The sequence below is a fragment of the Aythya fuligula genome, chromosome 4 (genome assembly GCF_009819795.1).
Source record: "Aythya fuligula isolate bAytFul2 chromosome 4, bAytFul2.pri, whole genome shotgun sequence".
Taxonomy (NCBI): Eukaryota; Metazoa; Chordata; class Aves; order Anseriformes; family Anatidae; genus Aythya; species Aythya fuligula.
This window is the reverse complement of record NC_045562.1, coordinates 57,102,804-57,391,161: the sequence shown is the minus strand read 5'-3', so window position 1 is coordinate 57,391,161 and position 288,358 is coordinate 57,102,804. Positions and strand designations below refer to the sequence as shown.

The window sequence follows — 288,358 nt, the reverse complement described above, 5'->3', positions numbered from 1 at the left end:
CATTCACCCAGTGACTCAACACATGGATATATAGCAGTAAATTGGGGATTCATGCATGACAATATGAAAAAAGAAAAAAAAAAGAAAAGAAAAAAGAAAAGGAAAAAAGACAAAAAGAAAAAAAAAAGAAAAAAAAGGGGCTTGGAACATATTTGTAGATTGAATTTTTTTTCCTTTAATATAACAGCCATCATGATTGTAGAGGTTAAAACATGAACCTAATTGCTGTTTGGGAAAGAGCAGAAGCTACAACAAAAGACTTTCTGAAATGAGCAGTACAGAGAATTCTGCACTGTGTTTCTGGACTGCAGATATGAATTATGTGTCTTGTCATTTAAACTCTTTCTAAGTATCTTCCAGAGGCCAATTTATACAAAGTCTGAGAAAGGTATTTCCAGAGAGTGCTTTATCCTTTATGTGAGGTTTTATGATTTTTTTTGTCTTCCTCTGTTGATGGTAGAGGGATCTTTGCTTGGAGAGCTGTACTGTTGGATTGTATGAGTTCTGTTTGAAAAGTACAGCTGTATATTACAGATGAGGCTGAGTCCCTTTAGCCTTTCAAATGCAGTGATTCTTATTAATGGATACACAGAAGGATATGTTTTCAAAGATATTTAGATGCTTAGTGGTATCTAATAGGATTTTCAAGATCACAAAAGCAGACTGGACATCTAACTTCAATTGATTTAGCTCAGGTAGGTGACTATTTCTGTTTGCCTCTATGTGTTGTTTCATAATCCTCCTCAAGACTTTTCATAATCTTGCCCGCTAAATTTGATTTCATATCCAAGGACTGTGTTCCATTTGAATCTATTACATTAAACAACACCCAGGTAAAGTATATTAAATCTCAGTCTTTAGAATCGTAGAATCATTAAGGATAGAAGAGACATCCAAGATCATCTGGTCCCCCCCCTCCAATATCACCCACTAGACCATGTACCAAAGCACCAGGTCCAACCTTTTCTTGAACACCCCCAGGGATGGTGACTCCACCACCTCCCTGGGCAACCTGTTCCAATGCCTGACTACTCCTTCTGAGAAGAAATTTCTCCTGATTTCTAACCTAAACCTCCCCTGGTGCAACTTGAGGCCATTCCCTCTAATCCTATCAGTAGTTATCTGTGAGAAGAGGCTGACCTCCAGCTCTCCACAGCTTCCTATCAGGTAGTTATAGAGGTCTCCCCTGAGCCTCCTCTTCTCCAGACTAAACAACCCCAGCTTCCTCAGGCGCTCCTCATAGGACTTGTGTTTTTGGATTATAAGCAAAAGAGCTTTCATTTACCTCTTGTACAGGGTCAGTAGTTCTACAGTGTTGTCAGTGGGGACATCATGTGGAGCCATCAGTTCACAAGAGAACTGTTGGTACTTTTGTACTTCAGCTAACATAGTGTTTTATTTTTTATTTTTTACAGTGTTACAACAGAAAATAGATACACAATAAAATGTTTTGCTCTTTCAGTCAGGAGAATGATTTTCCATATAATGAAACATAGTGCTTTAAATATGTTGGACAGCAAAATACTACATTTTGATGTCCCAGTGGTATGAAGCAAAATCATTAATTCTTTGTTGCTATTCCCATGATAATAAGACTCCATTCAGGAAAGCTTTCTGAATGAAATTTCTACTGGTGCTAATGGGATGGTCACATAGATAGAAGATATTCAGTCTCACTCCTAATTTACCTTCAATAGTTTCTTTAACCAGATCAGCATTTTATTTAAAATAATGACTACCTGATTTATTCCTCTGTCCCAGTTTTCACTTTGCTCTCATTCTGCCAGCCTCGAGTGACAAGAATTTTTCTACTTTTCCTAACTTTCTTTGGACAATAGATTTTATTTTTTAAAATGTTATTTTTAAATGGGTAAGTTTTTTTAAAGAGCTGTCTGTGAAGAAAGCACATATACTTAATATGATTTGAAAAAAAATTCTGTCAAATCCTAGACAGGCATACGTACATGCTGAGAGTTACTACTCTCAGAGTAGTTACTACTGTAACTACTCAGAGAGTTACTACTCTCAGACCTCTATTAAACCTCCATTCCTACATGCCTACAGTGTCCTTTTGTCTACATTATTGTTTCCCACTTGCAAGGAGTAAGTGGAACAACATCAATTAATTAGTGGCAATGCACATGAAAAATGAGAGGGAATTGCTTTATGCAGAAATTCATTGTGAGTGCAGTGTGCTATTCCTTAGCATAGCCCTGGACTGCTATCTCCCTTTATTCTGCTGCTGTAACTGGAGGTCAGCTGGTTTCACGTGCTTAAACCGTGGACTTCTCATGTCACCAATTCTCACTAAGAACTGTCCGAGGAACTGCCTGGTGATATTGATGATGTCCACAAGGTCAAGATGCATGGTATAATGGCTAAACCCAGGCAGCTAACAACCTAGGACTACTAAAGGAGCAGATAGGTACTATAAAAAAAAGAAAAAAAAGTATGTCTAGATGAAGAAAAATCTATGCAGATATGATGATATTGTAATTGCACACTCGGTGTGCTGCTAGGAAATTATCTGCTCTGGTAGGATCACCCAGGAATTGTATACATTGAACACACGCTATTAAAGCCTGTCTCTGATTCTATTAGCACATGACAGAGAGACCCAAATCAGTTCTAAAGGCATTTGCAAGCAGCTGCTGCCACAACAAAGATAATATTGGTACAGCTTTTCAATTGTGTGAAGAATAGGCGGCATTATTTTAAAGTTCCATCCTTCATTTGTGCCGTATAGACAAAATGCTGACTTGAGTCATTTTTAAAGCTAATTATATAACAGGGATTTCACAAAATAGCTCTGAACTACTTAAAATGGATATTAAAAAATTCAAAATCCTGATATGACAGCTGCAGTAATAATACCTATTGTTAAATTTTGTTAGACTTTCTACTGTCATATATGCTCAAAAATGTCTATCTTATTTTTCAAATATCTTCTTCCTTTTGTGACTTAGAAACAATATTTATTTATTGCATGCTCTTAACATTCAGTAGCTATGCAATAAAACCACATGCCCTTGAGTACATATTTTGTATGCATAGTTTAATAGAACAATTTCCTAGTGTGTGAGTTAAGCAGCATTTATTTTCCTCTATCTTACCTGAACTATGATGGACCACAGGCTTTCTGAATGCAACTGTGTCAAATTAAACCTGACCTTTTCTAATGGGGATTCCAATCAGTTGGAAACTAGTAAATAAGCTGTACCGTTGCTTTTTCTGTAGACTTGAAGTTTCATGCCCTTCAGCAGATCTCTAAGGATATTTTCCATCACTGTGTACTGGTGCAGCTGAAGAGGACTTGGGGACATTTCAAGTTCTCTGACGGTTGCACTTTTTATGAATGTCAGACACTGGTGTGAAGCCTTTCTTCAGTCAAATTTGCTTCTCCATACATTAAGATCTACCTGTAATCTTTCACTAAAGTGTGCAGGATTACTCAAGTATCCATTAACATTCACACTGTGTTAAAAATAATTAGCTTTCCTTACAAGGGATATTGTTGAGAACAGCATTCACTAAAGTTCCCATATACGGTTTGTTTAATTACTTATGAATGAACAAATAGTTACTGTCTCTAATTGGAAAGTCAGTCTTTATGCAGAGATAACACAGTTCATGTCTATAGTGAAACACTTGAATTCAAGATCATTTGTGAACATTAACTTCATTATTCTACTGTTATAGAAAACTACTTCTTTCGAGTGTAATGATGAGATTCCAATATCATGTATGTTGACAATGCTAAGTAAAAGGCTATATCTACATATTGAAAGCTGCTGAAATAAGAAGGCTGTACAACATTTAGGTTGTAAATTCAGTGAAATTTATTCTCAGAAAGAGTAGTTAGGCATTGTAATGGGTTATCCAGGGAGATGGTGAAGTCACTGTCCCTGGAGGTGTTTAAGGAAAGGTTGGATGAGGTGTTTAGGGACATGGTTTAGTGGGTAATATTAGTGGTAAAGGGGTTGGTTGGACCAAACGATCTTGGTCTATTCCAAGTCTATTCTAAGTCTATTCTATGATTCTATGGTTTAGTGTGCTATATCCTTTCCCAATCAAAAACCTCTACAAAAGGTATTGGTCTTCAGAAATACCAAGTAAAGGTTGTGACTGTTTTATAGCTGAACTATATGTACTCACTAAAATGTACTTGATGTAAATAGATACCTGAAAATTGTTAACTAGATGCTTGAATGACAGTCTGATTTTTTGCAAATTATGCATTTGTCTGAGAATCAGTACAGGAGCATAATATCTCAGTTATACAACCCAATCTAATCATTTTAGAGATGCATCTAAATAAGATGATATTGTCTTGGTCAGAAGATCACCATCAGTTAAAATTGTTCTTGAATGCAATGATTCTGACTTTTGTTTTAATTGATAAAATGAATTGTCAATCACTAAGGTAGCTCTGATAGGTGCAATTCTTTGAATCAGGCTGAAAATGGATTTGACATTTTCCTACTTGTGTGGTTGCATGTAGCTCTTAATAACTATCCACCATTAATTTTGTAGCTTGAATTTGACAACAGCTTTGTTCTGTTCCCACTGGAGCCCTTGAGAGACTTGGCTCAGTGCAATCAGGAGCAAGCTCATACTCTCTTGATCCACAAATAATAGTGCTGTAGCTACTGCAGGCAGATGAGAAAAGCAAAGTAGAAAATCCAGTTAATTGATCCTTTGCAAACACCTTCAGTGAAATCATGCTCTCTGTTAAAGGCAAGAGTAGCTTAGCCATTAAGTTCAGAGAAGTAAACAGTCTATCCATTGTCCACTGTGTCAGTTCATGTGGAAGGTAAAGAGAACAAGATTGTTGTAGGTTGCTTCTGAGAATAAAAATTCTTTTTTTCCTTACAGTGGTGTCTAGAAAGATCAAACAAGAATTTGGCCTACAAATTTTTGTATATTTAGAAAGCAAGAAGCAAAGGAACTTTGAAGGAACTGATTGAATAAATTTTATGTTCTAAGTAAGATCTGTAACAGGACATATTACATGAGTTATAGAAAGATTAAATCACTCAAAAGATGTCAATCGGAGCAAGCAATGAACATAGATCTACTGGCTTTCAGTGAATAGTTTTAACTGCAAGACAAGCACATCCCACTTCTGTATATGTTCCTTTGATTTCCAGTTGTAATGAAGTATTTGTAATGTATTTTAATAACACGAGGACAGGTGATTCAGTCAGAATTTGCACTAAAAACATGGATATATAAAACTGCAAATGGTAGATCAAAAAGAAAATACAGGGGCACAAAAGCATTCTTTCTATCATCTTGGTACAGAGCTCAGCTCAAAGAAATCATGTTTCCATATCTGTTCAAATTATACTAGTTGCATGAAAAAAGAGTAGGATATGACCTTAGTTGGAAATAAGATTTGAAGATCATGTAGTAAAAATTTACCTAGCCTCCCACATTAGACTGAGGCAATGAAGGCAGTATGGATTTTCCTTTTGTGTCAGCTTATTCTTGTTACTCATATTTATGATATTGCCACTTTCACTTTGTTGTGCACATTGATGTTGCATAAGTAAACTAGAAAATATGGTAAATAATTTACTTTCTTGCCACACATTATCTGACTTACTTCTGTGGTTTAAGCTGTGCTTAAAAATGATGGCACAAATTTTAAAATACTGAAAAGACCGAATTTAAACTGATTGAAGAAGATTGCTCTTTTCAATGGAAGTGTACATTTTGTCCAAGAGTGGGAAAATGCAGCTCCTGAAAGTGAAACTCTTATAGTTTCTCCAGGAATTGTAAAATCACTGTGTATTTCTGTGGTATGTTCTGAGAAACTTTAGGGCTTATTCATTCTAATGGATGATTTACTTTTATTTATTATGATTCAGAGTAATGCTCAGTGATTTCTTTCATAAAAAACAAATCAGAAATGCCATTTTTGAAGAGACAGTTCTATCCTCATAAATTTACAGAATGGAGATAAACACTCAGTTTCCAGGAAAATACTATCTTTATTATTTAATAATGTACTGTAATTAAAAAACTAAAATACTTACAACTCCATGTTCCTCAATGAATGACTAAACTGTGATTTTTTTTTTTTTTCTTTTTTAACTGACAAAACCTTATTGACAAGTCTGGGTTGTAATTCTGCAAACTTTTCTCTGCTTGAGTAATTCTATGAAGCTCAATTGGGCTACACAAATGCATAAAGTTAATCACATAATTGAAAACATAGTTTTAAGTATAATTGAGCATTTAGAGCACAAAGAGTACACACTGTCAGATAAAATTAGAAAGTTAAAGCCTTTGTTTCAAATCTGCAATGGATTTTTCAGAAAGACACGCTTAGAATATTTCTACTGTTATCATTATTCCTTTCACAAAATGTACACGTCATTGTTCCCAAGACAGAAAATATACCCAAATCCACAAAGATATATAAGGATGTAGAGCTGCTTTTTCTTGGTCATGCTTTAATCAACATAAAGATTCTGTAAGATTTGGGAAATGGAGTCCATTCTGCTGAACAGAATATGGCATTGCCAAAGCAAATAACTGAATATACTTTCTGACAATGTCCTTTTCATCTATTTCAGGTAGGAATATTATCATAACTGTAATGATCTGGGGCTATAAATGATGCAAGATACGTGGACAGATAAGTTTCTTTTTAAAAAAGTCATATCATAAAATTGGAAAAATAAAAGGCTTTAGTACAAGAGCCTTTCATCAGTTTTTGTGTTTTAAATCTGAAGAAGAGTTAATATGTCTGTGAAGCTTTTTGGAAATGTTGGAAGACCAACCTTTTCACTCAGACCATTTTAATTTGGATCTATGGAGATCATATTCAAGAATCAGAATCAGGTTCATCTCTTCAGACCTTGATTTCTGTGTTTACATCCATTACTAGCATGGATGCTAACAACATGGCAGTTTTTCTGCATATTAGAAAGAGAACTGAAAGACACTGCCAATTGATTTTACATTGTAAGTGATTAGTTTGGGTAAACATCTTTCAGTCAGGATTGCCTTGAGCTATCTGGCAAATGTGTAAGTGAAAAGCTCTGTATCCCAACAGGATTCCTTTGGTTCTAATGCCCTTGCTTTTAATCTGCTTCTGAAATGGTGTTCACTAGTTCTGATGTAATCCCATTTCTTTTATTTGAAAAAAAAATACAAACAAACTACTAAATACTTAATAAACAAATGTGACTCATTTCCTTGGGAAGGAAGTGTTGAGTGAGTCTTAGATTTTATTGTCCTTTCCATGAAATTTTAATAAATCAATGAGAAAATGAGACTAGTGGGATGGAGTCATAACTTGTAAATCTCTGTCATTTTCATGCCTGAATAATAATTAATGATTGTTATTTGATTCATTCACAAAGAAAACTCCTAATTTACAGCAAGGAAAGACCAATGTGTATATACCAGTGACCTAATGGAGGCAGGTAAATGCTAGTTGTTTGACTGTGTTGTACCCAAAAATTAATGCTTTAAAACATTATTCTGTTAATCCAACTAAATAAAAAGACAAATGGAGTTTGGCAAAACTAACACATTCAGTGATAAACTGGTGAGCAAGGTCTATCCAGGTTCTCTTGGGGTCATAGTAAATTCTAGAGTTAACTTCCCTCTGTTTTAACTATAGTTCAAAAGGAAAAGAATTTATTAAAATACAGAAGACAAAAACTCTCATTAAAATGGAAATATGTTGTAGAGAAAAAAGTCTATTTGAACAATCAGTTCTGTTCATAGATCTGTTGTCCATGTACTCTGATCCTTTATGCTCATATATTTTTATTGGCATTGATTAAACCTGTGGTATAGGTCATTCTGTGTGCCAAATATATGTTACAGAAAAAATAATTAAGTGGCAGAAGGGTATTCAAAGTCAGGTACATCATTCTGAATCAGTAGCTATTCTAAATATTCTCATTTTAATTTTAAAGAATGATACTTAAAGTGACAGACAACAGGTTAGGGACATATATTCTTTTCAGTTTTGCTGGCAAGTTCTTCATGGGTGAAAAATAATTGGGAAGAACATTGTTTTTTTTTAATGTGAAGGGTAATGACATCAATACCCACCAAGACATTCAGTACCTTACAAATTATTGACTCTAGATCATAAACTGTATTACACTTGCAGCTATATTAAGTTCTCTAATGAAACTACCACTTTAATATCAGAAAATGTACAGTCAAGTAAGACGACTGAAATGTCTGCTAGCTTTTTTCTTTAAACTGTGATTTCAGTTTTAATTTTTTAAGACTTATTATATGGAAGATTAAAGCACATTTTTCAGTGTATCATTTAAATCAGTCATGAATAAGCTGATACCAGTGGGCAACGTGTTTGAATATTTCATCATAAAGTGATGGAGCGTCTTATCTTAGCTTGTTAGAGTGCTTTTACTCACAGGTCCAGTCTGCTCTTTTCTTTGACATGACCTGAATAAAGAATGACCAAAAAGTTCAGCAAGGACAGAATTCATGAAGTGTATCAATAAGAGAAAATATATTTCAAATTCTGTTGATATTATTGCCTTAATTAAATCAGCACTATGAAAATCATTTTCCAAGTTATTCAAACTTTCATAATAACGTTTGGCTTGTGCAAATATAATGTACTAAAAGAAGGAAATATTTCATCTGGTAAATAGAAATTAAAGGTTATTAAAATGGATTTTATTGTCATTGTTTTGGTAAATTGTGGATCTGGTTATTTGTCTCAGAATAATTTTGTTTTGGAGTCCAATTTACATTTCTCTCTGTGACAAAAGAAGCCCACCTAATCCCTTGTCACATTAATGAAAGAGAACTTGGTGTTAACATATTTAAGTATTTGGTAATAGGTGATGAGAAAATATACCACAGAATCTTATGTTGCTGATACTTCTAGAATGATTTTCCTTTCTTCATGATCCTCTTGAGATCAGAAAGTTTGGGAAGCCTTAGAAAGATTCAGAACTGTAAACTTTTTTTTTTTTTTTTTTTTTCTCCTCTGGGTACTGTAAATCAGGTATAACCATTTTATCTAGAAGCATTTGGATCAGTACAACAGTGGTACTGCCTGAATTATTACTATGCTGAATTGTTTAGATAGTGTTCTTTCAGACAGCTTCGACAAGCAGTAATTATCAGTCTCCACCTAACATGCTTTTCCCACTGGCATGCTATTCTTTCCAAGGGACACTTTTCCACACCTTGATATTCTTTCTGTGAGGCTCCAAAGTCCAAGTCAGCTTAATGTGACAATGGATTTTTGCAGATCAGTGAAAATGATGCAGGGTTGAGATTTTTCTTTCAACTTTCAGATTTGCAGAATGGCAAAAATTGTTCAAAAGGTTCTGTGGCTTGCCAAGAATGAGGAGCTTTTCTCTTTGGGTGTAGAAAGAGCAACTGGGAATCCAAGAGAGGATCCCCAAGCTGTAGCTGGGAGTGCCTGCATTGTCTGCAGACGTTACTATTAAATCTGAATGTCTTTTTTTTTTTTTTTTTTTTTTTACCCTTTGTCCCAAATATCTTAACAGTAGCTGTTACTTGTAAGTTTTGTAAGAAGATTAACAGATGCTAAATCTAATAGAAACTCAGTGCAATTGTTCTGCTGGGACCTTGTGACCTGTTTTTCAGCTTTCAGTAGAGATGGCATCCAGAGGAACTTCTCTGTTGTTCTGCAGAGATGTCACTGCTGACTCAGGTTTAAGAGGTCATTAGGCTCGAGGTGAGCAAGGGGGAGATGCAGCCTAACACATCACCCTCAGCAACCATACAGAAACAGAGCAGATGCTGAAATGTTTGACTGCCTTATGTTGTCACAGTCTGTGATCATCAGATTTTGTTCTCTTGACTGGTGATGTTGTATTCATATATTGCCTAGAGGCCACAAAGCAAGCAAGAAGAAGTGAATATGTTTCTTGTCAGCCTGCAATTTGTCTGTATTGGCACTTAACCACAGATCTTTCATCAGATATATTAATTTTGGGAAAATCTATTTTGTTTTGTGATCCCTCACACAATAATACGCCACAATTTCAGGTTTATACTTCTGCTTGCACTATTTTGAATAGCATAATATGCTATAATATTCAGCATACTAATCAACAGCATTTGGTATATATTTGTGTGACACAAGTAATTCAATGAGCAGTGGAAATGAGGAGGCCTGGTTTTTAGGGAGTTATGTCTTAAGAGTGAGCAACTCTGTGGAGCCTCTGTGTCTGAGAGAGGATGAGTTCATCCTACAACAATGCCAACAAATAAGTGTGAGGGGCTATATTTGTTAGGTAATCATAAGTGTTCATGAATGTCTTTTCATAAGAGGGGAAATTAATACAAACTGTCCTCTCTCCTGCTACACATTTTTTTAGAAGTGGAAGTGAAGACTCTGACAGCTCACCTCCTTGGTCACGCTTGTTTTAGCTGGCCAATAATTAATGTTAAGTTAGAGAGGGAACAAAACAGGCTGATAAACTTGCACTGAACAACATTGCATAGGTATTATTAGGCATTTATGGAAAGTGTGATGGAAAGCGTTATGAGATAAACTAGATACAAGTCAGATATTGCAGTGGTGTAGATTGAAGATTGTTTAAATAATTCAGAAAATAGTTAAAACGAATCTTTTTCTGCAAACAGAACACTTCAGAATTCACCTGATTCTTCAAGAGAGCTTTAAAGTGATAATTAAGTGTTTGAGAGGAGTTATAACACTTGGGGGATTATCTTGTACATAGAGAGGGTCCTATTGACTCTATAGCAGTCAAACAGACATCATTTTGAAGATCACTGAAGTTCCCTGAGAAAGGTGATAGTTGCCAAAGTTCCTCAATATAACATTAAAAAAATTTGAGATCATTTGTAAGATTATTTAATTCTATTGGAAAGTAGACTGATACAGAAGAGTGAGTGGCATCTGCTGACACAGGTGAAGTTTGCTCTTGCATAGTAATGGATATAACTGTCCAAAATTAGCTGTGCCATTAACTGTTGGAGTTTCCATCTAGACTATGTTTGCATGGCACAGATATGCACAGGGATACTACAAGTAGCCTTGAATGTACTATCAAGGATCCTGAAAGTAATAAAGCTGTGTTAGTGCAGCTTTCTGTCAAAGCTAATGAATGACTGCTTCTCTGCAGGCAATGTAAGACTAAGGTGAGTGTGCTAATAAACACAGAAATATTGCATTTTGTGTCTGTGCTGAGAAGCTCTGCAAGGCCCTGCGCTGAATTCTAAAAGTCTGCATCCTAGAAGCAGATCCTAGATGCAGCATCCTCAGCAGTGAATGACTCTCAGCATGTGGTTATATACATTAGCCATAAGAGGTCTAATGTGACTATTTGCTGGCAACATATAAACATAAGGAAATCAGTTCATTTATAGTATTTACAACTAATACTGCAAGTTAATACCAAGAAATGAGTTTTGAGCTCAATAGTTTTGTGGGAAATCCAATATATCTTGTATTCTGCCTTTCTGTCCCATTTTAAGTACAACAGTATGAAATGTGTATTTGTGTGTGTGTGCAGTTGTACAGAAAAACACAGGAATGCCCCAAATTTACACAAGATGCAAATATGGATGAATGTCTGATTTTCATGATGTAAACTGGTAAAATACGTGAGGAGAAAGGAGATGTTGGTAAATGAAATTGAACCTGAATTTTTGATTGAAAAATGCTGTATTTCCCTCATTTCCCTGCTGTTCCTTTCTCAGGCAGCAGCTCAGATTTGACAGCCACAATTATGAAATTGGCATACCAAAGGCAATCTTTTTGTTTCAAAGAGGTAAATTCCATTTAGTCTTAGAGCTACATGATTCCACTTCTGTCCACAAAGAAAAGTTGCATTTCTCCAAGGAAACTCATTGGAAAAGAAACAATGAAAAAGTCTGAAATATTTTTCAATCATAGTAATTTATCATGGCTTTCATATCTTTTAACAGTGTTTCTAAAAAGTGCATGCAGATTGTTTTTGGCTATACTGGGTTGTAGCATAGTAAGAAGGCTTTAAGACTAAATGCATAGCTAATTGTACATTGCATCTGGATTTATTTTTCTCAAAGTGAATGGACACGGAGAGCTTCCAAAACACTAAGCTCCATCAAATAATGTAAAATATATATACATATATAAATGTAGTTCAGAATTTATGCGAGCTACAGTTTTGTTGTAGAATGGATCTGACACAGTCTGTGGATAACAACACATAGTTGGATTCTCCATAAATGGTAATAGAAATAAAAATGTTTAGTCATCTTCCTGGGCGTAATTAGAGGATGAATGCATGAGAAAGAAAGAAAAAAAAAAAAAAAAAAAAAAAAAAGTAGTCTGGAATGCAATTATATAGAAAATTTAATCTTATGTCTGACTGCAAAGCTTTGTATGTTTGTATGCAATTAGTGGGATTAAAGTTGAAAGAGAAATATTCCTGTATTCTTTATCCCTGATTCATCCTTGTTAATCTTTTTGTTTTTTTCTCAGCAGTTTTCTGATAAAATGGTTCTTCAAAATGGGCTTGGATTTAACTCTCCATATCTACCTCTTGCCTCCTGTATTTTGGAAGGTTTGAAAACCACTGCCAGGTATGAATTTCTCTTTGATGTGTTTGATGTCTCACTCTTCTCTGTTCATATTGCCAATTCATTTGCAGGCATTTTGTCTGGTATTTTACATTAGTGCGAATATGAATTCTTATGAACAAATATAAGTAGCAGCACAAGCTAGCAAGGTGAAATGGTAAAAATTTCAGAGTCTTTTACAAACAGAAGGGACTTTAGCTTTAGATCGGTTTATCATTAGTTAATACAAAACAGATGCTGCTGGTCCCAGGCTATTCCAGGTGGCCTTCTTTCATTGTACAGAGTAAGACTGATGGTCACAGCCCTGGCAGTCAGGTAAAACTGTGTGATGTCTTCCAGTGCCATGGAGTATTTTACTAATTAAGTCTGTGTACTGTTATTGGGAGATGATGTAATAGCTGTCATTGCTTTTCCTTGGCCTACTGCGTGATACCTTGTTGTTGCATAATGTCATTTAAATATATGTTGTGCGTAATATCTCCTAATATCACATGATTTCATTAGACTGTTGTCCTCAGAAATTAAGAAGTAGCTCTGATGCAAGCAGAATTTGTTTCAATGAGAGTGGTCATGTCTTGCCAGAACGATGGGTGGCTTGGTGGTTTTCTCATGCCTCTGGAACTGGAAGATCTCACAGCAGAATTTAGGAGACCAGCAGCCAATTCTTTTTCTTTTCCTGTCTTCTTTTCCCATCTTATTATTATTATTATTATTTTTTTCCAATCTGTAAAACATTTTTAGCTATTAGCAAAAAAATGGTGTAGGAAAGTCAAAAGCTTGCTGAATAAAAAATTAAATGAGAACTTGGAATGAAAAATCAGAAAAACCATGGCAATGAAAAGGAGAAAAACATGAACCAGAGAGTTTTAACAAGCTACTACAACAATAAGGTTTGGGTCAGTGTGGTCTCTAAACATTAATCTGAAAGTAAGTCTTACATTATTTTAAAAAATCATGTTTTTTAAAAAATTGTCTATAGTTATGCAGATGCTGTTTATCATTCTGTGGCAGTACTGGAAAAAAATGTCATTAAAAATAAATACTTTCACTTTTATGTTAAGGTTGGATTCTGATACTGTCTAAGCAAGGGCATGCTGGGACTAAATCTACTGAAATAAATGTCATGAGGTATATTGAAACAGATGCAGTTACATCAGAATAAGACTTGCTGCTCTTAACGCTCTTCTCTGTGCCTGCAAGATGGCTTAAATATTGCTGTTGGATTAATAGTGTAAAGATCATATAAATTATATTAGAATATTAATGATCACCAAGTGGCAAATAGATTATTCCAGAGGGTATTATGTGTGGTGGCAATTGAAACCACCGTAATCCTCAAGCAAAGGAATGATTACGTTGTGCTTGTTCTGAGGCATGGGTGTCCCCATAAGTCAGCATGATCACAGAGAAGATGACTTCAGCTGTGAGGCAGTTAATAATTTTGCATTCAGATTAACTAAAAATATCTCCCTAGCTATGTAGAACGTTCACAAAAGCCTCATCATAAACAAACAAGTAAACAAAAAATGTTTTCTGTTAATTTAAGCTAAAGGGAGTAAACAAAAGAAGTCAGGGGAATTCAGTCTGGCGGTAACAGTTTATGGCCTTCCTATAACATACATGACTGGGTAGAGTGCGTTTTGTGTTGTGTTGCTACCGTATTGTATTCATTCTGATGAGAGAGAAAATTTAATAGCACTTAAACTTTGACTTGCACTGGACCCTGGAACAGATCCATCTTTATTATGTATACATTGCCGATGCTTGCAAACTGAGAGAAATACAGCAGACTAAAAGCACAACAAAGAACTTGATGAAAATGTATTCTCACTGCAAAACAATATCAGTGCCATTATTATGTACTGTACTACCAGTCCTGCCCTCCTTTTCCTTTTATTCTTAATCTTTCTTCTCCTTTGGCTAAAATGTGAAATTTTCCATTTCCAAAGTTCTTGGTTTCTGAGTTGGAGCTGTACATCACTATTACAGTTGCTTTAAAATATTTAGAAATTGACTTGTTTTGTATTTCTATAAATTGGAAAGAAGACAGAACCAAAAATCTTTCTCCTAAAGCCCCATGAATCTGATCCATGTGCCTGACTCATTTTTGAAATGGGATAAAAGCCTAAATCCTGTAAGCTCGTATCATACAAGCCCCTTGATTTCATGTGGGAGCCTAAATACTTTAACACATGTAGGCTCTGAACACTTCAGAAAATATTAGCAGAATGTGGCAAAAAGATTAACATTCAAGGAATCTGATTCTTTAATCCATCTTACAGATTAATAGGAACAACAGACTACTTGCTTTAGTAAGAATATTTATTTGACTAAAACTGGGCAGGCTGGGGAAAGCTGTATTATAGATGGAGTTGCAATTTACATGTGAAATCCATTATGGTGACATAATACTTATTTACTGGTGGAGGTCATCACATGCTTCTGAAAAACAAAACAGTATAAATAAAATCTTTTGAGCTTAATGGATAATGTAATGTCTAATGTACTGACTCTCGTCACATGGCAATACTATAAATCATTACACTTCAATTTAATTTAGTAAGGACACAGAAGAAATCCATTTACTAGCAATTAAGCTGTGTTAGGATGTTGGTTGTACTTTCTTGATTATTTCCTTTGGATTTACCACAATGACCTGAGTTATAGAAACACTATTTTAAGTTAAGAGGAAAAAATGACCTGGGTTCAAGCTGAGAACAAATGTTCTGACAACTCAAGTTTAACTCATCTGTCAGTATCCCAGAGCTGTTTGCATTAAACGAGGATTTTTTTTTTTACTGTTATGTTGGTTCTTAATCTTGAATATATACATGTATACGGGGAGTAGGAGGACGAAGCAAGAAGAGAAAAAAACAAACTAAATGAGGGAAAGCAAAGTAGTAGCAAAATGTAATCTGAAGTTTAACTTTGGGTAATGGAAACAGGCAGCTTGCTGAATGAAAATTTTATACCAAGAAACAGTGCTGTCTACGTGGAAATCAAAATGCTGTTGACAATAGTGGCTTCATATTTTAAGTCTGACAGGAGAGGTACAGTAAACAATTACTGTTATTTGGATTAGATAAGAAATAGCAAATTTGCTTGAAGGAAATTGTCACAAGGTCTGGTGCAGTTATAAGCTGTTATGTAGTAAATCAAATAGAAAAAGATGACAGGTGGTTTGCTTTGGTTGAGAAACATAAGAAATATCTGACCTTTGCACTGCACATATGAGTAGATTACAAAATGCAATTTAATTCAGAATGGTAACTAGGGGAGGGCACACCATCAGCCTTCCTTGCAGGAAAAGACATCTGTCTTATCCATCACTCATTGGGAACTAACAGTGTTTTGTCACATTGCACAAGGTCAGTACACCCTCATTTTCCAAAAGTAGGGAAACTTCCTGAGGCTTTATGTTGGCTCCAGACTTAATCATGTATCCTACCAGCATTACTTGCTGCCTCTGAGATGCTACATAAACATTAACTAATTAGTCCTTGCCATAAATCTGTGAAATAGATCATTATTTTCAACATTGCCAACTCCGTCATTTTTGCAGAGGGTAAAACTGAAAAATAGAGACTTTTAAAGGTATTTAAGCACTGTTTCATTCAGCATTGTGACACGGAAGACTTTGAAAGTATGTACATTTAGAGCTTCTGCAGACACTAGTATCAGCTTTAAATTACTTACTAAGGATACCAAAGCACCCGGCTGTGTGGCACCAAGACCGGTGGACTCCCTGCCGAGTCATCTCCACCTGGCTGCATGTCAGGATGAGGCATAGAGAACATTTTTCCCTGTGCACATCTTTATTTGGAGTGCCCACCATAGCAGTCCATGGTGAAGCTACTGTTGCCAGATTAACATATTTTCATGACCAGTCCAGCTGGATTAAGCATTGCATATGCAAACATGAGGTAAAAAATGATATTTTTGCTCTTTCTGCTTAGCAGTACATCTTGAATTATTTCCTGTGCACTGGTTTGGTTTAAACAGGAGAGCTAAAACATCCATTTCTCTCCTAGAAGAGTTCTGCCAGTGATGAGGATAATCTGAGACTGAGGAGAACATCAAGACTATTTCCTACTCCCTGATGGCCCCTGGCATTGTCAGGCAAGCTTTTATATAAAAGAAGCCATCACTTGTGTCAGAGACAGTGCTTTGTAACAGGCAGTCACAGCCAACATAAGAAGTACATTAATATCTTGGAAGGAATGACCAGCTTTCAGATATGAAGCCCATGAAGCTCCGTGGGACACCAAAGATTTGCCCAAGCCTCTCTAAAGCTACATCAACAGATCCCACTGAGTCTTGTCTGAGCACTATACTCAGATTTTAAGCCTCAGCTTCTTGTTCCCTGCTACTAGAAAACTACTGGGTAGGGCTAGTACTGTTTGATAAACTGAAAATGAAAAGGCCCTTTGCAAAATTAAAATGTTAAATTTGTAATTGGTAATATCGGGATCAAAAATTATAGTTGAAGTTCTGTATTAACTCAGATATAACATATAAACAGATGACTCTGTGTCCAATCAAAATGATTACACCCATCTGAATTTGAAATTGATTCCTATTAACTTGAGAGGATTTTATGGGAATTTTTAGTATAAAAATATTCTCGGCAGAATTTGAATAACGATAATCAATTGTCACAAGTTTTGACAATTCTTACCCAGGGAAGTGCCTCAATATATTAAATGGTCTATTCTATAAAACTTATTTGCTTAGTTTGATTGTGAAGAAGAGTAAATATTTTGGTTGTGCTGAGAGCTGTTGAACAGAAATGAAAGATGGAAAAGACATATTAGGTCACCTTGAGGCCAAATTCACAGCTGCTGAAAGCTGGTATAATTCCATTGACGTCAATTCCTGTTCTTTTCACTTGGATCTGTCGACACACAGCACCCCTGAAGTCCCTGACACCATGTATTCAATTTGTTCCATTTATTTCACCACAATTTTGAGTGCAGAGTCTTTTTGGCTGACTAATATGCTGATGTATTGGCTAATGTGAAAATATACGTTTTCTCGTTCCTGTCCTACTGTACCTTTGCACCTCTAGCAAATTTAGTGGTTTAGTCTTTTGCAACTTAATGCAAGTAGAATGATACCTGCACCTTTTATACGTGTGAGTTAATCGGAAAGGCAGGCATCGAAACAGCAGAGCCTGCTAATGTATTTCCAGAGGTGTAAATTACCAACATGGCTTGAGTCTGGATGATTTTGATTAAGAGTGAGTTCAGTGAAAATGTGGCACAAAATGACGATGCTTCACAGTGACTATCAATAAGTGATGATTTGTTAACAGTTTCATCTCCTATGGGATCCTTTGCCACCAAACTGTACTTCAAAAAACATCCTAAACAGTAAATTTAAGGATAAAGTATTGACAAATGTTTATAGAAGTGTAGATTATAAATTAAATTTAATTTATAAATTATAAGTGGATATATTCACTACTTTTTTGGCAACTGTTCATCTTTGTTCCTTTCTCCAAATTGTCACGTACTGGACTTACAAAAATGTGCAAAATCAGACCACCACAGGATAGAATTAAACATTCAAAAAGCGATATTTTGGAAAATTGTAAATATACTTAAAAAAAATACCAACTGTGGGTTACTACTGCAGCATGATAGCACAACAGTAGCTTAGACAATGAGATGGAGAAATCGTTTACACATGTATCTGCTCCGAGTTCCAAGGAAAAATGTGGTTACCATGGCAACTGCCACATTACACTCATGCAGTCTCTGGAATAGATTAAATTGCTAAAAAACTGCAAGTTTTCATTTGACTCTTTGTTCAGAACTGCAGCTAAATGTGCTGAAGTTACTTAATCAAAGGCACGTCAGGTTGCATATTCTAATGTATTGCTGACTGAAATCTCAGCTTGCTTGTAACTTTGGCTTAGTTTTTCCGTAACATCTATTAATTCAAAATAGCTTTGTCATATTGACTTACTGTTTGTGTGGAATCTGTTTGGCCATATGCACGTTAAAGTAGACACTGACAAGTATGAAATGTACTATAGGAAATTTCTAGCCTTATATTCATATAAACTATAGATACAGCCAAGGGGGTTAGAAAATCAAGACTTCTTTTCTTTTCCATAGGAAATTTGTTCAGAGACCAGCCTAAAATTTCATAAAAAGCTATTAATCATTATATTACTATGAAAGCAGAAAGATCATGTGTTTTCTTTCCTATAGAAATTCCAGTGTAAGGACTTGACACAGCTGATCAGCAGGTAAAGTCATCTAACATTCATCCTTTATTTGAACACAAACAATTTCATCCTTTATGTTGTAAGTGCTAAAATGCAGTGATTCTGAGGGGTGATGATTCTTCATTCCTGAGGTGTTTAAATACTTAAAATTTAAGCTACCTAACATGCAGGGAAATTTTGCTGCAGATATTTTTTGGATGGCAGTCATGCAGAACAAAATAAAAGATAAACATGGGATGCAGCTGTAGAAAACAAAACTTCTCTTTGAACAGCTGAGGTGCCAGATGATTTCATGCTGTGATAAGAAAACTATAGATAATTTTAAATTGCAGGTCTTTTGGAAATCCCCGAATTGTGGCTTCAGACAGACAAAATAGATATTCTACTAGACATATCTAGAAGAAAGTAAAAATGAAATCCTGGGATTATGTGTTTTTCTATGTTGCATTAGGTAGTTTTGTTGCTGTCATTCCAGACCTTTCCCTCTATTCTAGGGAGTTAATTTTTATGTATGTGGTTGCTGTTGATTCGTCTCACTGCTTAATAAACAATTTTTTGTTATCTCCTCTATCTTCTGGGCTTGCCCTGCTGGCGCAGGGTAGAACAGTGTGCAGAGCCTTTCTGTGCAAAGCGCTCTGCACAGTCAGGGCTCCCGGTTGCTTTGATTATATATATATAGATATATATATATATAATCTCACTATATATATATATATATATATATAATCTCACTATATATATATATATATATATATATATATATATATATATATTTTTTTTTTTTTCCCTAATGGGACATGAAAAACACTGCCTACTTTTGACATTTTCTTATTTCCCCCTCTGGGTTACATTTCCCAAAATGTTGAGTGGGCAGTCCCTCCAGAAAGCATATGGGTGGAGTCCTTGTAAAGGTCTGATTGCTTTACTTTACCTCCAAAGTGCTATGAGCTTATCAGACCTGGGTTCCTGCTCCCTTTGCCTTTCTGACTTTAACTCTTTCTTTAGAGTTCTGTTTCCATCCTTGTGTTTTCCCTGGTAAATCTTTACCTTTCAGAAGTTCTGCCTTTATTGGATCTTCTTTAGCCATGCTTATTTCTGATTTGTTTTAATTTATCACAGAATCACAGAATTTCTAGGTTGGAAGAGACCTCAAGATCATCGAGTCCAACCTCTACCTAGCGCTAACAATCCCCACTAAACCACATCCTTAAGCTCTACGTCTAAATCTATCTGATCTACGTCTTATCTATCTGATGATTATTTGATGACGTGATTGTGTCTCCTTTCTGTTTATTACTTAAAGTTTTAAACTAAATTAATGCTTTCTTCCACCCTTGAAGGTATTTTTTTTTTCATCGGGGGACACAGTCTGGTGCTGAAACATTAGTCAGCCTTTTGTTGTGGATGACATTTATTTCATTTGCCTTCTATCCCTAATATAGTAATTCTTACAGCCTAGTTGAATATGCCATTTGGTATTTTACATAGAAATGCTGCATCATTTTCTTTGTAACTTCCTTGTTTGTAGATTTAACAGCACTAGGTTATTTGGGATTGCAGTTATTGGCTCTATGTGTTTATGAAATACATTATCATAAATATCCATGATTTTTGTGTGTATTTGATATTAGTTTGCAATGTTAATCCTGCCTCAGGACCAGCTTCCATCATGATAAGTACAAGAAATATGTTCTTCTTGCCTACTTTGCAAGCTTCATAAATTAAAACCTTTGAATTATACACAGTGTAATTTGTCCCCTATGGGACAAATACCTTGTCATTGAGATTCCATAGAAGCTACTTATTTTCCCTGTAAGGTAACACTGGTTTTGTCTCTTTTGTCTTAAACTGTCACTTTGTTCTTTTGTTACCCACTTCATTGTGTCATCTCAGAAAAGAGTCTCCTGTGCTGCCACTTCCCTGGCAAAAGACATTCTTGTGCTGTGCTGGAGGTTTAGGCTCTGCTTGTTTGAAGGTGGGACACTGCTCTTATTCATGGTGCTAGGGAAATTGAAGGAAGAGGACTACAACTTCTAGACAGACGGCAGCTGTCTTCAACTCTTTTCACTATAGATCCATCCAAAAGCAAAGCGTGTGTAAAAATACAGTTCACTGCTGGGAAGCAAACAAACAAACACATAGAAGACACCAAAACCATTTCACTATCCCATGTATGTTTCATTTTTATTTATTTATTTATTTTTCATTTCCTTTTAGTTTGAGAAGCTCACTCTTGGTCAATTTTCAAATTTGTTTCTGTCTGTGGTGATCATTTTATATACTCCATTAAAAATGTATAAAAGAATAAAATGTATACAGCCTGGTTTTCTGAAACTGTTTTTCTGAGTAGCTACAGGGATACAGTAGAGTTGTACAATCAATTACTTGACAATTTCTGCTTAATTTTCTTGATTATAGGCATCATCCTTTTAACTATATTTCCAGTAAATTCCTTTTTTCTCAGTTCTTATGCCCAGATAACTTAGAAATTAAGGACAATTTGTAATGCATAAACCACTTGCAGAAAATGCCTACTTACTTCTTGTATATTGATGATAAAGTCTCAGTTCCAAAGAAGAACCTTTTACCAGGAAGCCTTTCCTACAATTCGATACAGCCCAGGTTTCATTCACTATTAGCAAGATTCACACTTGTCAGGACATGTCAAATATTTAACGATTTTCTTTCCTAGTGTCTTAGTTACAGTAAAAATTGAATTCATCATTTATCCTGCAGCTCTCATTTTCTCTCTCTTACTACTAAAATTATCTTAATGTTTGCTACTTCATAAAATTATCTTCAAATTACTACTGTTTTTTCACTAAGTACTTCCATAGAAGCAAACATTGAGGACTGGCATAGAGAAGTGCTGTGGACTGACCACAACCCCTGTTCCCTATACCTCCTTCAATGTGTGGGATGGGAGCAGGTGGCAGAATTGGGAATGAAGGGCTGAATTTGAGGCTGGGAAGAAGGAGGGGAGTGGGGAGAAGGTGTTTTTAGTTTTAAATTTGTTTCTCACTATTCTACTCTATTTTAAATTATCAATATATTGAATTAATCTTCTCCAAGTCAAGTCTGTTTGGCCCCTGATGGTAATTCATAAACTACCTCTGTCTTTAAGCCATGAGCTTTTCCACATTATTTCTCCCCCTGTCCTGTTGAGAAGTGAGAGAGCAGCTGGGTGGGCATCTCACACCCATCCAGGGTTAGCCTACCACACATATTTTGCTTTCAGCCTTATAACAAGTAGAAACTGTCTCCGGTAGATGGATTCTTCTTGTGTTGAAACACAGCTGTGCTTTCTGTTTTACTGTCTATTGCTGTACCATTTACAATGACACCAGGCTCCACAAATAGAGCTTCCCAAATTCAGTTTTGGTAAAACAGAGAACTTTATTCAAATGAAATTGATGTAACTGTGAAGAGGATGCACCCTGATGTGTTCAAAATTAATTTGAAGGACGCACAAAGGGAGTAACTTTCTTCCACATTCTGGAGAGAAATTTTTAGCACTGAACATGTAAAAGAAATGAAAGACTATAATTGCTCTTATAACAATGTCCCTTTAATTTTGTCCTTCTAGCTAACAATCTATTCTTCTTCATTTACTGATCTGTTTATCAACAAATTACTCTCTTTTCTTCCACTGATCTTCTAGATATTTAAAGGGTAACAATGTAAAATCACAGTAGGTCAAGCAAAATGAGCACAAGGTATGTGAGGTTTAAGAAAAAGGAGGAATTAAAGAAAAATGAAAATGCAGTGGGGTGAAGTAAGGAGAAGAAAACACAAAAGATAATAAGTACATTAAAATGAAAAGGACAGAGAACAAAAAGAAAGGGAAGAAAAATATCCTGGAATGGTAAACATTTTAAGGTAGTTATTAGCTTGATGAAACATTTGCAAGTTGTACCTCAGGATGTGTATATAGGCATGTACTCATGGGGACTCCCCTAGCACCTCAGCTATTTAGTCAGATAAAACTATAGCATTATACTTCAGTCTTCAACAGGGGTCCTTCCAAAATGCCACAATTGGATATTGCCCTTGCAACCTGTAGTTTCTGGATACCTCTTGTACACCAGATCTCTCACTTAAAATTAGGTGTTTTTAAAGGAGCAAATGCATGGTCATTCAAATAGCAGGGAGGGGGAGGGATTAGGGAAAGGCAAACATTTGTAGCGAACATGACTGAAGAAAACCTTCATGTGGCTCTGAATGCCAGCAGCAATGATAGAAAGTCTTGGTGAAATTTAAAAAGCCAGAGTGAAAGCCTAAGGATATATTAGCAAGCAATAGCAAAGTGCACACTCTACTTTGGAACAAGCTGCTTTAAAACATGTGTGGGGACCATGTATATTATGCAGTTTAGCATTACTTTTTGGAATTGCATTCCAACTTTTTTTGGTATAGGACATAACCCATGCCCTACAAGCTCCTACTGGTTTTTCCTAATTCAAGCAGTGATCCATTGCAACCCCATTGTATCTTCCCATTGGCCTTCTTTTGTAAGCACAAAGACGAACACCTGTTCTGCCAGTATGAGCTGCTCATATCCTGTGAGCTCATACTGAGTTTTAATCAGCTCTCACTTGGAAAATCATTCAGGCTACAGTTTTTCTTCACATTTACGCTTATTGAAAAGACCAAATGCTTCATCTCAGATGGGAAAGAACTTGAAATGCTGGACTGTCTTGCTGACAGCACTGCAATCCTATAATCATTTAATGTCTTTGTAAGTATCAAAGTGAATATACAGGAATAACTTCAACTGACCATGTTTTTGAGTAAGAAAAAATAGCAGGTTTTCGTGTACAGAGGTGGCAACCCGCTCAAGAGTCAGCAGCGATTTTCCTTCCATCTTTCACCGAGAATACTTAGTAATGAAAACTGTGAATTAAAGACTGATTGATCTGTCAGGCCTCTTTTCTAAGAGCTTCTGCTTGATCCCTCCATCTGGATGCGAAATGACTTTTAAAGAACCTCTTTTCATTTGTGTGCAGGTTTTCAATGTGTACAGATCAGGTGAGTATTAGGATGTCCTAATTAACTACAGCAGAAGAAAGTGCAGACAGTATTTATTTATATCATCCAGACTCCTAAGCTGAAAGACCCCTCCTCCCTGCATTTTCATAACGTTTGTAAATTTAATCCCAGTGCCTTGCCATCCTAGTCCCCTTCCTGTTCCCTTCAAACAGTTGTGACAAAATTTCATCCTCCTCAAAGTCACTGGACACCTTTTGAAAGTAACTAATTTCCAATACTGAAATTACTAAATTGATATGATAATTCATTGGACCTGAATCATCCCTGGTATAACTCTATTGCTATTCATTGGGTCATGGAGGCAAGGTGTTGTGTTGTGTGTGTATGTCTGTCATGGGGTGTGAGCCACAGGTTTGTTGAGATTGCAATGCTTTATACATTGAGTATGGATAGTTTGTACTTTGTTCTTGTATTTTTATTTTTAATAATGAAAGGTATTTTAATAACGCCTTTCATAGGGACAATAGTATAATGTATTTGCAGCTAGAAAAAGTCTATATTGTCTGTATTTGCATGAATACCATGTTCTCTGGTATTCTACAGATATTTACAGGTATATGAAATATGTTATATGGAAGATTTAGAAAGAGTATAAAAAATGAGTGCAATCAAATAAATTTCACCGGAGACATTGTTTATATTTAAAGCTTTTTTTTTTTTTTTTTTTTTTTTTTTTTTTTTGTGAGATTTTTAGGTCACTGCTATGACTTGTTTTCTGTTAGAGGTTTTCAAGTAGGGAATATTTTATAATTGGAATACATGGATTTTTTCCTCTTTCCCATAAGAGTGCCTGAACTGATTTTGTTCAAGTTATTTTTGTTTCTGCATTTTAGCATTGTGCAGAAATCATGGATGCAGTTCTGGTCTGATTGAAGGTCATGGTTAATCATTGATTAGTTTTAGTGGGGGAAGGATTATGTGGCACGGTTTCTTACTATACTGAAACTTCTGAGAATGATGTGTAACCAAAAATAGACTTTTGAATTGAGTACTCCCAACTGCTTAAAGCTATTTTCACATGCATTCATTAAAAACAAGTCATAAAATTAGAGGAAGGAATGATGGAAACAAAAAGAAGGAAAGTTATGTTTGAGGGTAAATGCAATTAGTTTGAGCACTATAGTTCCAGAAGAAACTAAATGATGCCGTAATTAGACCAAGCCAAAACATTTCAGGAGAATGTTTTTTAAAACCACAAAGCAAATTGATTTATTATCTTAATGTATTTGATAAATAGCTTCAGAAAATAAAAACAAACAACATGATTCAACAAAACAAACAACTTTCATGCCCCATCCCAAAATAAGAAAAAAGAGATGTTTAGCTTTACCCTAAAATGAAAATTTGAAATTAATATTCCCTGATTAAAATAAATAAATAAATAAATACATGCATATATAAAGCATTCTATTTTAATTGATAAAAATGCTTAGGCTAAGCAGTGGTCACCACAGGGAGACAGACTGAAAAGGAATGTGAGATCTCTATAATGAACTGAAGACATATCCAGAGGTGTGACATGGTAATTTGTGACATTCATACTGTTGCTCTTTCCTAGTCAGTAGTACCTCTGGGTTTACACTGGAAATAAAGTGAGAAGGAAGAATCCATTAATATGGGCAAGTATGTGAAAAAAAATAAAAATCTCTTTGATGAGAATGTGCAGGGCAAATGAGAAAATTTGGTTATTAGTGTGGTCATCTAACTTTTTGTATTCACAGTGTTTCAAGGCATAGTCAGACTTATACAGAACGGAGTTCTTATGTTAAGATTAATATTAAACTACATGCTCTCCAAAATACATTTTTCCATAAACTTCTTTTTATACAAATTTAAGATGTTATGATAAATTTAAGTTAGTTGTCTATACTAAAGCTTGAATTTTATGCAAATGGTTATGAAAATCATGATTATGCATTACTAGGATATGAAGTACTGACAATTTAGTCAGAAATGTTTTCTCTATCTAAAGTAACTGATTACATTTAGAAGATGAATCATGCTTATATGTATCCTAGAATGACAAGAATTCAAATAAGAAAAGAATGGGATGGCTAACAGCAATACTTCCCTTTAGGAAAAGAAGAAAAAGAAAAGAATAAGAAAATAATTAGGTGCTGGACACAAATTTATTACTGTTCTGATTCACCTTTAACAAGACCTATCCACAATACAAGGTAACATATCAATGCATTAATAATATGCTGTGCTAACACCACGTTACCAAGTTTTGAATGCTAGTAGAGCATCTCTTGTTTGCTCAATACATGGCATACATCCTTCTTAGTAGCAAGTATAGTGTTTCTGTTTGCATATGTTCAAATGCCAGTGGTTTACAACTAGAAAAGGATTTATGTATCTAACTGAATTTCTTGGCAAGTACTATTTTATTTTATTTTATTTTATTTTATTTTATTTTATTTTATTTTATTTTATTTTATTTTATTTTATTTTATTTTATTTTATTTTATTTTATTTTATTTTAATTGAGAACTGAGAAGTTATTATCTAGACCCATCCCTTGACCACTTTGACTGTTCTATCATCTAGTCATAATACGCTGGCCTGTCAAGTATATCTAGTTGGCCCAATAGTCACTTTAATCTCTCCCAAAGGAAAGAAATTTCCTGGACCAGAAAAGAGACCTGTTACTTGCCCAATTTCAGAGACTTAAAAATGCTGCATAAATAACTAAAAAATAATGAAATTCACTGTTAATAAATACAAAGTATTGCATGCTAAAGTTAAAAACTAAAGCTACTTGTACACTTTACAGCATTCTAAGCTAAGATTATTGCTTGAAGAAAAGGAGTGAAATAATTATAGGCAGTTCAGTGCACAGCTACAGTCACGAAAGTTAGCAAGATATTGGGATGCATATGAAATAGGATGAAGAATAATAACAGAGATTATTATAATGCTTCTGTGAGTCAGTAATAGGGGTTCTTGTATAATACTGTGTACAGGGTTGATCACCCCATCTCAGAGGGATATTAAAGAACTATAGGGGGGTTCAGAGAAGGACAATAGCATTTATAGAGAATCTGGAATAGCTCTTGTAAGAAAATTGAGAGGCTGTGGGTTTTCTTTGGAAAGATGACTAAGTGGGGACATAATAAAAATATGCAAAATTCGGAGTACTGTAGAAAGATTAAGAGCTTTTTTTTTTTTTTTTTTTTTTTTTTCCCCTTCTATTTCATAATCCAAAACCAAAAAGACCATTAATGAAAGCATTTATTTTATTTACTTAGATTTAGAATAATAGAGAAGTCTATCCAAGACACTAGGCTTCCTAACATAATCACGCAATAAATATCTTTACATAAAGCTTCAGCAGCACTAGGATAACCAGTTCCACAAGGACTCGGACAGTCATCTACATGCTATACAGAAAGCAGTGAAGTAGCATGTGCAGTAAAAGACAGTAAATTGAGAACTGATAATTTTTTTTTTTTTTTTTTTTTTTTTTGCACACACAACATAATTAAATGGCAGAACTGTAGTGCAATAGAAAGTGATGAGACCATGAATTTACCAATACTACAATGGGGTTGCATGTTTATAATGATAATCAGGATATCCAGGGTCAATTTTAAGAACTTTGTAAATCATGTTTTGTTTCACATTTCAGAGCTTAAATTTAGCTCTAATTATGTGAGACTAGGATTAAACTCACTGCAGACTGTAGATAATTTCCAGTCTGTAACATTTTTATACTCTCCTCTGAAACAATTTTGTTGGGTGCTCTTAGAGATCATTAAGACCTGATGGACCTTGATGTGATCGAGTACTTTGATTCTTGTGCCTCTATATTAGTAAATATGTTGGCATCTGCATCTGGGAAAGCAGAATTGTTATGAGGCAAGATGTTAAGAAGCACTGAATATTACACTTGCACCATTAGAGAGCCAAATTGCTTTTAAATACTCATATAGGCATTCCTGATGGTAAGGAATTTTAGCCAGATGCACTGTTACCTCCGGTATGGGGAAATGAGTTGGTTTGATTGGAAAGATTGCATTTAAAGAGCTCAAAGTGTTAGTCTGCATATTTCAAGTGCAGTCAGACTTGTTATCAAAAATGTTTTAGGCAGAAGGTATTTTTAGTGGTGTTTTTTTTTTTTTTTTTTTTTTTTTTTTAATATATATATTTTTTCTCTTTCACTAAAAACTAAACTGAATTTTAGTTTTGCTCCCTATTTTAGTTATTAGTTTCAGTGTACCTCGAGAAGCATATTCAAGAATGGATAGTGCTAGACCATCCTGGTATCCATTATAAACAATTCTTTTGTCAACAAAGGGGAATAAATTTATGTGAGACTTTCTGAAGCCCCACTAATACTCTAGCATGCAATACTTTGGATGAGAATCTTCTAGCATCTCAGTTCTTCATGGTATGTGGTCAATGGAAAAGCAGTTTGTAATAAGCTGAATAAAGCCACACCATGGCTGCTGTAAAACTTCGTAGAGCCATGTGGAAAAGAGCACAGAAAGGTGTTAAGAAACATGCCATAGAATTTGTTTAATTTTTGTTGTATATAAAAATAAAACATTAGACTTGCTGAAAGTATGGATGTGGACAAATTAGTGCTGGGTAAGCTAAGGAGTGAACTAAGCATGTGTTCTTGTACAGTAGAGTGCCCACTTATCTACCCCACACTATTTGAAGAGGGATACTTTGCTTTTATGAAGAATTGTCACAGAATAAGAAGATGTATTCAGACAGATAGTTCCACTGGAATAACTGACATACTACAAGTTCAAATCCTAGACTTTTTTCAATAACATTTTGGAAATCCATAGATTTTATGTGGGGGCATTGGGAAAGAGAGAATTAATCTCTCTTGAAAAAAGCAAAACTAAACAAACCAAAAAAAACATATCTATTTTAGCTTTATCAGCATATAGAGAAACTACTTTGGGCACAGTAAGACTATTTACAGCATCAAGAACATTCCAATTGCTGTGATACACAAACTAAAATGAACCAAAAAGAGAGATGCTGTTTTAAGGAAAACAGGATGCAGTTTCATCAATATTTCTGAGAACACTGAAACATGCAAAGCTGCGGATAAGAAACTCTTAGCTGCCCAGTTGGCAATTTATTGATTATATGAGCTGTTCACTAATGAGATAACTAGAAGAAGCCAAAGTCAAAAAACTTGCAAAACCAAATATGCTGACACTGTTTAACAATGAGCCTGTTTGCACAGAAACACCTGAACTTTGCTGGTGGCAGGAAAATGGCTTTGCTTTCTCTTGATTTATTTTTTATTTTTTTTTTAGCCCATTGTAATATATTATGTAGCTCTATAACAAGGATATTATTTAGGCAGAGTCTTTCATCAGACCCAATTATACTGTCTCAACAGAGCTCTGAGGAGTAGCTGCATTTCAGAGAATTTGTATGCTACATCTGCAGGTAGTTGACTCTGTTTTTGCTAGTTAGGAAGAGTGTGCAACTCTGTTTGTACAATTTATAAGGAGTTAATTTCCATACCAATACCTTGTGAGAACTGCAGCCTCTCATACATTTGGTTCTGCTCTATCTTGTCTTTGATTATCTTGGAGACTCTGTGTCCCCTTCACTGATGTTTTTTTCCTGCATTACCATGCCTTTGCTTAGTCTCACATGGACTATGACACCTTGAACAGAAAACTTTGGGAAGCCAGTGATCTTAGACTGCTCTTTAAATCTACCTGTTTTCTTAAATAACTCTTCTCCTCTTTCAGCATAGATTTCTCATTGAATGTTGGGAAAATGATACTTTGGGCTTGCATGTAGATAGGTCTTTTTGAGGGTCTACCTTGGAGCTCCTTTCTCTTCATTGTCCAAACTGGGATCAGGTTGGAGCATACTGGAGGTTTCTTCTGGCAAATATAGATAGGATTTCTTCTGATGAGGAGCAGGGAACAAGCAGTTGGGGCTCATGTGTGCTGGATGTAGCCAGAGCATGTACCAGGCCCAGAAGCTAGGAAATGCCACTGGGTGCTGCAGTTTAAGCATGGCCCTCCCCCCATCACCTGAAGCTGCAGGTCAAAGATGCTCGATGAAGGATGTTAGGTAACTTCACCCTGACACAACATAACTCCATGGCAGAATTCAGCTTATCTGTTCAAAAACCTGAGCCTGTAGCTATGGCATGAATTCCCTGTAAGCATGGATCACCAAAAGATCCATCATCTCTCAGCTGGGATGCAGCTGGACAGCAATAATAGAGCTGTGCAGACTCTCTGCAGTCAAATGACACAGAGTGCATGCTATACTGATTAATTCATGTTTGCTCTAAGTGGACCATATATTTCTGTGACCTTTCCTCCCTGAAATACATAGATAGCAACATGTTTATATTTATGCATTAGAAGTACTTTGAGAATCCTATTAAATGAATTGCTCATGTAGCTTGTCTTTTGTTAGAAGAGAACACAAGTTAATCAGGTCACTTAATGCAGTGTGGTAAAGAGCATGATAGAAAATCTAAGGAGATTTTCCCTGTGACTAACACAGACTAGGGTAATGGGCATAGTATTTGTGTCTGAGGATTTTAGGTAGAAAAGATTAAAATGCTTGAAGAACTCTGTTTTCATTTTCTGTGGAAGGAATACATCATTTCCTCTTCCTTCACACACATCACTCATCGCTGTGTTGCCTTCTATGATAAATGCTACAATGGGGGGATAAATATTCTAAGAGGTTAGTTTTAAAGAGGAATTTTTTGGGTGGAGTGGGGAGGATTTTTCATGGCAATTTATGTGAGATCTGATTTGTGCAACTAAAAGCTAGAAAACCTTTTGTTGTTGATTTCATTGTGCTCATGAGCTGGGATTAATGTTTTTGGGTAACTTTTTTGTGCTTACTGATGTAGACAAACATGCACAAGTTCTAAATTTATATAGCATGTACTGGAAACTTTCATTCAAATGCTGTTATGAACAGGTGGCATTTCTTATACCTAATGACTCTTAAAATGACACACACTGATGGGTGAGTCTAGAGAAATAACAAAATAAATAAAGAAGATACCTAGCTGTAGTCTATCTGTACCAACACTAAACATCAATTCTGTTCTCTGAGACCAAGCAGAGTTAACTTCTGTGAATGAGATATAAGGATTATTATTATTATTATTATTATTAATTTATTTATTTATGGCTATATATGTGTGGATGCAGACATACATACATTTGTATATGTGACATTGTGACCAGGTATTTTTTATTATTTCTTTTGCTGAGGGAGTTTACAGATTCTGCATTCAGAAGATTAAAAGGAACTGTTTACAGAAAGATACACAAACACAGTCTGTAACAGATATGCCACAAAGCTGTGGTGATAATGCTGTTTTAAAATATGTACTAGTGGGGACACAGAGGTAATTTCAATAACTACTGCAGCATCTTATACCTCTAAGAGGAACTGGTAGCACAAAGTTACCGTTGTGGAATACAAAGTGGAAGGTGCTTATTAAGTGTTTCAGTAACAAGAATAAAATATTTGATATAAGATATGAAAAGGAAGCCTCCAGAAAGGTGCTTTTAAGATACAACATTTCCTTCTCATTTGAATAATTTGGGTGATGAAAAAATCAATAACAAGCTGAGAACTCAACTTATAAACCTTGCTTTATACAAAATTTCTCAGATCCTAGTTTTTTTTTTTTTTGGTCATCATGCAGAGGAAATTTATTGGAACTATGCTAGGAGCAATATTCACAATGGCTGTTTCACTTTAATAAGATTAAGACAGAAATATTTCTGTGCTATGTTCTTTGTCCTGAGAATATAAAAAGTAATTTGCCTAGGTTTAATCTGGAAGACTAGTTCTTGTATCGAAATGTTTACTGTGTAGGCAGCCACCCTTATTATTCTTGCTATACAAGAAAGAGGGGCTGTGAAAGTGTTCTAGCATCACAACCAGTCACACAAGAATCTACCAAATGCAGAAAACAAAATGCATCTCCTTGGTCACATCCCAAGTGACTGTCTTCACATGCCCATCTAGTTCCCTTTAAAGCAGCTGCCAGTATAGCAAGGTGTTTCTTTCCTACTTTGACAGTCCAGCACTGGATCCTCTTGGTCTGTTACATACACTCCAGACACAGTTCTGGGTTCCAGTAGGTGTCACAGTGTGTTTGCCCTGTATGTGTCAACTAAAGGAAATCCTGCTGCCAATTCTTGGGTGACATACAAGTTGGTTTAAAGATGTCGTAGATAACTTCACATTGGCCTGAGTGCACTAGTAGAAGTTAAAATTTCAAAAATAATTTGGAGGACTTAAACAGGAAGTAAATATAAAAAATTAGATGTATTTTCATTAAATTTTAAGTGGCTAAATTTTTGTAAGCTGCATCCAACTATTAACTGCAAGATTTTGTCTTGCAGAAGCATGAAGGAATAAAATAATGGCTGTAATATTATTTATTCATAATACAAGAAGCTGTGAAATCCATTGCAGTTCAGCTATGTTTGTATTAGGATGTAATACATCCCAACAGAAGTGAGATTTTAGTGTGATCTGATCAGTGCGGAGAACCTGCTGTCTTCACAGCATGAATTTCAGAGGGGTTTCTTCATCTTAGCACCAGCCTGGCTTGGTGGACTGAATGCCCGTTGGTGTTTGGGGTATGTGAGATGAGCTTCATCCGAAAGACATCCAGATCGTGTGCTCCAAGACTCTGTGATTTAAGTTGGAGTGCAGGAAGTAATCTTTCAATTAAAGGTTTTGAATTAAAGCAATAATGTAAATGCATCATTTACATCCCCATTGTCCCTAATCAATACAGTAGCTCTATTCAGCCCAATATTCAAAACAAAATTTTTGATGTGATCAAAACCTGTGTACGCACATCTCAGCCAGGTTCAACTGCTCCAATTGAGGCAAAAGCAGAGAAACTTACTTACACCACTGCACCAGCACTTAGGGAATGCGGCTCTGCTGAAGTCAGTATCACTTTGTCTTTACAGCTGTTGGTATCCAGAGAAGTGTAAATGTACCTATATGAAGTCTATACAGAGGTAAAAGGGCTTTGCAGGTATAAGAAGCAGAAGTTTTTGATTTAACCCCATAAAAAGATAAGAGTTATGCATGTGTTATTTATGTACCTTTATGAAGTAGTGGCTAAAAGCAGAGCTGGAGAGTGGTCTCTGAGAGACTGCATTACGGGAATCAGCCGCAGAAGCGAACTTATACCTGGCACCACACAAAATGAAAACTCTGTGAGATGAGCTCTCTAGGGAGCAAATAATCACCTCATTGACAGTACTGAGCTGCATTAATATGCACCAAAAGTGATGCTAGCAGTTTCTGGAGAGCAAATTATGGTATTTCTATCTCTCACATCCTGCATGTGTCTCTTCACTGGCAAATAAAATGGACCTTATTAAGCTGAGACATACCTCTTTGAACTAGACTTACTGTAGCATCCAGTCTGGACATATTTCAATTTCCTCATGGGGAATATAGAAAAATAGTGACTTCTTTTTTTTTTTTTTTTTTTTTTTTTTTTTTTTTTTTTTTTGTGTGTGTGTGTTATTTTTCTATATTGAGTGAAATGAAAATGAGGTACTCTGGACAAATCTCAAAATCGATATTTCTTCCACTCTTTCTGCATCCTAAGGGGACAGACTATAGGAAGAGGCTGCTTGGCTTTAACCAGACAGTAGGTGTTAAATGAGATGGCTTATCATAAAGCCTTTATCATATATATACACACACTATATATACACATATATATACACTCTATATACAATATATATATGAAATTTCTCATTGTTTGCAGTTTTGTTTTGGAAAGTTTTTAATCATCTTTGCTTTTTTTCTTTTCTTTCTTTTCTTTCTTTCTTTCTTTTCTTTTTTTTTCTTAATTTTTATAGAAAGAATCGTTTTTCATCACAGGGACCCAGTGAATTTTCCTTTGCTCAACTGTCTTTCCTGTGTTCAACTTAATAAAGTGGCTGCTAATATTTTTAGGGCATATAAGGAAACTTCAAGGCAAAGTAGGAGGATCAAGCAGTGTAATGGTGTACACGATTGTTCACAATGACTGACGTCAAGATCTGAAGGAAAGTTGGAAAGATGAGCAGCAGAGTCAGGCTCTGGACTTCAGAAAAGCAGATTTCTGTTTGTTTAGGCAATTTCTTTGACCAAATTTCAGTTTCTGAGGCAGAACTCCCTCTGGAAGCTGCCATGAGGAGAAAAAGTGCATAAACAAGATGGTTGATCTTTAAAGAAAACTTACAGAGAGTTCAGAAACAAACTTTCTTCCATTTGTACATAAAAATGAAAATTTTTGGCAGAACGGTTGCTTGGCTAGGCAGGGAGCCCCTGAATGAACTGAAACACAAGAACACACAAGAAGTGGAAACCAGGCAACGAAGAAGCAACACAAACAGAACTTCTTGAGCATTTGGAGGAAAATCAGAAAGACCAAGGCCCAGCTGTAGATAAAAGTAGTGAGGAACATAAGGGGTAATGAGAGAATATGCTAGAATCAGTGGGATGTTAAAAGAAAATGTGGGTCCACTGATGAGTGTAGGAGAAACAGATGGTACAGAAAAGGCTGAATCATTCCATGCTGGTTTTGCCCCTGTCTTCACAAGCAAAATTTTCTGCATATACCAGCACAGCTCAGGGAGGAGAGGACTACAAGGAGTAGGGGAACAACAGGTTAGGGACTGCTTTGAGAAACTGAATGATTTCAAAACCTTGGACCAGATTAGATTCACCTGAGGGTACTAAAGGGGTTGACAGGGGTGACGCAATTAGATAAGGTTGCAGGATTTAGCTCTGGTAAAGATTTTCTGGCTGTAGTGGTGTTGTTGGGGCTGCTTGAATTGACATTTTCAGTAAGGAACAAGGCTGAGGTGTAGTCCATACCAGAACAAATAGCCAGAGAAATATTAGACAGGTTGTGTAACTTAGGCAAGGGATTTTCTAGAGATAAATAAATAAATACATCTTTTAGTCTGAGAAACCATGTATACTGACAGGACGAAAAAAAGACTTTTTTTTGTTTTTTTTTTTTTTTTGAGGAAGGGGGTTGTGTGTGTGTCTGCACATGTATACTTAGCCTGTTAAATTTAAAGGATGTGCTTTGTGATGAATATTCTCATCAGGCCTGCAACTGGATGCTGTCTCATCATTAACTGTCTCTGTATGAACAATGATAAAAGTTTCTGTCTTGGACTTTTTGCAGACCAATGAAAATACTTGCTGCCCTAAGTGACTAGTAAAATATCATTCTTTCTTTATCTGAGAAGTAGGATTGTGCTTTAAAACAGGAGATAGAAGCGGGATTGTTCTTTATAACAGGAGATAGAAGCATTTTTATTCCACAAGTCACCACTGAATCCTGATCGATTAACCTGTCCAGTTAAGACTTACTCCTAAAGTATTTTTGATTCCTGTCTCCATATTGGTGTCTTTGAGTTATGTTTGAAAATCTAGACTAATGCACCCATCAACTTCAATAGTGCAAGGTACATATCATGTTTGTTTGCTGGATTATCTGATCCTGTCTGACATACATCTTGTCAGGAGTGCTGAAATACCTCCATCAGTGTGTTCATGAATTCTAAGTGAATGGACTGCAATCAGCTGTTTGGTTTGACCATGTACCTATCACTCTTTCATAGCTGTTGATATAAGTTAACACTTGCATAATCACCTGGAAATTTCTTATATTTGTGCTAGAACAAGAGTATTTATACATGAAGAAAAATACCTGCTATTCATTGAATCACTCAGAAAACAAGAAATAAAACAATGTAAGTAGTTGACCAGTCATGCACTGTAGATGGGGTGAGATTGGATTTCCTTGATTGGAGAAGAAACTGTGTAATTAAAATGGTTAGACACACAACAGTGTTTACCAAAATTGCCACGTTTGCTGGCTTTGTCCATTAGGCACTATATTCTGGATTTTCATTGGTGGAGGAAAATAAATACATTGTCCTATAAGCAGTAGTTTAATGGTAAAACATGGTGTTATTACCTTCTGTCTCAGAAATGAAGAATATATAAATTTGCCCTTAGGAGTACAGAGCACATTTTATGTCAGATAATTTTACTGCAGGTGAAACATGAATCTCAAACTCCTTGAACAAGTTTCTGAATTGAACCTTTTGTTTTTTATTTTTTCTAATTTTTCTAAAGATTTTTTTTTTTCTGAAATTGAGTCTCTGCTGATCTTGAACATGGAAGTTCTTCTAGTATTTTCCCTGTTTTGAATTGAAGGGGGAGAGAGGAACAGGTGTATTAGAGAACAGGCAGTAGAAGCAGAACAACAAAGCAGAGAAAGGCCTCTGAAGCAAAGTGTCAGTGACTAAAAATTCAAAGCATAATTAGGATGACAGGTGCCATTTTCTTCTTTGTCCTTCTCTCCCTCTCTCTCCCCCTCTTTTCCTTCATCTTTCAGTTTACCTCATATTCTCTTCTGTTCTTGCTGCCTCTTCATTGCTTCCTGCTGTGTACCTTTACTTGCTGCATGGAGTGCGCTGTAAAAGAACAGTCTGCATTCTAGTTTATGATATCTACTTTAAGAAGATATTTTTTCTTTGTTTTAAGTTAAAAGAAAATCCTCTTGTTGTGGGGAAAAAAAAGAATCATTCTCAAAATGAGACGTGGGAGAGATGTCTGTGTTTAAAGCCTTGGGAAATCTGTAGTCTAACCTCTTAGGTATTGATGCTGTCTGCAGAACTCAGGTTCCAGCAGTGGAGGATTCCTGGAGGAATAGTTCTTTGCCAAGCTGCCAGTCTTGGCACTCATCTCTCACCTAACCCCCCACAGGGCTCACTGATTAGATGGATGTCCCTGATTGAAATTCCACAGAATTGTGTCCAGCAACCATGCTTAAGGTAAGCCTAACACGTGACAGTCATAATAGACTCAAGAAAAGGTACATCTGTTTCAAAAGCACAGTTGGAGGAGTTTTCCTCTGGTTGGCAACCTAATAACTAGCATTTCCCTTCTAAAAGTTGGGATGTAAACACATATTGCCTCTCTTCTAAGATAACATGACAGTCAGGGAATCCCCACACAGCTCCCATCACTGTGTTGGTACTTCTGAGTAGGCAGCTGCACAGTAAACCCATGCTAAGGAGCTGACCCAGCTAACAAGGATCCCCAAATATGTATATTTAAAGATATTTCCCTGTTCGAACATAGCTGTACAGATCCATGGTCCAGCAAAGAAAACAAAGGAACATGGGAAAGGGAATCCAGTGGCAGGGGAGGGGGAACTTGAAGATTAATTGTAACATCCAGCTATAACTCCAGCCCTTCTGTGTCTGGTCTTTGTCTGTCTGCTAGAATTTTAGCTGTTTTATGAAGCTATGTCTGTCAGGATCACTCTGAATTTAATAACAATATCAACTAAATATTTCTAATTAGTCTGTAACATTCTTAGAACCCATCCAAATGAACAATCCTAACCAGATTAATTGTGCAGCATCTTGATGATTTCTTGGCATCCTATGCAGATATTTTGTGCAGCATGCAGGACCTTTCAACTATTTTATGAAATATGTGTAGGTCGTCCAGCATGCTGTTTGTGAGGCTAGTCACTATTTCATTTTGTGAATTGCTCAGCATCTTGATAATACTAAAGCTTTTATTTAAATTTTCTTTTTGAAATTCTGACAAGTGCAATTAATGACTTGCTGCCTGTTGGTGGAGAATCTACATTATGCTTTTGGAAGTTTTATTTATTTATTTTTTCCTTGCCTTCCTAAAGGACCAGGCCAAATGTCATAGCTTCTTAGTGATACAAAGTAATCGTTACTGAGATTTACCCATCATAAATAGACCATTAGGTAAGTAATCCATTCTAGTGTCAGGGAATAAGCATATTTAGCTTTCATATAGATGACTGAGAAAAATGACCATAGAAATATGATCACTTAACATTTATTTTTGGGCATTTATGATACATTTTATCTTCAAGTATCAAGGAGAGCATCAGCATGTCAGGTATATATTTGTACCATTCTTGATTGCTCATTTATTTATAGCAATCTTGCTTCTTTGGACAAAATATGAAATGAAATCAAAGCATCTCATTTGCCTTGGATGGAAATTAAACAGAAGGATCCAGCTGATCACATGCATCTACACAGCTGTGGTTTTATACTGACATGCATCCATTTATGTACTAAGTTTTCACAGCCCAACATATGAGAGATTTTAATGTGTGACTAACAACAGGTAGAGAGCTCAGTGAAGGTGAAAAAGGGAACACAATATTGAGAAGAGATGTTGAAGAATCAAATGAATAACTAAAATGAAGAAGGGCTGAATTAATGTGTGGAGAAAAAAAAGATGGGCAAAAAGTGAGAAAGAAGAAACAAAGGAAGCAACTGACAGTGAAAGGAAAATAAGTTCAGGAAAACAACTACTGCTTCTCAGTTCCAAACTGATCAGAAAAAAGTAATGTATTGTAATAGTAGAAAATGGATGAAAGTGAAAAGAGCATGAAAAAAGAACAAAGATTTTTTTTTTTTCTAAGCTGGCTTTTGTTCCCTAGAATACGTTATCTTCTCTATTAGCTTGAATGATTTGACCTTTTTTTTTTTTTATTATTATTTTTTATTGTTTCTACTTCTTTGTGTAATGACTCCCAGGTGGGCAGACCCTGTTGAAATGGAGGTGAAGAGCAACCGAGAGACAACTGCCACAGTTCCTGCATGTACTACACCCATAGACTGCCGGGTGCGGAGAGGTTAAACACCTCTGAAATTACCAGTCAGTTGGCATTGGCATATAGTTGTATGTCAGAGCTCTTAGCCATGTCAGCATCCAGGACAAAGGGCCTCCAGCTGACCTGAGCAATAGGATCACTCTCCTCTTTCTTCTCATTCAGTTGGGACCATACATAGCAACTATGGTACGTATGGTCCCATGTTGAAGGGCTGTCATCTTCAGTATCATTCTGCTGAGATGATGCCAGTTCTGGGGATTGTGAGGATGCAACATGAAGAAGAGAAGCTGGGGCTGTTTTGAAGACTATCACACAGATGGAGTGCTGCGGAGAGCTGGCATACAGGCTGGTATAAAGAGTTAAATATGTGTAGGAGCCAGGCCAATGAGATTAAAACAGTACACTTCCCATGAAAGAGGAGTCATGTAAGAAATGTTTAATTTAAGTGCCACTGAATTAAGCAAATAGCTCTTCTATGTATCACTTCCCATGTGCTTCCAGATCTTCCATTCATTTGCGGTTTCTGTACTCTTCTGACCTATTGTAATAATGGCTGCTTCACCTACCCAAGTGGCTGACTTGCACAATGGAGAAAAAAACCAAGGAGCAGAAGTCTCAAGCTAGCTGTTCAATACAGGACTCAACGTATTCAGTGTGTTTCAGCTGCAGCAGCAGATTTACCACAGTGTTTCTAATTGTCTCTATGGTGTAGATGTGCAATGTGTCAAAAGATGAAAATATTAATAGAGAATAATGTATCATGCTCTATAAGTAGTTTCTTGTTGCAGAGGACGAAGTTATGAGCTGATAAAGTGAAGGTTAGGATTAAATCAGCCATTGCTAAGGAGATAACTTGAGAGAAGTACAACTTCTTCCTTAATTCTCTTTTGCTGATCCTACTCTAACTTGTAATGAAAGGATTAGATGACAAGTGTCACCAGTATTATTTCTGATGCTAAAAGATTGCTAATAGTATAATAGAAGTCTGGGCGGTGAACATCACAAGAATAAGGTTATCTATAGTATAGGATGGAAGGGGAACCTGCTTTTTTATACCCTGCCAACCTAATTACAAATGCTTCTTGCTCCTTATATGCATCAGCTCTTTGATTCAGCTGCTAGTTTATTAGGTTGTGTGCTACACAAATCTGTCTTTGTCCTTCCTGACCTAAAAATGTCTGAGAGTGGATGATCTAAAGTCATGTAAAATCAGTGTGTTTTCTCCCAAAGGATTGTTGCTAGGCTTTGGGCCAAGCTAAAACAATAAATAAATGAATTAGGGATTTGGTTTTTATACATGAGCTGGTAAAATACACTTTTGAAATAAAAGCCAGAAATTTATTTTCTTGTTCAGGCTCTACCATGAGAAAGAATATAATTTTTGCTGCCTTAGTTTACCCAGTTCTGTTTCACTAGTGCTTCACAGAGGAGTTGCAAGGCCAATGCAGTTCAGTGTTTGGGAAGATCATTGGAGATCCCTGATGAGACACTGTACAACTTACTATCATTGTATTTTTCCTCACAGATTTATGAAAATCATTTTAAAAAATGCCTTTCTTTTGTTTGGTAGAAATAAGAAATCATTCACAACTGGCAACAGCTTTACATGATACATACATGCTAGCTTGCCATAAAATGTTTTTTGTTTTTGCATTTCCCCCTCCCCTTCCCCCCCAGATCATATTAATTTAATATGATCCATTCTAAACTTTGCATTTGGGCTTCCTACATGATTAATTTAATAATATTAAAAAGGTGATGAAATGTAAACTTTATAAATTTGAGGGATAATTATGTTTTTTATGTTAATCAGTGAAGCGAACAATGAATAAAACCACAGTGGCCTGATCAAAACTATTACATAATTTAAAATGAAGCCTTCGCTATCAGGTTGGAAGAATTATATGGAAAATAGTTGTTATCTTGATTTATAAGCTTTCTGATGCATCTTATCTCTTGCAAGGCTTTTCTCTTGAAGAATGTTAAGTACACATTTGTAGTTAATTTGCTGATACTGTGCGCACGGGTTATTACTTTTTCTTAACTTAAAGTTGTGCAGTTCATTCTTTTCAATCCTAAAAGGATAAATACCGGGATTTTCCAAAGGAGCTTAGAGAATTTAGGGCTAAATTTTAAAAGGTTCCTGAAGATTCAGATAGATGCCAAAGGGGATTTTCAGAAGCATGCAGCTTCACATTAGAAGAAATACAGGTGGAAATTGAAATTCTTGAAAATCATACTGGGTTTGTATCAGTAGCCTCTAAGTTCCTACAGGTATTAAAACTGTCTTCTTTGGATATGTCTATTTTAGTAAGTAGTGCAACACAGTAGGAACAGATTTGCAGAGTGAAATGATGCTGAGGAGCTGACATTCACATTATAGAGTTTCTGGCTGTTTTTCTTCAGATGGGCTGCGGTCCTGCCCGATAGACTAAATTCAAATTAGCAGCTAAAGCGCATTAAATGCGTTGCAAGATCCCCAAAGTATTGCTTGGAAGTCCTCTAGTCCAGTTTCCAGCTCACTGTCAGCAGGACTACTGTCAGCAGGTTCAATGATAGCTTTTTTAGAGAAGTCTGCAAAGCTGTTAGAAATGGAGGCTCCACAACTCCTCTAGGGAAAGAATGCTGCACTACTTTCCCAGTGAAATGTGCTTTACTAGTTCAGTTTGAGCCTCCCAAGCTGCAGCTTTTGGCTGTTGCATCTTGTGTTGCTGTAGTCCACTACAAAGAAAAATTAGGCTCTGTGTCTTGTTTCTTGCCTGAGCTGTACACATTGGTCCATACCAAGCGCATGCAGCAGGAATGTGCCATTTCAGCTTTCTCCATATGCACCACTTTCCAACTTGTCTTTGGATGTAGACTCCCAAGTTTAAAGCCGTCTTCATCAGGTCACTGTGTCCGTCTCCTAGAGTAGCATGATAAAAGAAACAAAAGCCTCTACCTTATACTACTGTGAGATAGATGTTATCCCTGCTATGGATTATTTGACTTCTTGCAAGTTCCTCTCAGTTTGGCCCACAGAATCTTGTCTGAGTGCTCATTGCCTCAAAGAAATATATCAGAGAAGGAAAAGTGCCTCCCCCTAGTAGAAACTTTGATGCTTTTTTCCTCCATCAAGCTTTACTTTTGTTTTTGTCCTTAATTAGGCTCTTAATTACTTTCTCTGAAACCACAGCAAGTCTCATTGCTTTGTAATTCCCCTGATCTCCTGTGACTTCTTATTTTAAATATAGATGTGAACAGATTGTTATCCTCAAAAATAATTGCTGTTGTAAAGCCTGTATTTTGCATCCTTGTCTATATCAACACTGCTTCAAACTTTATTTCATTCAAAGTTTTCAAGTGAATCCAGGTTCTGTACCCTGGAGAGCCTCAAGCATATTGACTGCTTTCCTGTTCTTGTGCTGTAGTCTTCATAGTCCTTCTGTACTTACTGGAAAAATAAATGAAGAAGATACCTTCCTTTGTTCATTAGTACTACTTCATCTGCGGTTAGCACTGGTATGAAGTAAACAATGGGCTAGGAAAGCAATTCCACAAAATAAATGAGGAGAAGTGGAAAAAATCTGCAGTGTTGTCATCTGGTAGGTGGGTCAACAACATCAGCCAGTGAGGGTCAGGCAGAGCCTAAGCTATGTCTCTTCACAAGGTGGCAGAATCAGACTTTCAGATACCATGTCATTCCTTATAAATCAGTTTTAGATAGGTCTGGGCTAAGTATTGAGAATAGAATTACTTCCCAGAGGAATATGGACCTGGAGCCTTCTGCCTCTCCTTTCATTAAGCTATGGCATACCTGTTGGTCTGTGTTGGACAGAAGCCTATGAACTACAGTGACTACTGATCAGAACATGGAGGAACAGCCTGTCTCCACTGCTTCCTCCTTTATGCACCCTCAAGAGCCCAAGGCAGTGCTGCAATGTGTCCTTGCAAGCAAGTTCAGGGGCCTTGGAAGACACGGAGTGTAACGCTGAGTTGGTGCAGTGTGGTAAAAAATGTGGAGAAGATACAGGAATATGGGCTAGGGAGGTGATAATGCAGGAATATGTTGTTATTTGTGTATGTGTGTGTGTGATGCAAAGTGGGTGACTAGAGGATGTAAAGCATAATGCATATCTGGGTGATGGGGTCTGTAGTGACAGGATAGTGAGCTGGGGGCAATCAGTTGAATATGGAAACTGCTCTCAGGATGAAAGGCTGACAACTGTCTAAAATAGCTTCAAATAAATGACACATTTAAAACTTTGTGTATGTGTTCTTAGGACACTTTTAACATGCTTTTAGAATCTTGCCCTGATGAACAAATAATGCTGAGGACATCAAAGTAAGTATTTAATGCACATGGTTTCCACATGGAATATCAAAAATAGGAGGTTTGGTGATTTAAATGCAAAGTAGTGATCCTGTCTCTCATCCTGATGGTTGGAAACTGAATGTACTATCACCGGGACTATGAAAATATAAAAGATCACATGAGTGCGTAGCCGGGTTCTTCACCTGTATAACTTAGCCACTGATTTCTGTGATGTTTAGGCAACTGATGCATGTTGATGGTCAAGAGATTGCTCTTAATGCCTCTCCTGTGAGGAGAGGGTGAGAGGACTGGGGCTGTTCAGCCTGGAGTAGGAAAGGCTCAGTATGTGTGTGTGTCTTACCAATGTGTATGTGTACATGTATTCTTTGCACCTGAAGGGAGGGTGCAAAGAGGACTCGGCCAGGCTCTTTTCAGGGGTGCCCAATGCCAGGACAAGAGGCAAGGAGTTGGACAGGGTGACCTCCTGGTGTCCCTTCCAACCTCCATCATTTTGTGATTCTGTAATTCTGCTATCAGTCCAGCTATCAACATGTTATACAATTAATAATCTCTGACTATTTTCTCAGTGATGCACTGGAAATTACTGTGTAATGACATCTACTATGTAAGGATCAGGAAACTTCAGATAAAAAAATCTGAATGAGGTTGAGTGTTGGAAGAAAGTGCCCATAACTCTCCTGTTTTATTTCAGTTTCCTATAATTTTTATACAAGAATGTGTCTAATCTTTATATAAATATCTTTAGCACACACAAATCCCATATATTTCCTGGTATCTGAACTGAGATTGGACATTTTTTCTAAATCCTGTTTCAGAGCATGACACTGATTTTATTGGGGATTTTTTTTTTTTTTTTTAAAGATTGCTTTTGTGAATTATTGGTCTATAAAGCAGAAGTATAGCATAATACATCTTCTCCTATTTATGGATTCTACAGATATGACACTATGTGTGTGACCTTGTTCTAATATTCCTATTGTAACACAAAATGTAATCCCAAACACTAGATATACATAAGAAATTGCCCTGGCAGTCATAGTTGATTTCCTAGTGTCTATTGTTTCCTTATCAGATGAGCACTTTATTCCAGGTTTTAAATCCCCTAGATGGCACTACAGAATACAGTATTTAAATTTTTTTTTTTTTTTTTTTTTTACAATGCTGCTGAATAGACAATGTTAAATAATTTTTGTCTTGAAAAATAAACATTAATGAATTGTTTAACAAAATGAAATAGAAGGCAAAGAATTAGTTTAATAAATGCAGGATAATATACATGCTTGGTATGTTGGCATGTCCTTATGTACAAAAAGTGGAATGGCACGCTAGACATGTGCCAGATCACATACAACCCTTTCTGCTAGTGTGGTCCAGATGGTAGCTGTCAGATTCAAATCCAGACTTGGGCCTCCAGGTCTGAATTGGAAAATAAGTGTATTCTATCCAAAGGGATTAAAAATCAGGAAAGAAAACAAGTGTTGTTGTTTTGGATTAGAAACACACTCGGCAATTGTAAGTGCTAAAAATGTATACTGCAAGGAGTTGTTTTTTGAGACCAGGTAAGAGATTTTAACATTTTAATTGGCATTTAAATTTTATGCTTTAGTGGCAGGTATCTCACATGCTGGACCTCGTGGGAATCCTGATAGTTTGTATTACCCCTGAGCATTTCTTTCGCAGTTGGTGTGTCATTGTCTGCAGATCACTGCAGTAAATACTGTACTGTACTGCTGAAAAGAGAGAAAAACATTGCCATCTGCAACTACAGCTTGCAAATTACAGCTTGCAATCGTCTGCTATTAAATAAAGACACTTTAACAATATTTTGGGTTTTAAATTAGCGATTTACATCACAAGACACTGAAAATACTACTCTTTTAATACTGCAATTTTCTTTCCCTTTAACCAGGCATCAACATGAATAAAAAAAAAAAAAGAAAGTAATACAAACCAATGTTTACTTAAACAATAGCCACTGACAGCAAGAGACACACAGATGGAAATCCAATAGTTTCTATCTCAGTGGGAGGTTTCATTTGAGGACCTTGATGGGGATGTGATTGGACTGCAGCACTCTAATTTACGTCATAGAGAATCTATCATGATGCCTTTTTTACTGCACTGCTGTGCCAGACTAGGTCTCCTATGAGAAACTGGTCTCAAGCAGTGAACAGGAAGGAAAGACTTAAGTTTGAAGAAGAGGGAAAAGAAATGGAGTTTCAGGTACTGAAAATATAGGCTAAGTTGAAATAGACTGATACTCTGTGGACACGAGTAAGGGCAATGCCATGCTTTCGTTAGTTTTGAAAAGACTGGAAAAGGGAACCACAAAGAAGCTATAGAGCATATTTGTTGTGCAGTGCATGTTGCCCTATAGGTTAAAGGAGGAACAGAACTGCTTAATATCTTGCCAGCAAATGGCTTAAAATGTGCATTTTTTAGTGTCACTACTAGGCTTCCAGGGATAGCAGGAGAGAGTGGAGAGGAGTTGTCCATTATAATGAGTGCAGAGCTCATCCCTTCAACCAGGGAATTCTAGTGTCAGCAAAATGCATGGAGAAATCCTTGACAGAGAAAGCCCTGGATATAATGGAAAGTGCCAGCAAATAATTGTATGAGGCAAGCATAATTTTCTGTTAAATTCCATCAGATGGTCCACAAAGGCCTATAAAAGTGCTCTCCTGTTATATATCTTGAAGATTTTTTTCCTCCAAGGGCTAATCTTGTAATCACTAATCAGCTAAAGCTCCATGTGCTTGCCTTTACCTTTGAGTACGCATAAAGTTGTTTTACTTCTGGTCTGCCTGGCCTTTTGAGGAAAACAAATTCTTTACTATTGATCAGAAGATAAATCTATTAAGGGAGATAGCATAACATTCTTTATTATCTGCATCCAGAGGCCACTTGGGCAGCTGGTAACACATTGATTGTGCTTGGAAGTCCTTTACTTCCACACACTTCTGTGATACTCTTAATCTAAACTGCATAATCATTTTCTTCCTGGTCAGCTTTCACAATATAAAAATGAGCAGTCTTTTGGCTAGGAGATAGTTATCCTTGGTTCTCTCACAGGATGATCCCTAACTTTTTTTTCCTGACATCACTTAGGCTACTTGTGATGTGATCTGTGGGTGGGTGCCATAGCACTTGGCAGGGTCCTGGTCTCTTAATTCCAATGTTTCATGGGCAGTGTGCAGTGGTGGGTGCTAGGTTCCCTGGCCAGGGCACCCAAATACAAGTGAGAGAGCAAGCAGAGGGCTGGTGGTGCATATGTATATCTCCCAGTTGGGTAGTGGCTTAAGCCTCTCCCATTTCCTTTTTTTTTTTTTTTTTTTTTTTTTTTTTTTGGTTAATTATCTGGTTTTAGATATCCTAGGATCCTGAAATCAATTTTAAGACTCTATTTTAGCCAGTAGGCCAGTAGTATACTCTGTACCTCCTATAATACTCTCCATATAAAGTCGACAACAGTAGTGAAATCTGTAGTGGAGACCTGGTAGCCACCACTTACAGACTTACTGTAGTCCTTGGTAGCCCCCATTTACACTGTAGACTCTTAGGTTCAGGACCCTAGGAGCGGAACCCCACCAATTGTTGATACAGGGTTTAGCACTATTTCAGATGGGCTGTGTAGAGACAGCTGTGATGCAAATGCTTTCCAAAACACATCTTTTGTTAGTGGAAATGTAAATTATTTTCATTTAGCTATTTTTTTCTTAATCCTTTTTATTTAAAAGTAAGGTATACAAAACATATACAAAGGTATACTGTCACAACAGTAAGTTATACAAAATTCCACAGTAGAATAAAAATAGGATGAAAAGGGCTTTTAATAAAAATCTAATCTTACAGAAATGTAGCCAGTTACATTCTATTCACATACCAGTCTCAGAATATTGTTTGTCAAGAGTTTTATGAAGTGTAGTTCCTTCACTTTATATAATTCTTTTGGTCCATGCTGAGTAACTAACACATTTCAGTCATGGGTCTAATCAAAATCAGTACTACAGTAAGACCTGCTTAGATTCTTTGAATGATTTACTAGCAAAAGGTGCTAATGCAATTACTGACTTACTTTTCTAGACTTATTAGTCATCTCTCTGATATAATTTATCACTCTATCTTATTAATTCTCTTAAGATCTGATGCCAGAAATTCTATTTAAGTATCAAATTGGTTGAATTTAATCTTGTGATTCTTGTTCAGATAGTTTCTGTACCTAACTAACTCAATGGTTTTCGCTGCTTCAGAAATGGCATGCAAGAAGGCACTGTTCTTGGTCTTCTATTAGATGCTATTTATAGTGCCTTTTGGTGATAAGAATCAGTGGATAATGGATGGATTTTCATTTCTGTGCTGATTAAGGAAACATTTCTTTCATTCTAAAAGTTTTTTTTTTTCTCTCTCTCTCTCTCTTTTTTTTTTTTTTTTTTTTTTAACTGACCATATCCTGTCACTTAAAGTGTATCACTGAACTCAATTTAATTTCCTATAAGAAAATGCACACAAATTCCTGTAATGTATGTGTGGCTTTAAATGGTTGAGAAATGCCATTAAGGTACTTCTAATGCTTCGAACAAAAATACAACCACTTATACCTTTGTTAATGAATGCTGAGTCTCTTCTGAACCACTATTTCTATATGAAAACTAGGTATATATTGCTTGAACTGTGGAGCAGCTATAATTTTGGTATATGCTTGTTAGGAGACTGTGCTTAATACTTAAGACTTCATATAGTTCTCAGCTTGAGTTAAACATATCCTTTCCTTTTTCAAGTCCTGGCTATTGTTTCCTTTTCTATCAGTAATATGAAAATTATCTGTGCACTGCTGAGAAAGGGGAAATAAAATGTGAATGTTTACATTTGCACTCATATAATGCTTACTACACAGCTTTTGATATGAGTCTCTTGGGCTGGCTAGAGGCCAGTTTATTTCCTAACCTATCATAGAACAGCTGGAGACCATGTGTAACTGCAAACTTGCCAAATCCGACATTTTTGGCTCATGGGAATTGGGATCAGAGAGAATGTGGCAGTCCAGGACAACTTCATAGAGAAGCATAATTTAGACATGGTTTCTGTAATCCTGTCAAAGACAGTCTGCATTATCACAGGCTGAAGGTTATAGTTCTCATCGATCTAAAGAAAATCTTGGTTAAAGGTATTATCTTAGAAATGAATTTAGTTTGATAGAATTTTTCCCAGACTATTCTCCAGTTCTGATTCAGAGGATGAAGAAATAAAAAGACTTTTAAAGAGATTATAAGGTTCAAAAAAAGGATAGGCATAAAATGTGTTCTAGTGTATTCTGGAGAAGGACAGATTTTCATTTATAGATCTGTGATGGTGCAAAGATTTTGCTGATGCTAAACTTAAAGCTAGTGGGTAGAAGACTGGGTGTTCTCAACCCTGGTGTCTCAGAAGCAGAGCAGGACACAAATCTTCTTTAGAAATTCTCATGTTTTTAATTAGTATGAATATCTTTGTACAGGCAGTGATAAGATGAAGTAATACCTCTCTCATCTTGATGTCTGCTGTGTGGAGTCTATTCTATGCACACATTCAGAATTTGACCTTTTTAAGTGTTTGATCCACTTTAGAATATAGTATATAAGGTAGTTTTTTAATAGTTTTTGAAAGGTGTTGCTTTGGGAGTTCAGATTCTTGGCATACTTCAGTGTGTAGATACCAGTGTTATAGGCACTTCAGAAATGATAATAATACATCTAGATTACACAGATATTGGCCCAAAGGGCTGAGTATTATTGCCAAATTCTAAAGTGAGAACATAGCTGTACAGATTCCCCATGCAGCTTGTGTTTAATTTTACGGGAGACATTGTTTTAATTTTTCTAATGATCCCCAATATAGAAATTATATTCTAATCAGTGCAGGAGTCCAAGAAATTTTTGTGTACGAGCCAGCAAAAGGATCTTCTAAATATGAAATAGTTTTACTCAGTAATATAAATAATTACTGGAGCTTGATTAGAAGACAATGTTGAAAGGTGTATGCTATTTTTTACTAGAGTTTTACTATTGATAATCTCTAAGAAACAGGCAGTAATTCCAAGAAGTTATTTGAGCGTAATCTTATGTAAACTTCTTTTGATGCTTGTGCTCTTCCCCAGACTTGGGCAGTTGGCTCTCTGCATGGTATTCATAAGCCTGCACCAGAAACCCAGGCCATTACTTTTTCCATGATTCTCCATAGTGTGGTCTAAAATTCTTCCAAGTGCAGGAACATTTGTGAGCTCAGATTACTGTCCTGGGCCCACCTAGCCACAGCTGCAAGGGTGGCAGGACCTGTGCAGCTCTAGGGGCTATAACCTAATCTTGACACAGGTGAGTTGTCCAGAGTGACCAAATATATATATATATATATATATATATATATATATATATATAAATATATATAAATATATATATATATATTTCCCTTTGAAACAGTGCTGCTATTTTCTTGAGATACCAGCTTATGTGGTGGGGTACATGAGCACCTGGGGAGTAGGTCCAGATCCATGGATTGCTTCCCTTTAATGAGAAAACCCTGCATTTCCCAACTTTCACTGCAGACTACCTGGTGTTAAGTAACTCTTCCTCATGAACCCGGGCTACTGGGGTTGGGGAAAAATGATGTATCTATGCAAGAAACAAGTGGGAGAAAACATGAATCTGTGATCTAGAACTAAGAAAATCCATGTGGGATGGAACAGACTTGAGGTATTGTCCCTGACTGCAGTTAGGTGTTTTAAACAAAATGGCTGCCGAATGAAAAACAGGAATAGTGTTACTGTCCCTGTCATCACCATTTGAATATTTTCCTTCCTCTCTTTTTGATGTACCTGCAAAACACCCTCAGAAGGGGGAGAGCTGTCCTGAGCTTTCAGCCTTGCTGTATGGAGGAATGGTAGCATTTCCCCTTCCCTGTGAGGCTCCCCCCACACCTCCAGAGCTTGGCAGCCCTCTGTGGCTGGAGCACTGCACCTCTGGGCTTCTGCTCCCTGGAGTCACCTCTTACAGTGGCTGCCACTGGGCTTCCTAAAAGTGACTTCTTCACACATCCCCTTTTCTAGGTATTTAGTGCTCCTCCAGTTTGAATACTTTTTGGGAAAGTGCTTCTTCAAAGTATCATGTAGTGGCACATAGATCCACTTTTAATGGCAAGCTACAAAAAATATTCCACTCCTGCACACTTCACATTTGGCGATTACCTTTTCTTTGCTATTACCTGAACTGCTGCTAAGGCAGATGGCACTGTCTAGTTCCTGTCATCAGCTGATGAACTTCAGCTGTCTCCAAAAGATGCTATTTAAAGAAAGCTTCTGCAGGAAAAGAAAATGTGACCCTGTTGTGCCAGTGATAAAAATCAGTGTATTGGCTAATTGTCACAGAAGTTAGCAATCATACAATGATGATGGGCACCTGTGCATTACTGGAAGTTAGCTAATGAATATAACCATTTCTTTCCCTCTACCTAGAGGGAGGAAAATAAATATGCTGCTCTGTGTTTTTGTTCAGAGCTCAAATGGCCTTGTCTGTTATCAGACGTTTATTTAATGGGATTTCTTTTTTCTTGTTCAGATTTAGTCCTGTGCTGATTTTGTGAATATATATTATATTTTTCTTTCAGAAACTATTTTATTTCATGTTCCTTTCAAATCATAGGAAAAAAATAATATATACATACATATATATATATATACATCTAGTTATGCCTCTGGGACTGACAAGGTTGGTTCTGGTGCTGGAACTGGTAGCCTTAATAGAGTGGAAAGAGGCTTCTTGAAGTTAAGTTTGGTCTTGCTGCCAGGAGTAGAGTAAGAGGAGATTTACAGTCTGCGGCACATGCATGGGGCCCTTGAGACTACCAATCTCTAAATGAGTGCTTGATTTGTTTGGATGATTGAACAATCGTAATCCTAGATGCTGCTTTTTAATTTATAAAATGTTCTTACTATCTGTGGAGAATCTTAGGCTTTCAGAAGCGGTTGTAGTGTATATACATTGTTATGCTAAAGAAGAGGGAAATACTGCAAGGTTGTTGCTGTCAATGCTCAATAAGAGATGAATGTGAGGTCCCTCAGAACATTTTGCATCATTCAAATAAATGAATTTTAAGACTATGTAATGAAAGTCTGGATACTTGTGTACTGTAGAGTGCATTATTTAGAGTCAGAACATGTTTGCAGACTTGAAATTCATCTCATCTTCATTATTATTATTTGTAGTTACAGCCAGAGGTCTCAGTCCTATTGTACTAGGCATTGCAGACAATGGCAACAAAGGCGTTTTTTTCTAAAGGACTTTTATACTTGAGCTAGAAAATACTTTCTAAGAGGTTAAAAAAAAAATAAAAATTGAATGTGTTCATTGTAATTATTTTCATGTAACAGAAGGCTTTTTTCCTCCTATAACTTAAAGACTGCAAGAGTGGAGGTCAAAGTCCTCCTGTATACACTTAAAAAATCTCGACAACGCTATTTTATGTGCAAATATATTACCTTAGATTTATTTTATAAAATGCCAGAGGGCTCTACCTTTGGCTAACATTTTTAGCTTCTATACATTTAGTTAACATCACCTAATAATGCTCTATCATTTATTGTTGTATCCAGTACTCTTTCTCTTGAACAGCTCAGCAATCATTATAACATTTGTGTGAAGGAAACAGGTATATGGTGTGGAACTGGATAACCTTCTTTTCATGTATTAAAAATGAATGTTTTACCATCTCTCCATAGGCTTAGGCTCTCTGTGGAATGAGACCCACTGGACACATCTGTGCTGCTCACAGAGTCACCCCTGAAGAGGTTTTGCAAGCAGTGTGCTCTGTTTTGCTGTCATCCACATACCTGGAACGCAGACTGAGTGCAAGCCGCGTGCCTACTGGCATACAAACCAGTCTGGCACACTGCCATGATTTGGACAGCACAAACAGGCTGTGATTACAGGTGTGCTCTCCATTTGGGCTGACTGTCTGGTTTTGAGGACCTTTCTTATGTAATTCCTGCCCCAATGAGCAAATTAGAACAGAGACAGCAGATGACTGGTATTCAGGAGAATAAGGGTTTAAATGTTTTCAAACTTAAATTGTAAAACTGAACAAGAAGGGAAAATTCCATTCTTATTTTCATCTGAAGCCTTTGGAAAACGTAGTTTAATATGAGGCAAATCTTTTCTAAAAGAATAGATGTGACCTTGTATGTGGAAGGCAAGCTCAGTGGGTGGCAGGTAAATTCTCCTGAGGCCGTTATTGGGTATTGTTGCTCGGCAAACTGGCAGACTCATTCTGGCTGGGAGATACAGATATTTGGGAAGAGATCTCTACAGCTAACTTTCTTTCCACTATCTTGTCCACTGTCTTTCAAAATTCTTGTGACAAAATTCACCCAAATCAGTACTGTCTATTTAGATTCTAATTTGCTTTTCAAAAATTCTCTAGGATTGAAATTGCAAGAAGAAAAATTGAACACATAGCAGGTTTTTCCATGGGCTTCAGACTACAACCCCAAACTCCCAGACTGTCTCAGATCTCTCCTTTTCCATCATCAGACACAGAAGAACCTTATCTCTGGGACTGCAGATGATTTTTATGGTAGAAAAAAAAAAGGAAATTAAATAAACGTAACTTGAGATATCTATGACAATACCTTAAACTGGAACTGGTTGGGGAAAATAGTAAGCTGTCTAAGAGGCTCTCAGCTTTCTTCTCATACTTGTCAAAATACTTTGGATTATTGACTTTATCTTGACTAGAACCTAGGGAATTTGCATGGATATCTTGCCTTTGATTTTCAGTGGGATTCTTGATAAATCATTTATTTTCTGTTTCCCCAGTTCTTCAATTGGAAACATAATAATTCCTTACAAAAATATCGTGACAAAAAATGGTATTAATCTTATGAGGCAGTGATGAGGAGGACTCCACAGTTACTTGGAAAACAAGTTACGAATTTGGTTATAAATGCTACTTATGACAGTCCCTTCCTTCAATGTAATAGAAAAAAAATATTAAAGTTTTTTGCCGATTCTGTAAAAGAAACCGCAAAGTGCAATACTCAAACAAAATGGAAAGGTGTTCAGCTTAGAGAAGTGTTTGCTATAAGCAGCTTTTCAAGTTAATGAGAAATATCCACGTAAGGGGGATTTTAATAAGCATTCTCTTGCTGAGTTCTACATTTTTGATTAATTTAAACTAAGTCATCCAGGTTTAACGTAGCAAAAGACAGCTTCATTCCAATACTGCTGTTGGATTTTTACATGTAATAACATTTTTATTTAAAAAAAAATGTGCATTTGAATCTCAAGGACATAATAGTTCTAAGTGTCTGTTTACATTTTCTGTACATTTTTTTTTTTTTCCTACTTCACAAAGCTTTCTGGTTTGATTGCATGAAATCTGGTAACTGTAAAGGAATAGAGAAATAGCTATCATTCATTAAGTAAGAGCCCTAATTAAATGTTATGTTAACAAGCTTAAAATAGGATAAATATTCTATCAATAGTGATATATGAAAATGGTTAAGTCTTTCTTATGTCAGACTTTTATATACCGTAAAATCAAGATTTTTATTCTGAACAACTGATAAGGTATAATCTATCTCTCTTTATAAGAAGCAAAATTATGTAGTCATAAGTATGTGAGAGTCAGAGAAGCATGGCTAAATTAGCAGACTTTGGAGCCTTAGAGTATATCCTGTACTATTTGATGATAATTGGAGAAGCTGCTTTAACTTTACTTTTATCAGTATGTTGTGTTGTTGACAACGTAAAGCATCTGTAGGACTTCTAACCTTTCAAAATCATCTGCTTCACAAGCAAAATAATCCCCTGGATAAAACCACCATTTAAGCTCCTGTTGTGTTGCTATTTCACTCCCTTGGAGAAGATAATATGGTAGGTTGAATTATCTAGTAGAAAATTGTCAAGAATTACATTCTGAATGACAGTTGCTGTGTTAGCACTCCATGATGGATGAAAGGCTGATGGACATTTTAGAGTGAGCAAGAACATTTTTTCAAAGTAAAAATTATAAAAATTTTGCATTTAAAAACAAAAACCAGAATGCTCTCAGCAGTATGAAGAAACTATCACTTAATTTTATATTCCTTGAGCCAAACTCTTGCTCTGGAATTGTCCTATTTCCTCGGTAACAGCTAATCACACTGGAGGAACTAAATTGCATGTGTCCCTTTACTTAACTTTGTAGAACACATAGGCAATTATGGGAACTAAGAAAGGTTATATTGGCCATCAGTCATTCTAGTTTTATACTTTATTCACCCCATGGCGCCTTATAATTGTTTCTTAAATGACCTTATTATGTTTGTGCAACATGGAAAATAGCTTACTTCACTTGCTTAAAAATTATCGCAATTCCATGTGTTTCTATTCATTAATTTTTACATGCAGATTGCTTAAATTACTTATTATAAACTGTACTTCTGTGGGGTGTCTACACTAATTGGTAAGCCAAATTACCTACAACAATTGTTTCTTGTGGCAGTGATGATATTTATGTGCACAGACTTTGCTTCTGGTGGGCTGGCACAGACCTAGCACTTCAGGCATTTTGATGTGTCCTGGTGCCTTAGGAAGTGGAAAGAAATGCAGATCTTGTGCGTCTGACTTAATTTTCTGCCCGTGTACTCTTTATCAGACCTTCAGTTTTGCTCTTGCTTGCTTAAGATAAACACCTAATACATGTTCATTTCTGTCAGGGCAAGCTGAATTTTGCCTAATAAAAATCCCACTGGACTAAATTACAGGGATCACAGGACTTTTTAGACCATAAAATATATTGCCTGTATTTCACCATTAGTTAGCAGAGTACTTGATATGCAATAACGTTACTATAATGTGCTTTGAATGTTTTTATTGGGTTAATCCACTAGTATTGAGAAAGTCTGATCCTGTGGAGTGGATTCAAGAACGGAGAGAACCAAAACAGGTGATTTCTGTCTCTCTTCAGTGTCCTCCCCAAGCTTTTCCACACCACAAGCTAGCCCATAAACCCAGCATTCTGAGGTAAACATAAGCTGAAAAACACTGATGACATTATGCTGTGTGGCTGAAAGTAATTAATGGTTGTACATCTAAGTACAAGAACTTCAGGTCACATCTGCCTCTTAAAATCACTGGGAGTAGGAAATGTTCATCACCTTCCTGAGTTAAATGATAGTTTTAGGATAGGCTTGTTTTTTTATATTTTATTTTTTATTTTTATTTATTTATTTATTTATTTTTGTGTGTGTGTGTGTAAGGGTTTATTTTGTGGAGGATGATTCTGTTTTTACTGTTTTTTTTTTTTTTGTGACTGAGAGCTTGGGGCTTCCTGCTGTCAGATTTCAAGTTAATCTTAACCTCTAGTAACAGCAAATACATTGCTTCTGGGATGCCTGATTAGGACAGCAACCTTTGCCTTCCCTCTCTCCCCCAGAATGGAAGGTTTTAACTGCAAGAGCAGAATAACTTTTCTTATTGCACCAGTTTTACCACTCAGAACATTAGTACTAATTTGGCTTGGTGTGTATTGTAGCTATTTTAACCAGTAGTCACTGAACGTACAGATTTTTAGCCTGAAAGATGCTTGTAGGTTCCAGCATGGACTCCTTGCTTGAGCAAGGGTGCCTGAACCAGATGACCTCCAGAGCTCCCTTCCAACCTTAACCATTTCACAACTCTGTGGCCAAGCTTTATTAATTCTCATCCAGGAGGCAGAAAATATCAGAAAATATGCATTTGGCTTTTTTTTTTTTTTTTTTTTTTTAATACTTAATCACTGTTTTTACAGTGCAGAATACATGTACATAGGCAGCTCTGAAAATAGGAACCAGAACCCAGAAGCAGTTTGCAACATATTCTTCTCATGGTTTACATTAAAAAAAGAGAGAGACAGAAGGAGAGAAGGAAGCTAAGAGAAAAAGAGAGAGAGAAAGGAAGAGGGGAGAAGGAAGAGGAGAGCTGGGGGACAGAAAGAGGGAAAGAGAGAAAGGAGGGAGGGAAGGGGAAAGATAAAAGAAAGAAAAAAAGAAAGATATAAGAAAAGAAAGTGAGAAAGTGAAATAGAGGTTGAGAAAGACAAATAAAAGAGACCTAAAAAAGAGAAAGAAGGAAACAGTGAGGAAAAAGAAGACGAAAAGAGAACAGTAGAGAACAAATGAAAAAGAGAAGGTGGATGAGAGAAGCAAAGAAGTGAGCAGACAAAAAAGAGAGAATGAAAGAGAAAAAGAGAAAAAGGGAAAAAGAGAAGAGAAAGCACGAGAAAGAGAGAAGGAAAAGAATGAATGAGAGTGAGAAAGAATAAGAAAATGAGAGAGAGAAGGAAAAAAGAACAAGAGTAAAAGAAAAAGTGAGAGGAAAAGAGGAAAAAATGAGAATGGAAGAAAGAGCAAGAGAGAAGGAACAGAATAGATGTGAAAAAGAGAGAGAACAAAAGAGAGAAAAGTGAAAAAGCAAAGGAGAGCAAAAGAGGGAGAAAGAAAGAAACAAACAAGAGTGAGGTAAATTGCCTTAGCTGCTGCTTAGGCATCTTAAAGAACAGCGTAATGGAAAACACTGATAACATTACTAATTCTTCATAGCCAGAGGTTAAGTTTTGTTTAAGAATTCACAGTGCTAGCACAGAAAACATTTAGGAATGTAAGCTCTAGTCTCAGATAGAGGTACCACACATGTGTAACTGTGGACACAGGTGTTAATGACCATAGCAGAAGTAGGATTTTGCATGTAACTCTTTTTTTCCTCACTCCAGTGTTTATAATCCTTTAACAAATTTGCAAGTGGGTGCCATTTCAAGCACTTCAGTTTCTAAGACACTGTGATGTCAAGGCTGGGAGTTGAAATTTTACCTGCAGTACTGAACATCTGAAAATCAAACTCTGGGATGCTCAGTCTTTCCAGGACAATGTTATTTTCTTAATACAGATTATTATTATTATTATTATTTTTAATGAATTGCTACTGCAGTGTGAGACAAATCTACTTAATTCCTATGAAACTTTGGGATGTTTAATTTCTTATTTACCTGTTACATCTGATCATATTTACTTCCGAGAGGTGAGAGCACATTAATGCAGGTGCATGCTCCAGTATTATGATGGTAGGGTAAGTGAACCCCATGAATATAAGAAGATTGCAAAATTTCTGGAGTTATGTGAAGAAATAAAAATGTGTAGGATGAAATTATTGTCCTTTTCATCCACTCAGCTGTAGATGCTAATGATTGGATTTGTGCATTCATTTATCTATGACATGACATATCTTCTTCATTGTACAGTTGTTTCTGTGGAAGATATCTTACAAACATCTTCTGATATACATTTATGAATCCCTGACAGAACGATTTACAAAGCTTAAAACATGAATTGTTCAAGTCATAGTTTCGTCTTCACTTAAGGACCCATGTCGTTTTTGATATACAACAGATATGCTGTGTTGTATTAAGTATCATGTGTTCTTTTTTGGATTTGAGTTTCACCTAATACGTGTATAATAAAATATAATAATAATATAATACATTATATAATTATAGGTATACAGATATGTTCATTTACAATTATATTTCGTAAGGTATGCTTCTGTAATACGTTATCAAATAAGATATCACAGATTTATCACTATCAGTACAAACATCACTGTTGAAGCCAGGAGTCAGTAAACTAATACATAATATTTTAGCATGCTACAATGTTTTTAATGCAGATTTTTAAAAATTCCAGATTACAAAAAGTACTTTGAGTTAAGCAAGAACCCAGAAAGCAGAGACTTCTTCTAAAAGAAAGAAAACTTCAAAAAAGAGATGACAAAACAGAAACTTACCTTCAAAAGGGCATAATATATTTTCTGAACAATATACAGTACCTTATCTTAATTGAATAGTTTTATCCTGCAACCGTTTATGGAATAGGAGAGTACAAAATGAGGTAAAAGCCTCACACATATTCAGTTTTCTTGGTCTAATTTGAAAAGCTTTTCAAATTAAGTTCTGCAAGAAACAGTCAACCTTTGCCCTTTGCAGACTATTTATTATTTTCATTTTGAGATGAAACTACAATAGCTTCATACTCTTTTCTTCATAGTCAGTGATTTGCTTAGAGAGAATAATCGAGAATAATACTGAGAAATGGAAAAGAAAACAGCTACATATTTTGTTTTCTCAGAAACTAAAAATTAGAGTGAAGCTGTACTAGCAGCATCAACTCAGAGGAAAATCCAGGGCTGTTTAATCTGGTGAGAATTTGGCAGACAATGAGTGAATACCAAGAGACAACAAAGAACATAGTTTCATAGACTTTTCTGTCAAAAAAAACACACAAAAAACAGGATTTGGCTGGTGTCATATAAGAAAACACAGGGGCTTCATCCATAGCCCTGCCCATCAGGCACTGCAACAACAGTGCTTAGATTCTAAGAACCCTTTTGTTCCTAAGTCTGAAAGGTGGTGATAAACATTTAACTTTTGTCCACTGTGAGGACAGTCTCCTCCCCACAGCTCACACCTCAAGACAGTGCTGCTCCCCCCCCTACTCATATCATTGTTCAGCCTTCACCATTGAAACATCATGAATAATAATTACATGGCATGATATTAATATCCCACCTCCTTTTCCCTTCCCATACCTTTCCATCCGCAATCAAAACTAAAACTCATGCAATCAAAACTGATCAAAAAATTCAAATAACTTGCAATCAACATTTTTTAATATTTCCCCCCCTAGGTTTCTGTTAAAAAAAATTATAAGTTCAATAACTTGTGAGAAGCTGCCCACACATGCACAAAATATGCTGCACAGGCTGAAAGAGTTTAAAAAAGCCTGAAAAAAGAATCCACCTCCCCCTGTCCAAAAGAAAAAAAACAAAACAAAACACCAAAGAACAAAAAACTTATTGGCTTTTTATCCCTTGTATTATTTATTTTCCCCTTTGTGCACTTGCCAATGCATTTTCCAAATGACAGATTTTCTAATATTTCTCTTAGAGGAGTAACAAGGTGAATAATTCCTCTCTCATGATGATTTCCCCCCGATATTTAGCAAAATAATCAAAACAAACATCCTTCTTAATTTTATCTCATTATTCTTCCTGGAGCTATAACCCTTTTTGTCACTTGGAATAGTGCCTCTCCTTCTCTAATGCTTTCCCATGAAAAATTTGTAGGTTATTATTGCTCTCCTTAGTTGTTGCTTAGCTAAGTGATATATATTTGACAGACTGTAATTGCATGAGCCCCTGGGAAGTGCAACTGCCAAGCTGCACACAGCTCTATTTGGGATACATAATACAAGGTGTGTCAAATGCAGCCGGATGTAGTGCATAAACAAGAGAAAAATCCTGCTCCAACTGTGTAAAGAAAGGAGAGGGAAGGGTGCTGTACTGGGTCTGGCTGGAATGTTAACTTTCCCGGCAGCAGCCCATTCAGTGCCGTACTCTGTACTTGTAGCTGGAACAGCAGTGTTATCACACCAGTGTTGTGTCTACTGCTGAGCAGCAGTGGCACAGCATTGGGCCTTTCTCTAACCCTCCTAGGGGGTGGGCAAAAAAGTGAGGAGAGAAACATCACTAGGGCAGCTGACCTAAACCAATCAAAGGGATATTCCATACCATGTGGTGTCACACTCAGCAATAAAAGGTGGAAACAGGAAGAAGAGGGGAGGGGTGGGCTCTCGTTGAGAAGACGTCGGTCCTCCTCTCGAACACCGGCTGCGTGTGTTGAGGCCTTGCTTCAAGGACGTGGTCAATCATCGCTCATTTGTGGGAAGTAGAGAGTAATTTCTTTCCTCTGCACTTCCATATAGCTTTCATTTATTTTGTTTGTTTGTTTTCCTCCCTTTTTCCCCTTTCCCTTTTATTTCCCCTTAGTTAAATTGTTTAGTTCATGGTAGTCTTTATTTAATTATTATAATTATTTCCCTTTAATTAAATTATCCTTATCTCAACCCGTGAGTTGTTCTTTGCTTTACTTCTCCCCCTCCTTATCTAAAGGAGGGGGAGTGAGAGAGCGGTTGTGGGGTTTAGCTGCCCAGCACGGTAAAACCACCACAGGTGCTTTTTATTTATTGATTGATTTGTTTCAAGCCAGTTATAACAATCTCAGCTGTCTTCTAAAGTTTTCTAAAGGTCGCCAGCGAAAGCTCGCATGCACCACTGCAGGTTCACAAGCACTTGCACGTCCCCCAGATACCAGCCCAGATGCTCTCCTTGCCTGGACTCATGGCCTCCTACTTGCTGGTAGTTTGACCAGCTTGAGGTTTGCCAAGGGAATTCATACACCCACCAGCTCTGGAGGGACACAGGCACTTGCTCCCCAGGTGGCAGCAGCACCAGGCATGGGGCTGGGTTGGACAAGCATACCAACCTGCTGTGGTTTACATGCACTGGACCCTGTTATGCCTGTTTCTATTTCTTCCTTATTTCCTTCTCCTAATCATTCCTTGCTGAATTTTGTCAAGTCCCACAGAAACATCCTGAGTCTTTATATTCCTTTTGTTTCCCACTTCCCCTCAGTAACAAGGTACAGGCTGGCCATCTCCACTGCTGAGCCCGGAGTTTCTTGATGGCCCATCACTTAGTAGCTGGTGACTCCTGGTCTTTGCTGTTATCTCTGTATTATCCTTTGCCTACCACATTGTGTCATTGTGAGTTATCGCTTCCCCTTATTATCGCCTTTTGCATTGAAAAGGTTCTTGATCAGATAACCTTATAACATCAGTAAACCTGCCTTCCACATACCCTTGCAGAAGTCAGTACAGTGAATTTCAGAAAATACAAACAGCCCAAAGAAGTCAGTGAAGAAAGATTTAGAGAGAAGGGTATTCATAAAGCAGTATTTAATACCAGTCCCAGGTATTCAAAAATAATAAACAACAACAATAATAAAACAAAAAAGTTTCTGGTCATCAAATAGATCAAAGAGACTTAAATTCTTTTAGTTCATGTATGTTTTTAAATAAAATATTTGGGGCTATTCTTCTTTGCATACTAATGTTATAGTAATTGGAAGGTCATCCATATTCTATTTTTTTTCTCTGCAAATCCTACAGGTATGAAGAATTCATCCAACCAAATGTAATCATCTATATGTCAGCTCTTCACCTGTTTTTTTTTTTTTTTTTTTTTTTTTTTTTTTTTTTTTTTCCTGTATTGGTGGAGTGAAACAGGCACTTCTTGGGTGCATCATATCTCATCCTAAAATAGACTTCTAAAATAGATCAGAAGAGTCATGTTTTAAAATTGCCTAATTCTCTTCATTGACTATAAAGGCAGCCTAGGGGGTTAGCTGAGATGTAGATATCTACATTCTACACATATTAAATTAGGTGAGATGAATCCCACCCTTCATTTATTTTTCAAGGCGTGTAACTTGAGATTGTCACATAATGATGAGAGATCAGGCTTCAAGAAAAGCATTAAATATTACAAGAATGGCGATAAAATTGTGAGACCTGGTAATAACACTTATGTACAGTAGTGACCCGATGTTTCTAGGGTCATTGATGTATATGTGTAATATTGTAAATGAGCAAAGTACATGTGAAAGGCTTACATTCTATGTTAAAAAAAAAAAAAAGATGCTGGAACAGAATGTAATGCCAGAGCTAAACAAATAGACAAATGGTTTCTTCTCTCTACTGATTCCTTCTCCATTGCTGCTTCAAAGTCCCAACTTTTTTCCTCAGCACTGAAAGCTTGTATAGCTCCCCTCCTCTTCCTCATCTTCGCTTCAAACATAGGAACAAAAGCTAGGAGTGATAAACTGGAGAGCTGAAAAAGTCTATAGTGTAAAGAAGCAATTCAAGGAACAAGAAAGAAAAAATAAATGTGAGAGGAGAATAGAATGAAGAGAGGACAAAGGAAGCAGAACAAGGGAAACAAGTGTCCTATCGTTCTCAAGACAGTATTGTCTGTCTACATGTAAACCAGGTTTCTGGTGACTAATACAATCGACTGTTCCCAATACGCTGAAGTTGTCACTTGACCACTTCATTGTCTTTTATGTTTCGCTTTCTCCTGTCCCGTATTTTTCTTTCTTTCTGTCTATAATTCCTGCATGCTCTCTAACACCATAATATTTAAAAGCCTCTGTCAGTCCATCTACCCTTTGCTTCCAATTGCTGCCGTTTTCACCTCAATACAGCTAAACTCATTGAGTTGCTTTGGAAAGAGCTCATACCTCTGGAGGCAACACAACAAAGTAGAGAAAGCTGTGAAGAGAGATGGCAGCCAGCAGTGAGAGAAGCCTGGGCCAATGGAAATGTACTAAACCCTATATCATTTCAATGAGAAAGGCACAAGGCAGAGATGAAGCAAAGCAATTCTTTGTGATCAACACTAAAAACTTGAGTAGTCTGCCAATTATAACAATAAAATGAAAAAAAAAAAAAAAAGTACTGACTGGAGGTTAGCTCTGGTTAGCTCTGTTAATTATCAGAATTGAAAATGAGGTGAACAGCCAGAAGTATGGAAAAAGGGAACCTGCAGTGTCTCAGACACCTGCTTTTCTTAATCCACCATCATTTGGAAACAAAAGAGCATTTTTCAGTCCAAAACATATCGACAAGTAGGAGCAGGTGACTGATTTGATGACTGAAACTAAATTTTGAGGCAATCATTCTCACACAGGTTGTCACAAGGGTTGCTCTTTCCTTCAGATGTAGATTTTTTTGTGTCATGTTGGTGCCCCATGTCCCCAATGAAGTTTGGCTCCCCATTGTACTCTTGCATAAGCAAAGAAGAAAAATCAATCCCTGTGCCAAAGAGCTTGCACTAAGCAAGTCTACTGTGGGAGATAATTTTTCTGTAATGAGTAGGTATGCCTTTGTACTGCTTGTGCTTATGTTAGATTACTAAATCATTCTTCCAGTCTCTCACTTTCCTGCTAGATAGCACCAGGGATTTTGGAGTCTGCAGCTTCACCCTTCAAAGTTCTACATGTCTGAGGTGTAGCTAGATCTGTCCTGTAAATGTGAGGAGTTTTACGGATGAAGATTCCTGTAAAGAAGTGGTAATGAGTACCATTTGAGAGGCCAGAGAGTCATGGTGAACAAAAGACTTAAATGCTATCTTGCATCATGGCACCAGACTGAAACAATATGGAGCTAAGATGCAGATGAGCAGAACTGAAGAGCAAGAGAAAAAATCAGGGCAGAACCTGTTCAGAGGACAGAATATGGTGAAGGAAAAGAATGAGCAATGTTGTTGGCAAACGGAATCCATTTTGAACAGGTTTATTAAGAAAAGATTGACTGGGAACTTTACTTTTACCCTCCCCATTCAGGTCCATTTTTGTTACTCAAAAGACATTGAATTACAATCTGTTACTTGTCTTTTTTTTTTTTTTTTTTAAATTATTATTATTATTATTATTTTTGTATTTTTGTATTTTTTGTGTGCGTTAGAGATTTTTTTTGATATTCTAGTTTGTCTTTATCTCCCTTTTCAAATCAACACTAATTACTTGGGGAAACTAAAATATATCTTAGCAAAGATGTATGAAAGGGAATTTTACTTTTCTGGAGTTTTGAGACTACAAGAGATTATTGTAATGTATTCCCAGGTAGTCAGATATTTCTGACTGTTCAGTTGTTTTGAATTAAAACCAATGAGAAAATCAATTTACTTATCAAATTGATAAATTGATAATGTATTAGGAATGTTTCTTCTGGAAGGGAAAAAGAAAGAAAAAGTGTGAATTCACTTTCTGTTAGTACAGGCTCAACTTGATTCTTTTTGTGATGTTGTACTCAATCATATGTTGTTGTAAATCTGTAACAGTAGCTGTAAAACAAATACTGTTGAAGTAAGCCTGTATACTTCTTTCAAAAAAGCATTCAAAGCAAGAAATACACTGATTTAATACAAAGGAAAAAAAAAAATCTCAGTTTGTGGCTCTATTCTGCCACAAAGCCGTTGAAAGGACCCCTATATCATTCTCAACCTATTGTTTGGTTTATTCCATGTTCCATGAATAGAAGTGAATTGAAGTTAGTTCTTTATTCATGGATGATAAGGCATCACACCTGCCTCCTCTATTCTCTGCCTTCCTCCTCCTTGCCCCATTTGCTCTCTCATATATAGAATTCTAATTCTAACCTGAAATTAGATTTCTTTTTGACTAATATGCCCAGAATTCTTGCTTGTACATCACAGCTGAAACTGAGTAACTTATGCAAAACAAAGCATTTTTGTATTGAGTCTTTTACAGTATCCTCACTCATTCTGTATAGAAGCAGATACTGGATCCCTGGATGTCAGTCAGAGTCTCTTCTGTTCTGCAGGGGTCTTTGAGCTTGTTAAACACCTACATCTGAAAGGTGCTAATCTGTAGACTGTTGCTTTATGTAAAACATTGATACAGCAGTCTTCTGCTGACCCAGATTTCCCTTTTTCAGTTTTTATTTGCATGCACTGTCCATGGAAGTCCCTGTCTCTGACCCATTAGAGGGCTATGGGCTCTTTTGAGAAGCCACTGCAGCTCTGCACTTTATGATAATCCATAACACTAGGCAGTGAGGTAGGCATTGATAAGACATTGCTCTGTGAACTCTGCATTGGCAAGGGGAGAATGCCTTTTATAACCCCCTAGCTAAGGCAGTGTGTGCAGTGGTTTTGTTGTATCTATCATAAAAGAGAGTGATTTGAAGGTTACCTCTGTCATATCTATCAAATCACTCACAATCTACTTCAATTATCGCAGCAAAGCACAAATGAGAGTTACTTTATCTTGCAGTGAAGAAAATGGGAACAGAAGGCCAGTAGAAAGGAATAAGCAAAACTCTCACAAATGCAAAACATACAGCAGAATAGAAAATGATAATTTCAGATTCATTTTATATTTAAACAGAAGAGATTAGTTCCTAAGCATTACAGATTTTTTCAACAATTTAAACAAAAACCCTAAATTATAACAGATTAAAAGAGGTCCCCTAGCCACTTTTCTGCGTTTGCATATAAAATTGCCTTTTATTTCCTTGAGTCCTGAAAAATGCTGAAGGAAGACATGCTCTCTCTATCCTTGCACTCCTCATCATTGCCTCCTCAGGATTCAGAATCTGGATAACTCTAAGATATAAGGCAGAATGGGAACAAAAGGCCACCTTAATTGTAAAATGCAATTTCTCTTGCTGTAAAAATAGACTGATTAAGCTGTAGAACTTTTTGCCATAGTATACTGTAGCTACTAAATATTTACTTGAGACTAGGTGAGAACGAAGGAATTCACGGAAAAGAGATTTGTGGCAGAGGGTACTAAATGCATAGAAAATATTTAGCACAAGATGAGCCACAGAAGGTTGAATGTTTGAAATAGAATTTTTGAGAATTATAATATTTGCTAGCTCTGTTCTTGTATTTTCCACTAGCCATGTACATTTGCTTACTGTAAAAGACAGGAGACTGGGCTAGATGGATCCTTGGATGTATGTGGTACATGTGCTTTTATATAAGAATCGCCACAAGAAGCAGCAGTAAGGCAAAGAAGGAAAATTCTGCAGTTATTTTTGCTTCTTCTCTTAACAAAGATGTACTTGGACCAAGGTGTCCTTTAGACCCATAGAGATGGTTCTAGGGAATTTGCAGCAGTGAGTGAGAAAACTGTACCTGCAATGCTCCCCCAGCTCAGTGGGGACTGACTTCATCCGATTTATGAAGGACAAAGTCTATTAACATAGTTCCCAGAACCTGAGGCGTTACTGTGGAAGGAATTTTAGTAGCAATGAGGCTTTGGTTTATATTGATTTAGACTTCCATATATCAAACTATATGATGTAACATAGCATTTCTGGTTCCAACTGTGCCATCTCTAAGGAATTTCTTACAGGCCACCTGACCACTGTAAAGATTAAGACTGGAAAAAAAAAAAAAAAAAAGAAAAAAAAAAGTGAAGAATGTGTATTTCCCTCCATTGTTTATAAATAAAGCTGGTTGCTGTGTCAAATTTGGAACCTACAGTGCATGAGCCAGCAGCGTACCCTTGCAGAAAAGAAGGTTATTGATATCAGGGGCTGCACTTGACAAAGTCCTGGGTAGTCTGCTGTGGGTGGCCCTGCTTAAGTAGGGGTTTGGACCAGCCGAACTCCAGAGGGTCCATTCCAACCTCAGCCATTCCATGATTTTGTGATCACACACAGATGTGAGTGGTCCCTGGCAGCTGTTTCTTCACAGCAGTAGATACACGAAGACAAAGCCACTGAATACGAGCTTGCTGTACTTCAAGGAAACTATTTCACTTACCTTGTGCAAAGCATGCCAGACTTGTCAGATTTAACCTTTCATTGACATTCACCCTAGGATTCCTTCTTTTCATTGTACCACTCTATGTGCAACTAACTAGATTACTTGAGTCCTCCAGGCAAAAATAGATCATTCTGCTTCTGTATGTGCATGAATCACATAATTTAGCAGAGGAACAAAGGATCTGTGATTGCTAAGATGCAGAGGAGCCTGTACTTATGTTACATCCTGAGTTCTGGCAACCTGATAAAAATATATATCCTTCACCATTCAGTACATTATTACCATGGGGAGAAACAGTTGGAATTCCTGAAAGAGGAACAAGGGCAGACAGTTCTTTGGGAAATTCTGAACATCCTAAAATGGTAAATGGTCCTCCTGGCATTTGTGTTTTAGGATAGCCTTGGCTAGAATACGTATATTAGCAGCAGCTGTCACCAACCCCAGAGAACAGAGGTACATTTATATGGCAGAACAGGTGCATACCTTGCCTTTGTTTTCTATTTTTTCAGGCATAGCTATCATAGATTCGGGTTTCTGTCAGGATTAGAGAATTTGAGTCACTTTCTGGTAAACTTTTGTTATAATAGTTGTATTTTTAAACTTTTAGAAACAAAATTGTTACAGCAGTAATTATTAGGAGAGGCCGCCTATTTCTTTCATTAGATCCACTACATATGATGTAATGCTGTACTACAGAGAAGATCAAAATGTTTGCTCTTTCTTTTGTCCAAAGACAGTTACAGTCATACACAAATACATCTAAGCAGAATGTGACATGCAGGTGGTCTTTGGACTTCACCTACATTTTTATATTGATCTCCCTGATTATTTTCATTATTTGAGACTACAGCAAATATCAAACTTTAAATCTTTTTGTCTCCAAAGCTTTTAAAGGAAAAAAAAAAGGAAAAAACACTGAAAGGAGCAGAATTTCTGGATATGGAAAGCTTTTAAAACTGATTATATTTCTTTTGTTGTGAAAAGATTTAAAATGAAAAGGTCAGCAGAGTGTATTTTTTCCTAAGCTCTTGAACTCTTAACGGGTGTCAGTCTGATTTTACCAATTTTTGTTAATACAGTGGTAAAGGAAAGGGAAGAACCAAGGTTAATTCCAAATAGCACTATGTTGAATTCTATTAATAAAAAGTAAGATTAGGTTGTATTAGACGAACCATGTCTTTTTAGAATATAGCTTCCTGTTAATTGCAAATGTATTCAAATTGTTCTCTAAAACAGGGAAGGAAGTAGAGCCTAAAATCACATTATGACCTGAAGCTATCTTAGAAGTAAGGAAATTATCCATCTTTTTCAGCCATAAAGAATTTCTATATTCAGTGCACCTGTGCTTTCTTTTCTCTCCTTTAGACTTTTGAATCATGAAAGAACAAGAAATAATGATACTTAGCATGGAAAGAACTAGAACTGTCACTTCCCACTAATTCCAGATTACAATTTATTACACTTTTCAGTCCATTTTCTTATGATTCTGTTTGGTGTCTGGAAGATTTCATGACTAGGAAAGCTGATTAAATCATGAAATAATTTTCATTGCTTTTCCTGGAATCAGAATAATTTCTACAGCATATTTTTAGAGAATAACATGTGAACATTTGCATTTTGACAACATGCTGACTTTATTGTTTGATTGACTCTGCAGTCATAAAACAATAAAGAGATTCTATGCCAGGGAACTTCAAAACAAATATATTACATACACACATACATATATAAATGTAATTGTCTTATATTTTATTATTTGTGTCTGTGTACATATATATATATGTACATACACCGACACACACATAAACTATATATATATATTAAACAGCTGTTAACCAAAAGATCTTTCTGGCAGGAATAGGATTCTTAATGTGTGTGTCCTGACCTCCATCCCAGTTTACTATGTGGTACTATGTGCCAGAGCTTCTTTGTGCCCTCAGGTTGTATTTCAGTAATAGAAGTAACTGTTCCTTGTGTGTACAGTATTGATGTTTGTAAAATGTTTCGAGTTGCCCTGAGATTGAAGCTGATAAGCCAGTTCAAAGTCCTGATTACTAATGTACAGTTAAACTTCAGACATGGATTTACCAGAAGACTCTAAGAATGAATCCTCCTTGATAAAGTCTCCATTAATCTTGCACTAACAGAGATACATATGCCCTCCAGTGTCTTGATTCATTAACATGATTTCCATAATGACATACCTGGAATGAAAAAGTTCACCTTTCTACTCAGTAAATGAGTTGGAACAAATGTAGAGAACATTGACCTTACAGAGAGGCTTCTGGGTGATTAAATTGTTGAAACCATGTCAGTAAGTGCATTACCCACTATAGAAACTTCCCTGTGGTGCTAATGAAGGAGAGAGGATAAAGATCTCTGTAAACCAATTGTCCATGTGTTTCCATCTGGCTAAGAGAGGATGGAAAAATTAAAAGGGGTTTATCTAATCACAAGTCCTTACTTTTTTCCTCCACTCTGCTGCTGTGGAATGAAACTTAAAAACAGTGCCGAGATTGTGAATTGAAAGGCTTTTTGGTCTTGCACAAACACTCAGATGTACTTAATTCATCTCTTGCATTGATTTTTCATACCTAATCAGTGGAAATTCCAAGGTGTTATGGTGAAGGGAACCGTATAAAAGCTTGGCAGATAGATAGGACCAGTAGTTTTCATGTCTTTGAAAAAACTTTACCTTTCAGTGCATTTGTACCACATATCTTCCTGTAGATCTAGAAAGAGTCAGAGGACTTTTAGGGGGAGTTAAAGAACATAGAAAGCAGAGCAGCTTTTCACTGGCACTTTTAATATATTATCCTTTCTAAGCTTAGCTTCCTGTTTGCAGATCTACAGTTCTCTGCATAATTCAGTGCCCAGCAAGAAGTTCTGCATGCCTGTGCACAGAATATTAAACTACAATCTAATACAAAAGGGAATCTGTCCCGGTGCACATGAAGACTGGGGTGTTTTCTGTGCTGTGCTGCTCTTTTTCAGCTTATAAGCCTACAAAAATCATACAAAGACATGGCAATAGCAAATTCAGAGGTTCAGTCTTTTAAAAGCTCACAATGGATATAACAAAAATGTTCATGAAAGAGTGCTAACAGAGGTTTTCCAAAATCGATTTTTTTCTTATTCTCTCTGACCACATCTCAGTCAGAATGATACCCTTGTGACCTACAAAATGTCTGAGAGAATAAAAATGCAGCAGCAGCTGAGCAAAGAGTAGAACTTTCCAAGTCAGGAAAAAAGGCAAAAAAGCAGGAGAAACAGGACAAAATGTTCAATTTAATCATATTCTACAACGTAACTTTGCTACGGCTGAAAAGTTTCAGTCTTCATAATGTTAACATTTCTCTTCTACCATGTGAACTTCACCTTGCCCAATAATTAATATCCAGAAAATAGATTATTGTATGAAACATACTTGCATGAAGTAATTCATATGGTCCAAGATTATTGGCTGCTCCACAAACAGCTGAACTCATGAAGTGTTTTCTCTTATAATTTGTGTCATCTGTCTCTAACCTTTTCCAGCTGAGTTCTCTTTCATGTCATCTATGATATCCCTTACAAGCAAGAGACAGCAATGCTGTGCCTAGTCTGGAACTATCTGCGCACTGATCAGCCAGCTAGGCTGCACTTGCTGACTGGCTGGAAAGCAGCAGCCAAATGGAGTGTATACTGGCAGAAATCTGTTTGCCTTTCTCTCAGCAAGACAGCAGTTTAAACCCTACTCTTCACTCTAACTGCTGATTTTCACAATACTTGAAGGAACATAATTATCATTGATACTTCTCTTTAATGCGTAGCTGAATACAGAGAGAAGGGTTCAAATATTATGAAGGATAGGGGAAGAATAGGCAGATAACTAGACAGAGTTAAATGTGATATATCACATATATTGTATTTGCAATATCCAATTCCTTTCCTTTAGGAAAACAGAAAAAGCAAAACAAAAGTACAAAGACACAACCTATATTTATGGATAGAGAGAAACAGTCTACAGAGCAACATAAGAAATGCAAATGATTAAATCTTTACTCTGATGAAAGTGTTTTTATGAGAAAGAAAAGATATGTATTTACCAATTTACTGAAGCCATACCTATTCACAGACCAGGTTCCTGGCTGTCAGCAGAATGATTTCCTTTAATTTCTGAAGGCTGCTCTAAAGAGGAGACAATCAAGCCTTGGTACAGGTGTTTTAAGAGGAGTCTTAAAGAGTCTTTGGTACCTACCCCTACATTGCTCCAAAATCATCTACCTGGCAGCATTAGGGCTAGTTTTCTGGTTAGAACAGCAGAAAGGTGGGTTATTTCATGCCAGGTCAGATACTGATCCAGTTTACTGTACATCTCCAGAATAGTTATTCTAGCAGAAGTAAAATTGGGAAACAACATGCCAGGAGTACCTGGTGCACCATGGGGCAAGGGAGGAAAAGAGTGGTTGTGACTGAGAAAAGGGACAAAATGTCCTTAAACTGGCTTTCCTACTAAGCTGCTTGTACCCAGAACCACCTCTGCAAGAGAAGCTAAGGTGGTATTAATTTGAGCATAATAATTTTAGCATTCCACACAGGTAAAATGGAAGGAAAATAGTATTTGTGTTTTGATTTGCTCTATTTTAATGGACTTTACATTACAGAGTAAATGCTGAAGTCTTTGCTCATACTAAAAGACAATTAACTTTGCTTGGTTGTCTAATGGTCCTCGCTGTCATTCACCAGGTGTGAGATCATCAATACTGCTTTGTAGAGAAAGCCCCATGGTGGTAAGTAAACCTGGTGAATATAACTCATGTGGCCTGAAGAAAAGCTAAAAAAAAAAAAAAATAAAAATCAATATCTTCTACATTTGGCCTTATAACCACAATATCGTGTCAAGCAAGAAATTAATCATTATGGCCAAACTAATACAAAACAGTTCATTTAATGTTTTTGCCACTTACCTTTGACAAACTAATATTTAGGAGTGTGCATTTTAGTATGATTGTTCCTAGCTATAGGCTAAGAATTACCCTTTGCATTAAAACTCCACATGATTTCTGGTTCAGAGGGTGCTATAGATAAAGCCCATAAAAATGCTGTTTCAAGCATAAGTGTCTGGTTTAGCAGTGAGCATCAGCGCAAATGAAAACTGCAAATAGACAGCTGGGGATGACAGCACAAAAATCACATGCTGTGTAGTTGTCCTCCACATTGTGTCTCTGGCTGGTCCATTGCAGCTATGCTGTGCAACAGTCAAGAAGTCAGACACATACAGAAACAGAAAAGGCATTTTTATTAACACCTATACACTTACTTTCTATTATGCTTTTATACATGAAAGAGGTGAAGCAATTAATTGAATTCTCTTCTAGTGTCTGTGGACCTACAGCAATATGTTTCAGACAAATTAGTCAAGATAGAATCAATACAGTTTACGTTTTATATGTAAATGGTTGCTGAAAATATATTGTTTACTTTAGTGGCAGTTTTGGAAGTGGAAAGCTTTGTTCAAGAAAAACAGCGATACTCACTGTACCTGAAAGAACTGGCTGCCTTAACCAGGTACAGGGATTTGGGAAGGAAAATCTACTGAGAGCATGGTAACAGCATGGGAGCTGCAGAGTTAGTTCTAAGGCACTGGGAGGCCTCTCTGCAGTTTTAGGCAGTACTGTCTGTCTGTCTACATTATGTCAGAAATCATTCCTTCAAAAAGCTTAATATTGGAAAGATTTAAAAATACATCTTTCTCTGCTCCAAGGCTGCCAGCTGCATGTTGAGCCTTTTAGGATTTACCCAATAAGACTATATAATTAAAAGCCAGCAAACTTGCCTAAGAGCAATAAAATCTGGTCTTTTTTAAAAAATATTTTTTTATTTTTTATACTTCCAAGTATGTTGCATGATTGAAACAAACCATCTTTTCATGTGTAGAGATTTGTGTGCTTATGAGTTGTGTGAAATCTAGTCAATCTGATAGTCATGACTAATAAATATGTGTGTGTGTGTAAGGTAAAGAATACATAGAACTGGATAAATGAAATAGAGATGCCCAGATGTCATCTTTGTACTGGGAAGTCCTATGATTTGGAGGGTTTTTCTTAGATGGGCACGCTGTGGTGACACTGCTTGGTAAAAGTGAATGGATCTATCTCTGAGAGAAACAAGAGAAAAGGTAGAGAAGTTGAGAGAAAAGCATTTGAGGACACAGTGAGAACAAACATCATGAATGTAGTTTTGTGAAAAGCTTAGAGAAAGATCTTTTGGGCTAAGTGCTAGCTAGAAAGAGTCTCGACCCCATGGGCAAAGAAACTGTATCTCCTGCTGTTTGATTTCTGCTGCATTCAGGGGAACCAGACTTTGTGCATTCTTTGTAAATAAACAGGATGACACTGAAGAAGTACCTGACACTATTATCAGCTTCACCTCCTACCTGAAATAGCCCTTGGGCTAACCACTTAGGTCAAAAATGGGTCCTTTCAATGCTGCTTGAAATGTATTTGCTTTCAGAAAGGCTTTCATCATTGATTCCTTTACTAGTGATATGCAGTTCTAAATTTTTTCCTGTGTATCACGTGTGCCTACATTGGAATACGGATATCTCAGAAGGGAAGAACTCGCAGTGTGTGTATTGTATTTTCAAAAGAAGTGTTTTACAAGAAATTCAGAATGCAACTGAGACATAAGAAATGTAGAACTGCAGTTGCCTGAACAGCATTAATTTCGCTTAGCAATTAATTGGGATCACCAAATCATTTACTCTGCAGGTATGTATATACAAATGAAAAATGTTTTACTGAAAAATATTGAACAATTTCATCTACAAGCTATCTACAAACATTGTAAAATTTGAAATATATTATATAAAAGCATTGTACTGAAGACAATCTAAAGATTGTCTCTAAGTAACTTGACTTATTTTGGCTTCACTGATCCTTATCCAAATTGTAATTATTTTACATTACACTCTAACATCTTTGTGTTGTACAGAAGCTTGTGATATTTCTAGTGATTTAGATAGAACTCTTCAGAGTGTAAAATGCTTCTCTTGCAAAAATTGACTCAAAAAAAGAACAGATTTCTAATCTCTTGTTGTAAAAGTACAAATGCTCATATAATGCATGCTTTAAAACAACCAATAGTCACCGTATGAAGAACATTAATGCAAGAGAGGACAGATGTGCATTTAACTGCATGCTTTCTTAGAAAACTTAGACTCATATAGGGGTATGTCTGAAAACAGGCATTCAGCAGTTAACTGTTCCTAAGCTGATAAAATTTTCTTGTGATCAATGTCTGCTCACCTTTAATATGAATAATAACTTGTCTATTTTTAGCATCACTTAAGCAGTACAACTGACATAATTCCAAAATATGTAAGTTGAATTTGCCACCAGGCTGTTAACGATCTCATTGCAATCAGGAGTAAGCATACTAGCTATATAGACAAGCTCATTCCTCTCAAAGCAAGAAACAGTGAAGGGGTAAAGGCCTCCTGTGCTTCATGTTCACTCTATAGCTCTTTTGTTCAGCCCTTTGAGAAATTCTTGTCCTGACCCCAGGGTGACTATGGACTGTCACAGTCTTCAAAATCTCCTAGGAAGAAGAGAGGCAATGGGAGGTTTCCTGAGCAATACACCAAATAGAAGTACTATTGGTTGAACAGTGGAGACAGTAAAATGGGCTTTTCCTTTGGCTTCCACCAGCCATGGACAGAAGTGATTTGTACCCAACATTTCTGTCCTCTTGAGATGAAGCCACTAGGTAGAATTAGGCAAATATTTCTTCTTATACTGCAAATAGTCCAAGAATGTGAGACTACACGACTAATATACTTGGAGATGTGGCAGTGATGAAGAAAAGGGAAAATGGCTCCTGGATATTCACCTTAGTATGTAGATTAATGGTCAATGATACTCTGTTTTATGTGGAGAGATTTTTTTAATGTGTTTTCTCAAAACAAATATATATTCAATTTTAAAAAATGAATTTTTATTTTATTTTTGTTTCACAGAGAAACTTAGTGGTTGTTGGTTGGGGAAAATAGTGGGAGAAAAAAAGACAAAGGAAGGTCTGATAAGGTATTTAGTGATTATAGACATTTTCAGTGAGTGTTCAGGTTGGTGTGACTTGTTCAATTTAAAAAGTATTCCTAGCAGCTTTGGAACAAGGGGAACAAGACCCCAGCACCCCCAGTCCTCTTTATATCTTACAAGATCCTATTTCCTTATTTCTTATCATTATTCCTAAAAGATGCAATTCAGTTCTTACTGAAGTTCCTGGAAAGAATTCTGTTGATTTTAATGGGTGTTGTATAAGGCTACTTAATAGTTTATTGTTGTGAACTCTTTCACCTTGGTCACTAGTCACTGCTCACTATGTGGTTTAGATGAGAGTGAGGCTGTTGCAAGCATTGCAAGGTGCTCTTTTAGATGTACTTGCATAGAATTGCAAGCACTGCATCTTGTAAAACCTGCTCTAACCTGTGTTTAGGGACTTTTAGGTAGTAAAGAATATAATTTAATTCCCTTTGAGATTTCTTTAGGAGGAATTGGCAGCCCATCTTGCTTTGGGAAGATATTTGGCATGACAGTATATTGACTTTATAGACTTTCTTTCTCACTTCCAGTGAGACACATTTACCACTGAATGCTCAACATAATGACAATCCTTATAGCACTAGCATGAAGTTCCCCAAAAAGATGTTTTCATTTTGCAATAAAGTTGTTTTCTGTAAAATATTTCAGTGAACATAAACCAATTAACCCCTTTCCCTAAGTGAAGTATGTACATGGAAAGAGTTTTTTAAAGAGAAATACCAGAATATTTTCTATTTAACTTGACAGCATGCTAACACAATATACTGCTGTATCTTGATAACATATAAGGCAATAATCTGAGCAGGTTGCTAAAATGTGTGCAAAATTCCATCTATCATGCTGAAAACCTTTCTGTGTAAAACGTGATTCCTTAGAATCACTGAAGCAAATCTTATTTAAATTGGCTTAAATTCCAGCACTCTGCCTTTTAGAATCAAATTTAGTTAGCTAAAATGCATTCTATCTAAAAGGCAAATTCATAAATGGGCAGAGGTACTCTTGTTTTTTTCTGCATAGCGTCACTTTTAAAAATTAAGTTCAAAGGTAGCTACCCCAATCTTATAGTCAACTCTAGCTAGTCATGCCAGTATTAAAATATCCACTAGGAAAACTTTCTGGCCAGCAACATCTTACTCTATCTTAATTAGAAGCACTGAGCAGCAAAAATTGTCAAGAGATTCTTGCTCTTTGTAGCAATTATTCACATTACTGGGGCATGGTTTGCTTCTCCAGGGTGAACTGCAGGGCTCCATAACTATGGAGTCATTTCGTGCAAGACAGAAGAGCTTCCAAATGAAAGACCAAAAGAGCATCCCTTTGTCCTGCTCTCCCACTGCCACACAGGGCCTGAGCACTAGAGAGCACTAGGAACTGGCAGGTGGGAACGAACTGTTTGTATCTCATGAGGCACAGTTACTCTCCATCTCCCAGCTAAGGGAATGAGGTAACACAAACTTGAATCTTCCAGGTCTAATGTGTCTAATGTTCTGCCAATGTAAGAAACAGTGACCCAAAGTAGCTTCTACAGCTTGGCTATTTTAAACCTTGTGAGAACTTTTTGTGGATGAAATTGCATACTTCACTTGTAAGAGAGAAAGCAGCAGATATAATGTAATGATCTAACAAAGCTTAATCGTAAATAAGACATTGACTTAAGTTTGGAGATGGCAAGGTATGCTTATTCACTGCACAGGGGACAGGGTAAGTCAGACGTATCAGGGGGAACCTCTGGTCAAACCACGAGGTTAAGAGTACATCCTCTTGCTTCCTAAACTCCTTGAACTGAATAGGTAAGGAGCCTAGGTATGGCTACATCCACTCCTAGTCCCAGACTTGGTCAACAGTTTATGTCTAAAGGTTCAAGGATTATACATGCACAATCAAACTAAGAGACGATCCTAACGAAGCTTACAGAATTTAGTAAGTACTTACCAAGGATCTGTTACAGCAAGGAATCTCTCACAAGGAGTAAGGGGTCTCTGCATCAGGCATGACCTTGAGAGGTGTCCCTTCCCAAGGGGACATCCTGTCCTGCAGCCCACTGCCATGCAGCAGAGCTCCAAGGCCTCTATTGTAAAACTGTTTCAGAAATGCTCTCCTCTGACAGGTAAGAACTTTTAATAATTCTTGATCCGAGTTGCTTCCATGACCACCTGTTTTACTCTTCTGCACACTTTTTTCCTTTAGTTTAAACAGCTCTTCTGTCTCTAATGTTTAACTCTATGATGTGTTTACACAGAGCAAACATATCCCCTCTTGGCCTTTTTTCTAAGAGATTCAAAAAGCCAAGAATTCTTTTAGTGTTCCCTGTAACACAGGCTGCTTAAACTTCTGATTGTACTGGTTGCTACCCCCTGTACTTATTCCAGCTAGAATGTGATTGCTCTTGAACATGAGTGACCAGAATTGTGATAGACTGTTTCAAAGAAAATTTTGGAAGTGTCTTATATAAATGCCATGAATACTTTCTTATCTACCAACAATATTTCACATAATACCTTTGAAAGATAACTTTGCCTTTCCACATGGGCACACTGTACTGTTGATTATTAGTCATTACAGATTTATCTTCCCTCTCCCAGTTCCATCTCAAATATTATGAATATTGTAAATTTGTTATAGTTCCTACAGGTATAACTTTGAGTTTTTGCATTACTTAATTTCACCCAAATTCTTTTCCTACAGTTCTCGGGGTGTGGCACTGAGATTCTCCTTTATGGCCTTTTTGTGGGATCTAGCTCACCTGAGTTTCAGTCATGCAATTTCAAATAAGATGAAGGCCGTTTTAAACTCTGCTGGGCCTAATTTGTCATTATGTTATTCCATTTCTGAGTCACTGTAACTCCATGGAGTTCAACAGAGTTATGCAAGTATAAGTTTGGATTAGCATATGAATCAGACCTTGTGATGTCCCCCTCCCTAATTGCAGGCCATGTTTATTTTCTCTAAAAGGTAAATTATTCATGAAGTCAAAGAGTGTACATTTATTATTTGAACAAATGGTAACAAACATAATGAAATCATAAGAATCTGCATTTTTCCAGAATTAAATTCCGAGCGAGCATTGTTTCTGGTTCAGATATAGGACAGTTAATCTAGAGGATAATCTCTATTGTTCATAGCCTAGGATTAGAAGAGAATAAGGGTCCTATGAATACTATTTATAACTATAACAAAAACATTTAATCAGTCTGAAGTAATTTACTGAAAGCAAGTCAGAAGCCTCATTAGGCTATTCTCTGATTTAAGTACAATATACATAGAAAGTAAGGTTCTTCACTGGGGGTGTCATCAGACATTGGAACAGGCTCACTAGAGCAGTGGTTACGGCACCAAGCCTGATGGAGTTTAAGAAGCATTAGGACAATGCTCTCAGACCTCTGCTTTTTGTGTGGTCCTGTGTAGAGCCAGGAGTTGGACTTGATGATCCTTATAGGTCCCTTTCATCTCGGGATATTCTAAGATATTCATTGAAAATGTCCCTCAGTTTGCAATGACAGTTTTGAGAAGGATGGGCTGAGTGGGAGTTTGCAGTAAGAAATGACTGGTGTCATTTCTTATGAAGCAATGAAATCAAGTATAGTACGATGACTTGCTGTCTGATCTCTGTACCTGGTTTTGCTCTCAGTGTACCGGTTAGCTCTCTCATGCCAATGTAATGTCCTAACAACAGTAGCAGTATTTAGAACTGCTGCAATTAGTCCTTCATGTGTGTTCACAGTCCAAAACCTGACCAGCTGCAGGTAGAAATACTAATGCCAGTTACCGCTCAGGGGTATAATTATCTAGATTTAAGCCTGGATGCAATTTTTCAGCAAGGGCACAGGTTTTTATACTTGTCATTTTCTGAATTAGAATATGTTCTGACAAAGTTAGTATAATCTGTGAAATATCAAGCTGGGAAGTGACAAATTGTGGACAAAACCCATACAACTTGCTTTAAAACAAGGTATAATACTATATAACCAGCTGACTGAGCTTAATGATTGCTTTTCTGTCTGTCAGCACTGAGAAAGTTCTTTACAGCTTTAGGTAAAAAAGGAATGCTGTACTCCTTTCTGGAGTTTTAAACCTTTGTTTTCATGTATTTTACCTTTTACCCAGCAATTAATAGACTAGAATAGTCCAATTTTAAGATGACATCTGGCCAATGTTTCTCTCTGATTACATGTTCCAGAAAGGAAAACTGAAATTACAGGAAACAAATTGCATTAAACCAGCTGGAGTAAGCATGGCTGACGTAGGCAATACAATACTCAATGTCTTGGTTTAAAACTGGGAGGACTGTGCTGTTTTGCACTGCATAAGACAAAAACCATAAGGAGTTTCAGCTGGGCATTCTCATAGAGGGACATGAAAGGATCTGGTGGTCAGAAACAGTGTGAAAGCGCTGTGCAAATCTTTGTGTTTCTGTTTATCTAGAGGCAAGTACTTTTGAAGAAACCTGTGAGTATCTGAGTGGCTGTGAAGTTTATCAGCAACTGCACTGCTAACTATACAGATATAGCATACATAAAGATCCAGATTCCATTGATTTAAAACTCCCATTGATCTAAATGGCATGAATTCACCAGCAATGGAAAAGGCACTAATGGGCAGACTCGCTGCCAAGGTATTTAGACACTATGTAAAGTAACACAAGACAAGAAGACATCTTTCCCCCTTGAGAAGTAGGCAATCCTGGCGAAGCAGGTTGGATTCCTGGTTCTCATGCTCGAGCTGACTGGGGACGTTGGCTGGGAAGATCCTCTTCAGAGAAGTGGGTGCAGGTGTGCTAATGGTGTGGTTTGTGGGGTCCCCTGGTGCATGCCCTTTCTGCAGTGAGAGGAAGATCCCAGTCACACATGCTCTGTATATACAGACAGACATACCTCTGCAGACACCCTCAGGGGCAATGGGTGTTGTCAGGATCGCTCTGCCTCAGGTCCCCATCTGCACCCTTTTAACTCATTTTCAGTTTTGTAACCCCCAAATTCTGTCATATTTTCCATTGATACCCCCCCAGACTTTTTTGTTTTCCCTCTCTTTCTGTTTCTTGTAGCCCTTTCCTTTCCAGTAGGGCTGACTGGGCTAGTGCCCTCAAAGGGAAATGGAGGAAAGAAGTGCAATTTCATTTAAATCTTATGAATATAGGCACCTGAGACCCAGACCAAAGCTGTTTTTCTTTATTTTTTCTTCAGATATAATACCGAAGAGAGAGAGGCAGATTGTACCAATAAGTACCAACTTTACATGCAAAATTTTTTTTCAGAATTACAGTATTCTTTTAAAAATACGCCTGAAATTTGTAGCAATGTCCATGAGATCACAAACAACTAAATCTACATTTAATGTAGCATTCTACATTAAAACAGAGACCTCCACTTCTTTTTATTTTAAATTTTGGAATGCAGCTTTTTATTAACTTGAAGGTACTTTGATAACTCAGAGGAAGAGTAAGGCTCAAGAAACAGCGGTCTTATTTGAGATTCCCAAACAGCAAAGAACATGCCTGTGGAAATATACAGCTGCTTGGATGAAACACAAGAAGGAAGCCCCAAGTGTAGGAGCCCTGCCTACCAGTGCCTGCTGTGCGGTTGGCAGCAGGAAACAATGAGGCCAGGGTTTCAATCACTTCATGGTAGACAGAGTTAGGTACAGGAACTAGGGCTTCACTAGTCAAGGAAACGCAGATATTCTCTGCGGGGAAGGTCACAACATAGCTAGGAGAGTAAGAAAATAATAGAGACAACATAACAGAAATCACAGCAAAGCGATCATTCCAACATACAAAAATAAAATAAGCTTGAGAAAGATGGTCATTTTGAGCAAGTTCCTCAGAACTTGCCTTGTCTAAGTTTCACAGAAAATCAGTGTTATATAACCAATTAAGATTTGTTTCTGTTCCTACATCGACTGTAATAAATCCTGTGTAAATATTAGGTTTCTGTATTATTGACAAGAACTGTCAAGGATTCTGAGAAAGGAGATCAGCAGTAAATATGACTTCAAAATAATAATTTGAAGTGATTACATCTGAGATACTTCTCATATAGCAGAATGCATAAGCAAACATTGCCAAGTTGGTCATTATATCTCCTCTCTGTGTCAAAATATTTTCTCTCCTTTCTTTCAGGATAATTCCTTTCAGAAATATTTATTTCCTGGAGATTGGAGGTGAAACCCTGGCCCCACTGACACTAGTGACAAAGTAATTGATGGCTTCAAAGGGTCCAAAATATTGTAAGTATCATCCTGATCAACATCAAGATTTCAAAAATTAAAATCATTTAATACTGACATTTGACTGAATGGTTTTTATTCTATTATTACAAGCCCAAACTGCTATTTTGTCTGACATAGATGTAGTATAGCCGGTGGCTCTGTTTAATTTCAGCATTCCCATATAGCCTAGACTGTCGCTCTCTCGCACTCTGCACAAGTAAAGGGGACTGTGTGGAACAGATGGCACCACCTGGACCACAGTTCAGAGTATGTCCTGATTTGTGATAGAGTTAAAATTCTGAAGGTTATTCCTGAGTAGTTAAAATCCTTACTGAGAGGAAAATCATCTAATGTTCTCCAAGCCTTAGAGTTGTCTCTGGAAAGAGTTATAGTCTGCAATCAGCTGTAATAAAAGAGTGGAGGAACACTGAGTCAAAATCTATTGATTAATGTAACTCATTGTTTTTCAAAAACAAATGATCCAGCTGTATAACCTGCTAGAAAATAGATAATGTAATTTAGAGTTTTTTTCTTCCTACTAGAACAACTTTTTAGGAGATCATAAATGAAATTACATGCTTTCAGAGGCACTAAAAAGCATGTTTTGTCTTTTACAAGAGGTTGGGACTCTAACATTGGCTGTGCAGTTAACTTATGGGATGGATTTTCATGAAAACATCCCTGTTGTGTAAAACCTTTGAATTTACAGGACATAATTTGATAAAACATTTTTGATTCTAACACTGATACTTTATACTTTCTTATTTCTTTTTTTTCAGATTGCTCTTCTCTATATACATCTCTACTTTAATAATACACGTCTGCTTTCATTTCCTACAGGACCTTATAGGCAACAGAATACAAAAACTGCCATATTGGGTCAAACTGAAGATCAGTGTCTTTCACTGATTAGACGAGTGGTCTTTCATTGACAGTGACCATTATTGGATACTTAGAGTTTAAAAAGCCAAAGGATAAAATGTCTTTCCTAGGTTTTCTCTCATTGTCTGTCAAACAAATAGAACTTCTGCAGCCCATACTGGACCAAAAGCATTATGTTTACTAGCTGTTGATGGCCCTGGAATTTCTCCAGTCCTTTCTGGAAATCACTTTCAGCTTTCACAGCATTGTGTGGTGCTGTCCCATAGTTTAATAATGCTGTAATAATTGTAGAAAGTGCCTATAATTAATTGTTATAGTGTATTGTTACGTTGTTATAATTATATACATTGTTAATTGTTATTACTAAGTGTTATATTTAATATCCTATAAACTGTCATAATAATTTCCTATTCACCCTCCGTGTACGATTAATGACTCAAAGACTGGAGTAATATGTATTGTTGTTGTAACTATTTCTTCCTTATAAAACAGTTTTCCAAGACATCATAAGTCTTCCTTTCTTCAGAAAGTCTTTTTCCAAGCTGAAAAATCTTAGTTTGCTTAGTCTTTTCTCATATAGAAAGCCTCCAATCCCCTGGCAGTTTTTTTGCCATTCCTTTCTGCTATGGGATAACTAAAACCTTATATATCGTTCAAGGAATGAACAGACTCTGTATTTACATGGTGCTATAGTTTTATTTTCTTTGTTTCCTTTTTTTTTTTTTTTTGACTACTGCTAACTATAGTGGTTACAAACTGTAGTTCAGAAAGCCATCCACAGTGACTCCAAGATATCTTTCTTGAGTTGTAGCTCATTCAGAGACCATTCTGTTACAGGCACACTTAGGATTTTCTCCTCATGAACAATTCTTTTCACTTATCGTCAAGTCATTTGATTTGCCATGATCTGTCTATTCATTCAAAATCTTCAGATCTGATTCTTTGCAGTTTTAAATTTAACTGTAATGAGTAATTTTATGTCTGACATCTATGTTACCTTATTACTCATCCTTTTTTTTTTTTTTTTCCATACTGTTTATTTCATATTCATATCCATATTGAACAGCTGTGGTGGTGTACTCCCCTGGGCCACCCCTAATCTAACCCTTCACCCATAGCCCTGCATGGATGATAACCATCAGGCAAACATGAAGAATACGTCTGGTCATGACAGTTGAACCAGGCTCCAAGTGGATTTGGGGGAGATAGATCCAAGGGCTATAGAAGCATGTACCAACCATATATATATATATATATATATATATATATATATATATATATGACTGGTATGTAAATATGACTAATAGTCAATCATCTTACCCCATAAACAGGGAACATCCCACAGCCCATTGAGCTCTCCTGTACTGCAGGCTGTGTGCCAGGATCTTCTTGAAGAGAGAGATGACTCAAGGTTACTCCTTGAGGTTGAGAGATTCCTTACCTCTGACAGATACTGGGTAAGTGACTAATAGCTAGCTTGTTGAAACTTTGCAAGTGATTTGCTAAGCATGCTGAAGCTTTGTAGTCTTATCTGAGTGATAGAAAGGATTGATTGTGCATATAATCCTTTAGGCATAAATCGTTAAATCTGGGATTGGGATAGGATCCAGTTGTATCTTGACTCTTTGGAGTTTGGATGGCAAAAGGGACTTCATTTTGAACCTTGTAACTTAATGTGAGGGTCTCTCTGATGCTTTTAGTCTGACCCTGTCCCCTATGCAGTATATAATCAAGTGACCTTGACATCACGGATCTTGTTAATGTCATGTTTACCATTAGAGCTTTGTTAAATCATCATCTTATTCATGATTAAGCTTTGCTAAATCTCTGTTTTCATCAATAAATATATTGCTGCTTCTCTTTTCTGAGTGAAGTTCATAATTCTTTCAGCGACAGCAATGTGCAACCCCAGCATAGATCTCTGTGCACTCTGTTGGTAACATCAATCAAAAATGTAGTAAATTCTGGTTATTGAGAAGCTGGAATGAACACAGGTCACCCACAGCATCAAATCAATAGGCTTCTGGGAAAAAGTGGGATATGATCTTCCTCAGTTTGGTGAACACAATCTTTTCTCATTTGCTATTTTTACAAATAGAAGAAAAGAAAACACCTGTAGTGGGTTTATGTGGCAAGGTTTTGGTGGCGGGAGGCTGCATGGGGTAGCCTCTGCAAGAAAAACCTAGAAGCTACCCCATGTTATATAAGGGACAGTTTCATCTAGTTGCAAAGGGACCTGCCACTACCCAGAGCCAAGCCAGTGAGCAATGTTGTTTGTGCCTCTGTGAGAGCAGATTTAAGAAAGGGAAAATGCGTCTGTGCAACAGCAGCTGGGAGAGAGGAGTGAGAACCAGCCCTGCAGCCCCCAAGGTCAGTGCAGAAGGAGGGCAGGAGGTGCTCCAGGCACGCAGCAGCAGTTCCCCTGTGGCCTGTGGAGAGGCCCCTGGTGGAGCAGGGTGTCCCCCTGCAGCCCATGGGTCACACATGGAGCAGATCTCCACACTGCAGCCCCTGGAGAGGAGCCCATGCAGGAGCAGGAGGTCTGGGGGGAGCTGCCGCCCACCTGTGGGGGACCTGTGCTGGAGCAGTTTGCTCCTGGGGGATGGACCCTGTGGTATGGACCCTGTGGGAGCAGTTCTTGAAGAGCTACTGCCCATGGGAAACCCACACAGGCTCAGTTTGGGAAGGATGGCATCCTGTGGGAGGGACTGTATATGGAGAAGGGGTAGAGAGTGACCATGAAGCAGTGGCAGAGATGAAGTGCCAGGGACTGATTGCAGCCCCCATTCCCTTGTGCTGCTTGGGGAGAGGAGGTGGAAAAGGGTGGAGAGAGGGGGAAGGTGTTTTTAATTATTTTGTTTGTTTCTCACTTCTCTACCTAGTTGGTAATAGGTAATAAATTCCTCTAATCTCCCTGTGCTGAGTCTGCTTTGCCCATGATAGTGACTGGTGAGTGATCTCCCTGTATTTACCTCAGCCCTTGAGACCTTTTCACTGTATTTTCTCCCCCTTTCCCTTTGTGAATTAAGTTATCCATATGGTTTTCTTTGTTTTCCTTTGCCAAACTCAGGAAGCTGTTTATCACTTAGCTGTAATCTTAAAACCTATTTTGAGGATTTTTTTTTCTTTTTACTGGAACTTCCTTGCAGAAATATTCCAGGCATTTTACAGTTATATCTCTATCAGTGATAGATGAGAAGACAATTACTGCCATAAAAATATCTCTCTGCCTGTCCTTAATATCAGACATGGGAGTCAGGGAAGAGCTAGTAAGAAAAAAAAAATAATTGGATCACCAATTCTCCAATATTCTTTCTGAGATAACTGTGCTTTGGATAATCAGGAAACAGCTGCTTCTTGACTCAAAATGCTTGGTACTCTGGGCCCGTGAGCTCAGAGGAAAAAATAAAGATGCTGTGATTTCTAGGATTTTCGCTACAGTTAGTCTGGAAATACAACACTGAAAGGAAAATAGAATTTCATGATGAAGCTTCATATATTGGCAAACTATATGCAATAAACCATTCATTTTTTTAAACTTTGCCTTGTCCATAAATTGTCATGTTAGTATTCATTTAGAGGAACAGATGTTACTGTTTTAAGAAGAATGTGAATTATTTTTTCCTGGAGCACTTCAGTGAAGATGTGATAGTATTCTGTGGGTTTGAAAAATGTATCCACAAACCTTTTCCACAACTAGTGCTCAGCTTTAGAAAAGTCTGGAAAAGCTGTATGTGTAATTTTATTAATTCTAGTTTTGTTTTTGCTTTCTGCATGGAATAAGCACAAACCCTACTCATTTATTTAAAAATCAATATCATATAGAGAACAAATTGCTTTTATGTCTTACTTTACGGTGTTATGGCTCACCCTGTATTATTGCAGTAAATGCAGAAATGTTCGCACTGTTTAAATCAAAAGTGAGCATTATAAGTTGTTTACAGACAGCAAGCTCAGCAAACAAAAGTAGCATTATGGAAAAGAAAAACACATTAATAAAGTACTTTGTCATTTAATCATTCTCTGCAGTTTGTTCAAAATTAGATTTAAAGCTGTTGGCTAATAGGTGGACAATGCTTTTTTTTTCCATATACGATTTTAAATAATGTGTACTCTGCTTTTCTTATTTAAAAGCTGTTATCTGTCAATACATCTAGAAATACTGATTATGGCTAGTTCTCATTAAAAATAATAATACCCATCTATTCAAGATTGTTCCTTACACTTATTATGGTTTACATAATTGTTTTTTATTTTTTCCAAGTCAGTGACCACAGAAAGTTTTCCAGGCTTTGCAAGAGTAATGGCTAGCACAGTCTAGCTCTGTAAATGTGACATACTAATAAGCAAACGTATTTATAACACATCCCACCAACAAATCATAAGGAATTAGATTACATTGCAAATAAAGGGTAGCCTGTAGATTTAACGCTCCAACACCATGCAGGATATAGTGGACAGAGGCCATCGCTGATTCTCACTTGCTGTGAGAGGGGTGGAAGGTATTGAAGGAAGGTGACCTTTTTCTGTGTATTGACTGCACCTGTCTTATGCTGTGATGTGTGGATTCAACCCCCTCAAGGGCTGCTTTCTTTGGCATGCTGAGATCTGCCTGAAAAAGATGCAAAGATTTTCCTTTCACTTCAACATCCACCTAGAACATATGCTTTAGGCGTTGATTATCAAGGAGAAAAGCTCACATTCTCTTCAGCTGATTGATGTCTTTCCTTCCCCATTAGCACTGCTGAGCACAACCAACGCACAGTAGGCTCCAAGGCTCCCCTCCTCTGTCTGTACCCCAGCTGGATCCAGTCCTCGCCCAGGGCTTGCTGTATGAGTAAAACGACTGCTGCAATTACAACTCAGTTGCAGAGCAGGGCAACTGATTAACTGTAACTTCTATAACCACAATCCAGCTGAAGTGGGGGCAGCACTGGTCCAGCTGCACTTGTGATGCAGTCGTATGTGGGTATGGTTATAACAGCTTCAGAACTCCACACAAGCATTACAACTTGTGAACTGCACATGCTCCCATAAAGTTAAACCCTTAAAGTTAAACCCTTCTGGAGAATTTACCAGAAGCACTTCCAGTCATCAGACTTTTATAAAACCTGTTATTTATCATGTTTAACACGGCTTGTAAAATAAAGTCTTACTACAGTTTTGAGGATTAGTGAAAAAGTTTGGGATTCACAAAGCATCGTAATGGAGTTAAGTGTTCAGCTATCACAGACTCGTACAGTTATCTTAAAAAAACACTTGTGATTGTTTAATATTCTTTTATGTTCATTTATTTTAGAATATCTAAATGAATAATGAGACATATGATTCAACTATATTATCACCATGCCTCAATGTACTTAAGCAGATGCATAATCTTAGCATGAGACTAGTTCCTTTCACTTTAAAGGGACCACATGTGTGCTTAGATTTAAGGACATTTAAACATTTTGTTGTGCAGGGGTGTAATATTTCAAGAAAATCATCAGCTTCTGTATATCAAATAAATGTTACGATACCATATAACTAAATGAAGGATGAATCACATAAAATGCAGCAAAAGGAAAATTTGATGAATTGAACAATTTCTGTCTTAATAAAAGCAGAGGTAATATATATTGAACCTTCTTTGATAGCTTCCAAATCATCTTACAGAAGAGCTAGCTTCACCCTCATTTCCTAGATGGAGAAGCTGAGGTCTAATGGAGAGCTATGGTCTTCATGTAGCTGCCCAGAAGCCAGTGACCAAGTCTGGAACTCACCGAGCCTCATTTTATGACATTCTACCCTTGAGTAAATGAGGTCCACATGCGGTTTAGTATAAAACCATCTGTCTCATAGCATTTCTTATTTTACAGATTTTTCCATTGGTTCTTCTAGCTCAGGTTTGCTTTTTTGATAATGGACTGGAGTAAATTTGATGCCTCATGTGGGTCTGTTCCCTTCCATATGTTATGTTTCCTGATAACAAGACTGTAATTCTTCTGCCAGTCAGCATGAGTAAATAATTATAGTGGCTTAAAATGGGAAGCACACAAAGATATTTTGCCTTAATTTAGGCAAAAAAAAAAAAAAAATCAGTATGAAAAAAAAATGTGTATCACTGGATTATGGATTTCTTGTTACAAGACATTTTAAAAAATATGTTCAGTTATCTGGAGGTGTCATTTCATGCTCCCAGGTAAAACTTTGTCTAGGGGATCTTTATGGACATTGACAAAATTATTTACAATTTGGCTTAGATATTTCTGCAATGACACTGACAACTTGTAGTTGAAGTAAAACACTTATGAGTGTATAACAGGAAGCCCAGTTATTCCCTTAGGAGGTAATTTTTCTTGTTATGGCTAAGGTAGAATTAGAATGCTGTAAGATTTAAATGTTGTGTATTAGATTGTGCAAAATATGATACAAACACCATTGGACAAAAAAGAAAGTGACACCTCATGAGAAAAAGAAGGGAACCAAGATCAGAGAAGAGAGAGAGAGTGACAATGAGGGAGAAAAAATGTGTAACAGAGCATAAATTTTGTAGCCCATCAGTGACAGTGCGGCTTGAAGTAGAACTTAGCTGAATTAGATCTTAAAGATCATGTTATCTTTAGTGAGATGCCATTTTGAATATTTCATTAAGTAATTGATATTGACATTTTGGTAAGTAATTAATGCTGACTTTCATATAGAATGGTTTAAGTATTAGGATTTTATTCTGACAGATTGGATGACATATTTATGAAATGTTAAATCTGCTTTTAATTCCTCTCAATTGGTCTATCAGAAAAAATATGCATTTCACAGAAACTGGGAGCAGGCATGCACTCTATTTTATATTTCTTAATCTCATACAATTCAGTTATAGATTGATAAAAGAATTGTCAGAGAAGTGACTGTACTGGGAAGGTATCTTGTTGAAGGCAATTGTACCGCATGTGTTTAAGCTACCTTGTAGTGGACTGCTTCTTGCTGAAAAATAAGAACAGACAGAAACAATTTTTAATGGTGCAGAATAGTTTTAAAAAGAGTGTGAACTGATGATTTCCTCCTATTCAGAATTGTAACCTAGCTCTTCAAGGCAATGTTCCTTACTGAAGAAATACTTCTGACTGCATGAGTAGAAGCATGAGAGGGGTACAGCATCACTTGTAGTAAGTCATGAGAAATTAAGAGGGAGAAATGACTGTTTTCCAAGGTCCCAATCCAGCAAAACATGGACATAAATAATCAGCACTAAGCAATTCCTTTTATTGTATTTGTAGCTAGTGCAGCCCTTCAGATTTTGCACAAGGCTGTGATGCGAATGAAATATAAGCATGCATTCAGAATAATTTATTAAGCTCTAAATATTTAGTATAGCTAATTACAGATTTAAAAAAAAGGAAAATATTCAGACTATAAATATGACTTTTGTCACTCAAGATCTCCTCTCCTCATAAAGACAAATATATATATATATATAAAAATAAATAAAAATTCAAGTTTGTCTCATTTGCATTTACCCTTACAGCCTTGAACATCTTCTTTTCTCACAGCCCTTCTCAAGCTTTATTCCCAAAGATGCTATTGGACTGGAAACACTAAAGCAGCTCCTGGTGTCAAAGAGCTGCATACAGTGTTTTCTAAAGTGGCACATCTTCTGTTTTCAGAGATATGGATGCAGGGGCAAAAGGCAGTCAAAACTTGCTGACCTCATGGCTGGCTCCTTACATCTATTTTTAAGTTGAGCCTGAGGTTGCTGTATACTCACAGCAGATTTTAGAAAGCCAATTGTTTTGTGTCAATCTATAGAGTAATTATATGGGTTGCTAGTTTAAGCAAGAAATAAAGTTTGTAGGTTATACTTTTTTTTCCTGTTGAGGCCTAAAAATCATTTCCAACTTTGATAATCCTATTCTTTGCAGCACTTGTTCTAGCATTTAATTGAACTGTGGACTTTTTAAACCTCAGGCACCTCCTTCCTGAACTTTGTAAATTGCTGTTATTAGCCCAGGTACCTTTCCTTATTTCCTGCAATATAATTGCCAGAACAGCCTTATCTTGCTCTTATGTGATCATTTCAAAATCATCCAATGTGCCTTCAGTCAAAAAGAATGTGAGATTTTACTTCAGTGAAACAGGTCATTCGGTCTATTTGCAAGACTGGCAGGCTCCCAAGACTTCCTATTTTTTTCACTTGGAAAGTACTACCTCCAAGAAAGATGTAACCTGGTGACATAGCATTCCAGAGTAAGATAGCATTGCTGTTGGGAAGAAAAAGTAATTCTCCTTGAAATGAGGTCAGCAGTCCCTTCCCCTGTATCTCCACTATATCTCCATTTTTTTTTTTTTTTTTATCATTTAAGCTTCTGTTTAAATCAGAAGAAGAGACGAGGGAGATAAGGAAAAGGGGTTAATTTCAATGATATTCTATATACTCCCTCTCCATGGCACTACACATGCTAAGGCCTCCTGTCAGTAGAGAAGGCTTGATGTCCCTTCAGTATGCCTGGTCTGCAGGGTAAAAATCTCCAGTGAGACCCTTTTTGGAGCAGCCCCACTAACACGTCTGTTCTTTATTACTGGTAGAACATGGACATCAGGTGACTTAATATGACATTATGTGGAAGAAAAGATGTGCATTCTTTCCTCTCTATGTCAGTGGTTGAAATCTGTGATTATCGTAAATTTAATCTCCCACCTGTAAAATGTGGATAAAGCCTCTCAAGATAATGACCCTAACCCAGTATTGAGAAGATGAAGTTGTGATATATAAAGTGGCTGCCAAAGAATCACAGACTGGCTGAGGCTGGAAGGGACCTCTCGAGATCATCTGATCCAAAACCACTGCTGAAGCAGGGTCAGAAGATGCAAGAGATTTTGTTAGTGATGAGACAATCCAACTGGCCTGTTAAAATCTCCAAGATTAAAAGTGTATATTCTTTGTCATATTAAAAGTAAATAACTAACTCTTTTGTATCATAATTTTATTTTTACATTTTAAGATGATGCTTCTAAAGAGAACCCCTTTTTACCTAGGTCAGTAAAAATAGTGACAACCTTCTGAAAGAATTCAGCAGTGTAGTAGGAATTTTGTCTTTTATCTTTTATCCTTTGCTACCTATTCCTTTGTAGATATCAAAAGAGATATCTTTGCTTGCTTTAATTTTTTTTTTTTTTATTATTTTTAATTTTTGGTCAGACTGTTTTTCTTATGATTTTCACCAAAGTTGTAATAAGTAATACTTTTCAGTCCTTTAAATTTCTGTCCCATCCTGAAAATAACATTGTGAGTAGCAAGTAAACTATCTGTATTACAATATTTAATATAGCAATTTTCAGACTTATTTAATTATATTTCATCAAGTGAATCTTTATCTACTGAGCAAAAATATTGTTTGCCTCTTCTGGTATTTATTGAATTCAACCTGTGTCTCGTGGTTTACGCTTATTCTGTTTTCTGTGTGGCAAAGGGAGGGTTCATGCCTGCACATTGTTATAATGTAAATAATATCTCATATGAAAGCTTCAGGTATTTCTCTTATGAAAAGGCCAGAAAGTTTTCTCAAAACAACAGCAACAACAAAAAACAAGAGCGGAGAGAAAGAATTACATTATTTTTTCTTATTTGTACACCTTTAAAAAACAGTTTATTTCAAAATCTGAATGTTGCTAAATAATAAGTGCTACTACATGCCATGTTAGGGATTTCAGGAGCTCCTGAAAATGCTTTCAAAATTTCTTGAGTAAGAGGCAAAAATATTAACAAAATATCTGGGCTGAGAATAGCACTCAGACTGTTGCTGTACCAGTAGCATTTGCTACAACAGACCTAACTGAGTTATTCTTAAGCTTCCACCATGAAAGCACGCTTAGCATTTTTAAAATACTTCTCTTTGGTTGGTGAGGGAGTTTTGTAAGAAAGTGCTGTGGAAATCTAAGGCAGAGAAGAATCTTTTAAATCATCAGAGCTTGAACATAAGTAATGCAAGGAGGCTTTAAACTGTCTCACAGACAAATGATACTTCCTGCTGAGCTGACCCATTCTATGACACAATTTAAACGGATTTTTTTTTCCTGTTTGTGATCCCTTATTTGTTCTATTACACTTCAAAGCTGTGTTCTATAATTTCAGACAGCACCAGCAACTTTCATCTTCAAGACCTTCCATGCTTTACTTAATTAAGTGATGTACAGGTTTTAAGATCTGGAGTTTGGACATAAAGGATTGTATTAACTGACATAGAGCTGATCTGATCCAAGGTGCCATGTGATGTTATTCTTATTTTGATCTCAAACAACAATCTGCCCTCTAACAACCAAATAAAGATGACTTTTTCCTAATTCTAATCACATATATGGATTCTAATTCTAATCACACACAAGTAATTTCTTGTTATGAAGCAGTTATTTTATAGTAATTTTCTTGTATATAGTTTGAATATCCAAAAAATGTACTCTGAACACACAATACATTATCTATTTGTTATCAGAGCCTATATAGACTATGTATACTATAGATAGAGCCTATAGATACTATGTATATAAGGAAGAATACTACCATCATGAAGAAATTTATATATATATATATATATAAAATTTTAGACATTTTTCAACTTTCAAAAACAGGAACATGCTTGTTTGAAGAACAGACATTGTAAATGCCAACATCTGCTTTAAATGTGTGTTTTTTTTTTTTTTTTTTTTAATCCATTTCAGAAGCCAAGATCATCCGGATGCCCCCTTTAAGAGCTTCCTTCCCATCACCTTTCAAAGAGTATTCTTCACAGAAAGTTATATGTAGGCAGGAGATAATGTGATGTAGTATATTTAGTCCAAAATGACTTAAAAATAGTGTATGATACATATATAAACCTCTTGTAGAGAATTTTTATCTTTGTGCATCTGTTTATTGCATATCCACTATTGACAGTCTTTTTAAGAAAGTAAGAAGAGTAGCATTTCATCTTAGCAATAACTTTCAGAAACTATCTGCCTGAATCTGTTGATTTGACACACAGCAAATGTTAACAGCAAAGGGAGAGAAAAGCTAATATCTACCACAGTCTGTATGCCAGCAGAAAGTTGTGTAGTCTCAATTTGTGTGTCACCACTGAAAGGATTCCTCTGGTACTTGGCTCTGAAATGTTAACCTTGAGGGTAACATGTTAGACAAGCTTGTGAGCGTATTCAAAAGATGGTTTTCAAAATCTGTCTTCATGGTTCAGAAGATCATTTTAAAGCAATAGTGCTAATGCTACTCGAAAATAGAAATTCTTATTCAGTGGGATATTAAAAATCTCTTCACACTAATTTTTTTGTCATGCGTTTGGCTGAAATGTAAGGAAAATGCTGAATTCAGAAAAACAGTGATTAAAAAATGTTAAAATACATCTATGCATTTAGCTGCAACCCACAAATGAAGACTATTTATATTCCACTGTTAAGGAGATTTATTTTCACTTGTCAAAAATCATCGGAAGAATATATTCAGCAGTCTTTGATGTGGAACTGAATCTCTTCGTGTTGTCTCATAGGAGTTGTGGATCAAGTGGCTCACTGTGTGGGCCAGCCTTCTCAGCTGGTCTGCCTGTAAGTCTTCACTGAATAAAATCTGCTCACCCTGGGTATAAAATGCAGCAGAAAGCATTGACATAAACTTGCTTCCCTCAATGTGACCTCTTGTATAACCTGAGCAGAGGCATGCCTCATTTCTGGATTCTGATTGTGCTTAGGTGTGGAAAATGTACTTAATTTCTCATTCTTATCTAGACCAGGTTATTAATTAATTAATTAATTTATTTATTTATTTATCGAGAATCACAGCTGCTATAATTTGGGGCACTTTGAAATTTCAGGGTATGCATATAGTTCTGTCTGCATATGATCCTGAGATTCTCATATGGGCCACCAAGTAATTACTTGCCTAACCCTGCAAGGTTAGCCATTTTCAGAAGAAAGACTTCAGAATCTTGAGTCATGGAAGTAATTTGGAGGCATCATTAATTCTCTTTATTTCTTCATTATTTCATCCTTCAGATTGGTCAGGAATGACTGACAGTGGCAGAGGGTTATTGGAAAGATTGGTTAATATTCATACAATGTTTGGAATGTATAATAAATAGATTTGCTAGGCTTTGTTTAGGCAGCAGATGGAATGATCAGGTACGTTCATTTAAGCTGCTCGTCTAGAGATTACTAAGTGTAATATTTTATATGCTGACATTTATGTAGGGATAGAAACATATATGGAAGAAATAGAGCTGCCTATTCTGATGGAAACCTATTTATTCACCTCTTGTAAAAAAAAATAATAATAGAAGACAGAAGGATGCTAGTGCTGAGGAAACAATTGTCAGACAGTTCTGGAAGTCTAATGGAAGCTAAAATCAATCAGCTAAAAAATATTCATTATAAGTTACATTCAATCCAGCATCTGTGCCTGTAGAAACTGGTGTAGGCTTTGGGAGAAGTTGTTGGGCTGTCACTAGCAACTCTCGTGACCCTAATCTTACCGGAAGACTAATCTCCAGAGGGTAGAGCAGCTTAGATCAAGAGGTAGAAAGGAATTCAGTTTTTAAACAGGGTGTTAAAAGTCAAGTTCAACAGGATTTTTTATGTGTATATGCGTGCATGTATATAGGATAGGAAAGGAAAAATTTCTTTCAGTATATAGTGAAAGGAAAATGATTAATGATTTAGGATTCTTTTCATACTGCAGTAAAAATTAATTAAAGATGCACTGCCTTTAGGCAATTTTATGCTTACAGTGATAAATGTGGAAATGCGCTGCATTTTGCAGAATAAAAACCATTGTCTTTACAACACACAGAAATGAATTGTATCCACATCAAGTTTTATGTAAACACTCTGAAATTCAATTGGTAAGGGTTCAGCTGAATGTCTGTCTATGATTAAAGAACAGCAGTACTGGTGGTGGCATCTTCAATAGCAATTACATTTTCTCACTTAAGAAAGAAGTGGAAAAAAAAGATTTTTGTCATCTGTGGACATAAGGGCAAGTGAGAGGGAGAAGAAGGATCAACAAATACTTTCAGTAGCTAAATGTATTACAATTATGATGAATGTATGGCAAGGTATTTTTTTTTGTTTATTAAACTTAATGTCTTAGATGTGAGTTCTGAATCTATTACCACAAATAGGCACCCAATTCATTCCCCTTTCAGGTCTTATAAAATGAAGCTACCAAAGTAATCTTCCTTTCTATTGACACAGAGACGTAATTCCTTTTCTGCAAATCCCTCCAGTGGCTGTCTCTCTATTATTGCATTAAATAAAACCTCTAGTTACGGGTTTCAAGCTCCAACATAACTTTGAATATAACTGTAGCTTTCCTTTTCTCCATTGCTTTCTCCTTCTTCCCTTCCTGTAGTTGCATCTCAGGGGTGCCAGGAGAGTTTCTGGTCATTCCTGCTGGTCACCCACCTCCTGCACAGCAGCTGCAGGAAACTGTCCTAGGACCTGCCTGGGACAGTTCTTATCTTCTCCACCTCTGACTATCCTCTCAGATCAAACTTTGTGATGCTTCCAGAAGTAACTTGTTCAAAAAGTACCTTTCATCTCCTTCCTGCTTGCTCACTTGTCCTTCAGGCTTGCAAAGTGTGTTTATAAGCCCGCATTCGGGCTATAATGATGGTAAAGTAAACAAACAAACAAGTACAGAAAACCATTTTTATTAGGACTCCGAGTATGCTCAGATGTTGAAAAAGTCTTTAATACTGTTACCGATGTACTGTTGAGTGAATGTGTGTGTAGCTCTGCATAAGACACATCCACCTGGGAATTAATTGGCTAAATGAGAACAGAAATATTCTCAGGAATATTTCTTGCTCCCTTAGGAGCCTGAGGATAAAGAGAAGAAAAAGGAGAGGGAAATGTAGGGGTGAACTAAGAATGTAGCTGCCTGCCAGAGAGAAAACGGGTTTGTCTGAGGATGCTGCAGTACCAGCAGCAGGTGGGGAGCTGCCTCTGTGCCCTGCTGCAGCTGTGCCTTCATGTTCTGAGTGACCTATGCTCGTGTTCCTGTTGTGTTGACCAGTCAGTCAAAAGAGACTTGCACAAGAGTACAAAGGCAGTGCAACTACTCTGCACCAGCGCAGTCATCTGCTGATGGAGTGGTCCAATTTGGCCACTTAGGAAAAGACACAGTTAAGATGTAGAGAGAAAGCTTTACTGGGTTTATACAAATACAGCAAAACATAGATATCATTTTTGGTGTGAAAGAAAATTTTCATGCAATATGGGTAAAAATGATATGGAACTAAAAATTCTAGAAAACTGACAGATGACTCTTTAGCACCTCTGAGGATGAATGTTTTGATGTAGGCGTAATGTGCTAATGAATTAGCCTTTCAAATTCAAATGGAGCAAATCTGCCTCATTCTAGTCCTAGAGCATGGAAAGTATTTGTTCAGACCTAAAAACCCATCATATGCTTTAGCAAATATATGGAATGAATGGAAATTTCCACTTGGCCAATGCAAAACTTTAATAGCAAGTAGATTGTTGGTACAAGATTCAGAAGTGTTTGTAAGAAAAATAGGTGAAGTTTGCATAGTTTAGGGTCACATTTTTACTACACTTTAATTAGTGTTGCTGATACTTGGACAGAAAAGTAAAACCATCTAAAAAGAGATGAGAACATGAGCTAAATTTGCTTGTGTGCACAGAAGTAGGTTATAGGAGGCCTACAACCAAAACCAGGTGCAAAACCAGGATGTGTCCTTGAGACTCATTCATGACTGCCCGGCAGATTTTCCCTCTCCCCTAAGAGTGAAGCCAGATCAGCCCATAAAAATCCTGTTACAAGTCTCATGGACCAGGTACTATATGATGGACAAGGACACCAAATCTGTTTAATTCTGAAAACAGAAATATTGAAATCACAATTAGGAAAGATTTTCTGACCCCCCCCCCCCAAAAAAAAAAAAAAAAAAAAAAGTGCTGGAAAAATACATAGGGTTGTCAGGGAACCCTTTCTGGTAGAGCATGCTGGGGATGCTTGGTTCAGCATTGGACTGGGAGCTAGAGTAGCTGGTGGACTATAGTTTAACAGGAAGATTTTCTATGCCTGCTTTGCAGTTTGCAGCTTGTTCAGTTCTGTCTCTGCAACGTAAACCAGATCACTGTAATAATGTAGGTTAAAAAAGACACCCCTCTTAAACAGGCAGGAGAAATAAGAGGTGTTATTGGATATAAGTGTTTACGCTGGTGAGGGAACTGTGAATTGTCTTAAATGGCCAGCAGCAGCTCAGCCTCTCAGAAGCAGGGGGAATGAGCGAGTGTTTGCACTTGCAGGCAGTAATTACAGCTGCTGCTTATTTTCCACTCTAGAGAAATTAAGCTGCTCCTGATTTAAACTGCAGTTTCATGGTACAAAGTGTTAGGTCCTGATGCTGGTTGACTTTATTTTCCCTCCTGTTCTTCCCTCCTTGCAGCACCACCCCTCCTCACCCTGCATCTTTGTGCTGTGTCAGCACAAGTCTGTGTTCATCTGTGAGATGAATAGGGAATTAGGGAACTAATCTAATTTTAAAACAAACAAACAAAAATAAAACCCCGCCCCCCCCCCCCCCCCCCCCCCCAGAAAAAAAACAAAACAACCCACTGATTACTCTCATGACTGAGTGTACGGGATGAAATTATCATAGCATCCCTTTGACTAGTGGTACACTTGGACTTATTACGTGTGCCTAACAGACAGCCTTATTCTGTGCTCTGCAGAGATAATGGAGTCACAGAACAAGCAGTGTAGAAAAGCATGACTATCCATCACTTCCATCCTTTCTGCTATGCATACTGTCTGTCACTAAACATTAATAAAATCTTACTGTTACTCAGCTTTAAACCTCCAATATCTGCAGTGCTATGCCATTACAAAGTACAAATCTTATTAGGAAAAAAACATTACCCTTTGTATTTTCCCTTAAAAAAAAGAAATATTTCACTGTTGCATTGATTGCTAAGAAAAGCACTATTATTTCAGTAAACTGTTTATAAACATTAAAAGAAATGGAGTGAGGTTTATGGGATTTAAACACACATTTCATTATTTGTTAACAGGATTTGGCTCCTGCATGCTACTTCAAACATCCCTCTTGAATATACTTTCCTTCAGTTTTGTGTCTTGAAAGAAGTCTGAAAAAAATGTGTCTGAGCTTTTTGCAAAAATTCAACAAGAAGACCTGATGGCAATTACAGGATTAAGCAGCTGTACAAACATTGTACTATATGCTAAAAAGCATCTTCAGTGAGTGCTTTCTAGTTACGCTATTATTAGTCATGAATATTTCAGTTATAAATTTAAAAAAATTGACTTTAATTAAGAGACATGCTAAGAAGAAAGTGCTTATAACTTGATTTCTCCTTGACTGGCCTCATCATCACGCATTCAGCAGCAAACTATTTATTTTCTTGACATCAATGTTATATTTGCTGTTGTCAGGAAGTACATAGCTTATGAGCAGAAAGGTTAACTTATTATATACATTGTGCCTTTGTGGAGATGAGCAAAATTTACAACTTCTGTTTTTATATCTACAATAAAATATTTATATTTTTCATAGACAGGAAAACCCAGAAAGATTTATTGATTTTATTGACGGATTAACTATTTTGTTTTGAAATGCAAGATCCTTATACTCTAACTCATATTTTTCACTTTATTGCACAGCTTTAATATTTAGTCTTGATGGAGATGGGGTAAGAGAAGTCAATAATAATTTGATTGAATAAATGTCATGCAAGAAGCTTCATAAAATAACAGTTTTGCAAAGAAATCCACCTAGCTGGGGTTTAGTGTGTTGTGTCCTCTGAGAACTGTTTGGTAGTCTCTTTAGGATGCACAGGAGCATCTCTGTAGAAGGAAAGATGACAAATTCCCTGACCTCAGTATAAATTCTCTAAAGATGAAGGCTTAAAAATCATGATAAAAAGGAGTGTTTGCTGGTAAAGAACAGGAAGGAATAGAAAGTTTCACTTATCTGGGAAGATGAAATTCAGTGGCTAATACGATCTGAACATTATGAAGACTGTAAAATCACTGGGGATATAGGGGTATGAAGTATGTTTTAGTAGCTGAAAAAGCTGTGGTATAGCTAGATCAGTGTATAAACTAAATTGAAACAAAGCCACAGCAATACCTTGTCAAGATTTCACCATCAAGCAAAAATGCAGCAGCAAATGAGGTAAAAGTGAAGCAGATTAGAAGCTTTCAACTGTTTCTGAGCCAGCTGGTGGTAGTTACCAGCATGGAAGTTTGCACAGTGCCTAGCCAGCCGTTTGTATAATCCATTGCTTTGTACAAATTATTCTTACTTTTTTTGCTCATATTATAACTTCACAGAGAGGGCTGCACTTTCAGCCAATGAGCAGAGAATGTATCAATAGAAAATTAATAGAAGGCTGCTGCATGGTTCAGCAAGATGATTACAAACTGGATTTCTTGTCTGTAATTTTTCAAGTGCTGAAAAAAATAACTTGGGTAGAATGATTACAGTCAAGAGAAACCAATTAAACAGATTTGTGTCCCATGGAATGTCTCAAGTGTATTAATCTCTATGTAAATGCTATTTTCAAGTAGTCAGAAAAAGGCCCTTCACAGCCATTCCTCCTAGAAAAATTGTAAATAAAATGTGGAGGCTATTGCTGAATTCAGTTGTTTGAGGTATTTTTCAGCTTTTGAACACAATCAAGCACTTTAACAAAAAGAAGGCAGTTTCTGTGAAAATGTAAAATTAAGTGATATCCCAACTTTTGCTGCTGCTGGTGGTTCTTTCTGTGTAATATATTTGCTGTGGCTGTGGTGTTCTTAAAAGAAAACAAGCAAATTACCCATTCAAAACTTGCAGGATTAAGGTTGCAAAGTCAAGTACTCAGAAGTTTAGGTTCCCATTTGAATCTAATTGTGTCTCTATACAGCAGTTTATATTCAATTTTCCTTTTGATAACTTGTACAAATTCTGTTTTTCTAACTTTATTTTGCCATATTTTCTCTTTTTTTTTTTTTTTTTTTTTTTTTTTTCTTTCCTTTCATTTCCTTTTCTCTGAGGCTACACTTCCACACTGTTTAAAAGTCTGTATTTCAATAAAATTATTCCTGATGTGTTGGCAGACTGTTTGTAAAACAGAAGCATGTGCAGGGGTCACGTTCATGACTGTATCAGGTCTTCCTCTCCCTGAGCAAGCTACAGCTGCAGGTCTGTCTGCACAGGTTCAGTCCCTTCCCAGCTATCTGACCCTCATCCTTCATTTGTTTCATACCAATTGCTCATGCTTGTTCTGTCCATATTGTATAATCTCTAAGCAAAATGAAACCTTTCTATGATGCAGGGTCCTTTCAAGCTGCTTTCATGTAGTGATGAAGGTGATGTGAGGAAGAGGTGCAGTTTAGGGTTTGTGTGCGTGGTGGAAATGGTGCTGACTGCCTCATTGTGCCCTGCAGAGTGCAGAGACATGCCAGCAGAAAGGAGAAGGGTTGGGGGTGTGAGAGAAATTTGAGTGTTTTAATTTCTGCACGTGTTGCAGGACTGCAGGTGTGGCCAGACTAGATGGTTACTAGGCTGGAGCTTTGGGTTCTATGGGTCTCCAAATTATGATGGGTAGGCAATATGTTTTACTGCTAGGCTGCCACTCTGCCTATAACTTCACTTTCTAGTGTTCTTGTTATGCTGCAGTCTGTCGGAAATATATAGCTCTTCTCCACTTAATATTTTCTCTAAAAGCAAAATATTCAGTTCATGCCCTTTTAAGTTGTTGTATCACGCTGTTATAAACTCAAGAGTAATAATCTAGTGTTGAACAAAGGCACATGAACAGGTAATTACCAACTTTTAACTGAGCTGTTGTGATTTAACCCAGCAGGAAGCTGAGCACCACACAGCTGCTTCTCACTCTCCCCACGTGGGATGAGGGAGAAAATCGGAAAGGTAAAAGTGCAAGACCTCATGGGTTGAGATAAAGACAGTTTACTAGGTAAAGCAAAAGCTGTGTGCACAAGCAAGGCAAAACCAGGAATTCATTTGCTACTTCCCATCGGCAGCCAGGTGTTCAGTCACTTCCAGCAAAGCAAGGCTCATCACGCATAACGTTTCTTGGGAAGATAAATGCCATCACTCCGAAAGTCCCCCCTTCCTCCCTTTCCCCAGCTGTTATTTCTGAGCATGATGCCATATGGTAAGGAACATCCCTTGGGCCCCTTTGGGTCAGCTGTCCTGGCTGTGCCCCCTCCTGGCTCCTGGTGCAGCCAGGCAGGGCAGCACAAGAAGCAGAAAAAGTCCTTGGCTCTGTGTAAGCACTGCTCTGCAACAGCTGAAAACATCGGGGTGTTATCATCATTATTTTCATCGAAAATACAAACCATGCCATTGTGTGAGCTTCTATGAAAAAGAATTAACTCTGTCCCAGCCAAACCTATGACAGCTTTCAAGGTGAATTAACGATACTTGTAGGCTGTTTCTTGCTCAGTATTTCTGACCACAGACCAGAGAAGACTGGGGTTCTTGACCCTAACTGATAGAGAGAGCGCAGGGTAACCTTAAGGTTAACCCTCTAGTTAACAGTGTACATGTAGATGTACCCTCTGTGCTCAAAAAGGTGGATAATCCTCTCTGTTGCTTCCTTTACTGTATTACACTGAACCAAGATGTCAAAATCTGAATGTGAGCAAATTTCAATGGAATCAAAAGACAGAAAAGCATCACATCACTACAGAATTGTTAGTTTGTGCTCAGTAATCTGCAAGGCTTTGTAAAGTTTCCAGGTTAAAAGAACAACTGAAAGCACTTGAAGACAGTGTAAGACAAGGAAATATCCCACTTAGGAAACAGGATACAGTGAAATATGTGTTTTCTCAAAAGTGCAGTGTGTCTGGTTAACCTGTTTTCTTTGTTTGAATAATAGGCACGTTTCAAGAAGGAAGTCTGTACTACAATATTACCCAGACAATTAGTAGTTAAACTAGTGAAGACAGAGATTTGCACAAGAATTATGAGGAAACGAGGAACCAGCTAAATCAGAGGTGATAATAGATTTTGTTAAAGGGGGAATATTATTAATGAAATTCCTCCTGGATCAGTCTTGCAGCTGATCTCATGTAAAATTTTCATTAATAATCTTGGCACAAAATTGAACTTGAACACGGGGAAAGTTCTCAAAGTACTCTTCTTTGAGGCATGGGTAGGACTTTCTCTGGGATAGTCCCAAGTGCCTAAACCAGGAGGTTAGTGAAGATGGTGGAGAGAAAAAATCATCTCCAGATGGCAGCTCACAACACTTAGGTGAGCTTCATGTCTTGCTGCCGCCCTCTTTTAACTACAGAGAGGGAGTCAGGTGGGGGCAGGATGGCTCGATTCCTGATGTAGGGAATAATGGCACTGTTTATTATAGATGGTTGAAAACCCTACGTACAGACCTGCTCTTGTTCTTGTTGACAATGTTGAAACAGGGCTTGAGCACTGGCTGTGAAACCTGCCAGCCCCCTCCAGAGACTTTACTTGAGTCCATAGATAATTTAAATGTACATGAAAGGAGTAGCCTAGAGCCAATATATTTCAAGTACTCTACTTCTTTAGTCTTTAAAGGCAGCTTTTGCAGTTAAGTTTCCTTTTGTTCCTGCAAAACACATTTGTAGGACAATATCTAATTCTCAGTCTTGCTGGTACTCACCTGCCACTTCACAGGGTGCCATATACCTGCTTAAGTACTAACCCTTCCCCTCACGAGTCAACTTAATTCAATTACAGGAAGAGAAATTGCTCTCAGCTTCACACTTACCTTCAAGTTTAATGTTACTGTTTCAGAACTTGCCTTGTATAAAAAAAATCAGAAAACAATTAATTCCCCCCACCCTAGATAATTGTTAAGAATCCAGCTGAAAATCGTTACATACTTGCAGCAATGCAAAAGGCATTGAGGATTAACAAAAAATAGTCAATATTATTGTCAGTTATATATATATATAACTGACATAATTTATATATAACTGACTTAATATATATATTAAGGTGTACCTTTCCATCTCCTGGCTACTCGTTGCTATTCCCTATATCATAATTTGTTTCCTTCAGTCATCCCCTTCTCCACCCTCCCTTTATCTATTTATTTATTTATTCCTCTTGGGTGTGGAGGACTGTTTGGATTTTTTTTTTTTTTTCTGCCTGGGTCATTTCTGTGACTTGGTTTACACCTTAGGCCCACATGGGACAGTATGATGGGAAGGTTACAAGTAACACCTCTATTCAGGAGACAGGATACTGCAGGTTTTCTAAACTTTCTAAAGTTTAACTCATGGTGTAATGGTGACATTAGTCTTCCCTTACTGCTGCCAGACCTGAGAATACAATCAGATGGTACTCATTCATTAGGTATGATTGATCTCACTGATCATGTACAAAACTTTTGTAAGATATCCAGATTTCAGTCTCTGAAAGGAGTTGATTTCATCTACTAGTGCAGGTTTGGGCACAAAATACCGGTATGGCTGATCTATTAAGCACCCTATACTGGGTTTGTATAACAAGCACCATTGTGTATAGATCACATGTTTTCTGAAAGGATTTGGAGAAGAGAAGAGAAGGATATAAAAATCAATAGAAAATACTTACTTTACAGTATGAGACTAAAATAGGTTTCTTTAGACTATAGAGCAAGGGCTAAGAGCTAGTGCATGTTCCTTGTAAATACTCCATGTTTTTAACAACAAAGAATGATAGAAGCTACTTAGCTTTTTTTTTTTTTTTAATAAAAAAAATATTTTTTTTATAAAAAAAAATAAATTTATTAAAATAAATATTTATTAAAATAAATAAATTAAATATTTTTTTAATTAAAAAAAAAAATACTTTAAGGAGAAAGGGATACATGCTGTAAGGTAGTGAAGTGTGGAGGAGACTTCCAATCAAAGTAGTGGAGGTAAGAAACTTAATGAATTCTGATCCAAAGATTGATAGATGAAAAGCATGATTTTGTTGCTGTTGTGATATACGTAGTTTTATTGTCTATATTATGATGCATTCTAACTCACTGTCTCCAATGTATGCCAAATTTGGTTTCCTAAATTATCATTGTTTAGTCTGAACAAAAACATTTACTGTTGAAGCTGATCTGTTGTGAACCAGTTACAAAAGAACTTGCACCTGCATTTGACTGCTTTATTTTGAACTTTGAGCCTGATCCTGCATCCTGAATTGTATGAACTTAATTTAAAGCAATGTATGTACCTATAATGATTTCAGTAGCACAAACTCAGCATATTGTGAAGTACACATGGGTTACAAGGAAATGAGCTATCACCACCTATATTCAAATAAGATCTCAGAAGACTGTGTGCTGTTAGCTGATAGAATATTTTTCGGCTATTCAGTTTACAGAATAGCATATCCAGCAGCTGTCACTGAATTAGGGTCTTGAGCTAGTCTCCGTCTGAGCAGTATAGCAATTTGGCAGGAATCGCAAATGAGCAGCAGTCATTGATTTGCTGTGTAGAATATGAATGGCAGAGTACTTTGAGGGTTAACCCTGAAATGCAGCCGATTATTTAAGAAAGATTTTTAGAAAATATTTGAACAAGAGGCTTCTTCAAAACAATAGGTACTGAAATAGGAAATGCATAGATAAATTATGCATTCAACCTGAAAGGTCTCACATCATATAGGAACGTTTTGTCTCTTAGAACATCATACAGAAAGGGAGATGTCAGAAAATGGAGCAGTCAGAACAATCCATATCTTCACATCTAGTTTGGTTTCACTATAGTCTTGCCCTAATTATTATTTAAAACCAGCCTAGAAGGAGAGTATCTGTCAGTCTCCCTATTTACACCACCTTTAAGTTTTCTGAAGAGACTATGAACAAAGTTGCCATGGTCTTCTGTAACTTAGATTCTTGTTTTAAGAGTAGGTATAATCACCAAATTAATTTTGAAGAAAGCTATTGTAAAGTCAGCCACAAAAACACCTGAGAAGTCTGGAAAAGACTTATTCTTAATGTTCATAATCCATTATCTTGCTGCTGCCAGTAAGCTACCGTTAGCACATGCTTAGGCATATGCCTTTCTGAATTTGCAAATGTCACTGATGTTTCAGAGGTTTAGGGGAGTAGAATGCATAAATGACAGTTATCACTATGGTCATTAACTTCTGGGTTTGGAAAGTCTTTTGCATTATGATCGAGAACTTTCTTCCAGATGACAGCCAGAGGCAGTAAAAGAAAGATGGAATCTTTAGGGAGATAGGACCCAGACATAATTCTATGACAAATTATAATGACAAGGTTGGGCTTGGGATTTGTAATGTCATGTACTGAAATAAAATCCATCTCCAGATAGCGCATACAGGCCTACTGCTGTTTGAAATAACCATCTTCGTAAAGCACAATATACTTTCTCTGGATCAAGAAACACATTCTCTTCCTGCACCATAGTGTTTACATATTTTATTCTCATAACCTAGTATGATTCTGAGATATAAATATAGTTTGCTGGGGAATTCATATGGGTCTCTATGCAGCTTAAACAGACAGTAGAAATTGTATCCTTGCCATACTTGTGGAAAAGTACTAACTTCAGAATTTCTCTTACATGAAAATATTTTAAAATATATTATTTTGCATCATTATATTTTTGAGACAAATGCTACATTTGAAATAAATTCATTGCAATTCTGTCAAAAAAGGGTAAATGGAAAAAATAAAGAAAAAGAATAACTCATTCAAAAATCACCCTTTATGAAAGATACTGGTTACCCTTGCAGATAGCAAGGAGAAGTTAATCTTAAGATTGCTAGGAGAAACTACAGGGTATGCTTCTTAGTAATTGTGATCCTTATTCTTATAAATAGCAAATTACTCTCTCTTTTGCAAGTGCTAAAATGTTTGTAGGTGAAATAGCCTACATTTCCAGGGCCCAGTGAATGGCAGAATCTACCAGTCTGGAATGGGTAAATCATAGCTGGTTTTATAACCATTTTGATTTTCACCAGTCACCAGCCTGGGCTGCCAATTGAGGAAACATATTGCTAACTAAGGGTACACTTTTGCTTCACTCTATAGGTGCAGACTAAAGCAGATAGAAGAGGGAGTCCTCTCAATGAAATCAATTGCTATTCTTCCTGTGACATGCTAAAGCACAAATGCACCATGTTACCCCAATGCATTACTAAAGGACTCATTACATTTACATAACATCTACTACTAATAAGCAATTCTACAGCTGAATAAGACTTGTCAGGTCTCATTAACTGTTGCAGAGGAGTCTAGATCCTTGTATTATTTCTAGAGAGTCTTTTAACCAAATTTATTATTATTGATGCTTCTGTGTCTACATATTCTTTTTTCTGTTTGGCCTGCATTGAAACTTTTTGTTAAATTTGTACAGATCTCTGACAAGTCTAACACAGTGTTGAACCTTATTTTTCAAATCTTGAAGTTTTGTCTGTCACATCACCTGCTTCTTCTTCCTTTGTGCCTGCATGTGCTTTTAAATTGTCTAAATCTAATCAATATAAGATTAGAACACCCCTGAATTACATTCTTTGTTGTAACATCAGTTTTTCTATGCAGCTTCTTCTCTACCTAGGTTATCCTGGTACCCACACTAGCTCTGAAATGAGCTTTACATAGAAACTGACCTCAGCCTTCTGGAAATGTTTGAATCTCTTTTGTGAATGGACTTGTGGCTGTGGCCTTCCCCCTTCCTGGATTGCCCTGGAAGAAAAGAGAATATCACACCTTTGCCTGTGTAACAGAGGATACCTATGTCTGATTATGATATCACAGAATCACAGAATCACAGAATTTCCTAGGTTGGAAGAGACCTCAAGGTCATCGAGTCCAACCTCCAACCTAACGCTAACAGCCCTCCACTAAACCATATCCCTAAGCTCTACATCTAAACGTCTTTTGAAGACTTCCAGGGATGGTGACTCTACCACTTCCCTGGGCAGCCTGTTCCAGTGCCTCACAACCCTTTCAGTGAAGAAGTTCTTCCTAACATCTAACCTAAAACTCCCCTGGCTCAACTTAAACCCATTCCCCCTCGTCCTGTCACCAGGCACGTGGGAGAACAGGCCAACCCCCACCTCGCTACAGCCTCCCTTGAGGTACCTAAAAAGAGCGATAAGGTCACCCCTGAGCCTCCTCTTCTCCAGGCTGAACAAGCCCAGCTCCCTCAGCCGCTCCTCGTAGGACTTGTTCTCCAGGCCCCTCACCAGCTTCGTCGCCCTTCTCTGCACCCGCTCAAGCACCTCGATGTCCTTCTTGTAGCGAGGGGCCCAAAACTACTTGGCAGATTTCAAGTGGGCTGAAAAAACAAAATGTGTTTCTTATTGAAGAACTACACCTTAACTAGTAAGGTCAAAATCAGAGCTTGCCAATATAAATCACTTCCCTGATGTATTCTAATATGCAAAGAAAAACATGAGGTGTAGCATAAGTAGATACCTTCCTAGATGTGTAGGTTTTGACATAATTAGTTAGTGAAAAGGCAGTATGAAGTGAAGGGTTTCCAAAGCAGATCTGGAAAAAACTGGCCTGAATATAGCTACTCTGTGTGGACTGATTGTAACAGGAAATTGATAGCTGGTAATTATATCCCATCCTTATCCTTCCAGAAACAGAACTTCTGATACATGTTAGACCCTTTTCTTTCCAGAACATAGAATTGGATCATACCTCTGTGCTGTTTACTTTTCCCATATAATGGAAGAACATGATGTAGACTTTTAAGTTTTATAATAGGAAGATGAACTATTGTTCTATAGTAACATTTAGAAAAAAGCAAACAAGCAAACAAAATCCCTTTATTAAGCCTGGAACTTGATTAGAAACAATGCTGAAGAACTTGGATGGGTGTGTTGATTGTGTATGTGTATCTTTTCCACAAAAAGGAAAGATACTACAGAATTCTGGCCAAAAAACAACAACAACAACAACAACAACAACAACAAAACAACAAAAAACAAACCCACAAAAAACAGTTATTGTGTTAAAAATCTATAAAGTACTTATTGTAGTACATTTGCAGTGATGAACACAGACAAGTTCCTCATTTTGTGTCATTAGGGAGATAAAAGCAATGATGGATATATGATTTCTATCTAAAATTTTGGTTAGACCTCACCTTAAATATAGTGTGAAATACCTGTACAGAGCAACTGTAAAAATTGCGTTTGAGAACACAGAGTAATATAAAAAACAAGCTCAGATTGTAAGGATCTATACAGAAGAAAAGTTTAAATCAGACTTCATTCTCACTGAAAAATGAGAAAATTCAATGAAAATTCATATTTATGATAGTAATGAATATAAAATTTAGTGGCATTGCAGAAATACAATTATAAAAAAATACCTCTATATAATTTGCTAAATTAGTGAAAACAAACAAGAAATAATTAAATAAATTCAGGTAGATGACCATCATGTTATACAAAGAGTAGCTGCTGAATGAACTGAAACTGGTGGAATACAAGGGCAGAGTCTCTGGTAGTAAAGACAGTGTAAGAGGACCTTGCTTCTGAATTACCTCTTACCAGGGAACAATGACCTATTGTGAATCTGGTCTTTAAAATAAAATGGTTTGAGTTAAAAAATTATTTATTTTTCCCTAGAACCTTCTTTCAGTGATCTGATGGAGGTGGAAATTTGTAAACAGAGAAGGGCAATGGGTGCTATTGAATAGGGCAGTTGAGCAGTGTGGCAAAGCCAGTCTGTAAGATTCAGAAAGAAGCAGGTAGGGAGACTGAAAAGACAAAGAGGGCTAAAAGCAAAATGGAAGTGAAATGAAAAGATGATAACTGTTGCGAGCATTGGAAAACATTTGTCTTTTCTAATACTTTTAGAAGTATAAAATAATAAAGAGTAAATATTTTTTTCAAGTATTTATTTGGATTTAAATAACAGTTTAAAATGAATTCCCTGAAAACATTGATTTTAGGTGGCTCCTATCATCATAACAACTGAGCATCTTAAAAACCATAAATTCATTTATCTTTATAACTTGACGTTGTAGTGAATGCCATCCACATAAGGGAGGACAATATTGCTTACAGTAACATAGGAAGTCTGAGACAGAACAGGAAATGGAAAGCAGCCTAATCATCTCACTAATGAGCAGCCTTTCCAGTTTGCTCAGAGTTAATCTCTCTCTACAACAAATTTGTGTCTTTTTGTTTGCTTATTTGTTTGTTTTAGTTGTTATTTGAGTTTTAAACTTCATGCGTCTGAAAACAGGTCTTAACAAGGGAAGCGGAAAATACACTCACAGATACAGGGCTTACGGAAATAATGTTTCCATTGTGTTACCAGGGAATTTAATAGGTTTTAATGGGAAGCCAGTCACTTTTGACTCCAGAGTAATAGAGAAAAACAGAGTGTGTAAGGGAGCTTATAAAGGAGAAGAAATTTGTTACTCATATGAGAGGAAAGAGGCTCAGATTGCATAACAATTTGCTTGATTCTGTTCGAATCATGGACCCAGAGTGGACGATATGCTCCATGTATGACACCTAAAACTCTCCCAGGAGTCTTGTACTTTTCCATGTTTCCTGCTTACAGTGCTCACAGAATCACAGAATCATCTAGGTTGAAAGAGACCTCAAGATCACCTAGTCCAACCTCTGACCTAACACTAACAAGTCCCCCACTAAACCATATCACAAAGCTCTACGTCTTAATGTCTTTTAAAAACCTCCAGGGATGGTGACTCAACTGGGCAGCCCATTCCAGTGCCTAACAACCCTTTCAGTAAAGAAGTTCTTCCTAATATCCAACCTAAACCTCCCCTGGTGCAACTTTACCCCTTTCCCCCTTGTCGTGGTTCCGCTCGAGTGGGCACGCAATAATTATCGTAACGGGCAAAACAGACTCGGCATAAGGAGATAGTAAGATTTATTGCCTACAACTAACAAGCTAGAGAAGTGAGAAAACAAAGGAAAAAGCAAACCAAAAGCACCTTCCCCCCCATCCACCCTCTTCCACCTCCTCCCCCCGAGCGGCGCAGGGGAATGGGGGAATGGGGGTTATGGTCAGTCTACAGCACTTCTTCTCTGCCGCTCCTTCTCGGTCACTCTCGTCCCCTGTGCTGTGGGGTCCCACCCACGGGATGCAGTCCTTGATGAACTGATCCGGCGTGGGCTTCCCACAGGCAGCAGCTCTTTCAGAACTGCTCCAGATATGGGTCTGTACCACGGGGTCCATCCCTCAGGAGAAAACTGCTCCAACCTGGCTCCCCTACGGGCAGCAGCTCCTGCCAGGTCACCTGCTCCTGCGTGGGCTCCTCTCCATGGGCTACAGGTCCGGCCCGGAATCTGCTCCGGCAGGGGTCTTCCACAGGCGGCAGCCTCCGTCGGTGCAGGGCCACCTGCTCCACCGTGGTCTCCTCCACGGGCTGCAGCATGGAACCCTGCTCCACCGTGGTACTCCATGGGCTGCAGGGGGACATCCTGCTTCACCATGGTCCTCACCACAGGCCGCAGGGGACTTCTGCTCCAGCGCCTGGAGCACCTCTCCCCCTCCCTCTACACTGACCTTGGCACCTGCAAGGCTGTTTCTCACTCCCGGCTGCTGTGTGGCGCAGCATTTTTTTCCCTGTCTTAAATATGCTCTCACAGAGGCGCAAACAACATCGCTTATTGGCTCAGCTCTGGAAAACAATGGGGCCCTTCCTAAACATGGGGCAGCTTCTAGATCTTTCTCACAGAAACCACCCCTATAGCCCCCTGCTACCAAAACCTTGCCACGTAAACCCACTACACCCCTTGTCCTATCACCAGGCATGTGCAAAAACAGACCAACCTCTACCTTGCCACAGCCTCCTTTAAGGTACCTGTAGAGTGCAATAAGGTTGCCCCTGAGCCTCCTTTTCTCCAGGCTGAACAAATCCAGCTCCCTCAGCCGCTCCTCGTAAGACTTGTTCTCCAGACCTCTCACCAGCTTCGTTGCCCTTCTCTGGACTTGCTCGAGCACCTCGTTGTCCTTCTAGTCATCACCCTAAGCTGTCTGAATGTTGCAGAAAAACAGAAGATATAAAATGCTTGCGTGTAGCAGATGAGGCACAGCTAAAATAGAGGTGGTAAAGTCTGGACTTGTGGCTGAAAGTCACAGTAAAACTTCACTTGAATGTGACTGAACAGAAGACAGAAAAAGAAAGCCTGCAACTGCCACTTTGGCTGTAAGTGAGAAGACTTAATTTCATACACATGCTTATGAATGCATTTATGAGTAAGAGTCGTGAACATCAGGAAGTTGGACGGTAATTAACTACAATGTCAGTAAGAGATTTCAACTGCATATATAAATTGAGCTTTATTAATTTCATTTTCTTATGAATATTGCAATTTTTCCCACAAAGACTACAGATCCATAATCCTGAGGACTCCTGAGTAGAAGCAAAAATCACAGAAGACTAAAGCTGTAAAATGTTTAACTCCTAAACAGTAAACTGGCAGTAAATAAGATTTTAAAAGGGGAATTGAGGTGGTCAATGTGTTTACAGCCATGGGATTCCAGGATTCTGAATGCAGATGTTTTGGATAAAAAGGTAGAGATTTTTTTTTTTTTTTTTTAATGTATATATTTTTAAATTTCTTTTTGTGTGAGTATATAGCTATAGGTAGGCTATAAAGAGAAAATGCTACCAAATACTCATTGTCTAGGTTTACTAATATACAAACAGTTTAAATAAAGCTATATCTTTGTTTTAATATATGGTAAGAAAGCAGTTTCTACACTTAGCTTTCTTAAGACTTTTTCTTAAAGGAATGCTTCTGACTTCTAGCTGGAGTAAATTATTACTATTATTATTATTATTTTTACAATCTTTTTGATTTTTGTTTATTCTTCAACCTCACCAGATTTCCAGGGGGAACAAGTTGGGAGAAAATGAGGCTACAATCTACAATCCAAGCACCACAAAAAAAACAAAATACTTTTTTGAGGTGAGGAATATTTCTCTCTGAAATGATAAAAATTTTCAGCTGAAGATTGACCTACGAGAGAAAAATTAATCACATATATATCCTGAAGCTGATAGTAGTATGTTTTTTTTTCTGGACAAAACTCAATATTTTTTAAAGTTCTAAAAATGTCTGGAAGGTTTAAAATTGACATATATACAAACACTAAGAGATACAAGAAAGTCAGAAGCAGCTTCAGCAATGATGAAGCTAGAAATTGGCAAAGAACTGCAATTCAGTTCCTTGCACAAATCAATACACCCATACTTCTGACTGCATAATTACAAAATGCATTATGTTCTAAAGTGAACATTTACCAAAATTGATGAGAGAATTACCAATGTAGTTGTGCTCTCTTAAGATGTGTTGGTGATGATCGTTTCAGGGATTTTGCTGGCAGGCATTCCTTATTACCAGAGCTGTAAGGGCTACATTTTCTAGAAAGTCATCAAAAAAGACTATTCCATTAAAATAAATTTTATATCTTGAGCTTAGAAAGAGAATATGTATACAGTGCTATGCTAGTAGCAGAGCCATGTGAAAAAAAATGCGATGCCAAATTAAGCTCTGCAGAGTTTGCAACGTTTCAGGTAACTAAAATATCCCATACCACACTTTTGATAAAAAACCTTTACTGGAAATTTTTGTTAAAGTTAGGTACATCATTTTTAGTATGTTTTCTTAACAGACTGGTAGTTTTAACAGGCAAAAACTTGACACAGTTAACTTCAAAGACCTCCTTCACAGCTGAACTCTCGGTCTTTTTCTTATTTTAAGGGTTGCCTGAGCCTACTGCCTTTAACAAATATGTTCTGAATAAGCCACTTTGGCTTGTTTTTACCAAAGCAGTCAAGTACAGAACTATGTGTTTTCTTCCAGAGAACATTTTAGAATGAAATCAGTGGGCAGTTTTTTCCTAAATTATGTTGTTGTTAAACCCAGTGAGGTAAAAGGTTCCCAGCTCATGCAGATGAGAACACAGGCACGGCTTGTTGCATTCATCCGGGGATCTGAGCTCAAGATTAATGAGATACACTCCAATCATTTCTCCTACCCACTGAAAACTAGGCAAAGGTTTTCTGTCACACTTTATATGGTGCAGGAGGGAAAAATACTCTTTTCAGTCCTCTAGAAGAAGAGCATCCATCTAGAGGTTTCTAAATAGATGCAAAAGAGGGAAGGTGCCCAACTTTCTATGAAACAGTCAAGAAGAGAAGTTTCCCCACCAGACCTTACATTTATTTATTCTTATTTTTCTTCCAATAAAGAGAATCCAAGATGGACATAAAGAAGCTGAAGAAGGAGATATATAAATGGAGCTTGAATGTACCTGGGCTAGGCATGGAAAGGGGAGGATTCTATAAATGGCCCCAGTAAATTCTGGGAAGTGTTAGACCTGAGTATTACTCCAAACAAAAAGTGAGTTTTCTTGCCTTTGTGCATCTATATCTTAGTTTTAACTAACATTTAATTAAAGATGCTCTTAGCTTTTTTTTAAGCCATATTTGTAATGCTGAAGTTGGAGTGTGTGTACTTCCTTCGAGTCCATTTGAGGCTGAGAGAATACTAGTGAAGATCATTAGCACAATAAAGACATGATTTCTGAGGTTTAGTAATTACAGCCATGCATACGAAGATTGTTGAACTGTAAGTTAAAATGGCCACATCTCATACAGTTCCATATATCTATATTTATCCATATTTGATCCTTTTTCCCATTTAAAAATCTTATCTGGATAGAATTTGAAAACTCTAAGCTTTTGTTTTGGGATATCTGAACAGCCTGAAGTCATTCAGGCAACCTTTATCTATGCCTGAGGTTATATGGACAGATCAATGGAAAAGGAGTATGTACAGTGACTCAGATGCATTTTGGATAAATCGAACTTGTTAAATGTATGCTGCATGTCTTAGGCACATTTCCACCTATGAAATCTTGGAAAGAAGTATGTGAGGCTGATTTTCCACTCTGCAAAAGGGTACTGAAATGGAAAATGAAATCCTGAATTTATTTTACTTTTAGTTTTTTTGACTCAATATTCTGATCTTATTCCTTTTCCTCCATCAACTGGGAAGAAATATGACAAGGAAAAGGAAAGAAGCAGCACAAAAAGACTGGGGAGACAGGCTTTTATTCTTAGTCCAGCTATAGATTGGATAGAAGTGCCTCTTATTCTAAAGCATTTTCAGGTCCTAGGGCTAAAAATGATTCTGTAACGAGTCTTCAGTATTGTTATTGTTTTTCATATTTAAACTTTGTGGTTTGTTTTACGGTTCTAATTAAGAGAAAAGAAAGAAAAAAGACGTACTGGGGTGATAGAATTCTTATACAGCAGACAGGTATGTCCCTTCTTTACATTGGATTACAAATTATTTACTCTCAGAAAATGCATCAAGCATCTAACTTTAGAAAATCAAATTCAGTGAAGCATATGAACAATTCTTTATTTTAATTGTAATACACAACTTACTTTTTATTGTAAAAAAAATCCTCTCTTTTTCTTACTCTGTGGAGGTGCAATGCAGGTCAGAACATAAGAGTTTTCAGTCTCTTACAAAATATATTTAGAGGCTTGTCGTACTCTTCAGAAATGCAATTGGTAATTGAATTTTTTTTTTCCTTAATAGACTGTGAGCTGAAAAGGACACTCCATGTTACTTAAATAGTCTATCTGACAAATTATGCTCTTTAATTCTACTTAGGAAACTGTCTTTTACATTAACTAAACATCTCTCCCCCTCCCCACACCTGCTTGACATTTAAAGCTTAAGCAACTACAAGCTACTTCTAACAAGTTCTTCTTCAAGGTAAATTAATATAAAGTGGCACTGAACAAAATGATCCAGTATCAAACAGTGCATTCCTCAAAGTTTTTTTTTATTTTATTTTATTTTATTTTTTTATTTTTTATTTTTTATTTTATTTTAAATACTGTTCATGTACAAATAGAGGAATTCAATTAAAACACACAAACACACAAGGTACTATGCAAACTCACAACATTAGCAGAATGCAGTGTAACTCATTAGAGAGCTCACCTCATTGTAATATTGTTGTACACACACATATGCACATATGCATGCATAGGTCTATAATGTTCCAAATCAAAAAAAACTCTTCTGGTCTTGTGATTTATATGAATATATCTAATTTTAGTTGGCTAAGTTAGCCTTACTACTGTGGGTTTCTTCAACATCACTATCCTGGAATTTTCATTTCTGTAGGGTGTAGTTAAGCCATTTAACAACTTTGTTTGGCTTTCTTATATGCTCATTTAAATAATAAGCAGGAATGTTGCTTCTCATAGTAGCTTCATATTGTCAAGAAAATGGTATGAATTAAGCTCAAGTGCATCTCCCCAAACTCCGTTGTACTCTACCTGGACAGGACAAATTCTAATGGTGATATTGGGTGCTTGAAACCACCACTGTATGAATGAATTCTGCAGATTCTCTGTAACTTGCAGAAGTTGCTCAAAATGAAGTCTGATGTCATCTGAGACCCTTGTATTGTCCTTTAGTATCTTCTTGAGGAGAATAGGAATAGATAGACTGACATCCCCCCAAGATGTGAAGAGAAAATGGATTCATCTTCTAAGAACACTTTGGGACATATGATCTTCAGGTTCACTTGTAACCATCTCTGTGCAGTTTCAGGGAGGTCATGTATGGCAAAGCTTCCTTTTTAAAATTCACAGCTCTATGCCAAACCTGCATGAGCCATTTCTGAGCTCTGCTCTTTGCTTTATTTCAAATTCAATGAGAATATATGTTATATGTTTAAATTAGACTGGTAATATTAATAGTAATAAAAATTGTGTGCTTATATAACACACCAGAACTATTCAGTTGGGCATTCAGTGTGTACTTGCAGAGGCAGCACATGACTGCCTCTTTCCATCATTTCTTGTTATTTTTAATGTCAGTGACAGCTCTTCCTTTGGGTTAAGTATTTATTCGTATTCATGAGTATTTTTATTTGATGGTCAAAACTGCAGATTTCTGGAAATTGGGTAAAAGTTGTATTGATGTATTTTTATAAGCAGAGAATATTTATGCAAAAAAAAAAATAAAATTAATATAATTTTAAGCATAGCCTACTTTACAATTGTCTACAAATAGGAATATAATTGTCAACAAATAGGAAACTTGAGTATGAAGTTTCTCTTAAGTGGTTTAAACATAAAGCCAAGAAGGCATATCAGTTGGTCTGAAGTACAAAAGATCAAGAAAAACTCCTACAATATTTTGGGCCACAAGATTAAAAATATTTCTAAGGGACTAGAAAAAAATGGAACATTAAAAATGAATTTCAGACATTGCTATTCTATAAAATTCACCCTGAAAACACTATAAAACAAATAAACAACATCACCATCATCATCAACAATAAAAATTAGACCTGCCAAAGAAAATAAACTGTTAATGTAATAATTTTATTTTGTCTTTTTACTTCTGTAGTAATATGAATATGCTATTTGAAAAGATGCTTTCTGATGTGAGTCAGACATGAAGTCTTAGAATTATATTAGAGAAATACCTAGGTTGTTTACTAATATGGCATACATGGTTTGTCAGTTTTTAGGACATATTCAGGGAAGTACTTAAACATGTGCTTAATTTTAAACACAGCTTAAATCTCTGCAGGTTAAATGGAACTTAATTACATATGCAAGCACCCTCAAAAAATAAGATAATTACCTTAAATCAAATTTTTTTTTTCTTTTTTTTTTTCTTTTTTTTTTTTTTTAAATGGAAAAGTCTTTGTAAATTTCCAGCTACAGTACTAGGTCTGCCTGCCTGGTAAATGAACTGTTGTAAAAGTAATTTTAGCTGACTTGCTTACTTGCTTTAGTAGTAGAAAAAGTAGTGAGTGTTAATCTTTTCCTTTTTTTTTTTTTTTTTAATGCAGATCAATGAAGTAAAGTAGTAAATGTGAAGGATTGCTGGCCACTTTTATCCTTGGTGTGACTCCATTGGCTTCTGTGGAGTGTTGCTAGGGGTGAATTTGGTCCACTGTTAGCAGCATACTTGTTCTGACTGCATGTGACAGCACAATTTAGTAAAAGCATATTAAATATACCATTTAGGCACCACACTTTAGCATTTTTAAGATCCATAGGAAAGACGTTGAAGCACACATGTTAAATTGCTCTCTGGAATTAATGGTCTGGTTTGAATGTTGTCTACATGATTAAAAATAAAATGAAGTTTTCGAATCAGAAATTTCTGAGGAAAACTGTGAGAGTTGATAAGCACACTTAATATACTATCTAGATAGACCATTGGTTTGAGCTGGCATGTCAGTTCCTATGTTCCTGCAAATAGGTTTTCAGTACACAAATGCAAAAGGAATTTGGCCCCAAGCATAGGTTAGAACAAGTTAATTTTATTTTAAATTCTCAAGGTTTGAGAATATTAAAAAATAGAATGATCAATTTTAGGAGAATGAATACATCTTAATACATAAGTCCAATACATTTAGGTATTAAATAACTCCACAAATAACTTCAGCTTCCTAGTTTTCTGGGGTCATGGGAATTTAGCTGATCCCAGAGCCCGACCAACAGTTGCTGATGATTTAGAAAACAAATGTAGAGTCTGGGTTTATTCGAAGTTGAGCTTATTTTATTAATGGAACTTCCCTGTCAAAGTGCACGGAAGTCGTGTTTTCAAAAGTGACCATTCTTTGTGATCCAAGGGGCAACTACTGAACCATCCAAGAGTGTAGTTTGTGGACACTAATATTTTTATTAAAGATCCATTAAATGCCCAGTTTTCAATATTGGGAATATAGTGCATATTGAAAACTATTCTTAAACAGGAGGAAAGTACCAGATGGATGATCTTTTATGGTTTATTTGAGTACTCAAGTGATGTGTTAGTTCCTTGCATACAAGTTTGTTTTAGATGCATTGCAGATTTTGTACAGCTGAAGAAAACTGAGTTAAATGTAAATTGACTCTACACCAATAGGCTCTACACCAATATTAACCTCACCAATATTCCATATTATTATGGAAATCAACATCTATGATAGGGTCTAAAAATCAGCCAACTAAAGAACAGTTTGATATTGGCACTATGATTGACATCTGAATGAAGTCTATATCTCTGTAAAACTATATTTCTGTATCATTTGTTACATATAAGCTTAACTTCTTTGAAAGTTAAGATGGGGAAGACTACTTTTTTCCAGGTTAGTGTCAGCTGCTCACAAAAATTTAATTTGGGCCAGGTAATAGGGTAATGCCAGAAGACTTTCCTCATGAAGTTAGTTTGTAACAAAATCATGAGGTCTCAGACTTGCTGCAATGACAAGCTGTGATTTCTGTCATTATGTCCGCAGGTAACTGAGGTACTTATTTTTTTTTTTTCTTTTTTTTTTTTTTTCCCCCCTCATGGTGAATTCCAGGTATGCCCTTGAATGGCTGTGACCACCTGTTCTCCCACCCCTGCTTCAATTTATAAACCATATGTTGCAGTCACTTACTAGAACCACTGTAGACATGATGTGCTTTCTTGTAAATATTTCATCTAGTCTCTTCACTTCAAAATAATTTGAAAGCATTGATTTTGCTGAAATCAGGACTGAGACTGGATGCTTTCTCAATATTACCTCTGGTCCTTAGGCACAGAGTTATAAAAGTTGCTGAATCTTAAAATCTCTTGTGGAACTATCAGCATTTTGTTATGAGATATTAGCACTGTCATTTGAAAATGAATCCTACTGAGATCACTGGTAAGAAAATAAAAAGTATGATAACTCTTTCTGTAACACAAATGTACTCAAACACACTGCAAATAATAATTTGCAGAATGATACCTCCTAGGCCAAATTGTTCAGAACAGTTTTGCAGTCAGATGTTAATACAGAAAATTTCCTAAAATTAACTTGTATTAAACAGATGTTTGGATAGTTGGCTAAGTCCTCTAGCTCTTGTATGCTAAAACTCTTTTAAGTCTTTCATCAAAGATGTACAAGTTTGTGCATTTGTATTGGGTTTACGTCACAAGGTTTTGGTAGCAGGGGCCCTGCTGGGGTGGCCTCTGTGAGAAGAATCCAGAAGGTGCCCTAAGTTAGATAAGGGCCAGTTTCAGCTGGCTCCAAAGGGATCTGCTGCTGCCCAGAGCCGAGCCAGTGAGGGATGTTTGTGCCTCTATGAGAGCAGATTTAAGAAAGGGAAAATGCTGCTGTGCAACAGCAGCTGGGAGAGAGGAGTGAGAACCAGCCGTGTAGCCCCCAAGGTCAGTGCAGAAGGAGGGCAGGAGGTGCTCCAGGCACGCAGCAGCAGTTCCCCTATGGCCTGTGGAGAGGCCCCTGGTGGAGCAGGGTGTCCCCCTGCAGCCCATGGGTCACACATGGAGCAGATCTCCACGCTGCAGCCCCTGGAGAGGAGCCCCCGGTGAAGCAGGCCCCAGGCCGGAGCTGCAGCCCATGGGGAGAGGAGCCCACGAAGGAGCAGGAGGTCTGGGGGAAGCTGCCGCCCACCCATGGGGGACCTGTGCTGGAGTAGGTTGCTCCTGGGGGATGGACCCTGTGGTGCAGAGCCATGTGGGAGCAGCTCTTGAAGAGCTGCTGGCTGTGGGCAGCCCCCGCAAGCTCAGTTCGGGAAGGAGGGCATCTCATGGGAGGGACCCCACGTGGAGGAGGGGCAGGGAGTGACCTTGAAGGAGTGGCAGAGAAGAAGTATTAGGGGCTGACCGCAGCCCCATTCCTTGTTCCCTTATGCCGTTCGGGGGGAGCAGGGGCAGAAGAGGGTGGATGGGCGGAAGGTGTTTTTATGTTTTGTTTGTTGTTTCTTACCACTCTAGTTTGTTAGTTATAGGTAATAACTTATATTAATATCCGTATGATGAATCTGTTTTGCCCATGATGATAACTAGCGAGTGATCTCCCTGTCCTTACCTCAGCCCTTGAGCCTTTTTTTTTTTTTTTTTTATTTTGTAATATTCATTGTATTTTCTCCCACTTTCACTTTGAGGAGAGGGAGTAAGAGAGTGGTTGTGGTGGAGCTCATCTGCCCAGCTGTGTAAAACTACCAGAACATTAAGTATACAAATATATCATAAGTGATCCACCCCCTGATATGGACATCTGGAAATTCATAAACATTCAAAAACATGATGGGTTTGGGCATTCAGATATAATATGCCTTTCATTCTGTTGGTAATGCAGTAGGAAAATGCAGAAACTATTCGGCTTTATACTAGGTCAGTTCTCTGGACTTTGAATCACTTCCTGTACTGAAGTTTGGATCCCATTGCATCCCATAGTCATATTTCTTCACTAGCTTGTGCTGAATTGGCTTGGAAATGAAAAGAAACTCTTGTGCATAGGCATGCTTTCTGAAGCCATTTGCCTGTAGTAGAGAGTGGGATGGCCTTATGAAAGCCCTTTATGCTTCACTGACTTTCATCTACTCTAAAGCATTTGGATAAAATGGAATTGCTTGCAAAATGATTTATTATGGCAAGGACTCTATGTTTCACTTTTACCCTTCATAATGAACTAGGAATGTATATTTATTACGCTGTGCAGGGGTAGTGAATCATCATGGGTGATGCAGAACTGAATGTTTAATTAATGTGATGGATAAACCAGAGCAATATCATGCTCTTTGCCTACTATTGTCAAAAGAGGAGCAGCTGCCAGTGTAAAAAAGTCAATTACATTTGTAATAGCTTGTACTGGTGAAAAATCAAGGCTGTTGGAGGTGGTATGCATTCCTTCCTTGCCTGTCGTCTCTTTCTCACTCCTCTTTTGCTTATCTTTCACTTCCCCTTTTTCCTCTATTGCATACTCAGTTCACATATTATTTATTCAGAGGAAAAGTTGTAGTATCAGAAATAAAACAAGAAGTAAAACATTGCTTTCTTGCTTCTTCTCCCCATTTATTTTTTGGTCTCATATCCCATCCATCTTCATATCCTTTAGCAGCTGTATAGGTTTAAATGAAGTCAATAGAAATGGCAGCATGGGGAACTGAGATAAACAGAAAAAGATAGAGCTTCTAGCTAGGACTGTTGTAGTTTAAAATAAATGGCAAAACAATGTTTCTAAACACAAAGCTTAGGGAATCTACAAAAAATAAAATAAAATAAAATTACAAATTCTTAGTCTCAGAGTCTGAAAACTTAATTATGTTTTAACCTATTACAAACTTTTTTTTTTTTACTTGTCCAGTAGTTTTTATGAAGTGTGATACTCATGCAGAAGAAAGAGAAATCTTCATCCTGATTTAGTGCATGATTTTTTTTTTTCTTTTTAATATCTCACTCAATAGTGATTTCAACATTATTTCAGGCCAAGAAAGTCTTTGTAATATTTATCTGTTGGAAGCTCCAGGATCTAAAATGAAAACTCTTTTTTTAAGTATTGTTCTCACCTTGCCCTACATTAAAGTCCTAGATAGATGGATTCAAGTTTCCTGATGGTGTCTCTAGCTGTTGGGATCTGATGTTAGCTGAGACTTCCTTATTATCTAGACATATTTTCTGAAAGACCTTTGGATGTCTAGGTCATCTGAATGCAAAAACGGAACTGTTTGTAGTGACTGGTGCCAGCGGTAGAGGTGTTGATTAAGGTGCTTTCTGCTCCTTTCTGCCCTTTTCTTTAACATTTCTTCCTATAGTGCCTGGTTGACATATGACAGGGTCCAAAGATGTTAGGCTGGGACCAATGGTCTGGTTATGGAATTTATATAGACAAGAAATCAGCATCACAATGTTAAGCTGCCTTGTTGCTATGACGCACCAGGCTGGATCTATCCTTTAAATGAATGAGAAAACTTAACCTAGTTGGGAAATGAAGGTGTTTGATGTGAGTGAGAATGTGATGGAGACAGTGACTAAAAACCTTGGCTTCCTAGGGCTGAGCTTGACCTTCTAAGCAATTACTCTGGAGACATGTGCAAAGATGTGCTTCTAATATGGTCATGCTATGCTTCAGACATGAAGACTTTATATATTTGACCAAACTATGCTACTTAGATACCATCTGTGTTTTGTTTTAACAGTACCATAGAAAAAAAAGACAACAATAGCACTCATATTTGAACACTTGTCTTCTGAAGGGCTTGACTATAGTGCTTTTGCCCTTATATCTATGTTTGCTTGTGAAGGGTTCTAAGGCAAACTTTATACAGTATGCTGCAGATAACTGAGCATTAAAACATCAAGATGAAACTGGAATGGTCCAATGTGACAAAAAATGCAAGCATGCCTAAATATTTTACTCTCCAGTAGTACTGAAAGAGTCTTACACCAAGATCTTCAAAGGTATTTATACAATTTTCTACTATTGATGAAGCAAGAGGGAGATTTAAAGCTTTTTTTTTTTTTTTAACCTCTTCTTTTTCCTCTTCATATCTGTTAAATTATTTTATTTATTTATTTATTTATTTATTTATTTATTTATTTTTTATTTTTTGTGTGTGTGACTTCACTCTATCATCACAATAGCTACTGATTTAAGAAAAAATAAAATATAGTATTGGTAGGTAGGAACAGTTCACTCTGCATGGTTTGTTTTCCCAGCTTCTGAAAGCAATATGTAATTATAAGATTTCTACTGCCAGGAGGGTCACCCAGAATAACCCTCCTTGCATTTAAGTGAGAGAAAATGTATCTGTTGTTTTTTCTTTTTCATATATATTTTTTTTTGTATTTCTATACATCCAAAGTTGACAGGGATGTTTTTCCAATCAGAGTAAAGCATACATATATTTTGCTACTGAAATAAAATTACATTCTAGTAAACATTCTAGTGATAAAGAAAATAGGCTACTTTCCCCCTAGGCCCAGGGCCTAGGGCATTGTAGGTTAAACAATCCTCCTTCTGTTAAACAGCTTAAGAAGCAGCAGCAACGTCCTAGAGATGGGATCAAGGAATTATAGGGGCATAATATTTTTCTTTCATTAGGTTAAACTTGATGCCAGTGCAAGTTATTCAGTGGGAAGGTTGAAGAGAGTTCCTCAGAGTTATAACATTGATTCTGGTTAGTGATATAATGATTAATTATATGTCACTGAATACAGTGATGTGCCAATAACAGCTTGCTGGGCCCCAGTAACAGGTATCATTAGGTAAAATATTAGTGTGATCTCTAAACCATCCTACTGTTACCATCTTTCACAGTAAAGCTTAGAAGTCTGTAACAATAGCAGAGCTACTTGGCTTTCGTTCAGATTCAAACACATAACACAGATCATTCACAGTTACCAGTTCAAAGCCATCTAGAAGAGGCAGAAAAAGGGTAGGAAGAGAAAGAGAGACAGAGAATTGATGTAGCTAAGGTAATAAATAGGGCTGTCCTGGGAAGTTTGGGAGTAGGCTAACCTGAGTGTTTCCCCTTCGATCTGACTGTAGTGGAGGCTTGGAGATCCTAGAGAACTTCTCCTGCTACAGCTCTGTCTCACCTCCCTTCTGTCTTTCCTCCTTCTGCTAAAAAAATTTAAGAAGCCGTAGCAACGTCCTAGAGTTGGGATCAAGGTATTGTAGTGGCATAAAATGTTTGTTTGAGTTTGTCTGGGAATGAGGGAATGACTTTTGGCTGCTCTCAAAATTCAGTAAGATCAGTGTTGGACACAGAAACAATTATCTGATTCCCTGTAAGTACTTCAGGCAGTTGTATGTTAATATACCTCAAATTTTTTTTTTTTTTTTTTTTTTTTTACAGTTCCTTTATAAACATGTTTTCATGTCCAGTGAAAAGGAGGACAGGTACAATTAATCTGTAACTGCTAGGATTTCTTAACTTCTGTTTGATTTGGGCTAGTATTTAGAAACTTAAGACACTTTGATTTCTCTAAGGTTTAAAATCCTCACTGCATCTGAGAATCTGGATCCTGATAGGTTTTCACTTTTCAGATGTCATGGGAAAATTAGTTTCACTCGGGATAAAGAGTGGGTTTTCTCTTGACATAAATAGCCTCGTGTTTAGAATTCCAGTGCAAATGGGAGCAGTTGGCACAGACCATGTAAACTCCTGAACCTGGAAACTTAAGTCTGCAGAATCCAGAAATATCCTTTGTGCTAAACATCTGGTCTGATATGACTGAATACTTTTCCCACAGTGGGAGCTCTGCTTGTTCTTGGGAGTTTAGCAGTTGCTGCTAATTTGTTTTGAATGATAAAACTCAATCAAATATAAAATTTGAATGAGAACACTTACAATTTTAAACCTCTCTGCGTAACAATATCTTTAAAGATATATGGAAAAGTGACTGCTTATATTTCTGCATTTAAATGCATTTATCTGACATTGTAAAATGATTCCAATAAAAGGTAAATGAATTATAGATCTCAGCCAAATCCACAAAATCAGTCCAGTTCATTGTCTATCTTGTCACACATTGCTTTGAATCATAATTTATTTGCTGTACTATAGAAACTCAAGCTGAGATATTTACTTTTCCTTGTTCTTTATTCTGAGACAAGAAATATTATTCCAGAAGGACAGATTTCTGAGGAGCTAAAAGAATCAAGAGTGTGATTAAAAGTTGGACTTTGTGGTTACCTATGGTATATGCTTACCTAGGGGTTGTCCCACACTGCTATAATACTTGGAGAAAATTATTTCCTGAATAACCCTGAAACTTAATGGCTATTCAGGAAATAAAATGAAGCTGTGCAATAACTAGTATTTTCTTGTTATGACACTATGTTAGTTTTTGTTCCATCTTCCAGTGCCCTCATAAAAACAAACCAGAACAACAACAAAAAAACAAACCAATATGTTTTTGTGGGAGTTCTTTGTTTTTCTTGCCCATGAGATCCTGTAGTACCTCTACAGCAGTGATCTCAAATAAAATGTCTGACATACAGGGTGATATTACAATTTCAAAAGCTCTACAAGTCAGATATACTCTTATTTTGCAGTATTGATCTGTTTATTCCACTTACTAGATGATGCAAGAACAAGGAGTAGCTCATTCAAACTGTATCTATTGAGACTATAAGCACATTCTTTTTGTATACCACATTTCTGCATTAAATTAATTTTTTTGGCCTTTTTTTTTTCACCAAGTATATGTATCAGAGTTTTATTATTTCATAAATTCTGCAGTTCATGTCCACATATTCTCCTAATCACTACTCTTTGTAGTCCCTTTATCTGTGATATAATAACACGTGGAATACACATGGCAAATTATGTCCACATATAGCAACAGTACTAGAAAATGCACTAGCAGAGAGTGTGATATCTTCAAAGAGTAAGAAAAAAGATGTTAAAAATATCCAGAATGTTAACAGTTACGTGTGTTACAAAGAGAGCAGTATGAAGAACATCCAGGAACTTTTATTTGGTTTTCTTTCTTCTTGATTCTTAAATTCGCATTAAAATTGTTAAGTATTTTTTTTTCTGTATATTACACCATCATCTTGTGTGACTTACAGTTGTCAGATTTCATGGGGAGAAAATATTGGGTACTAACGGCTCCTTTATCAGAGAAAATTACAAGAACCAACGGCTGGATGTTAAAATCAAACAAATTCAAGTTAGAAATAAAACATGTATCTTTACTGTTGTTGGTGTTAACCATTGGAATTACTTAGAGAGGGATATGGATCATTCTTTGCCTCTTAATATTTCAAAATAAGTCCTAGATGTTTTTGTGAAAGGCATGGTTCAGTCAGAGATGTTCATTACTGAGCTGACTCCAGGAGTAATTGGGTATATTGTTTAGCTTAAGACATATGTGAAGACAGACTAAACGACTCAGTAATTCCTCTTGATCTTGAAATATTTTATTAGACAAGTCTGTTCAAGTGGAATATAAATATTTTAAGAGTTGAAGTTTTAGAGAAAACTATGTGATTTTTATTTTTGAAAGTATCAGATTCTCCACTGAAGAAAGATTTTGCCATAAAAATATTGTAGCTGTACCTGTTGAAAACAGTTTGTGGTTTTACTTTTTCATTTTTTAATAGGCCTCTACTAGCCCTACAATAAAACAGAAAGCTTGATTAAATTGTACTCATCTGTAATGTTCCTGCTTAAGATATCTATACTATGTTTTTCATGATTGTTCTGCATTTTGAGCCACATGAATCTGAAGCAGCTCTGAACCACAGGCCTGCAGCGGTATGGGAGGGCTCAAATCTAACACGGTTTGTTGGGAACACTGCTGTAATAATGCAGCACCACAGGGACATGGTTCATAACAAAGGTGGAGAAAGTCCATGTGCCAAGGCCATACAGACCACAGAGCTCCTTCAGAAGTGGTTTTTATCCCCTAAGACATTTCACTTAACATTTTCATTTACCACATATTTTTTAAGAAATTTGGAAAAGAGGAGCAGATTCTTTCAGTGAGAGGATCACAGAATTGCTGAGGCTGGAAAGGACCCCTAGAGACCTGCTGGTCTATCCCCTGCTCAAAGCAGGGTAAGCTAAAGCAGGTTGCTCAGGCCTGTATCCGGTCGAGTTTTGAATATCTCCAGAGGCAGAGACTCTGTGGAGTCATAATTCAACTTCCTAAGCTCAAAAAAACTATCTGGGAGCTTCCTGAAATACCTCTCTGAAAAATAATGGTAGTAACATAGTTGTTTCCAGTTTTCTGAATTCTTCTGCAGGAATTGCTAGGGCAGCCAAATCTGGTAGAGTGGGAGCCCTCCTATCTCCGCTCTGGGCACGTGAAGCTGCTGCAGATCCCAGTCCCCAGAAGAAAGGTACTCCCAGGAGGTGCACACAAAGCTATTATGGCTGTGATCAACCACAAAAAAAAAAAGTGTGCAAAGACCTCACATAAACATGAAACTCAGAAACAGCCCGAACCTGTTCCCCCATGATTCCCCTGTGATCTTTCCTAATCACAGGTCTTTCTGACCTGCTGACCTGCTCACTTGCAGTGGTTTTTATCATCTTTCATCTCTATTTTCCCATGTGCATTTTTTTGCAGTCCACCTTGGTCACTCTCCTTTCCTATCTTCAGTTTTCTCTTAAGCATCCCATAACAAGTTTTAAACATCCTTACAATTCACTTGAAATATCCCATAACAGCATTTACACAGTCCACAAATTCTCTTCGCTGCTGCATCCCATAATAAGAGCTATTCCCTTGTCAGCAATAACCCCCTTTTAGTCTGAAGGCCTTTGAGAGAGCCACTTTCTGCTGTTGTCTCATCTCAGTGGTTTTCACACCAGGGACGAGCATTTTCCCTTGGTAGTCTTAGGAGCAGCTGATTCAGTGTGCTCTAATTTTCACTGATTAGGCTTTCACTGGTTATATTACTACAGTTACTCCACCGATCACCGTTCCTCAAATCCTTGCTGGGCCTTTCTGTTTCATTTGCTTAGCCTTTCCTCAGAGAATCTAACAGGAAATTTGCTTTTAAAGGAAGCAAACATAGAACTGAAAAAGAACTGAAAATAAAAACACAAACCCCAAATGTTCAGGTTTTCCTTTTGCCAACCTACTCTCTATCTATTTAAACAAGACATTACTCAGTTTAGGAACTGAAATAATAATGTACTTCTGGCTTTTTATTCAGACCAGCAGAAGGTAGGTAGTTCAGCTTCTTTCAGGTTTTCTGTAATCGGTACCAGAGAAGAAACATCTGCTATTAAATTCATGCCTCTGTGTTCTGTATTGCTGGATTTGTGTACACAATTCCCTGACAGTCCGAAGTTTATCAGATATAACAATACAGTTTTATGCAGACTCTCTGCAAGCACTGGAATAGGTAATATGTGACCTGGAATAATGTCTGTAGGGGAAAAAAGTTACTTCTTCAAACTTTGGGGATCCTTTTGAACTGACAAAGTGAATTTTTCAAAGCTTTGTCTCGTGCAACTGAATTTTACTTCAATCTTGGGTACCTTTCTACTTAATAGCAGATTTACTGTTTCATGTAGCCACAGTATAAGCTATAGGTCTGGTAATTGAAGTTGGGTGGGAGGAATGTGTACGAGAAATAGCTACTTTTAGGGTGTGGGAAAACTATCTAAAAAAAAAAAAAAAGGACCATTAAAAGCAGTTTATCTGTATTTAAAGAGCAAATAAGCATATTTCATCCACTTTACCTGAATTCTCAGAAAATGTCTTCCACTGTATGTTGCTCAATATTTTGCAGATAAATTAATCACTCCACTTCAAATAGGATGTTAAACAGGGCTTAGAAAGGCAGTTTATGTTCAACTTTAACACTTCAGTTGCCACTTACGTTTTTGATTAAACACTTTTCTATAAATTTATTAAAGGTTGATCATTGACTGATGACATTAATTTGTTATGCTCTCCTGAAGCACGCATGGCTCCTGAAATTTGGTTTGTTTATTCATTATTGGTAGTGGCTTTTGAAATGTCCCCTATTTGACCTTTTTGTTTGACACTGATAAAAAATGATATAAGTTTGCTACTTATCCTGGACTTGAAGCCTCCTGCTTGGGAGATAAAGGTTACCTGAGGATATTGCCATATATTTGTATGGAAAACGTTCATAAGTAAATTTCAGTGGGTAAGTGGCTGAAATTAATGTCATTTTTTTAAAGTCAGAAGATGCTGATTAAAGGATTGCAGGGTGACTCATTTCTTGCTCTTTTGAAATTCATCTAATTTCCCTGACTTCAGATCCTTTGTAATTGCTCATGGGTAGTGTAATGTTTCATGAAGCTAGCAATTAGATGACAGGATTGAAACACAGACAGGGAACTTCATCTTCTATAAAACCATTGTGTCATCATTATTGTTGTTAGACAGACAGAAGGAATAACATATTACTGCGATACTAATATGTCTTGCTTACCAGTTTTATAGAGTTTAAGGTATGGAAAAATTACTTCATTTCACTTCTATCATGTACTACAGAGATGCCTACCACTAGTCTATGGTAAAAATGAATTGATTTTTTCCAGTGTTTTAAATTCTCTGCTATTTCATAACAAAGGCTAGGCTAACAAGCCCTTATTGAAGAAATGGAAGAGCCATACTCAGCAAATGTTTTGGAAGTTTTTATTCTGGTAAGTTAGTATATGATAAGTTTTTTAGAGTTATCTAATTATCAGACAAAAAATAAGGTGGTACAGAGACAATTCCTCAGAAAATTCAAACCAAAACTGAAGATAACAGTTTGTACCAAAGACTTAGGTGTGACTTATAAACATGGCTCCAGTTACAGAATCATTCTCCAGTATTATATAGATAAACATTTAAATGAAATAGCATGATATTAAAGGAAAATGTATTTCTGAATTTGTTTATATTAAAATGAAAAAAGCATGCAATTCTTTTTGAGTGCAATACATAGCTATTAGTAAACAATTACTTTAAAATGGTTATCACGTAAGTTTTCTGCAGTTTTTATTTCTCTGATGAAACTGTATCTGACGACTGAAATGTTAAATTAGTTGTCAATGAGGGAAAAGTAATTTTCAAAGAAAGTTTAATGTTCTTTTACAGGAAGTATGAGCATTTCTAATTGTCTCTGTTACTATAACACAACATTGTGAATTTTATGTTTGTAGCATTGATAAACAGATTTTTCATTTAAAATGTCTCTTTATTGAAATGATGCATTACCAAAGAAAAGTTTCAGTTAAACAAGTAGTGTAGTTATAAAATGATTCATAATTATATTACTGTGATTATCTATAATTATAGTATCTTAAGAAAGTAGGTACTTATTCACTATCACTTCTTTTTAAAATGACAGTTATTAAAATTTTCTGACTTTTTAAAATAACTTACAGCAAAATATTTATTACAGGTTTAGCAATAGTGGAAGCAAAACTAAACTGTCCACATTCAAATGGCTAGTGACTTCATTTTTCACTGATGCATAAATACCTAAATATTCATCACTAAAATGTAATTTGATTGTGTAAATATTAAAGATGAGTGAGTGCAAATATTCAAATTTTCAGTTTAGGATAGTGCTGCCTACGAGGCAAGTAGTAAACGCTGGTCTTGGGGGTCTTCCTCTGATAGCTGACCAATATCTCTTGTATAAGTCTATATTGTAAAGTTGTATTATTTCTTTCCAGCTGGACTCTTCTCGATATGAACATTGCTGAAATTGTAGCTACAAGTCATTCTGGTAAAGCCATGGCTCCAGTGGTCCCTGATGCTCAGCTGGCTATGAGCAGTGGTAGCACCCTGTTATCTGACATCTGCATGTATCAGTGGTGAGAAGGATAGTGTTACTGTGTGCTGGCATAGGAACAGAAGAAACACAGTAAGAAGTCATTCCTTTACACTATTTTATGCAGCACCATAAAGCCTTTAGTAAGCTGTTTTCAGTCAGTGTGGAGGACAGCTACTGAATTTGGAAGAGAGTTTATGTTACTGCTTCTTCCTGCTATTTGAGGACAATGGGGACTTGACTTTTAGCTACCAGCTCTCAGCTAGCTCCTTTCTGAGCAAGTGTTTCACTGATGTATTCTTTTTCTTCCTATTTAATTTTTGTATGTATATATACAAAGAAATGGTCTTATGGTTCAGCTGGGGTTGCCTGGTCCCATTTCAGATTTTCAAATTTTACCACAAGGATATCCTTAAATAGAATGGCATAAGCATGCGGATCTGTGAATCAAGCTCCCTTTTTGAAATGATGCATTTTGACAAAATATACTACAGGAAAGAATGTTTCCAGAGAAGACTTGCTGATAAGAGTAGTGATAGTGCTGATACTGGCCATGTTTGTCATAGCATGACAGACCTTCATAGGCTCTGTTTTATTAACAGTCCAGTTATAGAAAAAAAAGGATGAAAAGAAATAAAATAGCTGATCAGCCTATTTTTATATTTATAGTCTTCACCAATTACATTAAATGGTAAAAATTATTTTATACCAAAAACTGTAAGAGAATGCATTATCTAGGAAACAGTTTGGATACCTGAAACCACTTTAATTTCTGTGTCAGGAACTTAAGTCCAAGCTATGACCTGAAAAAAATCCTTTTAGTTTCCATGTAACATATAAACTATGGATTTCAAAGCTTACCACTGTGGTAAGGATGTGAAAGATGAAAATTTACACTGGGAGTAAAAAATATTCTGTGACCATATCAGGAGCATAGAAATTGATCTCTTTGCAAGCCAAGAGTTTTAGCAGCCCAAGATGCTTGGCAGACATCCGTTTCCAACTAAGACCCTGTGGTATTTAAGTGACAGGCCAATGGAGACCCCAAACCAAGATGTGTTCAGAGCATGGTGAAAACATGAAAATGAGATCCTTGCAGATCCATGTTATGATAGATCTTTTTTTTGGTGTCAGATACCCTTTTGTAAGCTTTAAGTATGAAAGCAGACTGTCCTAGATGCTCACTGATCTGGCTGCAAATGGATACTGAGTCCTTTAGGCTGCATACTCAAAGTGGCAAAATGTGGCACTAGCTGTGCTGTTCTCAGTATTTCAAAGATTATAGAAAATAGTGTATTTCAGCTCCATACCTGAAGGTCCCCCTGTTCTTGGTTAAGACTTTGATCTTGACCTGTGTCCAGCAAAGTAATGTGTGAGATTCATGCACAGTTAATTTACTGAATTGGCAGATTCATACTTTTTGAAGAGATATTACTGTCTTTTGGTTTCCTGTAGAAGTGACTCTGTATAAATAAGATTAAAACAAAAGCAAAACCAACCAACCAACCAAAAAACAAACAAACAAAAAACCACAACAACCTTTCATTGCCTTAGTAGTAAAAGAAAAAACTAAAATCTCCAAATTCTGATCAACTACTTTGGTCAACAATGTAGCACCAGTATTCACAGCAACACTTAAAATTTCACTGTTCATCACTTTAGTTCAAAATTCCAATTTAATCAGCAACAAGTACATCTGGTTATGAGTGGTCAACTTGACTGCAAATTAATGATCACAACTGTTGGCTTAAATAATGAAACCAAATGCAGTTATCTTGCCAGACTCAGTGCAGTAACCCTGATCCACAAACTTGTTTAAAAATACCAAGATTGGTCTAAACATGTGGAATACCTGTGGCATGACAAGGTGGGCTAATTTTCAGTCTCCATTTTTTTTGCCAAATAATTAGCTGGGGAATAGAGTTTTAACCTAAATTAATATTACTCCTGCTTTGGAGAGAAAATACAAGCAAACTAGAGTTACTGGAATCTCTTTGAATCTTAAAAATAATAAGATATCACATATTTGTCTTCTCTTCATCTTGTCCTAATTCACATACCTTGTTATTTACTGTTTACTGTAGCTTAATCTTAGAAAACTTCTGTCTGAAAAAAAAAGTTAATTTTGAAATCCTTTGTATTTACAGACATGTTAATTGGTAGCTGCAGAAGCTTTTTTTTTTTTTTTCCTTTTTTTTTTTTTCTCCTTTTCTTTGATTCAGTAATGTTTAACTTGTCTTCCTTTCTAGAGTGAAAGTTAATCCTTTGTGTGAAATAACAATAGCAAATAGAAAGACAGGTAATTATTTCCAAAAGCATGAACTGATTTGTTTGAAACTGAACATCTATGTTCAAAAAGCTATATCAAATTTTAAAACTGCTTCTGAAAATTATGAATGTGTAGTAAATGAGTGCCCCAAGGGCATATGAAGTTTGGCAGACCAAAAGCAATGTCCCATTTTAACCATAACAATCTGCTATAAATGGTTTTGTAAGATACAGCAGTATTTTGGAACGTGGGAAGAATAGGTTGACATACCTTATGTGCAGTGCAGAATTCTTTATCAATTGCTTTAATAGGAAAGAAGGTAATCCTTTGTGAAAAGACTCATTTGTAAAGTGAAATGGTTAAAATGTTACAAAGTGGATGATTATTCTTAATTTTTGGATTACTCTAATTTGGCAGCTCTGTTATCAAGCAAATCCATATGCAAAAGACAACTGACCAGAATATTAAATATAACCTCCAGTTGGATAAGAGGAGCCCTCAGCTCTATAGATCTTTCTTTTCCTTTATAACTACTAGAGCTAAAATAGTTCTCAATTAGTGAGGAAAAAGCTTTCTCAGGGTTTTTCAGATGCTGAATTGTAACAGAATGTGAATTCAGTGAGGATTAAGACCAAGTTTTGTAAGTGGGTTTAGAAGTAGGACCAACATATCTTTAAATCTCTCTTTCCTGGATTTAGCAATTGGTGTGAAGCTGGAATTTTCAACTTCAAACAGAATATAGGTACATTGATTGTTCTTCTGGTTGCCCAGAAACTATTGACATTTTTTTGTATTTAAAGTGTGGTTAAAAGCAGCAGGCTGTGCTCTGTGTTATGGAAAGATGGGCTGGAGAGGGCAGAAATGGTATGCACCTAGTTTGCAGCAGGGCTTTGTCTAAAGAAGGAATCCACAGTTGTGTCTGCTGCCTCCTTACAACATGGGATGAACTAGCAGGAGCAAAGCTACAGTGAGGTCAGATGGGGAACACACTTTACCCTGGAGTATTTGTGCATTAGTCGCTAGACAGAATAGAGAAGCAGCATCTGCAGCAACACTTTAGGCTTAAACTTCAACTTTCCTTTTAAAACTGGAGACACGCAATGGTTATTGTACCTTGACAGACAGAAGAGAAAATAAATCTGTAGCTATTGATTAAAGTGTCTGCAGATGCAAAAGAGAATTATAAAAGTTAGTAAATATATATATATATAAATTTATAAATCCACTGTCCTGTTAAATGACAGGAATCTACATTCAGATGGCAGAGTGTGATTTATGCTTATGGTGACAAGAAAACTTGAGGCAGAAACCAGTTTTCTGCATACACTGAACTTGCATTCATGTGAAAAAATCTGATAAGTGTAATAGAACTACTTGTAGGAGTAAAATTTACCACATAGTATGATATGTCCAAGAAGGTTTATCATATGATATATAACATTATGCATATATAGGCTGCAACACTTTTCTTCTCTTATTAGGTTAATTCAGACATGCATTAGCATCATTTGAATGTAGTTTTAAAAATTGTTTTCTTTCCTTTTTAGTTAAAAAGAAAGGACTTTGACTTTATATATATATATTCTATTTATTTATTTATTTTTTTCCAAAGGAGCTCTAGCTATCTGGAGCTATCTGTCATACTTTGCATGAAGTTACTTAGGCAGTGCTTACATGATCATTCCCAATTGCTCTGCAGTGATGGCAATAATCTTCAGAAGGATTAAGAAGGTATTTATTGCTGTTTCCAATGCATGTACATCTTAAAGCAGCCAGTTTATTGATTTCATCAGCCTTGAATATTAATATTGACTGTAAGCCAAATCCTGTCTGTTTGACATGCATACAGTAGTTCCACTGTTATATAGAGCTTTATGGAAGTAACAGGATTTGGCCCTTTTAAGTTTTAAAACACAGGGGCTTTTTAACACTATACATCTATTTATTTATCTTTGGTATATTTCAGATATGTGTGAATGTATTTGGTTGACTATAAGAGCTGCAGTGCAATAGTTATACAAATTGCATGGGGGTAACTGTATGAAAAGACTTCTCATTTGTAAGTTACGCATTTTTGCTTTAGACATACATGAACTTCTGAAATGATACTTTGAAAATGCCACAAAATTAAATATGGAGCTGGTATAATATTTAATATATATATATATATATATTTACTGTATATAATTATGTTTATTTACACATTTGTATACATGTATTATATACAAAATCAGAGCATATGTAGAAAACAGTTTTGTTGGGTATATTCCCTGTACAGCTGTTGAAGCTTGGCTTCATTAGTGGCTGCTGAATGCAGTAGCCTGACAGAAGTAAGGTTGCTGCAGCTACTTTTCCCCATGTTCAGCCAGCAATGAGGCTGAGCATGTATTTCTGAGAGACATTCATACTCACAAAATGCGTATATACATTTAGATGTGTCCAGCCTTACAAATCAACACAAACAGAAACATTCAGTAGTCATGAAATACAAACACCATGTATGGCCTCATCCTGTTAACCCTCTCTGGCTGATCAGGATGCAGGTGCACTAATGGGAATATGTATATACACAGGTACAAGTTGGATCCCTCCAGGAGCTGGGCTGAGACATTCAGTCTCCCTTAGTTTGCTGCTAGATCTGAGTCTCTGCAGTTCCTGACACCTGGGCATGCCATCTCCAAGGCCATGGCCACAGTCCAGCTGCTGGCACAGATCCCTTGGTCCCCTTGTGCACATGCAGACACAGAGGCATACACAAAGGTCTCACCTGGCCCTCAGATTCCACGGACTCTCCAGCAATAGGCCTGTACCTCCGGGCTCCTCCTGTAGCTGAATTCTCCCTTGTCTCACACACAGAGATGCACACACATACCCACCACAGAATTATGTCCACTTCCATGCCTGGCTCCCAAGCAATGTATCCTACTCCCTGGCTAGTCCAGGTTGATATTTGCTAGTTGAATATTAGCATCACTAGTTGATTGCTTGTAGTCACTCATTGACACACACACATACACAGTATGCACACAGAGACACCTCTCCAGTTGCTGGCTCTACAGCTGCACAGTCTCTCTGGTCTGTGGTCTGACTCCAGTTCTGCTTAGGCTCCCCTTAGACCTCCTCCCACACAAGTATACACTTGAGTCTCTCATTAGGGGAAAGAAATAGAAATAAGATTTAATAAGAAGACAGGAACACCTGTCTGTTTTTGACACCGTTTCGCACAGCATTCTCCTCAAGAAACTGTCTGCTCGTGGCTTGGACTGGCGTACACTTCATTGGGTTAGAAACTGGCTGGATAGCCAGGCCCAAAGAGTTGTGGTGAATGGAGTCAAATCCAGTTGGAGGCCGGTCACTAGTGGTGTTCCCCAGGGCTCGGTGTTGGGGCCGGTCCTCTTGAATATCTTCGTCAATGATCTGGATGAGGGCATTGAGTGCACCCTCAGTAAGTTCACAGATGACACCAAGTTAGGTGCGTGTGTTAATCTGCTCGAGGGTAGGAAGGCTCTGCAGGGCTCTGCAGGAGGATCTGGATAGGCTGGACTGATGGGCTGAGGTCAACTGTATGAAGTTCAACAAGGCCAAATGCCGGGTCCTGCACCTGGGGCACAACAACCCCAAGCAGAGCTACAGGCTGGGAGATGAGTGGTTGGAAAGCTGCCAGGCAGAGAAGGTCCTGGGAGTATTGGTGGATAGTCAGCTGAATATGAGCCAGCAGTGTGCTCAGGTGGCTAAGAAGGCCAACAGCATCCTGGCTTGTACAAGAAGCAGTGTGGCCAGCAGGTCTAGGGAAGTGATTGTCCCCCTGTACTTGGCTCTGGTGAGGCTGCACCTCAAGTACTGTGTTCAGTTTTGGGCCCCTCACTACAAGAAGGACATCGAGGTGCTCGAAAGAGTCCAGAGAAGGGCAACAAAGCTGGTGAGGGGTCTGGAGAACAAGTCTTACGAGGAGCAGCTGAGGGAGCTGGGCTTGTTCAGCCTGGAGAAAAGGAGGCTCAGGGGCGACCTTATCACTCTCTACAGGTACCTTAAAGGAGGCTGTAGCGAGGTGGGGGCTGGTCTGTTCTACTACGTGCCTGGTGACAGGATGAGGGGGAATGGGCTAAAGTTGCGCCAGGGGAGTTTTAGGTTAGATGTTAGGAAGAACTTTTTTACCAAAAGGGTTGTGAGGCACTGGAACAGGCTGCCCAGGGAAGTGGTGGAGTCACCATCCCTGGAAGTCTTTAAAAGACGTTTAGATGGAGAGCTTAGTGATATGGTTTAGTGGGGGACTTGTTAGCGTTAGGTCAGAGGTTGGACTCGATGATCTTGAGGTCTCTTCCACCCTAGAAATTCTGTGATTCTGTCAAAGACAACGGTGATGGGCCACAGGTCATGGCCAGCTGTGGATATGGACCAGCTGGAATTTGGATATGAAAATAGCACTATTTATTTGTGACTGGCCCCTTTTATCCCCTTATTTGCCTATTTCCCTACCCGTGTTCCTCCCCAGAACACTTTGATCACTCCCTTTGAGGGAGAAAAGCTTCCTGCAGCCTCAGGAAGATCCTTCCCTGTATCCCATCATGATTCTGGGCAGGGACCCCATCAATTAGTAAGGAGATCTGAAAGGCTGCTCCCCTTTACTCATCTGATGGGTGTCACCTCCACCCACAGGGCATGACCAAACTGATACATAGAGGTGAATGTGCATCTTTTTCTCCATACTTAGGTTTTGAATGTGACAACAGCTTATTTCAAATAGAAGAACAGCAAAAAGACAAAACAAACAAACAAAACAAAACAAAAAGCCAGAGTAGAATCTATATACTAAATTTTCCAGCAACAACATATTTCAGTGCCTGAGCTTTAACACCACCCCCTCCTCAGAACTAAGAGCTCTCCTGGTGCAATTGACAGACCTATGACCTAGGTACACTGTGATTCACTGGTAGTGTTCATGGATATAATCTGCTGTGATACTGTACTAACCGGTATGTATTCCCTGCTCAGGAAAATGTCATTTGCATCGCTTCCAGTGTAGTAATTCCATCAAGTTTATTTCTGAAGATAATTTGAAAAGTAGAAGTCATCTTTTTATACATTAAGAACTATATTTCTGTAGGAAGATGAAAATCAATTTGAAGCATAAATGGATGAATGAGTCACAAAGTATCTTAAAATAATGTATTTCTGTGGTCACTGTACTTTCTTAAAAACACCTATGTTGAAACTGAAGCAGTTATTTGAAAAAAAAAAAAAAGCAAACATATTTTACATTGTGAAGCTGCTCAGCATTACACCTGGAACCTCTCAGTACCAACAAATAGATAAACTTGGACCTTTGTTATCTACATAATTAAAAGAGCTTTGGATTTAAAAATTATCAGCTAAGAGGATAGAAATGTTATATAGGTTGCATTTTTTTTATTTATTTTGTGCATCCCCTTTGGAAAAGTTTTCAGACAGGTTTTGGTGTAAATCAGGTTAGAGGATTTATGAGAAAGAACAAATAAAAATGAATTCAGACCTTTAAATCTGGTGATGACATTTTTCTGAAGAGTGACAATAAATGCATGATGACATATGGAATGAAAAAAAAGCAGAAATACCTAGTGTTTTTAAGACTAGGTCTTTTGGCACCAAAACACTTTTGTGGAAGAGACAAAGACAATGGTGACTGGCTAAAAAAAGAAGCAGCTATAGGCTATTTGTTGTGAATTCTCATTCATCTGGTGAGTATGACTGCCATTCTGTCAATGAAATTGTAGGCCATCTTGTTTGTTTGTAAATAGTCATATACTCCTGGATTTTCAAGAGGTAAAGTTGACTTATGATGCTTTTATACTTTTATTGTAAGTAGCTAATGGAAAGGCAATACAACAGTAACTTTGCAATGGAAATGTATTAAACACTCCCAAATCACCTCTTTCAAAGCTTCATGATTTGCTGTATCCAGGGTAGTTAGAAAATTTAGATGCTTCACTGAGTGTAGAATACACCTGGCTTCTGGTTTAATCAAGAGGACTTATACTAGATATTTCATCCTTTAAGGGTACAATCTAAAGCTTCTGAATTTAGGAGCTGACTCCTTAAGTGACAGCTGCTAAATTCAAGTTGAGGCATCTATATTGATTCTTCCTGGATGTAATGGCTTGAGAAGTGAAGCTAGAAGAAAGAGAAATTCAAATATATATTGCGTATTTATGGAATTTATGCATTCTGTGGTCTGACAATACCTGACAGCTGTAAAGGTTAGAATAAAAAATAATTTTGACTAGATTTTTTTTTTTAATTTTATTTAAGTAAGCCTGAATCATAGGGTTGTGTCACATTTTAGTGGGTTGGATAATAAATGTAGGAGTAGTTCCCTCTTTGTGACTACCTCTCACCAAACATGGAATCATAGAATCACTAAGGTTGGAAAACACCTTCAAGGGTATCTGGTCCAACCATCCCTCTCCTACCAATGTCACCCACTAAACCATGTCCCTAAGCACCAGGTCCAACCTTTTCTTGAACACCCCCAGGGATGGGGACTCCACCACCTCCCTGGACAACCCATTCCAATGCCTGACTACTCTTTCTGAGAAGAAATGTCTCCTAATTTCTTAACTAAAACTCCCTTGGCACAACTTGAGGCCATTTCCTCTAGACCCGTCAGTAGTTATCTGTGAGGAGAGGCCAACCCCCAGTTCCCTACAACTTCCTTTCAGGTAGGTGTAGAGAGCAATAAGGTCTCTTGGACATGGTTGAGTCTGTCTGACATTCCATAAAGCATAGCAAATTATTAAATAACATAGAACTCTTTCAAAAAGTTACATACCTCTCTGCTTTAGAAGCATTTGGTCTTTTGGTCTTTTCGCTTGAAGCAGTAGCTCAGTTATGAAGTCAATCCTTCAGTCAAGTGCACTTATTGCACATCGTTTTGGTTCAAAGGGATGTTTTGGTATGTACAAACCAGTTTTCTCTTAGAGAAAGTAAAACTGGAATTTGCACGCCATTTGTGTAGTTCATCATAAAAGTTTAAAGTAATGATTGATTTATAACATATATGTGGTGATGACATTTGATCCACAGGACATGATTAAAGTTAGTCCAAAGTAAAATCGCAGATCATATAAGGTGTTACTGCTTGGTCTCATCACCAGACATTTTGATCTGTTGGTCTTCCTACATTGTGCTAAATTACTTGCTACTATAAGATAGGTCAATAAATACCTTTAGAAATATAGAATGGAATAAGCAGAAACATTGTATTTGTCTTAAACATAAATATTTATTTTATAATATTACTTTTTAAAAATATTATTTTTATACATAGAAGCTGTGTAAAAAACTATTTGGAAAGGTTTTTGTCCCAGTGTATTAACATGGAGATAAAGAAACCAAGAGCAAAACTTTGTCTTTGATCTGTCCTGACCTAATATATAGCTCCTTTGCCAGTTATGGAGATGATGGACAATCTTTGATGAATTTGTTCCTGTCTCACTGAGATAGAAAGTCAATCCAATTCTCCATTTCTCAACTCTGTGTGATAACAATTAATGCCAATGTCTTGTCAACAGTGCTTTTGTGCAGGTCTTTTATATGGCAATCAGTATATATTGAATGGAAAACATATACAACAAGATGGTAGATAAAACCTGTGTCAATATTTTAGGGTCAGGTGCATCAGAATTCAGTGTCAAACAAAGCCAAAAAATGAATATTAAGTGGTTTTTAGTTATTTATTTTTCCCTTAATAATATAGAAGTATGTTTGAAAGTTATATGAAAGTCATTCCAATCTAGGAACATTTTAAATGACCATCATAAAATTATTCTTGGACATTAAAATGTAGGGTAAAGTATATGTTTTGAAGTTATAGTACTGGGTACATGTGGCATATGGTTAGCCTACTAACCACTGTCTACCAGCATATTCCTGTAGAAGACGCTACAGAAAGCAAGCTCTTTAATTTAGCTGCAAAGTATAATGATATCCAGTGGTCTTATTTCAAGGTGAAGATAGATAAATTCAAGGTTGAAAAGTAAAGTACATATTTTGAAAGAAAAATAATTAATCTTTATAAAATCTTATCTTGGGAAGTAGTGGATTTTCACTGACTGAAAACTAAATAAATCCTGTATCTTACAAAAAGAGTCACTGTAGCTAAAACTGGAGGTACGGGCTTATATGGGCTTAATTTTTGCGGAAATTTCTGTAAACAGACTGGATGATTATCATGGTTCCTAAGACTCAAAGACTCGAAGTTTGCCTGTTTATAACTTAATCAAGGCTTTTGTTCAAAAAAGGAGGAGAAAAAAGTTTTTATCACTTTTTGTGTTAGAAGACAATGTTTAAACTGATAGTTTAGTGTTTAAATGTTTGCAGTTTCAACTCAGGGTGTTTTAATAGGCAAATATTCTAAATTAACTGTTAACAAAGTTGAGGTAAGAAAAAGTGACAAATTGCTACAACGCTTTGAATTCACAAACAAATTATCACCCAATATTTTTTTCCTGATGTGGATAAGAGTATCAGGTTTTGATAATACTTGGAATGAATCATCAGAATACCACTGATAATTTGGTGCATTCTTCTGAGAAATGCAATGTCTTTAACAAATGTCAGAAGTCTTGTTATAATAACAGGCGCTAATGAGTAACTTTTGCAGTAAAATAATTACTATTACTATGAGTTTATATTACAGTGTTATTATTTATTCATCCATTCTGCAGTAATACTGCTTTTAAAACATGTTAATTAGATTGGGTTCTTATTATGCTGAAAAGGAAAAAGTATTTGTGAGCTATTTATGTTACCATTTCTATTTCGATTTTAAAAACAGACAACATACAAGGGGAGAACAACAGAATAGGAGTGTGGTTAGGGAAATATGAGAAAGTATTTTTCTTTTAGAAACAGTGGGCTGTTAAAGTATACAATTTCAGAAATTTCCCATTTATCTTTTTAAAAAGAAGGATAAAAGAGTCCTTAACGTTTCTCTGACAAGTTTTTTTAGACATTCAAAATTCATGAGAAGAACTAGCACCAAAAAAATTTCTGAGTGCAACTGAAAAAAAAAGAAAAAAAAAAAAACAGAGCAAAAAACATTCCCTCAGGATTTCTTAGTAAAGGACAGTTTATAGAACGGTCAACAGATTTGAACACTTTAAGGTATTGTGAAGTAATTAAAAGCCAGTGAGAAGAGGAGAATCTAGACAGAGGCTTCTACCTTTGAGTTGCAAGAAATGGAGAACAAAATATTTCAGATTATGTAAATTGTGAAAAACTTTTTTGAATTATCATGACTATTATTTTCAAGGTTGCTAACAATAACAAAACATTCTGTAACAAATACACAGGTATTTGCTGTTTGGCTAGAGTTTTTCTTCTAGCTTTCAACTTTCAGAGGCTAAGAGTAGATAAAGTCAGATTTGAGACTGTGATTGAATATCTTTGTCAAAGACCGTGTATGATATAGGCATACATTGTTTATCAGAACACCAGATATTATATCTGGTTGAGGTCAATATTATACAGGCATATTTTGCAATTTAAGCATAGTTAAGCGATATAAAACATCAAATGTATGTCTCATTGGGTTTTAGGCTTTTTCTTACATAATAAGAATGTATAAATTATTCTGGCTTTTATAATTTTTACTATTTTGGTATTTGGTTACTTCAAGGAGATGTGATTACTGGCAAACTTGGAGCAAATTTTGTCAAAGTCACCAAAGGCAAGATCTTGGAAAGAATTTAAGTACCTGAAGTGGAAGAGCAGCATATTTGAAGTCTAAGTCTAAACCTGTGTGGTCCAGAGATCCCGCAGAGCTCTTTCTTATATTTGACAGGTCTGTAATCTGTAAGCACTTCAATTCTTGACCTTAAAGTTGCCCAGATGCTTAAATCACTGCTACTGCAGTTGTCAGAAGTATCTCAATCCTGGTAGTTCAGCAATTCAACTCTAACTCAAGGATCCAGAAACTAGGCACCTACTGCCTTCCTTCTTTGAGAGGTATGATCTGCTAAGCTTCCTAAGACATACTGATAACTGAGCATGCAGTGATAGCTGATGCTTTATTTCAAGCACAACTAGAGGATAAACCTCCCTTTTCACTTAGAGATTTGGTTATTTTAATATGACAGTGTGAACCCAGGTTCAGTTCTTCCTTTCCTGAAAAAGTAAATAAATCTTATACTTCTTATCTCTTTAGACTCACTAATTTGGTTTAGACTACTAATTTCAGTGCGTTTTTGAGCACAAATATTTTCTATCCCAAACACTATAGCTATATGATTAATTCCTGAATCCAAAGGAACTGGAGGAATGAAAAGCAAGTTGACACAAAATACATACAGCTCTCTCTGGAGAGGTTTTTTTGTACATTTTATTCGATGATGACACGATGTCAGACAAAGGTGGGTAAGTCACTAGGACCATGCCCCATTTGGACATGAGTTCTGAAGGAATTCAGTTGTGAAACTACTGAACTTCTGGCAAAATACCCACTACAAGCAGCCACTCTGACATAGGACTGACAGGTTGCCAGTGCAATTCATATTGATAAAAGGGACTTTAAGAGAAATCCTGTGAACTACAGCATCTGATGTATGAGTCTGACTTGCATTCCTTGCAAAATCACAATCTACAGTGGAACACAGACGTTATTTCGGTGTTTAGGTAACAGTCAGCATGGAGGTCTGTGATACTGTGAATGAGAAGTTAGGTAAAGGGAAGGCAGAGGACATAACACATGCAGACTTGGAAAGTAAAAACTTTGAGCAGTTCCTACAACAAACACCATTAAAACAAACAAGTTGTTTTGGGTATAGAGGAAAGGTACTTTCCTCTCTCTCTCTCTCTATATATATATACTTACAAGATAAGAAGACAAAATGGATAGAGTACAGTTTGCTTTTCAGTAGCTTACTTTTTAGATTACTTTACAGAGGGGAGAAGAGTATGAGTCCCCAAGGATCAGCAATGGGTTCATTTTTATTCAGCATTTTCACTGATGACCTGGAACAGGGACTGTGTAATCAGATGTTCAAGTTTGCAGATGATGCTGAGGTCTTTCAGGCAGTTAAACGTGACACTGATGGTAAGAAACCTCATGAGTATTTCACAGAACAGAAATATTGAGAAATGGCGGATGGTGCATAATGTCAGTAAATAATGCAAGGAAGTAATGCAACCTAAATTGTGCTTACAGGATGGTGAATTTGGAAGTGGAAGTTAAAATTCAGGAAGTAGATCTTGGAATCCAGTTTTATGAAATCATCAGCTCAGTGCACAACATTGGTTGAGAACATATAAAATGTTGGGCATCAGCAGAAAAAAAAATATTGAGACTGAACAGAAACCAATATTTTTTCTGTATAAAATGTTGATGGACTGGTATCTTAGTTACTAGATACAATGCTTATCCTTGCATCACTAAAAAAAGATATAATGAAGTTAAAAATGGTGCAGAGAAGGCAACTAAAATGATTATGGAGATGTAACACTGCTTTACAATAAACGATTAAAATGCTTGAGCCCTTTAGTTTGGGGAAGAAAAGCCTGGAGGGAGATAGAATAAATATTGACAAAGTCATGAAGATAGTAGGTGAATATGCTGCTATTATTCATCAAATCCCACAACTGAAGCTAACAGGATGAGAAAGTACTGTCTTACAAAGTAGTTAGTGAATTTTTGGCATGTGTTGCCACAGAAGATTATGGAGATAAGTATGCAGGTTCTAAAAGGGATTAATCAAGTTCATTGTTGATAAACAGGCACTAAAATCAGGGGTGAACTCCCTACTATTGCTATAGTGAATGTTGGAGGCAGATGAAGAGAATGGACTGCAGACAATGGCAAGGTTTCTGTGCTCTCCTTAAGTAATGTGCCCTGCTTCTGAAGAGAAAACAGTGACCCGTTTCTTACACTTCCCTAGAATGCCTGTTTAAATGGTTAAGCAAGTGGCTCACTGAGGAGGGTCCTGGGAAACGGTAATGTAGGATCACTGGAGCTTGAAACACATTATTCTTCATGATGAATTGAGAATAATGGAGTGGAAGAATAGTTTGAGGTAACTTTATATCAAACTTGAGAGATTCTTATAACAACAGTAAGCACATAAACTAAATTTAAGACCTAAAGAGAGATGCATTCCAGCTCATCCGTACTCCAGACTTCATGTGTAAAGAGAAAATCACTTGAAGTAAATGGTTTAAATAATACTATGTTTTTGTCATGTATTTAATCAGAGGGGGAAAAAATTGTTCTTGATTAAAATTCCTTTTATTTCTAGTTTTTTTTTTTTTTTTTTTTTTTTTTTTTTTTTTCATTGAGGATAGATTTCAATTAATTCTTAGAAAAAGACTCAGATTTAGAAGGATAACTCCAGCTGCCTTCTAAAGTCGCAACTATTTTAATGTAAGTAACTTAGTCATCTCTGTAAAGTTTCCACTTTTTCTTCCTAACTATCTCCATATGAAACTCAAGTATCTCATTTATTTCATTCTTGCTTTATCCATTCTCATATGACTTACAAAATTTTAAAGCATTAAATTCAAAGTATATATACGTATGTATATATATAAAATTTATCTATGTAAATTTCTTCCTACAGATTTCAAAATAAATGAATTGAAGATAACAGTTTAGGTGCTAAAAAGTACAACTGGAAAGGAGAAATGGAGGAATCACTACATTTTTTTTTTGACAGAGCAGTATAAAACAAATCCATTTTTATGTCAAAAATATAATATGCCTATGATTATTTGCTATCTAGCTGCAGTCTGTTCTCAAAATGGCTTGACTTTATCTGGTCATACTTAATGAATAAGGTAAAGTTTTGAGTGCAGTCAGCCATGCCAAAAAAGCTCAAGAAATGTCATTTAACATGGCATCTTTGTTTCAGCAAACTTACTGACTTGACTTCATCTCTGTGCCCACAGAATGATCAGGGATTTAAAATAAGCAGCCTTAAAGAGATTATTTTTGAGAAGTCTGTTTGATAATATTATCATATTAGACATTTTTTTTTAAAGTACAAAAATGCTGTAAATGACTACTATAACAGTAGCATATCCTTTTTCCCTCTAAGGTATGATGGCTGTGTTGGGATACAATCATAGGTTAAATTGCTTGTTTTCACTACAGAGGAAATATTCTCAGAGTAAACATCACATATGAGAAATAATGAAGTGGGAACATTTAAAGAGAACATACACACACAAACACAGACTTCTGTAAGTACTTAAGTAGCAAAATGAAGACCAGGGAAAATGTGGGCCTGATGCTGAATGGGACAGGAGACATAGGACACAGAACATGGAAAAGGTTGAGGCACTAAATTCCTTTTTTGCCTCACACTTCCCTAGAAAAAAAACACCTTCAGAAATTTAAGCACTCTGATGATGCTGAAAGGCTGGTTCGAGGAAGATGTACCCTTGGTAGAAGAGGATCAGGTCAGAAAATACGTACAGAAATTGGATGTTCACTCATGGGTCATGATGGGATGCACCCACAAATGCTGAGATGGTCTTGACAGGCTGCAAGAATGACCTGATAGGAACCTCATGAAGTCCAACAAGGGAAACACAAAGTGCTGGGGAGGAACAAGTCCATACAGCAGAACATGCTGGGGGCTGAAAAGTACTTTTGCAGAGAACCTGAGGGTCTTGGTGATCATCAGAATATGAGACAGCAATGTGGCCTTGCAGCAAAGAAGGTATCCTGGGCTGCATTAAGCAAGGTACTGCCAGTGGATCAAGGGAGGTGATCCTTCCCCTCTGTGGGCACTGGTGAGGCTACACCTGGAGTGCTGTGTTCAGTACTGGGCTTGCCAATATAAAAGATCTGGACACACTGGAGAGAATCCACTGAAGTGGCACAGAGGTGATGAAGGAACTGGAGCATCTGTCACATGAGGTAAGGCTGAGAGCAGAGACTGCTTAGTCTGAAGAATACAAGGTGCAGGTAGGATCTCATCAATCTATGTAAATACCTAAAGGAGGGTGCAAAAAAGACAGAGCCAGGCTCTTTTCAGTGGTGCCCAGTGCCAGGACAAGAGGCATGAGGCTCTAACTGAAACACATGATATTCTGTTTGAACATGATTTTTTTTTTTTTTTTTTCACTACGTGGGTGACTGAGTGCTGGTACAGGCTGTCCAGAGAGGTTGTGGAGTTTCCTATTTGGAGATATTCAAAAGCTGCCTGAGATGGTCCTGGTTGACTTGCTAGAAATGTCCCTGCTTGAGCTGGGTAGTTGGACTGGATTATCTCCAGAGGTCTCTCCCAACCTTAACCATTCTGTGACTATAAATATAAATATACATTTGCATCTGAATTTTCTGCAGAGATATATCTAATTAATCTAAATCAGAAATGGCACTGAATCAATTATATGAACATTAGTTTCCTTTGACTTGGAAGACAAAACGAGGATATCCAATGTTTTGAAGAGTTTCTTGTTCATTCTTTTATGTATAGTGTCCTGGTTTAGTGCAATCAGAAGTTATTTCTACATCCATGAGTTGTTTTGCAGTTCCCGCTAATGGGGGAGGGGTGACAAAGATGACCTCAAATTATTTTAATAAAATCTCAGATATATGCTGTCAACCAATTTGGGGAGATGAATGAGGAAAAGCACTGTCATTTCTTTTACTTTTTGAGTTTTATAGTTTCAGGCTCTGAATATTTGTTCTTTTTCTTTTATGTATGTATTCATTGTTGTTATGTCCCTATAATGTGCTTCACCAGGATTAATAGATATATTGGAAAGTTTTTTTTTTTTTTTTTTTTTGTAATTTATTCCTTATTTCATGCACTCTGAAGGCATATTGCATAAAGAAGTTCCTGTATCAGTATCGATCCATATTTTGCAATGATATCCTATTCCTATTAGGAAATGAAATAAAACAGATTTTGTGAAATGGGGTTCATCAGAGAAGGCAGAATTCAGAAAGGAAATCCTAATGAAGCATAAATACAAAAATACATTGTGTGAATTATTAACAAAATTTATTTTTTTTACATGTATAAAAGATAATCAAAAATACATTGTATATCCCTCCAGTTTAGAAAGAAATTTCCTGTTTTGATCATGTATTAAACTGGTACAAAAGGCATAGTTAAATGTTCAGAAAGGTTGCTTGTAACTTCCACAGTTAAGCCCACTATCTAGGAAGTATTTTGTGCTTGAAAATGAAGGGAAGTCCAGTGATAAAAGAATTAATATTATCCTTACAATATCTAAGTTTAATTCATGTCTGTATCACAGACTTTTTGAGCAATTTGGAGAAATGCAATTGTTCTGTGCTACAATACCTCATCTCTAATATTCAGAAGAAAGAACATGTCTGCCTTGTCTGTAAAGGCTTTGAAGCAGAGACTGTATTTTCTAGTGTAAAGTACAATGGAACTTCTGATTTGTGTTAAGGCCTTTCAGTGTTACTGTGATATGAATAAATAATAATTAGTAATAGATGTTTTGTCTGCTTTCTTTATAAAGTATAAGTCCATGAAGGGAAGCTAACTTTTCCCTGTAAGATGAAAAGAGCTTCAAAGGTCAAATTTTAGCTATTATTCTAATGAAAAGTGGGATGCTTCTAAAGCTGTTGGTAAAGAATGTAGTTTCATAAACTTCTTTCCCTTCTTAGCTACATTGGAGTTCTTACTGTAATTTTAACATTTGAGCACACCAAAATATTAAAAGCCCACACAGCTTGCATTTTTCCCCTTTAGTTGTACTGTGAAGATACCATCAAAACCTGCCCCAGAGCCTCCAATCACTCTTAATTTATTGTAATAAATAAAAAGGAGGAAGATTTATGAAAAAGTCATTGAGAAACTTATGCAGTGGGAAATATTACCTGTATCTACTGAACATCTTTTGCAAGCAATTTTGTTTTGCAGTCTACAGAAAGTCAGCCAAATTAAGGCATATTGCATACTTTTTCGTTGTTGTTGTTGTTGTTGGTAATGCTCTCGTAATTAGAACTTTTTTTTTTTTTTTTTTTTTTTTTTTTTTTAAGCAAGATGCAAACTTAATTGGAATCAATTCCAACAGTCCCACCATGTCTGTAGACGGAACCAAGAATAGAAAAAAAAAAAATAAAAAATTATTAGGATAGTGTTTTATTTACAGCTCAGTGAATTGAAGGAAGAAAATTTCTGTCTCCAGTGATATCACCTCTTGCCTTATCAAGTTTTGATTTTCTTTTGAAATTCTCTGTTCATCAAGAGAAAGAAAAGGTAAAGGATAAAAAAATATGCATGTTCAGATACTTTCTAAACTGCTTTATTATAGATAAGTTTTAGAGTTAGAAATAAAATTTAATGCATCTGACAATGAAATAGGAATGTATCTCGAGAGAAGGATTTTGGAATAATTCATAAAGTAATTCTGATGTTTTGCGGTACACATACAGTTGAGAATTGTCAGTGAACTGCTTTAACATTTAATTGATTTTTATTTCCTCATTGGCTATACTGTATAGTGCTTCACATCAATAGTAATTTTGGAAATGAATGACAGGAGGGACTTACAATACCCTTCCCTGGGCTAGGAAGAATACAAGAAAGAATAAATTGTGCCCTTTGAATGTACACAGCAGTAAAATGCATACCGAGGTACAATTATTCCCTCAATTTCTCCTGCAGTTCTGTGATATCCCAGGGTTCTTAATGGGAGAAGTAAGGAATTTGATTATTTCTTTGGATGTTAAAGGCAGGTCAAATTAGAGATTAAAAAACAGCAACAGCTTATATATCAGATGTCTCTGACCCCCCCCTTCTTATCATTAAAGTCTTTTATCTTTGGCTCCTTGATTTCAGCATTCTGGTTGCTCCTCTGCTTGTACCTTGTTATCTAAAATCTTTATTATTTTTGCTAAGTTGGTGAGTGTAGGATATCTCTGTATCACATCTTTCCATATGCACACACTTTCCCCAACACTCTTTTTTGTTTTCCTACCATTTCCATTAATGGTAATTGCTAGTTCACTTTCTCTTCCTTTTCCCTAAACCTGAATGCTTGCTGTGAGAAACCTGCTGTCAATGTCAGCACACTTCCTTGTCTCAGCCTCATTTTCTTATGCTGTTTGCCAGCTCTGCTTATATGAGAGCTATTGTATCTAATGCTCTAAAGCTCTCTTAGGCAGATCCTCATCAAATGTAAATTTACTTAACATCATTGAAAGCATTGGAGCTGAAAAGCTGTCTTTCTGTATTCTTTCAAATTGGAATAGCTGCATAAAATGTAGAATCAGAGAGTTAATGAGGTTCTGGAGATCTGGTCCAACCCCCCTGTTCCATGCTGGGTCAAGTACAGCAGATTGATCAATGTCATGTTCAGACAATTGTTGTATATCCCCAGAGGCAGAGACTGGCCAACTTCTCTGGGCAACCTATTCTAATGTTCAGTCATACTTACAGTAAACCTTTTTTTTCTTTTTTCTTTTTTTTTTTTTTTTTTCCCCCTTACATGAAATTTTCTGTGTTTTAGTTTTTGCCTTTTGCTGCTTGTCTTTTCTGTGGGTATTCCTCTTTCCAGGCTGGCTCTGTCCTCTTTCCTCATATATTGATAAACATATGTAAGATTCCCTGTGCATTTTTTCTCCAGGCTGAATTCCTAACTCTCATCTTTTCCTTATATGACAGATGCTCTGATCCCTTCATTATCTTTATGGCCTCTCACTGGACTCTGGTAGCTCTATAGTCTCTTGAACTGGGAAGCCTAGAACTGTACATAATAACTTCAGGTGTCTCTAATCATTGCTGACGAGAGTGGGAGGATCATCTGCTTCATATTGTTGGCAATGCTCGTAAACAGGGTGTTACTGTTTTTTGCTATGAGGGCACATTGCTGGCTCATGATCAGCTTGCTGGCCACCAGGGGCCTGCAGGCCCCCTGCAAGGCTGCCTTCCATCTGGTTGGCCTCTGTACTGGATGGAAGAAGTGGTGGTGGTGGTTCTTCAGCTTCCGAGGGTTCAAGGTGAGGCTGAACACCTTGTAGTTCTCCTAATCTTCCTCCTTGTCATTCTTCAAAATAAGAGTGGTCACCCTTTCTCCATTCCTAAGGTGATGCATGAAAAGTAACTCCTGGAATCTATATTTAAACTTATAGGTATTCATCTTTTATACCATCACTGCCGATTGATGCATGTACATGAGTCTGTTCCTATCTGTCTATAGAGGGCCTCATCTGCTTGGTCTTTTTGGTCAGGTGGCCTGTAGCAGACCCTCACTATAATATCACCTGTCCCAGCCCCCCCTTTAGTCCTGACTAAGCTTTCTGTCAGCTCCTCGTCCATACCCAGGCAGAGCACCATGAACTACAGCTGGTCATTGACATAGAGGGCAATGCCCCCTCCTTGTCTTCCTTGCCTGTCCTTCCTAAAGAGCCTGTATCCTTCCCTGAGAACACCATAGTCATGGGAGTCATCCCACCACATCTGATAGCCCTGCAAGAATATGCCTGTCTCTAACTCATCTTTTTGCTCATAATGTGTGTTTTACTGTACAGGCTCTTAGGAGGGACACCCCAACATGTTCTGTTCCTAAAAAGTGTTTGGAGGATTTCTCCACAATGGTGTGTTGTAGGCATTTCCTTGCTAGCCTGTAAGTGCTTCAGAAGTCCCCCATTTCTTTTGATTTTATGATCCCTTCCTATCTCCCCATCATCACCCCATGCTCCTTGTTCAGCAGCCCTGTGTGTCACTCCTTCAACAGGGCTGCTGGGAAGGAGTCTCACTGGCTCAAATTTCTTCTCTGTAGAATAATTGAAAGCAGCATTTACTATTTATTTTTCCATGCCATAAGGAGGCACTGAATGAGATGAGATTGAAGATATATTTATACTATGCCCAGTACAACACGTGAAAAGAGATCTTGAAGTCTAGTTCTTACAAAATTCACAATCTAAACCAGCAAGACAGTCAGAAGTCAGGAGAGCAAGAATAGGTAAACCACCCTGTCTGCAGTCATGCAACCTGAGAGCAGCTTAAATTTGGGTTAAAATTCAACTTTCCAGATTGCCAAGTCATTTCCATATGCAGTAAATCATGTTTGCACTATGAAGTATTTTCTGTGCTAATACTTTTCCTGATGAGTTCAAAATGCCACAAGTGTCAATATTTATAGTTTCTATTATTTACTACATATTTTACTGCTTATAGAGCTCACTACCAACAATTTATTTAGATATTCTCTTTTTACATTCTTTAACTGATTCCATAGTAATTCATTCTATCTTCTTTGATCATTCAAAATAGTTCCTCTACATCTTTTTCTACATCATATTCTAGTTGGTGCCTTCACTGCTCAGACAAGTGAAACATCATTAATATTTTAAAAATTATTTCTGTGCTTGGTGTGGTCTACATATGCCATGAATTGTGGGACAGTCTTTCTTTCAGGTAAGAAGTATTTTCAATTTAGGATTTATAAGATGTTAACAACATTTGACTTGGCTGTGGGTTTATTAATGAAAATTTAATAGACATCTCCCTCATTAACTGATATATTCTTAAAGTGTCCACACTTTTTCTTCAAAAGTTTAAGGCTTCTTCATACTGTCCTCTGAGTTTCCAAAGTGTCTGAAAGAAATCCATTATATATAATGCAATGACAGTTCAAGAACCTATGCTACTGTAAACTCATAAACATTGAAAGATAGCCCCTGCTTCATAAAGCTCCTTGTTTGATATTTATTCTCAAAGGCAGTGGTACTAGCAATAAAGCACATTGTCCCTCCTTATTACATTTTCTTTCTTGTTGCTCTCATTAGAGTTTACTCACATTTTTTACCTTGCAGAGTATCTCACTGTTTTCTGGCATAAAAATCGTAAATCCTAAATTTTGATTTCTGCATGATACATGCTAAAATGTGTTTCCTAAGCTTATTTGCTAGTTTTGCTAGTATCAGAGTACCTTTTTACTTCACTTCATTATCCCCATCTTTTTCCTCAACAGAAATGATAAACAATATGCGGCTTCAAATTTGACTGTAAGGACTAGCAGTGCTTCTCCCCCTGTACTCAGCTCTGGTGAGGCCGCACCTCGAGTACTGTGTTCAGTTTTGGGCCCCTCACTACAAGAAGGACATCGAGGTGCTTGAGCGGGTGCAGAGAAGGGCGACGAAGCTGGTGAGGGGCCTGGAGAACAAGTCCTACGAGGAGCGGCTGAGGGAGCTGGGCTTGTTCAGCCTGGAGAAGAGGAGGCTCAGGGGCGACCTTATTGCTCTTTATAGGTACCTCAAGGGAGGCTGTAGCGAGGTGGGGGTTGGCCTGTTCTCCCACGTGCCTGGTGACAGGACGAGGGGGAATGGGCTTAAGTTGAGCCAGGGGAGTTTTAGGTTAGATGTTAGGAAGAACTTCTTCACTGAAAGGGTTGTGAGGCACTGGAACAGGCTGCCCAGGGAAGTGGTGGAGTCACCATCCCTGGAAGTCTTTAAAAGACGTTTAGATGCAGAGCTTAGGGAAATGGTTTAGTGGGGACTGTTAGCGTTAGGTCAGAGGTTGGACTCGATGACCTTGAGGTCTCTTCCAACCTAGAAAATTCTGTGATTCTGTGATATGACAGCAGTACCATTTACTAATTACTTACTACTGCATTTTGTTAGTACTTAGAAATATGGTTTTGTGGATCTGTAATCTCATGTAATGCAATTATAAGCATATGACAAAATAATTTGATCCTAAGGACCTCTGTTCAGTAACAACAGTACCAAGTTTGCCATTTCATGTTTTTCCTAGTGATTCAAGTCACTTTTCGAAATGGAAAAAAATATGTTAGTTATATGTTATTTTTGATAGAAATCACACCCAAAGCTGACCTATTTCTCATTGTTATACACTCCTTCTTATTTTTGAGGTAGTAGGTATGAACATAACAAAATAGTATTATTCTGACATACTGACTGTGCCATAAAAATAATGTATTTTGAGTAGATTGTTATATTCACAGATATATTAGAGAGATTGTACAAATAACTGGGGGAGAGGGAAGGATAAATAAAGTTGTGATGCATTTTTTATTGACTCACTATGAAATAGTGCATTCCTAGATGAGTACAATATAATTTACAAAGCTGAAATAAAGTATATCTTTATGTTATTGATTTAGATGTTTAAGTTCTAATGTTATTAGTAGGACAGACTAAATTTTTTCAAGTGGTAATGAGAATTGGCTGTGTACCATAGTTACAGTTATTACCTTAGTAATGCATTGCTACTGGGCTACTCAGATGTTAACTATTTTTTCCATGAAGATAGACATATTTGAAAATTTTGCCTTCAGTAATAAGAGAAAAATATATATTAAAAAACCCTATGATGCCTTATTTTTAATAATAATTTACTTCTGCCAGTAATAGTGTATTACACAGTTTCTGATAGTTCTGTGATTCTGTGAAACCCATCAGAAAGTTATAATACATTTTCTGGTGAAACTACTGGAAATGTTGTGTCAGAAACTGATGGTAAAAGCTGTAACATGCTTATAAATAGATTATCTTAAAGGTAAAAATGTTAAAAAATAATAATAATAAAAAAGGGTAAAGGAATCTCTCCGGCTTTCAGTCCAGCTTTATTTAAAAGTGAGGCTAAACTTTAAAGTTACCATTGCCCTTTGGCCAGGCTATAGCAGTTAGAGTTCAGAGTGAAAATGCTTTCTGATTAGAGTCTAATAATTGTCTTTTTACGGCAGTGAAGAAAATGCTGAAAAAAAAACCTAAGTATTAATCCACAAACTACATCTGGGCACTGGTTCAAGACCTGACAGTCTAAGTTCTACTCTTGCCTCTAACCTGTGCTTAGTAAGTCATGTGTCCATTTTAATTAGCAGCTATTGTCTATTTTATTTACTTAAAATGAAAAATAATTGTATTGGGGTGTTTTTTTGATGCGTTTGTTCAATACCTTTGAAATAGTATTCTAATTTTAGTTGAGGTCTCATTTTCTTACTCCAAAACAAATAATAATGACAACTAAGAACTTGTGTATTTCATGGATGAAAATAAAGAGTGTTCATATATCTAATTAGATACTAAAACAATTTATGTATCATTCCAAATTTTGAAATAAAATAATTTTAAGTACTTTCTTATAGACTTTTTTTTTCTTCTTCTTCTTTCAACAGTTACACAAAACAAAACCTACGTTTTGTTATTGATGGGTGAGAGTGTTCAGCTTGAGGGCAGGAAGGCTCTGCAGGGGGATCTGGGTAGGTTAGATGCAGCCCATCCATCTAATCTCATGCCATTCAACAAGTTTTGTGCTGCACTTGGGTTATATCAACCCCATACAGTGTATAGCCTTGGGGAGGAGTAGCTGGAAAGTTGACTAGAAGAACAGGAGCTGGGGGTTGCTGGTCAGCAGCTAACTGAAAAAGAGCTCTCAGTGTGCCCAGATGGTCAAGAAGGCCAATGGTATCCTGGCCTGCACCAGAAATAGAGTGGCCAGCAGGATTGGGGAAATGATTGTCCCTCTGAGCTGGTGAGACTGTACTGTGTTCAGTTTTGGGCCCCTCATCACTAAAAGGTTATTGAGTTGCTTAAGTGTGTCCAGAGAAGAGCAACAGTGCTTGTGAAAAGACTAGAAAAAAAGACACATGAGGAGCAGCTGAATATGGGGCTGGTTAGTCTTGAGAAAAGGAGGCTGAGAGGACATCTCATCGCTCTATACAACTACCTGAAAGGAGGTTGCAGAAAAGAGGGTGTCAGTCTCTTTTCTCAGGTAATAAAATGCAAAAGCAAGTAATAAAAAACATCTCAAGTTGTGCCTGGGGAGATTTAGATTGGATATCAGGAAGAACTTCTTCACATGGAAAGGAGGAGCTATCGGAACAGGCTGCCCAGGGAGGTGGTGGAGTCACCATCCCTGAAAGTGCTTGAGATGTATGGATGTGGTTCTTAGGGGACATGGTTTAACTGTGGACTTGTAGTGTTAGGTGAATAGTTGGACTTAATGATCTTGAAGGTCTCTTCTAACCAAAAAAATTCTATGATTAATTGATTGAGGTACCTTGGTGACATGGGTGACCAACAGTTACAGGTAACTCACACGTCCCTTCCTGTCTCCTATAAGAGATGAATATAGATATATAACTCAGTCTAGTGAAATATTTAATTTCTGAGGAAAATAAAAATTATATAATCTTTATTTCCTTATACATGAAGTGAAGATTCTAACAAACACAATTATTGAAGATGTAATTGTAAAATGAAAGCATGTGCACTTTAGATATTTTCTAGTTTGATTGGCTAGTTTTTCAACTTTTTTCTCTATTTGTACTTGCTGAATTGGTTAAAAAAGAATGCTCAGCAAACATAACTGAACAAATTGCACTTCCCTCAGCTGAACTGTATGAAAGACCCCAGAGACAAACCAAACAAGCCTAGCATGGTCCCACAGGAAACTAGAAATTCAGTTGGCCTTTTTAAGACTGACTTCTCTGGGGAAAAAATCCCTGCAGCTGCTTTTAAATGTTGAGGGTTAAAAGCATTTTTTGTTGCTGAGAATGCACATTGGAGCATATGTAATGCTTTAATGTGCATTTTAAAGTGAAAATACAATACATCTTTTCAGAACATTTGGAAATAATCACAGACTTGCTTCTGAGATTGAATGAATTCAGAAAGGTACTTTTAAGCAGAACTGACTGACACTCAGAATTTCCCTTTTGGAAGAAATTTTGATATTGCAAGAAAGGTTTCATTTTGAATGAGAAGAAATATAAGAACTTCTATTTTCCCTTCACTGGAACAGTAACTGTGGAAATTGGAGACGCTTTGCTCCTTTTTTTTTTTTTTTTATTTTTTTTATTTTTTTTCTCCTTAAGGAAATTTGTAAATGTCTACATTTAAAAGATTGTTCCTTGAGCTTTTGGTAGGTGTTAGAAGAACTCAAGGAATTTTCATAACCCAGGAGAATCCAAAAGACTCTAAAAATGAAGAATTAGATATGGATAATAATGATTAGATTTTACATGAAGTTAAAAAAAATCACATTATCAGCATGTTTTATTATATTAAACCTTTTGGAAAAGGGATGATGGAGTTCTGGGAGACTATAGAGAACAGGTAAGCTATCTCTCTTCAATGACTAATTTTCCCCACTCTGCAATTGATCTTACCTCATTGGGTGCATAAAGGAATTCTTCTACTGATTTCACTTTGAAGGGAAGATTTTGGTAGAATGTACTGCTGGAAAATCTGTGACTGCCTTTTTATTACCCATCCTGAAATTTGCATCCATAAACACCTTATATGAAACAAATTGTCTCCCTTAACCACTCCTCTCTTGGAGACCACAGTCTCTGCAGTGAATCTGCATGCAAATAAGCTATTTTTAGCTTTGGTATTTTGCTGTGGAAATTAAAGAAAGCTGCTGGTTGAGGTGGTGGAGAAGGGCAAGAGGAGCTCTTTTCACACTTTCTCTGTCACACTGTGTCAGCACAGCTCTAGCATGCCATAGACCTGGAATGGAGAAATGGGAAGGATGAAGTTAGAGTCTTAGGAAGCTTGGGCCATGTGGGTAGGGCCATTGCAGATACAGTGATATCAGAATAGAATTAGTACTGAAGAATCTTAGCATCGATTACACACAAATCTGTGATATTATGTAAAATGGTGATACTACTATGATACTGATAAGTTGCCCATCATTATTTGGCATAGATATTTCCCATTCTTTCCTGTACTATAGCTCATCTTCAGCAAGTAAGCAATGCCTGTGATGAACAGTTCTTGGGAGCATCTTAATTGTAAAAACAGTCTTCTGGGAAAGGGGAGCTGCACTCAAGAGAAACTAGGCATCCTATTTCTTGGCATGTGCTTTAATCAGTGAATGGTGGTGACAAATTGAGGTTGTTTATCCTCCTTTACCTGATGAGTATTTTTAAAAAGAGTTTTTATTTTTTTAATCCTATATAGATCAGCTGTGTGTTGAGGAAAGTGCCCATCAAAATATTTTAACCTTACATTTCTTATTTATTTTCTCTAGACATCACTATGCATAAGAAAGTGATGAATTATCCCAGAAAGACACTAATATCTCTTTTGTGAGGTTGCTGAAGAGGCCTTCATTTAGGTTCTCTCGTACATCCTTCCGAATAACACACGTCTTAGCATAGCTTATTTTTATTGCACATGTGCTCTGAAACATTTTGTCTAATTTCTATTTCTGTAACAGCTGTCCTGAATATAGATCAACAACCTGAAACACTCCATTCAGTTCTGTAAACTAGCAGTATTCTAGGAAAATTTTAAATAACATATTTTTGAACATACAAATACTTTGAATTCTAACAGGGAAGAGGGAATTTTCTCATTTTAAGTCTAACTTGAAGCAGTAATAGTAGTTAATGATGCAAATCATAACTCATCTTCAGAAAAAATGTTTGGGGAAATCCTAGTAGGTATAATGTATCTCTCCTTAGAGAGTAAAGTCATGCTGAATCTTGAATCTGTAATGGAAGTCATAATGAATCTTCCAATACTGAAGTTGTCTCTTCACTTTGCTGTACTCTCTGTGTCTCAGACATATCACATTTACCTTATATATCAGATAGGATTTTGATGGTCATTGACCACCATAACCTAACTTTAGGTGTCAAAAAAATTGGCATCAAGTCTAAGCAACTAATTATGCTCCCTGCATAGTTGATTACTAAAAATAGCTATTTTCAAAACATATAGACTCTTCTCCCAGGTCTCTGAAGTAGCTGTAGAGAACTATATAGAGACTGTAGGCATATGTCAATATATGCAATATGATAATAAATAACATATAATAATTATTCTTATTTGAAACCATGGTGATTGGATCTAGCTAGCAGCCAAACTCCTACCTAGCTCACTCCACCAGCCATATTGGGACAGGGGGAAAAATAGGAAGAACAGGAGTGAGAAAGCTCATGGGTTGAGGGAGACAAGGAGACAGGGAGAACACTTATCAGTTACTGTCACGTGCAAAACAGACTTAACTTGGGGAGATTAATTTTTTGCCAATTAAAATGAAAAAAAAAAATTGCCAATTAAAATAAATAAATTATTACTGATTAGGTCATGGGAAACAAAACCAAACAAACAGAACCCCAAAGATTTTACGAAAATTACAACTTTCATCCTGATTTCACAGGGTCAACTCCATTCCAAACACTTCTTCTTCCTGCCTTGCTATTGTTGCAAATTGCATTCAGTCACTTCAGAGAGGCAAGGAGAAGTGTAAGAATAGTTGCAGTCAGGACATAGCAGTTTCTCCCTTCAGATCTTTCCTTTGCATTTTTCCTATGCTTCAGAGTGTGTTCTCCATGCTCTACAATCCCTTCTGGTACCCTGTGGTGTACCAGCTCCAGCTTGGGCTCATCCACAGTTGGCATTCCCTCCTGGAAAGTATATGGTTAGATGTTTGTCCTCTGTGGGCTGTAGACCCTCTACAGGGACCTGTTTTGGCATTGGTCTCCCTCATGAGCTGCAGTTCCTTTGGGGAAGGGTGTCTTCTCTATCATTGAACACCTCTTTCTCCTTTGCCCCTGCTGTTTCCTGTTGTTTCTCATACTTTGTTCCTTCTTCCTCTCTCTATCTGGCATTTTCTGCCCTTATTTACATGTTTTAACAGAACCTGCACCAGCTTGGTGAACTCAGCTTTAGCCTTTGGTGGGTCTGCTGCAGAGCTTTCTGGAAACAGCTGTGTCCAGCACAAGGCATCCCCTGTCCTCTTCTCACAGAAGCCACCCCTGCAGCACACCTGCTATCAAAACCTTCCCATCTACACCTGATACAAAGGGCACAAATCAGTTGACTGAGAATAGAAACCTGGTGTCATCTGACATGCCATACGTGGCACCCCTGATTGTCCATATGGAGACAGGAAATATGACAGAGACCCTACAAAAGAACCTCTGAAGTGACAGCTAAGTCACTAGAAGCCTACATGTTGACAACTGAATTGTACTCCTGAATTTCTTGGCGAGATCATTTACATATCTTTTTACTAATTTGAAGAAATGAGGTGTTCCAACAAATCTTTTCTGAATGTCTATAAATTTCTGGAATTTCTAGCCTAGAAAGATGCAGTGTAGTACAAATGTTTTACACTATAATATCTTGGCTAAAGAGAATAGAAAAACACATAATGGTGAAAGCAAAACCGTTGGGCCGTAAGTAAGTTACTGGTGGAGATACTCAACGCTGGGTTCAGAATTCATGTTATTTAATGTATTTTTTATGATCCTGACACAAACGACAAAAATGTAATGAAATTTGCTGATGACATAAAAGTGAGAGGAACCATAAATGCAAAGCAGCACTTGAATATTAATTGCATATAATTGGCTTGAACAAGACATGACAAACACCAGCTGAGGTGACACTCTTGTTTCTTGAGCAGTAGCCCGTTTCACTGCAGTAGCCAGTGGCAGCCTGCAGCCATCAGCCAGTAGCAGCAATCTTATCCTCCATCACATGGTATAGGTTGAATCCAAGTATGGTGCGTTATATTAGCCTTGAGAAAACAACAATGAAGTTCTATGTGATTTTAAAATTTATCAGACATACGTTAACAAATCTTCCTTCATTGTTATGCCCACTGTTTATGTATACTTTTTAGGTTTTGTAGTAGTTTAAAGCTGTTAGTACAATTATCAGTCCTTGACTGGTTCTACCTATAAGCAGAGCTAGTGTGCCTTTACAAGAAGTTGGCTGGAGTGTTGTACTGGTATAGGTGTAGGCACAAGTTACTGCTTTTCAAGCCAATGAATGTTTGGGTAGCACAACTTCTGTAGATGTTCATTAAAATATTTAATTTTAGATATCTAAAACATTATAACTAATAATTTTGAAGATCCACATTTTCCTTCCAGAAATGCTATGCTTGTGGATACTCCCATTTATCCCTAAACTTTTCAGATTCACTCAGCCTAATTTACTAGATATTTCCAGACGATGGTTTCATTACAGTAACAGTATAAAACTTATGAAACATGCTAGTTTGAACATTAACTGAGAAGGGAACAATCAAAATATAGACTGAAAAAAGTCCCAAGAAGGTGTAAATCAGTCCCTTAGCTGGGACTAGAACTAGAGCTTGGAAGGGCTTTTCTGATTTACACTTGCCAAAGATCTGACCCATACTTATTATCAAAACGCTCTGCTGTAATCTGCAAAAATATATGAGAGAGAACATTTATCTGGCTGACAAAAGCTTATTTCTTTAGAAAAGATGTTTAGCTCATAAATTCAGGTAGCTTTGCATGTTTCTGGTAACCTATGGATGACATTTGAAAATTAAGTCTGACCTGAAAGTTGAGGGAGAAGTGCACTTAAAATAGATTAGATTTATTGCAGAGGTGGGAAATGAACAGTGCAGCCAACTAAGAGAAATATCTGTTTGACTCTGTCTAGTGTTAAGATGTTACCTTGAACTTGCAATTGAGGCGAAATAATAATGTACCTTGGAAATACACTATTTTGATGAATGCTGTCTACTGGAAAAGAGCCAGTTGTATTTGCTTCCGTTCTGTTTGTTGTCATCATCTCAACACTCAACATGAACTCTACCATGGCAAACTGTCAGAATAAGTTATTTCTAGTCTGTAATGAAGGCTTCTATCACATGTTATTATTGAAAATAACAGGTCTTGAATGTGTGTAGTATACAATTCATTTTCTTTTTCACAAAAGTATGGATTTTTTTTAAGGTTAGAATGAGTGTGAAAGCCTCTCTAACAGTACTTTAACCAAAAAAGACTGAAGATAAAATTCTCTCTTACATCTAGACAGATTCTGTGTATATGTGTGCACATCTTTTGCAATAGATATTTTGAAGTGAGAAAATTCCAGTAAATAAGATGGGTGAATACATGGATTACATAGATTAAATTATCTGAAAATTTAGTTGATTAAAATGAAATTTTTGTCAAGAAAATAAAAAGGGAAATATGTAGACAATATTGAAAACTTACCCAACTGAATATTTAAAGATATATTGCAATATTTAATGAAAATGAAAAACATATGTAAAACTTAGATTTATATTTAGCATAAGAAAAGTTTGAACTATAGGTGAGGTCAGCCTCACCTCAATCTCTGGGAAGCAGCTAAGCCTGGAAATGGTTTCCAGGCACCTGAAAGAGAAGAAAATCACCAAGAGTAGTCAGCAAGGATTTGCCAAAGGAAAGTCATGCTTGACTAACTAAATAAAATACTGTGATGAAATGTCTGATCTGGTAGGTGAGGGGAGAGCAGTGGATATTGTCTACTGGGACTTCAGTAAGGTCTTTGACACTTTCTCCCACAAATTCTTCGTAGAGAAGCAGCCGAAGTATGGTCTGGGTAAGCAAACAGTGAGGTGGATTAAAAACTGTCTGAATGGCCAGGCCCAGAGGATTGTGATCAGTGGCACAAAGTCATGTTGGAGGCCAGCAATAAGCAGAGTACCCCAGAGGTCACTACTCAGTCCAGTCCTATTTAGCATCTTCATTAATGATCTGGATGACAGGGCAGAGTGTATGTGACCTTAGTGAGTTTGCGAATGACACAAAACTTGGAGGAGTGGCTGATATGCCAGAGGGATGTGCCACCACCCGGAGAGACCTTGACAGGCTGCAAGAATCAGCTGATAGGAACCTCATGAAGTTCAAGGGAAACACAAAGTGCTGGGGAGGAACAAGTCCATACAGCAGAACATGCTGGGGGCTGAAAAGTACCTTTGCAGAGAAAGACCCGAGGGTCCTGGTGATTACCAAGTAGAATGTGAGACAGCAATGTTGGTCTTGCAGCAAAGGTTAATGTTATCCTAGGCTGCATTAGGCAAAGTATTGCCTGCAGATCAAGGGAGGTGATCCTTTCCCTCTCTTGGGCACTGGTGAGGCTACACCTGGAGTACTGTATTCAGTTCTGGGCTTGCCAATATAAAAGATCTGGACATACTTGTGGGTGTCCACTGAAGTGGCACAAAGGTGATGAAGGAACTGGAGCATCTGTCACATGATGTAAGGCTGAGAGAGCTGAGACTGCTTAGTCTGAAGAAGAGAAGACATAAAAGGGATTTAATGATAAATGAAGATCTATTTGGATATTTGTATCCTGAATTTGACTTTCTAAGAATTATATATATATATTTCTTTGATTGAGTTTCTATAGTTTAAAAGAGAAATGACTCTCTGTCCCTCTCTGGCTGTTGTTTTACAGTGGAATGAATTTCCTTCTGAATGAGTCTGTTTCTCTACATGAAGTGGTACTACTTAGTGGTGTTAGGTTCTCTTCTGTGATAGTGTTTTCTTGAACATAGATAAGACAGCATTTTATAAGCATTTTATCTGTTGATGACAAAATCATGCTGTCAGCTCGTGGCAACAATGAAAAATGTGGGCAACCACTCCTGATCTCGTGCACTATCTTCCCAAAATAAACTTTTTTACTAGTATTAGAGAGCTTCTGGTTGAATAAGGGCAAGGTAGAGGCATCAACAAATGATGTATAATGCAGATGTGTGGTCTTCAGCACCAGTTTTCCTGCTCTCCTAATCTATTCCTATCTCGCTGAATTACTTGCAAGCACAACCTGAGATAATCATATTATTCCACATCTAAAGCCCCACAGCTTTGATCTGCTGGTTTATGAAACTGCCATAACTCCTACACAAACTAATCCTCAGATACATTTAGTTTTTAATTTGTATTGATAATAAAACAGATGTTTCTGTCATTTATTTAAAAAAATAACCCAAAGGAATGAAAATGTGGATGCCATTTACTAGGGTCTTAAAATGCACGTGTTGAAGAAACAAAGCACTGTACATGATGAAATTTTAAACCAACTGTGTACATGGTTTCTAATCATTCACAAGGCAATAGACACAAATTGGAGGAAAAAAAAAAAAAGAAAAAAGAAAAAAAAGTACGTGTACTGTATAACTCAGTTTGCAGTGGAATATTGAAAAAAGTATGGAGAAGTGGGGTGGGGGCGCGTAAACATTTGACAATACATAATGTAGAGCAGTTTAACCAGCAATGTGTAAAAATTCTGAAGTATATATTTTTAGTCAATACTATATCTCACATCCAACCACATTCTCTCTTCAGTTTGCCCCACACATGAAAATCACCACAAAATTCCTCTGTGAAAATTTTAGAGATTGTTAAAGAACTTCTTCAGTCCTGGCATCACAGAAATAGAAATATTCTCCAAGACTAATTCCTTTTCCTTCTTCATAACAAATGATTGGAGGTCAGAGCAGGTATAGACTAGTATGTTGAAAATCCCACTGTGACTAGCAGTGATGGCTAAAGACTGATGAAAACCAACTTTTGATGCTGGAACACCACGGTGGATAGTTTCTTTGGTGAGCCTGAAAACTGGCTCTTGCTTTCAAAGTTGTGACATCAGAAAATAAATCCAGTTCAGGGAAGACTGGAAATGGGATGGAATGTTTTGTCTCTCTCCAATAATATGCCTGAAGATCTTTCTAGGTTTTGAGGGCTACTCTTTCTTCCTACAAATCTTCAGAAGTCAGCAGTGAGTGAAGAGAGACCAGTCCTTCCCATTTGGAGCCACCCTGTCACATCTTTTATTGTTATACCATGCCATCCTTCTAAATTGAATTCTCTGACTCACAGTTATTTGACTGTGGTATGAAATCACAGAAAAAAAGAAGTATCCATGAGGGATTAAAGGGAACCATGAGGTGAAGTGTAAGAAGACTTGAGAAGAAATGTCTCCTCTGAACTTTACTCCTTTGTTCTGTACTATTCCTCTCCACTATTATCCTCCACCTTCAAGAGAAGTATGTACCTTTTTTTTTAAGTCACTATCACAGTCTAATAATTTCTTGACTTACTGCATGATTCACCACATTTTCTCATTTTGGATCTTATATAGAACCATTAGAAAGAGAGGATTCTTAAAGTACATGTAACTTTGGAGGTTATCTAGACAGCTATATTGCTATCTTTAGGAAAGTCTACTAAAGCTTTGAAAGAGACTCATGTTAATAGTAGTTTTGGGAAGAATTTTCAGAGATTCACCCACTCTCCAGGAACCAGGAATATACACACATCATAGGAAATTTTTCTACCGTTTGAACATGTTATACATGAGTATATAGCATGCAGTTTCTATATACTGGCATCATACATTTGATTTCATTTTTGAAGTAGATGAGCTACTGAGCTAATCAGTTTAAGTCCTCACTTAAAATAAAAAGAAAGCATTAGCTCAGTAATATGCTACCTACTATGTTTCTTTATTTTTGTTATGTCAACATCATTATTTTGTTCTTTTATTTTTCAGTGCTATACTAATATTTAAGGACTAAATACAATCTACAGACAAACCAACATTAATAGAGCTAATGGAGCTAATCCACAGTAGAACTGGTTTATAATACAGGTTGTATCCTAGATTAGAAGCTTTGGAAACATATTTGTTTGTACTTCATATGCACTGCAGGTTATTTATTTGGCTTGGGGAATCCATCTCCTAATACAATTTGCAAGACATGCAGTTTCCTAATCACAGGGGAGGCTTCAGGCAACTACTTGCTTAATTCCAAATGTGAACACTAAATTGGGTATTTTCAAAGTAATTTTTTCTCCATCATATGCCACTACTTCTACCTGCCAACATTTTATCAACTTGTTTTCAATAGGAAATTCATTTAATACTTTCTGCTGGAATTTATTCTAGCAGCTGAATAGCCTGAACATCTTCAACATGATAGGTCAGAAGGTGCCACTGTGTGGAGCTGTGATAAGGAAAAAAAAAGAAAACCTCGAAGAAAGTCAGTTTTGACTTGTTTCTTCTGATATGTAAAAGCCAGCATTTTTTCCTGTCACTGTTTTCGAAGTGTTAGAGTTGGAAATGTAATGTTTAGCTCTATGAGGATCTTCTTACTTCAGAGATTCGTATTAATTTTTAAGACTATATGACTAATGTATTTAATTGGAGAAATATGAACAGTTGGATTTTTTTTTCAAGGAAGTGAATTATTATGAATTAAAAAATATTCTGGATTTTACAACCTGTTAAGAACAATGCCTATACAGAAGACATGCTTGTTAAACATAATCATATCATTTGGATATAAAATCAAAGAGCTAATCCTGCAGTCTTGATTTAGTCAGAAGTCTTACTGGAATCAATAAAAGTATTTCCTAAGGAAATAATGTATTCCTTCTTTTGCATATTACAAAAACAAACAAACAAACAAAACCTGTCACCTTAATTTAGAAATATTTAGTATTAGTCCACTCTTATTACTGTGATTAAACCAGTGAAAAGCTAAACAGATGATAATGCAAGGCGAAGGTATGCTTTAATAGGACATCAAGTCATATTATTATTAATTATACAACATTACATTCTTAAGAATATTTCGGAGAAACTCTTCCATTTTTCATCATTGTCTTCAGAACATAGAGATTTGAATAGGATAAAATACTTGAGCAGTGAATTTTCCAAATTCTTATATGATTTATTGAATCTTCCTAGACCAGCAGTTATGATATTGTACTGTTCACTTCAGTATTTACTTTAACAAGTGTCCATTTGTCCAAAATCATGTTTCATTTAGTTAACAAGAGTATGCTCACTAAAATAACTATTTTAGCCTTTAGGATAAACCTAATGAATACAATACTGAGGTTTTATTATCATTGTCAGTCAAAAAGGAAATAATAGTCCCACAAGTCCCTCCAAGTCTTTGGTTTATATTAAAAATTTCCACTGAATGAATTGAAATTTTTCAGTTATAACCAATGTTACTTACAATATGAAAAGCTTGATAGACAGAAGCAAATGCTGACAACTTTTAAAACTTAAAAATAACAATAATAATACCTTCAAAATTTGAACATATTTTTCAATGACGAGTTCTTCTTTAGAGATTTGCATTTTGGTGAAACAACCATTTTACAACATCAACATACACAACCATTCTATTTCTTTTTGTATTCTGATGTCACAAGTCCATGAGATAAGGAAAAACAAAACAAAGCAAAAAATACATTTAAGTTTTTCTTGTTTGGGTCTTGGTTTGATTCAAATTTTGAAATTATTATTATTATTTTTTATAAACCGGGAGTTCTAGTTTTGGACAACTCTGTTCTACAGGGAGTTGTTTTTGGTCTCATACTGGAGAAAAATTATCAGTGATCTGCCATGGAGGACTTTTTTTGCCCCACTATGTTTTATACGTAGACAGATCGAGTAAATACAAAATTTTTCTAGGTGAAGTAATTAATGTACAGCTTCAGGATTTGGTGGAAAGTACATAGTTAAGGGCCCAGCTATCTCAAGATATAGGTGTTGCTGAATATAACCAGGGCACGGTGATTTCTCAAAAATGACAGAGCAAAACAATAAATAATGCTTAGTCCTGGCCTTAAATAATAACTGGATTTATAAAATAAGCTGGTTATGACCACAACTTAAATTCAAACGTGAACGCATTCCAGTTTAAAGTATTCAGGAAATGAATAACAAGAATCCCCATTAAGACTTCAGGAAAAAGGCTTTTGAGAGCAAGCTTATTGCTGTGGGTCTCTCCATGCTGAAAGCCTGTAGCTGAGGGGCAAGTTTGCATGAGAACATTGACTTCTCCAGCTAGCTTAAAAACAGAGGTAAAATGTCCCTAAGGCAAGCTGTTTTAGGAAGAAAGGCATCAGCTAATTAAACTTAATTGGGTTAGCCATGGTAGTCTGATTAGCATAATTAATTTAGGCCTCTTAGTAGGCCTGAGGGGTGTGTGTTTCTGTTAGGGATCCTGTGAGGGAGGTGTTTGAGACTCAAAGTAGGAAGAATAGTTAATTCTCCAGGTCAAGGGAGAGGTACTGTAGACAAGTGGGAAAGAAAACATATAGAAGTACAGAAGATTTAGTACAGCTGAAGGCCATGTATTCTTTTGAAACTGGTAATGGCTATGTAGAAACAGATATGTTGGTTAGAAGATTTAAGTCCAATTAGAGATGAGAAAGCAGCCTAGCCAGTCCATTACACTTGTGTTTGAAAATGCTGTGACATAAATGAAAATACGGAGTTCAGTACGTAGGATTGAAAACTGACTGTGTAGTAAAATAGTAGAATCCTTCACTTTGGGACAGTTTAAATAATTCAGGTTAAATTTCTCTAAATGAGAATTCTTATGTAATAAAAGTGTGCATATGCTAACAAGTTCTCTGAAATGACAGAGAAAAAATTATGATCACTTAATGACACTCCTAGTTTCACAGAATACATGGACTTGCAAACATGCACATCATACCTTTGATTGTAGTAGTGCTTCAATGGAGTAAATTATGCAATTGCTCTTTCCTATATTGTATTATTATGTCATAGTTTTATTGGGCCCAAAGGGGGGCTTGTTTGAATTGTCTTCAGACTTGAAGCCTCAGTTTAATAATTTCATGAATGCATTTACATTTTGCTAAGCATTTCATTTTCAACATTGCTCTGAATGTATTGGTCAAATGAGCCTTTGTCATCCTCTGTTTTTATCCAGTAAAAATTGTGAATGCCAGGAAGATACCTTACTTTCTCAGCCAAATAGGAAGAGGTTATCTCAACTGTTAAGCTTACCCCACAACTGATTGTTAAGAAATATATTTAGGAATCCCCAAGGGGAAAAAAAATCATTATGCAGTGCATTACACTTTGCCTACATACTTCCATGGCTTCCTTTTATTACTCCCCGATCTACACTTTAAATCACTGCAATTTCAACTGCAAGGTAAAGGTAAAAATAGGAATTCTACCCTGAAAAATCTTCTAGAAAGTCTGTACACACATTGGCAGCTATAGACTACTGTTAATAGAGACGCGAGGATTTTTTCATTATGTACTTGATTTGCCACTAGTATATGAGGCTAATGAAGGATATTTGGCATATAATTCTGTGAGCAAAGTTTTTTCTGGGATGTTACGATTTTTGACTGAATGTGATAAGGTGTTTTCTGCAATAAGGAAATACAGAATAATTAAATGTTCAGGGGTATGTAATTTATCTAAGTAAATTGAAACATTATGTTTGTAAACTAAAGTTTGAATAGTTTTTTACTTAACTTTGTTTAGAATTTTTTTACATGGCTTATTGTATCCATCCAAATTATTCCTCAAACTGAAGTTTCCTGTCTTAAATAATGATGGATGTTTTAGTTGATGGTTTAGAGGAGAATCTCAAAATCTGTAAAGCCTGTATAAATTAGGCTGATTATATTGGAAGATACTGTTATATAAAAGACTTTGGGAAACTTCTTGGTTTCATTCTCACTTGAAATATTATGTAAACAATTTTAAAATGCATTATTTTTTCTAGGGCTAGCTGAACCTGGATGACAAAAAAGACATGAAAATTAAAATCAAAATAAAGCTATAAATCTGATGAACCAAAACATAAATATTTATTTATTTATTAATCTTCAGAAAGATCTATATTTAGATCAATTCTTGCCCAGTTCTGCTTCAGAGCCATTCAGATGAGATTTTACAAAAGTCAGGAATGAGAAATATTGCTAAATTGCTTTGAGAAAGGTTAGGCACTCAACATGAATAAACTATGGATTGCTGCAGCACAGATATATATATGACTTGTTGAAAAATGTTTTAATGAAGTAGCGAAGGTCTGCTAGAGAGTGAGTTAAAACGAAACATGTAGCAGTGCAGTACACTTGGAAAAGACAGATGGATTCTTTTCTTCTTTTATATTTAAAGAAGAATTCAAACTATAGTGTTTCATGTCTTTGTTTTAAGCTCTGTGGCAACTCTGTATTGTTCAAAATACATAGTCCAAATTTCAGGTTTGGCATCTGCATTATGTGAGGTATAATTGCATTTACTGTATGTAATTAGAATCAAAATTAAAATTTGTGCTGTTGAAGCATGAGAGCAGTGGTTGTTTTTTTTTTTTTTTCTTTTTCTTTTTTTTTTTTCCTCCTTGGGAGGCAGTGTTATGCAGTCTGTTTTGTGCTTGGAAAATTTGCCATGACAGTGCTTCATAATAGAACCAATTATCAGGAATACTGTTACACACAGCCTTCCAGACCCCAATTTAAACAGAAGCGTGTGACAATTCCTTCTGTGAAACTGTCTCCATAAATCAGCTATTTGTGAAGACTTACATAGTTATTGAGGATAAAAAGAGAAATATGAACTTCTGATAAACAAATATGTGTTTTGAAGGTGTCCTGATTAACTTTCAAGCTAAAAGGAAGCAGCAGATATTAACAGCACCTTCCTAAATCACTTCCATGTATCTTTGACAGGTATCAGAAGTACTTAATTCTTTCACATATAATTTTTTAAAAAGTAAAAAGGCCACCTCCAAATACTTAAAACTGATGTTGTCTACTTTTATCACGGTAGGGGAGACTAAAATCGATACTTTATGTTTATCGTTTCTGTTTTCTATAGAATGGCATACATAGCTCTATCTTAATATTCAGTTTTAAGGGACACCCTCAATAGAAATGAACATATCTGAATGACTAAAACCTCTTTTTTGAAATAGAATTAATCTACCTTTTCTTTCGAGACTTCGCTGTATTAAAATGACCCAAAATAAATAAATAAATAAAAAATCACCCCCCAATACACTTTCAGGTGTACTGCTAAGAAGAGCCCATTAGTTATGAAGTGTTTAAAAAAACATGTCATTTAGCATTAAACTGTCCAGTTTTGAAAACAAAAATATAATCATATAGTGTTTTTACACTGTATTACAATTACATTCTACTTTAAGTTTTTCTAAGAAGTCAATCTAGGTATTTAAGAACTGAAAAAAAAATAGAAGAAATCATAAAGGAAAGAAATGTGGGGAAAAAAAATATCTAAGTGTTTCACACAATTTTTTCCTGCATAAAATTTCAAAATACAGTAAATTTATACTTACATAAATATGTAATTTTTATTTTAAATAGAAGCCTTTAGAAAATGAGGAAAAATGTCTTCACAGAATCATAGAACAGTTTGGGTTAGAAGGGAACCTTAAATCTAATGCCATGGGGAAAGACACCTTCAACTAGACCAGGTTGCTCAAAGGCCAACCTGGCCTTGAACTCCTCCAGGATGAGGCATCCACAACTACTCTGGGCAACCTGTTCCTGTCCCTAACCACCCTCACAGTGAAGAATTTCTTCCAAATATCTAATCTAAATCTACCCTTTTGTAGTTTAGAGACATTACTCCTTGTCCTATCACTACACTCCCTGAAAAAGAATCCCTCTCCTGCTTTCTTGTAGGCCTCCTTTAGGTACTGAAAGGCTGCATTGAAGTCTTTCTGGAGCCTTCTCTTCTCCAGGCTGAACAACTCCAACTCCCTCAGCCTGTCTTCACAGGAGAGGTGTTCCAGCCCTTTGATCATTCTCATGGCTCTCCTCGGGACTCACTGTATTACCTTGTTTAGAAACTTTTTCTAAATTTTCTTGTCCAAAAAACCACAACCACTGTCATTAAAATAGTATTTTCCTAAAGAAGGAACACATTCTTAATTAAACTATAAATACTAATGAAAATTTTGAAGTTATTATTATTTAAATTCTCTCTACCTTGGACCAGCCATTAGGTCCAAGTTACATTCAAAGTTCCATGGAAGAGCAAGTTGGCTGGACCAGATGACCTCTAGAGGTCCATTTCAACCTCAACCAGAATCCATGATTCTGGAAGGGTCCTGAGTGATAGCCTTAGACATTGTATTGCCTTCTTCCAGTTAAAGTCATCAAAATTTTTCTCTTAAATTACATTTGGCACTGTAATTTCTATCAACTATCTTGGTGTCTTTTTTTTCCAGCCTTGGTCTTTGTATCTTCATGGAAGAAGAGACAATCTTTGATGTTAAGATTGATGAGAGAAAGAGAAAAAAAATATCATCAATTCAAAAGCTATTTTGGAAATAATGTAATAAATGTATCATGAGTAAAAAATGGTCATGAATTTCAAACTCAGAAATGATAGAAGTTTGCATTCTGTCTTGGAAATTATGACAAATTCAGATGTCAGAAAGTGCCAGGCTTTCTTACTGATTGCCAAATAAATAAATAAATAAATGGTATTTTGTTTCCCTGCAATCCCTCATGATAATGACTATTCTCTTCTTCCTTTCCCATACATCTGACTTTTTTGCATTTATTACTTTTAAATTAATTTTACTGTCAAACCAAACATTACATTTCCTATTAGTAAACCATTAGAATATTGTTGTATAATATGTTAACATAGTTTGGCAACAGGTAAAGCATTCAGCATTTTTCAGGTTTCTTCAAAAAATCTAATTGTGTAGAAGCTAATCTGAAAGGATGTGCTTTTCTTGTTCTTCCCCAGAACATATTCCACATGGGTCAGGAGAAGCATGTTGTACACTGAGTTCCTTCAATACCTTTCCTTAGTGAGAACATTCCTTTTCAAATTGGACTTTTTTTTTTTTTTTTCCCAGCTGTGTTACCAGTTCGTTTATCCATACCTGCTTGTATGGATAAACATATCTTTGTTGTCCTATCTGGCCTTTAATTGGCTCCTCACTTCTTTTTTATTACTACTCAAACCATTGTTTCTCTTTCTACACCTTCAAAATTTTCTGCTAAGGACAAGGACTGTATTCAGTGTGGCAGAAAACGTTTGTCTTTACTGTCATAAGGAGGAACAAGTAACAACTAGGTATTTCATTTGTTAGCCTTTAAATGTAGTCAAAAAGAAATAGACAAAGATGCCTTAGCTAGAGACTGGAAGGATATTTGGACAAAAGTGTTTGCCCCTGATCTTATGCTTCCTTGTGCCTCTGTTCCTGGCTACCACTGAGACACTGGGTCCTTAGTCTCAACCAGTAAGCCATTTCTGCGTGTTTACATGAGCTATCTTTGAACTGGATCAGTGAATTCCACAGAAATGAGAGGGGTATGGAGCATGAGCCTACACTCCACTAGTTCTATCAGAACTCATTTAGTGGTGATTTCAGTTTTCTTTGGAGGAATTTTCTGCTTTCTCTCACCCTGTTACTGGCAATTCTCCAAAATGTTTGATTAGAGGTTATGTCTTTAGTCAGTGCTTAACAGAATGAAATACTACTTTGCAGGGTGGTTTTTGTATCCTCCCATCATCAAATTGCATTGTATGTTGTTCGTTTGATTGGGGGTACTTAAACTGGCAAGTAGTTTGCATGCAGGTTTGCAGGATTTTACTCTTTTATACTATTTTCACTTCACAATTCTAATGATAATTTTAAGTCATCTGCATTTGAAGATAATCATATAGCAATCATATGCATTTACAGTAGGGATATAAACTGTTGATTACATCTTTCCATTATATTTCTACTTGGTTGTTTTTTTGTTAGGCAATTGGTTGCTGCATACAGGGATGCTTTTGTTTAAAGCTTTTTTGTCTGTTAAGTGGAAGAAGCATCCAATAACTTGAAAATTCAGTTTTCTTTTCCCCACAGTTTTTCTGCCTACACAACAAAACCAAATCCTGTAGCTAACGGGGTGTTGTGCTGAGGAGACCATGACAACTTCTTTTGTATTTACACCAGCACCTTTGATCAAATCAAAACACACTGAGTTATTAGACATGTTTGAGCAGCCCCACATTGCATTTTCTAGGCAAGTTTCCCTCAAAAACTCATAAAAACAGAAATTCATAAAAGAAAGAACATTATACTAGTGATGCTGAATGGGAAAGAATCGCTTGGCCAGCAGTCCAAACACTGGAATGGGTATTTTTACAATATCTTATATGAAACTCATCAATTTACATTGAGTGTGGCTGGAAAACTGCAACTACAGCAAAGACAAGAAAGGCAACACATAACAATATTGCCTTTCAGAACTCACTGTCAGTTTCCCAGCTAGACTTTACAAATTTTTGTATGGATTATCTTTGTTGAGATATTGGCTCTACTTAATAATTATCAGTGAAGTGAATTTTGTGAAAAAATTTGCAAAAAGCATTCATCTACAGGTGTGATTTTTCTCATGGAAGCAACAGAATACTCTATTTCACAACTAATATGGCAAATTACAGTCATTTTTTAGCACCCTTTTTAGAAAGAGAATATGTGATATGGAGTAATTCAGAGTGCTGTATATTTCAATATAGACAATTTCTTAGATTATTATACAAATATATATTTTGTATCACAGTACTGAAATAGTATAATTACTTATGTTGAAATGGCAGGAGCATGTCCTATTCATTAAGCTTGTAGACCTCTAATTTTAACAGTTCAAAATCACATTGGAAAAAATGTCATTTTATTATTTGTATTATAGTAACACATTTTCCTTGCTCTAAAGACTAGACAGAAATATTAAAGATAAACGTAGCCAATAAAATTAGGGAAATATTGTTAGTTTAACAGAAATGATTTCTGAGATCAATGTCAGCATACAGTGCCAATATTGGGGTCTGTATTGACAAGTGACGGTTAAAGTTTGAAAAAACAAAAATCTACAGAAAAAAGCAAGAATGTTTTCAGAAATTTATTTTGAAGTTATAAACTCAATATATTTGACTGTCAAATAGAGTGAGTGACCTAATAATGATTTGAAAATTGTAAAAAAAAAAAAAAAAAAAAGCTATTTCTGTATGTAAAAGAATGATAAATATAGACCTAAAATCTTTCATTAAAAAAAAAAAAGACTTGTGAATTTAGTAAATGGTCAGTCATTTGAATTACTTAAATCAGGTGGGGAAGACTTTTTGGAATACCTGTGTTCACTGACATTGCCAGCTGGATTTAACAGAAGGGGAATCAGCTGGAGAATATGCATGGATGTTGTCCATCAGAACTTTGGTGGACATGGAAACAATTAGGAATAGCTTAAAGCATGCAAAAATCTTTACCAGGAGCTTGTGGGGTTTCAAACATTCATGTCATTAACAGGTAAATGTCTAGAGAGTGTCCAGTGTTCCTTTGTTGATCTGGCCCTGTGAGTAGAGGGGTCTGCTAATGGAAATATGGATACCAAGGAGGATTTATTGTAAACAAAGTGTAGGGACAGTGGGGTTTGAGGGTACACATCCTTGCAAGACAAATATAAGAAGATACTAGATAGAGACAGTTCAAATATTAGAATCATCTAGAGTGCTTTATACATGCATCTCATTAGCTTGCTAAGTCAGAAATCAACTGAGAAATTATCTTTTAATTAGAATGCTAGACTAAGAGATGTCTGTTCATTTCCTAGAACTACTCTCTGTAGTGGTTTTGCCTGAGTAATTGCATTTTCTCTGTTTTTCTTTTCTAGGTGTGAAAAGTGAGCAGTAATTACTTCCTGCACTGCAAAGTTATTGAGAAGTTTCAAGGCATACAGTTCTGGGTGATGAGAAGCAAAACTGAATGAGTAGAAGAAATGTGATCAGAAAAACAATGAGAGCATGCCTTGATCTATTTGCAGAGAAAAGGAAGAGAGGTACATAGATTTGGAAGTTTTTTTGTTTGTTTGTTTGTTTGTTTGTTTTAATACTTAAAATAATTTATATTTGCATCTGCATTGTTTCTAGTCTACATTTTTCAGGTAATGTTGAGAGAAAAAAGTTGGTACTGATCTGTATTTATATTTAAAAAGATGAAACCTTTCACTTTTGAAGTATACTGTAATTCACATTCTCTCTTCTTGGATAAATATGCCTGCTAAAGATAAATGGACCCGTTATAGGAATCAGAGTGGAAAACTAAGGTTATGCTATCTTAATGCATGCTAATGTACATATGTGCTGTTAGGTGAACTTCCTTGAGAAATAGAATCCATAGAATTTATCTTCTTTCTGATTGTTCTTCTGTCTCCTTTTTATCAGCAGTTCAGAGAGGAGTATGACTTGATGAGTCAGAGGAAGTTAGGACCTAACAAGATGGTGCACTGAAAGGCTTATTTAGGAGCTGTAAGAAGCTGGACTTAATCTTACAGGATTCCAAGTATCCTTGCTGAGCTTCTGAGTATTCCTAATTTATAGGAATATATATCAAAGGAAAGAGCATATTAACAGCATAAGCTAAACGATATGCAGATTTGTAAGACTTTCAGGGAACAAGCAGCTCATGCTGTAAAGTTCTTAGATCTTATATTGAAGACAGATATTTAAAAGCATTGATTAATGAGAGAATAATAATTGCTCTAGATGAAAACATGAAATATTTAACAACATCCAGGCAGATCACACTCAATGTATTTCTTGTAAACAAAACAATCAAATTTTAAAAGTAAATAGAAGCATTCTCTTAGGCAAAGCTGTAGAAATAACTGAATAAATACAGCATAAGAAATAAGCAATTGATGTTTCGAACTGTATTTTGTAACATTTTAGGCCCATATTCCATTAGGAGAATGATAAACATTCTTTGAAGTTACTACTATACCTTTGTTACAGTTATAATGTATTACATTTAATAAAATACAGTATCTTTTTACCCTTTGATTTTAGTCCACAAAGAGTTTCATAGAATATATAGAGATAGAAAACGACTCAACTACTTGTCTTTGTATAATTCTAATTTTGCCTAGAACTGGATAGAAAATAATATTTTATTTCTTGTGTAATTTTGGCATTTAAAAGTGTGTTTTTCTTCCAATGCTCCAAAAAAAAAAAATATTTTTTTTTGCAGTGTGAAATTCCAGAATACTTACATGTAGATATATTGAAGTTAACTTTTAGAAAACATTAGCATGTTTATTTTTGGGATAGTAAATATAAGTTACGTAAACTATTTTATTTGGGTATTGAACAGAGTTTTCATGTTGCTCGTTGGTGATTTTGCTCATGTTGCCCCCTCCCCTCCCCCCCCCCTTTTTTTGTCCTTCATGATAAATGTAGCAAAGTTTAAACCAGGTGTTCTACAGCCATTTTGTTGCATAAAAATACAACTTATGTTTTATAGCAAATCTTTTGCTTTTCTAGGAAACTGAAAATACCAAAAGAAGCCTTGTCCAGTCATTATGATGTGAGATTCCAGTAGACTTATTGATGGTGTCTACTGAGAAACATGTATTTATTCTTCTAAAGCCTCTGTCAAGAGACAGAAGAAAATATATTTTAGATTTCCATATTATGGATATATTTGTTCCGCAAATTCACAACTTTACTTCAGAAGTGATATATGTGTGCATGCACACATATTCAGTATAAGCATTGAGCTTTCAAAAGACTTCATATGAATTTCCAAATCCAATGAAAATTTTGTCTAATATTCACCATGCTTAAAAATTTTGAAGGTTTAAAAAAAAGAAAGGAACGAATTGAAAACTTTTGTCAAAAAGCTGTTTTAGAAGAGAACCTTGGCAATCTAAAGATGGTATTAGTAAATTCACACATCAGCATTCTGCTAAGCAGAGGAAAAATAAAGATAAAATTATATCCAATGTGAGTGTAAAGTAGCAACCAGATTGTGAGCTGACATTGCAGAGATATATAAAAAAGGCCTAAACATTCTGAATTTAATTCCAGCTATCGCAAATTAGGCTATGCCAGAGTTGTACCAAGAGAGAGAAAAATATGTTTTCTACAACCTGCCTTTTATTTTGAAGATTCTGCAATCTAAGTCCCAGATAAGCGATATAATAAACCTGAATATTCAGTCCTCAAGTTGTGTTCACTTTTTTTTTTATATATTGTTATTTTTTTATTTTATCTGCATTATAAACATGGTGACTTGCTGTGCTTGATAGAAGAAATGTATAATAAAGTGTTGAATAAAGAGTAAGAAAAAATTTGCATGAATAGCAGAAGGAGAAAAGATGCTGAGATGACAGGTAGCTGTTCCATATGCACTAGGATTAGGTATAGTCAATTCTACTTGTGTCCACTCATTAATGGAATTAAAACAAGAGGCAGTGGAAGAGAGTGTTGGGCACAACTTGAAACAAACTGATGTATCTGTACTATATTTTCTGGTAAGGACTGGAAAAACAAGATATGGCCATAAACCACACCTGAGTCATTACAGAATATATATTCAAAAATATATATTTAATATATATATTCACAGTGTGCAGGAACTAAAAATACTTTATAGTGACACCAGAACATGTCACAGTGCATGAAAGAGACAAATGTAGACTTAGCCTCCTGAATAGAAACTAATCATATGGAGAGCAGATAAAAGAAATAAGATCTATAATTTCAACATGAGGAATGATCTTTCTAGTTCAGTTATCTGGATGCACAAGAATGCATACTTACTTATTGACAGCTGTGATGCAGTGTGTTTCTTGTGGTGTTTTTGATGATTGTGGAGGATTTTTAACTGTGGTCTATATATGCTTTTCTGAAAATATATAGGTATGTCTATACACATGTTTTCTCAAAGACTCTGTATCAACTGTAATAGTATTTTGCATACATTTAGAGGAAATAACATTCTCATGCTGTAATTAATGTTATTGGACAAAGCAGATGGCTCTAATAACAGCAAAAAAGGCATGTGTGATGAGATCCTCTCTTAAGAGATAATCATTGAAGAGTTTAAAAGCTATTGTAATACATTGTATTACAATGTAGTACATTGTAATTAAACCTGCAAGCATAGAAGCTTTTCTAACTAAAGACAGTTAATTAAAACAATTATATGGTAATATCTCTTTAAACTTTTGAAAGGTTCCAAAAGGTGTGAGAAAGAATCAATACAAGACAAAAATGTTCTCATAGTATTTACAATAGGTGGTAGCATTACCAGGGAGCAGAGACAATCACTTCCTCTCTGCTTCCCCTCCTCAGGAAGCTGTAGAGAGCAATGAGGTCACCTCTCAGCCTTTTCTCCAGACTAGACAATCCAAGCGTCCTCAGCCTCTCCCACATAGGACATGCCTTCCAGATTTGTGGAATAACTGTTTAGGGTAGAACATTTCGGCAATAGTAAAAAGTAAATTTTTAAGTGTTGTTTAAAATTCACTTCGACAGAAACATTTAACCTTTTAAAAATGATAGTGTTCCAAAACAGCTGTGAGGAAGTCCTAACTGAAAATTTCAAGATAAAAAACTATTTCTTTTCTGAGATTGACATTTTTCCTTTGGAAAATTGGCATCTAATCTTGTGTATGTGGTTGTGTGTGAGCATGCTCATGTGTGCATATACACCCTTACTTTTTAAAATATGAAATAAGAAGAAATGAGAAAAGACCTTTAAGCAACAAAACACAGAAATACAAAACAAATTAAGTAATACAGACATTTTCTGAAAAATGCTTTCTAGCATGTAGTATTCTGAAATCTAGATATTGATCCCAGTTATTTCCAGAAGTACTTCTAGATTAATTTCACTAACACTGGAGCTCTTCTGTCTTTATACTAATGAGAATGAGATCAAATTTTGTCTCTAAAATTCTGTTTCTCCAAAGTTAGTCATTTCTAGAACTAAAGATGTGTGACATTTAACACTACTCAGAAATTACCGTGAGGTGGTTACTGAGCATTTTCATCATTATTCATTGGTATTTGTCTTTTGCATTTTCTTGCATTCAGCATGTTTTTATGTTTCTAGTTTCCTTACTACTTGTGAAATTTTAATTGAATATATTATTCAGTATTCATCAATTTGTTAATCCCATGTCCTGTTGTTATTGGAAATGAGCAATCTCTAATGCCACCTTCTTGCATATTCATATAGGTCAGATTTGTAATCGAGGTCAGAATTTACACAAACAGCTACTGTCAGGAAGTAAATTTTTAAATACTAATGAATGTAATATAGTCTGAATACTGATACACTGGAACAAAATTGAATGCCTTCACTTCTGTAGTTTCCCTTCATTTCTCTAATATTAATATCATTATATTCCTGCCAGTTTGTTTTACTATGGAATTGAAGTTGAAAAAATAAAACATAAAACACAACAACACCAAAACAGTGCATTAGCTAACTTGGTACAGACACATGGTAAATCATAAGATCATTAGGAATAACACATTAACCTCAATGATGTTTTCTGAAGACTCATATGGATTTCATCTCTTGTTCCATGTTAAAAATACACATATTTTTTCCTGTCACGTTACGGACTACACTGAGTCTACAGGTAACCCATTTACCAAAGTTTTAGTCATCTCAAAACCTATATGGAGCAGCTGCACACCATAAGCAGCTCATTTCTGTCATAATGTTCTTGATTTGTCCATAAACACGTCTCCTTCCATTAGCAAAGGCTGTTCATCCACTCTAGAACCAGGGAGTCTGACTGTGCTCATACCTATCCTAAGGTGTCTCCATAATGAGATTTGTATGAATAGATATTCATAGGGAATATTAGGTTACTACATAGCAGTCATTCCAAAGAAACAATGTCAGGATTGAGTAGTTTAATAGTATTCTCTACCCTATCCATTAGATTAGGCAGCAACTTTGCTGTTTGTCTGACTGACTGGTGTTGCCATTGAGTTAACTGAGCTCCCTGCAGCAGTTTGGACATGGCAGCACAGGCTAGATGAACTCTGCAAAATTTTGTGTTACTGAAGTTTTTTTTATGGATAGTTCAGATACTTTCCTGCTACACTGATGTCTGTAGTGCCAATACATCCTAGGTATAACAGTTCGTAACCCTAAAAATGGGTTCTAATATCTAAGGAGGAAATACGTGAAGTAGTTAAACATGAATGCAATTTATATAAAGAACCAATGTGGGAAAGAGAAAAAAAATGGACACTGGGGACAGGTAAGAAAGAGCCAGGGAGGGACAGTTCCCACCATAGAGTTAGTCCCATTAGTCCCATTCCCTGGGACTAATCCATAAATTTATTCCTGTATTGTCTTCAGTTGTCCATTTATGTTTATTAGCAACAAGGTATATATGTGCTTATTTCTTTCTGACAACGACAGTGTGAGATGTCATCAATTTTAGCTATTCTTTCTTACATTTCCCTCCCTGGCTTTGACTTGCTACACAGTATTTTTTATATACATACACTTATATATGTGTATATATATACATATATGTGTGTATGTATATACTGTGCTATGTAACACTGCAGGCAGCAATACTTAGAGAACAGATCTGGTGGCAAACTGATGCAGGGTGGTGTGGGAGTTGGGCGGTTCACTGATTTGCATCATGGACTTCTTAAAACAGCTTCACTACCATGAAAAGCCAGATGGAACTGCAGTTCAATTCTGAGTATCTTATCATGAGCTGGTCAACAGAGCTAACTTAGTAGCACAGTCGTGGCAGATAAGGCCAGGTGAACAGAAGACAGGTAATATGGAAAACAGAAAAAAAACCCACAACAAAACAAATCAAAACTATTGTTTATAACTAATTAAATTGATTAATATCTGTCATTAGGTTTAAACTTACAATAAATATTTATATTCATAAATATTCATTTATGAATTTGAAACTGCAATTTCAGTAAATGCAATACTTTTCTTAGTAGTTTTTATCATTTCTTCCACAGAAACATGAAGCTTGTGCTTATACTCATGGGGTATGAACTAGAGAGTGATATGAAGTACAAACTCTTCTGGTTTATGAAACAGTTCAGATTGTTTCCCTGAGATATTTTCTTCATGAATTACTTACCAAAAGCTGAGAGATGATACCAGTTATTCTCCCTGATAGCTGGCATCCCATTTGAAAAGACTTTTCCAAAAAAATCCCTAATTGTTTTTTAGTGTATGTTGAAAATTAGTATGCTGAAGTTCGGCTAATAGAATATTAACAAAATAACAAAACATTTAGATTTTAAGTTGAGCATGTAATTTAACTGTTTTTCTCCCACTTTGAATTCACTAGACAAGCTAATATCTGTGTATAAAGAGTAGTATCAATTAGATCTAAAGAACTACATAAGTGGATGTTGACTGTGAAGATCAAAATACTTATTAGGCAGGACAACACTCTTCAGTGATTCATTGCACTTCTGAAATCTGTGGACAGCTTTCTATTAACTTTAATGGAACTTGAATCATGCCCTTGTAATGTTAACTAAAAAGCCTATTATTCACTATTTTGAACTTCCAAGAAACCTATGTTCTTCACCAGCTGTTTCACTGATCACTTGACTGCACAGAGGTGTTTTCACACTGCTTGTGTATTGAAGAATTGCACAAATTTTTGAGGTGGCCATTTAAGAAAGTAAAGAATAATAGCACAATGTCATGTAACAATTTCAGTCCATCCACAGAAATATAGATTGTAATGTTTATTTGAAATTACCTACATCTTATATAATAACTTTGTGATTAGAGTGTTAACTTATGAAGCAGAACTTGGGTTCTTAATCAGTCCTTCGTCCTGCAAGGTTTTGATTCATCATTCAACAGGACTGAGGGCCACAGTGTTTATATGTGTGTATGAGAAGGAGAGTATTTCTCCAGCTGAACTGGAGATTTGCACCCTACCAGTAGACATGCAGAGACTGCTGAATTGTGCAGTACAAAATGAATACCATTTTTAGTAGATCATTTCCCTGAACAAGTGTAGGAGCAATTCCCATGCAAATTACTTATTAATTTCCCTCTTTGACTTTATGGGAAGCCTGGTCATGTACCAGTTTGATGTTCTGGTGCTAGATACCTGACCTCTAGGTGCAAATTACCTATTAATTTCCCTCTTTGACTTTCTGGGAAGCCTGGGCAGCCCAGTTTGATGTTCTGGTGCTAGATACCTGACCTCTAGGTGCTGTCATGACTAAATAAGATTTTTTAGTCTTGCTTTAGTTCATTTTAAGATACTTCTCATTTTAGGAGCTATCAAATTTTACTTCTCCCAAACGTAGATATGAGTATTGGATTAACCTCTTTTAACATGTTTCTATATCAATAAATCTAAATAAAAATGCACAGTCTGACACAGGGTTCCATTCTGCCATTTGTTTTTCATTTACATTATCAAACACTGATTGTAACCATCTTAGTTGAGGCATGCTTACATCTATTTAGCATCTATATAATGACAAATCAATATGTAGGCCATTGTAAACAGTTTCTTATTTCTCACTGAAATTTAGATTGCATAATGAACAAAACCTTGGAGTTTATATGTCACATTCGTTTGATCCACTTTTTTTTTTTTTTTTTTTTTTTTTTTTTTAAGGCCTGGTTCCAGGTTCAGAGTTCATAGTGTAAAAAGAAATTGCCCTGGAGAAAGTTGCTTCCAGTTTGTGGGATTATAGTTGTTCAGTAATTATTATAACTTGTTAACCTGTTTTGAAAACATTTGATCTCCTATTGTTCACTTGTTGTAAGTAGCTATACAGTCTTTTTCCAATAACAATATTTTGAGCTAATAATTTTCATGGATTCAGTAGAGGATCATGTCAAAGCTTTCATAACAATTAATATTACATCCCAAGCTTATGCGTATACATGTATTGGGATTTTGGCATTGCTAATGGCTGCATTTCTTTCATGACAGTTGTAATTAATGGGTACAAACTGAATTTGTGAGAGAATGGAAGTTGAAACTTCAGCTAAATGAGTTCTAATAGGCCTAAGCAGAACAACATGAAAATATTCTACAATGTAATTAAGAATTACAGTTGCTTGGCTGGTTCGAGGTGATTGTTTTTTCCCCAGGCAGAAGTATGCAAAGCTTTCTTATTTTCAAAGAAAATTATATTTGAGAACTCCTTTTCTCATTACTGTTTAACTTTTTGTTTCAAGATGTTGGCCTTTTCTTCTCAAATATCTACTACCTATAAGATTAACATTTTGTGAGGTTTCCTAGTGTTTTTTTTTTTTTTTTTTTTTTTTTTTTTTTTTTTTTTTTTCCCCAAAAAATGTTGCTGAATGGTTCTGAAATACTTTGTAAAAGATGAGAGGACATATAGTATTCATACTTGAAAACTTGAAATGCAGTAAGATTCCTAACAAGATTCAGTAAATGCTTTATTGGAGTTCCTTAAAAACAAAACATTTTATTTATTTATTTATTTATTTATTTATTTATTTATTTATTTATTTATTTTCTGGGTTGAAGAGCATATGAAATAGACTCTGTGGCACTTGTTCTATTTGTTCAAATAGATTTCTCTTTTATGATACAAGAAATGTTCTTTATCGTTGCTTGAGTAGAATGATTGTAGAATATAACATAAATGAGAAAATGTAATATGTAATATACATGTATATTCATCAGATGTGTTCAGAATGCGCATGACTGGGTTTGAGTCTTTCCAACTAATGAAACTTGATGTGCACTACAAGTACATTACTCTCTGAAGCTCTTTATTTCATTGTCTAAAAGTCAAAAGAGTTAATTCCAAATGCCCAGTGAATAAAAGTAAACAGAAGTTATCTGCTTAAATGGTCACTGAAGTTAATTCTTGTCATTACCGATTGGCCATGAACCCAGTAATGAAATTTCAGTCTTAATACCCAGTAGCATTGTCAGTGACCTGGAGCTTGTAAACTTATTTATGACCATGTTTACCAGTAATTATTTAGATCTACACTGCAAAATGTAAGTAACCATTTTGCAAAAATGTGGCAAAGACAGCTTCCACTGCAATTTTAGCATGTCCACAAGACTGAGTTTCATCTGGTTACATGGTACTTCTAATGGTCTATTTAATAACGGCTTTTAAAACCTTGAAAATTTTGGAACAGTAAAATAATATGAACCAGACATGTGTCAGTAGATCAGGCTTGCAGGAGGCATTCATACTGTGATTGCTTTTCTGGTGCAAAGCTTGTTGGGCCTGAAGGTTTCTGGGATTAATTTATAATTTTATCAGGATATTCTTTGAAGCTTTTCACCACCTTACACTACCTGTAGTTTGAAAAATGGACAATTAAAATAGAACCATTTAGTTGGAAGAGACCTTCAAAGATCATCTTCTCCAACTGCCTGACCACTTCAGGGCCAACCAAAAGTTAAAGCATATTAACAAGGGTGTTATCCAAATGCCTCTTGAATATTGACAGTCATGGGGCATCAACCACCTCTGTAGAAATCAGTGTTTACCTCTCTCACAGTAAATTTTTTTTTTCTAATATCTAGTCTGAAATTGCTCTGGCACAGCTTTTTGCCATTCTTGCGTCCTGTCATTGGTTACCAGGGAGAAGAGATTGGTATTTTCCTCTCCATTTCCCCTCCTCAGTAAGTTGTGAAGAGCAATGAGATCACCTCTCAGCTTTCTTTTTTCCAGACCAGACCAGACAACCCAAGTATCCTCAGCCTCTCCTCATTATACATGACATCATGACCTATTACCAGATTTGTTGCCTTCCTCTGGATGCTTTCAAGGACCTTAACATCCCTTCTGTGTTGTGAAGAGCGGGAATGCATGCAATATTCAAGGTGTAGCCACACCAAAGTTGAATATGGCAGGAGAATCACCTCTTTCACCTGCCTGGCTTTGCTGGTTTAATGCTTCTTAAAATAAAGATTGACCTCTTGGCTGCTGTACACTGCTTATTCATGTTGAGCCTGTTGTCAACCAGCACCCCCAGATCCCTTTCTGTTACTCTCTAGCTGATTGTCTGTACCTGTGTCCAGCATTATTCCATCCCAGGTACAGAACCTGGCATTTTTCTTTGTTGGACTTCATGCCACTGTTAAGTGCCCAGTGCTCAAATCTACCTAGAAACTTCTGCAAGCCCCTTGTCCATCTAGGGAGTCAACAGCACCTCCCAGTTTAGTATCATCAGCAAACTTTCTGAGGATGCCCTCTACTCCTGCATCCAGATCATTGGTGAAAATGTCAAGCAGGAGTGGACCTAGTGCTGAGGTCTGTGGAACACCACTAGTGACTGTCAGGCAAATCATGTCTGACCAATCTATTAGCCTTCTATGATAGAGTGACTACATCAGTTGTAAAGGGAAGAGCAACTGATGTCATCTACCTTGACTTCTGTAAGGCCTTTGACATAGTCCTACACAATGTTCTTGTCTCTACATTGGAGCGCAATGGATTTGATAGAAGGACTATTCAGTGGATAAAGAATTGTCTGGATGGCCTAATCCAGGGAGTTGTAGTCAATGGCACTATGTCTAGGTGGAGTTCGATGATGAGTGGTGTCCTTCAGGGGTATTGGGACCAGTACTGTTTTTAATATATAAATATATAATATTATATATATATGTATATGATATCTTTATTAATGACATAGATAGTGGGATTGAGGGTACTCTCAGCAAGTCTGTGGATGATACCAAGCTGAGTGGTGCATCTGATATCACAGAAGGAAGGGATGCTATCCAGAGGGACAGAGACCTGGACAGGCTTGAGAAGTGGGCCCATGCACACACAGAATCACACACAGAATTTCTAGGTTGGAAGAGACCTCAAGATCATCGAGTCCAACCTCTGACCTAACGCTAGCAGTCCCCACTAAACCATATCCCTAAGCTCTACATCTAAACCTCTTTTGAAGACTTCCAGGGATGGTGACTCCACCACTTCCCTGGGCAGCCTGTTCCAGTGCCTCACAACCCTTTCAGTGAAGAAGTTCTTCCTAACATCTAACCTAAAACTCCCCTGGCTCAACTTAAGCCCATTTCCCCTCGTCCTGTCACCAGGCACGTGGGAGAACAAACCAACTCCCACCTCGCTACAGCCTCCCTTGAGGTACCTATAGAGAGCGATAAGGTCACCCCTGAGCCTCCTCTTCTCCAGGCTGAACAAGCCCAGCTCCCTCAGCCGCTCCTCGTAGGACTTGTTCTCCAGGCCCCTCACCAAAACCTCATGAAGTTCAACAAAGCCAAATGCAAGGTGCTATATCTGGGTTGTGGCAATACCAAACACCAGTACACACTAGGGGATTGAGAGTGGTAATGTGGAGAAGGGCTTGCTGAATGAAAAAATTGGATATGAGCCAGCAGTGCACACTTGCATGCCAGAAAGCTAACTATATCCCAGGCTGAAACAAAAGAAGTGTAAACAGCAAGTTGAGGGAGGTGAAATATCTACCCTTTTGAGACTCTACCTTGTGTACTGCTCATGTGTTCCTGCCCATGGTGGGGGGTTTGAACAAAATTGTCTGTAAGGTCCCTTCCGACACAAACTAATATATGACTCTGTGAATGACTGGATGGTATCATATTCCTTCCTACTCTATAATGTAGTCATATATGTGCTTTGTACTGTACAAATAGCAGAGACCACTTCCATTACACAGTTTAAAGATTAACTTGTTCATCATGTTCTCTACAAATATTCAGATTCCTTTGAAAGTTGACAATGAGGATTTTTTTATTTATTTTATTTTTATTTTTAAATTTAAGGATATTTGACCCCAAACTGTCCATTGCTAAGATGCACCTTTCTGAAATACCTTTTTATTTTTTCATACATAGACAGTTACACAACTGTGTGGAGTTGAAATCATAAATCCTATTTTGTTCCATATATTTCAGGTGATCAACATTTTTCCCTCAGGGGTAAGGCACTTACCAGTATTCTGGGGGACAATGGTGTTTGTGTAAGGGATTCTTGTAGTTGAGCCTTAACTGGTAAACAATTTAGATTAACCTGCATGGGCAAGTTAGTTTTCTCCTGTATCAAACTGAGAAGACAGCTCAAGGAGACAAGTATTAGCTAATGACCATGACCTATCTTTAGCCAATGGCACATTAAATCCTGCTCTTGGAAGAAGATGAGAAAAAGCAGAGAAAATACATCTCCCATGAATATATATATATATTTTATATATATATATTATATATATTATTTAACTTCTTTACTGAAAGGGTTGTTAGGCATTGGAACAGGCTGCCCAGGGAAGTGGTGGAGTCACCATCCCTGGAAGTCTTCAAAAGAGGTTTAGATGTAGAGCTTAGGGATATGGTTTAGTGGGGACTGCTAGCGTTAGGTCAGAGGTTGGACTCGATGATCTTGAGGTCTCTTCCAACCTAGAAATTCTGTGATTCTGTGATTCTGTGATTATATATATACGTGTATACACGAATATATATATATTTTTATATAAATATATATTATATATATATTTATATATATTATATATATATTTATTTATAAATATATATGTTAAGTTTGGAAAGATATAATTTGAATACAGCATGAAATGTTTAAACTGCTTTCAGAATGAATATGAAAATAACCATGCTTGCAGGAAAAAAAAAAGAAAAAGAGCATTTGTGAGAACAATGTAGGAACAGGTATTTACAACTATGATTAGAAAATTTTGTGGTTTTTAACAATTATGGAAAGAAGGGAAAGGGTATGAAAGGGGAAGGAATTAAGTTCTGAGGAGAGACTATAAGACTTGTAATGAAAGGGGGTAGGATCCAGAATTATTCACGTATATTTCTGTCCCCTGTGTTATTCTGCATCGAGTTCTACAATTGCCTGTGTTTTATTGTCTCTCTCTAATTTTTTGTACTTTCTGTGTTGAGATACTGTAGTGTGTTCTTGTGTGATCCCCACTCTTTGGGAATCACATTCATCTCTGCCCCTGCATTCTCCCCTAGAGGTTCTGCTGCCTCAGCATAGCTGGGTCTTGGAAGAATTTTTCATTATGATGAAATAAAAGTGATTTCCTTTTTTTTTTTTTTTTTTTTTTAAGTGAATTTGTTGCATTATTGTCTTTCTATATGTATATGGCTCAGCCTTTCTATTGCAATTCCACTGCTGCTTAAACCATCTAGTGCTGTCATGGTACCATCCTCCTTCTGTCTCCCTGCCATTTATTCTTACCTTTTGTATTCGAGAGCTCATAAGCTAGGACTGATTAATGAGCTTGTTCAGTGAGTAACCTGCCTAAATATAAATGCCACAGAAATCTGATTAGTACCTGGCAAGCTCCATGCAATGTTTTTACATGATTACTTGGCCACCACTAGTTAGGTCATTGGTTTAAGTTTGAGTCAACATGTCATTTAGTTTGTTGTAAAAGGTGTTGGTAGCTTTGCTTAACATAGGCTTCTGATACAAGAATGGTTTATTTTTGCCAATATAAATCTAGACATCAGAAAAGAGCTTCAGATGATAAGGAAAAACCTGATGTGCCAGTAGTCCCAGAATATTGATGAATTGATGGAGAAAAGGAGATGAATTCAGGATAGCTGGGGTGTGTTTCATGTTGTGAAGCATGCCTGGCAGGAGTAAAAAGGAAGAAGAAAAGGAGAGCAAAGGCATGCCTTTGCTTTACTTTATGGACATCTATACAAATTCATGGCCCCAAAAGCATTCCAGCACAGTGATTCTGTGAAAAGCAAGGCATATTTTATTAGCATTAACTTTATATAATTACAGGAACATCTCAACAGTAGAGTTTTGTGTTGTTATTCATTGTTTTTGTGAGGACATACCCTACAAGAAGCCATTATCTTTCCTTAAACAATCAACTTAAACAAACAAACAAACAAACAAGAACAGTGATCTGAATATCAGTCCGCAGCTAGGCCTCATGTCAAAACATGAAGTTCACAGAAATTCGGACTTATGAAAATCAGTAAATGATGTACTGAGAGGATTCATGTCAGTGATCAATTAATAAAAAGATGCCATTTTAATTAATACTAAATAACTACATATAGATCTAACATATAGAAAATATTACAAGATAGGTAGTGATTTGTATAGATTCAGACTGGGGTAAAAGGGATTGTATTTGGCTCGGACTAGTGCATGTCAGTCATTTCTGTCTGCGGAGAAAGCTTAGATGAACTTGGCTGGACTTAAAGTTTCTACTGACAGGTGATAAAAGCTCATGATAAAAAGAGGCAAAAAAAAGACAGGAAATAAAGGACACAGAGTCTGGAAATTATCTCGGGAATTTATCACACCCAAGATTAATGCAAGACCTTGCTTATCACAGTTAGTTTGGTAATAAGCTTCCAAATTTTCAGCGCAATTTAAAGAGTCTCATTGACAGGTTTCTTTAAGTGTTATCCTTTCTTCGAGAGCATTTGTAAAAGGATGCTTAGAAGAGTGTACCTTCATCCTATTTGTCCAGTTTCCAGTTTCCAGTTTTCAACACAGGGGACCTTGAGATTTTTTTTATTTCTCAGTGATTTTTTCCCATGAATTTTCCTGCAGACTTCATTCAGACATCCAGCACACATAACGTTTGGCAACAAGTCTCCCAGTCTTCCTCTCTTTACTTTGTTCCATGAATTACTAATTATTATTAATATTTTTATTCTTATTTTTATTTGTATCTGATTCCTTCATTCTATTCTTCAAAGTTTTGGCATTGTAAAAAGCACATTTGTAAACACATTGTAAAGCACAGAGAAAAATTAATACCTACTCAGTCAGTACATGGAGCTCAGATACTCTACTCTGTACTCTATTCATTCTATACAATAATTAATCTCTTTTCCAAACTGAAAAGTTCCAGTCCACTTAGTTATTTGTTATAAAGAAGCTGAACTACATCATTGAGCTTTCTTATCTGAACTTTTTACATATCTGCTGTCACACAGAATGTCTTTGTCAGTCATGTCAGAGGTATTTTAATCCATGCACTAATTCTGACAAACTTTTAATGAAAGCCACATTTTTTTTTTTGCTCAAGCTGTGATGACCTACTGATGTTCTGAAATACTGAAGAAACCACAAAGCATCATTTGGGGAAGTTAAAGTTCTTCTCTAAATTAATCAGAGACTCTACCTGAATTAATATAATCATATACCAAATTTATTAATATTTAAAAGGAAAATGTTTTCTTCAGCTCCAGATTTTTCCAACCACCATTTGTAGTCCTGATTAAAACATTATCCGACAGTGATTTAAATTAGGTGCACCCCATTGTCTTCAATGTATTGTAGTAGGCCCACCGATTTTAAATTATACAAAGATATGGATTTTTATTCAAAATACATGCTACAAATCTGATATTTTAAAAGACACAATACTTAAAATACACAACAGGAACTAGTGTTGTTATGTTTAGTTAAATATGTTTATGTTTAGTGTTTCAAATGTGTAAATCAACCAATGCTTGAGTAAGTGTTGCAACACTTCATTATGAGGTTCTTTTTTTCCCTTTATTTTTCCTTATGAATTAATTAATCAATTAACATTTTATTTATCTATTTATTTATTTATTTATTTATTTATTTATTTTATTTATTTATTTATTGTGGGCATGTTTGTTCTGACGATATGGCCTGTTCATGGAAACTTCTGGTTTGTAATGGTAATTTCATGTATGTGTTATACTAAAAATATCCAATGCAGATGAATTAACGGATATTAACAATGTAACCAATTTTTAAAAGAGAAAATGTTATCTTTTATAAAGAATAATTTTTAACACAGTAAAATACAAAGTGTGGAAAGGATAACTTAACACTGGAGGATAGGAAAAAGTTTTATTAAAGTCATTAAATTCCATCTCCTCTTACTGCAGTAGAAAGAATCAAAACCACAACCTCCTTTTGTCTAGGAAAAAAAAAAAGTGAAGACTGAAAACCATGCTTGGATCTATGGAATAGAGGGTTGATGGACAGGTAAAAGAGGAGCTGGAAAGCTAAAAGAAAAGAATATATTAAGTACTGAGAGACTTCAGGGGAGAGTGTGAAGGACATACTGAGAAGGAAATGTTCCTGTGCCAATACTTTGTGACTGTAACAAAAATAAATATCTGACTTTTAATAAAGAAAAACTCAACAAAATTAGTTTGTTTGAAAGATGCAATTATATATTTCTATTTCCTGAATTTTTGTAGATTTGCCTGCCTGCCTGCGAAGGAAGTAACCATTGTATAAGCCAGAATGGCACATAATGAGTAATATAACATTAGAAATATGTAATCTTCAAACCCCTAAAAGAAATTATGGAAAATGCCTGAGATTTCCAAGAGAAGGAAGAAACATGCTCAATTTACAATCGTGGATTTTTTTTTCACCTTGATCTCTCTGGAAGGTTGCTTTTCCGTAGTATCCTGCATGCTGAACAGCTCATATATTTTCACTAATTAGCAATTTTTTTTTTTTTAAACCTATGACTTACATAACACATTTTCTTACAAGCAAAACTGTTTTAAATGATTTAACATCTACAAAATAAAAGAGCACTTGTATGTACATTTTGTGAGCAGCACAGACAAGCTGACTGTTTGACAGGCTCATCTGACGTACCACTGTAACCTGTGCTAGGGTACTCATTCTGGAATAAAGTGAACTAAAGTGGAAATGTCAAGATAGGTTTATATGAGTAAAAAGGAGATCACTTCTTCATAACATATTTTTCTTTAATTTCATCACAATAATTATTTTCGTTAGTGTGAGTTCACTTTGCACTATATAATAGAGTATGTGACAGGTTCTATTCAAACACATCTGGAAGCTTATTTATTTATTTATTTATTTATTTTTGCCCAAGCTTGATTCTGGATTCAGAATAGTCACTACAGCCACTGGTATCATGCGAGAATAAATGTGAAGAAATTGGAGTGATATTTAGTTCGTGATTTTGTAAGGGAGTGAATCCAGTACTCTCAGAGAGTACCCACAATTTACGTTTGAAAGGAGGGAAGAAAGGAAGGAGATGAAGTAGGAAGTTATACAGCTAACATTGGCTAATGATAGCGGATAGCAAATCTCCAGCCTTTATCAAATTAAACCTCTTTCCTAATGGTATTTAGGGCTTTAAAGTGACCCCTCTGTCTTACGAGCAAAATTTTGAATGCACTGAGTGGGAGGACTGTGTTTAAAGTCAAGGAGCTAGTTGGCAACCCGATGAGATTCTGCCAAGTCTTTATTATTGAGTCCTGACCATAGATGAAAGAGAAGTATTGTTTCCTTTTCAGGAATGGATTTGGAGGATTTAGTTTATTCTGCATTAAAAAACATTTTTAACCCCTGTTCTTTCCCTTCTGCCTCTCCACCCTGACACGTAAAAGCAAGAAAAATCAAAGATATATTTTCACCTTAAGCATTTTCAAAGCTTCTATAATTACAGAGTTCAACCAATTGAACTCCAGTGGTTGATTTCTTTTGAAAAAGAAGTCACAATTCCAGAAGCTTTTTCAAAAATGACAAACTAAGCTTATTATTATTATTATTATTGTAGGTCATACTGGAACAATAAGTGAAATAAAAAAGAAAATCCCAAGAATGCCAGATGTAAGGGATAAACAAAATGTGGAAACATATTTATAGTGGTAAAGACTGTTGTTATGTCAGTTTGCAGTAGATGGTGCTGATGCGCTGGAAGGCATAAATTAATGGTTTAGGGCCATATTCTAATGAGGCTGCTTTATGGAAGTGTATATATAAATAAGGCTTTATTTGGTGCAAATATCAATATATTCCATTTACTGTTCACACATTATCATTAATATATTTGGTATTTGGATTTTAGCTAGTTCAGCTGGTATTAAAGCGGATGTCATACTACTCGTTCTATCCTGAAAGATAGGGGAAGAACGTAGGGGAAGATATCAGTGGGAAAATTATTAATATTATGTACAATAACAAATAGAAACGGGAAAAGAGTCTTTTATACATGGAAGAAGCATGCTGTAGATTTGATGAGAAAACTGAAAAGCATGTTGACAGTAGCATTAGATGTGTTGGTGCTGTGTGTATACTTATTGCTGTTCTTTGGAGCATGCAGTTGATTTGGTCTGATAGAAAAAGATCTCTTCCATGTTTGCTATGCCATAAAAAGGATGAAAAAAATACTGCTGAGGTAGCTAGTTAGCAATAGCATTAGTGGGTATCTGCTACAGTACTATCAGATTAATTACATCTTCTTTCCTCAGAAGATAAGAGGGAAAAAAATATTTTCAAAATCTAGATCATTTGGCTGGAGCCGTATATTTACAGCTCAGTGAAACTACATCCAATCTAAAAGCGGAAATAGCTTCCTGAAACATGAAAAAAAAAAAAAAAGAAAACTATTAGTAAAATGAGCCTTAGCAACTATGAATACATATATAGTATTTGTTCTGGTAGATAATTAATATATGTTGCTGCATAAGTAAGAAAATTACAACATCAGGTTTCAAACATTAATCTTTCAAACACATTTTAATCTTAATATTCTAGGATGGGGCTTTCATCTGTGCCACTTTTCGCACTTTAGGTAACGTATTTATTCTACTACTTTGCATGAACTTTGGCAAGCAATCTCCTAGGCTTCACTTAGATGGGAACTGAAATATACTAATAATTACTTTTTCCCACTGCTCATTGGTCAGATTTTGACCAAAATGTGAATAAGGTTTTATTTCAAGTGACTTAGTGTGTTACTTCAGACTTTGTTTTGTTTTGTTTTGTTTTGTTTTCCTTGAAGGAAGCAATGTCCAAATATGCAGATTGTACCAGGGCTCTGGAGATCTGCCCCTCACCTGCTAGGACATTTCTCTAAATCCCCAATCTCTCTGCTCTTTACCTTTGCTAACTGTTCTAGTGTTGATGACAGCCATTCTGTTGTTTTGTAAGGAGTTTCAAATCTATGCATGAAAAGCACTAAATACATCTGTGATAACAGTAAAGATCCATTGTTAAATTCACTTACTGCCTTACTAAGATACCCATATGCCATATGTGCATATGTATGTACATATTTGCCAAACAGTACCTTAACTATTAAGGACTATAAAGCTGAATGTCTCCTGTACATTATATGAAGTAATACTTCATCAACACTTTCCTTCAGAGAGTAATAACAGCTATTAACTTTGTGTGTGAATGTCATTTAAATTTTGCATTCCTTTCTCTCCTCCCAGTGATCAGCAGTAAATTAAAGTACTTCTCAGCTTGTTTTTACAGATGAAGAGAGAATTAAAAATGGTTCATGAGGGAGCTTTTATTCCTTAAGACAATTTAGGTGGAATGAACTTTCTAAAAGAAAAGTAACAGAACATTTAAAATTTATTTCTTCACAACTCTCTTATAGTTTTTTAAGCTGTTTTTAGAAGGATGTTATTACTTTTGTACACTTATGAGAATAATTGGTTCAAAAGTACTTAGATTTTGCTTTTTCCTCTACTCAGTTAGCTGTATTATATTTTAATTAATTAAATGCAGTGGCAGTCACTGAGCCTGTGTGTGATACTGAGTCTTTGTCAGCAGTTTACTTATGGCTTTCCTGTTTAATTAAGTGGGAAGCAATGAGTGGCTGATGCACTGTTATGTATGGTATGTAGGACAAACTACACCTGCCACTCTGAATAAAATCTTCTTAAAGCTCATGATGAAAGTGCACATGCATAAAGCATATGTGTATATGCATAGATATTGTGAAGAGTTAATTCCTTGCCAAGGTATTTGTAGCTCTTCTTACTTTTTGAACACTCTAACTCCTTATCTTGCATTTTCTTCAGTTTATTTACAGAATTTTTAGTCTGCTTGCTCTAGTTTAAGAATCTCCTGAGCAAGCAAACTGAAAATTCAGTAAACAAGCTGAAGAAAACTTGAGATAAGGAGCTGAAATATCCAGGAGAAACAAGAGCCTTAGAGCTCAGAAGGCAGAACTAAACTTTCAACATCATGGATTTTACGCAGTGTGCAAAACATTTCTCCTTATACTGTAAACAAGTTATACCACTCAGCTGTCATTTTCTTAACCTGCATATTAACAAAATAACAATACTAAAATGTTGGTATCCACAAAGAGTTGACCTCCTCACTGACAACACTCATTGTCTGATGTGTATACATTTTCACTTTACATATCATATTTTCTGCCATTAAGTTTACCATTGTAAGCTACAGCATTTTGCTATTTCTATTGCATCTCAGGGCCCACAGCTCACTTTACTTTTGTCCAAATAAAAGTGATAGCATAATGCATTAATATTTTGTGGTTCAGTGTCCAGTTTCAGATTTCTATTATCTTCTCTTCCTAAAGAGAAGCAAAAGTGTTTTTTCTCCTTGTTCTCCCAACATGCCCCCCCCCAAAAAAAAAAAAAAAATAAAAAATAAAAAGGCTGAAGCTCTTCTGTAAAAGTAAGCAACTAACAACAAAATGGTTGTCCAGCATTGGCCAAGGCCTGAAATGGCTTCTGAATAATGCATTTATCTCTCAGGGAACACCATTTTACTTTTAGATCAGAAGAAGCAATGTGAACTTACCACACTGCTCCTTCTTTCACATTCGTTTTGCTGCTTGACATGTCCCCAGGCACATTGTGTGAGACAGACCTTTCCTCTGTAAGATCCTGCCATTTTCGGCAGCCTTCTGACATACTGTCTCTTCATTGCCTGAACTTAATGCTGGATCTCAGCTGAACCCTGAATTTTGTTATTACCTTCCTCATCCTGTTCTCACCCAGTTCTGTAATGTTACCTTGTGTAATAAAATATTCTTAGTTGTGAAAAAGGATGGTGTGTAAGGGAGTAGAAATAGATTTTCCTTTAAATCTTTTCATAACTCACTTGCATAAGAGCTTGGTGGAAGGAAGAGGTGCAAACACGTGCCCTGTGGGCGATATTCAAGCCTCCAGGCTGGTGTAATGACATGGACATTTAGACAGCCTGCTTGACAGACTGGTTCAACAAGTCTGCTTGAAGGTGAGTAAAGCTTTTGAATCAACCTACATTTTTTTTTTTCCTCATTGCCCTCAGTATTTAAATATTTAATGTAACCACTCTGTCCTATATTCTTTCCCCAGGTTTTGTCTGAGCACTCTGTCCTTGTGTCCTTCGGCACTGAAAATGAATGTGTTCAGAAGGCTTTGCCTTGAACTTCTTGATAATTCTTACACTTCTAAACAAACAAACAATAAAACAAAACCCAGCTTCGTATTTAACATATTATACACATTTCTGCAAAACTTTTAACCCTAATGATAAATGGCAGGAGGGTTGAAACAGGCTGTTCATAGGTGCAGACATATATTTGGGGCTATAAAGACCACATAAATGGATACACTGTGCATATAAAAATAGACTTGTTTTCCCATTACTCATTATAAACCAGTGCTGTCTAATGGGAATAAACCAGGTTAGCAAACTGCTTTTTCAGCATTTACCTTCACAGCTGAATCCAGCTGTAACAATAAGATAAATCATACACAAACATGTTCAGATAGCAAAATTACAGGCAAATTAGTTTTTTTTTTTTTTTTTTTTTTTTTCCTCATTTAAAATTGTATATCACATTTGTAAAACCTTTCATCTACTTCGTAATGTTCTGTTGTGACTCCTTTTGTTATAAATTACTGCTACCTAAGTGGCTTGCTAGCAAAAATTACACATAGAGAACATTTCTCCTCTGGAAAGCGAATTAGCAATTGGACCTTGTTTTATTTGTCTCTTTTTTATAACAAGTTTTCAGTATGGTCACCTAACTAAACCTACATGATTACTTGTATTTTCAAAACAGTAGCAGAAAAATTCAAACTCCATTTATTATTTGTATAATGCCTATAAAAATGGAGTTTTAAAATGTGCTTACAAGGATAACAGAAAAAAAAATCTTAAAATATTTTGAAAATGAGGTAATGGTTCATGAAAACTTTCTATTTATGAAAAGTATACTACAGTGTATAAAAGTCATGCAATTCTTACCGAAGACCTTTGATTAATTTTAATTAATTATTGAGTATATACATTTGAGATAAATCCCTAAGGTATTTTTGAGACACAGATGCTTATATACCTGAAGAATAATTTATGGGTAAATTAGAAGACTAGAGGCATCACCACTATTTCCACTACCTTGGTTATCCACTTAGACATGGAAAGCCATGAAACAGATACCTTACTCTTCAACAGATTCTCTACCCTTAAAATTCATGTGGCTTGTGTTACAATTATTGCAGTAAATGTCCCACTTGTTCTCTAAATAGGGTCACCATCATAATGGGAAAAATCTTCCTGTGGTAGGAGCAGTCTGTACTATTCCCTGAACCACACTTTGAATTTATTTATTTATTTATTTATTTATTTATTTATTTATTTATTTATTTATTTAAGATTGCCATTTTTGTCCATATGAGCAGCAGGAACAGCCTGTCCTATGGCTTGTGTCTGACACCCAATCAATTTTTTAATGGAGCAGCAGTCTAAAAAAACACCCTAGCTCTTTGGCCAGAAAATATAGTTGTGAAATTAGAAACCTTCTACTCTGAGTGTTTGGCATTCCTGGAAAACAAAGACTCTAGGATGACTTGTGCATTTTGTCTACTGATTCTTAATGCAAAGGATAAATAAATAAGCTGTCCCCAAAGTGCAAAAAAACCTTCCCTCTTGCTGTCTGAGAATAACTTAAAGCCTGGCAACATCCAATTTTCTATTGTACACTCATCGACTGCTTAGACTGTAATTTATGCATTCTTTTTAAATGCTGACCCAGTCTCAGATGTACAGACTGAGAAAGATCCTTTCCCCTCTGCCACATGAATTACCTGATACTCAACAAAGACCATAATCTTGCAGGACAGGATGACTTTCTTGACCAGATATTTTGAAACTGAAAAGGCCCAGAATACATGTTATTTGCACCATGAGGAGCATCTAAAAGTAAAAGAAATTAATTGCACAATATATGTTCTGGCCACTACCAGGGTGGGCTTCTAAATAATGACAATAATTCTGGACTGTGAACTTAACTAAGTCCAGACAGTGTCAGGATATCAGTCATCCCTTTTCTTTCTGTATATACTGAGAGAGTTTAGGTGTCCTCCCAGACACTGAACCAACTTTTAGATGTTGTATTTAAGCACGGACAATTCTTCCTTCCCATTCAAGTGATTTAGGGATTTAGATGGTCATTTAGATCACCAAAACCTTTATTCCTGAAAGCTGCTGCATAGCATTATCCATGGGAACATTTAGACCTTCTGCTAAATATTAAAGATTTACTCATATTTCAATATTTCAAATATTTTTAAGATGGTTCACAATACTAAAATCTAGTCTTCTACTTAATTATCTCAGTCCTGAGTCATTCTTATATACAGAGCTACTGCACACTGGAAAGAGACACTGTCAGCAAAAACAATATATCTGAAATTTTACAAAGCTTCACAAGTCTTAACAGCTTAACAGACTACTACAGAACAGAGGTTTGAAGTTTACTGAAGTTCAATTGATTAGAGTCACATGCCAATCTTAGCTGAAAAGCAAAGGAAAGGGACATTTATAAATGTTTGGAAAAGTCTTTCAAGCAGAGTTGGTGAGCACAGCTCCCTTGAAGATATCCCTGTCTTTGTCATATTGGGACACATCTGTAAGTAATTTAATATAGCACAGATCCATCTTTTTCAAAAGTACATCTGAGCTTGCAGAAGCTAAGACTCTCACTCTGTAAATTTCAGAGCACAGCAGGGGCTCATTTCGTATCTATAAAATACTGTGCAGTTAAAGTTATTGCTTAACAATCATACTTTTTTTTTTTTTTTTTTTTTTTTTTTTTGACTAGAGTGGTATGAATCTTTTGGCTTGAAGTAGCAAATTTGTCTGGAATATATTTAACAAAACCTCAGGGAAAACTGACCAGTTGGGAAAGATATCTTGATTTAAGTAGAGCAATAGACCTTTCTGAAGCTATGAAATATTACAAGTCCAGATAAAATTCATAGCAGCCAGGGACAAGTGTACAGGATAGAGGCATTTCTCAAAACTTCCAAGTAAGTAGGAAAGTTCTCTGGGTAAAATGCAAGAATTTTGCTACTTCCAACCACTATTAAATCACAAGTTGTATTTACAAATTTACACAAAACAGCTGGCTCAAGTATTCTTTCCTTTGTGGATGGAGAGGTGCAAACCAACAGAGGAAAAACTTTCATAATGACATGCTGGTTTTTATCCAGCTCAGGATATCTAGCTGACTGTGAGGGCTGCAGCAGGAGAAAAAAGAGCAAATGAGGCTTTGCTTTAAAATTATTAAAAAATATTACTTAACTACTGGGAGATTTTAGATATGGGAATATAGGTCATGGAAAGCCTAACAGGTATTTTATAGCAATTTACAATACTGCCACTGACCAATAAACTGCAAATGTAAGGGAAAAGCTTGTTCCCTCTGAACTTTATAAATTTTTCCCTGTAATAGACAGATTCCTTGGAAACTTGTAAAGAATTTGCCTGAGGAAGGCCCCAGATGATTTTTATTTTTATTTTTTAACCTATTGTGTAACCAGTTTTTAAAAGATTTCAAAATATTACCCTTACAAGACTGGATATTTAAATAATGAATGAACATAACATTGAATCATAGAATGTTTTAGATTGGAAGGGAACTTAAACATCATCTAGTTCCAAACCACCGCTGTGTGCAGGGATACCTTCCACCAGGTCAGGTTTCTCAAAGCCCCATCCAATCGAGCCTTAAACTTCTCCAGGGATGGGACATTCACAGATTCTCTGGTCAACCAGCTCCAGTGCCGCACCACCTTCGTGGTGAAGAATTTCTTCCTTGTATAGATATAATCTAAATTTATGCTTTTTTAGTTTAGAGACATTACTCCTTGTCCTATCACTACACTCCTTGACAAAAGGGAGGAACAAAGAGTCCCTCTCCTGCTTTCTTGTAGGCCCTCTTTAGGTACTGGAAGGCTGCAAGGAAGTCTTCCCAGAGCCTTCTCTTCTCCAGACTGAACAATCCCAACTCCCTCAGATTGTCTTCATAGGGGAGTTGCTCCAGCCCTTTGATAACCTTTGCACAAGTTCATGTAGATATCAGTTGCCCTTCCCTTATCTACCACTGCTGTAACCCTGTTGTAGAAGGCCTTGGGTAGAATTTAAAGATTGTGAAATGAAAGTATAAAACTGTGACTACATGATTTCGTTTGTTACACTGGGCATCCTTTATGGAGGTTGAAATAGGAATCAGAACTTTGTTAGTGACTGCTTAGGTCTTGCACAAAAAGAATGTGTTGGCTGCTCAGAACTTGAGGGCTTTAAGAGACTACCTCAGAGGATTCTGCTGCAAATGGCAGCTAGTGCAAACACTATTCAACTGTTTTTATTTTCTTTCCAAGAGTTCCTGTTTTTCTGTATCTTTTGAAGGATTTAAAAGGTGTTGTAAATACTATTGCTTAGTGTTAGATTAACCTGTGATTAATACTGTTCATGCTAGGAAAATGTATTTTTTTTTTCCTGAGGGTGCATCTTTAAACACTTGTGTTATTGTATGCAGTTCAAACTGACAAAAATAGTGCGAGTCATAGGGAAGAAAAAACAAAACACACATAAAACAACAAAACAAAAACTTGAGTTTATTCTGTAAAGTGTTTTATCCTCCTCTTCTTTAATAATGTTGAAAACATAAATGTATATTTTTTAATTTTGCTTTTAAAAATATAGTTGGGGAGAGAACTGAACTAATTTTGGAAATAGAATAAATGAGAAAATTGAGATGGTCAGGTGATGGAATTGTGCAGTGTGTCCCTCTGTTGGAAGATAAATACATTCAAATAATCCAGATTTAGTGAATAGAGACAAGTGTTATACAGACTTCAGCTGAGGTTGCAAAGGGAATTTGCTGCATTAAGCTACAACTATAAAACTAGCCATCAACCGTCCTGTCAAAATTTAATGAAAGTGTCTTAAATTCTTGAATATGGAGTCAAAAACTCTTACATATTTGTTTTAGTACTGTGTCTAGTATTCTTGTCTATACATTATTTTCCCGTTTTCCTGACTATACAATAATACTTTTTTTAAGGCAGCAACTGGAATTAGGAGCAATAGCTAGTTCCCTCAGGCAGAAATATTATATCTTCCAGTTCCTGGCAGCCTGAACTTACTATCAAAGGATAATCGCCTTGCTATCCTTCCATCAATGTGCTTTTTAAAAATAAAAGTTATGACTAGTGAGCTTTGCATTGAATAGCATCCCATCACTAAGAAAGAGGTAAGGGTATTTTGTACGATGCTGGTCACCCCAGATAATGATTCAGAATCAAGGGATATCCCTTTGGTGATTTTGGTCATCGGCTAAAGCATATCATGGGAACTCACAAGCTCAACAAGGCAACACCTGGTAAGGCTTTGGTGTCTCTGTTCAAACAATGTTGCAGAGAAGGCTTTCTGGGTCATTTTCTTGTATATCTGCAATCTGTCAGATTCCCACAGAGAGAGAATGGGGATGGTCTGGATCCTGCCATAGTATTGTTAGCAAACAAATGATTCTGAAAGAATGAGATACATGGAGTGAGAGCTACCTTGTTTGTCTAAAATTTAAAAATCTATGATTTGAACAAATTGTCATTTTATCTTCCAACGAACACATTACCTCTGCTGTGTGAAATACCCATATGATCTGCACTGTCAGATTTTATTATTATTGTGACAGATATAGTAGCATATAAATTTTAAACTAATGAAAAAAATGTCATCTATCTTTTAGAGCTAAGTGTTCAAAGTGCATCAGCTATTCAATTTGATAGATCATTCTTCAGAGAGTTTGAGAAGAATTGCATATTAAAAATACAGTGAATGAATGCCTCGCTTTTATCTCACTCCACATTTTATAAACTGATTCCAAAGAACTCATGAGAGATCTACTTCCAAAAATATTTCCTTATGGAAAGTAGCTGGAAAAAAAAATAAATAAAATATTTCTCTATTAAGATAAATTTGATTGAATGGAGAATAAAAGAAGGTATTAAAACTCACCAGTGCTGATTTTCTTCTTATTATGGTCTCCTGAAAGTAGGAAAAAGGGAAGGAATAGTTGTGGTTTATTGCTTTCATATTGTTCTGTAGGTATATAGTACCAACTTTTATGATTCTCTAATAAAAGAATGCACAGTTGGGTTTTATGGAATAAAACATTTGATAATACTCCATCAAAATGTTTTAATGGAGACAACTTTTGAAAAAAAAAAAAAAAAAAGATAAGGTTTGTAGATCCCAAATACAATGTTTTTTTTTTTTTTTTTTTTTTTAATTATTTTATTTTTTTAAAGTTTAAAAAGTTTAAAAAAACAGCAAAAGTTTAAAAAAAAACAACAAAAATCTCCTTCAAGGAAAACAACAACAACAAAAACAACAACAAAACAAACAAAGAAACAAAAAAAGCATTTAGAAAGCTAAAACCCAAGGTAATTTCAGTTATAAAAGACATATAAACACAAACACAAATTTATACATGAAATTTCCTAGACTGCTTCTTTAGCATGTTCATTAGCATGAATTTTTCATAATTACAGATGTTTAATTTAAACACTCTAATCATTTAAAATGTCAACTGATGCTTATTATTGCTGAAGGTAAAACTATCACATTTCTCTTTCCTTTTTTTTTGTGTGACGTTTTTTTTTATCCTCTGCCCTATCCTGCTTGATATATATTTCTGGAAACTTGTTGGCAAAATGTGCTTATAAAGGTGTTTAAAAGTTTATAAAAAGGATGTAAATGATTATTAAAGTTGATGATGATCAAACTGAAATTGACTAAGGTATAACTGGAATGAAAGCTAAATATGGTGTTGTTATGATCTATTTTTAAGGACTCTGGAATACATTGGATTTATATGACTGGGTTTATATGATTGGACTAGCATGTTCCTCATGTTCTGAGAGCCAAAATTTGAGAAATCCACAGTTACATTCAGCTTCATTTAGCTGACATTTTCTATTTAAAGAAGATGATTGTTTTTTGGGAAGAGGAAGGGAAACAGAAACTCACTAATAAAAAAAATCCACTCCACTCATAGTAATTTGTAAGGCTTATCCTGTTAATGGAAGGACTTATTCAGGCAATGCAAGTGGGGAAAGCAAATTTGTTACATAAATTCTCAATTTTTTTCTAAGCAAGGTCCAATACTACTTTGGGAACTAGTACTGAATAAATCAACTTCATAGAAGGGAAGTTACATGAAAGCAAAATACAAGATTTTTCACTGTAATAGATAATAAGTTCTAGTGTGAAGGAACCTGTCAATCTGTAAAATCGATGATATTTTAAAAATAATCCTTTTTTTCTAATTAAATGTGGAAATGATCTTCAGAAAAATTGAACACAGTTCTGAGCTTATGCTCCTTATTTCTTGCAGATTCAAACTTTTCTAGGAGATATAACTAAGTCAAATGTGACTTACCATGTGTCTTTAACATAAAACAGAGAACAAATGATAATTAAGGAAAAAGGTCAGTGAAGTTCATGTTTCCTACACTTCTATCTTCTGTTATTTAAAATAAATTGTATTATTTTTGTGCTACGATAACTTCTTGTTCTGGGGTGACAAAAAATAACAGCTGAGATTTTATTTACTTTGATTCCATAATAGTTTAGTTCAATTTTTTACATTAAAAAGTCTCACAGGAATACAGTGGTAACTTTACTACCAGATATTAAAAATGTTTTTTTGGGGGTGGGAGTTCTGCGTGGCAATAGAGGGATTTATTGACTCAATTCCAACCTCATTGCATAACTACTTGACTCGTACATTATATTGGAAAAAAGTCTAATTTTTCTAAGACTGAATTACAAAGGTAAAGCAATAAATTAAATACTTTACTTTGTTCTGAAGAATTAAGTATGGTATTTTGGAGCAGAGTAAAAATACTGTATATTTTCTAATGGAAAAATAAGAAAAATATGAAGTCTTTTCTATTTACTTAAGGCCACATCAGACTTCTGTATATATTACTTTAGCCACCATTTATTAATTTATATTTTGTTCATCAAAATTATTACTTTTATATTTTTGAAACGTAGGAACTACATAATCTTTATGTTTACTATTGGATTAAAAATCTTCAGTATAAGACATTTGATTTCTACATAAATATTTTTACTGTATTTTTACTGTAAGTCAAGCTTCTTATTATATTTGCTCTTATTCACTTTTGATCTTTGATTTTTCTGCCTCGTGTTGTAGGTCATGTTATGAGATTAGCAATTCTGCTACTGAATACTAACTGACAAGAGCTGTTTTCATGACCTTTTTTTTGAAGATTGCTATATCTATATTTTTATTTTTCTGTCTTCCAGATGGTCTTGAATTTTCAAAATACTTGAGAGCTCCTTATCAGTAAAGTTTCACAACCTGTATTACCTGCATTCAAACCTGCATAAAACCATTGTACAGCTAGCATGTTATAGAATACTAGTTCAGGAAATTAAATTCACTAACAGAAACAGAAGAAGGTTGATATATTTTAAGTGTAACAGGAAAGTGAACAGTATTCCAAATGACCAAAACAATTTTTTTGAAGATTTCAGAGATCCTTCTCAAAACTTTACTCCTTCAAAGTCAAGTATGAATGTACTAAATAAACTTGACTTCTGGGTGGACTTCATCCAGAATCAAGCTAGACTGGCTCCAGCCTTCAGCTGAAAGCTCTACTTGTACATGTGCATCCATTACTTTTTTTTTTATTATTTTTTTTTTGTCAGAACTAGAAAGCAGATATTTCTGTTTTAAGGCACTAGCATCCCAAAATACTTTTTTTTTTTTTTTTTTTTTTCTTAATCAGAACATCACACTTCAGAGAGCAATGTATTCTTTATGTCTGAGCAAAACAAATATACAAAAAATTACAGATGATACTATCTTAATGTGTATGAACAGCCTAGAATCAGTATTATTATGTGTGTACTTAAAGATGAGCCTTATTATTTATCTTTGCAGGATGGAGAGACCAACATAGTGCCTAGCTTTAATGATGTTAAAATGACAGTTAAACAAATTATTAAGAATTACAGAAGCAACTTAAATTCTCTAACCAGAGAAGGGGATACAGTAGCACTGATATTTTCTCTGGCTTTAGAAACAATGAATCAGTGTAATAGGGAAAACAACTCTTTCTGTACTCTTCAAGTTTATAACACAAGGGTTTGCTCTGAAGTTTTTTCAAGAAACCTCCACAACTCTGAAGGGTTTTCCATAGATTTAAAAATGTAATTTATTTGAAGTTATGAAAAAGATATTTCATGTTATTTTCTGCTTTTTGCTAATTCTATAATTTGAAATTAACTTTAAATTAAATTATGTTTCTTTTTTCCTTCTCCTGAACATTTTTATTTTACTTTGAAATATGCTACAATTTGACATGGATATAATACATTAGACAATGATAAGTACAGAGGCTTATGGAAAAGTTTTTTGCAGTAACTATTTAAAGCACTGTATTCTATTGTATTCTAACAAATGAGCAATAGGTTCTCAATATACATCACTATAAGTACTACAGCTACTTTAAAAGAAAAGTAAAGCTTAACAAAGAATTCATTTGGTACAATATCCAATTTGACAAGTGCATGAAATGCACTAGCTGGTGTTTTTACATTTTAACTAATCTTATACACAAAAATAACAGTGAAATTGCTGAAGGTTCATTTTTGTTCATTGTTTTAAGAAAGAAGGTAACTCGGAAAAGAGACAAGACCCCTTGTACAGTAAGAGAAACACAACTTGAAAGGGTGACTTTGCTGTGTTAGCAGATCTTACATCATTGTTTTCCTGACCTGACCAGCCTCATTCAAATATTCAGTGGAGGCAGGATGCACTACAGGATGCACTAATTTTGGTAGACTGGGTTCTCCCTAATAATTTTTATTTTGAGTATACACTTGGAATATTTCTGCACTCATTTCTGTTTTATCGTACATCACTATCTTGTTTGAATTGCTTTGCTCCAAATTTTTATATTAACTGATCCCTTATTGGTCATAGTAGAGATTAATGTTAGTGTTTTTTACTATATGTGAAATATAGAACCCGCAGATTGCAGGCTCTGGACAATTTACTATAAATCCAGTACTTCAAAAATGGCTGAAAAAACCTTTTTGTTGTTGGTTGGTTAGTTGTTTTTTGTTTCTTGTTTCTTTGTGTAGTGGAAAATCTGTCACAAAAAGGAAGCCAAGATGAACCTTCGCATAATTCATTTAATTATTTCTGAGAATTTTCAATTCTGTATGAGCAATGAGAAGAAATATTTCACTGATTTCATTCATTGTCTAAACACATTACTTCAAATACTAATAAAATACTGTATTGTAGCAGATGCCAAAAATATAAGCTGGAAACTTCTTATCAGTTAAAATGTTTACAATGAGAGAAAAAATAAGTTGTAAACATGTATTTGGTAAACAGTTGGGTAGGAAAAAGAAGAAAGGATGCATGCAGTCATCAAACCAAATAGCTGCAGTTTACCACCTAAGGATCCATTATGAATTAATTGTAGTGTGGGATGGTTGAGTTATTAAGGTCCTGGCTTCATGTGTTTTATTGGTCTTTGAATATATGTCTCAGCAGGTAGCTACTTACACATACACTGTATGCAGTGGGGTATTAAGGATCATAGGAGGCAAAATTCAAGCAGATTCATTACACTGTCTTATTATTAATCTAAAACTAATCCAGTAGCAAATCACAAATGAACTCTTCCTGCAACCCCAGTTAAATGATGGTAAACTCAGTGTAATAAATAATTCACCTATTCATGTTTTATATTTTACAAGTAATTTCAAGATGCTTTGCAAAACATTTTTCTTAGAAAACAACTCAACAAACTTTTGGGGGTGAATAAAATTAGTTTTTTTTCTGCCCCTCCAGCTGCAATGATAAGTTTTTTTTTTTCTTTTTTTTTCTTTTTTTTTTTTTTTTTTTTCTCAGCAGTGTGAAAAAGAAAACTGTATTTACTGTATCTCTCAGATAGTTTACTTCATCAGATAATGAAAAGCAAAGTGTACAGCTATGATGCTGAATCCTTTAAAGGCTCAATTCTCAACAATAATTCTGCAGAACTAAGATAGATGCATGTCATTAAGCATTTAACATAAGGTTCTGCTATGTAACGTATATATTACAAATAGGCACTTTACTTGTAATTGTCACTTTTTTAAATAGAAGATTTTAGAGTACCTATGAGCTAAATAGATCCTTTACATTCACATGGCTTTGTGTTCCTCATGAAAACAGTGTTAATGGAAGGTAGAGCATTAATTTCAAATTCAAGGTCTTTTGCTTTGTGTCATAACCATAATATTATTTAAACCCAGGAAGGTTATACTTAATGATAGATATGGCAATATTTTTGACAGTTCACTCTCTTTAATGGATTATCTTTCCTAATTTAAATATAAGCAGTAGGAATAATAATAACAAAAATGAATCTACAAATGTAACAAGCTTCTTTTTATATACTTAATAACTATCTTTGAAGAAGAATACACACTATGTGGTGCTTTAAAAAATTGACAATATTTATTAAACCACAAAAGAGCTTATGTAGCTTTGTGATTATGGGCAGGAAAGAACATTAAAAAAGGCAAAGTTAGCGGAAAAAAAAAGCTTTAAAGTAAGCAGAAATTACATGTCAGTCATAGACATTAAAGCTGGCTGTTTTTAAACTCCAACTGCTAAGCCCTGGGCATGAAACAAGAAAATGATGAGGTAGGCTGAAAGAAATGCACACAAATGCTAATGTTTAGAACTTTACCTAAAGTTGAAATACAAATGCTTGCTTTAAGGAAAAGGTTTCAAAGAAAATAAAAGAATCTCTCATATGAGTTTGTATGAATAGAAATATACTGAAATCAACACATGCAGAATTTGTTAAAAGCAGATTTTTCCCTTCTGTTGAGAAATATCCCTACTGTAATATTCCTACTGAAATATTCCTATTCCTAGAAAAGACTAATATTTCATGTTTTCTGTTACCGAAGTACAAAAATAATCATTCTGTCTTTTTTATTGGATAAAATTGGATTAAAACATATGATTTGCTTGGGAAAGAAAAGAACTTGACAGTGAAGTAATATTGTCACCATGGAATACAATAGAACCAGTATCAGTGGAAAAATTTTCTGTTTTTTTTTTGAATGCTTTCTATGACAATACACAGCATTTTCTGAACAATTCTGCAGTAGTACATGAATTAAGAAAGCATACCAGAATAGTTATCAGAGATTGCATAATTAACTATTTCAGTTAGGAAAATGCATCTTCATTTCCTTTTCTATGGATTTATATATATTTACAGGTACCTATTATAAATGCACACTTACATGAGTGTGTATGTAACAACACAGTATTAGGTTGCATTAACTCTGAAAAAAAAAAGAAGTGCATTAATTTCTACTGTGTTTATCTGCAAGATAGTCAAACTTTTGTAAAAATTAGAGAAAATATGTCTGTGTTAAAAAGCAGAAATTCACCTTTAAAACTTATAAACTTAAATATTGTTTTCTGGCCCACTGTCCCATTGCATACTTTCTTAGATTTAAGGAAACAGAACCACAGAGAAAGCCGTGAAGGGGCAAGAGTCCCCAAAACTCACCCTGTATTCCTAATTTAAAATGTGAATTAACAGATCACATATTCTTGAATGCATACGTATTCTCTTCTAAGACTCCTCTACCCTTCTTGCATCTTTACTAAACCTTGGTTGGTGTAGCTGGGTTGTAACCAATGGTCTTTGATTCTTCCAAAGGGAGGATTTGGAGTCCGTTACTTAAACCAACTCTGTCATAAAGGCAGGGTGAAATTTTGATGAAATTGTTGATGAATTTTTCTAATTTGACCAATATTAAAAGAAATTTGGACCTTTTAATGATTCCTTCACAAACAGTATAGTTTTTGTAACATGCAGTTCCATTTTCAATTTCCAACCATACATGTTGAAATTACATATTCAAGTTGAAAACCTTGGCAATCAAAATTATATTTCTTTTGAGGCACAACTGGGAGACTCACTTCTGATAGAACAGTTCATTATTCAAAACTTTTTTGAACATATTTGTCCTAGCTGTATGCAGGCATGCATATGGGCATATGCACATGCAAATTTGTCCTCAGAAAGAAAACTAGAATATGGAAGCAATCAAGGATAGGCCCCTGTCCAGAATGTTTTACCCACAATATCAAAAGAAAAATCTTTTTAACAGTAACTGATGGCCAAATCTGTCTCTTTGGTCTATTTTTTTTTTTTTTTTTCCCTTAGGAAATTTAAATAAAGACAACTGAATTTGACCTAATAATACGACAATAAACTTTGTGACTATTTCAGATAAAATGAAGCAGAATATAAAGCCCTGATGCAATAGCAACTTCTCCTCTCACCTCTCATACCTTTGAAGTCAGTGGGAGCAGAGCTAGCTGTTTGACTGAAATGTTGCAGGCAAATGTGAAGTTCCAAGAAAGTTGGAATAACAGAATAAGCTTTGTTCTTCTATAACCTGAAAAGAAATACCATTATAAGTTAATCAATATCTTTTTGATAAAGGAGACAAAAAGAGAACAAATAAAGACCCTAATATTGTTTTCTATGTCAAAAAGAAGCACTTTTACCTTCAAGAAAGAAGCAGAAAAACAAAAGTGAACATTCAAAGTTCCAACATTCATGTCCTTTCATGATCCAGCACAAACAATGTAATTCAATGGCCATCATCAGGAAAAGGTCTAAGCACATTCTACAGTGCTTCTGTATTTGCTATCAGACCCAGCAAAGTGGTGTGTCCATTGTGTTTTTCATTTTGTGCTCCTGCAACACTAAACAGTTTTTGCCACTTTCATAAGAAACAGAGCGTCAGCACACCTGTAAAAACAATTATATGCCTTTTTAAGAATCTCTGTGCCTTAAAATAACACATATATATATATTATATCCTATATATTTGATAGGCATTACCACATAACATCACCTGGTAGATTTCAGATTTGTTAAAGAAGCACAGAAAACTACAAATAACTGCTTTTAAAATGACAAGTACAGTATTCATGTACTTGGCTTGTTCTGTGCTCCAAGCATTTGCTTCCAGTAGGAAAAAAAGCCTGTGCAGAGGTATGACGTAATAGCTTCATGGAAGGTACACATCTCACTGTACATGTGAGATACATGTCCTGCATCCCTGGAAAAGGGCTGGGCATACTGGTGGAACTCTGTAAACTTGAATACACATGAAAAGATTCATTCAATGGGTCATTTTTTTGCAGATTTTCTGAAGGCCACATCACCAGTTATTTTCGTTATCAATATATTTCACTTTGTACGGGTTTAACTGATTTTAATTTAACTAATGTTAAATTATCTTTAAATATATGCAGTGAATGTTCTTATGTTAAATTTGTAAATATTTATCATCTAAAAGAATGGAAATAAAGCCATGTATTTTATTGGGTCAATCACAATTAAAGGCCAAATTCAAACACCAAATATGTAGCCTTAAATTACTAGTGAAGATGTTTATGCGAATAAAACAGGAACTTTAACAGAAAAAAAAAATAAAAAAAGGAAAAAAATCATACCAAAATTATAAAGTCTCTCTACAGAGGTAACAGAGAAAATTATTGCCTGGACATACATGTAAACACAAAGGCTACTTCTACACTAATAAACTAAAAGGTGCTAGAAGCTGTTTTTTGACCACAGTACCAAAAGACTGTCCTTGCCACATCCTTTTTATTAAGAGCTCTTATCCATCAAAGCCCTGTGCCCCCACTTCATACCCAGTGGATTTTTTTTCAGTGAGTAGTAGGTGGCAAGAACAAAACTGCCACTGACTCTTCTAACATTATTATAGAAGATGGTGCATGTGTTCATTCCTTAGCAATATTTATTTTGTTGTTGCAGAATTAGTTTTAAAGGCTAAATACATTGGAAGTTAGTTATTGCAAATTTTGCTTACACAGTGGTATACTTTATTGTAACCTTCAATTCAAACCCATTTTATTTTCAGAAGTGATTAATCCCTATTTTCAGAAATGACCTAAGGCAGTGGAGAGTTTAGGTCTGACTAACTGTGGGGTGCCTATATCTTTTCCTTCCTTCCTTCCTTCCTTCCTTCCTTCCTTCCTTCCTTCGTCTGTTCAGAAATTTTTTTTCTTGATTTTTTTAATTGTATTTTGAAACTCAACTTATTGGGTCTCACACTGTGTGACAAGCTTTATATAGAGATCACAATCCCAAACCCAGTCACTTACAATATAAAAAATAAATGATATAATAGAAAGTAATATAATATAATAGAAAATAAGTGGAAAATGGAAAAGGAAAACAAACAACTGTTCTGGACACTGTATGGTGGAAAAAAGAGACTGTGTGAGAGCTAGATGACTGAATCTGAGCAAAACACAGAGCTTATAGACAAACTAGTGGTCCAAGTTTTTCAAGACAAAAAAAATCCTATGTGTTCTATAAAACAAATCCCTCTTAACTAACTCACAGAAAGCTATAATTAACTGCTAGAATTCATGGAATAGGAACAAGAAATTAATAAGTGGAGAGGAATCCTCTTTCTAAAATAAACATTCTTACTTTTCTCCTTTATTGTTTCTTTTATAGGCTTGTCCAGAGAGGACATACTCTCTCAGTATGAAAAAATACTACTTTTTTTTTTGAACACATTCACTTGAGTGGCAGCAACCAGACACAGTGAAACAAAATTATCTGATTTCTGCATTTATATCTAACATGAAGAATAGAAAACATCTTGAAGAAGGAAAGGGGAGGATATTTTATCAATGTAATAATACCCTCTGTTATTGTGATAGTTGCTTGCTTTATGTAATTTTTGGATTCTCTTCTACTTTAATAAGTATATTATGATTTTTTTTTTTTTTTTAAAGATGTCCCTTTTTTAAAGATGTCCCTTTTCAGATAATTTTCAGTCACCAGTGTTAGTCTATTTTATTTCCTCCTTCTTACCACCATCTACCCTTTTCATTCATATTGGCTGGAAATTTCAAGTGCATAGACTTTTCCTTTCAGTAATTATTTTAAAAATTATTTTATATTAACAGTTAATAATATTTCTTCTTCAGAAAAGGAGGAATAGATCACAATTATTTTTTATTATTTATTTATTTATTAATTTTTTTAATATAAGTATTCTTTTATTCCAAATTTGGGTAATGACTTACTGAGATACACATGATGCTATTATTATTATTATTATTTATTTAAATTTATTTATTTATTTATTTATTTATATTTATTACTCTTTTAAAATCTGTTGTATACTTTCCTTTTGTTTTAGGAAACAGGGATTGTTTTACAGATTTAAAGTGTAAATAACTCACATGACAACTTAAAAAAAAATGCATTTTTTACTAGTTTAACATGACCAGGATCATCACAGAAAATTGTTGTATTGCAATACTGTCATAGGGAGTCATCTGCCATGTAGGTGAGTGATTTTAACAGTTAACAGAATGAATCAGAATGTTTCTTCCAGGATGAACAATGATGAAACTCATTTGGTTCAGGCAATCCCAAAATGTAATGCGGGTTCTTCTGAAAATCCACAAGGACTTGAGATGTTGGATACATAAAATCTGCTTGTCAGTGGTTCCCCAGTTTCATTTTTACAATCATTTTCAAAATAAGTTCACAGCTACCTTGGTTAAAAAGAATTTTTCTTATATTTCCTTCAATCTCATGCTTGTAAGACACCTTAAATTAGGAGCTATGCTGGTGTAGTGTATTTTTTTTTTGCAACTCAACATAATATATAAAATGGGGGTGGTATCTTATTAAAAGAGTAGGTTTATCAAAATAATTAGGTGTATGGCACAAGAGAGTAAATTGTGATGTATAGGGTTTTAACAATATCTCAAGGGTGATATGATTAATTTTTCCATCAAGTGAAGCTGAATTTTGAAGGAATATAGGATATTCCTTTCACAGTAACAATTCCTTCTCCTTTGTCCTCAAATGAACAGTTTCACTAAAGAAAGCAAGAAGTAGGTAAGTCATACGAGGAAATGTATTCTCTTAGTGGTAATGAAAATGTGCAGACTGAGAATCAGTTCAGATTGTAAGTTAACACAGCCTCCTCAGTCTGTCAGAAGAATTGTAAATCCTGTACAGAAGATTTGTGACCAAATGAAATGGATTTTGGCTATGTTCCTGCTCTAGATGGGTACTGTGAAGATATCCATGAACTTCCTTTTATTCAATAGAAAATATACAGAAAGATGGAGTCAGCACCCTGCAAACTCTGTGGCATTTCAATGCCCCACTTTTGCTGCAGGGAAAATAGTTATTTTGTACTGATTTTTGTCAAAGTGTCAGTCAATTTTTGTACAATGATAGTAATATACCATGGTCTCCAGTTCTGTCTGTGGAAATACAGACAATTTGAAAACATCCTATATATCTACATCCTTGGTTTGTAAAGTGATGATTTTGAGAGAGATTGAGTGAGCATGGTTGTCCTGGTTTCAGTTAGAACAGAATTAATTTTCTTCCTAGTAGCTGGTGGAATGCTGTGTTTTGGCTTAGGATGAGAAGAGTGCTGATAACACCCCGATGTTTTAATTGTTGCAGAGCAGTGCTTATACCAAGCCAAGGACACCTCAGACTTTCGCTCTGTCCTGCCAACAGGCAGGCTGGGGGTGCAGTAAGAGCTGGGAGGGGACAGACCCAGGACAGGTGACCCGAACTAGCCAAAGGGGTATTCCATACCATCTGACGTCATGCTAAACAATATATAGGGGTGGCTAGCCAGGGGGAGGGGGCCGGACTGCTCGGGGTTAAGCTGGGCATCGGTCAGCGGGTGGTGAGCAATTGCATTGTGCATCACTTGTTTGTACATATTATTAGTAGTAGTACTATTATCATCATTGTACTATTATTATTATTATTATTATTATTATTATTATTATTATTATTATTATTATTATTATTATTATTATTATTATTTTCCTGTCTTATTAAACTGTCTTTATCTCAACTCACGGGCTTCACTTTCCATTTCTCTCCCCCGTCCCAGAGAGGGAGGGGGGAGGGTGAGCGAACGGCTGCGTGGTGTTTAGCTGCCAGCCGGGTTAAATCACGACAATGGTATTAAAAAATGCCATTTTGCTATCATAACAAAATTGGTAAATGGTAGGAACCTGAGTAGCTCATATTGGCTAGGAATGTCATAAAAATCTCTTATGGCTAAAATTACATCATTTCACAAAAAAATGAGGAAGTTCCAGGATTCAGTTTATAGGTACTATTTTCTACCCTTTGGTTAGCTTTTAAGAAAATCACTAACTTCATCAAATGAGTCTTTTTCATACCATGTTTCTAGTCACAAGTGTTTCCATTTAGATTAAACCTCAGTTAGGAGACCTCTTTTGTCCATATGGAATTGGCTTAATTAAGAGAAACTAGTATTTTGTACCAAGCTAATTAGTAGCTTAGCAATTGATTCATCTTTAAGGTTGTAATAGTGTCTTTAAAATACTGTATTTGAGAGGGAAATAGCTGTTCACCAATATCTAACACATTCAACCTGAAAAGGAACCAGATTAGTTCCAGCTCAGACTCACCACTGCAGGAATTGGAAGTTTTCTTGTCACCCAAGTATTCCCAGTGTTTCTTCCTCTTCCTATTTTCCAGATCCAAAAAGAAAGTTACAGAAGTGCATGTATGCAATCAGTAGGAAAGGGCCAGGAGCAGACAAAGCTCTTTTCAGAAGCAAAGCATCGTCCTGCTGCCTCCTGTGGGGTTACTGTGCTGGTACCCGCCTCCAGGAATAGTAGTGCTGAGTTGGATTCTGTTACCTCCAGGACAGAGTGAAATATGAAAGAGGTAGCAAATAATATAAATAGGACTTCCATTACTTACCTTCTTTTATTGTTTTTCAGGTTGGGCTACCCAGTTGGTCTCCTTACTGTCACTTGATTCCTGATTGTCATATTTTCCTTGATTTTGGTTTTATCACCTTTTCACTACACTGCATGTATTATCAGTGGAACATGATCTGACATTTATATTATACTTATGCACTTCTGGTAGGACTTCTGAATGAACAAGAGGACCCCTTGAACAGCATGTAGGTTTACAAAAGCCATTGAGCCTTGAATTTGTTTGCTTTAGTCAGCCATTGTAGTATACTAGCTGAATTAGGTATGTAGTCCTCTAGCTTGTGACTTTTGAAATTGTTCTGAAATATGATTTAAAATTGTTCTGAAATCACTCTTTCCAACAAAAGAGTTACAGCTTCTCATCATCTCAACGCTCTTTCCTCTGCTGGGGAAAACTTCCTTCTGTCTAGTGGAAGCAAAAGGTCAAATCCTTGGTGGATAGAGTCCTTAACCAGTAGTGGTATAAATTGCCTGTAATTGTTGCCTACATATATATTTTTACCTCTATAGATGGTACTTAGAAACAAATAAATCAATCCTCAAAACTCACTACAGCTTGTGAATACTTCAGTATGAATAACTCTGAACTCAATGACATGTGAACGCATTAGAGTATCCATATCACATTAATAGCTCTTTTGAGGTTCATGAATTATTCTAACAATGACCATTTGTATTAATATACATAACATTTGTTAATATCTTAGCATTATGATTAATATAGAGATGGCATTGCTAATAAAATACAGATCTCATTTCTTTCCCTTTTCTGTCATGTTATTTGTAATTTCCTCTGGATTATGCAGCACAAAATTTGCAAATTATTTTTTTCTTCACTGTAGTATATTATTGTGGAGGTACATTTCATTTTTACTCCAGGTTTCTTAATACAAAGTTTCTGAAAATGTTATTTTTATAAATTATTAAGGAAATTATTACCTTAATCTTATGTAGTTTCTTTGGTGAAGTCAAGAGTGAAGAAAAACTTTAAAGGAACTGACAGGTTTTATATTTTGTATGTTTCCTCAGTCAGAGCTCCTGCTGCTGCATAACTCAGAACATTTTGCTTGAAAAATATTTGTGTTATTTTTCTTAGTATGTTATTTCACTTCGAATAAATCATACATCTGCTTTCAGATTTACCAAGATTAAAAGTACATCTAAATTAATGTCAACTTTAGATACCTATTATAATGCCAGTAGCCTGCAATATTAATATCATATATATCTAGTAAAGTAGAAAGGCGAGTCTAGGAACAGGGACATTTTAGTGATCTGTTTCCTTTGCTGTAACTTCCTGCATGACAATAAACAAACTTCTGCTGCTCTGCATTGTCTGAAATGTGTAAGTGTCAAATTCCATTGAAATCAGCTAGTTATATATAGATAACAGATTTAAAGGACATGACTCAGTTTCCTAACAGTAAGATGGGTTATTCAGAGAGGAGGTATCTCTACATATAGTCTTAACCAAACAGAAAAAGAGCTCAGACCCTACTAGATGTACAACCATAATGATTTCAATATGATTTTAAAGAAAATATGTACCTCTGTGGTAAGGAGATCACTTTTTGAGAAAGATGGCTTTGGTCTCTTAAAATGTACAGTAAATGTATCTAGAAATAATCAGCAAATACCCTTGAAAATACCAACTCTAAGCAACAAAATCTGTGAATGCAATGGAAGGAATCATTTGAATAAGGGCTGCAGTAATTGTAGTGTAAGATAGCACACAGCATCTCAGAAAGTGGATTGCCTTCTAAGAATTAGATCTTGAGGAAGAGAGCTTGGTTCACAGAAAAAAATGCTGAGTCATGGGAACAAAAGAAGAGTGTAATGGGAAAGAGATGAAAATTGCTCTAAAGCAATAGAAGATTAAATTGGTATATGTTAACACAGAGAAATACTGTTTAAAGAAAAAACTTGGGAAAACCTACCAAAAACTGCAGTGTCTTTCAACGCTTTCCTGAAGTGAAAAATCACTTGGCTCTGAGAGTAGATGCTGACAAGAACTGTTTGAAATGAACAAAGTAGATCCTGGATTGAGTAAGGGAGACAAGTTTATTCAGCAAAAGATCTGATTAACAAATCCTTGTAGACACCAATGTTGCAGGAAGAATGGCCTAAAGCACGACAAACACCAGTATGGTCAGATCATGCTCCATTTTATTACCTGAATAGCCTGACTTTTATAGTGAACTTAATGGATGGATAGTGTCTCACACAAGATTATTGGTCAAAAGCACTCAGACAAACAACTACAAGAAAACAACACCACCTGCAAGAAAACAACCCCCTTGTGATTAGCAGTCATGTAGACCTCGTCCTTGAAGCCAACAACTGGCAACAATATTTTTCTAAATTCCTCAATTGGACGATGTGGGAACAGTGTCATGGGAACTTGGTTTGCTCAGCTGCAGCAAGCCGTGGGATCTTTGCGGTTTCAAAAATCCCTCAACACACCGCGTGGAACATCAGCCAGCAATATATCCTTGGAACAGAGAAGGCCAACAGCCTCCTGGGCTGAACAGGAAGGAGTGTTGTCAGCTGGTCAAGAGAAACAGCCCTTCTCCTTTATGAAGGGTTCTGTGATTTGTGATTCCATGGCTAAACTCTTCCAGTGTTTGAATTCATTGAGAAGAAAGGGAAATAAAGAACAATAAATTTTATATTACAAGCATAATTAATTTAAAATAAAAGATACACATTTCTTTGAGTATACTCAACTTTGAGAACTACTCAACTTGATCTGATACCTGGAAAAGAGTGCAAGACTTTGACAGACCCTAATGATTCTTATTTATAAAAAAATCTGGGGATACCTTTTTGCTCATTCTCGTTCAGTCTGTTCTCAGAAAATGTTGCCATGCATCACTCTGAAGAGGTTACATATACTTCAAAAACTTTCTGTTGAATTAATGAACTGAACTTAGATACAAAATAGAAAAAGTGGAACAAATAATTACTGGTGTATCTCTGAGAAAGTGCTGGAGAATAACGTGAAGTTGGTCTAGGCATGTTAAATTTTACTAAAATGTTAGTTTATGTATGGATGATCACATCTGAATCTGCTAGAATTAGCAGATTATAAACAATCCTTGAACTCAGAGTGGTTTGATGTTCATGCAGAGGGAATAAATGATTGGTTTAACTTGAGAACAGATTTTAGGTAAGATCTTGTATTATCATCAGCTCATTTTACCTATTATCTGGAGAAAAAATAGGAAACAAACAAAAAGTCAAAAAGAAACAAACAAACAAACAACAACAACAACAACAACAAAACAACAAAAAACCCAGATCATCTCCTCCTCTCAAAATACAAGAGTTGCCGGTAGAAAATTTGAAAACAATGTTTTCATTGTTTTGAGATAAGAAGTCACTCATCAAAGCATTGCTTATTATGTAGAGCAATGGTGTAATTTTAGAGGACTAAAAAAATAAGAAAAAAATAAAAAAAAATAGAGGGAATGGGAGGGGAAGCAGTACACCTTGACTGAGAGGGAATAAAAAGAATATTGACAGTTAAGACTACTGAAATGATAAAATTCTTGTTACATAAATATGAAGATAAATTGAAACGTATTGATCCCTTAAAACTGAATTCTGTCTTTTAAAAGGATATTTAATAGGTATCTGAGAGCATATAATAGACCAGGAATTGCAATTGGCACTTATGGGAAGCTTAATCACATTTGTAAAAACAAAGGTTTTTAAAGCATCCCAGTCTTTGTTATATATACATAGGTCTGAGATCCATCTTAGTTCCACAACTGCTAAAGCTAAAAATGTAATCTTTTCTTTCATTCTGGGATCATTTCACTTGCTTTGTTTTTATCCCATAGTGCCCTCATTTTTCATGGTTGTAAAGTGTGCGGTATGCAGTAGCTTGCTAGCATTGATCCCTTCTACTGGGCCCTTAACAGATCGGTTCTGTAGAAGAGCCTAAACTGCATAAGACAAAATACACACACACACAGATACTGCAGTTCTAGAGTATCTCGAGTAGGTGCTTTGTGAACAGCACCTACTGATCTGTTTCTTTTGCTGCATTCACTACAGAACATAGCGAAAATTAGGAATAAGACCTTTTAACATAAAAATAGTCTGCTGTATCTAGCTTCTGTCTCCTCTCCACACTAAAATACACTTGCATTGCATAGGGGAGTGCTAGGAAATAGGGTGATATTAACTAGTCCAAGACTGAACTGGTGACCAGTATTCAAGGCTACTTCAAAAGCTTGCTACTCTTTCTGTATCCTTCTCTTGTGTCCATGTGAGGTGTTCGTCTTCACGCAAGGCTTTTTATAACTTTGATACTTGGACTTATCAAGGTCAGGCTTTTAGTAAGGTTATTACCCAATTTTGTGTTGCATAGGTTTTTTTTATTATTATTAATTTACATTATTTATGGGTTAAAAAAAAGAAAAAAGACGAACAAAAAGGTAATCTCCACACACTCATCCTGAACAATGCTAATTCTTGATTATTTAGTATTAGAAATTTCACTTTTAGCAATTAGAGAAGTTTGAAAGATTTTTGGGTTGGAGGAGAGATATATATTGTTCACTTTTTATACTGGGGAAAAACAAAAAACAAAAAACAGTCCTGTGATTTTTATTTATTTATTTATTTATTTTTCTTTCTTGTAGAGAAAAGTATATTGTTTTGCCTGCAATATGCAATTCATATATTCTGCTTAGTTAGAATTTAGAATACTCCCACACTCTTGGCTGGGGAAAGATATAAACCTGCAGTGTGCCTTGCATTACAGCCATGAAAATCATGCCAAGATAGCCTGAATTATCAATATAGGAGTACTGCAATTTGACTTTGCATAGTTGCCTGGATGAAGGATACTGGAAGGCCACCAGTAGCCTCACAGAATATGCTTCATTGAGCAGAAGCACTGAACTAAAGCTGCAGTGAACCTTTCTACCTCTAGAAACTGGAACAAATCACAAATTCTGAGCTTCGACATCTTTTTAACAGCACATTAACCATATATAAAAAGGTACTAAATGAAGAGGTTAGATTGGGAGACAGTAATATTTCATATAGTTATCATATTCTTAGTTGTTGCAGTCATTACTTCAGTTACTCTAGTCTGATTTTCTTCACTTTTGAATGCTTACATTTTGAATATGTGCTCTCCGTTTCTAATCTAAAAAGGGGAAAACAAGATAACTTTCTACCTTTTAATTAAAATGTCAAAACAAAGGCACACAACACACAGATTGTCTCTATCACCCACCATTTATATATAAATTAAATCCCAAAGGAGAAATTTATGTAAAATTATAAATGACATGTCAGGAAAGATTTGTCATGGACACTCAAATGTGCTCAAAACCATAAAAAAGAACTCAGGAACTCTAGGTATGACAGGGTGATTGTCTTAATGAACGACTAAATGGCCTGCATCAAAGAAGACAAAAAAATTACATCAGTTTCTTAATGTTTTTATGTCATAATTAGGAATTATGTAGCAAAGAGTAGCAAGATTAAACAGTGATGGGTTTAGTAGATGGGTTTAGTAATCCATTAGAACTCTTGCTGATGAAAATTCTGCTAGCATCAATTATGGTCCAGATTTTCACAGGTAGTAGTGAGATCCCTGTGTGAGATTTTGGAATGCTTCTGATATGTAATCTGTGGTGCCTCAGGTATTTCTGGAAATCCGTTCCCTTTCTGGAGACTGGATCACAGGGGGTTGATTTGCTTTGGCTTTTCATACAGAATCATAATATAGGCCTAAATGCATCCTCTAAATAAGACCATGAACAAAACAAGCTCTAGGTTTGATATTCTAGCTCACAGTGGTGATAGTTTAGCAGCAGCTTTGGTACAGTGAGCAAACACTGCGTTCTGGCAGTTTTTAATTGTACTTCAATGAGAAGTGTATACACTCCTAGAAGATAGGAGTGCAACAAAGATATAATATTCTAGATTTTTTTTTATTTGAAAGTAGATTTTTTTTCTTTTGTTCTTTTCTTAGTTAGTCTGTTTCTTCTAGATTTTGTTTATATTAATAAATTGTACCTGGCTCCTTTTTGCCCTACTTAGGCATAGTTGGTAACATTCCTTTGTTTTTAATGTTAGACATAGATATTTCTTTTCTCGTCTTATTACTTATCATTCATATTTAATGCTGCACACAGAATTATCTTTTAGACTCTTTTTACCTTTTGATTTCTTATATTTAATGACACACCCAATTGTTTGATATCCTTTTTTTCCCTAGGAATCTGTCACTGCTCTCTATTTAACTGCTTTGAACTAGCTTTCATCTTCTAGCATTTAAATCATCTAAGTTCTCATGTATCTTACTGCATTGTTCCTCATTATTTACTCCTTTTGACTATAATGCCATTCTCTTCAAACTAGTGTTACTTTTTACTTTGTTTCCTGCTCTTTGTTTTTAATTTTCCAAGTCAAATTTACGCTTATTACATGACTCCCACACCTTAGGTATTGTCATTAACCTCAGATGTGAGACTTTATCAAAAGGGTTTTCAGAAGCTTGTCTGAAGTGTCTTACCCACAGTAGCTCGTTTGTCGACTGCAACTGAGGAGAGTTATTGAATGACAGAAGGCTCCTCTCCCTGGAAGCTAAGTGCCCAACCTTCTGAGTCCTTTGTTTGAATGTAGGTCTCCAACATGGCAAACTACAATAGGTGCACTTGACAAAAGGATTGATTTTACATCCAACACTGGAAGTATGCATATAATTTCCATGTATTACATGGTGTATATACTACATAAGTTGAAACATTTTTCTCTAACTACATTCAATAGCTTGTTTGAAGCCTCTGCTGTCTATATTGAATATGTTTTCTATTATAAAAAATGGCATTAGTTTTAAACTGCCAACACTGGCAGTCATTACTACCCATTTTTACCAGATATTATGGATTGATCGCCTGCCAACCAATATCCACATCATAAATGCAATGTAGTCTATGGAGAGAGCCTTACTGGAAATGGAGGAGATATTCTGTGGATTCTTCAATAGAGGACCTTGCTTAATCAGCAATTACATTTAAAAATACTTTCAGTGCTGATGACTCATAAGGAAAAGAGTCAGTGCATAAGGAAACAATACAATAACTTCAAGAAAGTCAGTGATGCATTTTAATCCTGACTATCATGGGAAACTATTTCTTCATTGATGAATGGTGAAAGTAGGATGATGAAACCTCTACATTGGGAAGGAGGTAAATAATAGGTGATAGGATAAAAGCATAAACAAAAACCCACACATGAAAAAAATAATGTGGGTGAGAACATCTGTCTTATCCTTCAGAAATAGGAAATACCTGTTTAAATTGGAATACAGTACATTTAAACTGGACTTTAATATTCACTGTCATCATATCTCAGTGGCAAGAAAAATGCTAAAAAAAATCCCCACAACTCGTACCTCAGTGTTCATAGCTATATTGAACAACAGGGACCAAGTCAGGACTCTGGAAACAATGGTCTGAGGGCAGTTATTCTACCTCTGTCTTCAGCACTTTTCTCTAATGGTATCAGCTGCTTGCTATCACCTGAGACTATGTCTATCACCAATAACTTTAATGACACATTCTGTTGCTCCTTGCTGCAAATTGTGTTAATAGAAAATAAATTAAATCCATTAAAACTACTGTCTTCACAGCTGACTTTAATTCAAAGAAGCTTTGAATCAAGACATAATCAAACTTTTAGCCCTGAGACTTCATAATCATTTTAGACTGATCAAAGGGGGAAGTTTTGTGTTATGTTTAATCTAATTTAATTGGGGATTGCTACTTACACAGGTGGTTCTGTTGTCCTCCCTGTCATCTCTACTCATATGATCCTATCCTTCTTATTTCTTTCTGCGTTTGTTTGGCTCATCTAGCTCTTTCTTCAGCTGCTTACTTGTTACTACTGGTACAAGCAGACATTGGAAATATACGCATGAGAATGGATTAGAAGATCGTGATGGTCCACCTTTGAATTGGATTATGCTTAATAAAAGATGCATATAGGTCAATTTTTCTTCTCACACACTTTTTTTTTTTTTTTTTTTTTTATTCCATTTTTTGACATGTAGTTTGGCCATATAATACAGCAAATTTATTTCTTTATTTTTAATGTGATTCATACCATAGCTCAAAATCCACAGAGCTGATGCAAGTGAATAGCTAGGGAACTCTGGTGAGTGGATGAGGATAATTACAGATATAATTACCCTTTCTAATGGCTGCCTTGTTTAGATGGAAACTGGCTTTGAAGTTATTGGAAAATTCCAAATTCAGGTTCCTCTAATGAGTATATTTCACACTACTTTTCAAAACTCAGAGAAATAGGTGGCGTAGAAACCATAGTCTTGTACTGAAAAAATCTTTTTGTCCTAGAAAGTTCAATACTAGCTCTCTTTCTGATATCAGAGTCCTAGATGATTTGGAGATATATCCAGGATAAACAACATAGTGAATTGTACTCAGAAATGAAAATATAACTGCTGCAGGGCAGACAGCAAACACTGAATCTGTTCCTTGCAATGACTCAGCTGACTCCAAAGATGAATTACTACAGTTAGCACTAGATTAAGTTGACCTTGCCAGGTGTTTGTCTAACATAGCAGGATACACTAGTTGGGTATTATCTGGGATACATGGGTGAGGGTCCCTGTTTTTAGTTTAATCTCAGAGAAGAATGCTCAAGCTATACATAGCAAGAAGAGTGGGAGGGTGAGTGAGAGAGAGAAAAATATGGCATTCTGAGTATAAATATGTCTTGCAGAGTTCTCTGACAGTGAGATGTATTGACAGAAGTCAGTTAAATTTATTCAGTAGAAAACACATCACCAACACAGTTGTGCAGACTATGTCTTTGCTCATCAGTATCATTTCTGTCCTATAGGTCCTGAATAGAAATCCATTTCCTGAAAATCCCATCTCTGTCTTGCTAAAGATTTCTTCTTTCTACACACTTCTAGCCAAAACACCAAAATTACTTTGAATACCATTGAAACTACAAACTTTTATGGCACTGCATTTCTTAACTGGTTTAACTGTTTAAAAACAAAAACCATAGTAGATACGCAATAAAACTGCAAAAGGTTTTGTTAACAGAACTCTTGGACAGGAAGAGTAAAATGTGATGTTCTTTGTCTTCCTCCAAAATTAAAAGAGTAAATCTGCTAAGTAAAATCAGTGGAGAAATCACCAAAACTGCAAGCAGTTTTAGCAATATTAATTGATGTAACAATCAACACATTTATTTGAATTTAGTCTTTATTCAACATCATCAGAAAAGTTCCAAATTGTGTTGTAACTGAACAGATATTAAATAAAGATGTCTATAAAGTATAAAGACAAGGAATTTGCTTAAATGAGACCTCACTGGCCCCCACAATTGATATGAGTGCTTATTTCAGGAGTATTTGTTGTTGTTGTTTGTTTGTTTTAATGCATTAGTGGACTCATCATCCCTCATGTAGAGATGCTTAAAATTTACACCTCTGAAGAGCTACACTTATCAATGATAAGGTTTAGGGTTTATCAGTTGTTAGGTACAATGCCCCTTGACTAGTTAAAGGTAATATGAGCATCAACACAGATTCTTTATAGATCATTTCCACTGATGTTGCTCAATGGATACTTGGAAATAGATGCAGCACTTTGTTATAATCCTCTCAAATATCTACCAGTACGAACATCCAGCACCATGGAAAAAAATTCTAACAGTGTAGGAGCTTTCTGTTCATATCTATCCGTTTCCTCAGGGGTTGGATATAATCTACCTTAGTAATGTCTGTCCACCTTATATTAATAAAAACATGGCTACATCATCTCATCTTTCTCCCTCCCTTTTCTACATATATATGTGTGTGTATTATATGTGCATATAAAAACACACAGAAACCTATATTCATGTGCTACATACACAAACATCCTTATAATAGGTACACATATATTTACATTATTTACTTTGATGAAGATAGAATTATAAAAATAATAAAAAAGTATAATTGCAAATCACCAATGTACTTGACTCAGTAAGTTTTCATGAATTAAAGTTTACTAAAACCACCTTTCAATAGAGCTTTTAATCAAAAGGCTCTTTCCCAGATACTAGAGAGATGAGTTGCTTAATAATTCAGTGGACCCATAATAAATGGGTTCAAATCCCACACTGTGGTAAAGTTTCATTAATTTGTTTCTGCTTATATTGAGCTCAAAGTACCTGAAGTTCTTGTAACATAATGGCACACTGACAGGGAAGGTATAATGCAGGAAGAAAAGGAAATTACAATATTATTTTTAGGAAGTTTCATCATTCCCGCTGGAGCTGAAGCACATTATAATTGTATTCAAATGCATATAACAACGTAATTCATTTTTCAGTGCATTAATAACCTGAAAGTATCAATAAGTCTCATAGTAACAGGTTAAAATTCATTGCACTTCTTATCATCAAATGAAAATTACATCAACTTTCAGCAGATATACAATTTCTTTGATGCTTCATACCTATTACACTGTTCATAGTGTGTTACATGTAGTAACTTCAAACTGCATTGGCTCATATTTGCAATATTGACTGGCAGAATAATATGGGATGACATGGATAGAACGAAGGACATTGATTCTGTTTGGTTTTGAACTCCTTTACATTTTTGTCTGTAAGTAAAATCCTAAAGACAAAATTGTATTTCTTTGACATCACTGGATTTTAAGAAAATTAGTGTAATTATAAACTAAGTATTTAATTTGAAAGAAAGAATTAATTGTATTTTGATTTCTCAGTTCACCTGAAACCTGGTGCTGACAGGCAGGGTCTAGGAACCAATGTTTATGCTATAAAACATTTTCATGCTGTAGGCATTCTCTCTCTTGAAGATTTCTTTAGGAAGCTTTTATAGATGCTGATAAAGCATCAGATGACTGAAGTGGTCAAATACCATTCTGAGAAGAGGTGCACAGTGCCCTGTTAAACATTTTGAATTGTAAAACCTTATGTCAAAATATCTTGCTACTACTTATAACCATTATAATTCTACAACATTTTATTACATTGTCTTGGAACAGTACAATCTAACTTTGATATTTGTATATTTATAAATTTCATCAAATTATAACTTTCATCAAATTTTCTTATATGACCAAATAGGCACTTGAAAGAGAAGAAAAACCCAGAAACAAAATAAAAAGTTTGAAAGCTACAATTGAATTTATTAAGTAATATCGTCTCTAAAGCTTTCTTGTTTTATTATGTTACTTGAGATATTAAGTACAAAATAATTTTAAATAAAAGTGAATCCATATTACATTGTTTTTGTTTCATTTTCATATACTCTGTATATGTTTATTGAATAAAAGTGTTTATAAAACCCTATGGCTTGCAAAAGTCTGGGGGAAACAGAGGATGATTATTATACCTAGTGAGTTCTTCCACTGGGACTCAGAATATAAGTGGAATTTTCTTATTATCTAAATAGCAATTTTTTTTTTTTTTTTTTCCATTCTTTCCTCTTGTTCAGTCTCCAGTACACTGAACTATCATCTCTGACACCGACTTCCACACTGTCTGCTCCGAAGTCTATACTGCTCTTCAGTCAGATGGACTGTCACTAGCAGGATTTTTGAGTGTGACATTTTGTTTTTCAAATGCATTTCATATGCTGCCTTTGTTGAGAAGGAAGGCAAAACTAGTCGTGGCTGATAGTAGCTAAAGAGCATATGGAAAAATTTGTAAAACATGCAATAATGGCAGAGTATACATATTTTAAATGTTATATACATGAAACAAGTAACATGGCCAAATTGTATAAATAGACTTACTAAGATAGCATCAGAATTAGAAATATTAAATGTCATCTTTGATAATTCAGGGACTAGACTGGGTCATTTGTAGTATTAGTTTTTTCAAGTCTCTTAAGTAAGTACCAGTATAAGATCAGAGAAATACTTCAATAAATCCTTTAGCACCTTGAGAAAAATTACAGACGTCAAAAGTTCATAAGCAAGAAGTCATATTAAATTAACCTCCTATCAAAGAAAATTCCACAGTTTGGTACAAAAGGTAGGATTAATGCAGTGGACATAATGGACACTGCTTGATTCCTCTATTTCAAGTTCTAACCTATTAAATCAAAGGGAGTATTTGAATTATTTTTCAAGAAATAATAATAAACCGCATATGTATAGCAGTGAATAGAAGGAGTGCTTGAAACAAAACAAATGAAGAATAACATTTAACAATATTATCTTTGGTTGGGATTAGTCTCTAATTAATACTGTTCAAATCACTTTTAATATCTTCATGAAACACCAGAAGAGTATAACAGAAGCAGAGCATAATAAATTAAGTAAGGTGAACTATTTTACCTTTTAGGGAACATTACTTTGAATTTCTCCTTTCTGATATCATACAGAGAATTTTTTATTTGTCTCTGTCACACTGAATAGAAAAGATTTGGCTCTCTGTTATACCAGATTTGAGGAGGAATATATGTGAAAGTGCATTCACTCAGGGTAGTTCTGACTGTATTTCTCATCTTACCAAAAGGAGACAGAGATTTACAGTATAATGATTGACTGGAAAACTACAAGTACTGAGGTTTGGAAGAAAAAATAAAAAATTAAAAACGTTAAATATGCATAATCTTGGCCAAAGGAAAGTTCAAGGGATTATAATGGCAAGTCTATGAATATTTGAAGGTGTAATGCCAAGCAGAGTCATATAAAAAGAGGAGAGAGTAGGCTTATTAAAAATTACTGACCAAATCAATAAAATAATATAATATTTTCCCAAGAGGAATTTAGCATACTAAAGCCAATAGTGGAAAAAAGGTAGTAAATTTAATATAGAGACCTATTCTGTACTGGCAGAGTTAGACTAATGACACAGTATATCTTTTCCAATTTTAGATTTTATGTTTCTGTGATCCTTTATGGACTAAGAGAGATTGGCCTAAATATCTTCCTCCTGAGACTACTTGAAAGATTAAAGAGAGAGTTCAGGAAATTACTCACAGTCTGAAAAATTTACAAGATACGAATGCCTGTGTCCACTACTATTGGTATAACTTCTCACTATGAAAAGACTAAGCAGTGATTAATAATGTTTCTGGCTCATAAAATGTATTCTACATATACATTTACATATGTATATTTTTATTCCTTTTCCTGTTGTATATATATTTCACTTTTTTTTTTTTTATTTTTTTTTTTATTTTTTTCTATATCTGTAATCAGAAAGAAACTCCCAAACTGGAGGGAGGTTTACCTTCTTCCCTGATTGCCAAAGTCCAAGTGTGTCAGAGACATCTTTCTCTAGATCAGTTTGTTCAAACCCTCATTCAGCCTGGCCTTAAACACCTCCAGGGATGGAGCATCCACCACTTTTCTAGGTAACCTGTTCCAGTGCCTCACCACCCTCACAGTGAAGAATTTCTTCACTTTCTCCACATGATTGCTCTCAATCTATTCCTGTCAAGCCTGTACCACTCATCCCCAAGTCTGTACTGTTGTTTAGGATTTCCCCGACCCAGGTGCAGCACCTTGCACTTGTTCTTGAACTTCATCAGGTTTGCATGGGCCCACTTCTCAAGCCTGTCCAGTTCCCTCTGATTGGCATTCCTTTCCTCCAGTATGCCAACTGCATCACACAGCTTGTTGTCATTGATAAACTTGCTGAAGGTGCATTCAATCCCATTGTATATCCCATTAATAAAGATATTAAACAGTAGCAATAGTGTCCCAATGCCAGCCCTGAGGGACACTACTCATCACTGAATTCCACCTGGACATCAAGAAGTTGACTGCAACTCTTTGAGTTTTTGCCTTTAGTGAAGCCCTGTTGGCTGTCTTGACGTCTTCCATATACCTTAGCATAGTTTCGAGGAGGATCTGCTCCATGATCTTGCCAAGTAAGTTCCCCGGGTCTCCTTTTTGTTTTTCTTTTTTAAACACTGGGGCTATGTTTCCCCTTTTCCAGTCAGCAGAAACTGTACCAGTCTGCCACAGCTTCTTAAATAAGATGGAGAGTTGCCTCCATCAGGTCCCTCAGATGTTTTTCATCAGGCCCAATGGACTTGTGCACCTTCAGCTTCCTTAGATAGCCTCAAACATGATCGTCTCCTACAGTGGACAGTTCTTCATTCTCTCAACCCCTACCTTAGTGTTCTGCAAATGGTGGGGGGGGCAGAAGGGACAGTGTGGCTAGAGCACTTGCCAGTGAAGACCGAGGCAAAAAAGTTTTCAAGTATCTCAACCTTCCCCACATCCCAGATAACCATCTTTCCCATTTATTCTAGAGAAGGCCCATGTTTTCCCTAGCCTTTTTATCACTGACGTATTTATGGAAGCCTTTGTTTTTTGCCCTTGACATCCCAGGCTGGATTTAATTCTGTCAGGAGTTTAGCTTTCCTAAGCTGACTCCTGGCTGCTGGAACAATTTCTCTGAATTCATCCCAGGTTACTTGTCCTTGAGTCCACCCTTTGCAGGCTTCCTTTTTGTGTTTGCATTTATCATGAAGGTATCCTTATCAGAGAACTTTGTCAGCAATGAACTAAAAAACTATAAAGGTAGTAATATTTTCAAAAGGCCAGTTAAAAAAATGTGAAAAAAAAGTGTGTTCTTAGCTTCATTTTTTTAAATTGCTTTCAGATACTTTGATAATATTCTACATATGCTCACTTTCTAACACAAATGAACAGAAATTTTATTTATAAACATATAAAATGCTTCCAGAATATGTTCAAAATTTTGAGAATATACTTCAGGGTTCCAAAGGAATAAATAAATAAACAGGTGTGGCAATTAAATGGCGAATAGTGTGTTTGTAATTTAATTAGTCAAGATTCATCAGATATCATGGCAAAAGTGTGAAAATATTCCTTTCTTTATTGAGGATCCACTGACAGATGTATCATCCCAACTTAGTGCTTCATTACAGGTAAGAAATATTATCAATATCCACCAGAGCTAAGCTTTCAAAGCAATGAAGCACCTTATCAGAAGAAAACTGATGCAAGAGCACTCTGCTGATCAGAAGACGAGTCTCTGGCTTCATCAATGACTCACTTATTCACTGTGGCCAGAGAGGCCGACATTAACATAATGAACTTACCTTCAGCCATCAGCTTTCATGTTGGTGTCTGCCTGCTGGCTAATTGGTACTCAGCAGAGGTCATCAGCAGTTCTACCAGGGTCATCAGAAGCTTAGATTCATTTCTGTGATTAGTAGTATCCACACTGTTGACACAGCTGAACCAGCACCCAAACAAGGCTGATTCATAAAATATTTTTGCTTGGCTTTAGCAGTTTTCTTTTGGCTAGCAAAATGCCAGTGTCATAGCAACAGTCCGCACTACTCCTTGGAGCTACCTCAAGTGTCAGTTATATCATATCCCCTTCACTCTCTATAAGTTAGGGAGATAGTTCACGTTAGTCTATCTAGGCTTCTTCTTGAATCATCAGAGAAAGTATGTTGCCTCTCAGAAATAATTAATCAACACTAGTGTGAGAGTCTAAGAAAAAATGAGTTGTCCCCTGAGAGATGCTTCTCTCTTTCTTTTCACTAAACAGTAAGAAAGCCTAAATAACTTAGAGTTGAGGGTACTCCCCCAAACATTTAGATATGACTGTAAGGTCAAGAGCAACATCATCAATATAAAACTGAACTAATAATAAAATATGTAGGTGCTGCCTGACTCTTGAGTTAACAAACACCTGTCTGCAGTGCTCCTCACTGAAAATTTGTCAGGTCTTAGGGAAAGATGTGGCTATGTACTTTGTACAGGTTAAGCGTCACACCAATTCTGGGACTATACTATTCATCAAGCACGCTTTGCATAGGAATCAATACTGTTATACAATAAACTGCTTTTAAGGCAACAAGTCCTGTGCTGTAAGAGTCACTAAGACATCCTTTTATTTTCCTATCTTAAACAAAATACCTTTCTCTGTCTGCCTATCTAGATACTTTTATTGTGCTGACACATGAACAAAATAAGTTATCTGGAGACAGAAAAAAAGTAAGAATATGGTCTTAATAATTTTTGCTAGTACCTGTCTATAAAAATGAGTCAAGTCATTGTGTCTAGTTCAAAAAGGTTATGATGAACATTTGATTTTTCCTTACAGTGTGCAAACACAGGGTGGGTTTCATCTGCTGCACATTTCTGTGGTGAGATCTTTGTACATTGAACAGGGTCCTGTATGAGTAACACCATAACAGAGAGCATTTATACTGCTACTTAAGGTATGTTGGACTAACTGGTAAAGGAAGAAAGAAAGATATTCATGTTTCCATAGTACAGTGAGATTCACTCAGGTTTTATGACCAGTATGATATAAACAATGTGGTTAAAAAGAATTTCTGTAATAAATTATCTTGTTCATATAAAGATTGAAATGAATTGAAATGAAATGAAATTAAATAAAGTAAAATTTGCCAAAGAAGGAAAAATAATTACCAGAATTCAGGATAACAAGGATATTTCTGGTGACATTGCAAAAAGATTGGAAGGACATAGTATGGGTATATAAGACCTAGTATGAACATTGGAATAAAGAAATTATGTTGCAGCCACATTTCTTAGGAAAACACAAGTTATTCTTCTCCAAAACAGCTCCAGCAGAAAACAGTGTTCTGCATTTTCAGTATAACTACAGATTTGGAAAGATTTTCTGTATCCAACTACACCATCGTTTTTCTATCTATTCTAAACTTAGACTGTAGGGAAGACTCCATTGTGACTCTTATGATCAGGGTCTACATACAATAAAATTGATCTTTAATCACGTTAAATGTGAAGTGTGAAAGAGCTTAACATGGAGGAAAACTAATCTGGAAATTTCCATGACTACATGAATAGACCAGGCTAAGAGCAGAGGATAAACTCTGCATAAGAATACAGTGTGATATGCTGCAAAACATCAAATACCGTATTGAGCATGTACAGTACAATGAGAGGAATTAGGTCAGGAGAACAGGAGGCAGGTAATCAATTTTTTATCTCAGTGCAGATTGGTGAGACCGTATTTGAGTGCTTTACACTGTTTTGGGTACCATAATACAAAATAAAAATACATATATATAAATGCTGAATTGGAAAGAATCCAAAAAAGGATAACAAAAATGATTAAAAAAAAAATAAATTAAGAGAATTTGCAAACCCTCAGGAAAAAATGACGGAGGCACAACATAGAAGCTAATTCCAAATACCTGCAAGGGATTAACAAAAAATAATAATAAAAAAAAAAAGTGACTAGGGGGTAGAAAAGGGAGAGAAACTATCTTAGCAAACAGTTCAGGTGCAAGAAAAATTATTAACTCAAATTAACTTTGTGAAAAGGAGAAGAAAAAAGGTGTCTGTGTGCAGCAACTTACAGTCCTGCAAGTATCATGCAAGTCAGTTCATTGACTTTCTGAGTAGGGAAACCTGAAGTGCATACTTCAAGGGATGTGTGCATAAAATAGTTATTTGTCAGTGGTAAGGAAGTATTTGTCAGTGTGAGTAAGGGCATAGTTTTCTTCTGCCTCTCAGACTCTGAATATGGGCTAAAATATTGAGATGCTTTTTACTCTTTTTTTTTTTTTTTTTTTTTTTTTTTTTCCTTGTAGAAAATACCTGGGAGACAAAGTGTTGATTCTAGCATACTTTTATCCCAAGTGCTCTGAATATTTCTGAACTGTATTTCAATGTCGGTCTATATCTAACTACTGAGTCTTCTTTTCCAGTATTTCTAAAAAAGAATTCTAAGTTCAGGTAGAAAGAGATCTAGGTCTGTGCACTTAAACCCATGCATACATCCTGAGTTGTCATATGCCAGGCATATTACAGACAGATGAGCAAAGAGCTACTACAGTAAGAAAAAAGAAAACAGGAATTTAATTTAACTCTAATGATAGGAGTCAATCTTTGGCTAGGTCGTCTATATATATTGCATTTGCCCAAGTGTGTTGAGAAAAAATGTTCTTTTTGCATAGGATTAACTTATAAATATTTATTTATTTATTTATTTATTTATTTTTCCCCAGTGGATATGTATAAGATGCCTCAATGAGTGTCAAAGCAAGCTGTGCCTTCACAAAGCTCTAAGAATGTCTGAATTTTCCTATTCTCTGTTTAACAGAAATCTAAATTTGGAAAACCATCTTATTATCTGCACTTGAGAACATACACATTACTAAAATACTCCAGAAGTGTATGGTTTGCTAGACTAATAAGAGAGATTTTTGGAGATCTTTGGTCTGATGTTTTTGTCCATTTATCTGTTTTTCACTTTGCATTTCATTTAAAGTAAATTTTGATTTTTTCCTTGTTTTCAGTAAAAAGCTGTGATGTATCATGGCTTCAAGGCTGAACAGCTGAAATCACAATAAATAACTTTTAATTTCTCAGAACGATATACAAATTGAAATGCAAAAATATACAATGAAAAGGCGTCGATCCATATGTAATTAGAATGTGCAAATTGATATCCCATGAGTAAGAATAGGTTAGAAGCTGGCTCCTGATCTCCTAAGTGGTGAAAGAAATTGAGCTGTATAATTTATCTGGACTAAAATGGGAACTGTGTGGCTTAATTGCCAGACACTACTTAAAAATTGTGAGGGCTAATTATCAATTTCAGTCTTCTGCAATAAATGCAAAATTATATGCAGCAGCTATATGAATACCTTGCGGATCTGCCAAATGGTGAGAGCAGTACACTTTTGGTAGCTGAAAATATGCTGCTGGCACTAAGCAGATAATATTTATAACAATAAAATGAAATATATATTCTAGTTTTAAATTTAGATATGTTTATTAAGGATGAAAGAATTTCTGTGAAATTCTGTGAAAAGGATGAAAGAACTCCCTGCTCTGGAAAGTACATTTAAATTCCATGTCACGTCACCTCCAGCTAATTGTTAAACTGGGTCAGAGAATTCTGATCCATTGTGTTAACTCTTCATTGAGAATTTGATACCTTCCTGAATCACATACCCAACCTCAGTTAAGGAATGAATGTACTAATTAATTTGAGCAGTTCCAATTAAATGATAATCGTTTTGCAATAAGATTATTTATGGTCGATATGGGCTTTTCCTGGACCTTGCTATATTTTCCTTTCTTTCCTTAATGAAAAGGGAAAAAAAAACAAAACCTCGTATCTTTCTAAAATATATGTCTGAAGAAGAACAATCAAGTGTAATTTTTTTTTTTTTAGCTTTCCTAGCACTTATATAAATTTGTCTATGTGAAATGAGTCCAATGGCTTTAAGCCAACAAACACATCTGGATAAACCTTTTGTGTGCTAGTATAAGACTGCCACAGAACAGATACAAATCTCTGTTCACCTAGAAATGCCCACAGAATTGAATGCTCTGTGCTGCAGTTGTTCTGTTACTTTCATTTATCATTTCAAGCTGTGTTATTTTGATGGCTTTTCAGTTGCAGGACTGCCAGTGCTGATGCAGAGATAATGAAATACTGAAAGCATCAAACAACAGGGATGTCTGTAGCTGGTAATGGGCATCCTTCCTCAGTTTATTAACTCCAGCTGTGCTGTTTGACAGTTTTTGTGAAGAGGTGCGGCACAATGTGAGAATACTGAACAGAGAATAAGGAAGCCAGTGTCAAGAGGTAAACTGCATCACACACTATCCCTACAAGTAGCCTTGCAGAATGAGGAAATCATCATCGTCTTTTCAAAACTGCAATCTCCATCTTCAGCCGGCCATAAAGTGGCCAATTAGAGACCTTCAGTGCAAGTCTCAAAGTACAGAACTTCTATCAAAGTTATTTTCTGATATGAAATGCATTGCCCACACCTTGCATACAGTTCTTAAAGAAGATACAAGAAAGTATCTAGTCTTTGTTAATAAGATTAGGTGGGACTTCAGATCAGATAGGTAAATGATAGTACTACATTTGAGGTCCTCATAACAAAATACTTGGGATGTATTTATTATTATTAAAACTTTGTCCAGAATAAGATGCAGAGGTTATTATAAAAAGCAGTGAGCACTGAGAAGAACCACTGATGTTTTTGTTTGTTTGTTTGTTTTTTGGTTTCTAAAGATATGAAGGTGAATATGCTTTCAGCTGTTACTACAGGTTCATAACTATGGGTCTGTTTGTGAGGAAATAATTATGTCAATATTTATCTACTTTTCATGATAAAAACTTAATTAATAAATAAGTGTTCTAATAAATTGGTTGTGATTGGTGTCTCTTCTGAATCAGTCTCCTGCCACAAAGGTTTACAGCCCCTTGGCAAGCAGCTTCAGGGAGCTGAAGCTTCCCTCCATTTTTAGTGGGTGCAGCTAAAGCAGACAGCACCTATCAGGAAGTGTTCTCCATTCCCAAAGCTGATAGAAAATATTTAGTGTAAAGGCTCCAATCAACTCATAAAAAGGCCTCCTGTTATCAAAGGGTACTGGGTCTTCACAAGAAACTCATAAAAAGGCCTCCTGTTATCAAAGGGTACTGGGTCTTCACAAGAAATTGGTGGATAAGGAAGAAAGGATAAGGAAGAAAGCAAAACTATTTTGAATAGATAAAGAAGATACTTTTATTTTTATTTTCATTTTTATTTGTATTTTCATTTTTATTTTTATTTTTATTTTTATTTTTATTTTTATTTTTGTTTTTGTTTTTGTTTTTGTTTTTGTTTTTATTTTTATTTTTATTGACCATTTATATAAATAGTTACAAAAATATCAAATGTTCTGAGTGCAGTGTTTCTGTTACCACTCTTACCTGAAGAACCTTTAATGTTAAGGTCAGTGTAGCTGATAGACTGGAATCTGCAGGTGCCACAGTACAAGGCTGTTTTCACTCCTACCCTGGGGTTTTCTGTCACCAGCTCTAACTATCAGATATGTTACTCCCAGCTTTGTGAACTAATATTTCACTTTCAAGTGAGAGGCTTGAAATGTTCTGTTATTACTACAGCTTGTCAGAAAATAGGGAGGTGCCCAATAGCCTGGTCATAAACACAAGCAATGGGTACAGGTAAAAATTAGTAGAGAGGGCATTGTGTTCAGAATAACATTTAAATGGCATTGTCAAACCTGATAGCAAAATAGCACAGATTAGTAAAACATGAAGTTTGACTATGTCATAACTGAAATGGAAGTTCAAAATTAGATCTGTTGGCTGTTTTTGTAGACTTCCGTTTACAGCCTAATGATTGCCTCTATAAAATTGTATGTGTGTATATGTGTATATAGAATATACGCATGTCTGTATAACCACTTGAAAATAAAAATATATATGGGTTCCTTGATATAGATAGAGAGGATGACAGAAACATCAGTGTATGTCCTTATATCTTTCGCTAGGAGTAAAAGGGAGTGTGGAGGCAAGCCAACTGTATGACCCCAGGATACAGAAGCCCTACTCTTAGATGGTGACTGCCGCTGAATTGTAGGCACTAAGTGCCAGGATCATTCTGACTTAGCACACAGACTGTTTTCTTGGAAAGTCAAACAAGCACAGTATGTTAGGAAGTCATACCTTTTAATCTTCTGGAAGGCTTACACTCAGCTGTTGCAGGAAAAAAAAAAAAAAAAAAAAGAAAAAAAAAAAAGAAAAAAAGTTTTTTTCCGACATTAAACAAGATCACAAATTAGAGTTGATTAGTCCTTTACATCTTCTTTGATTTGCTGGGAGGCTTGAGGGAGCCATGAGTCAAAGTGCTAGTGAGCTGGATGTATGCCTACTGCCTAATGGCAGTTCTACTTTGTTAAAAAGATGCTAATCTCAGTATTTCTTTCCAGTACTTGGATTGACATTTGGGAAAGGTATTATTAAAAAATAATCTATCTGCCTATGGCATTGGTAACATCTGGGAATAAAGTGGCAGTATGTGCCTCAAGAAATTCTATAAATATGTGACAAGGCGTATTGTAAATGTGATCATAATCTTTCGATTCTGTTCATTCCTGATAGATCGCCTTTTTGAGGTATCCTAAATTTCAATGAAAATGACTAGCTAAAGACTGGGCTTCAATCTGTGTCATAAGTGGACCCTGATACTAAAAGTAGGTGAAAACCAGATGCTTGGCAAATCATCTGGCACCAAAATACAATGCTGAGTATAATTTAGTTCAAGACTGATGTGTATAAACACATCTGTTAAAGCAGCACAGGGTTGTATCACAAAAGCCCAGCATATAAAAGCTGAGTTTTTTTTTTTTTTTTTTTTTTTTTTTTTTTTTTTCTCTTGTTGGTTTGAGAAGCTTGAGTTTTTTGGTTGTTTTTCTTTGGACTTTGTAGTGTCAGAAAAAAATATTTTCATTTTCACTGGTGTCATTGACACCTTGACAAGTCTGGAGCCACAAGGCATGAATAGCAGTACAGTCCCTGATGCTCCACTCAGGAGATGCACTTCTGAGCTGGCCTGAGAGGTTTCTTTGTGCCAGGCATCTGTCTGAGGCACCAGGTAGCCCTGGGCATTCCTCCTGAGGCTGGCAGCACAGAGGTGAATTCAGCCTATGATTTGTGAAAGACAGTCACCCAGAGATAACAGATATGCTCCAGTTTATATCTGGACTTCATTCAGATGGTCAATTAGTCACTTCTGTGGTTAAAAGTCTTTTCAGTAGATTAAACCTCTCTACATTCCTGAATCACTTAAAATTGGTCTAACTCTGCTCTGATAGAAATGGTTTTGATCTTACCCTCAACCCAATATCTCCTTTCGTATCTCCTTCTCCGTCATTTTTATGGATATGCTCTTTACTCTTGTGTATATGCACAAGACATATTTTCTAGAAGGTTTTATCGCTTTCCCATTTTTTTGTCTGATATCAGTTTAATATTTTTGATCCACATTATTACAATATTGTGCAAAAGAAATAACAATACACTGACTGTTTTGAAGCTGCCCACTTTGAACATAAAAAAACTAAATGCATGAGTCTGATAGAGAAGAGAAAAAAAGTTCTGCAGAAATGAAATGAAAAACTTTTCTTAACTACCCACACAATAGCTTACTCAAGCCAGTGATATCACGTTTCTTTCTTTCATCACCTCCAAATGCTTCCACAAAGGTGAAAAAAAGGAAAGCTAAAAAATATATTACATACTCCTGCACCACTTGCAAAAAACAAGTCTTGATTCAAAGCCTGGCAAACCTGTTAAGGAATCTTTTGTTGTTTAAGACACTCATACATCATGCGGCATATCACCCTATTCTTCAGCAATCACTTTCTCGCCTCAAAGCTATTATTTTGACTATGAAAAATGTGTATATTTGTCTTGGATTCTCATTTTTAACTGGTGTGTGATAAAGAGTGGCAAGTAGTCTTTTACCACTCTAAATCCACCAAAGTATATATTGCACTTGTCCTTGAAAAGTCAATACATACAACTGGGCTCACTGTGGCCATAATGACCCACCACACTTTTCAATATTCTTCCTAGACCTATATAAATCTTTGCAAATGCTTACAGTGAATTACTTTGACTTCCAGTCCTGTGGAGATTACTTTGACTTCTGGTCATGAGGAAAACACCTTGCTTGGTATCAGAACTAATCCTTAATACCTAAACAAGCAAAAAAAATTTTTTTTTTCTTCACTAAGGAGGAGATACTTTGAAAGGATTGTTAGACCTTATTTCCAGCATCTCTATCCTGATTGTTAATTAAATGTATCTTAGTCTATCAAGACAGAAAAGAAGAAACAATTAAAAAAAAACAAAAAACACAAAACTATTTGATTTAACAGTCCTGGCATTCAGAGAGCTAAGCCCGTTTACACCAGTTAAGTCCTCATCCTAAACAGACAAAGATGTAAATGCAAAATCCTTTAAGTAATGTGAGGTTTTTGTATCATCCCTTTCCTTCTTTCTTTCTTTCTTTCTTTCTTTCTTTCTTTCTTTCTTTCTTTCTTTCTTTCTTTCTTTCTTTCTTTCTTTCTTTCTTTCTTTCTTTCTTTCTTTCTTTCTTTCTTTCTTTTTCTCTCTTTCTCTCTTTCTTTCTCTCTTTCTTTCTCTCTTTCTCTCTTTCTCTCTTTCTCTCTCTCTTTCTCTCTTTCTCTCTTTCTCTCTTCCCTCCCTCCCTCCCTCCCTCCCTCCCTCCCTTCCTTCCTTCCTTCCTTCCTTCCTTCCTTCCTTCCTTCCTTCCTTCCTTCCTTCCTTCCTTCCTTCCTTCCTCCCTTCTTTCTTTCTTTCTTTCTTTCTTTCTTTCTTTCTTTCTTTCTTTCTTTCTTTCTTTCTTTCTTTCTTTCTTTCTTTCTTTCTTTCTTTCTTTCTTTCTTTCCTTCTTTCTTTCCTTCTTTCTTTCCTTCTTTCTTTCCTTCTTTCCTTCTTTCCTTCTTTCCTTCTTCCTTTCTTCCTTTCCTTCTTCCTTTCTTCCTTTCTTCCTTTCTTCCTTTCTTCCTTTCTTCCATACTCCCACCCCCCCCTCCCAGAAAGAAACATGCTATGCTGCTAAGTAAAATATTTTTCAGCATTCCTTCTATTTATGTTGACCCAGTTCTGGGTATTTAAGGTGGTTGCTATATTTTCAATTACAGTTTGGAAAAAAGGATCTTTCCAGACAGCAAAGAAATCAAGACTTTTCTCCAATATTAACAGCTTCACTTTTCCATACTAGTTCCAATTATTGTTCATGTATTTATTTATTTATTTATTTTATGATTGGTAGTTCTATTTATCTATGAATATTGAAATGAAAAGATGAATAATTTGGTAACCATAAAGGAAGCTAAAATATACACTATTTTTTCATCAGGGAGAACAGGCATTATTTCTCTAAATAGGAGACATGAGTCCTGTGTTAACATAAATACTTTTAGCATTGTAGACGGTGGTCAGACCTGTCTTATATCCTTTTGTAATCAAAGGAAATTGGAACTGCAGTAATTGACTGAATCTGTTGTCTAAAAATTACATCAATAATTCTGATTCAATTAAAACAAACCCTACTGACTAAACTACCTTTAGCAGTTGTACATACTTATGTGTATGGATAGTTAATATTTGGATGAACTGTATATGGGTGCTTGCTGGAATCATTTAGTTATTTGTTTAGATACTTACCTGACAATTAATGGTTGATTTTGATGTAAGCTTTCTATTTTGAAGTTGTAGCCATTTTACAAATGAGGAACATTTTCTGACAGCACTTTTCATGAAACTAACTACTCTTTGTAAATCATTGAAAACTATGCTGCTTCTGACTGACAAGAGAGTGACTTGCCTAGAAATTTATCATAACTTTAACAGGAAAAACAGCTCATAGACTACGATTTTGGAGAGACTGTGAAATTCTCTATACAGAAGTAAATAGCATTTGGATAGTATGAACTCTATCTATTTGAAGTAACAGCAACAATAAAAATATTCATTCATCCAACTGGGAAATAGACAGCTGAAAATGCAAAAACCTAGCCAGGTAGGGAACTGTGTTAGAGACATTCTCTGTCTCCTCCTACCAGGTTCTAATGGGCATACCCTATTTTCCTGGTTAATTATCACTAATTATATTGAAAATATTTATTGAACTTCTAATTATCTTGGTCTCCAGGCAGTATGGATATGCAAAGGATGGGTGTGGAATTTTAACTACTCAGTTTCTTTCTGCAAATGTAACCCATAACCATGAAGCTGAGTCCAATACCATTTTTTTTAAGGAACAGCATTAATGAGGAAAATAAAAAGATGAGACAGGCTTAATAAAATGGACAAGGGAAAAAATTAAAACTAAACCAAATAAGACTAAGAGCCAAAACAAACATAAAAACAGAACACAACAAAACAAAATCAAACAAAAACCAAGAAAACCTCTAAAGTGTTGAAAAAGACAGCAAAAAGAAACAGACACAATAAAAATAGTGAAATGAGAAAAGTCTTAGAAAAATGTACAAAGGCAGATGTGTTCCCTGTGCTGAAAAAATTCAATGAAGAACTGTAGGTGAATAATTGGATTTAGTGTCTCCTGTATTTTTTCTCGTGAGAACTGTGCAGGAAGAAAACCCATATTTAGTAAAGTTATTTCTTGAAATTAAGTTTTTGTCAGCTCGTGTGAATTCTAGATTATGTAACTATGTCTCTACCACATAATTCCTATGCAGAAAATTCCTACCAGAAACACGCGCTCTCACTGTTTGAAGAACTGATTGAATCTATCTTCAGCTCAATTTTCTAAGACTTGAAGTCATGTATATAATACCTATGTGAGAAAGAACTATGAGAATGTAATTTTCCTTGAAATTTCTGAAGGTGCTGGCCAATAGTAACAAAATTCAACATAGAAAAGGTTGTCCAGCTGCCTTGGAGGAGCCCTGAATGTGGTGGGAAGCCCTACTTTTCCCGATCAGATCTGTGTACTCCATGAAAAAAATCTACACAAATCACTGACTGTGCAGAGTTTTGGTATGCCAGTATTTATATGTGCTTGCATAGAGGAGAAAAGGATATAATTTTTTCTTGTATGTGGTAGGTAGGGTAATTCATAAATGACCTGAAAACAACCATTACCTTTCCTGCTTCAATAGGTAAGCCAAATAATTGTTGCCAAAGGTTAGGATTAAACATGTATTTTCTTTTATTGCTACCTCAAGTCATCTGAGATGCTTAAGGCAATTTTTTCCTTAAAACCCAAATTCCCAAAGGTTAGTATCAATGCAATTTAGACTCCTGAATGGCTTTTACGAGGTAGAAAAAATGTGAGGTACTTTATTATCATCATCATCATCATCACCATCATCATCATCATCATCTTCTGGAACATCTAGTATGGGCCACTATTTGAAATGCAATACTGAATGAGATGGATCAAGGTCTTGAATGCAAGGTCATTTCCTTTGTGACTTTCCTTCTATTACTTTAACACAGCCTGGAAGTCTAGAGAACTAGTGGGAAGAAATTAAATAACAAATAGAGAACTTTCAAAACCATCTGTTCGTGCTGTAGAAGTACTAACAGCAGCAAGGACCTTTACTTCTAAGTATTTATTAGATCATGAAACATTATTTTGAGTACTGAACTTTTTGAAATGCATTAATCTCCCCACATGAGTCATTCAATGCTTTTCAAATACGATGATCAGCATTCGTGCCCCTCTGAATTGTCTTTTTATATCACAACACTTAGTAATCATTAAATAATACTTTTTTATACACATAGACAAAAGGAAAAAGAAATAACAGAAATAACTTTTTTTTTTTTTTTTTTTTTTTTTTTTTTAACATTTTTTCACCACTTTACTAAATACTCAGTACAGCGGTACTTTCCATTAGTACTAGTACACCAGTAAGGTGCACTAACCTTCATACCAAGCAACATTTTATTGAATTGAAGTGTAATTTATGTCCTGTATCTTTCTGCTCTTATTTTTAACAAGTACCATGAAAATGACAGAGAGTCTCAGGCTAAGAAAGCTACCACTTATCTCAAAGCTAACTACAGAAATGGCACTATTGGATGCAGAATGTGTATGTATGCCAAGAAGAACAGTAGGCATCATGGATAAGAAACAATGGTCTGAGTAACACTGGGGTTGAAGGTATTTTAACCAATTTTCCCTGTCTTTTACCAGATGTGTCTAGCATATTCCCAATGATTAACTTCATCTTCTCTCTGGCTATTTGATCCTGTGTGAAAGATGCAAGGAACAGGAAAGAAGTTGTGGCACTCTGCCTGTATGTCATTCTCTGCACGTCTAAATTGGTCTCCATTCATCATATGAGCAAATATTTGGACACTCATCCATTATTTGACCCAAAGAACTGAGTTTCCTTACTCTCCATCCCCAGTTCAGGCATTCTTTTTGTTAACACTGGGGCTATGTTTATATTTTTCAAGGTCTTGTATTTGTGAATCCAGATAGGAAAGAGAAATTAGTGTTGGTTTCAAACTTGAATAAAGACCAACAAAGTCTGGAACTGGACAAATCTCAGAGGCTCTCAAGGCTTTAAATATTTGCATGCAATGCTGCCACACTGTTTGAATGACAAACACACTCACAAAACTAGTGTTGCTTCACAAATACTCTGTCGATCTGAAACTGCCAAAATAATTAAAAATATTAATATTTACACATAATGATCTCACTGCAATCATAGACTTTATCTACAACTTCATTTATTTTTTTTTTTTAATTACCTTTGTAAAGATTAAACAAATATCTATGTATCAACTGTAAGTTAAACTTACTGTTTGAGAACAAATTCCAGTCCATGATTTTCCATATACTTTTTCACATGCAATTGGTTTCTGAAATCTGCTTATGGGCCTTGTAATGACAGGGATTGTGTCACTACAGTTTTTTTTTATTATTATTATTATTATTATTTTTTTTTTTTTATGAGGTAAAAGCATTTGCTATCAAGAGTGGCATGAAATAGAGGGAGGGATTTGTAAACAATTTTATTTCTCCTCATATCACACTCAAGAAAGGGAATTGTAGTTGGACTGCAGATAAAAATACTTGAGTCCTTTCCTGAAAGCAGAGAACAAAAGCAGCTCCGGGAACATAATAACAAAATGAGGGCCACTTAACTTTATCCAGCTACTCCCCATCAACTGGATTAATCAGAGAAGAAAACTGGATGCTTTCATGAAACTGTCCCCAGTTTTGTGAGAAAACGTTTATAGTATCCCAAGAAAATAACTAATAATCTGCAAAACTATAATAAATGATTTAAATAAACTAAACTAATAAAATAAATAAACTAAAAAAATATAGTGTATTAGATGTTTAGTTTAAGTGATTTTAATATCACAGCCTTGCATACTCATAAGACAAATACCTGTTACTTTGCTTTTAATTGCCAGTGTCTATTCATTAATTCAGTCTTGTAGACCCTTCAAGGCCCAGCTTTGAGCAATAAACTAAGGGAAGTGCAGGATAAATTTAGTATCAATAAAAAAAGCTGTAGGTCTGACAGACCACCACTTCAGAGCACTATATGAGAAAGAAAATTTTGTTATGGCGTGGTACATGGACTTCAGATTCAAAATACAAAGGACAAACAGAGCCAGTCCAGTAGGTTCCCAGGGCATATGCAGATGACCAGTGGTAGCAAAGACTAACTGACACAATGCCCAAGTACCCTCAGCAGTGTTGCAAAGGCCAGGCAGTGTACTATAGCTCAGAGATAAGAGCAGCACAAGAACAGCAGTTCAGAGATGAAGTTTCCTGTGGGAAAACCTGAATGATTTTAGCAGTGTCAGGATTTTTTTTTCTGGCTTCTTTCTCCATAGAAGAGTAATGCAGATAGTCACTGAATGCCTTTGAACAACAGCACTATGTCTGCAATAAAACACATTTTGGTAATTTTTAGAACAAACTTGATTCATATAGTTGCATCATCTCTGTGCTGCTTACCACCCACTTCCTAATGCCACCCAGATTTATGGGTGACCACTGGGATATTTGTCTCACCATAGGAATTGTGGACAGGTTGATGTTTAGAACAATAAACAAGAAATTCTTCATGTGGGAATATTGGCTTGGAAGAGCTACAATAAAAACAGCATTGGGAAAGGTCACAGAGTAGAGAAGTTGGCAGATTATAAGATTTTAAAGTGCTAATAGGAAATATATACTTCATAAACATTACACATACATGTGACAGGCATACAAAGTTTTGTCTTGTGTTGCTTTTCTATATTTGTGTGTGTGTGTGTGTGCAGAACACAGCTGTTAGTCACCTGTCCACTAGATTAGGATACCAATTTTCAGTGTTTGGGTATGCAGAAGACAGTACAAAGTGGGTAAGACCATAACGTACTGATGAAGAAAAATAAATGAAGTTTTCTGAGGTAAATTTCATCATATTGCTCATCTGTAAGTTTCATTTTTCATATTCTTGACAGAAATCCCTTATTTTAATAGGAGTACTAACAGTTCAATTACTTTAAAAACAAACAAAACAAAAACACAACAGCACCCGGACAGTCAGATTCTCTAGTGAATCTTTTTTAGTTCAGGTTAGCAGATATATTTCCTTCAGAGTTGAATTTTTTGCTGGAAATAATTGTGTAATGCAGAGATTTGCATACCTGTTTTCCATCTTCTACTTCAGATGACGAGAATATAATCTCAAAGAAAACAAAACTACATGCATCTTTTCTGTAAGTTTCTAGATGCAGTATATCCTTAACAGCTCACCTAAACATCTGTCTTCTAGTAGAAAATACATTTATTACAGTCTAAAGAATTTAAAAATGTTTTTTAATGTGATCTTTTGTTCCTTGACTTAATCAAGATGCTTTGGATAGACAGTATTGCTATACTGATGCTTCCAACATTTATGTAAATTCAGTCAACTTCTCGTGGTTTTTCACAATATAGTAAAGTTATTAAGACATGTTAGTTGGTCATAAGTAACAGATCCATGTGTGTTCTTTCAAGCTGTAATAATTAGGAGGTAAAATACACTGACTTAAACTTTCATTAACTGTTTATGACGTGTGTGGTTATCCAGGATTAACTCAGGTCATTAAACTATATTAACTTAATGTTGTGTTTGAGCCCTGAAAAACAGTCCCTTTTAATCTATTTTTGTAGTTCACTATGTGCTAAACTTAAAGAACTCCTCAGAAGGTTTTAAGGAGTAACTGAAAACAGGTGCAATTAGCACTTTCATTTCTCTTGGCAACAAAACTCATCAGAACAGGATCCAATTTTACTACTATTTGTTAAAAGTAGAATAAATAAATAAGTAATTCAGAATATCAAAAGAATGTTGAGACAGGGCCAAAGCTGAAAATGATTATTTTCTCATGCTTAACCATGAGTACAGGCTTGGTCAGTTTAGGATCAAATTAAATGTGAATTAATGTAAAAAACGAGAGGTATAAGTATTACAAAACATTTGTGAGTGATCTTATTTGGTAGAGGAAAGACTGTGATCTGAACTAAGATGTCGTTCAAAGAAAATTTTGAGTTCACCTACTTACTCTGTTTTAACTAGTCATTAAAGAACAAAATGTTTTCAGATGTTAATAGGACCTGTTTGTAATCATATTGTGTAACAGAGAAAAACTAATGCTTGGTACAGAGCAGAGTCAAATGAAGTTCAAATATTTACTCTTTGCAATAAAAACATTAACAGAAATTAAGCCATGTTGTTCCTAGGACAAAGACAAATCCAAAAAGGGTTCTAATGACTGAATTGAATTAAAATATATTATTATTATTATTATTATTATTATTATTATTGAAATAAACAGAAAACATCTTCAGTAAGAAGCAGGTAAATTTAAGCATTGTGTTTTTCAATTATTGTTTGCCTAGGCTTATGACACATCTGTGTTCCATTAACATTATTTACAGAAAAAACACATTTTGCTTCTTTTTCTTTTGCCTTCTTCTCCATCCTCAAATTCACTTCACCTTCCAAACGTGCTGCGGGTCAAAGGGCAGTGAAGACTGCTAAGCACCTTGCCTGTACATTCAGCTCCTATAATATTTATTTTCTAGCCATCAGTACATTTGGCTAAGAGCTAATTTAGCTAGGAAAGCCAGTGTTCATGCCAGGGCTGATCTGTCAAAACAGGCATGCAAGTGAGCTGATTGCACAGCCTTCCTTGTGCCAGTTTTGTTCCTGAAGCCAGTTCTTCACTGTCTCCTTTGGAGTGCTGCAGGAAACACAGTCTGCATGTGTATGAGAAGGAGTTCACTTAGAAAGACCTCATACTCTGTGCACAAAGCTGACATGTAGGCCTGAGGGTCAGAGGGCATGTTACAAGGATTTCTGCAAGGTGTACAACTTGTCATATGAAATAAAACTTTCTGCTTTCTAATATCTAACAAAGTTCTCCCTGTAAACACACATAGAACAGCCAGGCCAATATGGAAAAATGTCTCTGCTGTTAAAAATTAGTTTTTTATTCTTTTTAGTCTGTTATATTGAAATATATATATGCATATATATATATTAGCTGTTTGAATAGCACTTTTTAAACAAACAATAAAAGAAAATAATCAATATTATTGAAATGCAATTCTTCTTACAAGTTACCAGATTATATAAAGTGCCAAATCAAATTGTCTGGGGATCCCTTCACAATCTTAAATAGTCTTATAAAAATAATATACAAATGTTTTGGGAAAAAAGGGAGGAAAATATCTTATTTTATTCATGTATTCTCTTTCCAGAGCTCAAAAGACACCAATTTTATTTGGCGATGGGGAAGAATGATAAAGACTTAGGAAAACAGAATTTTCAACCATTAGGTAAGCTCTCACTGCTTATTGTGCCTCAGTCTTTTTTTTTCCACTTAATTTATTTTTTCCCTCATGGCTGTAAACGAATAAGTGAGTTGGTGGTCAAGTCTTCCTTAAATTTAATTATTATAGGATGCTAAAATTTTAGCACTTTTATTTTCTTTAGCTGAAGAGAATAGGATTTCTGGGCTCCTGCATGTAAAGAGTGGTTTCCTTCTGGCTTCCTTAAGGACATCTCCAGATGTCCTTAACCTGGCTGCTTGCAGACATAACCCAGCAAAAAATCAAGGCTGCCTGCCTGCCTATGGAGTGAATGGCACATGGTTACTTTATCAGAAACCCAGACATGAGTACAACAATACAAATAGAGTACAGTAGCTACTTTTCAGACTTTTCTTCCCCATGGGCAAACTCATTTATGTATTTGGCAGAATGCAGTCCTGTTTCAGGTGGCTTTGAGCATGTGGGATAGATATGCCTTACAACTCTGTGCCTGAAAAAGGGAATTCTGCCCATTGCTGTGAAACTCAAGGTTTAGTTCTGTTTTATCCATAACACTTTCACCAGTGTATCAGCAAAACACAGCTAAAATCTGGATGAAAAGCATTTTTTCTTTCAATGTACTACTTCCAAATGATAATGGTGTTTTTATCAGGAAGCCATTGGGGTCTCCATGACAGGGGCAAGCTGGGATTCAAAGGAGACAGAAAGGCAGGCAGAGGCACTATCCCAACCAAGAAGAGCAGATCAGATCAGATGAGCCACAGATTGCCAGATGAGTCAGAAATGCTAAGGCAGGTTCAAGGTGAATCCAGGAAGTCAAATCTTCAAGGCAAGGTTACAGTGCCCAAACACAGTATACATACTTTGTAGCTCAACAAGGGCTGGGGCCTGAGCTCAGATACAACTATGATATCACAAGGGTGCATGGATGGCAGTCCCCAGTGAGGCTGGTGAGGGTGATACTGGTGAACTCAGGGCCCTAAATTTTATCTCCTGGAAAGCCAGGTAATTCTCGCACCAGTGTGTCACTCATCCTCATTCAACAACAAGTTGCCTCCTCTCCAGTGTTTAGTTTCCACATATTTACCTGTTTTAAGCAAATCTCATTCACAAATAAATCTATGGAGATGTTTCTAGTACTGCACAGTCACAGTCAGGAGTGCTTGAATGCATATTCACATCTGACCTCAATTTTTTGATTTAGTTTTCAGCTGTGCATTCCAAAGGAGTTTAAAACACACTCATCTCTTAGTTTTAGTATTTCAATTACATAAATGCAGTGTCTGGAAAGCTGATAAGAACTGAAATAGATCCCAGTTTGTGGAGCCATGTCAATTCACACATGAAGTTTTAACATTTTGCAATGGATGCTGATGAGCACTTTAACTTGTTTGACAGTTTGAGAACTGTTTTAGCAAAGTATATTAAATGAGGCATGTAAAATATACTATCTGGATAATCAATGGGACTGATCTTTCATATTAAAAACTTATGCTTCTGCAGGATTTTTAATCTTTAAATGATCCACAGTCTTGTCTGTAAACCAGATTTTAAAGGAATTAAAACAAAATTAACTCAGGTTTTTCTCTTGTTTCTTGCACTGCTTATTTACATTTACGTTCTCAAGATTTTTCTATCACTGTACACTGTCCATGTTTCAATCTCACCTAACATGATCACAATTGTTTTTTGCAAATCCCATCATAATTTCACAAGTATATCAGAAGAATTAGTTTGTTTTTCCCAGTGCATATTTTTCTACACTTTTCTATCCTTCCTGGCAAGTTTGTCATCCCTTTTCCTTTCAACACTAACAAAGGCTTATTATATCTCTCAGTAACTATGAGATTGGCATTTCTTCTGTGAAAGTATTTATCTATCGCTTCAGTCAAAAGAGTGGACCTAGCAGGCTGCAGGGTGTAGTGGTTGTAGTAGTCTGTAACAGACACATTATGATGATGTCTCCTGTTTAAAAGGAAGAACAAGATTGGGTACATACATATGTTATTTGTTTCAAAAACTGCTAGGAAATACTGTTGCTGAAGTCAACACGAGAAGGTACGACCATATTATTTGAAATTATGCCTGTGAAATTGTGTTTGTCTTTGGAGTTCTGGATGTGAAAACTTTACTTTGGGCTGTCGGTACAAAGTCAGAAGGTTATCTGAGCCAACTGATATAAAACTAAATGCTAAATGCTTCTGGAACAATCTTCCCAAGATGTTACTCACAGCATTTCATTTCCACAGAGGTCAATAAAAAAGAAAGGGAGAATCAAGGACTCTGATTAGTGTCTTACACTGGCCCAGATAACCATAATCTGCATCAATTTGAAGTGGTCCCCAAAGGCGGAATTTTTAACACTGAATGAAAATCTCTGCATCTGAGCTAGTGATCCTAGTGTCAAGTGTATGTTTACTCAAATGAATCCCATAATGCATCCTGTAAGTAGTTTAATATAGTCAGATTGTAGACATAAATATAGGTAAAAATGAATCCCTCCTAAAAGACTGTTATGCCCGTCTGGGTATGATTAGAGTGAAAGACAAACTACGCAGAGTTTTCCTTCCTCCTTAGAGATTGTAACCCCCTTGCATACAGTTTACAGGATTTATCTGTCCTAAGCAGACTCAAAGTTTTAAACAGGAGCAGTGACCTGAAGTAAACATAAATTTTTATTCTAGAGTAACATGTTTTTGTTTTTCATATCTTCACATATATTTTGTATTAACTATCCAAACACAGGTACAAGCAAAGAAATAATTCTCACTTATTTCAGGAGGAATTTTGCCTGAGTACACATTCATTACAAGGTTTGACTAAAGAAACATATATTTAGAGAAATATAAAACTTAAGAGATATTCATCAAATGCAAGTTACAAATGCAAAATTTTATGTAAGCAATGATAAATCATAATAAACAAGCTAATTTTAACAGCCACAGATGGACCAATCTCTTTCTGCTATATATCTTAATGTACACAGTAACAATCAGCGTTAAGTTTAAGTTCCAATAACATTTGGAACTTAAAACTATGAATGTGTCAGATTTATCAAATGTATGTACAAATTTGATGGTTTAAAAAAGCGTATCTAAGGCCTAAATTTTCTGGTTCATGTTTCACATATAAAAAATTCTACTTTACAAAATATAGGAAGGTACATCATTTGAAAACACTTATTCTTAAGCCTTGGGAAAAAAGATGATCTGCTTTTCATGCATCCTTCAGCAAAATGTTTCTCATAGGTATTATTGTCAAGATTATAAATGCAATTCTTGATTTCAAACCAGTTTGCCAGCAGGAAGCCTCACCATGAAAGACCTATAGCAACACCTGCTATGCCATTTGGATCAGTAAGGTAGTAAGACAGTCAAAATAATAATAATTAAAATAAATAAATAAATAAATCAACCAAAACTATTGACTTCTCCATGCATCTGCTGTCTTGAAGATCTCATATAATCTTCCCCCCTAAGAGGGTCATGCTATGCTGAAAATTTTGAACATAATTGAAGGAAAAAACAATCTTTACTTATTTAGGCCATTTCCACATTCTTAACTATAAAGAACATATAAAAAATAACAAAGGCATATTAATAAAATTTGTTAACAAAATATGAAACAGAAAAAAAAATAGGCCATAAACCCTGCAATACACTCTGCTCAATGAAGATTTGACTTTTATCACATTTCTCCAATTACCCTTACTTTGCCAACATGAGGCAACATAAAGCATACCTAGACTATGATACAATTTATGACTGTTTACTGGATTTAGTCATATTTCACAGACAAGGAAATATGAGGCATCTATTTTTTTAAACTGCTTCTTATACAATACTTTGTAGCAAAATATGCCATGCTTTTTTTTTTCCCCCTAAGTTAACCTTCAATATTTACAGTGTTTTGGTGTCTTCATGTTTCTGGACAAAAAAGCCCACTCACTAGTTGAATGTTCTGTACAGTACAGTAGATCTTCTGGAACAATAAGCCTTGGAAGACAAAAATACATGTTTTTATGTCACACACAAAGAACCTATGTGGCTTTACCACCTTTATTTAGATGACCATTAAAAAAGTATATTGTCATTTTAAGCCTTGGAATTCTAGAGTTTTAAAAGGCTTTGGTGTTATAGCAAGTCCCTCCTTTATGACTACAAAGATCTTAAGATCATTTTTGCTTTTATAATGACTTTTATTACAATCCTTGAGATACCTGCTAATGTCATGGCTTTTTATTTGTCTTTAAATGATTATCTAGGTACCTCTGAAGTAAACTTTTACACTTTGCTGTTATGTTTCATAAATGCATAGGGCCTAAGGGTGTAGTTTGACCCCCCTGTATACAGGCTGTTGACTGACTCTCAGTAAGCTCTATAGTAAGGCCAGCAACTTGCACTTTTCTGAAACATGCTCTGCATCAGGCATCCTTCTGTAAACGAAGACCATGAACATCCATACCCTCCCTTGGTATCCTTCTCTATTAGCAAATAATGTTTAAACATATTGAAACAATTGAAAACATTGTTTTCAATTACAATTTATCAGACTTCATCACACAGCCATAGGCTTTTAATGTCTTTCTCTTAATTAAGAAATTAAAAATTAACTAATAAATTATTTTTTTTCTTGTAAAAATATTTATATCAAATAACTTATCAGTTTGGTTTTGATTTATTCTTTTAAAAAAAAAATATTTTTTTTTCTGTCTCTCTAGTAATTTTGGTGTCTCTTATCTCCCTGATTTTCTCTCACTTCCTCCTCCTCCCTCCCTCCCCCCACCAAATATCCTTTAAAATATGAAATATTTTACATTTTTATGTAAATATTATGAAATATTTACATTTACAGGAAAATAAGTGGCCTAATCCAATATTAATTCCTATAATGGACACTGAAGAAGTAGAAACTCTTTATAAATACTGTTTCAATTTCCTTATTCGTGGTCCTGGTTAGTTCTTTTGCCACCACATTGTTATAAGGGATTAGATGGTATTGCTTTACCATATATTCATTATATTCTCTTAAGTCCAGAGTTCCACTTTGTGGTTGTGGGCCTCCATTCCACATTCCTAGCTGCAGAACTTTATATTATTTGTGCTAAAACACATCTTGTTCAAGAACATTTCAGTTTACTCTAGCGAGTCCTCATGAATGTCAGTCACAACCTGATGATTCACCTGACAGTTCATAGACATCTTTGTATTCAGGAGAGAGTGAAAGGCATTTTTAGGGATCTATTTTGGAAGTTAGGTAATTCACACCCTAAAAATCACAGAATCATAGAATGGCTTGGGTTGGAGGGGACCTTAAAAATCACCTAGTTCCACCCTCCCTGTCATGGGCAGGGATGCCACCCAAAAAATGAAATTGCTTGATGTAGCTGTTCTATTACCAACGAAATGTCTACCAACTAAATGGAAGAGATCAACATCTCCCTGTTGTGAAGTACCCCCTTTATGATCACTCTAGCAGTCTTTGTACAGGAATGATTTTATTCTTGTGGCTATAACTTTCATTACAAATATTGAATACTTTACTGGTATGTGGAAGAGGAAAGTATGTGTACATTTAATAGTTTCAGTCAAGGACTTTTTCTGTGGAAAAAAAGAGTGATAACAAGTAAAAGAAGAAAGCATGAGCAAGAACACAACAGAGAGACAAACCTGACCAAAAGAAAAGTACTTTCTTAACTGTATGTGGGTTGTCTCACTCTCTGTCCCACATGTGTGAATGCTGCAAGGATGAGATGCCAGCTACTGAGGACTGGTATGAGTGCATTTGGGGCCAGTGACTGCAGTCAGACCAGGGGTGTATATGCCCTGCAGCCAGCGGGAGTCCTGGTTCCAGCTACTGGAGCTCTGGGGACTCGATTGCCATCCACTGCAGCAGCTGGGGTCTCAGCCCCAAGCACTGGGGCAGGAAGGATGAGTCCCAGAGAAAGCCGGTGCTTGGTGCCAGCTGCTGGGGGAGAGAATGTCTGCATTGCCCCAAACCTGTATGTTCCCATTGTGGCGAGCACTGAACTGGACCAGCAGGTGAGTGGGAGGCCCGGGGGTGTGGATAAGAGGGTCTGGGATCCTTGCATGAGTACTGGGTAGACAGAAGGGTTGTGCTGGTATGTGGGGAATCTGGAAACATGTGTATGTATGTGAACCTGGAGGGTGTTGAACATGTGCTTTCACAAGTGCAGCCTGTCTCTGCCAGCTGAAACAGAGGAAGGGGAGTGGGCTATGCTTATGTTTTATGTGAGTCTGTTTTTGTGTGGATGCTGTGGAAGGCAGTGCCTTGTCTGTGGCTGTCCGTGTGACCAACACATGTGTGTCTCTGGGATGTGCTCAGTTCCACCACTGGTTGAACCTGCAAAGGAAAAGGTGTCAGCCATGTCCCTTGTCCTGGGCAGAGATGTTCTGTGGCTCTCAAACTTATTTCTTTATATTGGGAGAAGTTCTCTAACTTGCTGAGTTCAGCTTCCTGGAACAAGAAGCAATGGAGCTAGTGCTGCCACCAGTCTACCCAAGGATGCCTTGAAAACCGGTTTTGACCATGCCAAAGAACAGTTAATCCCTTAAAAACCCACCATGTGAGAAAGCTTACTTTCTCAAAAACCTTACTGTTCAGGAATCATTCCTCCTCACAATTCTCAATGTGACAAAGACTACTCTTTATGCATGCTTCAGCCTATGATAGTACAGACTGGAATGATAATTTTACAGAGACATCTTAGATAACAGGGCTCTGGTTGCAGAAGCAAGGATAAGTCCTGAATCTGTTAACACCAACTATAAAACTTGGATATGACAAAAATAACAAAAACAAACAAACAGACAAAATAAAACAACTGTCTTTACCATTGTAAAAGTAACTGAAAAGGCAGAGAAAAGGCATTTTAATTTAGCTGGGTTGTAACACAGTTGCTTCTCTTATGGTAGCAATTTGATAGAGAAATAAAATGAAATTAATTCTGAATTTGTAGTGATTAAGATCCTCCACTTGTAGAATAAATATATATAAAACTGGCATATATAAGTAAGATTTTAGCAGCCATTTTTTTTATGACCACAAATGCAAACTAATCACCAATTTCTAAGCTCAGATAATGTGGAAAGTGGCAATAGAAAGTGCTTGGTAAGAAAAAAAAAAAGAAACCCTGATTATTTAAACCCTGTGTCACTTCTACAGTTTACACATTAGTGGAAAATTGTTCATCATTGTTCTGAATTCAGAGTTATGCTTCTGACATCTAAATATATGGTGCAAATCTGTGAACCAATATCCTTATTCTAACAATTTAGGAAAGCTTTCAGAACTAATTGAAGTGTCTGTGTCATTTTGATGTGCATTTTTCAATATCAAGGGCTGTAACATGGCAAAGGAAATGCTTTTGTTGTACAAAGCCATTTTTAAGTGCTTTTAATTAACATTCATTTCTAGGTTGAGTTTGAGTGTTTAAAGACACTTTTGTTAAGCATTCTTGAAGATTCTTCAGTAATAGTCAAGTGGCAAGTGGCTCTCACAAATGTAAAAAAAGCTTTGTTGAAGACAAAAAATATCCCTCCATTGCTAACAAATTCCTTGTTTTGTCTAAGATTTGGCTTATACACCTTTTTCTCTCTCCTTCACCATCTTCATAAATAGCAGTTCTGTTGTTTACACAAGCATGTAACTTGGCACTTGGAAGCAAGCCCAAGAGAAATTAATGTAGTATTAGCAAAAGTGGTAAGAAAAAAAAACACAAGCAAACAAGTACATGTAGGTGGTGCCAGATGCCTTCTTGATTGTGCACACATTGTGCATTTTGTAATTTGAGATTAAACTCATGTAAAGTGGATAAAAATTGCCATCCTGGGCTAGCCAAGAGATCCATGTGTGTTACTTTTGGCCTGTACAGTGTTTTTCACCTCTATATAGTTCAGGGGTAATTGCATCAGAAAGAGCACAGTTCAAAGTGCATCCATGTGGTCTAAGATTTGATCAAGTCTTCTCCACGTATTAGACCTTTGACCATAATATTGAGAAAAATGTATTTTTTCTTATATGACCATATAATTATAATATATATATATTATAATTTTATTGTATAACTATATAATTATGTATATATTATGTAATTATAATTTCATAGGCTACCTGATATGGTGTTTTATAGCATAATAGATATAAAGTCCCTGTAAGTATGGGCTGCTTGATATAGGGTGTGGCACATGACTGTGTGGATTGTTTAAGAGTGAAGACGAAGCTGAAGGAGCAGTAGAAGTTCTGGGGAAGAAAGGAAGAAAAAAAGATCCTGACTGTTAGAGGCAATTCTAGGCTCAGTTACTCCAAAAGCCACACCTGTTATTTCTGTTGCAGAAGGAATAAATGACACATTCATTCTGAAGACAATCCCAAGAATGAACTGAGGATGATTAGATGATCAGTGAAATGGAGAATTAAGTGATTACATAATTGTATGACTGTCTTGTACTCCAGCTCAATATCCTGTCTCCAACACTGGTGAATAATGGAAATCTATGTCAGGTTACAAAGCTAGAATAAACACACAATGATATTTTCCCCTTTTGAGCATGCAATACTATCTGTTTTAGGTACTAACTGCTTTAGAGGTAGTTTCTTTGTGTGAAATAATCCTCAATAGATTTCCAAAAATTTATCCACTTTATTTTACATCCTGTGGCATGAACATCAGCAGTTTATCTAAGTGTTAATGTTGTGTCTTATAACCTCTTAGTGCCTCTAAAAGTGTTTGGTAAGGAACCATGATAAAATGCTTTTGGAAACTCAAATAAACTATCAGCTGCTTTTCCACTTTCTCCATGCTTTCTGCAGTCTGTATTGATACAAAACAGGTAATAACAAGAGATATGAAGTTGGAATAGAAATTTTAAATAAGTTCGTACTGGATGTAAAGAGATCATTTTTCCCTCAAAGGAGACGTTTATGGTTGATAGTCAGCTGAATATGAGCCAGCAGTGCGCTCAGGTGGCCAAGAAGGCCAACAGCATTCTGGCTTGCATAAGAAACAGTGTGGCCAGCAGGGCAAGGGAGGTGATTGTCCCCCTGTACTCAGCTCTGGTGAGGCCGCACCTCGAGTACTGTGTTCAGTTTTGGGCCCCTTGCTACAAGAAGGACATCGAGGTGCTTGAGCGGGTGCAGAGAAGGGCGACGAAGCTGGTGAGGGGCCTGGAGAACAAGTCCTATGAGGAGCGGCTGAGGGAGCTGGGCTTGTTCAGCCTGGAGAAGAGGAGGCTCAGGGGTGACCTTATTGCTCTTTACAGATACCTTAAAGGAGGCTGTAGCGAGGTGGGGGTTGGTCTATTCTCCCACGTGCCTAGTGACAGGACGAGGGGGAATGGGCTTAAGTTGAGCCAGGGGAGTTTTAGGCTGGATGTTAGGAAGAACTTCTTTACCGAAAGGGTTGTTAGGCATTGGAACAGGCTGCCTAGGGAAGTGGTGGAATCACCATCCCTGGAAGTCTTTAAAAGACGTTTAGATGTAGAGCTTAGGGATATGGTTTAGTGGGGACTGTTAGCATTAGGTCAGAGGTTGGACTCAATGATCTTGAGGTCTCTTCCAACCTAGAAATTCTGTGATTCTGTGATTCTGTGATTCAGCTGTGGAAGAGGCCTCCCAGAGAGTCTGTCCAGTCTCAGTCCTTGGATGTTTTCAAAACTCGGCTGAGCAGCTTTGTGTGACATCAGAACTTGTCCTGCTCTGAACAGGGTTTGGACTAGAGACTGCATTAGGCCATTTCCAAACTAAATTATCCTATGGTCTTATGTTTTTCTTCAAGTTATTAGCCTTTATTAGCTATTGGCTGCTATTAATACATATGTATTTCAAAGTAGCATTATAACCTCACAGACCTCAGTGTTGGCATAAATGTGCAAAGACACAGTGTTAACCTTATTTCATTAAACAGGACTACAGGTTATGTCTAGTGTCAAATAATTGGCAAGATTTATTTGTTCTGTGTGACAGACACGTATATGCTTATTTCCACAAGGTGCTAATCTATGTAAATCCATGAGAAGGCAAGAGCAGAAAAGCACATTAATTTTACTATTTAATGTTAGCCATGAAACATTAAGAAAAATATTTACACTGGGCAACTGCAAAGTTTTGGCACCTGCTTCTCTGTTATCTGAAAAACAAAAACAAACAAAACAAACAAAAAAAGCAAACAAACAAAAAACTAGTTCTGATAAGTGTGAGACAAAAAGAAGATTAAAAAGCTGAATTAAATCCTTATGTTCCCCCAAACTGGAAACACTGATTTCATGTTTATAAATTTTATATTTTAGCTAGTGTTCAAAAATAGCTTGTTTAAACAAAAATAGCCTATACTTTTTTTTTTTTTTTTTTTCCCATGCTTTGTGTTTTATATCACAACTGTTTTTTTCCGTTTTTATGATCTTGTTCCATTGATGCATCAGTAGAAAGCAAATTAATCCATTTTCTCATTGAATCCATTTCAAACTCATTTAGGAACAGTATTTCCAAACCAAGCAGCCTCATGTTTAGTATCTCTAATAGCCTGTTACCTCTCTTGAGCATGGGTGGACCTTCATTCCAGATAGTCTAGTAATAGATTTTGAATACCTAGTGAGAAGAAATAAGTAGCAATGTTTTTCTGATGAAATGTAGAATATAATCTATGGATATCTTGCATAACGAGTTAGATGTCTTGTAGTAATGATGTAGCTGTGTTTGTCTTGGTGTCACGAGATTAACTAAAATTTGTCATGCTGATTTTCTAGCCCTATGGTTTTATTATTAATATATAGCTAGCATAAATAATCATCTGATCTCTGTCACAAGCACTTGACAATACTCAAGAGATTTTATTTGCCTTTTCAGGATGTATCAAGTAAGTTTTGTTACCATAGATATTACTTCCATGTTTGATTCTACTCCTCCTACACAAAGTCTGTCTTGCAGGAAATGGAGAGATGAAAACCAGGAAAAGAGGAAGTGAAATATTTTCTGGACTCAAATAACATAAATTCGTACATTATAACAAACTTCCATAGCATAATTACACAAGTTTTGGAATTTTCAGATTTGGTGAACTGTAGGTTGCCACTCATTGTTATATTTACCTTCACAATTTTGATTTTAACACCTTGAGTATCAAAATGAGAAATGAGAAATGGGTTGAATGCAATCAGAAACCTACAATCAATATCTACAATCAATATTCAAATTACGTAAACGTAAAAAGTAGTTAAAGTGGCTGAAAGACCACACGACAAAATTAACAATACTCAGCAAAGGGTGAGTTTTCCAGTGCTGGACTGATTTGTTGAGTGTTTAGAGAAAGGAAACACAGCAAAACAGAATAAAGGCACTAAATGGATAAAAGCAGTGCACTTAAGCAGTGCAGAACACAGCAGCAGTAAGGTGTTTTGAGAACAAACATAAAGGCAGGGTAGAGGTGGTATAAATGTGTGTCTTTTAGACATCTTTTCTTACTGAGAGTTAAATCCCTTGTATTTTATAGAGCTTGATAGAATTTTCACTAAATTACTTAATCACATATTCAACCTACTTTTGGTCTTTGCAGAACTTTATAACTATTAACTATCCACAATTTAATTATACCCTGTGTGGAAATGTACTTTCCACTTATCCAATGATAATTTCATTGGATACTTCTATTTCCTGGACTCTGAAAGAAAGTGAATAATTGTTCCTTAATCAATTTCTTCATGCCCGTCACAGTGCTGTGGAATTCTACTGCATGTGTCCCTTTCTGTCTCTTTTGCAGGCTGAAGAGTCCTAGTTTATTAAGTCTTTCCTCATATGAAAACTGTTCCCTGTCTTTGATCATTCCTGCCATCTTTGTACTTCACAGCATCTACCTTTCTGAGATGGTATGATTAGAATGGCAGGAAGCACTCAGGACGTAGATATACCATGAATTTATACAACAGCATAATCAAATATTGTGGGTTTTCTGTATTATTTTGCTAATAATATTTTGCATTGTTTCCTTTTCATTGCCATTGCCATGAATCTGATTTTTTTTTTTTTTTTTTTTTTTTTTTTTGTAAAGCTGCTAATAATAATGTAGGATCTCTTTACTGAGTAGAATTAGATAATTTTCCTCACAGTCTCGGAGTAACAGTTGTGTTTTTGACTATGTGCATTGTTTTCAATCTATTGACGTTATTTCATTTTCTGTCTTATTGCACAGCCACTCCTATCACAAAACTTTGTGTAACTATTTGCAGCTAATACTGATTTAAAAATCTAAATTGTTTTGACTCTCTGACAATATTTCCTAATTTGCTATTTATTCTCTTTTTCAGTGGGAATATATCTGCATGGCAAAGTTTCCAAAAGATACAGTAATGTACTTTCATTGGTGATCTGATATGTTGAAAATTTAGTGTCTCAACCCTTTGTACAAAGAACTTCATTTAAACTTCTTTTGTGCAGCAATATGAAAAATAATGAAAAGGAGTGAACAGACGTTTGAAATATTAGTATGGAATAAAAAATGAAATTAAACTTGAAAAAATAAGTGTTAACACACTCAGGAAAAAGGCAATCAAAAATATCTACATGCAACGAGAGAATAAGATTTTCTTAACAGAATTACCTAAAAAGATAATCTTGAATGATCTGCTACTTACCTAATATTTGAGTTTGATAAAAGAATAATGATGTTTTGAATTGCACTGTCAGGGGCATCAAGTTGTGGAGCAGAAATGCTGTAGTATGCAAGAGTTTAAAAGATACCTTAGGAGGTTACTAATCCAATCCACTGCTCTAAGCAGCAACATCAACGAGTTCAGGTTTCTGACTTTTTCCATGACTTAAAAACCTCTAAGAATGACTTAAAAACCTCCAAGAAAAGAGATATCAGCATCAGCTGGAAATACTAAAGTTCCAATATTAAATATCCTCTCAGCATTATTATTTTTTTTTATCTCCATCTGAACCACTCTTATTTTAATTTACACCTTATCCTCCTGTTAGGCACTGCTGTAAAAAGCTTGTCTTCAGCTTCTCAGTGACCTCCCCATAGTTGCTGGGGGGCTGCTCTTATGTGCCCCTGAAGCCATTTCTTCTTTAGGCTGAACAAACTGGTCTCTCTCAGCCACAGGCCAAGTACTCAGATCCTTAGCTATCTTGTTGGCTCCCTGCTGTACTAGCTCAAGCTTATCAACAAGTTGGCATTTTGTGGGTCTTTTACTACTTCAGAGCTTTTAGTTTGGTTATCTATAACTGTTGTCATGGATCTAATACTTAGGTAATAATAAAGTTATATGGGACTGCTAAAAAATGCTGGTTAAGCATTTTGTAGATACTATGGTTATTAATAACAATTTCTGACAAAATGAAGTAAGCTTCTAGCAATTTCTTCCTTCAAAATAACATGGAAACTCTCAAAGTCTTCTTAAATAAGTTCCTTTGCCGCATTTGTTAATGTAATGATTTTTCACTGAATTTGTTGATGTGAATGAGCCTAACATTGTTAAAATACTTCCTGAATTTCTGCATAGCATATGGGTAATTATGCAAGTATATACATATATACGTGCAATATGCATACGGCATCAATGAATACAGAGTCCTGAATGGTTAGTTTGAATTAGTGTCTGAAATTGTGCTCATTCACAGTATACACAGCAAATATGAAAAGCATAATAATTTAAAACTTTTGTACATATTTAAAAGGTTAATTTTACTATATTATTATTATTGTTATTGTTATTATTATTATTGTTATTATTATTATTATTATTATTATTATTATTATTATTATTATTATTATTATTATTATTTTCCACAAACAGTACAGCCAAAGATTTCTTAATTTAGGGACAATAAGCTTCAAATCTGACTTCATCAAATATAACTGCAGCCAGTCAGTAATTTGTGGTCAAAGTACAATTTTCTTGATACATAAGCTCCTCTTTAATGTAATTTTCATAAAAACATCTTTCAGGATGTGTGCAGCCATCAGGTCAGTAAAACTGATTTTAAAAGACCTTATCCTCTAAGGAAAAAATTGTCTGTTTGTATTCTTATTGGAAAACATATGCAGAAATAGTCATCAAAACTACAGCTTCCTTAGATACATCATTAATTTATGTAGTCTTGGAAACTGCAGTTTGTGCCTGATTTTAATTTATGATGTTCAGCAATGTGTTTATTCTGTTTGTATCTTTAATAGAAAAGTTTAAGACTGAAATCAGATTGTCTGATTTTTATTATATTAGAGTGATTAAATATATTGAAAGATAATTAGTGTATTTCAGATAGTGAAATGAAGGTTCTAACATTTATCATGCATAAAACTATCTAGAACACAGAAAAATGTTGAATCAGTACTTTCTGAAAGCTTTCTTTTATGAAGGTATTTGCTTATTTATTCTTGTTTCCAACTCCAAGTCATCACTGTTTCTTTTGTAGGTGGAAGCAATGACAACACTAAAACAGCTTTGAGAGACATACAGAAACTATTCTCTGGTTCAGTGAACTGAAAATTACACATCCTCTCTTGAGGATCTGTTTAAATTTTTGAAGTGCTTATACAAAGTTTTCAAAGATGTTTGCATTGAAATAAGTCAGGGAAGAAAATAAATTGAGGACATATCTAGCTTACCTTACCCATTCAGGCTGTCCTAGAGGTGTTAATGACACTACTTAAAATGTAAAAGATGGGAAAATCAATTTTTATTATCTTTAATCTATAGTCAGCAACAGACAACATACTTTCAATCCATGAAAGAAACAATTTATTTTAACAAGGTCATATTTAAATCTATTGTTCTACAGTAATTTCTGTAGCTGTCTATTTTCTGTGGATAATTCTTACATTTCATAGTACTTCTCTGTGTTAAAGAGGTGACCTAGAATATAAGTTCTTAAAAGGGGTTTTCAGACAATTAAGGGGGGCGGGGAAGGGGGGCGGGGAAGAGTATTGGCTTCCAAATGTTTATGACAATTTCCTCACACCAGTTTTTCAATGCTTTCTTGTGCTTTTGTTTGTTTGGTAATCTCTGAGTGGATGTGAAAATGGATGTTAAGGAAGAAAGAAAAATCCTGTATTTCATGCTGACTATTCCTCCTTGCAAAGAGAAGGAGAAAAGTGAACAAGAAGCAGGGTGAAGGCTTTTTCCACTTGAACTACAAGGTTTAAGAATGAGCTTCCTTCACCATACATTTCTGGGTTTCTAAAGAGATAATGTAACACAGACTTTATTAAAACACTGTTTCAGTGGATGAAAAACACGCACACACACAAACAACAAAACAAACAAATAAACAACAACCCTCCCCCCAAGAATCTTGAGAATTAAAATAAGAACTTATACCTCAGAATTTAAGAAGCTTCACCATAAAAACTTATTTTATATTCCAATTCTGGAAATACTTGCAGAGTCAGGCAGAAATTTATATAAAGGATGCCTTCTCTACTTGACAACATTATCCATATTCATCTTATGAATATGGGTTCATCTTATGGAGAGGAGTATGAAACTACATACCTCCTTGGCCTTAATAGCCTAATATTCTTTTAACATAGTAACAATAAAGCATGCTTAGCTCACCAAAATAAAGAAGTTAATGGAGATCTTGTATGTAGAAGAATAAAATTTTAATAGAACTATGATTATTTTCTGCAAATACGCTATATATTATTCTAATCTGAAAATCGTAATAACAATGCTCCTGGCTTAAAAAAAAAAAGTAATAAATATTTAATCATATAGCTTGATCTTTTTATTACATATAGTGTTGAATATAACAGCAATTTGCTGTGTTTCATGATTAACATATACAATTAATCTGGAAAAGACTATCACTTTTTTTTTTTTTCTTCTTTGATATCTGTAAAAAAATGCAACACATCTGTATTATTATTATTCAAAATATAAGTATGTTTTTTAATCAATACTGTATCCTTCCAAACTATCAGAAGCAGTGATTCTATGTATAGTTTCCATAATAACAGTTCTGAGGCCTCGTGAATTCTTTCTTGCTTCACTGGTTTTGTAGCCTGTGGATGCATCCTGATATATTGCAATAAATATGAAGAAAATAGGGATAAGGAAGAGACTGTTTTCTAGAGTCACATACAATTTCTGTACAAATGAACAAATATACTCTTCAATCTGACACTAATGTGTCAGATTATGGCATGAATGGCAAGAATAGGAATAGTTTTATTACTGCTTATCAGTAAATCTTTTTATTAAAATAGTAATCTATGTAACAGTGAATGAAGCAGGTAAATGCTGAGATTATTACATTTCTGTTTTCTATCTGAAATTTCCCCTTAAGTATGCCATTTATTTTGCAATGGGCAATGAATGGTTTCTACCTGTTTATGAGGTAATAACTATAATCATTTTAAAATAAATCCCAAGGCAAAATGCCAGAAGGTTTGTTAGAACATAGTATCATTATTATAGAGACAAAAACAATTCTCAAGTCATTAATGAGTATTATTATATTAATTGCTACAGCTTTATAGCTTCTCATCCCACATTCTGCCTATAAATCTATTCCGAGTAACTATTGCCTTTAAAGCTATATAATGAAAATATTTTTCTGAAGTTTTATCTCTCTTCTGTCACGTCCTTTGGTGAAAAGTTGACCTCACCAAAAGCAGTTCTCATTATTACTAGATTTTTTGCATATTTGAGGTAAAGTATTTTGACACAATGGAAAGATGTGTTTGAAACAGTCATGATTATATCTGTAGTGAGAATTCATATTCAATATAACAAATGCAGAGGTTAGTTATCAAATTTGCCTGTCCAGGTAAGGATTTGAATTGCTAACCAGTTGTCAGTAAATCTAAAGAAGTACTGGTCGTTTGTAGATTTCTTAAACTTGAGTCAGGGGGAAAATCTCTTAATGGAAATCAAGGTCATTCTTCATTTTGTGAATGTTCTTTTATATTATTAAGCCTGAAAATTATAAATAGAAATGACCACAATATTTAACTTTTGCATGCCATCGGATATAGAGAAATACAGTTAAACTGTTTGCCTTAAATATAAGATAAAATATATAACAAAATATTCCTATAAATAATTGTTATCTGTTGCCATGGGTTAATGGACACATATGACTGTTGAGCCACTGTCACATCTAATTTATGCATGAATTCCTGCCCAGACCCTTATCTTCCCCTGCAGACCCTGATTGTTCAGTGGTTGTGTTTTGTTGTAGGTTTAGTTTATGGGCCATCTGGGACAGGTTCTAACCTTGTGTTATTTTTATTTATTTATTTATTTATTTATTTATTTTGCAGCACCTAGTACACTGGAATCTAATCCGTGACAGAAAACATCAAGCACTATGCAAAGGATATAATTTTTGTTATGTTTCTGCCTTTTCACATCTGGATTATTTATTTTCTGCTATTTTGTATTTATCTAACTACTTTCTTTACTATGATACGGTAATTTTTAAAGCTCTCTTCTGAGTATATATATATTTGTGATGACTAGATCACCTTGCCCAACCTTTTAAGTTATATCAAGCCCTGGAATATTATTCAGTTACTTATTTTATTATTCAGTTGCTTATTTTGCTTTGTTTTTGCTTTACATTTAACTGTCTTTATCTCAACCCATGAGTTCTTTCCAATTCCCTACCCCACCTGGGGAGAGCTGTGTGTCTGTGTGGTGCTCAGCACTCTGCAGCATTAAACCATAACATATTTTTCCCATCTTTTCTTCATTCCGGGGAGATATTTTTTTCTCCATCTTGCATGCTTTTCCCATATATTTTGGTTGCCTGTATTGTTATGCTACTCCGAATTTCATTAATTTACACCTTAATTTCCAGTTTCTTTCTGTATTTTTCAAGGATTTTTTTTTTTTTGTGTGTGTGTGTTTTTGTTTTTCCCTCTCTCTCTTCCCCCCCCATAATTTCACTTTTTGACATTTGCACATTTAGTGAGCATTAACCATTTTGAAATAACTCAAGTAAAATGAAAATTCTTACTTTAATGACTTATTTGTTGGGATCTGTAATTCATTTGTGGCTGGACTTCTGAAGACCACTTATGCTTTCGAATACTTTCTTCTGCATTTTATGTCTCTCAACTTAGAGCAAGATGACCTCAGAGGAAAACTTCCCATTAGCTCTGCTAAATTGATCATTTTTCTCCTCTTTTTATAATCTTGTTTTCTCTCTGTTTTCTTTCTTGTTTTTGCTTCATGTTGAATATAGTGTTGTTATTGCAAAAATACTAATATACAGATTGTTTCTGTTTTAAATGTTCCAGCTTCTTGTCCCATCATAGCCCATTAAAATTGGCCAGACTCGATTTTGTCTCTATGGGTTCATGTTGATTTTATCTACAGTGTTCAGTCCAATCCCTTAAATATCCACAATATTTATTGCTCAGGGACTTCCTAATTTTTCTAGACATACTCTAGGAGGAACGAATATTATTAATACAATATTTTTAATAATATATTTATTAAAATGGATATTTCAGTAATATTTCAAAAGCTCTTCAGTGGGCTAAACAAGAACAGAAGAAAAGGTACTAGGAAAGAAACAGATAACTTTGAAGTAAGAGGGAAAAATAACAGAGATGAGGTCAATATATCATTTAGAACAAAGGCTGTTTTACCTTCCTGTACTAGCATAGTGGTCCTTCAAATGTGTTTCTTTTACAGTTCCTCTATACTGACAGTTACAAAGGAAGGATTTATGCTAAACAAGAGAAAAGAGTTGAGCGAAATGTGTTTGATCTTTTCCTTATTGAAAACAATGACAAATACCTAAAAGTAAGTCTAGAGCAATTATTAGTCCACAGAAACTATATAAAGATAGTCCTTTGCTGTGGTTTAACATGGCAGGCAGCTAACTACCATGCAACTGTTTTCTTACTTCCCCACCTCCAACAGTGGGATGGAGTAGAGGTAAAAAAAGTAAAACTTGTGGCTTGATATAAAGATAGCTTAATAGGACAGTATAGGAAGGGAAAGAAACAATAACAGTTGTGGATGCCCCATCCCTGGATGGTGTTGAAGTGTTCAAGGCCAGGTTGGATGGTCTAGTGGGAGCTGTCCCTACCCATGGCAGGGAGGTTGGAATTAGATGATCTTTAAAGTCCCTTCCAACCCAAACACTTCTATGATTCAAAGATTCTAGGATTCTACAATATACAAAACAAATGAAGTACAATGCAATTACTCACCACCCACTGACCGATGCCCACTGAGACCCTGAGCAATGTCTGCCTCCCCTGGAGGATATCAAAGGGTAAGGAATACAAGTATTCTTTTGGCCAGTTTGGGTCAGCTGTCCTAGTTATGTCACCTCCCAGCTCCTTGTGCATCCTCAGCTAGTAGGCACTATGAGAAGTTGAAGTCTTAGTGTAAGTAGTGCCCAGCAGCAACTAACACATCAGCATTATTTTTGTCCTAAATACAAAACACAACACAGTATTTAGTTTAATTTTACTTTGATCTAAAAAGTCGGTCAAATACAATTATAAAAAAATAAGAATTTTATTAATTGTATTTTGAATTCTCTGCAAAATGGGAAAAAAAAAAGTGTATAGTGGAAAAAATTAAAGGTTTGCTCTTTAAATAAATATGAAAAAAATCTAATTAATAAGAAAAACATAATAATATATGGTGACAGGATGAGGGGGAATAGGCCAAAATTGTGTCAGGGAAGGTTTAGGTTGGATATAAGGAAGAACTTCTTCACTGAAAGGTTTTTTAGGCATTGGAATGGGCTGCCCAGGGAAGTGGTTGAGTCACCATCTCTGGAGGTCTTTAAAAGATGTTTAGATATAGAGCTTAGTGATATGGTTTAGTGGAGGACTTGTTAGTGTTAGGTCAGAGGTTGGACTCGGTGGTCTTGGAGGTCTCTTCCAACCTAGATGATTCTGTGATTCTGTGATACATTGTAGTTAATTATTTAGACATTGAAAATGTATAATTCACTGAAGATAATAAACAAATTCATCATGAATTCAAGACAATTCTGTTACTACATATGTGGATTTTTGAGAAAAAAATATTTGTCAAGGTATTTCTGAGGTAACAGAATGGGTAGTTTCATTGTGCATGCAAAAATATATTGATAGCTGTGTATTGAACTTACAAAGTAAAAACCTCAGGTTTGAATACCTCTGAAAAAAATACAAGAATGGGAGGGAAAGTAAAGGAAACTGAATAAAAGAATATTAGGTAAGAAAGAGAAGAGAAATTGGAAATTATTTCAGAAAAAGACAGTTTACTGGAGAAAAAGTGGCTAATCTAAATCTCCCCTGGCACAACTTGAGGCCATTCCCTCTAGTCCTATCACTAGTTATCTGCAAGAGGCCAACACCCATCCCTCCACAACTTCCTTTTCAGATAGTTGTAGAGAGCAATAAGGTCTTCTCTGAGCCTCCTCTTCTCCAGACCCCAGTTCCCTCAGACACTCCTCAGAGGACTTGTGTTCTAGTACCTTCACCAGCTTCATAGCCCTTCTCTGAACACATTCTAGGGCCTTGATATATTTCTTGTAGTGAGGGGCCCAAAACAGAGCACAGTACTCAAGGTGCGGCTTCACCAGAGCAGAGTACAGGGGGACGATCACTGGTCCTGCTGGCTACACTATTCCTGATACAAGCCAGGATGCCATTGCCCTTCTTGGACACCTGGGCACACTGCCAGCATCAACCAACATCCCAGATCCCTTTTGTCTGCACAGATTGCCAGCCACTCTGCCCCAAGCCTGTAGGGGCATGGGGTTGTTGTGATTTAAGTGCAGGACCTGGCACTTACCCATGTGGAACGGCCTCTGCCCATCCTTTCCAGGTCCCTCTGCAAGGCCTTCCTACCCCTCCAGCAGATTGACACTTCCTCCCAACTCAGTGTTGTAGGTCTTCTGTTCAAAGAACAATTTTCATCCTTGCATTGTTTACTTTTATTTCAGATATTTTAGAAACAAAATAGGATATATTCTAAATTAAAACATGAATTCAGCTACAGGCAAATCATATTTTGATAGAAGTAGTGAAACTTTTGAAAGAGATTTTCATTTAGAAGGTCATAAAAATCAGAAAAGAAGTATTAGTCTTTTCAGACTAGCTACTTTGCAAAACCTACACTGTGACAGTTCTCCTATCTTGGATTCAAATATTTCAAAGCTTATTTTAGCATCCAATTTTGAGTTTGAGGTCTCTAAGTACAGCTGAGTCTCATCCTCTTGGCCGTGACATTTCTGCAAGACAAAAAGACAAAAAGTTAAGCTGCCCCAATTAAAACAAAAATAGATGAAACATTTCTCATGATGGATTTGTAAGTAATGGTCTCAGACAATGACTGACTGCTTTGGAAACAGTTCCACAAATATTCCTCCAGTTATGAATGTTCCAGATAGTGAGGAAATGGGAGACTTATTCACTTACATTAGGTATCTGGCAATTTTCAGCAATACTGCAACCTTTGTCAGTGGAAAACATGAAGGCAAATGTGTAAAACAAGTTTCTGCAGATATTGGTCTCCTAACATATTTTCTTCTTTAAAATATCAATTTTTGCAGAAATAACTGTTTACATTACATATTCATACTGTGCTTTCTATTTGATAGACAAAATATGCTTTCTGCCCTGATGAATGGGTAAGTTGCAGGAAAGAAGTTACAAAGAAAGAATGTAAAAAAATTCAGGAAAGAAACAGCCTAGAATTTCCTGATGATGACAGAAATGAACAGGAATAAGACGAACAGGTATTCTGTGAAAAACAAGTATAAACTCACAGCAGATATAAAGAATAAAAAATATGAAATACTACTGTAGTGTTAGGCTCTATTAATGAAATTAATCAACAGATAAAACAGTTAATTAGAGAGGATGAAATGAGCTAAGAGTAATAGATATAAAATATATATAGCTTTCACTGTTGGTTAGTTGAAGTTTAGGTTCATGATCTACAAGCACTGAAGAGATAAAAAATCATTATTTGCTCACTTTTTTATCTAGCTTAGATCAGCACATACAAACTTTCCATTCTGATTCCAGTTTTCCTGTAAAAGTCTTCATTAAAGTGGATAACTCTCTTCCCAGTTACAAAACAATCCAAAGGCTAAAATGGCTATGACTTCATATAGGCACTCTTGTAAGAACTACCAAAATATACTCACGTATATCCATGGTATGGAAAATTGTGCAAGATTAGGACTAGAGGGAGTGATCTCAAGTTGCAACAGGGAGGTTAAGGTTGCAAATAGGAGACATTTCTTCTCAGAAGGAGTAGTTAGGCATTGGAATAGGTTGCCTGGGGAGGTGGTGGAGTCATTGTCCCTGCAGGTGTTTAAGGAAAGGTTGGACGTGATGCTTAGGGACATTGTATAGTAGTTCATATTGGTGATAGGGGGGAGGTTGGACAAGATGATCTTGGAGGTCTTTTTGAACCTTAATGATTCTATGATTATGCACTGATTAATTTGATTAACAGCGTTAATTTTAGTTAGATGAATATTAAGCAGCAAGGTGAGATAAGGAGTGAGACTAACATAGGACAGTCATACAACCCATACAGTCTCATACATTTAATTCTTTTCAGGCTACTAAACAGCCTGCTTAGTTGTGCCTTATTTGCCCTTAACAGTTCTATTCTGAAAAAATAAATAAATGTCAAACTGTTGAAATAAGATGAGGTTAGCAGTATGAAATACTGAACAGCAGTGGAAAGCTGTGTGCTTCATATAAATTAATCCATCCCTTAACATTAATCTAGCAGCCAATCAGAATTCTCCCCTAACCCAAATAGTTTTATAATGCATTTTAAATCATTGAAGTTCAGGTGCCTTACACTACTTAAACGAAAAGTAACAAGGAAATTAAATCTTAAGATTATTAAGTATTTATAGCAGTGTCTAGGGGGTATCACCTAGCAACAACATGGTCCACAGAGTAAATCTAATAAACTGCAGCTCATCCTTTCTGTCATCAATGATCAAATAATCAAGACAGGAAAAGCACAAGTAGTGATGACATTGAGAGAATCTAATGATAAAGTACAGGAGCATTTTAGGAGACAAAAAGCATGTTTAGATAACAGAATATAGTCTGCACAATAATTAGGATAAGGCAAAGCTGGACTTCAGCCACAGTAAGCTGAATGGAGAGAAAAGATTGAAGTGAGGAGGAGGGGAAAGAAAACTGGAGGAAGCAGATAAGCGATTAAACATGGCAGAGATAGGGATTCAGAAAAAGTAAGCACACTAAGATGCTGTCAAGGCATCTTTCCTGGGCAGACTTTTAAAAAAGAAGGGCAGAGAGATTAAAATTTTATCAGATAGTTTAAGAGATTACGGTAGTTGTACCTTAAAACATAAAAGCTACTTTGCAGGGCCTCATGCAATTCAGCAGGATGCTGAATTGATCAGAATTGATCTCTGCAAGACACTGTGGGTAAGCTTGAAGTTATCATACTGTAAAAAGCAGAAAAAGTTCAGCCCAAGATTTGCAATAAGTAAAAAAAATATAAACGTTGCACCAGGAATTACAGCAGATAAAAAAAAAATGCATTAGAAATGTATGTAATTATAGTTAAGTACTTATCATTTTGGAAAGGTGGTATTTACTCAGGTTTACACTGTACAGAGACTTTGCTCTTTTTCATTCAGCATTCACAGTGATGAATTCCACATGCAAGCCAACTAAAATCAGGGGTATTCTTCTGTTAGGATATTTCATATTCCACACTACCAGTCTCTATCTATAGGCTCTCAGTTGATCAAATAATGGTAAAGGCTCATATTCATAATCACAGGAAACTGTATATACTTCATATCTCTCCAAGCACTGAATTTTCTCTTTGTCGTATTCAGCACAAACCAGTCAAATGAATAACAGACTGTATCCCTGCCTGACAATGACTTGAATGAGTGGTTCCCGAAAAAGAAAAAAGAAAAAAAAACACGATTCTGAAGCTCCTATATTGTCAGGCTTGTCCCAAATACCTTCTGCAACAGGTAGCGCTCGACATTAGTGTCAACGTCATTCTTTCATCTAGACAGAGAGAGGTATGGGGAAGCCTCATGGAGAACTCTTCTTTCCCTGTAGTTAGGGAAAAATTGGATGTAAAAGGTAAAAAATAAAATGTGGGCAACCTTATGTAGAAAAGAAGTGATAAAGGAATTGCCATCTTATCTTTAATTACCATTTCCTCAGCACAAGAATATAATGTAATTATTTAAAACAGTTTTATTTCAAACAGCTTATTTTGACTAATTTATCAATCAGAAACAGTAAATGATACTTTCACGGATCAGCAGTTTTCACATATCCACTGAAGGTTGCATTATTTAAAACTGTAAAAAGAAAATCTGTATCATACATTATATGGGGAACAGTTTATTCATATTACAACTTAGCACTAAAACAACATCCACTTAACATGAATTGCATTCTTCCTTAAAGGACAGACTTGCTCTAAATTAGTTCTTTGGAATAAAAGGAACATTGAAGTATTGTTTATTGAAGGATAACAAAAAAGTTTAAAAGTATTATTTAACACTTAGGGCTTGAGTCAGTCACATACAGATGTCTAATACCATTTGACTGTAAAAAAACCTCTCTGGTCCCCAATCCAACCTTAAAATTGTACAAGTTTCATGCAGTCTTTGTCATATCTGTCACCCCATGCAGATACCTTATTTACCCTAGAATATATCAAAAAATAGGTGGATAAATGAGTTAAACCTCAGTTTTAGCAGATTCAAAATTAATATTTAATCTCCAAAACAAAGACCAATAATTTTTATGAAGCTAATTTGTCATACAGAAGTGGAACACAGCATTACTGAGCCAGAAGTTATCTTTAATCATTAAAAATAAAGACACGGTGTTGCCCTGCATAGTAGCAAACTTGCTGTCTGCAGGGGGGCATTTCAATTAAGGATTAGGTAGAAGAGAGTACAGTCATAGCTGAGAAACCTGAATCTGAAGTAATGATTCATTCTCTCCCATCATCTTCTTAGCTGTTGCCTAGGCATATTAAGAACTTCTGGCTCTGATTGTAAAGATCTGTTGGCATTTATAACTCTTCTGTGCAGGCACAGAACTGCTTTAGTTTATTTGAGTTTGTTGCCTCACCTTCATAAAAATCCAGAATTATATTATTATTATTATTATTATTATTATTATTATTATTATTATTATTATTATTATTATTATTATTATTATTATTATTATTATTATTTCTTCCTGCAAAAATAACCTATTGGAACAAAAGGCCAGTGCATACAGGATATGGGCCTACCACAAAAAGCTGCCAAAGTGCTGCACTGTTGGAGAGACATATCTGTTACAGAAGGTAGCCTTATAAGGTAAAGATGATTAAGAAGTAAGAAAAGCAATTCCATTCCTTTCTCATCTGGAGTGGGCTAAGACCCATAATTTTGAGTCTACCAAATTCTGGCAGACTATAGAAGGGCACATTGCCATCTTCTGTTGTCTAGTGAAGGGAAAGCTGTCAGTACAAAATGGGATTTTGTTCAAATGTGCAATGGTAGTAACATTCTAAGTGTTACATAAATGCTATATGAATAGAGAATGTCAGATATAGCTCAGACATAGCTTCAGTTTTTAAAACTGTTTTTGAGCCAATCTTACTAATTCATCATGCAATTTTGAGACATAATAAGACAGTAATAGATCCTTTTCTGTATCTTCTCTCCCTTCTCCCTTTTCTTGCTATTAGTAGAATAGAAAGTTTATAGTGAATATAAGGAAAGTTTATAGTGAATATAAAGAGAGAAGTAGAAGGATGTAAAATTTTGTATAGAATACAAACCTGATTGCTGATACTCATCTGCAACAACTGTGTGGCCTCTTTTGTGTGAATGTTTCAACATCTGACAGTTATTTATAGGACCTAAAGCTAATGAGACAGAGGTTTGTGTATGAAGTTTGTGGGTCTTGATTATTTAAGACTTTCTGAGAAAACAGTTGGAGTACATTATCTTTCAAAGTCCCTTCCAACTGAACAATACTGTTCTATTTTGTAACAAAAACAATGTTTCTGATATTAAGGAAAAAACAATGTATAATATATAAAAAAATGCATCAATGTCTACTTTAAACTAATAAAAAAGGAGTTTGTGCTGCTTGTTTTAGGAAAATATCCACTAAGCTTTGTTTCAAAAAGGCTTTCACTTATGATCTTATTAAGATTTTAATACCATATAATGCCATACCAGATAAAACTAACCTACAATAAGACTCATCATTTAAAACTCATTAATTAATTAATAATTAATTAAGTAAGTAATATTTTTAAAAACTGTTTGTACGTTTGGGGAAAATGTTTTTGTTTTTGTTTCTTTTGCAACAAAATTAATATGAACTAAGTCAAGTTCCAAGGTCACAACTGAGTTTTGCTCAGCAGGTGTATTTCTGTTTTTCTTGTTTATTTTTGAACATTTAGTCCAGTTTCCTCTCATGCCCCTCTCATTCTAAAGGTTTCTTCATCTCCTTTTATCTTATTCTTTTTTTTTTTTTTTTTTTTTTTTTTCCCATTTACAACTTTTTTGCATTTTATTTTATAATTTTTATAATTTATTACCCTGCATTCCTGGTATTATACATTATTGAAAACATTTTTTAATTATTTTTTATTAAGGTTCTCAGAGTATAGTCAGGACCTCCAGAAATGTTAATGATTATGAGATTTAGAAAAGTGAGTGAAAGTAAATCATGCTTCCATAGCTATATTTTCCAATAACAACACCTGTTGATTTATTCCCCAAATGTTAATGTCAAAACTCCCATTCATTCCTAAGGGTCCTTTCTTTATGTCACAATATGCCAAACAAGCTAATCATCATCCAGATTAGGCACTTATCCAGACTGTACCATGTCTGTAAAAATTAGGTGCTTAAAAATGTGATCTTAATGTGAACACAGAGACCACCCCCCACGCCACCCCACCCTTAAAAAATAAATAAGTAAAATAAATAAATAAATAAAGGAGCAAGGAGCACTGCTTAAATTCTTCTTGAAGATTTGAATTTTGAATCTTGTATGCTTTGTGAATAGACTAAACAATCATCTCCTGAAAAAATACACTAACCTACACATCTGAGTTCTGCTCAGGATGAATTTATCCTAGGTTTTACACTTGGACATATTGAAAAACTGGCCATATTTGTTCGAAACCCCTCAGAAAAAGAGACTGAAATCATATCTTTTACACTGCAGAAATATTCTGAAGCTAAACAATTGAGAAGGAACAGGCATCATAAGATGTTTAAAGAGGGTGCTATATTTTTAGAAGCACTGTGTTGAGATATTCTCAGCACACTTCTATCAGATTGGATTCTGTAAATAGAAAACAGGCAGAAAAAAAAAGTCTTTTTTTATGACTTCTTATGGTCCTCAGGGTGAATTAGATCTTAAACACCAAGAAGTATATACAGGGGAGGAATTTTAGGTACCCGAGAAACTTTGATGTTAGAAACTAGGACCACTGCAGTGTTTATGTGTTTCTGAGCTCATCTGGCACATGAGGGATATAAATCCAGTCTGCATTCAGGTATCTGATCCTTCTCACAGAATCACAGAATCACAGAATTTCCTAGGTTGGAAGAGACCTCAAGGTCATCGAGTCCAACCTCCAACCTAACGCTAACAGCCCTCCACTAAACCATATCCCTAAGCTCTACATCTAAACGTCTTTTGAAGACTTCCAGGGATGGTGACTCCACCACTTCCCTGGGCAGCCTGTTCCAGTGCCTCACAACCCTTTTAGTGAAGAAGTTCTTCCTAACATCTAACCTAAAACTCCCCTGGCTCAACTTAAGCCCATTCCCCCTCGTCCTGTCACCAGGCACGTGGGAGAACAGGCCAACCCCCACCTCGCTACAGCCTCCCTTGAGGTACCTAAAAAGAGCGATAAGGTCACCCCTGAGCCTCCTCTTCTCCAGGCTGAACAAGCCCAGCTCCCTCAGCCGCTCCTCGTAGGACTTGTTCTCCAGGCCCCTCACCAGCTTCGTCGCCCTTCTCTGCACCCGCTCAAGCACCTCGATGTCCTTCTTGTAGCGAGGGGCCCAAAACTGAACACAGTACTCGAGGTGCGGCCTCACCAGAGCTGAGTACAGGGGGACGATCACCTCCCTAGCCCTGCTGGTCACGCTGTTCCTAATACAAGCCAGGATGCCGTTGGCCTTCTTGGCCACCTGAGCACACTGCTGGCTCATATTCAGCCGACTATCAACCATCACTCCCAGGTCCTTCTCTGCCTGGCAGCTCTCCAACCATTCCTCTCCCAGCCTGTAGCTCTGCTTGGGGTTATTGCGCCCCAGGTGCAGGACCCGGCACTTGGCCTTGTTAAACTTCATGCAGTTGACCTCAGCCCATCGGTGCAGCCTATCCAGATCCTCCTGCAGAGCTTTCCTACCCTCAAGCAGATCGACACACGCACCTAACTTGGTGTCATCTGCGAACTTACTGAGGGTGCACTCGATGCCCTCGTCCAGATCATCGATGAAGATATTCAAGAGGACCGGCCCCAGCACCGAGCCCTGGGGGACGCCACTAGTGACTGGCCTCCAACTGGACTTGGCTCCATTCACCACGACTCTTTGGGCCCGGCTATCCAGCCAGTTTCTAACCCAACGAAGCGTGCGCCAGTCCAAGCCAAGAGCAGCCAGTTTCTTGAGGAGAATGCTGTGGGAAACAGTGTCAAAAGCCTTGCTGAAGTCAAAGTAGACCACATCCACAGCCTTTCCCTCATCCACCCAGCGCGTCACTCTGTCATAGAAGGAGATCAGGTTCGTCAGGCATGACCTGCCTTTCATAAAGCCATGCTGACTGGGCCTGATCGCCTGCTTCCCCTGCAAGTGCTGCTTGATGACTCTCAGGAGGATCTGCTCCATGAGCTTTCCTGGCATTGAGGTCAAACTGACAGGCCTGTAGTTTCCCGGGTCTGCCCTCCGGCCCTTCTTGTAGATGGGCGTCACGTTTGCTAGCCGCCAGTCGATTGGGACCTCCCCCGATAGCCAGGACTGTTGATAAATGATGGACAGTGGCTTGGCCAGCTCCTCTGCCAGTTCCCTCAGTACCCTTGGGTGGATCCCATCCGGCCCCATCGACTTGTGCACATCTAAGTGCCGTAGCAGGTCACCAACCAGTTCTTCATGGATAATGAGGGCCACATCCTGTTCGCCATCCCCTTCCACCAGCTCAGGGTACTGGGTATCCAGAGAACATCCGGTATTGCCGCTAAAGACTGAGGCAAAGAAGGCATTGAGCACCTCCGCCTTTTCCTCATCTCTTGTAACTAAGTTTCCCCCCGCATCCAGTAAAGGATGGAGATTCTCCTTAGTCCTCCTTTTTGTGTTGATGTATTTATAGAAACATTTTTTGTTATCTTTAACGGCAGTAGCCAGATTGAGCTCCAGATGAGCTTTGGCCTTCCTAATTTTGTCCCTGCACAGCCTCGCTACTTCTTTAAATTCCTCCTTAGTGGCCTGCCCACTTTTCCAAAGCTTATAAACCCTCTTTTTCCTCCTAAGATCAAGCCACAATTCTCTGTTGAGCCAGGCCGGTCTTCTTCCCCGCCAGCTCGTCTTTGGGCACGTGGGGACAGACCGTTCCTGCGCCATGAAGACTTCCCTCTTGAAGATCGCCCAGCCTTCCTGGACCCCTCTGCCCTTCAGAACCGCCTCCCAAGGGACTCCACCAACCAGTGTCCTGAGCAGCTCAAAGTCAGCCCTCCGAAAGTCCAATACAGCGGTTTTACTGGTCCCCTTCCTGGCCTCGCCAAGAATAGTGAACTCCACCATTGCGTGGTCACTCTGCCCGAGACAGCTCCCGACGATCACGTCCTCCACCAGTCCTTCTCTGTTTGTGAAGAGAAGGTCTAGCGGGGCACCTCCCCTGGTAGGCTCACTAACCAGCTGTGTCAGGAAGCTATCTTCCACGCTCTCCAGAAACCTCCTAGACTGCTTTCTCAGGGCTGTGTTGTGCTTCCAGGATATGTCAGGGAAGTTGAAGTCCCCCACGAGTACAAGAGCTGATGATTTTGCAACCTCTGTCAGCTGCCTGTAGAATTCCTCATCCGTCTCCTCATCCTGGTTCGGCGGTCTATAGCAGACCCCGACCAGGACACTAGCCTTGTTGTCCCTGCCGATCCTAACCCAAAGGGACTCGACCTTGTCATTCCCAACCTCGAGTTCTACAACCTCGAAAGACTCTCTAATATAGAGAGCCACACCACCACCCCTTCTATGCTGCCTGTCCCTTCTATAGAGCTTATAGCCAGGCATTGCAGCACTCCAGTCATGAGACTGGTCCCACCACGTCTCCGTGATGGCAACCAAGTCGTAGCCTGCCTGCCGCACGATGGCTTCCAGCTCCTCCTGTTTGTTACCCATGCTGCGTGCATTGGTGTAGATGCACTTCAGCTGGGCCATTGCCTTATCCTCCGGCCTTGCCATTGTTCCCCCTGGCACAGCCCCAACAATCCTAGCCTCAGCCCCATCCCCCTTCCTACCTAGTTTAAAGCCCTCTCAATGAGCCCTGCCAGTTCCTGGCCCAGGATCCTTTTTCCCCTAAAAGATAGGGACCCGTCTGCGGCCATCAGGCCAGGTGCTGAGTAAAGTGCCCCATGATCAAAAAACCCAAGATTTCTGCGTTGGCACCAGCCCCGGAGCCACGTGTTTAACAGGTGGGCTTTCCGTGTCCTCTCTAAACCCCTCCCTGCCACCATAGGGATGGACGAAAACACCACCTGCACTCCCGCTCCATCCACTAACCGACCCATTCCCCTAAAGTCCCTTTTGATAGCCTTGAGGCTTCTCTCTTCGATGTTATCACTGCCCGCCTGGACTATCAAAAGGGGGTAGTAGTCAGAGGGGCGTACCAGGTTAGGAAGCTTCCTGGCAACGTCCCTGACCCTGGCCCCAGGGAGACAGCAGACTTCTCTACGGGTAGGGTCAGGCCGACAAATAGGGCCCTCTGTTCCCCTAAGAATCGAGTCACCAACAACAATAACCCTCCTGTCTTTCTTGGTGGAGGCAGTCCTGAGGCGCGGAGTCGACCTCCTCGCCCCAGGCATCCTCCTGGGAACATTTGCTACCTCTTCCTCACACACCGGCCTCTCAATCTCTAGGGCCTCAAACCTGTTGTGTAAGGGCACCTGGGAAGGTGGGGCCGGAAGGGGAGAGCATCGCCTGCGATGTCGAGCAGGGACCTGTTTCCATTCCTCCTCAGCTCCCAGATCCCCTCCCTCTGACCGACGGGGACAGGGCAGGGGGTCCGCCCCCATTTGGGGAGTCTCACCTCGGCACCTCCCCTTGAGGCCCTGCAGGGAGTTACTCCAGAAGTCTATCTCCCGCTCACACTCCCTGATGGCCCACAACCTCTCCACCTCCTCCTTGAGCTCCGCCACCATGCGGACCAGATCATCCACCTGCTCGCACCTCACGCACGCAGTTTCTCTGCCTCCCGCCGATGGCAGCAACAGGCTCAGACACTCCATGCATCCGGTGACCTGAACTGCGGCATTTTTTAACGGGTAGTCGGTCCGCGTGTGTACCGACTTTCTGGAGAGCGCGCCGTGCCTGGTGGCGACCATTATCGCCTAGTTACGGCTGTTGTTAACGAGGTGTTGTTTGTGTGTAGGGGGAGCGCTCTGCCCTTCCTGCGCGAACTGCCGCGCTAACTGCCGCGCCACTCCCTTCTGACGCACCACGCCCTGGTCGCCGCGCTCCTGGTCGCTCGCGCTCCCTAAGGGCTGCTTTTGAATGGCTGGGGAGGGGGCGCTGCTGGCTCCGCCTTCGCCTCGTCAGCCTCCCTCACGAGGGCTGCCGGGTCCTGGCGGCTCCCTCAAGTAGGCTCGATGCCCTCAAGTAGGCTCGATGCCGGAAAAAATTAGCCCTGCCTGGCCCAATCCCCCGCTCCGCTGCAGAACGCGTCTGCCCCGGAGCCGATCGCCTCGGCAAATGGCAGTGAAATGGCGGTGGGTCCCGATTTAAATAGCCCGCCGCTGACGCTGCTGGCTCCGCCTTCGCCTCGTCAGCCTCCCTCACGAGGGCTGCCGGGTCCTGGCGGCTCCCTCAAGTAGGCTCGATGCCGGAAAAAATTAGCCCTGCCTGGCCCGATCCCCCGCTCCACTGCAGAACGCGTCTGCCCCGGAGCCGATCGCCTCGGCAAATGGCAATACTATTCTCAATACTATTGAACATGAATAAAATCTTAGATGGATCTGGAATAGTTAGCAATAGAGAATCAGTACCTGGAACACATGCAGCTTCTTTGCAAATTTCTCAAAAAGCCTCTTCTGCATTCCTTGAAAGGGAATATATATATATATATATACACACACATATATATAATGTACTTTAACATTTAAGCTTATGCTTAACTTTAGGTATGCAAGTGCAGTGAAAGTCATGGAAGAATTTGGAATTTACCTTCCTATGAAATCCTGACAATAAACCTAATCTAGAGATATTTTACAGGAAGGATTGAACTGATCTCTAAATCACATTAAAATACATCAGAAAGTCTGTTAGCGTACTGTAACATGTTCCTATGGTTAAACTGATATTCAGATTTGGAATTAAGAGAGGGATTTTTCCTCTTGTCATGCTGACAGGTATGGTTATTTTATTGATTCTGGATATTTTGCATGATGCGCCTTCTTCTGTAGTATGGGAGATTAACTGCTTCTTTGATTTATCTGATAGTCTTAATTATAAAATTCCTGCTAAAGCAAGGACTTAGGAAAGCAGGAAGGCTCCTCATCTCTCTTGCAGTTGTCTAATAGCAAACCAGAGTTCTGATCTTGTACTTATAATTGTGGGACTTCAGTTCACTACAGATAGTGGATAGCACTGGATAGTGGGTGGTATATGAGGGCACAATGTTACAAACAAAATCAAAACTACAGAAATGCTTTGTGAGCCTATGGTTGAGAAGAATTAGAATACCAGGCAAATGTTCCTAAAATCTGCTTTCTGGACAGTTTTGCATCATTCTCAGTATCCCACAGACATGGAAAGAAAAGAAAGACCAAATTTTAAATTAGATATGGCAAGGAAGTCATAGTCTTAAAAAAGTTTCTTCTTCTCTCTTTTCAAAGGCAGTAGCTTTTCCAACACCAAAACAATAAAGAACTCTCAAACACTTTCACCTTCCTACTTTAAATATGCTATTGTAACAAGCATTATTGAGCAAGAATGTTTTAAAAATAAAAAATAAAATGTAATCAAAGTGTTACAATTTGCAGCAAAAATCAAAAATCAATGCAAAACTATATATAGGAATGTAGTGTCAGGTTTTGACGTTGATCATATTGTTAAAATAAGTTTTAGCATATTGGAAAGCTGGCAATTATGTACCCCAAATAATTAGAATGGCATGCAAAAAAATAATATGCAAGAGAGTATATTTCAAGCCAAATTATCTGTGTCTCTCTTCTGTCTCTCTTCTTGACAATTTCAGAATCCTAAGAAGTAAGGAGGAGTGTTTGGTTGATTAGTCTATGAAAGAAATTTATGGCAAATCTGAAACAGAAATATATTTTGCATTTGAAACTGTTTTCTCAGATGAAAAGACAGTGGAGAAGAATGGTCAGACGTTCTTACCTCGGCAGATATCAGACTTCAATGACTCAGATAAAAAACAAACAAACAAACAAAACAACAACAGAATTTTACTTAGAACTCATAATGCTGTTCAGCTTTCATAATACTGATCAACTTTCCAAAGAATATCATCAGAGGTTCAGATTCTGATATTGCCAGAAAAGATGAGTTTCTCAGATTTCTATCTGATGTGAATTTTAGGTGCATTACTGGTGTTTATCTTCAGTAAAAATGAAAATTATAAATCTGATAAAATTACAGGTAACTAAAATTTAAACCCAGAAATTCAGAACAAGTATTTGCACATACTGAAAACTATAGAAAATTATATTTGCTTTATTTATTTATTTATTTATTTATTTATTTTTGAAAAGTACATACAGAAATGTCCATATCAGAAAACCGAGGTCTGGGACATCTTCACATTAGAAGTATAATTGATTGATTTGAATATTTGTATTTTCAGATCTAACTGATGGACTGAAATTTAGTGCTGTAGTGATAAAAGACTTGGAAGAAGAAAGATAAAGTCTGAAAAAAGAAGAATATTATTATTATTATTATTTTGAGTAAGGAATGTCAATCTATTGCTCTTTAAAGCAAAAGAATAGAAAAAAATATTATGCTTTTTTTAGATAACAATAATGTACTCAGGAGATGTCCACTGTGAAAATCTGAGAGTCCTTATACAGTTATTGTATCCAATAATTTATGTAACAATACAAGAATAGTTGCAAGAAACTATTTTTACAGCTATTGAAATAGATGGATTTTTAGTGTGGCATGAACTTTTAGAACTGAAGAAAAAAACTACCTCTGTAAGCTTCAAATATTTCACAAAAAAGTACCACCTGTCATTTCAGTCACCATTAAGCATCTTTTTTCTTAAAAAGACGGTAATACAGTCAGCTAAGGAACTTGAGAAGGGTTAAACACAGTTTTGTTTGTAGTTAAAGAACTGATGTTTCCTTTATATGCATTTAATGTCTGGAACTTTTCCCTTACATAAATATACTTTAAAGTCTCAGTTTTGGAACAAGGATTACACATATCAATGAACATGAGAAACATATTCTGATTACTTTCAACTGAGTGTAAGGCATAGGTAAAAACATAAAATATTCGAACTATTGTCACAGAAACAGCAAAATATTTTTACCATCTCAACTGATATTCAGGGAGAACATGAGGGCCTATTATACCCTTGTCCCATTATGTCTGCTGTAAAGTGTCCGTGGTCCACCCCCCCTCCCACGTTAGGCTTTCAAACTGTTTGCTCCTTCTTAGCCTTAAATAGCAGAACAAGATTTGTCCTGTCTGCATTGCAGAGAAAGACTTACAGAATTAATTCTTTCAGTGATAGCACATTCTCTTATCCCCTATTCTGAAATGAATTTATTATTATTATTATTATTACTATTATTATTATTTACTTAAGAATCCCCTCACATTATGTTTTATATTAATGAAAATTCCAATTTTGTACAAATTAATTTATATCCTTATTTTTAATGAATTAGCCTTGTCATTATAGCTTTTCCAGCATTTCACCAGGAATTGACATTTTGAAAAGGAAGAAATTACATCAAGTTTAATAGCATTATTAAATTAATATATAGGTGGAAATTTACCCATATGACTCTTTCTGACAGAAATACTACACTTTTTTTCCTTTATTTCTTATTTTCTTGTTCTTAAGCATCTGCTAAAAACATATTGGATGACATTTGTGTAATAAGTAATAGAAACTATGTTTGTGATGCATGTAATGTGCTTGGTACACATTATTCAGTAATGACATCAATTAATACATTCTCAAAAGTTATTTCTTGTTATAATTGTTCAGCTACTTGTTAGCGCAGCATCACAAAATCACAGAATTGTAGGGGTTGAAAGGGACCTCGAGAGCTCATCGGATCCAACCCCCCTGCCAGAGCATGTTTCTTAGAGCAAGCTGCCCAGGTAGGCATCCAGATGGGCCTTAAATATCTCCAGAGAAGGAGACTATATTAAAATTTTATTTTTCTGTATATCAGATCAGTGAATCTGCTTTATATAATATTGGTAATGCTCAGTAGGATTCCTCCAGTTTTATTGCATTATTTTATTTTATTTTATTTTTTCACATGGAAAAAATGTTTTGCAATTATTTACAATTAGTGAAATGTATTGCAAGTACTATAGCTATTTTTTCCCTTCAATTTGCAATCTGGTGCTGATTTTTTCAATAAAGGACAAAATCCTAATGAATACCAATAAAAATATATACACAAAAGTATCAAAGCCTTTTTGTGTAGTCCAACTGAAAGCAAGTATTTTTCTGTGTAATAGAAACAATAGTACTTACTCTTGTTAGCTGATTCAGATAGTTCAGATTTTCTCTAACATAACAGCAATGCTATCTTTCTGCGTTTGCCAATAATTTATTACTAGTAAATTACAGAATGATTAACCATAGAATCATAGAATATTACATGTGGTAAGAAACCCACAAGGATCATCAAGTCCAACTCCTGGGTCTGCACATGACCACTCAGAAATAAGACTGTATGTCTGAGAGCACTGACCAAATGCTTCTTGAACTCTGTCAGGCTTGGTGCTGTGACCACTTCCCTGTTGAGCCTGTCCCAGTACCCAGCTTGGTGAAAAACGTTTTCCTAATGTCCAGACTGAAACATTCTTGTCACAGCTTCATGCTGTTCGCTCAGGTCTTATTGCTGGTCACCAGGAAGAAGAGCTCAGCACCTGCCCCTCTGCTCCCTGCTCCCCCTTGTGAGGAAGCTGTAGGCCGTGATGAGGTCTTCTCTTAGTCTCTTCTTTTCTGGGCTGAACAATACAAGTGACTTCAGCAGCTCCTGATAGATTCTCTAGACCCTTGACCATCTTTGTAGTCCGCCTTTGGACACTCTCTAATAATTGTATGTCCTTTTCATACTGTGGTGCCCAAAACTGTCGACAGTACTCAAGATGAAGCCACACCAGTGCAGAGAAGAGCAGGATAATTCCTTCCCTTAACTGGGTAGCAATGCCATGCTTGATGCACCTCAGGGCTGGTCCTCCTGGTTGCCAGAGCAGACTGTTTTGTGGAATCATAGAAAGGCTTGTGTTGGAAGGGACCTTAAAGATCATCTAGTTGCAATCCTCTTGCTCTAGGCATGGACGCCACCCACTAGATCAGGTTGCCCCATCCAACCTGGCCTTGAACACTTCCAGGTATGGATGTGTTCCACACACAGCCCCTCTGGGCAAACAGAGTTCCAGTGGGTTCCAGTGCCTCACCACCCTCTCGGTGAAGAACATATTCCTGACATTCAATCTGAACCTCCCCTGTCACAGCTTCATGCCATTCCCTCAGATCCTACCAGCGGTTACCAGATAGAAAACAGCACCTGCCCCTCCACTCCCCCTTGTGAGGAAGTTGTAGACCGTGATGAGGTCTCCCCTCAGTCTCCTCTTCTGCAGGCTGAACAATCCAAGTGGCTTCAGCCATTCCACACGTCTTCCCTTCTAGTCTCTTTATGATCTTTGTTACCCTCCTTTGGACACTCTCTACCAGTTTTATATCTTTCTTATACTGTGGTGCCCAAAACTGCACACAGTGCTTGAAGTGGGGCTGTACCATCGCAGAGTAGGGTGGGAGAGTCACTTCCCTTAATTAGTTAGCAATGCCGTGTTTGATGCATCCCAGCATATTTTTGACCCTCCTGGCCATCAGTGCACACTGCAGGATCAAGTTTGGCTAGCTGTCAACCAAAACGCCCAGTTCCCATTCTGTGGGGCTGCTGTCCAGCGTCTTGTCCTTCAGTGTGTATGTATAACCAGGGTTACACCTTCCGAGGTTTAGAATCTGACACTTACTCTTTATAAACTTCATATTGTCAGTGATTGCCCATCTCTCTAATTTGTCCAGATCTCTCTGAAAGGCCTCACCACCCTTGATGGAGTCAACACCTCCACACAATTTGGTATCATCCATGAACATGCTCAAAAAATCTTCAAGTCCTTCATCCAAATCATTTATGAAAAAAATGAAGAGGACTGGTTCTAAAATGGAGCTCTGGGGAAACCCACTAGTGACAGGTCACCAGCCTAATGTAACCCCATTTACAGGAACCCTCTAGGCTTGACCCATCAACCAATTGTTCACCCATCTTATTATGCTTTTATCTAACTGTATTCTGGTTATTTTTGGAAATTAAGTTTGTTAGACATGACCTTCCCATAGCGAACCCATGTTGGCTCTGACCAATGTCTGTGTTGTCCTTTAAGGTTTTTTTCAACATCCCCATTTCTTCCATACTTTGTTCATAGAATAGGTGCTCCAGCCCTCTGGTCATCTTCATGGCCCTCTTCTAGTCCCGCTCTAACAGGTCTACGTTTTCCTGAGATGTACAATACAATGCTGTAAGTACTTCTGTTCTATCATGTTATTTGCATGCACTATGACTTTCTGAAGTGTGCCATGTCAGACAGAATCAGTAGGTGAAGAAAATTAATCACATGATAACAGCATTTATACCTCTAAATTAGACTGTCAAATGTCTTTTGGATCCTGACAGCTGCCTGTACAAAGGGAATGAAAACAGTCCATTGAGGGATATCAGAAAGGAAAATTTTCTGTGTTGAATTCCCAGAAGGAGTTTTCCTAAACCTCTGAACTACTCTTCTCAATATTAGCTACTGCCCTGAATGATTAAGGTCAAATTTCAACTTCTCAATTTAGTTCACTAGATCAAATGTAACTACATTAACACTTTCATAATGCAGACCATTGAGATTAAGTTATTTTCTGTATGTTTGGAAATAGAAACAGTTTGTCCTATATATCCTTCCAATTGCAGAAACAACAAACAAACAAGCAAGTAAACAAATCAACAAAAGTAAATATTAGATTTGGTGACTAGAAAGACAGTATGGTACATTAAATGACAAGAAATCATGAGCTATAGGTACAGAAGTACTACATCTGAAATAAAAATGGATGCACCTGAGTAAGGTATAGCTATTCATATGTTCACATCAGTTGCACATCAGATGCCTTTTAAAGTGCATTAGATTTTGAAGGAAGTACTTTCAACAGACTCATGTTCTTCTGCTACAGAAGGATTTTGGAAATAGATGGGCATACGAGTTACTGAAGTAATTTCATCTGCCTCAGAGTCATGGACTGCATTGTCACAGCAACAGATCTTAACATAATAGCTGGTAGAGGACTACCAGTGGCATCCACCAAACCAGTATGTTTCTCAGAATGCACTCAGGTAAGAAACTACAAGCTTACTAGATCCGTGTATCATGACAAAGCCAGTTTAATGCAGGATCTTGGGTTATTTAATAAGAAAATACCTACTCATATAATACAGGCAACTTCATGTTCCAGTTATTGTTTGGCTCCATGTTCTACTCCTGCCATTATGTTCTTCCTTTGCCTGTCATATTTCCTGCTAGCTTTATGCCAATTCCTTTTATAGTCATTTCACAGCTCTTAGAAATCTTAGAAGGTGCAGGGGGTGGGAGGTGGGGTGGGGAGAAAAGAAGCTCCTTCTCAAATCAAAACCTTTTGAAATCAAACCAACAGAAGTTAAATTTATTCAATATCATTTTTTTCTTTAAAAAGGACATTACTATGAGTTTTTAATAGTTCTTATTTGTACCAGAACAAGAAATTGAGTAAGTGTATAGAGATGAAACTTATGGAACACACTGGAGAGTCTTTGTAACGTCATAGTTTATACATAGTTTATACAGTTATTCATATAGGTCAAAAGTTTATTTTATTTATTTATTTATTAGCAAGCATGGCTTGGGAGACAGGGAGGAAGAAGTCCTCTGAACAAAAAACAAATGAAAACTTAATAGTCACCAAAAGAAATCATCAGTCCTCCATCTTTCTCATTGCTTTCAGTGACATGTAATGTACATCCCACCATTGATCAAAATTATTCTCTGAGATTACCAGAAAACAACTGTCAGTTTACTTTCAAGTGTAATTGTGACTATTACACATCCTCAGTATTCTCAGATACTTATATCCTCATAGGATACATATATCCTCAGTATCCTTAGATACATATAGCAAACACTGTAAGGATCAGCAGCAAAACAAGACAAAACAAAGAAAACCAAAACCAACAAATTTTTGTGATTGTTCACAATTTACATTAATTTTAGAAATGAGCAGGTAAAACATAAGAACTCTGCATTTGGCTGAAAAATTGAAAGTGATATTTCCACTTATTTGACAAAACCACGTCAAAGTGTAATGGTAGAAAATTAGACTATCCTTTCAGATCTCCAAGGCAAAATTTGGCTTGTAAATTAGCATGTTTACCAATGCCATCTTCTAACATGAAGTATATAGAGAGTATACATATACATTTATATATATATATAAATATATATAACGAGAATCATCATTTGTTAAGGGAGAGGGTCTTTCAGTAGAATAAATAGCTTGGGAAGTCTCAAAACCATTTACACTGAACCTCTAGTTGTATAACTGGATAAAAAGAAGCATTAACTTACAAAAATGGAAAACCCTTGCAATATGGTCTTGTAATCATGGCACAAAGAAGTAGTAGGGAGCCCAGTGCAGGAGGGATATGTTATGATGTATCAATCATAAGTCAGGAAGAAAAGCAGCCTAGGTGGTCTGAGCAGACTGGCCTAAAACCCATGCAGTAAAACCTGGGAAAGTGCAACAAATTCTCTAAATGCCATAGTATGAATGATGCCCTAATTCCTATGTTGGATTAGATGCTATAGGCATCACAGGGAAGTTCCGCTACAGCCCCCTACCCTAGCTTACTTTGAGGAGTGTCTGATTTTTATCTTTTCATCCCATTCACACATTTTCTCTCACAAAATGATTATTTGGACTTTCAGAGTAAAGTGAATTTTATCCTGTAAGAAATAATGTATTGTATTGTATTGATGAAAAGACTCCATTCTGTTCACAGTTGATTTTGTCTCTCGTTTTGTCTCTCTATTGTGCGCATATATATTTAAATTACTCTTTAATTGATGTAGTCCTGGTGTCTTTCATTGAAAGAATGTCTAAAGTTGTGTGAAAGAGAATGGATCCTAAGAGCCTGTGGATGTACAATGAGATTCAGGCTGTGCATTTTAAAGCAACCTATTTTCATAAATGAAGAAACTATTAGCTTCTTTGTGAAATTTAACAATGCGTATCTGATCTATAGGATTGTCATTAATTATATTTCAACAAGTAAAAAGGCCATGAATTTGCAGTATGAAATACTTCCCCAGCACTTGCAGTTTCTGAACTATGCAGACAATTTGCTGCTATGTCAAATATATTTGAAATGTAGGCTTATCTGGAACCATTACCTTCTGGCATCTGAATTCCTTGTCACACTCATTTTGTACTTTAAAGACATATTTTTATTATATGTGACCTTAACAGTAATTCCAAGGAGAAGGTGCCTCACAATAATAATAATAAAAAAATAATTTATACTAGATGTTAATTTTTAGGACATGAAGTTAGGGACACTTTATAGTATTTGTGAAAGCTATTGATTATGACCAACTTAATAGCAGAATAAGGTTAATTTTCTGCCTATCATGTTCTGAATATATTCCATTACAAGTTGCTCTCTTTTCTCAGTGCAAATTTGTAAGCCGTAACATTGTGATGAGTTATGGAATCACAAATTTAAGATAAATCTTTTTAGCACAATATATGGAATATCTAATTCTTATAGAAAGTGGAAAATGCTTTCTTTTCATTAAAGCATAATCCAGTGTTTATAAGAGAATCATTCTGAGACACTGGCATTACTATACCATAAAGACTTTTCCTGTTTTGTCTATGTAGGAAATTTTGCCTTACAAATTTCTTTCTTAAGAAAGAAATTCCATTTTCCTAACAATAATTTAAAAATGTTCTCTCCAGAGCAATACCAAAGGTGAAGGTAAATCTGTGCTTTCTTTAAATAGGTGTAGTGTTTGCTTTAAACTTTTGCCTCAATAAAGGCATATGCCCATCCTTTTAAGAAAAGAAAAAGAAACCTCAGACCTGCACTAAGACCTGTTATTAATATTTTGCTGTAAAATTGCAATATAAATGCCATGGATCTCAGAAATCTGTACTTGGTCAAGCAATATTTGGTATTTTCATGAAAGACTGAGATGATGAAACTAAGGATAGAAATATAAGCTACGCAGATAATGCAAAACTAAAATGTTTTCCTAACACTTCAGAAGACAGAATGATTTTCATAAATCAGAGAAACAGTCTGAAACAGAGACTATTGCATACTATAAAGACAAAGTACATAATCACACTCAGCTTGGAAACATTAAACATATAAAATGAGAAGTATCTGTCAGTCATTAACACTAAAGTTGAAAGATTTTTTAAAAAGAATCACAAGTTGGCGATGCTTTTGTAGAAAGTGAAATGTAATTCTGGGTTACTTTTAACAACACTGCCATGTAGCACACAGAAATTTATTACTCAGTCCTACCATGTGATACGGTAATCACAGTGGGAATAGGGTACTTAGTTTCCACCAGAACACTAAAAGAAGCATTAAGACAAACTAGACAGAAGACAAAACACAGTAATAGGAATGATAAAACTTTTATAAAAGTGACCTAGCCATGCAAATTGTAAGAACAAGGTTTTCTTGGCGTAGAAGAAAGAAGACTGAAAGAAAGAATTTCAAATATGTCTGTCATGTGGATAAGGAAACACCAGGACAATGTGACAACACTAAGCTCAA

At 36.2% G+C, this 288,358-nt stretch overlaps 1 long non-coding RNA gene across 6 annotated transcripts; it reads left to right on the top strand.

Moving 5' to 3' along the window:
• Nucleotides 1–72,650: 72,650 nt before the first annotated feature.
• Nucleotides 72,651–246,018, top strand: LOC116488483. Of its 6 annotated transcripts, none has more exons than XR_004253188.1 (6): nt 72,651–72,856; nt 80,304–80,410; nt 82,606–82,731; nt 110,610–110,798; nt 111,112–111,195; nt 112,482–112,625. It is a non-coding gene; the product is annotated as an uncharacterized LOC116488483 (long non-coding RNA). The 6 variants fall into 6 exon arrangements; XR_004253185.1 differs by lacking the exons at nt 110,610–110,798; nt 111,112–111,195; nt 112,482–112,625 and adding exons at nt 173,769–173,933; nt 174,319–174,436; nt 194,758–194,865 and having other exon boundaries at nt 72,656–72,856; XR_004253183.1 differs by lacking the exons at nt 110,610–110,798; nt 111,112–111,195; nt 112,482–112,625 and adding exons at nt 173,769–173,933; nt 245,946–246,018 and having other exon boundaries at nt 72,657–72,856.
• The last annotated feature ends 42,340 nt before the right edge of the window (nt 246,019–288,358 follow it).